This window comes from Callospermophilus lateralis, chromosome 3 (assembly GCF_048772815.1).
Source record: "Callospermophilus lateralis isolate mCalLat2 chromosome 3, mCalLat2.hap1, whole genome shotgun sequence".
Taxonomy (NCBI): Eukaryota; Metazoa; Chordata; class Mammalia; order Rodentia; family Sciuridae; genus Callospermophilus; species Callospermophilus lateralis.
This window is the reverse complement of record NC_135307.1, coordinates 32,289,464-32,544,603: the sequence shown is the minus strand read 5'-3', so window position 1 is coordinate 32,544,603 and position 255,140 is coordinate 32,289,464. Positions and strand designations below refer to the sequence as shown.

The 255,140-nt window shown below is 37.3% G+C and overlaps 1 protein-coding gene, 1 non-coding gene and 1 pseudogene across 7 annotated transcripts; 2 read left to right on the top strand and 1 right to left on the bottom strand.

Moving 5' to 3' along the window:
• Positions 1-35,463: 35,463 nt before the first annotated feature.
• Positions 35,464-35,535, bottom strand: Trnav-cac (transfer RNA valine (anticodon CAC)). The gene has a single exon. It is a non-coding gene; the product is annotated as a tRNA-Val (tRNA).
• Positions 35,536-81,075: 45,540 nt separating this feature from the next.
• Positions 81,076-232,876, top strand: Pcnx1 (pecanex 1). 6 transcript variants are annotated; one of them, XM_076849932.2, is made up of 36 exons: positions 81,076-81,243; positions 106,396-106,604; positions 115,606-115,711; positions 121,198-121,243; positions 122,127-122,216; positions 128,016-129,719; positions 139,831-139,960; positions 146,042-146,226; positions 160,248-160,338; positions 162,079-162,136; positions 163,734-163,951; positions 169,306-169,459; positions 172,567-172,599; positions 174,192-174,363; positions 175,286-175,396; positions 176,222-176,313; positions 184,643-184,752; positions 185,172-185,277; positions 187,515-187,607; positions 191,107-191,257; positions 193,491-193,632; positions 194,371-194,548; positions 197,195-197,303; positions 198,078-198,207; positions 201,408-201,466; positions 203,482-203,697; positions 210,958-211,211; positions 213,431-213,661; positions 215,957-216,057; positions 216,956-217,106; positions 219,601-219,831; positions 220,592-220,866; positions 222,908-223,113; positions 225,932-226,374; positions 226,730-226,870; positions 227,074-232,876. In XM_076849932.2, exons 1-36 carry the CDS (start codon positions 81,091-81,093, stop codon positions 227,212-227,214), a joined length of 7,020 nt encoding a protein of 2,339 aa, XP_076706047.1. In that variant the 5' UTR covers positions 81,076-81,090; the 3' UTR covers positions 227,215-232,876. The 6 variants fall into 6 exon arrangements, with proteins under 6 accessions (XP_076706047.1, XP_076706048.1, XP_076706046.1 ...); XM_076849933.2 differs by having other exon boundaries at positions 139,828-139,960; positions 163,749-163,951; XM_076849931.2 differs by having other exon boundaries at positions 139,828-139,960.
• Positions 179,714-182,758, top strand: LOC143393702 (TBC1 domain family member 1 pseudogene; annotated as a pseudogene).
• Positions 232,877-255,140: the final 22,264 nt, after the last annotated feature.

Genomic DNA, 255,140 nt, shown 5'->3' with positions numbered 1-255,140 from the left:
AACCAAGGGATCCTCTACCACTAATCTAGCTAGGATTATATGTGTGTATTACTGCATTGAACAATGTCTATCAATTAGGTTTTTTTTTAAGACAAAAACCATTTCATACCCAAGTAGAAAAAAGTCAGGGATTCAGGTAAAGGTACTTTATGTTTTTAAAAAGACCATAAGAAAAAAAGATTTATTGATAAAATTATAATCTGGGGGGAAAAGGAGTTTTACAAACTGGGTGTAGACAGAGAGAAATAGCAAGAGAAAATGCTGAAAAGAAAAAATGTCAATAGTAGGTCTCTTTAGTAGGATTACAAGTAACTGAATAATTTTTTTTATTATCATTTTGCCCATCTGTAATCTCATATGATCTACTACATAGTTTCATGGATTCCCCTCCCCGCAAAGAGGAAAAGAAGAAAACAATCTGTGATCCCTATGAATAAGAAAACGGTAACTCCCTGTACCATTTAAATCTTTAAAGTCTTAGCATGTGTTTAGAATCTCATGAAGAGTCACTCATCAAACATTCCAACAAGTCATTCAGTAAATATTTGTTGAATGGATAAGTGCTAGGAATTGAAATGAGGGGAGATCCTTCGGTCTTGAGTTGGCTGGCAGGACTTCCTGGAAGAGACAGAACCAGAACTGGTCCTGGAGGGATTCTGGGTGAAGCAGGAAAGCGCTTGTGTTCAGAAAAGGAAGGAGGGAGCAGACACAGCCTCAGAGGTGGGAAAGCCTGGAAAGGTCAGCCCATTTGGATGACTCTGAAAAGACTGGCTGAGACCAGATGGTAGAGGGCCTGGTAATTACTTGATTCATACTAGTAATTATTTAATTGATTATTTGTAATTATTTAATACCAAGTGTGTTCACCTTAAGGGCAGTGACCGGTCTGTCCGGTTCTTGGTGGTTCTCCCAGCACCTGGAGAGTGTCTGGCACATAATTAACTCTCAGCACATATTTGCAACTGAATGACTGGCTGGAATGTCAGCCTGGGAAGTCTGGGTACATTGAGCAGATAAAGGGTTATCGATGAAAGGTTTGGATCAGGGCTGCAAGTGAGGACTGGCATAGATGGAACCTGAATGATGAGATGCTGAAGTTGGCCATTGAGCAATGTCTGTCAACTAGGAGGCTTGAGAATGGAAATGAATGTAAAAGGTCGAGTGATAGCAATTCCAGCCAGTGGAGAGGAGAGAGTGGGGGGAGGAACTTTGAAATCTAGGGGGACCCCTATTAGGTTCCCAAGGCAAGGGGTTAACAACTGTCATCCAAAAAAAGAAAACTTTTCTCCACCACCCTGAAAAGTATAGCACCGAGCAAGGAGAAAATAATGGCAATTGTGATACAAATTGGCAGTAGACAGGTGAGATGGTCTTGGTGCATCCTGGCTCTAGCCTTTAAAAAACATGTGACTTTGTGCACGACACCATTTTGAACCCCAATTTTCTCATTCTGAAATAACTGTAATAAGAGAGCCTGCTCTTTATGGTTGTGTATAGGATTCAATGAGACAAGACATACAAAAGCATGCTGCTTGGCATCTGGTAAATATTCAGTGTATTTCTTTCCTTCCTGAATCACCCCTAGAACCCCAGAGGGAGAGAAAGCTAGCAAGCAGTATAGACTGGTGGGCACGGACTTGGGGCCTTGGGTTCTGATTAATCTGAATCCATGCTTACTGTGCGCTGTTAGACAAGTTGACCCCACCCCCCCACCCCGTGCCCCAGATCCCTCATCTGGGAAATTAGGGATAATAATACCTGTCTCTCTGGCCTCCTTGGAATGATTAAGGTGCATGATAGATGTTAGGTGCTTAGTGCAGAATCTAGCACCTAGTTATTATTATTATTTAATATTATTTTGGCCTAAAATATGACTTAGTAAATGAAAGTCACTCTCCCCTTGGTTCCCTTGGGAATTATTTTAAATCAGCACTTTGGTCTAAAATTCCTGTAACAGACATTGACCTTTTCCAAAGAAGTCAGCCCACCCACCTCATTCTCACATTTCAGGAAAAGAGTTCTAGTTCCTAATTCATAAAATCCATTTGCACCAAATATAATTCTAAGTGAATGGTTTGAGGGAGTGTGCAGTGGGGCTGGTGGAATAGAAATTTCGGAGCCAAACAGACTTAGGTTCAGATTCCTGACCACCTAGGCATGCATGTCTTTAAGTGAGCTACTCCATCTTTCCACTTCATTGTTCATAAAACAAGGGTGTGTAAAATGGAGTTGTTGCAAGGATTCAATGAATTAAGGGGTCTCCTGGAAGTACTTAATGTATAAGTGCTCAATTAGTTTGTAAATGTGCTTATTGCAATTGATAGTATTTTAATTCCTATCTGTTCAGAATTAATACTGCTTGGGGCTGGGGTTGTGGCTCAGTGGTAGAGTGCTTGCCTAACATGCATGAGTCACTGAGTTTGATCCCTGGCATCACATTTAAAAAAATTTAAAATAAATAAAATAAAGGTATTTTAAAAAGTATTGGGCTGCGGTTGTGGCTCAGCAGTAGAGCACTTGACTAGCAGGCGCATGGCCCTGGGTTTGATCCTCAGCAACCATATTAAAATAATAATAATAATAAATTTTAAAAATTACCATCAAAATGGTAAGAAATCTTCTCTTCTTTCTTCTTCTCCTAGCTCCCATGAAAGCTTTGTTCAGAAAAGGAACAGACTATGGGGGCTTTTAGAATGTCACGTCTCTAGAGAGCCAGCTTAACAATGGTCAGAGCCTTTAATCAAGGTCAGACAGAATTTCTGCTTCAGCCAATCTGGTGGCATAGTGAGCCCCTGGGACAGCTGTCTATGAAATTACATTGCTTATGACCACGCAGGGTCTGCAATGACTTCATTTAAGCCTTTTAGTCAAGGACTCCCAAAAGGTCAATCAAATGATAGAGATTCCATTAAAGCAATTATCCCTATAATTAGGGTTTGTGAAGGCTGTGTAATGACTGGGAAAATAATCACATAAAGTGAAAAAAAAAATCAAATTTGTTATAATAGTAAAATAATTTTAAAATATAAATTGGATAAATCAAGAGGAAAAATACACATGGAATGTAGTCCTAATTTTGTGGAATATATGTCCATTAACATTATTGAGGGAAATACATCAAAATGCAAAGAGCAATCAACTCCAATTGAGATGATAGGATTAGAAGAATGATTTTCTTTGCCTAGTGCTATTTAGTATTGTCTACTATTAAAATGTACAAATGTTCTAGTTAGAAAAGTATGTTGGATTCAAAAAGAAAAATACCAATCTCGCTTATATTGGGATTCTAAAAAATAACTCATGAAATAGAGTAAAATGGTGGGAGGCTGGGGACTGGAGGGATTGGGGAAATGATGGTCAAAGCACATAAAATTTCAATTAGGAAAGAGGAATAAACCCAAGAGATCTGATGTATGTCACAATGAACATAATTATTAATTATAAACTTGAAAATTGCTGAATGTAGATTTTAATCATTCTCACCACACACACACAAAAAAAAAACTATGGAGATAAACATAGTCATTACTGTGTTCATTAGTTTGATTTAGCCATGCCACAATGTATACATATCCAAAACATCACATTATAGTATAAATATATACAATTTTATTTGTCAATTAAAATAATAATAAAAGAGGCTCTCAAAAAAGAACAGTATGTTAATAACCATGATGAGTATAAAAGTTTTCAATGTGAGGAAATTCGCACAATATAATGGTAAATGAAAAAGTAGTGGAAAAGCTTTTATGCAATATGATCACAAATGTGAGTGTAGGTGTGTGTAGCATCAAAATCTTAACTGTCTGGGCAAAGTGGTAGAATATGGGTAATTTTTCTTTCCTTCATTTTACTTTTATTTCCCATATAATTAAAATAATCACATTATACTTCTGTAACTGAAATAAAGAACTACAAAATCATTTTTAACTATGACATAGATTTCAACTGAAAGCATTATTGCTATCTGAAGAGATAGTAGAGGAAAGAAAAAACCCAGACTCAAGATGACAGTGATAATAATAATGATAACAGCTACTATTAATTGCAGGCTCATTGGGTGCCATGAACTGTTCACAGTCTTTTTTTTTTTTTTTTTTTTTAATCTATCAGTGCTTTCAAACTTCTTCTAAGCAAATATAGGTTCCTGGAATCCAAATATGTCATGCATTCCCTATCCCTCCTACCTCATGGAAGTAACTTCTTGGTTAGGTGCAGACAGACCTGTGGACTAATTTAGCATAGTGTGGTGATGCTCACCTAGCCCCGAGAAAAGACATCCTGTTTTGATTCTTTAATTTTTCAACCTTGGGCATTAAATCATATTGGTAAGAAAGCCTTAAGCTCAAACCTCAACTCACTGTTTTGTTTCTGAGATACATGCCTTCTTATCTGAAACAATATCAATTCAGAGATTTTTGTTATTTGCTATGTAGCTAACCAATAAAATCTGAGATAGCAGCAAGGCTTACTGTTGTCCCTGACAGTACTATTTTACAGTAGCCGAAGCAGTTTGGTAATGGTCTTGGCACAGCAAAACCCTCTTAGAGACAATGGTAGACAAATGCGCCACCGTGTGGTTTTGAGAGGTATGGCACCTCTTTGTTTTTACATTTTTTTCCTAGTGGTCGCTGGGTGGAACCCTTTCAATTTGTTAGGAAACTAAGATCTAGACAAGTGATACTACTGGATTTTGAACCAAAATCTTCAATCTTTTCTCAAAACTACTGCTCCCAGCTTTTCAGGTTAACTCAGGGGCATCTGCTCCTCAATCTCACAAGCAAAGAAACAAAGTCTAGACAGGATATATAACTTGCTAAAGAAAGGGTCCATAGCTAATTTGGGGGTCCCTGCTTTTTTTAATGGTATTCACTAATTTATTCAGCAAGTATTTTTACACATGAATACTATGTGTAGAAAATCACTAGAGTTAGTCAAGAGAGGTGGTGCATGCCTGTAATTCCAGCAACTTGAGAGGCTGAGACAGGAGGATCTCAAGTTTGAGGGCCAGCCTCACAACTCAGTGAAACCTGTATTGCAGTAAAAAGGGATGAGGATATAGAACAATGGTAGAGCACTTCTGGGTTCAATCCCTAAAAAAGAAAGAAAGAAAATCAGTGAACAAAATAGGCAAAAATCCCCTCATAAAACTCATGTTGCAATGTGGGAAACAGATAACATAAGCAAGTATAATGCAAAATATAACATTTGAAAGGGGTAAATATAAAAAAGGAAAAAATATGGGGAAGGGAAATAGGAAATGCTGGAAGGAGTTACATTTCAGAGTGACCAGAGAAGTCTCCTTGATGAGGTAAATAAGACCTGAAAGAATTGAGCAAACCAGCCATACAGATATGGAGGAAGAGCACTCAGGCAAGCTTGCAGAACAGTGCAAAGACCCTGGAGCAGGAAAATGCTCCAGGGGGAAAAAAAGAGCCAGAATGAGAGCTCAAGGGTAGTAAGAGCTGCACGAGGCTTTGGGGGTCTCATTCATGTGGGGGCCTTTCAGGTCTCCACCATGCGACCAGCGCATTGGTTTCATTAATGAGGTTCTTGGCATAAAAGTTAACTAGTGAGATCGAAATAAACACACAGACTCAGTTACCTTTTTCTATGACCAGTGCGAGATGGCTCCCCTCTCTGGTTCCCTCCTTGAACCTCCCGGTAGGATTAGGCAGCAAGGATTACTCAGGGCTAGCAGGAGAGAGAGAGGGAGCACGCCAGGGAGTAGCCTTTTATTGGGGAACAAGAAATTCAGGGGAGAATTCCATCCAATGAAGGTTGAGGGGGGCCACACTCCAAGGTCAGGGTCAGTGATTGGCCCCCAGGGTCAGTGGTCAGTGACACCCCCACACGGACGGGCTCTCTCATCAGGAGAGGGCCGGGAAAGCTCCACACAGTTAGCCAGAGCGCCTCAGACCCAAACCGGGAGTCGCCCAGTCACGTGTGAGAACGGCTCCCCACACAGGTCAAAGGGGGACTTTGACTTCTGCTCTCATTGAGCCAGGCCATTGATGAGCTCCGAGCAGAGGAGTGGTGTGGTCAGACGCTGTAACAGGATCCTCAGCTACTGGGTTCACAGTGGACTTTAGAAAGCCACCACAGGGACTGAGACAGGCTATTCAATAATCCTGTCAAGAAATATGAGCAGAGGAGACCAAGGAGGGGACAATGGGGCATAATGAAAGGAGGCTAGAATTTTAAAATATATTTTGACAGTAGACCAACCCGTTTTGCTGATCAATCTGAAAGGGGCCAAAAGGTTTTTGGCCTGAGCAACTGAAAGTCTGACATCACCACTAATGGAGAATGGGGAGAAGTTGATTTGGGGGAGAATCTCAGCAGCTTAATGTTAGATGTGGGAAGTCAGAGGTCAGTGTTCTACCTCCGAGTGGAGATGTCAGGGAGGCAGTAGATTACCAAAGTCTGGAGTTCAGCCAAGAACTATTGAGTAATAATAGTGGAGTCACTGGAGACATTAACTCCACAAAATTACCATGCGCACAATAATGACTAGAACTAAACACTCAGACTCAAATTAAAAAAAATACTTTCCAATTTATCATGTAGTTTTAAATATTTCCATCCAAAGAAGACTTTTAAAAATGGCTCTGTCTCTTTTGGTTGAAAGCTGTTAATTTTTTCCTCTGAGATCTAAGAGCTGAGTCTCCTGACATTAGTCAGACCTTTAGGATGTTTGCCTGTTCTCTGGGTGCAATTGCTTACAGCCATGAGATATGCTTCTTTATTATTTTATTATGGGATGGCAGAGCCACTGAGAGCTTATTGAGTAGCAGGCCATAGGTTAGGCGCTGACTCGTGCCCTCAATTAACGTATACAAAGATGAAGCCACCTACCTACCAAGTGTACCATTGATTGTAATAGCAGCCAACATTCAAATTGTGTTTCACAATTTAGGAGACACTTTTATAGACAGGTGCTAGTATAGTGATTAGAAACACAGACTCTGGAACCACATTGCCTAGGTTTCAGTCTCACTTCTGTTACGGCTTTGCTGTGTGGTCTAGAACAATCTACCTAACCTTTCTGTTAAGTCTCAGTTTTCTCGAGTACAAAATGGGGGAAGAACATATGTACCTTCTAAAGTAGTTTTAAGGGGCGAGGTATATATGGGCAGTACTAAGAACATAGTGAGCCCTCAAAAAAAAATAGCCTATGAAATAGATATTCTTTTTAATCACATTTACTAATAAAGAAAATGAGTTTTTCATCTCACTCCAGTCAGAATGGCAGTTATCAAGAATACAAGAAACAATAGTGTTTCGAGGATGTGGGGGAAAAGCACATGCATACATTGCTGGTGGGACTGCAAACTGGTGCGGCCAATCAGGAAAGCAGTATGGAGATTCCTTGGAAAACTGGGAATGGAATCACCATTTGACCCAGCTATCTCCCATTCCTTAGTCCATACCCAAGGGACTTAAAAACAGCATAATCTAGTGACTCAGCCATATCAACATTTATAGCAGCACAATTCACAGTAGCTAACCTGTAGAACCAACCGAGATGCCCTTCAATAGATAAAGAAACTGTGGTATATATACACAATGGAATATTACTCAGAAATAAAAGAGAATAAAATTATGACATTTGCAGGTAAATGGATGGAATTGGAGAATATCATGCTAAGCGAAGTAAGCCAATCCCCCCAAAAAATAAACAAAGGCTGAATGTTTTCTCGGATAAGTGGATTCTAATCCATAGTGTGGAGGGGGTTGGGATGAGTGGAGGAACTTTGAATTGGGCAAAGAGGAGGGAGGAGAGGAAGGGGAGGGGAGGGGGCATGGGTATAGGAAAGATGGTGGAATGAGACAGATAACATTACCCTAGGTACATGTATGATTGCACCAATGGTGTGACCCTACCTCATGTACAACCAGAGAAGTAAAAATGTGTACAATGAATGGAAGAGCATTCTGCTGTCATGTATAACTAATTAAAACAAAAAAAATTAAAAATAAGTTTCAAAGAGGTTATTTATTAGGACTTACAGTAATAAGCAGTTGAGGAACACCTACCCAAGAGCACTTGCTTCTGACTCCCAAGTTTCACCCACTTAGAATCTGCTAAGGTTTGAATGTTTGTTCCCCAGAACTCATATGTTGGCAACTCGATCCCCAAATTATTGGGAGGTGGGACCTTTGGGAAGTGACTGAATGGATTAATCCATCCATTGCGTAAGGGATTATTGAGGGAGCCGCTGTGTTATAAAAGCAAGCTCTCTGGCACCCTTGCAGTCTCATCATGGGATACCCTGTGCTGCTCTGATACTCTGCAGAGGGCCCCATCAGATGACTCACCAGATGTGTTGGACCCAATGCTGAACTCCCCAGACTTCAGAAGCCCAGCAAACCGTTATTCTTTATAATTAACTCGGAATGTTCAGTTATAGCAGCAGGAAAGGGACTAAAATCCATTTCCTAGGAGGGGATTGGTTTTGTATTAGAACAGCCAAATTTTCTCACGTATCTCCTGGAGTCCACTGACTTGGTCCCCAGCCATGGCACTTGAGAAGTGGTGGAAACCTTGGGGAGTGGGGTCTAGTCTTTATGAAAGGACTCCCGGACTTTGAGGGGGAAAAAAACAGCAAAAATAACCTTTTTTGGGCAGGGAAGCAGCCTGTCAGGATCCGTGCCAAGAGCTTCGCATGCCTTTCCCATCAAATCTTCATCAAAAACCTAGTACTAGGTACTTTTCACAAGCCCTCCGTTTACACCCCGGGGCGCAGAGCCATTAAGTAACAGGAGTGGCATGTGTTAGCGGTGGCTTTCCGACTCAGCAACCCTGATCAGAGTCCCCGGGTTGGGCTCCGGAAGTCTTCCACCTGCCGGCAGTTTAGCTGCCTGCAAAATTCACCATCTGCAGAGGCCGGAGCAGGCAGATGCGGGCGCCCTTTCACCCCACCCACCACGCAGTGACACAGGCAGCCCCGCCCCTGCCCTTTGCTCCTCCCCACACCTGAGGTGGGCGGGCCCAGCCCCCTGGAGCCCAGCCCCCTGGAGCCCAGCCCCCTGGAGCCCAGCCCCCTGGAGCCCAGCCCTGGGGCTCTGCAGAGGGGGAGGTCTCCGCACCTCTCACCCGGCACCCTCCAGGTGGCAGGCGGGAGGTGAGTGTCAGTCAAGCCTCTGGCTTCCTAGATTCCCCAGGTTCCATTTCCGCACCTCCACCCCGGGAGTGAACAAGTAGAGCTGCTGCCCCATTCAGACGTGAGACTGGAAGTGGGAAGGGGAGAGGGAACCTTGAGGGGTTGGCCTGAGCTTAGGTTTTGACGTCAGCGATCTAGTGTTTCTCCTTCTCCCTCCCTCTCTCCTTCCTTCCTTCCTTCCCGACCCCTTCCTGCTCTCTCCTCTCTACCCTCCCTCCCTCCCTCCCTTCCTTCCCTCCTTTCTTTTTGAATAGTGCACTGTTTTGCTGCGCACAAATTGCAACACACAGCCTGAGCAAGCACCAACCAAAGTTCTTGCTACTGCTGCCTGAACCCTTTGTCCACTGTTATAGTTGATACCACAAGTTCCCTGAAAGCTCGTGTGTTGAGGCTTGGTCCCCAGCCATGGCACTTGGAAAGTAGTGGAAACCTTGGGGAGTGGGGCCTAGTTGGAGGAAGTGGTTCACTGACACCCACCATTCCCCACCCTCACCTTCTGCTTTGCTCCTCTCCAAGCTTCCTTGCCTTAATGTTCTGACCACCATCAGCCCAAAGGAATGGAATCAAGCAACCATGGACGGAAACCTCGGAAACTGTAAGTCAAAAGAAATCTTCCCTCCTTTTTTCTCTGGTATTTTTTTACAGCAATGGAAAGCTGACTGATACACCGACTGCAACGCGACTGAAGTGGTTGAGCTGCATTCAGAATACTTCACATACTTGGGGTATTTTTGTGGGGGATTCTGATGTGTCTTTGTTGTGACTATTCTGCCCTTAATTAATATATGTTCTAGTGCCTATTAATAACCCTCGGCACACTTGCCTCCTGTCACAACTCTTCCTGCTTAGATGGAGTGATTGTGTAGCTTGTGAGCTTCAGCTGGGTCTGAGTATGTTGTTCTGGTTTGCTCCCTCTTCTGCATCCACCATTCCCAGACCACACCCACCCCTTGACTCCTCCAGCTATGTAGTCGGAAGCTTCCCACAAAGACAGTGTCTACCTCGGCTTCTTTCTCCCCAAGAAAGCTCACATGGCAGGCAGCTATGATTGCTCAGTCTACTCCCCCAGAAAATACAGATTTTTGTTGTTGTTGTTGTTTGTTTGTTTGTTTTCTGGTACCAGGGATTGAATCCAGGGGCACTTAACCACTGAACCACATCCCTAGCCCTTTTTTACATTTTATTTAGAGACAGGGTCTCGCTAAGTTGCTTAGGGCCTTGCTAAGTTGTTGAGGTTGGATTTGAACTTGTGATCTTCCTGCCTTATCTTCCCAAGCTGCTGGGATTACAGGTGTGCGTCGATGCATCTGGCAAATTGCATGTTTTAATAACTTGCCTTCTGCACATGCTCATCTAAAATCCCCTGCAAGGATACTTCTTGAAAGACTTGGATTGCTTTCCTGAAGGCCAGCAGATTTCAGGCTCCTGATGTCAACCTGGGCCTCTGCCTCCAAGCACAATCTCTCTGAGTTGTTGGAGACCTTGTCTCTCAGCTGGGAAGCTTATGCAAGCCACCATATAACCATTGGGGTCCTGTCCCTCTAACTGAGCTCCTAAAGCAAGCCACTTAGCTCTCTGGAGCTTAATGTTCTCCTGGAAAACAGAAATTCAATTTAGTAAACATCAATTTGATGCCCACCATGTACAAAGAGCCCAGAGTCAGGAATTGGGTATCTAGATGCAAAGGTAAAAAGAATATGGTCTCTTCCCTCAAAAATGTAAAGTCAAACAAAACAGATAAGAATTTTAGAAGTAGAGTAACCCCACAGCAGAGTAAAGTAAAGAACATTCCTACCTGAATTGTCTTCTTCATAAGATTTGTTGCCAAGAATCAAATGAAAGCAGGAAAATTTGGTATTCTTAAGCACTTTGCAGTGTAAGCAAATCCTATGTTATTAATTGATTTCTGTAGGAGATACCAATTGAGTTTTCTGCCAAAATTTCCCGTCTTTTCCAAGAATGGCCCCTGTATCCAAAAATCACATGGTACCAGAGGTGTCACCTTCTGTTACCTCAGGTGCATTTTTGGCCATCTTGGTTGATTGAACCAAGTGCAGACCCCTGACTCAGGCTGGGCCTCTTGGAGTCCCTGCTCTAGGTTTGGAATGGGAGTGAACTTTATCTCAGTTTGGGCTCTTGAGTGAGGGACATAAAAACCCTGGAAGCATGGAGAACTGTTTTCTGAAAAGGCAAACTGAAAATTAAAGAATACCAAACTTCAGCAGGGAGAGAAATGTGGCAGAGGTTCAGAGAAGAGGAAAATCAGGAATCCAAGGCTCCCTGGCATTCAGGCCTTGGTTCATCCTTGTTTCTGCCTGCTGGAAACAGTACCCCAACAAGGGCTATTGTTACCGAGGATAGCTGTGGTGGGTTTCAGTCATATGTAATTAGCCAAGTATGGTGGTGCACAGTTATAATCCCAGTGACTTAGGAGGCTGAGGTTGGAGGATTGCAAGTTCGAGGCCAACCATCGCAACTTATTGAGGACTTAAGCAAATTAGCAAGATCCTATCTCAAAACAAAAAATAAAAAGTAGTGGAGATGTAGCTCAATGGTAAAGCACCCCTGGTTTCAATCCCAAGTACCAAAAAATAAATAAATTGTGTGTAATTAAAAGATTCATAATCAGTTTCTAAACTCATTTAATTCAGACTCATATAGAGCAGAAGTCTTCCCTTAGCCCCAGTAAGAGCTATGAATATCTTTGCCAACTATTTACAAGGCTTTTAGAAAAAAGGTGACTCTATCCTGCATGACATAAAGCAGCCACTGGGTGGCAGAATTCTGGCCAGCCAGCTCTCAAAGCTCCTGAAATTCCCCAATGTGCCCTGAGAGCACTTGGAAGGCACCTGCTGGAGCTGTCACTTGTGGCTGTCCCTGACAAGTTCTGGAGCCTAGGACACTATGGTGTTTCTCTGCCCCTCAATCTCCCCCTTTGTCAGCCACTAAACTCATTCTTTTCCTACACTTACTTTGGGGGAACTGTCTCCACCCCATTCATACTCTTATGGCAAGGCTGTTAATCACAGGACACCCTTCCCCTGACCACTCAGTGGACCTAAGATCTAAACTAATCAATTGAAATCTCTTTCTGGAGAATTCGAATTTCAATCTGAGTTACAAATACAGAAGAGAATTGGAGGTGGGTCATCCCACTGCAGTTCCACATAGAAAAGCTCGCCAGGTGCCCTGCTAAGACAGGGGCAGTCCTGTCCCTGGGCCCAGTTGTTCCTTTAAATCTGCAGCTACCCTTGCCCATAGCTCAAAAAAAGGAACATCTTTTGAACTAAATTAGTCAGTCAGTTGTTTTTAACAAATGAGTCTTGACCTTGCTCCTCTGTGCTTTCCAGAGTAAAAGTCATGGATGAGTAAAGAACACAGAAGGAAAAGAGAAAAACCGCATTGTTTACCCTACCTAAAATTACAGCCCCAGCCTACCTCATGCCTCAATGAATCTCTAGCTACCATAAGGCTTTTATTTGTGGAAATCTTACACATTTGACTGAAAGTCGAAGCTTATTACAGAACAGCAAATCTGTTATTTCTACAAAGCCCCTGTTAGCTGTCTCTGCACCTGTTCTCTCTTCTGCCAAGCTACCTATGCTCCTTTCCAAAGAGGGTGGGGGTGTGACCAGGACCCAGATTCCAAACCAGGATGCAAGTTGCACTTAAAGAGACAGACCCAAGCCAGGTGTGGTGGAGCATGCCTGTTGTGTAGTCCCAGCATCTTGAGAAGCTGAGGCAGGAGGATCACTGGAGCTCAGGATCAGCCTGGGCAACAGAGCAAGACCCCATCTTAAAAAGAGAGAGATAGGCCCAAGGCTTTTTGTTATCAATGTCCTTAATGGACATTATATATTCTTTCTAGTCAACATACTTCTCTCAGACATGTATTCCTAATATCATAGAAGTTGCCTCCTACAGAAAGACTTGTAGAATCCCAACTATTAGACCAATAATATGGAGCTGAGTATTAGTAGATCTAGAACCAGACCTTAGAACTTATTACCAGAACAGAGTTCTTTCCACTATTCTAAGCCTCCTTTCAGACTACAATTTGTTTTCTTTAAATATAAGAATTTTAAAATCTCTCTATATAAACATTTTGCTAAGGAATACATTTTCAACAAACTATCTGCCTGCAGAAACCCCCAAAGTATTTGCTTCCACTAATATGTAAGATCTACACATTATGTAAATTGTGTGTCAGTAGCAATATAGAATCCCAATAACAAAATACCATGCACATCCAAATTTAAACTAATAAGAAGATAAACAAAGTCAGCTTCTTGGTACTTGACGGTGGTAGATATTTTTTAACTCACTAAAGTGACTCAATCATGGTAGAATCAAAACCAGCAAGAGGAAATGACAGGGAATTTGATTGGGGCAAGGTGTGTTTAAGGAGTCTGCCCAGAGATAGCAAGCTTCCCATCACAAGAGGTGAAGCAAAGGTTGGACAGACAAACATTTGGCGAGGATGTCATACACCAGTGGTTCTCCAGCTTTCAAAAGTACCGGAATCACCTTGCGGACTTGTTAAAGCTGAGATGGATGGCCCCAGAGCTTCTGATTCGGAGGTCTGAAGTGGGACTTAAGATTCCACATTTCCACCCAGCGCCCAGGCAGTGCTGATGCTGTTGGTCCAGGACACACTCTGAGAACCACTGTGTCTAGTAGAAGGAAATCAGAATCATGAATCAAGCTGCTTCACTCCAGCCAAGGGATGCAGGGCAAGTCACATTTTTTTTACTGTCCTATCAAACAGCTTGAGTTCAGTTTTTTCCCCAAAAAGTGGACCTCTTTCCTGCCTGGGGGCTACTGCTGGTCATAGTCCTAAATCCTTCCCATGTGTCTCTCTGCTAACCTTGAACCTGGGACAAAGAAAGCCACCATGAGGCTGAAGGACACCACCACTACCCCTGGTCACTGGCTTTAAGATAGGCTGCCAGAGACTCAACACCCTCTGGCATCGCTGCCATGGGCAGTGGGACGTTCTGTCGATGGAGGTCATGACAAAGCCCCAGTCCTCTTCCACCCCAAGTGCCTCAAGGGGGGAAAGCCAAAGAATCTGCCATTGCTGCCTGAGGGGCCACAACTGAATTAAAGGACAGATGGCAGGGACCTATGCCATTCTTGCCCACACCTGTGAAAGCACATGGCCAACAATTATTGACCCATCACTCTATACCAACTATTGTTCTGACCATGTTACATGGAGATCTCATTTAGGCCTTGTAATAACCCTATACAGTACCAGTTGGTAGAATGAGGATTTGTACCCCAGTTCTTCAGCTCTGCACATTCTTTATCAGACAAAACATCAGGATGTACAGGAAAAAGAAAGAGGTTGCCTCACCCACCATTAAACTAGGCCAGAACGCAGCCCTGGATCTTACCATGTGCTGCCACCCCTCCCAGGCCTGGCCTCTTTAGTTTGATCTGTGTTTTTCCCATACACTTGATTATTGCTCCCAAGCACTCTAGGAGTTCTATGTGGCTAGGGCAGGAGGTTTCCACCCTTAATTTTGCCTGTGCCAGCCTTTCCAATAGGTGCTGATGTTGAACCCAACTGTTATTCCAGGGGATGGGAATAGGAAAACCTCAATTTTGACTGCTCCTTGGGGAACCATGATGTTCCTTTCTGCTTGTTGGACTTGTTCTGTTGTGTGTGTTTGTTTTGAGATGAAGGTCTTTCAGTGTTGCCCAAGCTGACCTTGAAGTCTTGGGCTCAAGTGATCCACCCAGGTCTTGAAGTCTTGGGCTCAAGTGATCCACCCACCTCAGCATGCCAAGTAGCTGGGGATATGGTTGCTTGCTACCATGCCAGACCTCGCTCTTGACTGGGACCATCTCAGGCATTTGAAGTATCAAATAATGTTAAACCCCAAAAGATATGTAGGTTGGCCATTACTAGATCCCTTTCATTCATTGGGGGTCCTTGGCCCTCAATGAATAAATACTCTTCCACCCTTTTCCCACATCAGCCACATAATAGGTGAGACCAAACTTAGCCATGAACTTGCCCTGTTGGCTTCATTCCCCTAGGGTAACAGGCCACCACTTGCTTTAACTTTGCCTAACCAAAGAGCCAAATCAATTCTTGCAAAGTCCTTTGCTGTATCCATTCTAGACTCTGGCTTCAGCAAATGACCCCTTTAATGGGCAGTTTCTCTCTCTAAAAGACATAATTAAATCTTTACCTCATTTGGGCCCTTCTACCCACAGTTTACTACTACTATTATTCATGATCTACCCAGCACCAATCATAGGTAGGGTACACTGCTAGGAGCCAGAAATAGAAATTAGATACATCCTCCGAATGTTCTCTCTGTCATGCAGATGCTAACTCACAATAAGGAGGAGCAGAATAGAAATTCACTGGATTAGACAAAGGATAATGAAGGGAAGTGGGAGGGGATGGGAATAGGAAAAGCAATAGAATGAATCAGACATAACTTTCCTATGTTCTTATATAAATACATCCAGTGTAACGCCACATCATGTACAACCACGAAAATGGGAAGTTGTAATCCATTTATGAGATGTCAAAATACATTGTCCTGTCATGTAATAACTAAAAAGAACAAATAAAAACTTTAAAAAAAAAAAAAGAAAAAGAAATAAGAGAGCTGGGGTTGTGGCTCCGTGGTAGAGCACTTGCCTAACACGTATGAGGCACTGGGTTTGATTCTCAGCACCGCATATAAATAAATGAATAAAATAAAGGTTCATCAGTATTTAAATTTTTTTTTTAAATAAAGAAAGAAAGAAGGTGTGACCTCTCCTAAATAAATAGGATGAAACCTTCATAGGCTGCAACCTCATCCTAGGTCTCCTGTCCCACAGATGATAGGAAGGATACGGGGAGGGAAAAGGAGGAGTCCCTGAGCAGGTAAGAGAGAAGAGACAAAAGGATTAGTTTGAAGACTGCTAGTAAAACCAGAGTAGCCTGAAATTGAGTCTATTCAGGGACAGTCTTAACAGGGAAAGCTTATCACTAAAGCTATCAAAATAGACCCACTTACTAAATAGGGAGGCAAACTTCACTCTCGCCAACTCTACCTAGAAACATCCTAGAAGAACATATTTTTCCCAGTACATTCCTCTGAAACACATGATGACATTCCTGTTTGAAGAGCAAAATAATCAAGGTATGGATGGTCAGGAATTTGCCCAATATTAGAGCAAAGCAGTGCAAACACTAGAAACAGGTCTTAGGGGTATGCTGGAAACTGCCTTAGAGTCCACAAATGGCTGGTCCTTAGGTCACCATTGTCACCATCTCTCACTGCATAATAAGCTACCCCCCAAAACTTAGGCATTTAAAATAATAACCATGTATTTGCTTATGACTCTGCACCTGGGGCTGGGCCCACCTAGTAAGAACTGCTGTTCTCACCTGGAGTCACTCATCAGCCTGCGGTCAGCTGGTAGATTGACAGGAACAGGATGATCTAAGATGACATCTCTTGCCAGAATGGGACCTTGATCCAGCCAATCACATTCAATAGCTTGGTACCATATTCTAAGACTGCAGGAGCATACTCAGAATGCCCTGTTGGAAGCTGCTGCAAAGACTCTTTCTCTCTCTCTCTTTTTTTTTTCTCTCTCTCTCACACAGCACATTCAAAGGACAGGTCATGTGAAGCCCTCTGCAAGCTGTGAAGAGGCCCAGAACAGGAACCCTGCCAGAAGCTTGGACTTTCTGACCTCCAGAACTGTGAGAAAATAGACTTCGACTTGTTGAGCTACAGAGTCTGTGACATTTTCTTGTGGCAGCAGCAGTAGACTAATACAGGTTAACAGTTTGGGGTTATGAAGCTGCTGTGAACATTTATGTACAAGTCTTTCTGTGGAGATATGCTTTCATTTCCCCTGTGTAGATACCTAGAAAATGGAACAACTGGATTACATGGTACATGTATGTTTACCTTTTAAGGAGACTGTCAAGCCAGGCACAGTGGCACATAACCTGTAATTCCAGCAACCCAGTAGGCTAAAGCAGGAGGATCACAAGTTCAAGGTCAGCATCAATCACTTAGTGAGGCCCTAAACAATTTAGCAAGATCCTGGCTCAAAATAAAAAATAAAAATGGCTGGGGATATAGTTTAGTGGTAAAGCACCCTTGGGTTCATTCCCTAGTACCAAAAATAAATAAATAAACAAATAAATAGACTATCAAAACTGTTTTTCCAAGATAGCTATACCATTCTGTATTCCCACCTCCAATGATTTGTTTTACATCCTTGCCAACACCTGGTATAATCTGTCTTTTGAATTTTAACTATTCCAGTGAATTCCTAATGGTAGATTGTTTTGGTGTACTTATTTGCCATTTTTCCATCTCTTTTTTTTTTTTTTTTTTTGGAACTGGGGGTCGAACTGGGGCTTTGCAGATGCAAGGCAAACGCTTTGCCACTGAGCTACATCCCAGCCCTCCATCTCTTCTTTAGTGAAGTGTCCATTCAATTTTTTGCCCTTTTATTTTTGGTTGAAAGCTAACTAAATATAAATTTGAATAAATGTAAGCATGGAAAGTTAGGATCTTGCTGGCTGTCCCAGTTGGGCAGCCCTGGGGGAGACCAGAACTTTCAGGAAGAATCTGTGGGCATTGAAAACTCGGAGGCATTGTAAGGGCAGAAAAAAACATGGTGGGCCTGAAGATAAATTCTGTCAGCTTCACAATTTTGTTCAAGTGTAGCCTTCAGGCCTCCCTAACAGTTTTCTCATCATTATCACTGAATTGCAGGCTCCAGATCCTCCAAGAACCCCAATTCCATGACACTCGCTGTGGGGGTTTCCTGGTTCAAGAGCACGCCACTGTATGTCACTGTTGCCTGTGGAAGTTTGCCAAGTTTGTAGGCTAATACAGAGATACCCAGGAGAAGTGGCTCGATAAGATTTGGCCCAGCGTGTTGTCTAGGGGCAGAGCTGAATTCAAAGCAGTGTCTAGAACACATCTTACTAAGGGAGGACCTTGGAAAGGAGGAAAGGGGAAAAAGGACTCCGGAGATGATAACAGTGGGTCCTACGATCAAGGACACTGTGTTCAGCCATGGATAGCTCCATGCCAAGAGAGATAAGTGGGAGAGAGTCCAGCCAAGAGCAGAATAAATGATTAAGGGATGGGGAAGCTGATTTATGAGGCCAATTTAAAAGAACTCACCAAAGCTCATTCATTTAACAAAATGTAACTGAAAGCTAATTTCTTATCAGTGCCTGAAAAGCAATGGAAATGTACACATAATAGATGAAGGAAATATCAAATACAAAAGTCAGCTTGTCTAGCAAACCCAGTAAGTAAAATGAGCATGATGTCTGCATTAAGCAGACCAGTTTTCATCTGAACTTCTCTCTCTCTCTGTTGTGACAAACCTCTTGTTGACAGTTTCTCATTCTCTTCCATATTTCTCTTTGTTCCCTCCGTTTTCCTTTTTAAGTCTGGTGAATGTTATAATTATAGGTAAAACCCCAGTTCTCAAGAGTTCTTATTCCTTCACTTTTTAGAGGAATCTTTCCAGCTGGGTTTTGTTGTTGTCTACACATCTATGGCACATACGTATTCCTTGGGCTCCACGTAGTTATCTTTGGCTGAGGTTTACCTTATACTGAGGTTTACCCAGTATCCCCAATTTGTTTGATTTGGTTTGATTTGGTACTGGGGATTGAACCCAGGGGTGCCATAACACTGAGCTACATCCCCTGATCTTTTTATTTTTTTTTAATATTGGGACAGAGTCTCACTAAGTTGCTGAGGCTGTCTCTGAATTTGCCATCCTCCTGCCTCCACCTCCGGAGTAGTTGGGGTTACAGGACTTGAAGAGGGAAGGAATGCATCCAAAGACACACAGCTCCTGGCTCCCATCTGCTTTTAGAATTAGGCCTTCCCTCAAGCCAGGAGCTCAGGAAAGATAATAAATGATCCTAATTTCAACATCTTAATACAATCACCATAGCCCTTTGGAGCACTTCCTTCTAATCATTTTTCTTATACACTAGAACCACTCCGATCAGACCAGATCATCTCAGTGCATATACTGGAGATGCCAATTTTTGGATGGTTAATTTTAAATGTCAACTTGGCTGGGCCATGATGCTTGGATATTTGGATATTATTCTAGATGTTTCTGTAAGGACATTTTTGGATAAAATTTACAATGATGGACTTTGAGTAAAGCAGTTTGTCCTCTATGATGCCATGGGCCTCACCTGAGCTGTTGAAGTCCTGACTAGAACAAAGGTTTACCTCCCCCAAGCAAGAGGGAATTCTCCAACAGAATGCCTTTGAACTTCATCTGCAACATGGGCTCTTCTGGGTTCTATAGTAGACTGCCTTTGGACTTGAACTGCAACTCTTTGCTATGTCTCTAGTTTGTTGGCCTCCTCGGTTGGACTTTGGATTCACCAAGCCTCCATAAGGTAAGGGAAGGCACCTGATCAAAATAAATCTCTTTACACACATGCACCATACCCTATTAGTTTGGTTTCTCTGGAGAACCCTGATTGATATAAATTTACACATTGTTAAATATCATCAATGATGTAGGTAAGCATTTAAATAGTAATAATGAGATCCTGGGCTTCCTCAATTAAGAATCCAGAACTGGGAGCATTTAAAGATCCTACAATTATGAAATTATGGTATATGGAGCTTTTTTTTTTTTTTGGTACAAGGAATTGAACCACATCCCAGACCCTTTTTGTATTTGAAGACAGGGTCTCACTAAGTTGCTTAGGGCCTTGCTAAATTGCTGAATCTGGCATTGAACCTGTGATCCTCCTGCCTCAGTTTACTGAGTGGTTGGGATTACAGGCACGTGCCACCACACCCAGCCAGATAGAAGCTTTTGCAAGCAAAGGAGTCAATAGTTTTGGGGAGATGTATTAAATGGTTCAAAGGCTATTTTATTTGAACTCTATGAATTAAAAAATGAAAAATTAAAATGTATCTTAATATCAGCATGGTCACTAATAATGTTGGCCATTTAGTCCTCTGTCTCACAGATAAAAGATTTGCTGACAGGTCTCTTTATTTTGAAAAGGGAGACTGGTACCAATTCTACATGAATTAACAAGTAAGAAGAGATTTTATAATACAACAAATTAATCACCTCATCATCAAAATGCCTTATTAAATGTCCTTTTATGTGTAATATACTTACATGTAAAAGTATTTTACAAAGACATCAATGATTTATGAACAATTGCATGCCAGTAGCTAATAATTATCATTTATTGAGTATGTACTATATACCACACTGTTTTATATGCATTAAATCTCTAAATCTCATTCTCACAAATCTGTTAGGTAGAATTGTATGATAAAGAGTTTGTCTGGCCTTTTCCCCATTTCCTGGGAGGAAAACTAAATTCTTATAATTTACTAAGTAATCGGAGTGGTTCTATTATTCATAGGGTCCTTGAATCATACTATATGTGAAAGAGGTCACACAAGATGGGGGTTTGTTCACACTGGAAAGACCAACCATGTGATTAGAGGGTTGGGCTTTGAGCCCTGTGATGTCACTGACCCTGGGATTGACAGGGCTGGGGAGGAAGACTAGAAATGGACTTTGATCATATGACAAGTGATTCGATCCATCATGGTTATGCAAAGAAACATCAATTTAAAACTCTGAACACTGAAACTCAACTGAACTTTCTGGTTGGTGATATACATTGCTTTGGAATGAATGTTTAAATCCCCCCATAATTCACATGTTGAAGCCCTAATTTTCAACAGAATTATTTGGAGGTAGGACCTTTGGATGGTCGGAAGAAGTGCTGGCTTTGGCTCCACCTTCATGAATGGGATTAGTGTTCTTGGAAGAAGAGACACAAGAGCGATCTCTCATTATGCCATGTGAGGATACAGCAAGAAGGTGTCTGTCTTCAAGTCAGCAAGAGAACCCTCACCATCACCTCACCATGTTAGCATTCTGATCTTGGACTTCTCAGCCTCTAGAACTGTGAGACATAAATTTCTGCTGTTGAATAATCTACCTATCTATATTATTTTTTAATAGTATCCTGAATTGACCTAGACATATACTGACATGCTGGGAGAATCATGTGTCCTGAGGTCATGGAAGCTCAGCATTTCATTGGGACCCTTCCCAGACTTGGTCCTATGTGTCTCTTCAAAGGTTCAGCTGATCCTGATCTGTAGTCTTTATAAAAGCTGTAATTGTTAATTCAGTGTTTTCATGAGTCCTGTGACTTGTTCTAATAAACTATTAAACTTGGGGGGCACAGTAGGAACCCCTGAATTTGTGGCAGTTGGTTATAAGGATCTTTAAAAGCTCCCAGTTCTGGCTTCTTAATCATGAGTGCCCAAGAGCTTGTGGCTGTGTCTGAAGTTGAGGAGACTCTTGTGGGAGGACTGTGTCCTTCACCTGTCAATTTTGCCCTAACTTCAGGTAGTTCTAACTGCAAGTAGAGGTACTTGTCATCATCCAACAGAGAAGGAAAACTAGACTTGAAGAAGGAAGAAATGCATCCAAAGACACACAACTCCTGATGGGTGATACCAGGTTTCAAAACAGAGTTATCTAATTCCAAAACCCATTTGCTTCTCACTATTTTGCGATAAGATGGGATTTCTGGATTAGTCTTGAGAAACTTGCTATCACATTATCTTCTCTTGGAATAAACATTATTTATTCAATCTTCAGTGATTTGCCCCCCCCCAAAGATTTACTTTTTCATTTGGAGACTTATGGTCAAAGGCAGTGCCATCTCTGGCTGCAGAACAGTGTCCTCACAATCACTGTCAAAAGGTTTGTGCTACGGGCTGGGGATGTGGCTCAGTGGTGGAGAACTTACCTAGTATGTGCAAGGTCCTGGTTTCAATCCCAAGCCCTGAAGAGAATAAAAAAGATTGTGGTGAAGGGGACTCAGGCTTTTGGTGCTCAAAACTTTAGACTCTCAAATCAAAAGTGTTGATACATCAAAGAAGATATACAGACAACAAGTGAACTCATGAGAAGAGGTTCCACATCATTCGACATTAAGGAAATGCAAATTAAAACTACATTGAGATACCACTAGAATGACAGGTAACCAGTAAGTGAAATAACACAATATGAGGTGCTAACAAGGATGTACAGCAATGAGAGCTTCTCCTATCTGCTGGTGGTGTTGCAAAATAATACAGATACTTTGGGAAACAGTTTTAGTAGTTTCTTATTAAGTTGAGCCCATACTTACCTTATGATCCAGCAATCCAACTCCAAGCAGAATGAAAACTTACATTTGTGCAAAACCCTATATACAACTGTTTAAGTGGTTTTATTCATATTCACCAAATATGGGAAACAATCCAATGTCCCATAATGGGTGAATGGAGAAACTGTAGTACATACATAAGATATAATATTTCTCAGCAATAAAAAAGAACTGATATATCAGTTTTAATAGCAGCATTATTCACAATAACAAAAAGACCGAAGCCCAAATGTCTAGCAATGGATGAATGATCTTACAAAATGCAGAATATACATTCAATGAAATTACTCAGCCCTAAAAAGGAATAAAATTCCGAGACATGCTACAGCATAAATGGACCCTAAAAACATGCTAAGTGAAATAAGACAGACACCAAAGGTTGATCCCACATATATGAATTACCTAGAATAGACCAAATTTAGAGATACAGAATGTAGAGGTCTATGAGGATTAATGGGAGGGAGAAATGGGAAGTTATTATTTAATGGGTGCAGCATTTCAATTTAAGAAAAAGTTCCAAACATGGATGATGTTGATATTTGGACTTCAAAGTGGGTGTTTGGACTGCAAAGCTGAGACAGGAGAATCTCAAGTTCAAAGCCAACCTCAGCAAAGGCAAGGTGCTAAGCAACTCAGTGAGACCCTGTCTATTGAGAGCCACAGCCAAGTCGGAATGGCCCCTGGCATTTTGCCAGAAGTAATGGTTGAGAGGCAAGCCATTAAGATGATGCTAGATTGATTCAATTGTATATAGACCCCTGCTGTCCACCTCAGGTGCCCGCTACTTTGGAGTGGGGATTTCCTGGGGAGTTCAGTTGGTTGGGAGGTTCCGGTGGAGGGGGTTCTGGTTGGTGTGGTGTGCCGGAGAGGGGCTGCGTGGGTGGCGTTCGGGAGAGTTCCCCGGAGTGTGTGTGGAGTGCTGTTGGAGTTCAGGCAATAAAGTTTCCTGTTTGAACATACAAGTGCTTTGTGGCAGCTTGGTGATTTGTGCCCAGCCAGACTGCGGCACCTGTCTCTAAATAAATACAAAATAGGGCTGGGGATGTGGCTCAGTGGCTTAATGCCACTGAACTGTGAACTAAGGAATGGTTAAAACAATCACTCTTGCATTATGCATGTCTTACTACATTTTAAATAAAAGGACTAAACTACCGATACCCATATGGATGATTCTCAAATAAATTATGCTCAGTGAAAGAAAACAAAGCCTAAGGTCACATACAGTATGTTTCCATTGGTTTCATATTCTTACCAAAGTAAAACTATAGTTGTTTAGAGCTAGGCATGGGGTGAAGGCTGACTACCAAGAGACACTGGGAAATTGCAGGGAGTGATAGAACATGATTATGTGAGGTTTACATGACTATATATTTTTGTTAAAACTCATAGAACTGCACACTAGATAGGATAACTTTCATGTAAAATTATCTGTCTTAGTCCATTTTCTGTTGCTATAATAGAAGACCAGAGACTGGGTAGATTATAAAGAAAAGAGGTTTATTTTGACACATAGTTCTGGAGGTTGGGAAATCCAAGAGCAAGATGCCACTCCTGCTTGACTTCTGATGAAGTGTGGCTTCAACTTATGGTGGAAAGTGGAAGGATAAGCAGGTGCTAGTGAGAGAAATGTTGATATTGAACTCTTCCCAGGAGAAAGCCATTAATCCATTCATGAGGGCCCCACTCCCATGACCCAGACACCTCCCATGAGGCCCCACCTCCCCCACACTGCTGCATGGGGGAATGAAGGTTCTAACATGCACACACACACACACAAACACACACACACACACACTTTGGAGGACACACTCAAATCATAACAAAATAACAAAAATCTTAGTGAGCCGGGCACAGATGCACACGCCTGTAATCCCAGTGGCTCAGGAAGCTGAGGCAGGAGAATCTCAAGTTCAAAGCCAGCCAGCAAAGTCAAGGTGCTAAGCAACTCAGTGAGACCCTGACTCTAAATAAAATACAAAACAGGGCTGGGGATGTGGCTCAGTGGTCGAGTGCCCCTGAGTTTAATCCCCAGCACACTCCCCCGCAAAAAAATATAGTGGGGGAGTGTGGGCTTTAGAAATTCTATTTATCCTCTGCATCAACAAATGCTGGTTAACATCAGAGAAGGGTAAAGATGGAAGGACCTGGAAGAAGAAAATGCCTTGAATAATATCTCAAAATATGAAAAACTCAACTTGTCCTGCTTATGAACGGTTCTCCTGATTGACCTCTTGGGACAATCAGCTCCCAGTTATTTGTGTGCATTGATCACAGAACTGCTTTGGCCTTATCGATGCCACAGCCCATCACAAGAAGGCCAAAGTCCATGCCGTGGGTGGTATCCCCCCACCTTCAGAGTGGACCTGAAGGAGGGCGTCCACCCTGACTAGCTCTGTGCCACGCTGAGCCTGAGCTCACTCATCCTAGGCACAGTGGGCACAGCATGAGGGTCTGCTCACCTTTTAGTGCCTATGATATAGTTTTAATTGTTTTGAATATCAGAAGAAAAAAATGATCTTTACGGTAAAATAAAATGTTTTAACAGACTCTAGTTTGGATGTTGAATGTCCCCCCAAAGACCGCGTGTTAAAGGTTTGGTACTCAGGGCAGCACTATTGGGTGGTGGTAGAACCTCTAAGAGGTGGGACTTAGTGGGAAGTCCTTAGTGGCCTTGAAGAGGACAGTGGGCCCCTCTTCCTCTTCTCTGTTCCCAAGCTAATGATGTGAGTGGTTTTGCTTATCATGATATGCTGCCTCACCACAGGTCAAAAACAATAGGGCTAATTGGTTGTGGACTGGAATCTCCAAAACTGCAAGTCAAAATTAACCCTTTTGATTTATAGATTTATTATCTCAGGTATTTTGTTATAGTAACTGGAAGTTGACAGACACAATATGTAGTATTAAGATATTCACCTTTATTCCAATGTAATTATTAAACATAATTTTCATTTTTTTTTATGGAGGAAGGGGCCCCAAAAGGCAAATGGACCTAGGAACTTTTATAATCATAATTCAACCCTTCCAAAAGCAGTTCTCAGTGTGCCAGAATCTCACAAAATCTCTCCTGAACAGTTGGGTCAGCTTTTTTGCAGTTGATTATAGGGATTCAAACTGGGTCAGATGGTGATCACACAACTCTTTCCTCCTCTTCCCTTCTTTTCTGGCTCTCTCCCTCACCACAATGCCTCTCTGCTCTTGGGTTTTAAAACAAAAACCAATCCCCTCTAAGAAGTTATTTCTTTGGGCTATGATATTGATAATCCATGTACTTTGGGTCCAAAGTCTTGTACTTAAATTGAACATTGAATGTGCAGTGTTTCCTCTCAGTTCCCCTAAGCCAGGCGATGGGGGCATGAAGGTGAAGGACTATGGCCTTCCTCTCCCAATTCAAGTCAAATTACTAACCATTTCAACAGCTCCCTGGGACCAGTATGCAGAGAAACCCAGAGGATGCATGTGAGGCTTGGGTTCTCCTGGCATCCAGAGAGAGAGAAAACAGAAAGATTGACTCCCGCAGTGTCAGAGTCACCTGGGGACTGACTGCTGACATGAATGGGCCCAAGAGTTGGGTTTGGAGAGGTAAGTGGGCCCCTCCATCCCCCATCACCCAGGAAAGGCTGTATCAGGTGGTGTGCTGAGTCCTAGGAGAGGCAGACAGGGAGTGGGGCTGGAGGCTGAGTTCCTTCCTGCTCTGAGAATGGGGACCACTGACTGATTGGGGAGCAGGGAGGCTCCACCTCCACCTTACGTGACCTGGCAGAGGACCAAAGCTTCCTCCCGGCTCAGGAGCTCCAGCAGCTTCACCAAAACTTCAAGTTCCTGTAAGAGAAGGCACCTGACATGTATTAAGTTGTTCCTGACCTTCTCAAATAGTGACCTCTTTTCCTTTGTAAGGCGTACACTAGCAATCTCATCAACCTTCGGTGGCTTTTAAAAAGATGAGTCAGCAAGCATAAATGAGATCCATGGATGCTGGAAGTCACAGTATCAGCATACTCACTCTGAGTGAAGAATGCCAAAGTCTTGTTATGGACTGTTACAGTCTACAGGGTAGGGATGACGTTTGTTCTTGACCCAATGGTAAAAGCCTGCTAATTGTAATTTATCCAAATTAGACCATTCACAACCATAGGGAATACAGAGCTCTGTCCCAATTGGCTCTGTGACTGTAGATCATTTTACTTTTTGAATTTCAGGCTCTTCTCTGGAGGAATAAGGACTATCCCAGAAGATTTCATCACACTGAATTGTATTAGTTTCCTAAGCCTACCGCAAAGACACACCCATAAACAGGAAAGCTGAAACAGCAGAAATCTATTGTACCTCACAGTTCTAGAGGATAGAAGTCTGAAATCAAAGGGTCTTTGGGATCTCTTCTGAGGGGTGCGGTGGGTGGGAGTCTGTTCTGTGACTCCCTCTGGCATCCATCACCTCGAGTGTTGCTTGGCTTAAGGAGGGACATCTTCTCCCTGTGACTTCACATTGCCCTCCCTCTGTGTGTCTCTGTCCAAATTTCTCCTTTTTATAAGGACACCACTCATACTGGATTAGGAATTGCTCTAATGACCTCATCCTAACCAGATCATCTGCAAAGTCCCCATTGTCTAATAAAGTGACGTTTATAATTTCTGAGGGTTGGGAAATCAACATCCTTTGGAGGGGACACCATTCAATCCCTAGGCTAACTTTCCAAAACAAATCAATAAGGGAGAATATATACATGGCCCCAAAGTAGACTTAAATACCTACTCAGAGGAAGTGGGATGAATGTTGGTAGGTAACCACAGTCACCTAACTTCTGCCTCATTGCCAGGGATTCCACTGGCTCCTTCCACTGGCTCCTTCCACAAAGATGACAGGACCCACAGCAGGGAGAGCACCTGGGGAGGAAAACACAGTTCCAGAGGCTCCCTCTAACAGCACCAGGAATACATACACTGGATGAGATGCCAAATTGAGTCTCTTGCACATTTGTTATTCTCTGACTTTAAAACTCCTATCTTTATTTTGCCTGCTGGGTGAAAATGGCAATCTTCTTGGCTCGCCCTAGCCCTCAGACTCTTAGAAATAAGGGGTAATGCTTTTGTGAGCTGCAGGGCTAGGCCAGAACTCAGAGAGTGTTCTGGGTCCTCTAAAAAAGGCCAATTCTCTTTCTTAGCCTTGTCTTCTCAGCCCCAGTCCGATATGAATTCCCCAGGCCTTTCTCCTTGACACACATACTCTCTGGAGAGAGAGAGGCAAAGTCTTTGGTGGGTAGCAACCTTTGGAACAATGAGAAAAATTCCTCATGAGAAGACTCGGGACAGACTGGAGCCAAACCATTTCCTTCAGTCCCTGAGCACATGGTTTCTCTCCAGTGACTCCAGCAGTCCAGAAACAGCTGCTAATTCCAGTAAAACAATGTTCTGATCCAATCCCTCCAGCCATCTTTACCCTTTTGTTTTTCTCTCTGGAGGGAGGAAAGAGAAAAAAAAAATCCTTGAAAAGCTGCCATGGTGCATTATTTCTAAGCGTCTGTTGTTAGAGGTGTGAGCCAAGCAGCCCCTTTTATTAGAGGAAAGGAAAGAGTAAAAATGGAAGAAAGAGAGGGAAAAAATGATGGAAAAGGGCACGGAGAAAAATCTGAGTAAAATAAAGTTACACAACAGAAAAAGAATTGAGCAAAAACATGGCTTATGCAATAGAACTGTGCTCATTTGGCCACTCACTTTGGGTGAGCCAGGATGCCAATCTTATTTCAATAGTTACTTTGGGCTATTCTTACTTACATTTAACCTGATCAAAGAACATCATTATATAGAAAAATGATACTGGGGGCTGGAGATGTGGCTCAAGTGGTAGCGCGCATGTGCAGGGCGCTGTGTTCAATCCTCAGCATCACATAAAAATAAAATAAAGACGTTGTGTCCACCAAAAACTAAAAAATAAAATAAAAAATATATATCTATAAAAAAAGAAAAGAAAAATGATACTGCATAAGGGGAATATTAATTCATAAGATAATAAATAGTAACAATCTTATAATTTGCAATATCTACAATTCACTTAAATGGCATGGCAATTGATAAAATGATCTTTCATTGGGGTGCACTAGTGCACACCTGTAATTCCAGGTACTTGTGAGTCTGAGACAGCAGGATCACAAGTTTGAGGCCAGCCCCAGAAACTTGGTGATACTCTCTCTCAAAATAAAAAGGGCTGGGGACTGGGTTGTGGCTCAATGGTAGAGTGCTCACCTAGCACGTGTGAGGCTCTGGGTTCGATCCTTAGCACCACATAAAAATAAATAAATAAAATAAAGACATTGTGTCCATCTACAACTAAAAAAAGAATTTTAAAAATTAAAAAAAAAATACAAAGGGCTGGGGGTGTAGCTCAGTGGCAGAGTGCCCTTGTGTTCAATCCCAGTACTGCAATGAATGAATGAATAAATAAATAAAATTATCTTTCATTTCCCTTTCAGATTCACTGTTTGCCCTTGTCCATTCTGTACTGTGCCTTTAGGGATGGAATCAATGCTCACCCTCTAGTTTCCAGTGGGATCAGCTAAAAGGAAGCAGCACCAGGAGATTTAAGAATGAAGTGACATTGATTTTGTATTTATCACTCTGGGCTCCTTCCCTGATGGGCCACCACAGCTTGGATCTTTCTCTCTACTGACAGCCACAGATCCTGGGAAAGAGCCAAGCTCTGGTCTTTGTCTTCCCCATTGCATGTTTTGGGGACATGGGTAAACAGATCCCTGCTGTTGCTGCTTCAGGGTTCTGAATTATTCTTTCCCAATTCTTTAAGCCTTATATATATTAGCAATCTCAATATATATATATATTTAGTACTGGGGACTGAACCCAGGGCCTCAGGCTTGCTAGGCAAGCATTCCCCCAGAGAGCTACATTCCCAGCCCTTCACCAACAACTTTAAAAGTAGATTAATCATTATAAGTAGATTAGTAAACTAAGAAGAGTTTAATCTTCTTAACTATCCAGTATGAATGTGCTCTGTTCCAGAAACTTCCCTAGCTATTAAAATGGATATTTTTCCTCTTCAGTTACACTGTAAGTCTTCTGAGTGTTATGTTATTGGATGCTGTGTGTTTCCCTCAAAGCTTCTAACATGGTTTCATGTATGGAGCAAATGGGTCATTCATGGTGTTGATCTCGGGAAGGTCCTTCACTTGGTCTGGCCCTTCTTTCCAATGTCTCACTTCCAGACCCATCTAGTGAATCATATGGGATTCTATCTATTCATACAAAGTATGTTCAACATTGTTTTCTAATTCCTGCACTTAATGGAATTTTGCTTCTCACGGAAGGTAATTTGATAGAAGGAAATAGTAGGTGTTTGGAGCCTTTGTGACCCAGACTCAGCTGATGGCTCTGCTACTTACTCTTCAGATCACATGAAAAAAGCTATTTAAACTCCTCAAGAACACTCCTTCCCTGCACCTTCCCCATCGTTACCAATGTGGCCAACTGGAGTCCTTTGTCCCCAGTTTGAACACAATGGCCAGTGGTAGGATGAAGCCAGGCTCCTGAGGAAGAGATGGAAAGACAGGAAGGGAAAATGGTAGATGGTTTAAATTGGCGATATGGCTTATGACCAATATTTAAATATGATTTTGGGAGATGTGGAAGAAACCGTGATACCCTAAAGAAGCTGATGAAAAAACACACGAGGAGGTGTAAAAAGTGAACAAGATGAAATATTCCAAGGCTTCTTGTCTGAAGCAGTGGCGCTGTGTTGGTGGGTCCTTTCATTGAGAGCTGGCTTGAAGCAAAGAATTTGTTCAATATAAAAACTAGGACACCAAGTGGAGAACATGGTCAAAAAAAGAAACACATGAAGTGACCATGATTCCTTCTACCCTTTAACTGAGTGGGTTTGGAAGTAATTCACAAACTCCAACCAAAACGGTATGTAAGCCAGGTATGATGGTGCCCACCTATAGCCCAGCTACATGGGAGGCTAAGGCAGGGGGATCACCTGAGCCTACCAGTTCAAGACCAACCTGGGCAACACAATGAGAACCCCCATCTCAAAATAAACAAATAATAAATAAGTAGTGATTTGAAAAAGCCCAACTCTACCCTATAATGTAGGACTCTTAGAACTGACTTGATTTACTTTTCTTATTTCTTTTTTTCTTTATAGAAGCATACTCTAGTTATCTATCTTTGTCAGGTGGGAGAAGAGGTTTCCAAGCATCCCTGCATGGAAGACAGACTTGGTGTGGACTGAAAGACAGCCCAAAGGAGGAGGATAGGAATGTTAGCACCACATCCAAGACTCAAAGTGTCTCCATCATTGGCTCTGGTTAAGCATGTTATTTCAGGCACTGATCAAGTCTATGCCTGCCTGGCTGTTACGAAGGATGACTGCAGGGTCACACCCTTCTTCAGATGGTTGCTGTGAGATAGTTCATGGAGATGGTACACACAATGCACCTAACATTCAGCATATAGCAGGCAATCTGCATGTGTTCTTTATTTTTTGTAGGAGTTTAAAGCCTGTATACAGTTGAGATTAAACACTTTTTAAAAAAAATTTTGAAAAATCATTATGGTTGGCATTCTCCTAGTTGGTCATGCCAACTATTGCAATGGCCACAAAGGGTTATTTTCTACCTCCTTCAACTTACAAGACCTTGATCTATGATAAACATGAAGAGGTTCTGACAATACTCATAATACCAAATGGTACAATGGAGTTACAGAACACAAACATTTAAGTTGTTGGAATTCAACTACAGACTCAGAAAAAGAAAATAATGCAGATGAATATGTACATATATATGTAATTTCCCCCCTACAATATGGCACTTAAACTCACGCCAACTACTTCATCTGGTACTCAACCAAAGAAACAGCCACAGCCATCTGTTCCAGCTCTGGAGGGAAAACTGGCCGTGCTGAATTTACAGGGGTGGCACAGAACCATGTAATCTGTACTGTAGGGTGATTTAAAAGATTTTCAATGGTTATTTTTCTATGCATAAGTTTTTCCATACATGTTGACTTTAGAAACTAAACTCCAAACACTCAACACACTATTATGTGTCATTTCAAATTGTCAAAGCCTGTGTGTTTTGGAAAACGACTCCTAACCAAACCCCGTATTACTCTAAAGTTAATTTGGGGACTGTCTGGACAGCCTCATAGCTGCAAAGACATCTGTATTGCCATCCTCCCTCCAATCAATTCCTTCTGTCAGTATTGGCATTATTGGTATTTCGAATTTTTATTTAGAAAAGGAATAACTTATGAGTATCTACAGCGCACTATAACCTGTGCTCAGCTCTGTGGATGCAAGAGGGGATGAAACCGGCTTGGTCTCTGGTCTCACAGAGCTCACATTCCAGGAAGGTAATCAGAAACATCGATCAATCACACTCACACATTCACACAGTCATTCACTCAACAAATAATCATTGAGAGCCAACCATGTGTCAAGCCTTTGTACTAGACATTGGAATAATACTGTAAACAAAGCAGGTCAAAATCCTCTTGCAGAGAGTTTACATTACATTATGAAAGGCAAAAAAAAAAAAAAACAATGGAGATAAATATGTAAACTACATAGAGTAGTTTACTTACTTATTCATAAAGACTAAGGACGGAGCAGGGAAAAAAAAAAGCAAGAAGTAGATTTTAAATGGGGGAAGAGTGGTTCATTTCAGATGGCTAGAAGGCCTCCCTGAGCAGGTGATGTTTGAGTGAAGAGCTGAAAGAAGAGATGGTTCTAAAGCCCTACAGTCATCCAGAAGAAGGATGATCCAGGCAGAGGGGACCGTTGGTGGAAAGCAACACAGAGTCAGAGTGGGGGAAATGTATAACAGAGGTTGGATGACACAGGTATGGTAAGTCAGAGGGAGGACTGACTTTTATAAGGTGCACAAAAGGCAACCACTGAGGGGTTTTGAGCAAAGGAGTAGCATAATTTATTGTGTATATATAATACACTCATTCTGACTTGTGATGAAACAAGCTGCAGGAGTTTGGTGGAGCACCAGGCGCAGTGGCACATGCCTGTGATCCCAGTGGCTTGGGAGGCTGAGGCAGGAGGATTGCAAGTTCAAATCCAGCCTTAGCAACTTAGCAAGGCCCTAAGCAACTAAGTGAGACCCTGTCTGTAAATTAAAAACAATAACAACAAGAAAAATAAAAGGGCTGGGATGTGGCTCAGTGGTTAGAAGAATTTGGCAAGGAAACTTGCATGAGCTCAGGCAGAATATGATGGTGGTTCAGAAAAAGAAGATGTAGAGAAAAGTGGTTGAATTCTAGATATATTTTGAGGGTAGAAGGGATAGGATTTTCTGCTAAATTGAGAGTGAGCAGAGAAAGAAAAAGAATCAGGGACATCATTAGGGTTTTTGGCCTGATCAATGGGAAAGATGTAATTGCCATTAATTAAGAGAATGAAGTGGTCTCAGAAGTGGGGGTGAGCTAGTTTGGGCCTTTTTTAAGCCTGGTTTGACTATTTTAGACATCTTAGTAGTATTGTATACATGGGACTGGAGTTTAGCGGAGATGTACATTTAAAGGCATGAGAACAGAGGAGGTATTTTAAAGCCACAAACCTGGATGAGACCACCAAGGGACTGAATGTGGAGAAAAATGGAAACCTGAAGATTGAATTTTGGAACCCCATCATTTAGAGGTTAAGGAGAAGAAACCAAGGGGGATAAAAGACTGAGAAGGAGCAGCCAGAAAAGTAGAAAGAAAGCCACAGAATTTTCTTGGAAGCCAAGAGAAAAAAGTGAATCAAAAGGGAGAGATTGATTAACTGTCAAGTTTTCATTAACATTACTGGGGAAGGTATGGGGTTCCATGAAAGAGTATAATTGAGGTCATGATTTAGATTGAGGATGCAAGAAAGTGGCATTTAAGCTGAAGGTTAAAGAATGAAGCCCAGGGACCTTCACTGATGCATTTTCTTCCCGAAGTCGTCCTTGCTTCCTCCCAATGGGGCCTCTGGTCAGCTCTACATACTCAATCTATTTGTGGACCTCTATGTGACCTTCTCTATGACAGCCACCATCCCAGACACCTGAGCAAGGAAGAGGCTTGTAGGATGGAAGTAAGGATGACGGATGAGAGAAACTCAGAATAGTGTCCCCAAGTGGCACCCGTGCAATAGCCACCTCCTTCTCTACATGGCAGTCACTGGATATGATTTCTGGCAATAGGTATCCATTTGGTCCCACAACATAAGACACTGTCATCCATGCACACACAGGGGTTCTTGGCCAATGTTGGTGGGCTACTCTTGCAGATGTGCCCATCAGTGAGCATATCTAGGTATTCACCTGTTTTCTTCAGGCAAAAGATCAAGAAACAAAGATCAGAAAGGAAAAAAAATATGATGACAAGGAATTTTAAATAAACTTATAGAGAAAGTCTTAAAGTCTGTTATCATAGCTATCATTTTAAGAAAAGCAGGCCCAGGTGCTTCTTGCAGTTAGACTGTCAGATAAAATCAAACCCAGCTGCTCTAACACTGATGATCTAAGGGCTGCTTATACCCTCTGTGACCAGGACAACTCCCTTTGGGGGGAACCAAACACCAACTCTGCAAAGAGAAGTGTTCTAGATTGAGGATTAGCAATATGATTCATTAGAGCCTCTTTGAACAGAGAGAAGCAAGAAGCTGGATATTTCTACACCTGTGGTCACAACAGCTTCATTCACAATCGGCAAGAGTTGGAAACCACCCAGTATATCCATCAATGAATGTATGAAAAATAAAATGTGGTTTATACACAAAGTGGAATCTTGTTTAGTCTTAAAAAGTAAGGAAATTCTGTCACATGCTGCCATATGGATGAATCTTGTGGACATTATGCTAAGTGAAGTGAGTCGGTCACAAAATAGGCAAATACTCTGATTCCATTTATATGAGGTTTCTAAAACCATCTAATTCATAGAAAAAGAAAGTAGAATGGTGATTTCTCAGGGATGGAGGGAGAGGGAGGCAGGGAATGAAGAGTGAGTTAATGGATCCAGAATTTCAGTTTTGCAGGATGGAAGAGTTCTGGAGATCTATTGAGAGCAAGAGTAGCCAACCAACACATAACTTAGCGTGACTTCACTATACTACTTCAAAATTATAAAGATAGTAGATGTTATGTGTTTCTTAACTACAATTAATTTTTTTCCCCAAAAGATGCTAGATTTCTGGTTTTCTTTGAGACTCACTCCATCACCCAGTATCAGAAAAGTTAGAACCAAGAGGAACTGGGTAAGTCCACATCCCTCACTGTGGTCTGTTCTGCTAACAGATGCTGTTAAACAAAAGCCCTGGTCTGCCTTTCCTTAAAGAACATGACCAGTTTGACTAGAATATTCAGGAATCCGTCATATGAAAAAATTAATTTAAAATATCAGAAATTAATAATTAATTTAAAATATCAGAAAAAGAAGAGAATATGACACATATACTCTAGAGTTTGGGATATTGAAGTGCCCTGATAAGTAGGCAGAAAGAAGGTGAACTCTGAGGGAGAACTCAGAGGATGAGGCTTTGCTGTTTGTTATCTGTTTACCATATTAGGTTAGCATTTCTTATTCTTTCTTTTTCTTTTTAAACAAATAATGTTCCTGGAAGAAAACCACTGCTCTAGAGGTCATTTCTAAGGAATGAGATTCCTAGAGCCTTTCCCTCTAGTTTACATATTTCTGAAATGTTTTCATCTTTGCAAGCTGATGTTAGTTTTGTAGTCAGAAGTAATCATAAATTGAAATGACATTTCAGACAAGAAATCCACTTCATGGGCGGTGTGATACTGAAGTCACTTTGCTTTCTATCCTTGGGTCTCTAAACCTCGGCATGGGTCCTTGCACATTGTAGCCCACAGTTCCTGAAAAATCGTGCATTTAGCATGAATATATTTATTTTCTAAAGAGGAAAAATTAGATTACTGACTACACTATTAATAGAAATCAGATGTAGAAAACATCTGATTAGTAATTTTATTTTAGAATAGAAAATCTCTCTTTTATATCCAGAACTAGTTTCAAGGATTACTTTTTGTTGTTGTTGTTGTTTGTTTGTTTTGTGTGTGTGTGTGTGGTACTGGGGCTTGAACCCAGGACCTTGTGCATGTGAGGCAAGCACTCTACCAACTGAGCTATATCCCTAGCCCAGGAGTACCTTGTTGGTTTTTTTTAAATATTTTTTTAGTTGTAAATGGACCCAATATCTTTATTTTATTTATTTATTTTATGGGATGAGGATTGAACCCAGTGCCTCATATGTACAGGCAAGCTCTCTACCATGAGCTCCAAGCCCAGCCCCTACCATGTTGGTTTCAGTATTGTGGGTGAACAGTGTGCCCCAGCAAGTCGTATCCTGCAGTTCTGATACTTAGCACCTCAGAATGTGACTGTATTGGAGACAGGGTTTTTAAAGAGGCAAAAAATTAAGTTATTATGTGACTTAATCTAATACGGTAGCCATATAAAAGGAAGAGATTAGGACATAGAGACATGATCATTTGAAGACACAGGGAGGAGATGGCATCTATAAACCAATGAGAGAGAGCTCAGAAGAAATAAACCTTCCAACACCTCAATCTGCAACTGTATGCCTCTCGAGTTGTAAAAAAACATATTTTTGTTGTTTAAGCCATCCAGTTTATGGAACTTTGTTACGACATCCTCTAGCAGACTAAAAAAAAACAAGTATTTTTAAAATGCATAGATTAGGCCTGTTTTTAAATTTATAAAGAAGTACAAAAATAGTATCCAAAAGAAAAGCTGTTTAATCCAAATGGTCCCAAATAGTGATGGTTCAACTATGATTTTTCAACTATACAGTGGTGCAAAAGCATAAGAAATTCAGTAGAAACTGTACTTCAATTTTATTTTTATTTTATTTCATTATTATTATTTTCGGTACTTGGGATGGAACCTAGGGCCCACTGGCATGCTAGACAAGCACAGTATCACTGAGCTACATCTCCAGCCCACCCATACTTTGAATTTTTTAATTTTGGCTAGGAAGATGCAATATGATCCTCTTTCAAAATGCTGGGCAGCAGCAGAGAGCCACGGCTCCCAGTCAGCCCTGTGATCATGAGGGAAACAATGAATATGCCATAGTAGGCTGTTGTTGCTAAACAACAAAGTTAGTTGTAGTACATGCACTATTTACTTATGATACTTTCAACTTACAATGGCTCAATGGGTCTAAAACCCCAAGTTAAACTGAGGAACAACTATACACTGTTGGATGAGCCACAAAGCTTAGGTCAAACTGTTACTTAAAACATCCCAAATAGGCTAACCCATAGATTAAGACAGAGAAAGCAAGTAAGCTACCTATATGCTTTGTCTTGGGGTCCACGTGAATCCTACCTTCATCAGCTTGTGTTTGAAATCCATTCATATTTAAAGGCAGCCCAGGACATGGTGCTGATGTGCCGCAGTCTGGCTGGGCACAATTCAGGAGTCACTTGTCAAAAGAAATGAACTTTATTTTTAGAACACACACACCACACCACACAGCTCCTCAGGAAAAACCCTCAGAGCCCAACTGCCACCACTGGCTTCCCACAAGCCTCTCAACCTCCCCCACTCCTCCTGCTCTTGAGGCCGATTGGCTGGGTCGCGTGGGCGGAGCCAAAAAAGTCCCCCAATGAGCAGCTCCGTGGTCTGAAAGGGCAGGGAAACAGCCCAATGAGCATCACCGCAGAGGAGCCAATCAGTTGGCAGCTATAAGTTTGCTGGGGCTGCTGTGAGCCAATCATCAGCTGGCAGCTGGAAGTTTGCTGGCAGCTGGAAGTTTGCTGGGGCCCCTTCTGCTGTGGCTCTCAACATCTCCCCCTCTCTGTTTAAACAACAAGCATGTGGCTAAGGGACCATGCCTGCCTTAGGTTGTCCAATAGTACATATGGTCCTTACCCCTCATCAGATGAGCTGACCTCAAGGCGTCAGCCTCCTGTCTTAGGTTGGTACCATTGCAATTGGATCTTACCCGTCATTGACTACCAGCCCAGCATACAGCCACATCTGTGGATAGGTTTTTGTACCAGCAGAGAGGGGGGGTGAGGTTCTTTGCCTCACCTCTGTTGGCCCCCAAATTTTAGCTGAACGACCATGACAAGCAGAAGGGAGGAAGATACACCAAGCCAATTGGCGGCTCCTTTTGGAAAAATTGTACCACCGATGACACCATCAGCAAAAGTACCCCAACACTACCACAAGTTGCTGCACCAACAGATAGTTCACAATGCATACAAGTGAGTTCACAAAGCATACAAGTGAGACATAGTCCAGGCAAGTTCTGCAAGCAGTTCAGTGATGGCTATTGCAGAAGCTGTAGATTGGTTTTATCTTTGTCTTCACTGGAACTGGGATGAAGATAGGAATTCTGGCAATAATGGCTAAAGAAAAAAAATCATGTAACATTCCAGAAGGCACTAAAAGAAAACAATTTTCTGAACAATTTACATTATCTTGAACAGAATTATTAAATATAATGAAAAGGAAAGGTGAAAATAAACAAACAGATCTGTTAACCTCCTTTTTTGTTCACATATTAAAACAATCCTCAACAGCTGTTTACCCAATTTAAATTAAACCATTTAAATCACGTGAATAAAAAAAAATATTTGGATCCATTTTTTCATGAGCGCTCATTATATATGATATATGAACATACGTATATACAAACATACAACATAAAACACAAGTGTGCACATATAATATAATACATACAACACATAACATAATAGTAAAGGCCTTATAACTTTTTACAGGTGAAATCTCCATTGCAATGTTTAAAAACTCTATAATCAAAAAATAGAACTGATCAGCAAAACATTAACCTCGGTCTGTATGAGCTCAAAAAACAAAATAGAACTTCATGATGGAAAGGGTAATAATAAATAGATATTGAAAAAAGCATCCTGGTTCTGTCGAAGACGTAAGGATAGCCAAACTGGAGTTTTGGATATCAGCTGTTATGGATTTGAGCCAAATCATCTTCTTTTTAGTCTGTAGAAATCGCTTTAGTTAATCTTTCTGGAATCCAAATTGGCTGCTGTTCTCCCTGTGGAAACACACAAACAGACCCCCGACTCCAGACAATTACTGGGTCAGGACCTTTCCATTGTCCTGTTAGAATATCCTTCAAAAGTACCTTGGGCTTATGTACATTTTTTGGACACATATGCCTTTCCACAGCACTAAGCCCTGATGAATTCAAATTTAAAAAGTTTAGAGTAAAAAACATTATTTTAAGTTTGTTTTTGGGGAATATATACCCCTTCCCAATTCCTTCTTTTTGCTTTAATAAGTACATTTTAATAGTTTGATGAGCTCTTTCAACTATGCCTTGTCCCTGTGGATTGTTTGGGATTCCTGTTATATGAGTAATGACAAATGATAAGCAAAATTGTTTAAAAGAGGTAGAAGTATAACCAGGGGCATTATCTGTTTTTAACTGTTTTGGAATGCCCGCAGTGGCAAAATTTTGTAAGCAATGAGCTAAAATATCTTTAGTTTTTTCTCCAGCATGAAGGGAGCCCATCAAAAATCCAGAAGAAGTATTAACTATAACATGCAAATATTTTAATTTTCCAAATTCTGGCAAGTGTGTGACGTCCATCTGCCAAATATGGTTAGGTATCAGTCCTCTAGGATTGACTCCAAGATTAACTTGTGGTAAAAAGGTCACACAATTTTGACATTGTTTTATTATTTGTCTAGCTTGTTCCTTAGTTATTTTAAAATGCTTTTGTAAAGTATTAGCATTGACATGGAACTTTTTATGAAAATTTATTGCTTCTTCTAGTGTAGAGAAAATATGCATGTCATGTGTAGTTTTATCTGCTAAATCATTGCCCAAACTAAGGGCTCCAGGCAATCCTGTATGTGCCCTGATATGTCCTATAAAGAATGAATTTTTTCTGTCCCAGATTAGACTTTGTATAGTGGAAAGCAAAGAGAAAACAGTAGAGGAAGGGGAAATCCTACCAGCATCTTCAAGGGATACTATAGCATTAACTATATACTGACTATCGGGAAATAAATTAAATACAGAATCTTTAAACATCACAAAAGCTTGTAATACTGCATTAAGCTCTACCATTTGAGCTGATTGTTTGGGTACTAAAAATGTAAAAGTTTGGTCAGGTGTAACTATTGCTGCTGTACCATTATTTGACCCATCAGTGAATATATTTGGAGCATTCATGATAGGTGTTTTTCTTGTCATTTTTGGAAAAATTACAGGATGCAATGACCAAAAAGACAATAAAGGATTAGATGGTAAGTGGTTATCAAATGAAACATTAGATTTGCACATGATTATTGTCCAAGTATTTAACTCATTAACTAACTCATCAATTTGATTCATAGTATATGGAGTAATAATTTTATTGGGAGAAATTCCAAACACTCCCTTTGCTGCTTTTATTCCTTTGAGTATTAATTGTCCTACAGCCTCAGGATACCTAGTAAGAATAGTGTTAGGAGAATACGATAAATGTATCCATAATAATGGACCTTCTTGCCAAAATACTCCTGTTGGAATATTTTTTGTTGGTAGTACAATAAATAATAAAGGCAAACTTATATCAATTCTATCCAAATGCATGTTTTCCATATATGTTTCAATGATTTTTAATGCCTTTCTTGCTTCAGGCGTTAACATTCGGGGTGAATTTGGATCTGATAGACCTTTTAGGATATCAAATAAAGGTCCCAACTCTCCTGTTGGTATACCTAGATAAGGCCTTATCCAATTTATGTCTCCTAATAACTTTTGAAAGTTGTTAAGTGATTTGAGTTGATCTACTCGTATTTGAATTTTTGGTGGACAGACCATGGTTGAGGATAATAGAACTCCTAAATAATTAATTGGAAAATTTAATTGTACTTTATCTATTGCTATCTCTAGATTATAATATTTTAATAAGTTTGTAAGTGTGGCATAACATTCTAGCAATGTGTTTTTATCTTTACATGCTAATAATACATCATCCATATAGTGAAATATTTGTAGTTCAGGATTTTGATTTCTAAGTGGCTGGATTACTTTGTTAACATAAATTTGACACATAGTTGGGCTGTTAGCCATCCCTTGAGGGAGTACTTTCCATTCATATCTCTGATCAGGACCTTCATGATTCAGTGCAGGGATAGTAAATGCAAAACATGGACTATCCTCAGGATGAATTGGAATTGAAAAAAAACAATCTTTAATATCTATAACTAAAACATACCAGGTTTTTGGCAAAGCAGACAATTGAGGAATCCCCGATTGAGCAGGTCCCATAATAACCATCTCATTATTAATGGCTCTTAAATCTTGCAATAATCTCCATTTACCAGATTTCTTTTTGATGACAAAAATGGGAGTATTATGGGGAGATACAGAAGGTTGTATATGTCCTTCCACTAATTGTTGTTTGACCAGGTCATGGGCTGCTTGTATCTTTTCTTTAGTCAGGGGCCACTGAGGAACCCATACTGGTCTTTCTGATTTCCAAGTAATTTTTATTGTCTCAGTGGCCCTTTCTGAAAATCCAACCCACGTCTGTTTCTTGATCTATTTGTATTGGTGCTGCTATACCTTGTTCTTGTTCTCCTAATCTTTTTCCTTTCCTAAAACCTTGTCTAGCCATAATAGTGGGTGCATTTTGATTGATTTTATTTGTTAATGTCAAACCTAATTGATCTAGGGCATCTAGTCCCCATAAATTTACGGGAAGATGATCCAATACATATGGTTGTATAGTTCCTTCACATCCTTCAGGATCCTTCTAATCTATTACCATTGCACTTCTATGGGGATTAGTCACCACTCCTAGGCGTTTGAGTGGCTTGTTGTAATGGCCAATGTTTTGGCCATTCTTGACGAGAGATGATGCTAAGGTCTGCACCTGTATCCAGTAGCCCATTAAATTCAAGTCCTTGAATATTTAGTTTTAGCATGGGGCGAGAATCTAAATTTAAAGAAAGCATAGCCCAATCTACACCTGTGGAGCCTAATCCCTTGGAACCTGTTTCTACAGTACGACTGGAAAATTTATCATGTAGGCTGGGTATTAGTAACTGTGCTATTCTATCTCCTGGTGAAATTACTGATATACCCTTTGGAGAACTGGCTATAATTTTTATTTCATCTTCATAATTGGGATCAATTACCCAGGACTTATCATAAGTCCTTTTAGAGTAGAAGAACTGCGTCCCAATAATAAGCCTACTGTTCCTTTGGGAAGAGGTCCTTTTACCCCTGTGGGAATGATTTGAACTCCCATCTCTGGAGTTAGTACTGTTCTAGCGGAGGTGCAGATGTCCAATCCTGCACTTCCTCTGGTTTGTCTAGTGAGGGATTTAATGGACAATGTGTCCTGGGCACTACCCTGATGGGGTTGCTGGGGTCCTCCAGTGCTCCGTATATTTGTGGTCTTGGGCCCCGGAGCACTGGGCCCCCCTGTCCATTTTTTGGCAATGGAGCCCGATGCCTTTCTCCACGATATTGTGGATAGACACCTGGTCCTTGTTCATTTTTTGATAATGGAGTACCCTCTATGGTGTTTTGAGAACGGCATTCATTAGCCCAATGTCTCCCTCTACGGCATCGTGGGCAAATACCCGGTATTCTACTCCTTTGATACCTAGTTTTGTTAAACCCTCCTCCTATGGGGCAATTCCTTTTAAAATGTCCTGTTTGTTCACAATTGTAGCATGTTCTTGGCCTGGCATCTAAATTCTGTTTTACTGCAGCTGTCATGACTTGCCCTTGTTCATTAATGTCTCTGGCATCTAAAACCTGTTGTACTGCAGCTGCCATGACTTGCCCTTGTTCATTAATGTCTCTACGTAATTTAATATATGTGTTTAAATCTTCATGTTTCTATGGTCTAATGACTTCTCTGCACCAACGATTCGCTTGCTCATAAGCCAGTTGTTTTATTAATGGCATTGCTTGTTCTGTATTCCCAAAAACTCTGGTAGCTGTTTGAATAATCCTATCTACAAATTCAGCGTAAGGTTCATTAGCTCCTTGTAATACCTTAGATAATTGACCTTGTAAACCTTCATGTCCCTGTAAAGTCTTCCATGCCCTAACCACATCTACAGCAATTTGTATGTATACGCCAGGATCATATGCAATTTGTTGCTGCTGATCCTCATAAGGTCCCTTTCCTAACAACATATCTAGATTTCTCTGAGGATAACCTGCATTTCGCCTAGCCGACTCCTTGCAAAATTCCTCATTGGCAACCTTCCATAACAGGTATTGTCTTCCATTTTGCACAGCTTTACACATATTAGCCCAATCTGCTGGCGTCATGTTCAAGTTGGTAATGGATTTGACCATGCTTACAGTGAAGGGTGCTTGAGGACCATAGGTTGTTACAGCCTCTTTTAGCTGCTTCACTTTTTTGAAATTTAAAGCATGGTGAATTCGCTGCCCTCCTGCCTGCTCAAATACAGGGCATGTTAATATTTGAGATCCTGTCTCAGGATCCCAACTATCAACTGCAGGGGTTGGGGGCCTCCCAGCATATGGAGGTGGCACTGTTGTTTGGACACTTATGCCCTCTGGTGATAGAAAGATGTTAGTAGCAGTCTCCTGTGGAGGTGGTGCTGTTGGTTGGACACTTACACCCTCTGGTGATAGAAAGGTATTAGTAGCAGTCTCCTGTTGTAACTTTTCCCCTGATGGCTTTTTCTGCTCTAAACTTTCTTCTTCTGTCTGACTAGCTTGAGAGACCTTCTCTTTTACTTGAATCTTTTCCTCTGTCTGACTAACTTGAGAGAACTTCTCTTTTACTTGAATCAATATGTCTTCTCCTTCCTCTATCATTGTCTGAACTGAAGGCTTTGGACTAAGCAAATAAGATATGAATGTCCACAATGGCAATGTGCCAACTGGCAGAATCCCTGGGCTTTTCTTTTCTATTCTTTTTAAATCTTCACTATGATGGTTCCATTGTGATATATTTAACAACTCCTCCTTAAAAAGCCATGGACTACATTTTTGTATTGTATCAACGTATGCCCTGACTGCTCTTGATTTTACTGGGATGCCTCCTTCCTCTAACAATTTACTTAACACTCTTTCAGTTTGTTTTTTACTAATTTCTGATCCCATATTTCTACTATAATACAACCCAACAAGATAACACCAAACAAAACCAAGACAGAATGAAACAAAAATGGAACAACACAAAATCATTATATCAGCCTTTCTATCCTCCTGAAATGTTCATCCATCCTTTCTCCCTATCTGTTCCTCAGACGCAAATAGTTTTTCCTCAGAAGTGAGCGTTTCTTGTTTCTTCCGTCTCACTCATCTCCAGGGACAGGCAACTTAAAACAAAAGCGAAACAAAACAAAAGAAGAATCTTAAAATGGCTACCCATCCTCTCGCCCTGCCCTCAGGGGCAAGCAGTTTACCTTATCAGTTTACCTTATCACTTACCCACCAAATGCCGCAGTCAGCACAATTCAGGAGCCACTTGTCAAAAGAAACGAACTTTATTTTTAGAACACACACACCACACCACACAGTTCCTCAGGAAAAACCTCAGAGCCCAACTGCCACCACTGGCTTCCCACAAGCCTCTCAACCTCCCCCACTCCTCCTGCTCTTGAGGCCGATTGGCTGGGTCGCGTGGGCGGAGCCAAAAAAGTCCCCCAATGAGCAGCTACGTGGTCTGAAAGGGCAGGGAAACAGCCCAATGAGCATCACCGCAGAGGAGTCAATCAGTTGGCAGCTATATGTTTGCTGGGGCTGCTGTGAGCCAATCATCAGCTGGCAGCTGGAAGTTTGCTGCCAGCTGGAAGTTTGCTGGGGCCCCTTCGGCTATGGCTCTCAACACTGATGTCCAGAGTAAAAGATAGGTTTCAATGCCTGCTCCATTGCCTTTCCTGGCTACATAGTTTGGGACAAATTAATGTAATTGTATAAGTCTCCACTTCCTTATCTAAAAAATGGAAATTGGTCAAAGGACATAAAATTTCAGTTGGATAGGATAAAAGAGTTCAAGGGATCTACTGTACAACTTGGTGACTATAATTATGATGTATTATATTCTCAAAAATTGCTAACAGTATAGATTTTAAGCATTCTCTCTCTCTCCCCCGCCCCCCCCCCTCTTTTTTTCCTGGTACCAGGGATTGAACCCAGGGTTACGTACCATTGAGCCACATCCACAGCCCCTTTATTTATATATTTTTATTTTTTGGTACTGGAAATTGAACCCAGGGGCACTTGACCACTGAGCCACATCCCCAGTTCTTTTTTATATTTATTTAGAGACAGGGTCTCACTGAGTTGCTTAGGGTCTCACTTAATTTCTGACCTCCTGCCTCAGTCTCCCCAGGCATGCACCACAGCACACCTCAGATTTTAAGTATTCTTACTTCAAAAAAATGTTTGTGATGCAATGCATATGTTAATTAGCTCAATTGAACCAACCCCCAAAATACATTGTTAGAAATAGAAAGTCTGGTGGTCCATTTTTAGAATCCAGTATGTAGCTTTAAATGTAAAATTGGGATGTAAGAAAGGCAGCTGGAGGGGAGAGCAGGGTGGAAAGTAACAAGCACATAACACCGGAGTGTGAAAAATTCACAGCCCCCTTGACAAACAGGAGGTGAGAGGGAGGGTGCTGGCCTGACCAACAAAGATGACCTTCATAAGTGCCCAAACATACTCAATCCCAGAAAGGCCTCCAGCCACAGGAGAACAAAGGGAGGCGGGAACAACTAAAGAAATATTTCTTTAAGTAACCCAATAGGAGACAGTAAAACCTAGGCGTCATTCAGGAAGAATGTGCACCTATAGCACTCAGCCAAGGAGGAACTGGGGGAGGAACCTTGCACTCTGGGGGGATAATGCTAATCATGACCACTCCAGGATCTTCCTGCTCCCCAGACACCTGATCCTCAGGTAAAGCATACTGCATGTCTCTTAGTCCATTGTTAGGGTTTGGACAGGTGAGTGTGTTTCTCACATACATGTTTCAAAACAGTGTGTTGAAAAAGCAAAATTAAAAAAAAAAATGGGCTGGGGTCGTGGTTCAGTGGTAGAGCACATGCCTAGCATGTGTGAGGCCCTGGATTCCATCCTCAGCACCACGTAAAAAGAAATAAATAAAGGCATGTATCTAACTACAACTAAAAAATAAATATATTTTAAAAATAAATAAATAAATAAATATTTTTTAAAAACATGAGTAATGTTAGTAACTAAGGGTTTTATGAGGTGGGAGAGGGAGCATGGGAGGAAAAGATGAACTCTAGATAGGGCAGAGGGGTTGGAGGGGAAAGGAGGGAGCATGGGGTTATTAATGATGATGGAATGTGATGATCATTATTACCCAAAGTACAGGTATGAAGACACGAGTTGGTGTGAATATACTATGTATACAATCAGAGAAATGAAAAATTGTGCTCTATATGTGTAATAAGAATTGTAATGCATTCCACTGTCATAAATAAATAAATAAATGCCAAAAAAAAGATGAAGCAGGCTTGAGGGTGTAGCTCAGTGGTACAGTGCTTACCTAGCATGGCCCCAAAACCTAGGTTGGGTCCCTAGTTCTGTTTAAGGAAAAAAAAAAAAAGAATGAGGGTAGAATGAAGGTATGAAGCTTTTGTGTGTGTGTGTGTGTGTGTGTGTGTTGTGTATAGCAGTGCTTTGGATGGAACCCATGCCTCATGCATGCTAGGCAAGTACTCTACCTTTGAGCTATAGCCCTAGCCCAGGTACGAAGCTTTTAATACAGTATTTATCATTTTAATTAATTAATTAATTAATTTGTTTATTTATTTATTTTTGGTAGATACCTCTCACTTCTGGAGCTAGAAGAGAAATTGGTAAGGAAGAAAATAATTAAAACAAATAGTGATCCTTTTCACTTTAATGAAACTGGAGGGAGGAAAAACCTTAGGCCAATTAAAGAGCCAAGTCATTTTAAAGGATCTGACTTGTGGGGCACAGGGCTTCAAGTGCCTGCGTCACCCTGGAATGAGCAAGGTGATCTTTACACACAGCCACAACTGCAGTGCTGTGACAGAGAAGCCAAGCAGAGCTCACCTGGAGTTTCTCATCAGCCCTACCTTGGAGGAAGGGAGGGCATGAGCCTGAGAAGCCCCTTCCTCAAAACATGAGAGGGGCCAGGCATCTCTCAAACCAAATGAAAACTGATACAGATAAATTGCAATTCAATAACCTAAGGCAGGATTTCATGAGATGGGTTGTCTTCGAGCTCTTTCCAATATTGGTTAGGATGCTGTTACCAGGAAATACAGTAAACCAATGCTTCTGAACAGTCCACTCTGTGCATAAGGATGTCCAACAGCTCTTCTAACTGTATTCTGTTTTTCAACTTGACCCAGAGCCAATGGTGGAGCTGAGGTAAGTGCTGATGGGCACAGGCTACTGCAAAACCAGGCCAGAATAAGCAGAGGACTGATGATGTAGCTCAGTGGTTACACCACCCCTGGGTTCCATCCCCAGTATCAAAAAAAAAAAAAAAAAATAGAGAGAAGGAAAAAAAGAGTTGTTGTTTGAGAGGGGTGTCAGAGACCAGGGTGAGTCCAACCACAAGATCAGAGGAGTGAAGCCCACATCAGAGGCCTGAACTAGGGAACAAATGAAGTTAGTGTGGCATTAGATTTCTCTGTCACTCCATGTCCTCCCAGCCTGTGCCGCACAGATTTGCAGTGCAACACTGCTTTCTCCAAGGAGCTCCCAGGGTTAGGCTGGGTGAGCGGGTAACAATGAGATACAATATACTAATTCTAACACATAGAATGGATGAGATACATAATGTGTTACCCATAGGGTTTAAGTGGAAGATAAGGCTGGCTGCCTCAGTTTCCCCCATAAGAACAATGTTTCTGCAAACGTAATAACTGAAAGTAACATAAGTGTGTGTGTGTGTGTGTGTGTGTGTGTGTGTGTGTGTGTGTGTTTTGTCTACCTTTTCTGAACAAATACTCCCGGAGAACAACCCTGTGATCTTTTGGATTGCATTCTTACATTTATTCATTCAACCAATAATTTTTGAGCTGTTTTGATAAACAAAGCAGAGACGTATTTTTCTTTCCCTGTGTGGTTTATATTCTAACAAGAGAAGAGAAACAATAGGTAAGTAGTAAATGCATAGTATGTTCCCAGGCGATAGGAGCTTTGGAAAAAAAAAAGTAGAGTAGAGTAAAAAGTTGGGGACAGTTAAGAGACAAATTGCATTTTTAAAAAAGGATGGTCAGGGTAGACTTCTTTGAAAAGACAATATTTGAGCAAAGACTTAAGTCACCTGAGATTAAGCCATGCAGCTCTCTGGGAGAACATTCCAGTTAGAAAGAACAACCAGGGCAAAGGTCCTGAGTTGGAAACAGGATTGGCTCATATCACTTGGCCAATCTGGATGGAGTGGTACAAGCGTGGTAAGGAGTGGGGTAAGTGAAGTAGATGGATAGGAAATCAGAGAGGTAACAGGGATGGGACAAAATCCATAGGGCTTTGTGGGACATTGTAAAGATGCTACTCCAAGTTAAGATTGATAGCCATTGGAGAGTTTTGAAGATATGGGAGATATAAACTGATGTGCATTTAGAAAGATCACTGTAACTCTTTGGCTAAGAACAAAGAGTAGGAAGGCAAGAGTAGAAGTAGAGACCAGCTTGGAAGCTCATTCAGGGGACAGACACAGTGTTTTAAACTTGAGTGGTGGCAGGAGGTGGGGAGAAGTCCTTACAAGATCAGATCTTCTAGAAAACACTAGGACCGCTCCGGTAGGATTCTGGAGGCTGTCCTTGTTGAACCAGATGATTTGTCACTCTCAATTTTAGAAGACATTGGAGAGTCATTCATTCCAGACACTTAACAAATAATATTAACAGATATGAAAATAAACTGAGAGGTTATGCTGCCTTGGAAAATCACAGTTGATTAAGAGTAAATCAGGCTGGGGCTGGGGCTCAGTGGTAGAGCATTTACCTAGCATGCGTGAGGCACTGGGTGCAATCCCTGGCACTACATAAAAATTATAAAAGCAAGTAAAATAAAGGTATTGTGTCCATCTACAGCTAAAAAAATAAAAATTAAAAATAAGAGTAAATTCCTGAACTTATTTCCATATTTGAAGAAAGTTCCAGCCTCAAACTCATCAGTATGGAAGGGAACATGGTAAAGATGAGCTTAGGGGTGTGGGGGCAAGATGGACTGGACTGGTCTGTGGCTCCTAGGGGTAGGTGACAAGCCAGTGGCCAATGACTGCTCATTTACTGGGCAGGCACTGGGCAACTCTCTACACTAAGCACTGAAGATATTGAGAGGAAAGGCACAGCTTGTTCTCAAAGAGTTCACAGTCTAGTCCAAGATGCCACCAGTTAAAGTGTAGCCTGTAGGTAGAAGCAGCAGTCTCACTTGGAAGCTGACTAGAAATGCAAACTCTGTGTAGCTCAGTGGTAGAGTGCTTGCCTAGCACGCGTGAGGCACTGGGTTGATCCTCAGCACCTCATAAAAATAAATAAAGCAAAGGCATTGTATCCATTTACAATTTAAAAATATATATATCAAAAAAAAGAGAAATGTTAACTCTTTGGCCCCACCCCAACCTAAGAATCAAATGGGCATTTTAAAAAGAATTCCAAGTGATTCATATAAGTATTGAAGTTCCACTAGCACTGTTCTAGGACAGATGGGCAAAGAAGCACAGATGCACAGGTGTTTCTTATGTAATACCATGTATGCATTCCTGAAAAAAAATCACAGTTTGCAAGATTATCACAGAGCCTTTGGGGGAGATAGGGTTAGGAGCAAAACTCAGAAAATCTACCAAACTTTGAAACCAGAGCACTAACAATCACAATTCAAAGACAATCATAATCTGTGAACCAGGTATGGTGGTATATACCTTTAACCCCAGCTACTTAGGAGGCTGAGGCAGGAGAATTGCTTGAGCCCAGGAATTTGGAAGCCAGTCTGGGCAAATAGCAAAACTTATCTTTAAAAAAAATCACAATTTCAATAAAAATAATAATTAAATCTATTAGGTTTCGTGTTTAGTATCAGTTAGTTTTTTATATCTTCAGTCTGGGGGGGGAAGTCCAGACCTTCTCCTTTGAGACATGGGATCTATCCATAGGCATTTTCATCAAAATTAAAAATATGATAGATGGGGATACCTGTTATGGTTTGGATCTTTTTTTTTTTTTTTTAACCAGAGATTGAACCCAGGGGTGTTTGACCACTGAGCAACCCTTTTTTAAGTTTTTCTTTTGAGACAGGGTCTCACTAAGTTGCTTAGGGCCTTGCTAAGTTGCTTAGGCTGGCTTTGAACTTGCCATCCCCTTACCTCAGCCTCCCAAACCTCTGGGATTACAGGTGTATGCCACCATGCCCCGCTATGATTTAGATCTTTACTTCCCCCTAAAAAGCTCATGTATTGGGTGATGTAGGACTATTCAGAGGTGAAATGATTAGAGTATGAGAGCTGTAACTCATCAGTGGATTGATCCATTTGATGGATTAATAATTTGAAAGGAATACTTTCAGGTGTGGTTGGAGGAAGTAAGTCACTGGGGCATTCCCTGGACTACGTACCATGCCCTTCTTCCAATGGAATCAACTAACCATGGATTGAGCCTCTCAAACTATGAGCCCCATGTAAACCTTTCCCCCTCTAAGTTGTTCTTGTCAGGTATTTTGGTCACAGCAAGGAAGAGCTGACTAACACAGTAGTTTTTTAAAATTATTATTCATTGTTTTGCTGCAGGAGAAGATGACTTCACAGCTTCACTGTTGCACTTTTCATTTCCCAAGGTAGCTTAACTGGTGGAAAGAGCAGGAATTCTCAAAGCCATTAAACTAGGCAGAACTTGTACCATCAATTTTAACTTGTTCTTTAATGTCTTCATATAGAGCTAAGGTCTTTTTTTCTGTAAAAATGCAAAAGCTCACTCTGATCACTCATAAACATTAAGTTGCCGGGAAAATCATAAAATCAATGAGACTTCCATGTTACATGGATTTCATTCATGTCAGAGAAATGTGCATTAAGGCAAAAAGGATTATAAGTGTTAGGCACTGAATTGTATCTCCCTCTCCCCCAATTCATATATTGAAAGTCTAACCCCAAATATGATGGTATTTGGAGATGGAATCTTTGTGAGACAATTAGATTTAGAAGAGATCATGATAGTGGGATCCTCGTGATGATGGGATTTGTGCCTTTGTAAGCAGAGACACCAGAGTTTGCATCAGTCTCAGTCTCTCTCTCTCCCCCGCCTCTCTCCCTTTATTTTTCTCACTTTCTCAAATGCTCTCTAGGCAGAGCTGAGGGCACTGAAGACAGGAACAGAGTAATAATAAATTGTCAAGTGCTACGGAACCTATTGCTTCAACCCCCCTGGTTTTTCTTGAGTGCAGCAAGGAGGTGTTAGTGTGCTCCTTCTTCACATACAAATACAACATGACTGACCCAACCCTGTGACAGCAGGTATTTTCTGTTGAGTTGTTTCCTCCCGAGGTGGTGGATCTGCACTGCTTCAATCAGACTCCTCCAACTCTTCATTGTCTGAACGAATAGATGCACTTACAGGTGGCTGGCCAGGTTCAAGAGAGCAATTTTTAGCCATTCAATGGACAGAGAAGCTCTCCACATTCTGGAATTGAAGCTGTGACCTTGATCTCATCAGAAAGTGCTTTAACCAACTGAACAACTAGATAAAGCTGGACTTGTCAGCCGGAAGGTTCTTACACAGACTAGAACGTTCCCTCTTCTGCTTGCACATGTATCACTTATGGGTCCCTCTTTGTTCAGTTCCATCTTTGCTTAATTATACCTCACATAACACTCTTTAAATACTCCAAATATAATGAAGGAAGGAGAAGGAAATGAAATGGTTCCATTCTACACTTCTGTGTACTTGAATCTTTCCTGTTTCCTGTCACTCTATCACTCTGGGATTTAGCAAGGTACAATAGAACACAAAATGTGACACAATTAAAAGACAATAAATAGGGCCGGGGTTGGGTTGTGGCTTAGTGGTAGAGCACTTGCCTAGTATGCCCTGGGTTCGATCCCCAGCACCACATAAAAATATAACAAAGTAAAGGTATTGTGTCAATCTACAACTAAAAAAAAAAATTAAAAAAGACAATAAATAAAGAAAATTACAAGTTAGTCATTATAGTTTTTGATCTGCATCCTTAAAAAAATTCCAGAATAATACAAAGAGGTAAGCATAATTATTACATATGAAAATTGCTGCTAGGATTCAAAGTAAGAATTCCTACCCAAGAAATCTGACTCCTGATTCTATAGATGATTTTGTTTGTTTATTTGCTTGCTTGTGTTTAGTTGCAGGATTGAGCCCAAGAATTTGCTTGTGTTAAGCACATGCTCTACCACGGAGTGACACCCTGGATCCTCAGAGATTATACTCTTAATTTCAACTCTAATGCTTTCTCCTTTTTTAATATTTATTTTTTAGTTTTAGGTGGACACAATATCTTTATTTTATTTTTATGTGGTGCTGAGAATCGAACCCAGTGCCTCACGCATGCTAGGCGAGCACTCTACCACTTGAGCCACAGCCCCAGCTCCTCTAATGCTTTCTTGAAATGACAAAAGAGTAAGAAAGGTGAAAAACAGCAAACAAGAACATGAACAAGTGAGGAGAAAACAAAGTAGGAAAGGATTCTAATAATTTCTACATTCTGGAAAATGATTGATCATAATTAATACTGCTTTCAAAAGAGTGCTACTTCCTTCAACACTCATTCTGATTCTTTAAGTCATCGCATTACCTCCTTTTCTTTTTCTAACTTTGTGCAGTGTTGAGAGTAACACTATCTAAACAGCATGCGTTAAATAACTTCTATTAGAGCTGGGATTGATGCTTAAAGAGGAGAAATAAAGGCCGGGGTTGTGGCTCAGTGGTAGAGCACTTGCCTAGTACATGTGAGGTACAGGGTTTGATCCTCAGGACCCATAAAAATAAACAAATGAAATAAAAGAGGAGAAATAAAAATGGGAATGGAAGCAGAAGGGATGGCAGTAAAAAAAAGTTTCTTAAAAGGGCAAAGAGAAAGTAGGAATGAAGACATATTTTTAGCTAAGTCCTCTAGCCTGTACAGTGTGTTTTATCATATATATTTTAGTTGTAGGTGGACACAATACTTTATCTTATTTTTCTGTGGTGCTGAGGGATCGAACCCAGTGCCTCACACATGCTAGGCAAGGGCTCTACCACTGAGCCACAACCCCAGCTTCACATTGCTTATTTTAAAAATAAGCAATTAGCTAGTCATAGTTGGTGCACGCCTATAATCCCAGTGGCTCAGGAGGTTGAGGCAGGAGGATTATGACTTCAAAGCCAGCCTCAGCAATTTAGTGAGGCCCTAAGCAACTCAGGGAAACCCTGTCTCTAAATAAAATATAAAAAGGGCCGGGGATGTGGCTCAGTGGTTAAGCACCCCTGGGTTCAATCCTGGTATATAAATAAATAAATAGATTCAACTAGACAGATTTGAGTTCTCCCTTTCCCCGCCCCCTCCCCCCACTGAGTCATCCTCTGGGGAGATTGTATCAAATGGGAAATTGCTTGGAACCCAGAAAAAGGGCAGAAATGGATGGGAAGTCTATAAATTGATGACCTGCTCTCCACAAGAAGAGTTCCTTGTCTTCTGCGCTTTTTTTCTTGACCTGAAATGACTGATAAGTCACAGACACAGTGCTGTAAGGATGAGAAAACCTAAGAGTGTTTGCAAATGGCTGTAATTGTTGTCCTCTGGAATACGGCCCTGGTATAGCTTTATTGATGCCTTTATCTATGTCGACTTGGCTGGAAGAAGCTTGAAGTAAACAGCCGAGCCTGCTGGTGTTTGTTTTCCAGAGGAGTTATTCAAAGTTCTACCCCCTTGGGTGACTGGAACATGCTGCTCCAGATTGTTAAAATCCAAATACCAACCACATCTCTCCCAGACGGTGAGGGATCGAGTGGGATTACATGAAGCTTTGGAGAAACAGCTTGTTTTGGCATCAATAGAAGCTTTGCCCAAACAGTAAGCACATTTCCATCTACTGTTACCCATATAACCAATAATCCATTCTAGAATAATTTAGATAACCTGCAAGAAGCTTCAATAATTATATGGTTTATATTCTATTAACTATCTATGGAAACAATTATTGCATTTTCCAGAACTGCAGTCTTGAAAATGCTGTCTGGAGAGGGAAATGTGTAACACTGAAACCTTGAATTGGATATGTTCTTAACCTTGCAATGAGGTTATATTGTGGATGTAGTACATTTTCTGTATAAAGTTTTTGAGTAAAAAAAAAAAAAATAAAAATAAATAAATAAATAAATAAATAACTTCTATTGACAAACCAATGGATTTTCACAGGAAGTACCTGAAGGATACTTAGGCCAGCAAATACAAGATCTGTGGCAAGCAGATCTTTTGAATAATATATTTCCCATTGTTTATTACTTGTCTCAAATAGTGAGGTCCTAAGAGCCAGCTCTCCACAGGAGTGGCCTTCATACGCAGTCTGCTGTGTAATGGGTACTGAAGTTGTTCTTCATCGTGGATTGATTCTACCACAGCTTCACGGTGGAGCCTGAGTGGTCTGAGCCCCATCCCCATCTCCATTGTCAGTGAAGGGGTCTGAGATAGGCGGGCATATGCCAATTGGATCAATGAGTGGCAAAGAGAGGTTCTCTAGGCACAGGTGAAAAACTTGCTTCCTTACCCTTAACAAATGGAAAGCTAGCAGCCCCAGGATTACAGAATCCTTCCAAGATCCAAGGAACTTCCCTCAAGATGAAGTCAGCATTGGGGATAGCACAGCAAAGAGATGGAAAAGAAGCCCTGGCTCTACCAATTTCAAACCCTCCCCTACGTCTGACTTCCTATATTCAACAAACTTTTTTAAACAGAACTTTATAATAACTTATGTGGTGAATACATAACTGAAAATCATTAAGAAAATTATGAAGTAAAACAGAAATAGAGAAGTAAAAAATTAGTAAAATGAAATAGAAAATCTACAATCAATAGAAGTTTTATGAAAGATTAACATGATACATGTGAAAGTCCAATTTGGTAGGAAAGAAAATGGGCTTTATATGGTCTACAACATGATTTTTTTCTTGTTTTTTTAATTTATTTTTTAGTTATAGATGGATACAATATCTTTATTTATGTGGTGCTGAGGATCGATCTCAGCGCCTCACACATGCTGAGCGAGCTGTCTGCCTCTAAGCCACAACCCCACCCCTGTTTTCTTGTGGTTTTTTTTTTAATTTGTTCTTTTTAGATATACATGACAGAAGGTGTATTTTGACATTGTGTATGTTGACATACACGGAGTATAACTTATTCTAATTAGGATCCCATTCTTGTGGTTGAACATGATGTGGAGTTACACGGGTCTTTTATTCATATATGAACACAGGAAAGTTATGTCCAATTCATTCTACTGTTCTTCCTCTTCTCATCCCCCTTCCTTTGCTCCATTCCCTTTTGTCTGATCCAGTGAATTTCTATTCTTACCTCCCCCCACTTATTGTGTGCTAGCTTACTCATATTAGAGAAAACATTCAGCCTTTGGTTTTTTGGGACTGGCATATTTCACTTAGCATGACAGTCTCCAGTTCCATCCATTTACCAACAAATGCCATAATTTTATTCTTCTTTATGGCTGAGTGATATACCATGTATACCACGTTTTCTTGTATCCATTCATCTGTTGAAGAGCACCTACATTGGTTCCTAGCTTAGTTATTGTAAATTGAACTGCTATTATTGTTGATGTGGCTGCATTACTGTAGGATGCTTGTTTTACTCCTTTGGGTATATGAGATGAGTGGGATAACTGGGTCAAATGGTGGTTTCATTCTGAGTTTTCTGAGGAATCTCCATACTGCTTTCTGGATTGTCAACAAACTTTTTTATGATGGAAGCTAGATTGAGGTTGCATGTGTTTTCTGTTAATCTTATTTTAAAGCATCCTACTGGTAAACATAAAAAATGGACGGGCAGAGCCTGACTTTTATCCCAGTGTGGTTCACTTGCTCAAGTTCTTGTTCCTCTTCTGTGGCAGCTGCTCCCTTGAAGTGTGCACAGCCTTCCTCCTGCAGTGGCTACCTGGCGACAAAGCCCAGCCGTGGATCAGAGCCTGAAAACTCCTATCCAGCCAGCCAGCCAGTTGATGGATCAATAAATGCATATCCAGCACTTACTGTGAGCAAGACATTTTTCTAGACACTATTTCTACCAAAAGGAAAAAGATAATCAAATGATCTCTACTGTCATAGGCCTTATAGGCTCAAAGGGGAGAAAATATATGTATATAATTAACTATGGTGAAATCTATGAAATAACTGTTAAGTGTTACTAGAAAAATACAGATAAAATGCTGCAGCAAAACAACAACCAGACTATTTCCAGTTAGGAGAATTAGGGGGATTTGTGTAGAGAAGATGGATTTTTGCATTAGAACTGGATGATAAATGGGGCTGGGGTTGTGGCTCAGTGGTAGAGTGCTCACTGTAGCATGCACAAGACACTGGGTTCAATCCTCAGCACCACATAAATGTAAAAATAAAGATATTGTGTCCACCTAAAACTTAAAAAATAAATAAATATTTTAAAAAAGAACTGGATGATACAGAACTAGTGCAGAAAAACATGAATATTCCTGGCGGAGTGGAATGCTACCTGATGACAAAGCCCAGCCATGGCCCCACTGCCTACACACTCTTGTCCATCCATACATACATCCAGCTGGATGCAAGGGCCCAGCAGAAAATCACAAAGAACGGACAGAGGACAGCAAACTGTAAAATTAGATTGGATCTTGAAAGGGTCACAGATGCAGGATGGGATATAATTCCAGGTCAAAGCATTATCCTGTGGGCAATGAGTGCATCCTGAGTCAGAGATGAGCTGAGCAATAGAGTGTGGTTTTGAAAGAAAGGAAGAGTGTTCAAGATGGAGCACAGCAGGAGCAGAGAGAGGAAGCTGAGTGGGCTGGTCTCTCTGCAGTCATGAGCCAGGCTGGGGGACATAGGTGACTCTATTTGAGACAGGTCAGTCTAGAATGGAGGTCACTATGGTGGTTAATGTTAGGTGTCAACTTGATTGACTGAAAGAATATCTAGGCTGGGGTTGTGGCTCAGTGGTAGAGTGCTTGCCTAGCATATGTGAGGTCATGGGTTCAAACCTCAGCACCACATAAAAACAAATAAATAAATAATATAAAGTTATTGTGTCCAACTACAAATAAGAAAGAAATTTAAAAAAAGAATATCTAGAAACCTGGATAGTAATTATTTTGGGTTCATCTGAGGGAACTAGATGGAGAAGACCTGCACCTTCAGTGTAGGCAGGACCCTCTGATCAGCTGAAGTCCTGGAGAGAGAAATACATGAGTTTGTACCTGACCTGGAGATTTCATCTCTACCTAGGACATCAGAACTCCAGGCTTCCTGGCCTTACGACTCTAGTACTTACATCCGAGGCCCTCTCTCTGGGTATTTGGGCTTTTGGCCTCAAACTGAGAGTTACAACATCGACTTCCCTCAATATGAGGACTTCTGATTTGGACATCCCAGGGTCTCCAGTCAGCAGATGACCTGTCATATGACTTCTCAGTCACCATAATTGCACGAGCTATTCCCTAACAGATCTCCTCTCGTGTATCTGTATGTATATTTTATTGGCTCTGTCTTCCTGGGGAACCCTGACTAATATGGGCAGTTTCCCAGAATCTGGGAGTATCAAACCAGTCCCTTGATGGTCAGGCCCAGCCTGCACCCTTATGAACACTGAGGTTAGGAAACCCCTGGGTCAGAAACATGTGGAGCAACATGAAATAGTGAGCACCTTATGTATCCAGGTCCACAACAGGTGAGCATGTGAGTGAAGAACACAGACCTAGAAGTACAAAGCCTGAGAAGGACAGGAGAAGAAAGGCTATTCAGGAGCGAACTGGGCAGTGGCATAAAAGGGCCTGGTAAAGGGTCAAGGCAAAGGGCCAAGGGACTAGGCAAGGAGTCAGGACAACAGCTGTGTTGTTGTAGAGACAAAGTGAGGAGAGTGAAGGCTTCAGAGCTGCACCTCAGGTTTGAAGCCAAGACGATTGTACCTGCTGTGTAAACCTAGGTAAGCCACTTAACCTCTCTGAGGCCTCTATTTCCATGACTAAAAAGGAACATCACAATGTCTGCCTCACAGAGTGTTTATAAGGAGTCTAAATAATGTATGAACAGTGCCTGGCACTTGGAGCACTCAATAAATGAAAGCTATTGTTATCAACATCATTCTCATTATTTATAGTGAACCATTGAGATTGCTTTGGCTCAGGCGAGTAAGATAAAGCTAGAGAAGCAATTGCCAAAAACAGAAAAGCCAGGAGTGGGAGCCGGGCCTCTCCAGCACCAATCAGAAATGATTTCTGTCACTGAAGCACGGGCTATTTCAGATTGTCTATTTGTCATCTGTGCTGGTACTTCATGATACTAACACCACTGCCCCCATAGTCACCATTCTCTCCAAAAAATAACAATCAATCAATCAAAAGAATACTAGATTTCTGCTAAACCAGCCACACGGCCTGGGTTTGTGCATCACACATCCTTTCATCTCTTCTGTGGAGTGAGCTGTCATCCATGTTTGGGGACATATACCCCCTGCGCATGGGGCAGACAGCCATCTCCGCAGTTCCTGGCCAGATCCTGTTCGGTGAGGGAGGTCAAGATCAGTGAGGTTAATGATGACAAAGGACATGAGGATGGATGGGGTGGGCAGGGAGACAGGGGTGCTTAGGAGTGATGGTGCTTGTGATCAGAGTCCTTGGCTGACACAGTTTCGTGTTAGGGGAGGCTGTCTGGGGTAGAAAGCCAAGGTCATAACCTTCTGCCGCTTCTGGGGAGTGGCAATGACAGTATATTTCACTAGATGGGGAGGTTGAGTCCAGTGATCCCATATGTTGCCAACTGATGGGGTTTGTCTGCTCCCTTGGCATTGGTTTTACCCAGCTATCAGCACCCAGTCCGATAGTAACCAGCATTTATTAGGCCCTTACTGCATGCCAGGCTACAGATAGGCTAACATGCTGGGCTAAGGCGTTTATATATTGTTCCACTGAATGCTCACCATGACCCGATGAAGTCAGTATTACTGTTTGCTCGTTTAACAGATTAACAGGAGCTCAGCAAGGTGAAACAAATTTGTTTAAAGTCACACCGCTAGCAAAACTGTTAGGAACCCAGGTTTGGCTGATTTAGATTTCCAGCTCCTAATGAGAATGCTACCTGGTGCTTCTCACATTTCAATCTCCCTACCTTAACTGATTTGGAAACGCAATTGCATCTGCAGAGTCCTTCACAGTAGAGCCTATGGTAGTGTTTGAACAACTGGGAGAGGCTCCTGGATTCCAGGGACAGGAGAGCTTGGGCCTGTCACAGTTCTGTCTAGTGCAAAGTGTTTTAATTTTTCTGGATGAGCTACATTGTTGATTGAATAATATTTTTAGAGACATGAAAACTGAGACTTTCTAAGCTACCTCATTTCTTCTTTCATTTCTGCTCTCCTCTTTAATATACAATTTACCAACAATGATTTTGAAATAAAAATGGACTGTCCATTTCCAGTAAATAGAGCTAAGACCTTTTTCTTGCTTGTTGTGTAAACTGAAAGTGTAAAATACCAACTGTATCATTTGGGGGTTTTCACTGACTCATCATTAGCAGTATCCAGGAAGAAGTCTCTAGATGTGTCATTTATGCGAAAGGCAGCTCTTCTTACCACATTCTTAGTACTATAGATGACGTCAGCCCACAAACCTGAGTTCCTGAATTTTGAAGATGTCAAAGATCTGACGAAGACCACAGGAATCAAGCCTGTCTTTTCTGATTTCTAGCCTATTCTCCTTCCAAGCACTGTCCTATGGGTCCATGGCTTAGAAAATGTTCACCCAGCATTGTTTTCCCCAGTAGATTCTAAGAGAAGTCCAAGTAGGAAGTAGGAAGCACCAGAGAAAGGGGCTCTCCGGGGGAAGTTCTTTTTTCCTCAGGCAAAGCAGAGAGACAAAGAACACATACCTCCTGTGGATTCTGGATTTGGAAAGTGAGGCTGACTCGGTCCACTTGGGCTTCTATAACAAAACACCACAGCCTGGGTGTACTTATAAACAACAGAACTTTCTCTCTCACAACTCTGGTGGCTAGATGTCCAAGAATAAGATGTAGCAGGTTTGGTGGCTGGTGAGGACCTGCTTCCTGGTTTACAGACAACCATTTTCACACAGCAGAAGGGACAAAGGAGCTCTCTGGAGTCTCTTTTGTAAGGACACTAATTTCATCTGTGAAGTCTCTACCCTCATCATCTCCTACAGTTCCCACCTCCAAATACCATCACACTAAAGATTTCAACACATGCATTTGGAGGCTGGGGGCGGGGGCAGCAAACATTCAGTGTATGGCTATGGCCAACAATAGCCCCCCATGAAGAGGAGAACTAAGGAGGATATAATACTGGTGATTCTGCAGTGCTGTTCTCTTCAGTACCTTCCAAGCAATTACACAGCAAACAACAGTTTTCTTAGCCCGCTCAGCACAGAGCACAGTGAACTAATGGCTCTAGGAAAAGCCAAGTGTCCATTGCAACCTCTGGCAGAGAGAGCTGGTCATGATGTTGTTTTCTCCAGAGCATAAAAGGCACAGCTGAGGTGACTGTCCTTAACTACATTTTGGCCAACACATAACAAGCTCTGCTTTGCATTTTTGGTCCCATGACATCATTGTTGAAATATGAATCATAAAAGCAGTGCATTTCTGCTGTGCCTGCTGAGACTTGCTTTGTCACCCTCCTGTTCCAGCATCAATAAAATGATGCTGTCATTCCAGCTGGGAGATATTTTGATTGTTCCAGACAGAGAGCTGGCTGATCACATTGTGAGTGTGAGTGTATGCGTGTGTGTGTGTGTGTGTGTGTGTGTGTGTGTACATTTGTGTGCATCGTGCCTCCCTTCTGGGGCTGACAAAAACGGTCTCATTTCAGCAATGGATAAATGTATTTTGATGGTAACTGATTACTAAATTGGGACTTTCAATAGACAAACTTCTAGCATCATGGCAATTTACTAACAGAGAATTCCCTACTAAAGGCATCATTAGCAAAAATCCTGTGCCACTAGCTTCTAAATAGAAGCATAAATGTAGGGTAGTAAAGTAGAGACTAGGAATAAAATAAGAGGGTTGTAGAGAATGATCTCTAAGGGCCCCTTTGATTTAAAGAAAATTCCAAGCTTAACTTCGGGAGACTTAGAAATGATGATAAATGCCTGAAAAGGAAGAGTATAAATTTAGGAAGGAGTGGAAATCTTCTCAACTGATATATGCATTTGCGGATATGGGTGTTTGCACGTGTGTGTGTGTGTGTGCTGTCTCCCTAACATTAGAGGAGTGTGAGTTTTTTAAAATCTCAGAATGATGGCTCAGGTTGATGGCAGAATGGGAAGTACTCAGAGACCTGCCAGAAACTCAGGAGCAAGGCAGGCATTCCCAGAAGGTCTTGGCAGCAAGAGTCAGACTGAGAAGCAGGCTGGCCCACCAGCACCAGGGAGGATGAGAGATGTACTAAGGTGGATGGAGTGTAGCACAGGGGTCTGGGAAGTCATGAAATCCAAATTGGCTTCTCTGGGTAGTGGGCAGCAGGGACTGCACTCTGGAGTTTACAAGGATTAATAGGAGCCAGGCACAGTGGCATACAACTGTAATCCCAGTTTCTTGGGAGGGTGGGGCAGGAGGATTGCAGTTCGAGGCCAGCTTCAGCCACTTAGCTAGGCCTGTCTCAAAATAAAAAATAAAGAGAGCTGGGGATGCAGCTCAGTAACAGAGCACTCCTGGGTTCAATCCTCAGTATTGAAAAGAGAAAAAAAAGGAAGATTTATAGGAGCAAGAGCATGATATCCAATCCAGAACAAATGGGATCCGTACTGGCAAGGATCACCAAAAAAAGACCTAAAGACAAGCTGTTAGGGACTTGATCTCCAGGCTTACAGTGGCTGTAGTATCAGGGAAAATGTCTGTAAAGGTCCAGTAGGGCTGATTGGATGCTATTCTTTTAAGGAACTGATTGAAGTCTCCTTAAATTCTCCCAGATTCTAGAAATACTATAGGGCCTAACTGGCTCCCAGATAGGCTAATTGCCAAATTATAGAATTAAGCAGGTGATTCCAAGAAGTGTAAGGTATAGCTCCTGTCCCCAAGCAGTTTATAATCTGTTTGAGAAGGAGAGTTGGCACACACGAGAGAGAAAAATATGTCTGTGTGTCCTTCGACTGTGTTATGCATAAGTAGCAGATGTTAAGAAAAATAAAATTTAAGGGCTAGGGATGTAGCTCAATGCAAAGTGAGTGTTCAGCATGTGCAAGGCCCTGGATTCAATCCCTAGCACTCAGTGGCACACACCTGTAAGTAATCCCAGCGGCTCAGGAGGCTGAGGCAGGAGGACCAAAAGTTCAAAGCCAGTCTCAGCAACTTAGGGAGACCTTGTCTCAAAACTAAAAATAAAAAAGGCTGGGGATGTGATTTAGCAATTAAGTACCACTGGGTTCAAAACACCATGGAAGAGGTGAGGCTGGTGGGGAGTAGGGGTGGGAGTGGGGCAAGTGGGGTAGTTTGTTTATTTATTTATTTATTTATTTATTTATTATTATTATTAACAAAGAAGCAGATTCTGGGCCCTGAGTGAGAAATGTTCATATCAGTGTAAAAGAGAAGGGTTATATATATATATATATATATATATATATATATATATATATACACACACACACATATACATATATGTATATACTGAAATATCTTTCTCATCCTGTTTCTACCCAAGCAGGAATAGTTGTGTCTTTCATTCCTGCAAGGACAGCTGGTAACCTAGCCTCTAGTGAGCACTTAGGAAGTAGAAGATAAAGAAAGGAAGTGGAGTTTGCTTGATAATAGAAGAACGTGATTAGGACTGGGGCAACTCCCCAGCCTCCTTCTCTGTGGCTGAGTGGGCTCCAGTAATCTGCCTTTGACTTGCAAGAGTGCCAATCTCAAGCCTCCAGGGTATTTCTCTGCATGCTTCCCACTGTGCTCCCCATTCTTATCACCCCACTCCTCATTTTCCTCCCATTTGTTTAGTGACTACCATTGAATCAGATTGTCCTATTAATGAAAACCCTTGGGATCTGGGAGGCTTAGTCAACTCTCCCCCCCAACCTATGACATAATGATACATATTGTGCTCTAATGGCTCTGGATCCCACTGCTGACAGCTTAGGTCACCTGTTTAGCATAGTCAGGATGAATGTCACCATCAAGATGATTACTCTATTTTGAGGAGGATGAGTCAACTCAGCATTTTTATCTACCTTCGTGACTTTTACTGTTAACAAATAAAACAAAGTTCACATGCTTCTGGAGTACTGGCAGTTGCCTTTCCCTGTCGGCTGCTACTTAAGAAATTCCTCATGGTTAATGTCAGAGCCCCGGATACTGGCCCATGTTGCTGAGAAAGGAACTAGTGTCAGAGTCTTGGCTCTTAGCTGCTGTTTTATTCTGCAGAAGTGAGAAATCTGAGCAGGGATAATCCCTTTCCTTTGGCAGCAGTTTAAGCAGACCTGACATTTGGGTTGGAAAAGTATACCAATTCACCCCAAATTAGAGGAATTAGTTTCAACTTTAAGAAAGTAGTGTAGTATATTTATTGTACCAGTAAAGAGCCTCTTCCATGCGCTTGTAACAGGACAAAGGCAGACACCATCCAGAACTATCCCACCAACTTGGTGACTTATGCAAGGTGCTGGTGGTAGTGGGAGGTAATGACAATGATTGAAACTTGTCTGGTAACTTATGGCACGTTGCTTTCAACCTTTTAAAATCCTCTCAATAAGTCCGAGATAAAGGGGTTGTTTCATTATGCATTCTACAGATGAGGAAATAGACTCATTTTCTTAAGCAACAGTCAGTGAGTTACAAGTCAGAAATGAACCCAGTCTTTCTGAATCCCAATCCTATACCCTTACCAATAAACCAGAGATGCTACTCCCCTGTTTGACAATCATTTGTGAGATGTGTCACATGATAATTTATTATTAACAAAAAATTATGCGGAGATGCTACTAGATCAGGAGTAGGATTGTTTTTTTCTCCTTCAGAAGGTTGGTATGAAGATGGGAAAGGACTCAGTGAACCTTGAAGGACTGTGGAGATCAGAACGGGTGTCCCGTCACTCAGGCACTGCTTTACCAAACATGAAGTGATCTTCAAGTTGGAACAAAGAGCAGAGCCTTGGATGGCAGAGGAATCCCTAAGCCAGACCTTCCCAGAGGTCCAAAAAAAGGATGACCAAATTGAGAGGAACCAAGAAAACCAAGACAGTCATTTGGGGCAATTTGTAATCAACAATACACATCAACCAGGAACAGAGTTGAATTAGGAGAAACATTAACTTTGAAGTCAAAACATATTTTAGAACTGATTATAAAGAATAGGAGCTATTCAGTAATGTTGCCTGCGGAGTTTAATGTGTATCAGAACATGTTTTTTTGTATTGAGCCTGGTGAGGTGCATTCTGGAGAGAAATCTGATACTGATTATAGACCTGGAAGATTCTCAGGTGTCCTGAGCATTTTAGCTAGCATTACAGGACTCAGATTGGGGAGTGGGATTTTGAATGTAGCGGACAAAGGAAAGCTTTTGGCAGCGAGGCAGTAATGAAACACAAGGAAAGACCTCTAAGTTTAATGAATATGAGAAAGCCTGTAAGTCAAGTATCCTCAGTGAAGAGACAATTGAGGCAGACAAGAAAACTTTCTATAAAATGTCCAACCTTAGTAATCTGCAAATATACACAGGGAAGAAACTCTGGATGTTAAATGTGAGGAAACTTTCAAGAGCAAATTAGCTCTTGGAGTGTGTCAGAAGACAAATACAGTGAGAAATCCTTCATCTTCCAGTCAAACCTCACTGTCAGAGAACTCACCCAGGGGAAAGCCTTATGGGTGTAATGAATGTGGGGAAACCTGCAAAGGGGCCAACCTTCTCTGTACATTAAGAATACAGGGAAAGTCCTTATAACTAAACCTTTTACCAGAAAAGCAAGCACCAGAGAACTCAAACAGGGGATGAACAGATGTAGAAAATGTAGGGTAAGTTTCCACTGTCATTCAGCCCTCACTAAACATCAGAGAACTCCCATGGGAAAAACCCTATGAATGTATGAAAATGGAACTCACACTAAATGGCAGTTCTGTATGGCAGAGACAGCTCTGTGTCCTTCAGATTCTATCTTCTTTTCTCTGGACAAAACCTGAATTTCTTGGCCACCCTTTCATGTGGTCAGGCCTGCATGACTGAGGGGATATGAACAGATGTTATGAATGTCATTTCCAGGCCTGACAACAACAACAAATATGCCCATGCTGTCCTCCCTGGCTTCCTGTCCTTGTATCCTGAAGTGCAGATGACCATGGGTGGCCTTGGGAGCCAGTGGTTGGAGAATGCCACCATGGTTTAAGACAGAAGAAATTGGTTGAAGAGATCAGAGATCTTCCCACCTCTGTCCTCAGCCCCTCCATTTTTACTTATGTGTGAAATAAATTCCTTCTCGTCAAGCCATGATTGCATGACAGCATAAACAACCCACTGTAGCTAATTCACTTAGTGAACTTTTGAGGGTAATTACCAGTTTTTATGTATGAGAAAATTCACACAGGAGGAAAACCTTCTTCACCTCAATTTAGGAAGCAGTCAACTCACAGGGGAAAATCATGGGGTAATTTGGGAAAGCTCATAGACAGGAACAACTCATTGAACACTGAGAATAAAGTTCATCTTTGTAAATATCTTTATAATAAACTATGTCAAAGCTTTTCAAAAAATTATGCAGGTGATTTTTTGTTAATAATAATATACATAAGAACCATAGATATACATAAGAATCATAAATCACAATGAGTAATGTGTCTCTCATTTGTTCACATTCAAATATATATGTTTTTTGAGTCAAGAGAATGAATCAAATTGCACAAGCATATCTATGCAATCGCACTGCAAGACCATGGCTGATGAAAATAACAAGTTTTTGGGCCCTCCTTGACTTCCCTGCAAAATACTGAGTATCTCAAGTTTGAATCTGTGTTCTTCAATGTGAGTGTGCTGGTTATATGCATGCCATCCATTCTGAATATCTCCAAAAGACAACAAGGAGAATGTGGTTTGTCAGGCATCTTCTACATAACTCCGTCCCTTTGAGCCCCTACCATGTATAAAAACTGTACTCAATCTTGTTATGGTTTGAATGTGAAGTATCCCCCCAAAGCTCAAGAAGGTTCTGAGGAGAAATGATTGGGTTGTGAGAGTCTAAACCCAATCAGTGAATTAATCCCCTGATAGGGGTTAACTGAGGGGTAACTGAAGTGGTAGGGTGTAGCTGGAGGAGGTGTTTGTATCTGGCAAATGAAGACCTCTGTCTCTGCTTTCTGATCATCATGTGAGCTTCGTCCTTCTGCCACACTATTCGGCCTGTTCTGCCTCACCTTGAACCCTGAGGGATGGAGCTGGCCTTCTATGAGCTAAGACCTCTGTAACTGTAGTCCTCAGATAAGCTTTTCCTCCTCTACAATTGTTCTGATTGGGTCTTTTAGTTGCAGCTGCAAAAAAACTCACTAAAACACATCCCGAATACATACTAATGTCATGATATTTTGCTTATAGGGAAAATTTGTGTAACTAACTCTAACTCTTTTTTCTTTCTTTCTTTTTTTTTTTTTTTTTTTGACAGGATCTCACTATGTTGTCCTGTGTCTGGCCTCAAATTCCTTGGTTTAAGTGATCTTCATGCCTCAGCCTAGCTATACAGCCAACTGTACCTAGCTATACAGCCAACCCTTAATTCTTTTTTGTACATAAGGTTAAAATTGCAGTGTTTAATTAATGGCAATTCTATTACCATGTCTATATACACAGCCTATAGCAAGCTGTCCTACTGTTAATTACACAAACACGTTGTAAACATTCTCCAAGAACTGGGAAATGGTTGCAGCATCATTCCTGGTCACTCCCCAGAAGTTCAGAGGGTGTATGATTTAGTGTGGCAGCAGAAACACACAAAATGCTTATAGAAGACATTTTTACAAAATAGTGCTATTACACTTTTTTTTAGATTAAAAAAGGGCACATTTTGATGCATAAACACAGGATATGAGTGTGCACTGAATAAAGATCTATATCTATACCAGAAGTTCTTAATTGGGATGAGGGGTAGTTTTTGTCCCCTCAGGCAATGGTTAGCAATGTCTGAAGACATTTTTGACTTTCACAACTTGAGGATGGTGTGTCAGTGCTATTGGCATCTAGTGGGTAGAGGCCAGAGAAGTTGCTAAACATCCTACACAATACACAGGACGGCTCCCATCCCCAGCAACAGAGTTATTTGCCCTCAAATGACAACAGGCGCTTGGAAGCTCTGATCTACACTGACACTAAAATGATAAGTATGTTGGTAGATATCAATATCTGATTCAGCTGAGAAAACTACAAGTGGGTTCAATCAGAAGGAAAACAGTCTGTTCCCGCAACCCAGACATCCCTATGTCCTTCAGCTTTGGAGAGTCAGTGTAGCTCAAGATATGGCCCTAGAAAGGCACTCCCAATAGACGCTGAGGGCTTGCGGGCAGCTTGTTTTGGCTGTGGGCTATGGGTGCCACTGACCTTACTCACTGCTACTGCCTGTTACTTTCAGCTCCTGCATCTGCTGCTCCCTTCCAGAATCATTCTGTTTCACAATGGATACCATTCCTCTTTCTCCCTCCCAGAAAAATATCTCTTACATATGCTCATAGTGGGTTGCAAACTATTGCTGACAGTTCAGGGTTATTTTTAAATTTCTCAAATCTTCCTTACCACAGAAAATATCCTACTGCCCATGAACTTGCATAAGATTTAGCTGTCCTATCCAGTTGCCAGAGTTCCTTACCCTCTCACATGTCTCTCCTCTTTTTCAGATCCTTATGCTGTCTCTTGAGAAGCCAGCTAAGATTTCACAAATTCCTTTTTCTACCTTATGCAAAGCAATTTATCCTTCTTCGTTTCTCTTCCCCTGTTCTGGGTGGGGTGGGGGCAGGATTACTCCAACAGGAACATCGAAGTACTTTCTTAGACAAACAACTGCAATCATAAAACAAAACTCATATCCCATGGGGTAAATTATGTTACTCTTCTGAAGACAACATGTAAGTACTCTACTTGTTTTACATGGAATTTTATATAAAACGATTGTCTTCTCAACACACTGGGGAAAACAGTGTCGTGTCACTCTTAGGAACAGTGGGCAGGCACTGGAGTAAGACTGCTTGGGATTTGAATCTTGACCCTGTCATCTAATATCCACATGCTATATAGGTGGGATCTTGAATGGGCCCTAAAGGCCTATATGTTAAAGGTTTAGTCCCCAAATGGTGCTATGGGAGGTAGTGGAATCATCAGAGGTGTGGCTGTGGGAGGTCTTTAGCTCACTGGAAGATGGGCCCTTGAAGGGGGAACAATGAGTCTTCAACCCTCTCCTTACTCTCTTTTGCTTCCTGGCCATGAGGTGAGCAGTTTTGCTTCAGTACACATTCCCACCATGATGTGTGGCCTCACCACAAGCCCTTAGCACCTGGACCAATCTATTATGGATTAGAACCTCTAAAAACATGAGCCAAACAAACATTTTCTCTTCTAAGTTAATTATTTCAGGTTTTGGTAGCAGAAAGTTAACACACAGTATATACGACCAGGGGCAAGTTACTTAACTTCTCTGTCCCTTGGTTTCTTCGCTACTACAACAGGGAAAATAATATCACCTACTTCATGGAGTCACTGTGAGAATTAACAGCAGGTAGCACAGCTTCAGCTCGCGGCTGATATTTGGATCTGTTCAACAGTGAGTATGAAAGAGTAGAAGAGATAGGTAGACTTATGGGGGTGGGGGAGAGAAAGAGATGGAATGATACAATAAGCACATTCCAATAGAGAGGGATGAGTGTACTAAGCTCTAGGGATTCAAAGAAGACAAAGAGCTTCTGCCCTTAAAGAACTCCTCGTCTCCTGGGAAAAACAGAAAAGTAAACAAAGAACCATAATTCGATGTGACAGTGCTCCAGCAGAAGTCTGTTTGTACTTGTCAAAAGATTCTTACTCAGCAGTGCCCATGACATCCTCTTGTTGTGGATGAAAATCAGTTTTTACCCCACTGGAGAATGACAATGCATATCACATTCTCTGTTCAATGCAGAGGACTGGAATATCTGGGTGTGTAGATTTGGCCAGTTCCACTGCCCAAATCCAGAGCTTCCAAAAGCAAGATGTGCCTATTCTGTCTTTGCTGCTGGGTCCCCTCTCTCAGGTAGCCCAAGGGCTTTATTGCCCCATGGTGAGATGCCTCTTGATTAAGACTCTGAAGGTTCAGCAGAGACTGCAGCCAGGAGCAAGCTACTTCCCCAACCTGGAGGAGAAGAAAAAAGATTAATCATGTCACATCTGAAAGAGCCTAAGCCAATAAGTACAACTTTAAACATGCCAATTTAAAATGATTTAAATCACTGGAACCATACTTTACTGTTTCTAATGACTAGTATGATGAGTAAACATTCTAAGTAATTACATTTCCAAATAGCAATGATTACGAAAATTAAATGGGCATTATTCTTTGCGTAATTTCAAGACATTTTTACCCCATTTGCAAAATTTCAAGATCACTTTATCCCATCCTCTCTCCAACCTCCAAAATACATCATGACTTCGGGTAGGTTACAGAAATTCTGAGTTATTATTTTGGTAATTTGTGCGTTTGCAGTGTGTGTAGTGCTGGGGATCAAACCCAAGGCCTTATGCATGCTAGGCGAGTACTTCACCACTGAGTATGTTCACTTTCTGTCACTGTGACACAACACCTGTGAGAATCAGCTTACAGGAGGAAGGACTTACTTCAGCTCATGGTTTCGGAAGTTTTAGGGAATGGTCACTTGGCCGTTGTTTCTGGGCCTGTGGGAAGGCAGAATGTTATGGCTGGGAGCAGGTGGTGGAGCGAAGCTGTTCATCTCATGGCAGCTGGGAAACAGAGAAAGAGTGCAAGGAAGAGGCCAGGGACAAAATACACCCTTCGATGTCATGCCCCCAAAGACCTTCTGAGGGAGAAGAGCTTGAGGAGGCTGGGGGCAGGGCCAGAACAGAGGGTCTTTTGATGAGGTCAGTTTCCTGGCTGACTCAGTTCTCTCCAGTGGACACAAGCAGGGGACCCGATCAGACAGACACACTTCTATATTTATGCTTATAAGTGGGGAATCCAATTAAAAAAAACCCAAAAAACTAAAACAGACGCCTGGACTCAGGAGACACCACTCAACAATAGGGAGGGAAATGTGGACGGGGAGGAAATAAGGAAAGGAGGAAATTCCAGAGGCCACAGAAGAACAAGCCCAAACTCCCCCAGCAGATTCCCAGCTCTGGGGCCCCTTCTCTTAGGAGAAGTCTCAGGATCCAGTCATGTCCCAATGTCCCATCTTTGCTCACTGCTGCATTGGAAATCAGACTTTCAACACATGAGTTTTGGGGGGACATTTTAGATCCAAACCATGACTCCCAGCCCCGTTTTACTAATTAAAACAGATAAAATTTTAGATTTTTTAAAAAAACATCTGTAGAGAATATTGACAAGACCTCACATGTCACAAAAGAAGGGAGCATCATCATGAACTAGCATAAAAAGAAAGTCAAATGGGAAAAGAAAATTGAAGTTGAATTTAATCCCCGCACCTGACCAGGATCAATTCTAAGTAGACATAATAGTTAAATGTATCAAAGTATCAGAAGAAACTAAAAGAGTTTCTTCTCTAAGAAACTTGGAGTTGGGGAAGGACTTTATAATGAAGACATCAAATCCAGAACTATAAAAAAAAGATAATAAGAGAAATGCTTCAGGACATTGGGATGGGCAAGGAGTTTTTGGACAGGACCCCAAAAACCCAGGAAGCAAAAGCAAAACCAGACAAATGGGATTATATCAAACTAAAACTGGGCACAGCAAAGCAAACAATCAACAGAATAAAGAAAAAACTTACAGAATAAGAGAAAACATTTAAAAATTATACATCAGACAAGAGATTCATAGGACCTAAAAAAATTCAACAGCAAAAATTCCAATAGCCCAGTTAAAAAATTGCCAGCAGAACTAATTATACATTTCTAAAAAGAAGACATACAAATGCCAACAGGTATATGAAAAAATGCTGAACATCACTAATTATCAAGGATAATCAACTCAAAACCACAGTAAGATTTTACCTCATCTCAGTAAGAATGGCTATTATCAAAATGATGAAAGATAATGTGTTGGCAAAGATGTGGAGAAAAATAAACCCTACACCCAGTGGATGAATGTAAATTAGTATAGCCATTATGGAAAACAGTTCAGAGTCTCCTCAAAAATTAAAAATAGAGGCCAGGCGCAGTGGTGGAATCCAGGCCTGGAATCCCAGTGACTAGGGAGGCTGAGACAGGAAGATAGTGAGTTCAAGCCAGCTTCAGCAACTTAGTGAGGCACTAAGCAACTCAATGAGACCCTGTCTCTAAATAAAATACAAAATTGGGCTGGGGATGTGACTCAGTGGTCAAGTGCTCCTGCGTTCAATCCCCGGCAGCAAAATAAATAAGTAAGTAAATAAATAAAAAAAATAAAAAATAGAAGTAACAAATGATCCAGGAATCCCATTATTGGATACACAGCTAAAGGAAATGAAGTGAGTATGTTCAAGAGATATCTGTACCCCCATGTTTATTGCAGCAGTAGTCATAGCAGTGGAATGCCTGTCAACTGATGAATGGATAAAGAAAATATGATACATATATACAATGAAATACTATTCAGTCACAAAAAAGAATGCAATCTTATTATTTGCAATAGCATGGATGGAAGTAGATTATCACTGTGCCAAGTGAAATAAGCGAGGCACAGAAAGTCAAGTAGCACACATTCTCATTCATATGGGAATCTAAAAAAGTTGATCTCATAGAAGTTGAAATTAGATGGAGGCTAGGGAGCATAGGGGATAGGGAGAGATAGGGAAAAAAGGTTGGTCAACTGGTATTAACTTACAGTTAGGAGTAATTAGTTCTGATGTGCACAGTAAGGCAACTATAGATAATAATAATGTACTATATATTTTTAAAAGGTAGAGTAACTATTTTGAATTATTTTTACCATAAAGAAATGATGAGTGCTTGAGGAGACAGATATGTTTAAACTGATTTAAACATTATACAGTGTATGCAGGTATCAAAACATCACATGGTACTACATTAATATGTACAATTTTATGTTTTATGTAATCAGTTAAAGTATATCTAAATTAAAAATAATAAAAATAAATAGAGCTATGCTGGGCACGGTGGCTCACACCTGTAATCCCAGCCACTAGGGAGGCTGAGATAGGAGGATCATGAGTTCAAAGCCAGCCTCAGCAAAAGCAAGGCACTAAGCAACTCAGTGAGACTGTCTCTTAATAAAATGCAAAATAGGGTTTGGGATGTGGCTCAGTGGCTAAGGGTCCCTGAGTTCAATCCCTGGTACCAAATAAATAAATAGATAAATAAATAGAGCTGGGCATGGTGGCACACACCTGTAATCTCAGCAGCTCAGGAGACTGGGGCAGGAGGATGGAGAGTTCAAAGCCAGCCTCATAATTTAGTGGGGTCTCAAGCAACTTAGTGAGACCCTGTCCTAAAAAAAAAAAAAAAAAGCTGGAAATGTGGTTTTGTGGTTAAGTGCCCTTGAGTTCAATCCCTGATACCCAAAATTAATTAATTAATTAATTACACAAAATAAATAGAAAAAAATTGTTATATTCAATCTCATAACACAAACATTCTCTGCATGAAAAAAAAAACCATCTCTAAGCAAGGTCAGAAGACAAATGACAAACTGGATGGAAATATCTGCAGTTCTATTGCAGACCAAAGACTAATTCCACTAAAATATAATGAACTCCTACAAACCAGAAGGCAAAAGATTAATAATGCAGTGGAAAGAGGCAGTGAATATAAACAAGGAGGGCCTGGGGGAGGAAGGACAAATGGCATCTCAGTACATGAAAATGGCTCAGCCTCACTCAGAAGAAATTCAAATCAAAGCTACTCCAAGATATCAGTTTTCCATGATTCAATTACCAAAGATCCAAAAGTCTGACAACAAGCTCTGTTGATGCTGATGTCTGAAACCAGTGTTTTTTACCCTGCCAGGAGAAGTACATTGCTATACCAGTGCAGTGGCCAGAAAGAACAATTTGGCACTAACTCCATTTTGAAGAATTCATATTTCAGAGATATTTCCCAAATTATAATACTTATGATATTATCCATTGTACCAGTGATTTGTTTTTCTGTAGTACTGGAGATAGAACCTAGGGCCTTGCTCCTACTAGGCAAGTTCTTTACCACTGAGCTACACCTCCAGCCCTACACCATTGTTTTTAAAGCAAAATATTATTAGCTAAGTAAAAGCCTATTTTTGGGCAGAACATAAATTGTAGCATATCCATACAGCGTAATATAACACAGCGGTTAAAAAAGAAAGAGTAATGGAACTCTTGCATATGTGTTCATACATATATGATGTAATTTTTTTTTTTTTGTTTGTGGTGCTGGGGATTGAACCAAGGTCCTTGTGCATGTAAGGCAAGCACTCTATCAAACTGAGCTATATCCCCAGCCCACATAAGTAATATAATTTTTTCCTTGTATATACATAAAATATCTGTATGGCTGGGGTCAGCAGTGAGAGGATGTTATACTGTATACTTTTTATTTTTTATGGAATGTTGAACTATATGAAGGTATGACATTAAACTTTAAAAACTGAAATAAAAAAATACAATAGGCCCCAAATCGTTTAAAGTGTGTATGCTTGAAACTTGAAGACAAAGTTTCTAAATCTTTGTGAGTTGAATGGTCTATTTGATATCTATTCCTCCTCTCAGATTTATAACATAATCCAGTTTTGTTTAGGCATTTACTTCTCTCAACATACTCCCTGTGCCTCAGTTCATACTTGGAACTGACTGGCCATTCGTTTCAGGAACACAGGCCAGAATCAATCAGGATATGGCAGTGCCCTCAGGACACAGGCTGGCTTAAAAGTAGTCATGTGACCAAAAGCATGCTGGAGGTTCTTGGGAAAGAAGTTTCTCTGCTCTAGGTGAACTTCCAGTCAAGCATGCTGATCATGAAACAGTGACAGAAGCCAGAGTTACTAAATTAAACTGCCCCTGGAGCTGGGGGTGTGGCTCAGTGGTTGAACATTTGCCTGGCCTGAGTGAGGCCCTGAGTTCCATCCACAGTATTGCAAAACAAACAAACAAACAAATTTCCCCTGAAGCCTGCCTACCTCCTGACTTCTATTTGCATGAAACAATGATTTTCCTCATTGTTTATATGAGTTGGAACAGAATTTTCTGTTACTTGCAGCTAAGACCCATGTAGCACAGACAATGTTTCCAAGAATCTAAGTGAAACATGTGGGTAATTCAGAAGAAAAAAAAAAAATGTCTCCTAAAGTTTCTCAGACTTAGCAAACTGCCAAAACACATGGCATGTGTTGACACAAAAATTTTCCAAATCAGACTCTGGATTCCAATTAGAATATGGTCCAGAAGCAGAAGGGGAAGAGAGGTGGAAAGACTGAGAGCAAAGATATCGCACATCAACAGTGGTTGTGACTGGGTTGTGGGCCTACTGGCTAAGTGTTAACTTTTCTCTGATTATAATTATGATTATATTGCTTTTATAATTAAATATTAGATCAAAAGACCAATTATACACAAAATAATTGTAGAGCTGGCTCAAGAAAACTCCCAACAAGTTAATGCCGGGTTTTCAAAATATAAACCTGGTGCTGAGGATATAGTTCAGTGGTAGAGTGCTTGCCTAGCTTGTGCAAGGCCCTGTGTTCAATCCCCAGTACTGCAAAACAAAACAAAAAGGTCAAGGACAGTTGTTCTTAATACTGATTTAACAGAAAAAGAAGGGAGATTTTAAAAACTGCAGTCTCTGGGCCCCATAGGAGAGATTTCAATTTAGCCAGTCTTGGATGGAACCTAGGAAGCAGCATTTGTTTCTAAGATAGTATTTTTAAAAATTGGGTGATATGCCTTAAAATTTAGAAAGTATAAAAGACATAATGAAAAGTAAGTTTTTCACCCCTATGGCATCTCCTGCTGCCATTTTTTTCTTTTTTAGGTATTCTGTTAGGGATATTTGCTATATAACCATAGAACACAGATTCTTTTTCTTTATAAAAACAACAGATATGACACATGTCATTCTATTCATTTTTTTTTATTTAACCACACTTTTAAAGATCAATCCTTATCAATTCATTAAAAGTCACTTAAGTATTTTATTGGCTGCTTGGAATTCTATCTCCAAATATTGAAATATAGTAAATAAGAGTAATACTACTAATACTTGAATTGAAGGATTTCCAGCACTGAAGTAGTTTTTCCAATGCTGTATGTACAGATGTATTAGAACTCAGAATTCTATATTTATTGTGGAAGATTGTGATTTGGGAGGTTCATAAACTACACATTAACACTTGTCACAGGGGTTGAGACTGTAATGAGTTTAAAGGATGGAAATACCGAAAGAAAGGGAACAAGAAAACTGGAAGGACTGGGAAGTTTTACTTTATCACAGTCTACTGATTTGAGAGATTTTTACCCTGAATACATCACTTCCCTAGGAAATATACACAAAAGACTATTTGTGCACATAGAAAATGATTATATACTGCTGAATCCTAGGGACAATAGACAAGGCAAAACAAGTCAAAACAAAAACCCACCAACCTCTCAGATAAAGCAGAAAATAAAAGTCACCAAAGGTAAAACAAACAAAATACCAAAACTCAAGCCAAATAAGCAAACAAAACTAATAAGAAATACATTCTCACGTACTGTCACTGTTTCCATAAAGAAAGCCGTGAAAAAATCTCCAAGGGAAAGATCTTTTGATTATATCATTGGAAATTTTAATTTTTGCTATTGGAAAATAACTCCAGTCATCAAAACTAAATGCAATGGGTATGCAACACTGAATCCCTGGAAATCTTCAATTGTCTGAATTCCTTGATTTGAGGCTAGGACTAATTTAGAAAGAGGCAGGAGGAGCATTGAAACACAGTCTTAAAGTAGGGGTGGTGGCGCATACATACAATTCCTGCTACTCCAGAGGCTGAGGCAGGAGGATTCCAAGTTTGAGGCCAACCTGGGCAACTTAGTGAAACCCTATCTCAAAATAAAAAAATAAAAAGGGCTCTAATGTAGTTCAGTGACAGAGCATCCTTGGGCTTAATCCTAGTCTCTCTCTCTCTCTCTCTCACCTCACATACACACACATACACACACACACACATACGTGGGAGCCCACCGTCCCAAAACACACATAGACAAGCAAAAACAAACCAACAAATAAAACGCACAGGTTTATTGGATTCCACACATCATAATCTTTTCACTGTAAAACATCGTCTTCCCGCCAAGGAAATGTGCTTGGTGCTCCCTGCCAGAGAAGCCAGGAATCCAGTCCCCAGAGGTGGCAACTTTCCTATTTCTGCATAACTACTGAAGGTGATCCAGCTGAAACTGTAGTGACTAACAGAGGGAGTACGTTCGTGAGAGTATCACTCAGCCACCTCAGTTGTCCAGTAAATCCTGCTGGAATTACACTACCTGGCTGAAGCAGAAAGGTAACCACCCTTTAAAATGATGTATTTAATACATTAGACACAAGATGGACATAGAGCAATATTTTACTGTTGAAAGATGAAAAACAGTGTGTGAATATACTGTTACTAATTTAGGGTTTCCCAATATTTGGGGAGTATTGCAATATCCTATATACTTCTCCTTTCATTGTCTTACCCTGAAAGTGTTATGATAAATTTAAGAAAAGTGAATTTTTTTCTTGAGATATAACAGAAGATACTCTCAGAATGACACAAAACTATAACAAATATTTTTGAACTAGTTAGTGTCAATTAAAACATGTTTCAAAGTATTCTTCATATAGAATTCACACCTCAAAAAAAAAAAAATGGAACTGAGATTTCCAAGGATAATCTCCTACATAGTAAAGAAAACCTTCTACTTTTATTTATTTAGCTCCATATCCAGATATTGGTATTTTATGTTATGTAAGATTTGGAACTCTCCTTTCCATCCCTCTTTTGTCATTTATTTTTCCTGATGTGATATGAAGTAGAATATAGCAAATGGCAAAAAAGAGAATCAGGAAATAGTTTTAGGGCACTTCTCTTCCAAGTTCTCGTCATCTTTATTTCATTTTTTCCCCTTTCTTGAACTGATCTAAACTGGTGAAACACTTTTAAATGCTGAAGAACTACCAAATGAATGCTAAAATAGATTAAAATCTCTAATTGGAAAGTCATTGGTTTCTGTGCTTCTGATCTTAACAGCTTTCTGCTAGGAACCTGGGGCATGCTGGGAAGTCCTTGCCCTCAAGGAATATACAGTTCAGTGTGAGAGATACAGTTCAGTGTGGCACACAATTAAGTGCTAAATGGGTGGAACATGTGAGAGCTCTAGGCTGTTCACAAAATAGGTGAATGAGTTTGGAGTAGTCATTGTGAATTTTAGTAGGCAGGTAGAGGGATAAGGTTTTTCTGGTGAGGCATTTGGTATCTGTAAGAGCAGAGGCAGAATTAATAAATGGGTGGACAGGTAAAAATAAGTATGCTGATATTCACCAATTGAAAGGGTTCATGCTGGGGAGTGGAGGCAGTTAAGGAGCATGCCTTTAGTCCTGTAGGCAACTGTAGGAAATTAAAAGCCTTTAAGAAAAGTGAATTAGGGAGATCCATTTGCTGGTGGAAGGTCCAATGGTTTTGAAGAGGAGAGCTACTGGGCATGAGTGAATGAAGGCATCCACCAGGATGGCTGATTTGGCAACATTAAGGAAGGGTCGGGCAGAGGAAAAATGATAGAAGTCTAGACCACGGCAGCAGGGGTGGGGGGTGGAGGGTGGGGAGTCAGTATGTGAAGGTCCAATCCTGAGCAGGTTGGAAAATGTTGGTTTCACTAAGACAAAGAAGAGGGGCTGGCCTGGAGAAAACATGGATGTTTTCTGCAGTGGGCCTATTAGCAGGACACACAGGCCCTGAAGTAGATAACTGCCACTATATATAACTGACAGAACTGCAGTGTGGATGCCTCTGCTCCCGGGTGGGTTTGGGTGGGGTTATTAAAAGGTTTTGCCTATGCAGCTTTGTCCCTTTCAGGCAGGAGAGAGCATCTGCTGTTGAGCATTCCCAGTCCTCAAGGGGCCTATGAGCTAGTCAGGAAACATAATTTTAATAGGATTAGCTGAAAGATGAGCAAATGTCAGGTGGTGGTTTGGTAGTATGTCATGGCTGCTAACTTTGACATGCTAAGTGTAACCTCATGAAAGGCTTTTATGCTTGGCTCAGAGGCCGAACACTTAGCAAATTAGATCTCTTAATTTTTATCCTGCTCTTACTCATAGAGAGTGTTACCTGGGGCAAACCATTTAACCTCTCTGTGCCTTAGTGCTCTGCTTATAATAGGAAGCTTGTTGTGGTAGGAGTCCTACACATTTTGAAAGCTACAGATAAAAAGCATTGTAGATTTCCCCCCCACCCCACCTCTGATGACTGAGTCAGTCACTTGGAAAGGTCAGCCTTTTCATTGGGTTATTTTAGTTGCTAACTCCCTAAGTTAGTTAATTAGCATTTTTCCAAGATGCTTCTACCAGACACCTTCTGGGCCTATCCATCTTGTTGTCCCTCTTTCACCCAGTGGCTGATGCCCTGTGACTCCCATCTATATGCTCTTGGCTCAAGCGCAGCCATATTGAAGGGGAATTAGAGTTCTGCACTAACACTCAGGGACCTCATTTTAAGGCTATCATGCTCAGTATAATATGGACCATGTCCTATGTAAGATTCTGCTTTGTTTGTCTCACTCTGTCTTCCATATCTGGCCTTTGGATGTCTGTCTTATTCTCCTGAGTCCCCAACACTTGTCCCGTAATCAGTTTGAGGATCTGAATTTGCACCTGGAAAAACTGAGGCTGAGACAGTGCTATCAGCAAGACATTTTCTTGATGCTTGTTATGAGTTCCTAATTTTTGCCTGTTCCTGGGTTTCTTGAGGCTGTGTTCCAGCTGTCCAATGGCTTACAATACTTACGTTCTGTGTGGAACCAGCCTGCTGCCGGCTGCCTTCCTGGCCTGCTGCCGGATCCATACTCTCCAGATACTGTCTTCTGGCTGAATGTTCATCACGCCAGCTGGGTCTGCTTTTCATTCCATGGATGTATCTAGTTCTAGTCTCCACTTCTCTCAGTCTACCTCACCCTTATTACAGTTAATCCTTCCATATTAAACCACAGTGGATGTTTGCTGCTGTGGAAACTGATGTGGTATTGGAATTTTATCCTTGTTTACATCTTTCTTTGTGTTGGAAAGCTTGGGATCACTTCCAAAACCTTCTCAGAGAGCTTTCCTGTCTCCTTTAGGAGAAACAAATGAAAACTTGACAATACCTTGTGTCTGTGACCAAGCCCCACAGTCACTACTTTAATTGTAAACTTGTATTATTTAATCTTAATTTTGCTTTTAGACACATTTAAAAATACATTTTGGCTAGTGATCATTCAATTCACATCTCTTCATTTAAAGGTGTCTTACTGGAACTCAAGAACTTTGCTGCTATAAAAAAAATAAATCAAGGCTGTGGAGGGTGTTCTTCAGTGGTAGTTCCAAACTTGAATGTCCACTAGGATCCCCTGGAAGGATTATTTTATTGCATTTTTTTGTCTTCTTCACATGGAGGGCTTATCAAAACAGTTTGCTGGGCCCCACCTCACAGTTTCTCTGAAATGGTGCTTGGGAAATTTGTGTCTAACAAACTCTGACATGATGTCCCCCAACTACACTAGGAGGACAGCATTTATGCTGACCACAAGCACAGGTAACCAGAAACCGCTAATCAGTTCAAACTTTTACCTGTATGGATAGGTGAAGAATGCCGAAAAGTAAACTTTGAAAGTTCAGTTTACAATGAGGATGATTGGGGTTTTAAAGTCTTCTTAACCACTTATTACTTATGAGGACCTGGGCAATCACTTGAGTTTTTTTGAGGTGTAAGTTCACTCATTCATAAAACAAGGATAGCCTCTATGCTGCCCACAATAGTGTTGGGTCAAATGAAATGGGTGTGAAAATGTTTGAACAACTGTAAAGTGGCATGGCACTTGGAGGTATTGTGATGGTTTTTCACTACTCTCCTTAAAACGTCACTAGTTCCTTTGGCTTTCTTGCTTCCCTCATTAATTATAGCAACTTTAATCTGGGAATGTGGAGTACTTTAATTGCTATAATAAACTCTTTTTTAAAAATTTCATTCAGTGAGATCAGACATGCTCTATAAACACTACACAGAGCCAAGAATGATTCCCAGTTTTTACAGCTATAAAAAGAGAAGTACAAGACCCTATTGTAACTTGGGGTGGAGTCACAGTTAAATCTTTCAACCCCATTTAGATTGGCCCATTGATAAAAACGGCTACTAGCTATAGCACGTTAAAAAATAAAGTCACAGCGCACAAAAGATAACTTGCCTGCTCTATACTTTTATATCTCTTGCAACTTCTATTAATTTATTTATCCTTGGAAGTACTAAATCCTTCCAGTCTGGGATTTGAGTATTTTTCTCATCCAAGTTACTCAGCTCCAAGGGCAAAAACACTTCCTGCTCAAATGTGGGAGCATTTGTGATTTTTCAAGAATTAATTCTTCCAGGCCTTCAGTGAGTCTCTCTCAGACCTTAGCTTCAATTGCTCCTAGGTCTTTCACAATATTGCAAATATCAGTCAGGATGCTTTTCTGACGGTAAGGTCTATTGATTTCGGAGTCAAAAAGACCCCTTTGAGGAATCGGTAAATAGATTTGCCAGTCATCTACCCGGGGCGGGATGGGGTCACCTGGATCCCCCACCCCTCTCCAGGGCGCCCCTCCCAGTCTCCGGGCCGCGTTCGCACGCGCTTCTCCCGGGCGCCGACAGGAGGCGCCCGCGCGGCCGAGGCGCTGCGCGCACCCGCGGGGAGCCGGCTTTGGGGGCGGAGGGAAAGGAGAGGAGGAGCCCGAGGGGGCGCGGCTTCCTCCGCGTCCCTGCCGGGCGCCAGGGAGCCTCCTTCGCCGGGCCAGGACTGGCGGCCGCCGGGGGTCGTGGCGGCGGCGGCGGCGGGGGCGCTGGCGGGCCGCGGGTCGGACTCCGGCCCCGGCTCCGGGTGTTAGGAGACAAGATGGCGGCGGCGCTCTGGAGGCCGGTCTTCTCCTCCTCCTTGCCCTCCTCCGCCCCGCCGCTCGCCGCCTCCTCCTTCTCGGTCTCCTCCTCCCGGTTCTCTGCCTCCTCCTCCTGCAGCAGCATTAGCGACCGCCGCGGCGCCGGCCCGCTCTCCCGGAGCTCGGGAGGGGGATAGACCGGGCAGCTGCAGGCTCCGGCGACGAGGCCGAGCTGGGGCCGGGGCGGGGACGGCGGCGGCGGCGGCGGCGGCGGCGGCGGCGGCGCCGGGTGGGGATGGGGTCGCAGACGCTGCAGATCCTCCGGCAGGGGGTGTGGGCCGCACTCAGCGGGGGCTGGTACTACGACCCGCACCAGGCCACCTTCGTGAACGCGCTGCACCTCTACCTGTGGCTCTTTCTGCTCGGCCTGCCCTTCACCCTGTACATGGTGAGTGTGGGGGCGGGGAGCGGCGGCTCCTCGCCCGCCGGCCCGGCTCGCGTCGCGCCCCTGAGGACCGCTGTCCCCTGGCGCCCCTCCCCTCCCCTCTGGCTCCCCCTTTGCTCTCCAGGGCTTCCCCAGTCGGAGTCAACAGCAGCTCGCGCCTCCGCCCCCGCGTCCCCCGCCCGCCGGCCGGGAAGCAGCCGCTTCCTAGGCCCCTTCTCAGGGGGCCCTTCACCTGTGGCCTGTCCAGTCTTTTCCCCACCGTGGGCAGACCCTAGCTGGGTGTCCCTCCCTGCCTCCAGCGTCTCGTGGTTCGGCCGAGCGGCTAGCCGCTCCCGGAGCCGCCGCGCTGACGCTGGGCACGCCGGCGTTCGCGTGCGCTGCCCGGGCACCCCTGGGCGCCCCTTAACCCGGGGCGCTCCCAGCGGCTGCTCCCCTGGGCGCCCTCCAGCCGCCGTGGCTCTGTGCGCGCGGAGCTCGGGAGCGGGCCGAGGATGTGTGCGCCCCACTCCGAGAGTCACCGCGGCCGTCCCGGCTCTCCCTCGCTTCTAGGTGGTGGTGGCAGATCAGACTCCTAACTGTCAAGCCTCCAAAAATCATTGTTTTGCTCACCACTGGTTCTTTTCTGCTCAGCTGGGCGGCCAGCGACAGTGGCGTTTCCAGGCCTGCTTTGCGGGGAGGGAGCGGGGGAGATACGGGGAATCTGGCTGGCATTTCGCAGATTTGTTTGGGTTGGTTCAAGGCCTTTGACTGATAGGAACAAGGAAAGTATTGCCTGTTGCTTAATTAAGCACGACCAGTCTCTGAATGACCTGTTTTTAAAGCAATGTTTTCGCTGAAAGTTTGTAAGCACACTTTTGTTTTAAATCACAGTAGGTGAGGGTGGGGCATTAGGGAAACTGTTGTAGAGAGAAGTGTTATTTAAAGCTTCATTTAAAAATTTAAAAGTAAACCGGAAGGGAGAAAGGATAGTAACTTTATTTTCGGAGAATTCCTTCCAATGTGTTTCTGCTAACTTTGTTCTTCGTGGGTACAGTGAAGCTGCTGGGTTAGAAAATCCCGTAATGCTACTCAGACACGTGCCAAAGGTGAGGCCACCCAGTTATTCCCCCAGTGACGCTCAGTTGCACTAATTGGCAGGCGAAGTGCGGGTTTGGGGGAAGATGTGCTAAATTTCACATTCTCCAGCAGATTTTAGTTTTTCATTGAGATTATTTGGAAGGAACTTACTGTTTGAGCTTTACAAAGAGTTATTTTAAAAAATGCTGATAGCTTAGTTTATTAAGGGACTTGTTCAGTCTTGTCGCATTCTGAAAATTTATTATGAAGTGTTATGATTTCAATTAATTCTGGCCTAGGGAGTTCTCTTTGCACCACTATACCTTCCAGGAATATGACATCATTAACGAACAGGTTAATTACTTTGGGTGTAAGAATCCTCAGGCTGTCACAAAGCTTTAATAGTCGATTTCTTTTGTATCCAAAAGAGTTGTAGATTTAAAACTGAGAATGATTTTTGAGATGTTAGGATTAGTTGCTGTGGCCCGGTATAAGGTTTCTATGTTAGCACTTGCAATTAACCCTGTGATTGGGTTAAGTCTCTTTAAATGTAATTAACAAACACTACTGAAGGACTATTAGAGCAAATCGAAACTAAGACATTTAAATTTACCTGCTTCATCTTGGGGGTTTATTCAGTTTAATTGTCAAGTATTTGAGTTTATGGTATATACTGAGCATTGTGCTGGGTTCTGGGGAAATAAAATTGCTTCTTTGACTGTTGTTTCAATTAATGCAATTCTGCTCTTCCCAAATCTTTTAAAAGCTCTCCTTGAGTCTTCTCTTTTCTCCCTTGATATCCAGTCCATCAGCAAATTCTGCTCATCATTACTGCTGTCAGTAGCACCATCTTTGCTCTTTTGGTTCAGGCTACCATTCCTTCCCTTTTGGATTATTGTAATGTTCTAATGAAGCTCACTGCATCTGTTCATTATTTTCTATTCTCCATACAGAAGTCTGAGTGATTCTTTCAGATCATGTCACTCTACTCCTAATGCCTGCCCTCCCTGTGTCTCTGTCCCCACCCCCACAAACATCCACATATTTGCCTGTTTAATAATCTTCCCAACAAGGACTGTTTCTGCTGTCGTGCCTTGCACTTGCTCTTCCCCCTGTCTGCATGCTACCTCCCCTATAGATACCCGTGGTCTTGCCCCACTTAAGGTTTCTTGTATATGTGAGGCTTTCCCTTAAACCTGTGTAAAATAGCAACTTCCTGAGCTCTTACCATATGATAGCTTCCTGCTCTCTTTTAAATAGTACTTATTGCTGATACATGTACTCATTTGTTAAATGTTTTTTTTTTTTTTTTATTTCATAAACTTTAATGAGGCAGGAACTTTGTTACTGCTGTATTTGCAGGACCTAGGTCAGTGCCAAGTAAATAAACTCAATGTTAAATGAACGATGAGCAATGAACAAGACACAGCTTTTGCCTTTAAGGAACTTAAAGTGTAGTTTGTGGATATAAATAGCCAAAAGTATTAGAACTGTTGTGGAAGGGTGAATGACCCTGAACTTTTAGTCAAGGGATGGAACCTGGTGTGGGGGATTAGCAAAGAGGATTGTAAACATTTTAGGAAATACAGTAGTACTATTGTATTTTGGTAGATTGAAATATATAATTAAATTAAAGCAAAATCTAACATTCTGTGTTAAAATGAAATCTCAGCCACAGGTTATCGTTCATATGTTCTTTTATAATAATTACAACTGATAATGACTTTATTAAGTGTACATATAGGTTCTTTATTCCAAGCCCTGTGTCTTTATGAGGCTTAGCTGTTAGTGACTTGTTTTGTGACCTTAGGCAAATAGATGAGCTGGGAATTATACAGGATTCTTTGAAGCCAAAATCACTATGCAGGCTGCCTAAGTTTGTGGAGAAGTTGTGCACTGTAGAAGTCAGATGTTTTTGTGTAGAATTCAGATGTTTTTCCTGTCATTAGCTTTTGGGGATGCTTTCAAGGGTGGAATTTACAATTTCTGCAATTTTAGAATTTAAGTAGGAAACTTAAGAAAATTTTCCTTCTGATTACCTTTTATGTTTCTCCTAAGTAAAACACCTCTTTTTATCTTCTTATAATTATTTTTGTACATGGCATGTCACAGATGGTGAACTTTGGGGTGGGAAGCATTTTTGTGTTGTAGAGAACAGATTGGAGTTGGTGTTATCTTGATTTTGAATCTCAGTGTTGTTTCTGATTATGTGTCCTTTGGGCAAGACTCTTCATCTTCCTGAACCTTGAGTTACTCATTTGTGAGATATTTCATGAGTATTTTGCAAGAAAATATCTATGAAATAGGGTATTCTCCTTCAGAATGGCTTGAGTAAATGTCATTTGAAAGAATGTCTAATTATAACAGTGTTCCCTTTGTAATGCTGTTATGTCTGGAGGAGATTAGATAGCTCTGGATTTATTAAATCAAACCATTATTATAACATGCTGCTCAACATATTATTATTATTATTATTATTTTGTGAAGAGTTATATTTGTAGTTGGGTGTGTTTACACACTCTTGTAATCCCAGCAACTCAGGAGGCTGAAGCAGGAGGATTCCAGGTTTGAGCCCATCTCAGCAACTTAGTGAGGCCCTAAGCAACCCTATCTCAAAATAAAAAATAAAAATGGCTGGGGATGTGGCTCAGTGGTTAAGCACCCTGGATTCTGTCCCTAGTACCAAAATTAAAATGAGTAAATAAAATAATAATAGGTGACAAAATAGAACTTTAAAATTTATTTACATAAGATTGAAGCATAGCAAAGTGGTAGAGCACTTGCCTACCATGCAAGAGACCTGGTTTGATTCCCAGCACTGAAAAAAAGAATTTATATACATGAGAGGTTCTCATTCTAGTTGACATCACTTGACAGTGATAAAAATGTGTACAAGTGCAAGCCCATTCTTACTCAAAATCTGGAGTGTGGCCCACTAATTTTTGTGTTATAAACACTCAGGTAAAATTAAAGAACCCATCAGTATTCCTCCAATTCCCAGCCTCTGATTTGCACCTCAGAGCTGTCATGTCCAAAACCACTCTGAATTCCCCCACTAAAACCCCCCAACATCCCCAAACCCTTTTTTCTTACCCTGTCATCTTAGTTAAGGACTTATTTTTAGATGCCAATACCATCCCTCCCCCTCAACTTAGGAGCAGTCTTACCAGTTCCACTGTTGGAATACCTCAGACCTTCCTTTCACTTCCTACTCCGTGGTATTTTCTGTCTGTATCACTATCTTAACCTTTTCTCTGCTCTTTGACTTCTGTTCTTGCCCATCTGCAGCTCATTCTCTGTATAAATTTGTTTGTATTATTTCCCCTTTTTAATATTCTTCTATGATTGTCTTTTTGGTACTCAGTATTGAACCCAGGGGCACTTGACCACTGGGCTACACCCTTAGCCCCCTTTTTATATTTTATTTAGAGACAGGAGTTGCTTAGGGTTTTGCTCAGTTGCTGAGGCTGGCTTTGGACTTGGGATCCTCCTGTCTCAGCCTTCCAAGCCACTGGGATTACAGGCATGTGTCACCATGCTTGTTTCATTCTGTAACTTTATTCCACCCTACTACACAAACAATGTGTGTATCTTTGTTTACTTGTTTGCTGTCTCAGATGGCTCCCTTCATCTCACTACTTTGTAAGTTCCATGAGGGGAGGGGCTGGTTCTGAGTTATTGAGCAGCATATATTTGGTATGTGCTCTCGTGTTTGGCTCATATTACGCTATGAATAAAACTTGTTGAATGAATTTACTATGTGAACCTTCTTTAAGAAAGCAGTCATATTGTCAACTTGTAGAAAAGCTTGTGAATTTACAAAAATAGCAATTGATTCTTCAATTCTTTTTTACAGATGGGATACTTTCTAGCTATGCTTTGAGAAATAATTCCGAGTCATTAAATCATTGAGCAATTGAAAACTAGTAGAGTTTCTATTGCTTTTGCAGCCTTTGAATACACAGATTTAGCCATGTAGTGTTTTCTTTTGCAAATCAACAAAGGTTTTCAGTATTTTATTATAAGAATTTTCAGACATACAGAAAAATTGAAAAAATTGTACCCTTCACATGAATTCTGCAATCTTTAATTATGTCTCCATCTATGCATCCCTCTACCTGTTCACATTTTTAAAGAGCACTTTTTAAAGTTATAAACATCAGTATAGGTCACTGCTAAACACTTTAGCAGTCCAACTTTTATCTATAGTTCTAAAGGCATAAACCTTAAGCGATTTATTGAGTGGATTTTGATGAGTACATCCACCTATGTAGTAGACACTCATCATATCATATACCATTAGCATCACTCCAGATAGTTTCCTCTTACCCTTTACAGTAATTCTCTTATCCTTGTTCTGATTTTTTTTTTTTTTTCATTATAGATTAGTTTCTCCTGTTCTAGAACTTTGTATAAATAGTCATGTGGCATATATTCAATTTAGGCCTTTTCACTCAGCATATGTTTGAGATTCATCTGTGGTGTTATGTTTAACAGAAGCTTGTTCCTTTTTATTGCTGAGTAGTGCTCCTAATATAAATGTACTACAGTTTATTCACCTTATCTGTTCTCCTGTAGATGAGAACCTAGACTTTTTGGGCTATCATGTATAAAAATGTCCCCTGCAGCGTAAAGTAGGTCTTTTCAAAACTGAAGAACACTGGAAAAATATTCATGCGTATTAGAAAACCTTTTCTGTTCTCAGATAAATTTATGTTTTAATTTATAACAAATGAATAATAACTGCATACTTCATCTTTTTTTTTTTTTTTTTTTTTTATTTGGTATGAGGATTGAACCCAGGGGTGCTTTACCACTGAGCCACATCCCCAGCCTTTTAATATATATTGAGACTGGGTCTCCCTGAGTTGCTTTAGGGCCTAGCTAAATTGCTAAGGCTAGCTTTGAACTTGCTAACCTCCTGCCTCTGCCTCCCAAGACGCTGGGATTACAGGTGAGCACCACCGCACTCGGCTACTTCATCCTCATTTTAATTTTAGTATTCTTTAATACTGTACTTCTATTTGCTCAGTATTTAGATTTTTCTATTTTGTAGAATGCAAAAAAGTATTGGTTCAACTGTTCTGATTTTTTTTTTTCCCTAAATCAAAAATTACAGAGCCTTTAGTTCTTAACCATTTTGGAGAATGATGCAGGAGGATCACCTATTAGCTCGGTCTGCTGAATATTTTAGTACGCAAAGTGTATTTAGACCTGTAGATACTTTTATTTCTTTACTTAGAAAAGTGGTCTCAGATTTTTTTGCTGTTTTGAAGCCTCCTGTTTCCACTAGATTATAAACTGGGAATGTTTCCATGTGGAGGGAAAAGTGATTTTTTAAACAGTTCTGTAGTAGACCATAGTATAGATGTATTGCAGTGTATCCAATAATTTTCCTAATACTGGCTATTTAGGATGTTTCCAGTTTTTAGCTATTTAGAAAACACTGTGGTGAATATTTTTGTAGTTAAATCTTTGTTCTAGTTTTTTGGTATACATTATTATAAATAGACAAGAGTGAATGCTGACGGAGAAGGGATAAACAGTTCGCATAAAAGTTGAGCCCCACCCTTTATGGTTTGTGCAGTTTTATTGATGCACACAGCATGTTTTCTGTTAAGAGTGAGAGGGAAGGCAGGAGGATATTGGAGGTTTGAGGAAAATCCACAAATGTGGAATGTTTTTCTTTTTGTGAGTGGGAAGTGAATTGACTATTGAGGGATGATAATAAGATTGCTGACAAATCTCAAAGGGTACCGTTAATTGAGTTCAAAGGTTGAAGAGGAATGTTCAGGAAATAAACATAGAGTAAAATATACTTGGAAGTTATCAGCACCTAGATATGATTTTCTAGGGAGAACTAAAAAAATAAAACAAAACCAAAACCAAAACAAAACAAAAACAGTAAAAAGAAAGTGGCCTTGAACAGAATTCAAGCCCAACAACATTTAAAAATCAGCAAAGGAGGGGCTGGGGATGTGGCTCAAGCAGTAGCCTGCTCGCCTGGCATGCGTGCGGCCCTGGTTCGATCCTCAGCACCACATACAAACAAAGATGTTGCGTCCGCCGATAACTAAAAAATAAAATATTAAAAAATTCTCTCTCTCTCTCTCTCTCTCTCTCTCTCTCTCTCTCTCTCCCTCTCTCTTTAAAATAATAATAATAATAATAATAATATTTTAAAAAAATCAGCAAAGGAAGGGAAGGGTAGAAAAATGGAGAGAGGAACAAAGCCAGGAAAACAAGAGTATTTTGAAAAATGAGAATGGTAAAAATGCCAAATTGTCCTCTAGAAGTGCTAATTTAAATTTCATCAACTGCATTGCAAGTACTTCCCAGTACTCTCTTCCTACCCCCACTCAACACTTTCCAAAACAAGGCATTATTGTAAATTTCTTATTCAATGAAATTTAGACAAAACCATTTCAGTTACATTTTGTCTTTGATAATAGAATTTTTCTTCTTCTTTTTTGTTCCCCCATTTGGCAGAATTTTCTTACTTTTTGATTCAAATAGTCCAAATTAAAGATGTTTACTGCACTAACATGTCTCATAGCAACTTTGATCTGACTTTTTCTATTTGGACTCAAGATTCTGAAAGGAGATTGCTTGCTGCTTTCTGTTATTTAATCCGAGTTAAATAAAATGATTTTTCTGCATCTGAGCATGGCAAGGAAGTTGAGAACTATTTAGTATGTGCATTAGGACACCAGGGACATCTGAGAGTATAACACTAGAGTAGTGTGGACAAATGGGTGAGAAGGGAATAATAGAACAAACATTTCGTAGATTGTACCACTGTTGACTTCTTTAGCATGTAGATGAACTTTACAAAATGAGTAGTTACTGATTTTCTATTTCTCTGGTTTCTCTGTCCATCCTCCATAAAGTTGATTGGATGCTTTCTTTGGTAGCATTGTAAAAAAAAAGCTTAAGAGTTCTTCCATTATCCTTGTAACCTGAGTATCTGCTTCTTTTAACTTTGCACCATTGATGCCAGTCTTTATTGTTTTGTGTAATGGTAAGAAAGAGAAAAAAGAAAAAAAAAGAAAGAAAGAAAGAAAGAAAGAAAGAAAGAAAGAAAGAAAGAAAGAAAGAAAGAAAGAACCTGGTGAAAAAGCAAGCCATTTCCTTTTGGGTTTTTAAGGAAAAAAAAACAACAAAACAGTCCTATTTTATAGCATTTTGTATAAACCAAGTAGAACCCTGAGAGCAGAATGCTCTGTGAACAGCCAGGAAGATTAGTCACAAATTTGAGAAGCCTGAATCACGTTGCTGCCTGTTTTCCCTTTCCTACCCCTCCTCACTCCATGTTTGAGTGTTGTCTAGACATAAACTAAACAGGTCCAGCCACCATAGTTGTTATCTTTATAGCTTTCAATTTTGATACAATTTTAGATTTTTAGAAAAGTTATAAAAATAGTACAGAGAGCTTCTGTATACCATTACCCAGCTTCCTCTCATATTGAACTGTTATGTAACTATTCATGTTATGTACTATTCATCAAAATTAAGAAATTAACATTATTAATTAGTACAGTATTATTAATGAACTACCACATTTTATTGGATTTCATCAAATGTCTTTTTCTTTTCAGGACTCAATCCATCTTTAACATAACTTTCTTACTTTAATATGCTGGGATTCTATTTGTACAATTTATAACAGCTTGTAAGGTTTTTATCTATGATAGATAAAATTTTTTTAAATATTTATTTTTCAGTTTTATGTGAACACAATATTTTATTTTTTTTATGTGGTGATGAGGATCAAACCCAGTGTCCCATGCATGCCAGGCGAGCACTCCACCACTTGAGCGACATCCCAAGCCCGATGGATAAATTTTTGATGGACTAAACAGGAGAGTATTCTGAATAATATCTGTACAATTGGCCATTAGCCTGTATTAGGCTATTTTAAAATTGAAATGTTTTACATATGAAAAATTGTATAAAATGAAAATTCTAAGATGAAAATTTTATTCTTCATTAAAGGCAGAATGGAAACTTGTGTCTTCCTATGTGAAGTTGTTTTTCCTAATTTATAAATTAGAGATGATGAGACAAGTACACAGCTATATTATAAGGCAGAATATGACTAGTTCCATATGTGTCATGAAGTATTTAGGAATCGGAAGGAGGGTGTAATTGCTTCTTAGAATGCTGCATACAGAGGGTAATCTATACATTTCAGACATTTACTGTTTGCTAGGCACTGCTATCGGTCTTACGATGGCATCTTTATGAGATTTGTTATTTGTGCTGAACTAGTGTATCTATAACTTTCCTATTAGGCAAATGGATCTTTGCTCTAGGGAAAAGATTGTTAAAAGAATATATGTTTTTGGATGTAGTGTTTTGCTTTGCTATCAAGTATTTGTTGTGATATATTCAACATGTGAAGTGCTTCTCAGTGAATTATTTTTTTAACTTCTGAGAATATTTTTATGTCATAAGATTGGCATTCCTGTTAAGTGTCTGAAATTTAAAAGAAAGGCTAAAAAAGCAAACAAACCCAAATAAATTATCATTTACTTTTAGGTCACAAATATATATATCTTCTCCACAAGCAAAACTGACCCTCATGACAAGACCATAATGAGTATGGCAGGGTAGTAAACTGGGGTTTTGTTGTTAGACATTTTAGTAATAAAATCCTCAATATAGAGATTAAAAAGAAATAAGTGTGACAAATCTAAAAAGGTAACACTGTATTATCCAAAAATATTTTTAGTCCCTTAGACCACAGGAATATTAAAGTATATGTTACATGCTATTGAAGAAGTAAGCTTAAGCTTGTTTTTGCAGTATCTTATTAATTTGAAGATTTTGTAAGTAACAAGAAAGTTGAAAGAATAGTTTATGGTCACTCATATCTCTATCCACATTCCATAGTTATGAACTTTAAAAAAATCATATTTGCTTCAACTGTATATATAGTACTTGTATGTAGTCTCTTTTGCACAGGTGTATGGGACTGAAATGAAAATGTGTTACAAACATCATGACACTTCACACTAAAATGCTTTAGACTTTGTCTCCTACATAATTATAAGATCCTTATCATGTTGAAGATGAAATAAAAGTAATCATTAAGCTTCTGAAAAGTTGTTCAACCTTACTCATCAAAGGAGAAATGCAAATCAAAACCATAACTATTCACAGAGGTTTCCTGTGGGATGGAGTATAGAAGTAGAAAATGGAAGAATAGTAGGCAGTTAACAGACCTGGCAAATATGACTACTGAACATTTTAAATTTATATACTCAAAAAACCTTATAAAGTTAAAAGACAAATCAGAAGCAAACATTAACACAGTTAATCCTTATATATACAAAGGGTGCTCACAGATCAGACAACACTTTTGAAAAACGGATACAAAAAGCAGTTAAATGAAAAAAAAAAAAAGCATAAGACCTGTTCATAGAAAAATGGTTTTGATTTGCATTTCTCCTTTGATGAGTAAGGTTGAACAACTTTTCAGAAGCTTAATGATTACTTTTATTTCATTTTTCTATGAACAGGTCTTATGCTTTATCCAGTTTTCTGCTAAGGGCAACCTTTCACATTTTAGAGTTGTGGTTTTCAAATATTAATCACACAAATTTATCACCAAATTTTAAAGTATTTGAAGAAAATAAAAATTTTACAAATTTTAATAAAGTCTTTATTTATATCATGATGAAAGCTGGCGAGGATGAGGGGGAAAAAGGTGTACTCATACATTGCTGGTGGGCTTGCAAATTGGTGCAGCCAATTTGGAAAGCAGTATGGAGATTCCTTGGAAATCTGGGAATGGAACCACCATTTGACCCAGCTATTCCCCTTCTCGGACTATACCCAAAAGACCTAAAAAGAGCATACTACAGGGACACAGCCACATCAGTGTTTATAGTAGCACAATTCACAATAGCTAGACTGTGGAACCAACCTAGATGCCCTTCAATAGATGAATGGATAAAAAAAATGTGGCATTTATACACAATGGAATATTACTCAGCACTAAAAAATAACAAGATCATGGCATTTGCAGGGAAATGGATGACATTAGAGCGGATTATGCTAAGTGAAGTTAGCTAATCCCTAAAAAACAAATGCTGAATGTCTTCTCTGATATAAGGGGGATGACTCAAAATGGGATAGGGAGGAAGAGCTTTTATTTTTTTAAAATAAAAGCATTTGTTCCATCAAGCTAATTGATTAAACAATTCCATCTTTTTCTCTGTGGCTTAAATGCTACCTTTTTCATAACCTAAATTTGTACTGAGATATTTCGGTTTTTCTCTGCCATCAACATGTCTGTTCTTACATGAATCCCATGTATTTTTAGTGACTCTAGTTTTATATATGTGTGTGTGTGTGTGTGTGTGTGTGTGTGTGTGTGTCTATAACTATATCTACATTTAAGAAAATATTTATTTTTTAGTTGTAGTTGGACACAATACCTTTATTTTATTCATTTTTATGTGGTGCTAAGGATTGAACCCAGGCCCTTATATGTGCTAAGCGAGTGCCTACCGCTGAGCCACAACCCCAGCCTTATATCTACATTTTTCATAGTGATAGTCTCACTGTGTTCTGTATTTTTTTTTCATTACTTTCTGGCTATTCTTGCATGCTTACTTTTCTATTTTAAGTTTCTTAGAGATACTGTTTAATTTTTTATTGAAATGGTACTAAGTTTGTGGAGGCATTACTTTGGGGGAGGGAAGTTTGACATGTATATATTGAGTCAAGGTGATCTCTCAATTTATTCAAGTCTTTAATCCCCCTTACAACATCTTTTTAAGTTTTCTTCATGGTAATTCTGTACATTTTTTCCTTAGGATTAGTCTTAGATTTTAGTTTCTAATGTTAGTGTAAATAAAACTATTTTTCCACTTTGTTTCTAATTGGTTATTGCTCGTAAGGAGGCTTATATTTTAAAATAAACTTTTTATTTCAGACTGCTTTTAGATTTACAGAAAAATTGCCAAGGTAGTACAGAGGGATCTCATGTACCCTGCACCCAGTTTCTGCTGTTATTAACATCTTAAATAACTTAGGTCACAGCCAGCAAGCCAATATTCTTACAGCATCATTCATATAAAGTTCATACTTCATTCAGGTTTTTAAAATTTTTACTTAATATTCTTTTTTCTGTTCTAGGATCCCATTTAGAACTATTGATTTTAGTTTATTAATCTACAGCCAACCTTATACAATTAGATCTTTTTTATTCTAATAATTTCTCTCTTGATTTTGAAAGAATTTTCACATACATAATTATATTTCTTTTAAAAAATTTTTTTTTGTAGTTGTAGATGGACAGAATGCCTTTATTTTATTTGTTTATTTTTATGTGGTGCTGAGGATCAAACCCAGTGCCTCACAATTATATTTCTAAATAATAATTTTTCTTTCTGATATTTATACTTTTTTTCTCATGTAATTGCTTTGCATGACACTTTACACATACATGTTAAATGTTGTAAAAATGGACAGCCTTGCCTTATTCCTTATTTTGGCTTTATTTTATGTTGTTTTTTGCATGAAACATAGACTTTTTTCTTTATTTCTTATTTTTTTGGTCTATTTTCCACTGACTTCTGATCATTAACTGAACTAATATTTTACCTCTGTGTATTCTGAGATCCCACAAATCTTATGTAACTCATGATTTTAGTAGCTCATCATTAGTTCCTCTGAATCATATGTACTCAGAGATCTTTTTTTTTTAACTACGTTGCTTAAACATTATTTAAAAAATCAAATATTTGTTTGCTGTTATATATCCATCCATCATTTTCTCATTTAGTCCTCCTCATAGCCTTATGAAATGAAGATAATATTATTCCCATTTTACAGATGAGGAAACAGAGGCTCCTGGAAGATAATCACTGGCTCGGGTTATACAGACTGCCTCTTTCTTCTCTTTGACCTCAGGACTACTACCCATAGTCACCTCCTACCACCCTCCTCTACACAGTTATACAAGATGCTTCTATTTGATTGATCTGCTCCTGAAAGCCTATCAGTGATTGATTTGTGGTAAACTAAGTGTCCCCTGATCATTTTTCAATGTGTGTTCTGAATCTAGTACTCTCAGAGCTGTCCTTCCCATCACCATCTAATTATAACCTTAATCTGGTTCCCCTCCTTGGCTAGCATATTACTGAATGCAGTGGAAGCCCATTTATAAAGTGCACTTTTCTCCCTGGGATTTAGTTATGGTTCTCGTATCTGCTTACAGTGAGATAATTTGTGTCATGGATCATTTGGGGTGGGGGTTACCCTTGTTCTGTGGCACATATTATGAGTGGATTTTATTAAACTTTAATGTTCTTTCACTTACTGGTCTAGTGTGGGGTTCTTGTTGTGTTTATATCAGATATTATCTCCTCCTTGCTATTACTGCTGCCATTATACCTTCTATAGAGATGCAATGTTTACAATCTATTTTTAGTGTGCCCATTCCAATTTATTATGAACAAAATCTGGAACTGCATTACTTATAAGTATGTAAATAGAAGCACCTAACTGCATGTTTCAAGGAACGGAGGCTTTTTTCGGGGGGAGGGCAGGGGGATTTTAACTTTGGATTGGCAGTGCTATTGGCTTCTATTGGGTAGAGGCCAAGGATGGTGCTAAACATTCCACGATACACAGGATGGCATCCCAAATAAAAGGTTTGGCCCGAAGTGTCAATAATGTCAAGGCTGAAAAACTACTGTACAGCATGCATTCTCAGTGGATGTGCTGTGACACTCAAGCAGGCAAAAATTAGTTCTTGAGTGTGTATGTGAAAAAAATCTTACTCTTTCTGGGTATAGAGATGTAATACAGTAATAGAAATATCAAGTGTGTCTGTAGTAATAAAGTTTCAATGTGGGGGGGCACGATAGAAAACAAATGTCTAAAAAGGCTCCTCAGGAGGTCAGTACTAACAAAAAGTTGAGGACACTGTCTTGGAGGGAGACCATCTAATAGTACTGAAAAACTCAGTCTCTAAAGTCAAACTGAATATAAAATCCTATTTCTGTCATTTACCAACTATGGGCAAATGACTTTACAGCTTCAGTTTTGTCATCTGTAAGATGGAGATGATAACTTTCTTCAAAGTATTGTTGTGAGATAATCCATTTAAAACACTTGGTGCTTGAATGTTAGTCATTCTTCTAAAGGCTCAAGGAAAAAAATTTCTTGTTTATTGCTGTATTACCATTCCTCAGAAGGGGTCTGAGACTTGATGGGTGACCAGTAAATATACATTGAATGAATAGAGCTCTGATGTATTAAGCTTCTTCTTGGAATACTAGGAATTGTTGGCAGTATGATATGTCATATTTTCGTTCTTTTTTTGTGTTTGTTAAAACCATTCATGTTTGATGCACCTTAAATATAATAAGTGATATAGCATTTCTTTTAAAGTTAGAAGTAGATTATGTAGTATGCAGTACTATCATTCTGTTTCAAACAAATTGAATGAGCTCAGGGCAAATGTGATGGAAATGATGTATGGGTTCTGGTTAATATTCCTAGGAGAGCTAATATTTTTTTAAATTTATATATCTTATTGATTTTTGTTTTGTATTTCAGCTTGTAATTTATTCCACTGAATTTTAATGAAACAAAATATAACTGAATTGTAACTTTTTATAATTAATTTTTGTTTGCCGATATTTTATTTTGGAATATTCTATTTGATCTGCATAGTTTTGATTCTTTTAGTATAATACTTTTGTTATTGAATTAAATGATTTTTATTCTTACTTCAACTTGAGCCATTGTATTGTTATTTATTTTGTGCTTATATACTGTACTGCATTGCTATATACATAAAGCGAGAAAATGCTCATTATTTTTTTATAGCATTCTTTTTTAAACATACATTTATTATTTATTTATATGTGGTGCTGAAGATCAAACCCAGTACTTCACACATGCTAGGCATGCACTCCATTTTCCTTTTGGGTGTTCGCAACAACATGGCTTGATTAAAAAAACAAAACAAAACAAGAGTCTATAATAGCTATTATAATGTTCTAATAATGTGCAGACATTGAATGTCATCATAATTGTGAAAGATTAAGTTAAGCAGTTTATGGAGCTAGGAATATGTATTTATGAGATGATGAGGAAAAAATTGTTCTAGTGAAGCACAAAAGGAGTTTTTGTGACAAATAGAATTAATTCACAAAGTGTCTTATACTAAATTGATGTTGATGTAAACCTGTTAGATAACTCATATAGCTTTTGTAATGATGAAAGTTCTGTTGCTAAAGATATTTGTGAACAAATTGAAATTGTTTTGAGAAATAAGATAGAAAATAATATATCTAAATTTATTTTGTATAACATTTTTCTTTGAAGATACTGATTTTCACCTTCTCTATGGCCTAGTACAGTACCTTAATATGTTACTTGATGAGTTGCATGTACTATATTACTTTGCTCCCTTTTTGCTGAGTGATAGGACATAAATTTTGACTTATAAGTAAAATTATTCTACAGCTGAAAATGTAAATACAAATGTACATTATGGGGTGAGAAATATAAAATGCAAATACCATACATAAAAGATAGTATCAAGCATTGTTCATGCTTCTGTTTGTATTAAAATGTTTACTATATAGATAACATTCAAAATTAGAGTAATATGGATAGGTTCAAGTTCCAATAGTTCACTTGTAAAACCAGTTGCCTTTGGGGAAAATGTATTCTAGCTGGCCTTCCAAAATTAATTTGACCTATTATGTAACAAGGTTTATAGAATACTGTATTTTTAAATTTTTTCTATGGGAAATTATGCCTGAATTTCAACATTGAGAGAAATGTGTCTCCTTTTCCTCTCTGAAAGGAAACAACTTAACTAGAAGGCTTTACATCAGCCCCCTAAGGAGACAGGAGAGCTAAGTCCCTAGAGCCATGGCCGTTGACATAATGGCCTTTTCTGAGTCCTTTAGAGTCAACTTATATGTGAAAACTGAAAACATTTATTTTCTTTCAGATCTAATCTCACCCCTCATTTTTTTTTAATATTTACTTTTTAGTTGTAGTTGGACACAATACCTTTATTTTATTTATTTATTTTTATGTGGTGCCGAGGATCGAACTCAGGACCTCACATGTGCTAGGCGAGTGCTATACTGCTGAGCCACAACCCTAGGTTTCTCCCCTCATTTTTAATAGACAGTCATTTTCTCTGTTTGTGGGCAATATTTGATTTCTAAGCCCTTATTCCTTTCTTATCTTCAGTATTCTTCCCATTCACCAGAAACAAAAGGTGGTATAGCTGTAGAACTGAATTCCACACATTGCAAGAGTTAACTTTTCCATTCACTGTTCTTGTGAATAAACCAAAAGGAATTTCTGCATCAGGATAATAAGTAAGTGGAGATGGGTCCCCCTAACCCCCAATTAGCTGTCTCTGTAGAGGTTAACAAAAAATGCTCAATTCTTTTTCCCATTAGTCATTTGTACCCAGTGAAAACAGCCACAGGACTGATTGAATTTTGGGTAGACATTGGAAAGAAAGCAGCTTTCCTATTGTTATAAATGTTCAGTTTTTTTTTTCAAAATTTTTTTTTGGTAGTTGTAGATGGACAGAATGCCTTTATTTTATTTGTTTTATTTTATGTGGTACTAAGGATTGAACCCAATACCTCATGCATGCTAGGCAAATGCTTTGCCACTGAGCTGCAGCCCCAGCCCAACTGTTCAGTTTTCATCTTCTGAAAAAGCATTAGAATAGTCCCGATATTGATGAATAGAGCCTACAATTTAGGATGGAATTACTCTATGTAGTTTTTTTTTCCCCTTGACTAGGTCATAAAGCATACTGTTTTTAAATTCTGCTAATTATTATTTTTATCTGTTACCTATTTTTTTTTGTTATTTAATACTTATTTTTTACTTATTTTTCTATAAGAGAGTGGCAGAGCAGTCAGAACTGTAAGACAAATTTAAGTTCAGTTTTTCCTTCCATACTTGCCAGTGATTGTTTCTTGGGTAGCTCACTTAGAGCTAGGCAAGTGCGCTACCACTGAGCCCCAGCCTCAGCCCCAAAGATTTTCTTTTCTTTTTCTTTTTTTTTTTGTGGTGCTGGGGATTGAACCTTTTGCTCTGTGCATGTGAGGCAAGCACTGTACCTCTACCAACTGAGCTATATCCCCAACCCCATTGAAGTTTTTATAATTTTTTCTAGTGCTTTCCATGGAACCAATTTTCTATAAGAATATCAACCAATATTCTTGGTTGATATTCTTATAGAAAATATCAATAGTGCAGATTGATAATTTTTTCATTACAGAGGAAGACATCAAAAAACAGAGGCAGTATACAGAATTATAACTTCATGTAGTAAAAAGTAGGTATACTATATGCTTTTGTTAAAAACTTTAGAATTACTTAAAAATATTCCAGTTATTTTGTTGGGAGACTAAGCAAGATAAGCTATTTTTTGAATTTTGTTATTAAAATGACCCTGTTGAATGTGCCCTGATTTCAGGGTTATGCATCCCCCACCTCCCCCGTACTGGGGATTGAACCCAGTAGCTCTCAGGGTCTCAAGTTGCAGAGGCTGGACTGAACTTGGAATCATCCTGCCTCTGCCTCCTGAGTTACTGGGACTATAGGCACACACTTCTGCACCCAGCTTATGGGTATAGATTGCAGAGGAGCAATTATTGTTCTGTGTTTGCTGGAGCTACTTTGCTTCACAGTTGAATGAAACTAGTGTTGTGGCAGGTTATAGGTTTGTACTTGGCATATATGAGGGAGAAGTGATTGGTGATGATATTTTAGTAGTTAGGGAACAAAATAATTTTTCATTTAAGGCATAGGGGAACAAACTATGTCCTGTGTAGTTTTTATCTGACCTATGAGCTAAGAATAAGAATGGTTTTTTACATTTTTTAGTGATTGAAAGAAAAATCAGAAGGATTTTGTGGCATGGGAAATTTATGTAAAATTCAAATTTTGTTGTCTATAAAAAGTTTTATTGGCACACACCATACTAATTTGTTTACATATTTTGTGTGGCTTGTAACTATAATAACAGAGTTGAGTAGTTACAACGGATCATCAGCAAATTGTGAAATGCTTGTTGTTGGGCCTTATATAAAAAAAGTTTGCTGATGGGTGCAAAGTCACAGCCACCTAGGAGGAATAAGTGGAAGTGTTTTATTACACAGAGGGTGATTCTAGTTTACAGCGTGCCTCATCTAACCCAAAGTAGACAAAGGGGAGGATTTTGAATATTTTCATTAGAAAGAAATGATAAATGTTTGAGATGATGGATAATCTTGAATATCTTACACAGTGTAAAAATGTACCAAAACACCACATTGTACCTCATAAAGATGTGAAGTTATTATTTGTCAACAACAAAAAAGTTTGCTAACTACTACTACTTAATATCTCTTTTTGAGACTAAGTTCACTTACCTCTCTTTGCCTCATTTTCTTCATCTCTACAATAGGGAGAATGATAGAACCAACTTCATTAAGTGATTGTGATGTTTAAATAAGTTACTACATATCAAGCTCTTAGAAATATGCATTGCACATGATAATAAGTATTAGATATTAGTTGATACTGTTTGATTCAGTAGTAAACCACTTTGTAACCTAGAATATAAAAGGTGCATTGAGATCAATTTAATGGATAGAGAATACCTATAAGTATTTTGAGGAAATAGTCTTTTTTTAAAAAATAGTTTTTAAAAAATATTTACTTTTTTGGTTGTAGTTGGACACAATACCTTTATTTCACTTATTTTATTTTTATGTGGTACTGAGGATCAAACCCAGGGTCCCTTAAGTGTGAGGCGATCACTCTACCGCTGAGCCACAATCCCAGCCCCAGGAACTAGTCTTTTGGCAGCAGTATATTTCTAGATGTTGAGTCCATGGAAATAAGGAAAATTATGAAGCCAAAACAAAGCATAGACAGTGATCATGTTTTTACTTGGCTGTACAAGGAAACGAGCATCAGGTGAAAGTCTATTCTACCATGCAGAGTGGTAATCATAGTGGGGAATCATTCACTTGACTTTTTGAAATGAAATAAAAGTTATCTTATGACTGTGATAATTCTAGTTTGAACATTTTAGTGATTCCAAGTATTTGATTTCAAATGGCTTCTTCAAGGGTCTCATCAGAATGTATTTGGCATCTTGAATATCTGGAACCTGTCATTCCTGAATTAAAATATCCCAGTTGTTTGTTGGGGATACATTATCAGAATTAAATTGTGTTCTAAATGATTCAGTTTGTTTTTTAGCATTTCATTTCCTTTCCTTACTGGAGAAGAGACAAACTGTCCATCTGTTCAGCTTTTTTTTTTTTTAATTGTGTTGAAAAACACATAGCAAAATTTCCTCTTTAATTTTTTATATTAATATTTTATCTTTTAAAAAATATCTGAGCCATTTTTAAGTGTATAGTAGTTCCCCTCCCCCTGTCTTTGATTTTACTTTCAACAGTCTCAGTTACCTGTGGTCAGCTGCTATCTGAAAATATTAAATGGAAAGCTCCAGAAATAAGTTTTAAATAGAGACTATTCTGAATTCATGCTTTCTTGCCCAGGACATGTGTCATCCCTATGTCCAGCATATCCATGCTACATACACTATCTATACCTTAGTTACTTAGTGGCCTTCTTAATTATCAGTTCCACAGTATTTCAGTTTGTTCAGTGTTACAGTTGTGTTCAAATAACCTGATTTTTTTAACTTAATGGGCCCAAAGTTCCAGAGTAGTGGTGTTGACACTTAAGATAGACCAAACATGCTGTTGTAAAATGCTTTCTGTAAGTAAATAAGGTGAGACTTTTTGAATTAAAGGAAAAAAAGTCAAATGCTGAGGTTGCTGAAATCTGTAAATTATCATTAAATCTACACTATGTCTAATTTTAAGTTTTATATGTCTTTGCATGTATGAGAGTACACAAAGGGTTTGGTACTATTCACAGTTTGAGGCATCCATCCACTGGGGGACTTTGGAATATATCTCTCCCATGGATAAGGAGAGGCTACTCTACCATTTAGTGGTATTAAATATAGTTCATTATTGCATAGTAGATGACCAGAATTTCTTCATCTTGCAAAATTGAAACTCCATACCCATTAAAAAATAACTCCTTTTTTCCCTTTACTACCCCTGCTCTTACCAGCTCCTGGCAACCACCTTCTACTTTGTTTCTGTGACTTTGATTGCTTTAGATATTTCATATAAGTGGACTTATCAAGTATGTTGACTTTTTGTGGCTGTCTTATTTCACTTAGTGTAATATCTACAAGTTCATTCATGTTGTAGCACATGACAAATTTCTTTCATTTTTCAAGGCCAAACAGTATTCCCTTGTATGAGTATACAATTTGTTCATTCATCCATTGATGAACATTTTGGTTGTTTCTGCCCAAATGTAAATAATGCTGTTAAGTACATGAGTAGGCAGATATAGGGTCATGCTTTTGTTTTTTGTGTGTTTTTTTGGATGTATATGCAGTATTGAGATTGTTAGATCATATGGTAACTATTTTTAACTTTTTGAGGAACTGATGTACTGTTTTTATAGGAGCCATACCATTTTATGTTCTCACCAGCAGTGCACAAGTATCCCACCAATTTGTCCACATACTTGCTACTGCTTTGCTTTTTTAATAGTAGCTATCTTATTAAATGGGGTGTGGTTTTGATTTGTGGTTTTAATTAGCATTTCTATCCATCTAACTTTTAGGATGAATGATTTTGTTAAAAGATCGAACCCAGTTTTCAATAAGAAGGCTTTTTGACTTTATATTTGACCTGAATATATAATACTATGTGATTGATGTAAATACTTCTGACTCTACCCAGTGTAATTGAGATTTAAGAGTTTTCTTTTCTTTTTTTTTTTTTTTGAGCTTCTTGCAATTAAGGAGGAAAGTAAGAGATTATCTTGATGTGAAACTCAATTCTATTACTAAACCTATCATTGAGGTAAATATAGATCTTTATTAAAGATAACAGCTAATATGTTCTTTCATGAAAACCTTTGTATTACTATTAAAATTTTAGTTTTTTTCCTAATTGTAAAGACATACTTATTATCTAAAAACTCAAGAAAATACAGTGAAACATAATTTATCTTTGGGATATGTTGTATTTATTCAGTGTATCTGTGTTGCTGCAGTTAGCTGTAGTTTTTCATTGATGAATTAAGTTCCGTTGGAAAATAGACTCCACTTTCCATTTTTCTGATGATTTTTCAATTGAGGTTTCCTTTCATGTTTTGTAAAAGTTTCCTAGTATTGCATTTATATCTGAATTTTATACTTGCAGGAGGAATTGTTGTGCCTTGGACTTTGTATCTATCAATTTATATTTTAACAGTTCTGGTTCTCTATACTTAATTTTATCAGATTTCCTAATATTTGCTCATAGAAATGAGCATTGTGTGGTATATTGATGTGGGCTGTCTGATTAGGTGAAGTTGAACACCTTTATTAAGTGTGTGGTCCTAGTTCCCCTGCCTACCTACTTCTAGTACTGGGGTTTGAACCCAGGCATGCCCTACCATTAAACTTCATCCCCAGCCCTTTTATTTATTTACTTTGAGAAAGTATCTCGCTGGCCTCAAACTGGGCATAAGCCATTCTATCTGGCTGTGTGTGTGTGTGTGTGGGGGGTTCTTTTGTTTTTCTTTGTAGAACTAGGTATTCAGTCTAGTACCTTGAGCATGCTAGGTAGACGCTCTGTGACTGAGCCACATTGCCAGGCTTCATGTGTTGTATTAATTGGTCATTTATAGTTCCTTTTCTAGGTAAAGTCTTTTGTTCTTAATAAATAGTTAGTTTCATTGTTATTGTTTTTGTAGGAGTTCTTTATATGTCACATATACACATACATGGACATGCATGTATGTGTGTATATATATTGTGTATGTATATATATTGTGTGTATATAAATATACACACATACACATAATAATACTTGTTTTAATGTGTCTTCTAGTTGAGGCTTGTCTTCTCACAGTGTCTCTCAATGAACAGAAGTTATTAATTTTAATTCATAGTCCTTTTCTAGTATATTGTTTGAGAGTCATTTTTTAAAAATCTACTGAAAAGGTCATAAAGACGTTCTTTTAAAGTTTTATTAGTTTTGCTGTTCTTTTAAAGTTTTATTAGTTTTGCTGTTAAAATTAAAGTCTTTAATTCATCTTCCAGTTTAAAAAATTTAAATATGATAACCTTTTACCTAAAATACATAGTTCACATTTTCTTTTTTTTAATATTTATTTTTTAGTTTTAGGTGGACACAATGTCTTTATTTTGTTTTTATGTGGTGCTGAGAATCGAACCTAGTGCCTTATGCATGCTAGGCGAGCGTGCTACCACTTGAGCCACATCCCCAGCCCCAGTTCACATTTTCTTGCATGCTTAGTATGTAATGCCAAAATGTTTTTTAAACAACGCCTTAAATAATGAGGGAGTTGTAATAGTGGAAACCCCCCAAATAAGCATAAAAGATGACTTGCATTAATGATGACATTTTAAGATATTTGTTTAAAATTTTTTGCTTTAATTTTCCAGTCTTGGTCTCAATTGTAAATAATATACCTGCCATTCTTTTAAGTTATCGATCACTGATTTCTGACTGAAGTGGTTTGAATAGCTGAGTATTGCTACACAATAAGTGAGTCTCCAAATAAGAAGCTAACTAATTATGGCATAATAGAATTTGAAAACATGTAGCTTGTCTGCTTTAATTTTATTAACTTTTAAGTTCTGTAATGTTCTGATGCTTAAGATATATAATATGTTTACATATTAAGATATATAGGAAAACTATCTGAAGCCCAGGATGATTCTGCATCTTTATCTTGTGCTTCTAGGGTTTTGACCTTTATAGTTATTTAATGAATGCCTTGTTTGTTCATCAGTATTATACCAGCTGCTCTGCAGCTTTCCATCTCTACTGTCCACTCCTGGTAGTATCCTAGGAAAGGAGTACAGCCAATCTCTCTGTACAAGCAGTACAGGTTTATACCTGTAGATAGACTTGTATCTCATGATAAAACATATTAGCTTTTATTACCTAGGGACTGTTAATGTGCTTAGTTATATCAGCATTAATTTGAAGATAACATTTACAGTCATATAACCTAAGAAGATGAAAAGTGTTCTTTTGGAAATGTTAGTAACACTTTCTAAAGTATCGTTTGTTATAGAACAGAAATTAAGTCAATGTAATATAATCCATAAAACTGAGGAACAGGTGAATTAGCTAGTTTCTCGGTTTTGGTGTTTGATTTTAGAGGACTAATGAAACATCCTGCAAAGGCAGACACTGCTTACAATTTTCATGTAATATTAGTGAATTGTAATTACAAGTAAGGTTGTTAATCTTTTAAGATGTGATGCTAATGTTGTCAGCTGTCTCAGAGTCAGCTGAGAGCTTAAGGTGGTAATGCAGGTGGAGTAGACAGGAGGTTTAAGCGGCCTGTGAGTCTATACACTTAGGGAAGAGTGAAGCTATTTGAGTACAACTATCCTCTGTCACCTAGAAATGTTGGAGTTTACCACTGGCAGGGCTTTTACGTTCAAACTACATAGTGTAAATTAAATGGGCAGTTTTTGTAATTTGAGTAGAAAATATGTGTTATTCATTTGATACTGGTTCCTGGTATGTAATGGTCACTTAAATTACATTTGGGGAAAAAAGTATCACTTTGTTTATAGTCTTTTCATTATGTAGTGTTTTTAAGAAAGGAACTTTACTTCATTGATGAATTCTTATATTTCAGTGTTTGTTGCACTCAATTACCCAATATTCTTAGCAGTCTCACAGTAGGAAGTGAGTTTATTTAAATCTATTTTAAATGTTCATAATCTTTGCCTTTGTGTGTGTGTGTGTCTGTGTAGAGGCAAATACTATAGACTAACTATTTAATGTTAAATACTCAGTTTTATCTTTTCTCATCGGGAGGGACTGTTAATGTTTTCATTGAGTTTATCTAACGTTGATTAATAATGTTGGGCTTATTTCCTTTCTATCTGCTTAATAATATAATCAGTCGTTTTTACCTTAATATGAATGATGGTAAATAAGGATGAAACTCTTGTTTTTCATTGGCACTTTACACTTGAAAATGATATCAGCAATGTGGTATATAACAGGTATTGAAATAGGGATATAACCTCCCTTATTATCAAGATGGGTAATCTTGGCTAAGTCATTCAAACAGTAGATCTCAGTTTCCTAGATCTTCAAGAATTCTAGTTTTATGAGAACATTTTAGATGGAAACCAACATCACAAGAGAAGTTCCACGTAATCTTCAAATATGAAGGTCTACACTCCCTATACCTAGTATATGTAACTGATTTATTTCAATTTATTTACTGCTTGATTATTTTTTGAATTATTTATTTTTTAATTTGGCAGGCAGGCATTTTTTGAATATTTTAAGCATTTAAATACTTTAGAATAAATTGGATATTGTGTATCTCCCATGTCTTACCTGATTTTACAGTCAGAGTTCCAAGGTCATTGTCCTGACAGTTTACGTTCCAGTTTTCTGGAACATAAAGAGACTGTATCCTACAAAAGAAGTTAAACAGAGCATGTAAACAGAGATTGTATTTGGATCACAACCCTGACTTACTCACATATAATGGGATACTTAGCTCTCCAGTTGTATTTAAAGCATTTTGCCAGAAATGTAATGTGAACCACATAGGTAATTTAAAGTGGTGTAGTAGTAATAGTGACAAGAAACAGGTGAAAATTAATTTCAATAATGTTTTGCTTAACCCAGTATGCTGTTATTTCAACATGTGATCAGTGTTAAGAATTGAGATATTTTACATTTCTTTTTCATACTGTCTTTGAAATCCATTGTTATTTTTTTTTTTTCTTATGGGACATCAATTCAAACTAAACTACATTTCAGGTGCTCACTAACCACATGTAGGGCTTCTGTATTGGGCACTGTGGACTTCCACCTTTGCAATTAAGAGCTAGTAACTTAATTGTTTTGTACGTAAATTGTATTTATTATTTTAGATATAGATTTTTTTGAGTAAAATGTAAAACATTCTAAAATGCTTATCTTCATTTCCTTTCTCTTAAAGGCCCTTCCTTCTTCCATGATTATAGTAGCAGTTTATTGTCCCGTGGTAGCTGCTGTTTTCATTGTTCTGAAGATGGTCAACTATCGACTACACAGAGCACTGGATGCTGGAGAAATTGTAGATAGGAGTGCAAATGAGCTCACAGATCAGCGAGCCAAAGCTGAACAAGGCAACTGTTCAACCAGGAGAAAAGACAGCAATGGACCTAGGTAAGAAAACCCATGTTGCTCAGTTTGTAACGACATAAATTGTGGTGTGTGTGTAATGATGTAATTACTGTGTTGTGTCTGTGTCTTTATATATATAGTTTTAAGGCAGTATTAGATCTTACCACTAAAGGTATAATGCCCAGGGCACATTGTAATATTAGAATAGAGCAAAACTAACTGGCATGTTTGGGGGATTAAATCAATATCATTGGTCTCATTTCTAAAGAGGTCAGAAAAATAGGCTACCACATAATAGTTACTCATACCAATACCCAAAACCAAGGTAACACAGCTTGAAGAAATAATTTCAAAGCATAACTTATAAATCTCATCATTTAAAAAAATTACATGTATAAATGAAATGTATGTATATCTTAAATACATTGTGATGTTTTACTTGACATTATCTGCATGTTTCACTTTATTGCAAATAAAAAGTTCAATTGGAGTCACATTCTGTGACTCAATTTTATATTCTTCTTTTTTGCAGTGTTGGGGATTGAACTCAGGGCTTTGCAAATGCCAGGGAAGTGCTTTACCCCTGAGCTATAGGCCCAGCTTCAATTTTATATTTTAACCTTTGAAATTTAGTTGATTTTTCTTCAGTCTTCAGAAGACTGACTTTTTAGGTTCAAGTTTAGATAGATGTTGCCTTGGAAACTTTCCCTTCCTATCCCAGCTAAAGGATTGCTCATAGCCACATTGTAACATATTTCCTTGGCTCTACTAGCTTTGTCTTTTTGAAGAGAAATCTACTTTGTTTATGGTCAAAAGTTTCTAGTGTTCTTAAAAGCTTAAAAACAAGCAGTTCCTATGTGAACATCTGACATATATTAAGCTCATTCAGTCCTCTAAATGATTCTGTGAGGTAGATGCTGTTTTATTCCTAACTTATAGACGTGGAAACCAAAGTGAGAAAGATCAAATAATTCAAGCACTCAAGTTCTGGAGTCTATTCTTTTATCCACTATGCTGTGTGTCCACTCGGCATATAATAATGAGCTATTTCAGATATTAAGGTATAAATAATTTAATGAAAGGTGGATGCTCCTATTAAGGCATGTAATATTTCTTTATGTTTTCTAGTGCATTAAAAGACTTTATCTCTTTTCAGTTATATTTTTTTCCTCATTTCTATATGATTGCCACATTTGTTCATTGTGCAGGTATTTTACTTTTGTAATGATTTTATTCATTGTCTTAATCACTACCTCAAATTATCTGAATTGCATTTATAAACTTCTTGAAGTCAGGGACCTTTTCTTAAAAACTATTATATTTCCAGGCCTTAAAATCAGTTTCTGGCACTGATTATTCCTTGGCTAATATTTGAAGTAATGAAAACAAAATTTCTGTGGTATTATTTTTACTGATGCATAGTATTTCATTGTGTGGATGTATAATAATTTACCTTTCCTATTTTTAGTTATTTTTAAATTTATATTTCAATGTTAGAAAGATCACTGTGATCCTTAAATTTTAAATGATTAAATGTTTTGCCATGATTTATTAGAGGTATAGTTACTGGAAAGGCTACATTTTTTTTTTTTTTTTGGCACGGGATTGAACTCAGGGGCACTAACCACTGAGCCACATCCCCAAACCTATTTTGTATTTTATTTTGCTGAGTTGCTTTTAGCACCTCATTTTTGTTGAGTCTGGCTTTGAACTTGAGAGCCTCCTGAGCTGCTGGGATTACTGGTGTACCTGGTGGCTACATACATTTCTAAGCTTTCTAATACATGTTGCCAAATTCCAAAGATTTGCTGTTTAACTATCATGATCTGCAGTTTGAGGACCTCCCCCACCCCCTTCTCTTTTAAACCTTTGACAAATACTGGGTTAGTATTTTTATAAAACACTGATAAAACCCTCAGTGTTTAATATTTCTGCTTTTGGATTACTAGCAAAATAGGGGCATTTTTCTTGTGTTTTTGTCATTTATATTTTTGGGGGGTTTGTTTATTTTTCTGTTCTTTTTTTTTTTTTTTTGTTAACTATTGGTTTGGAGAGATATATATTGACGATGGATTTTAACTGTTTGTCCTATGTGCCAAGTACTTTTACTCAGTTTCTATCATAATTTTTTTTGTATGCCACATATTACTTTTATGTCAGCTGAGCTTGAATCATTCTCAATTATAAAATATTAGAGAAGTTACTTAAGCTTTCCTCTGCATAATTGTTCCAATTATTTCTGGATTTTATGTATATGGGTATATGTGTATATATGTTTTTAATTGCTTCTGTTAATGAGTTACTTTTCTGTTTCTTTTAGTTTAGAAGTATTTATTGTGAAATATATGTATTCCAAAGAATATATCAAATATATGTATAATTAGAGAAAAATAGTCAAATGAAATGAATTGCCCACTGCACAGCATAAGAAACAGGGAAGTGTACAAACACTATAGAAGCTCTATGCATTTCTTTCCCATTTCATTCCACTCTTCTCTTTAAGAGGGACCATAATCTTGATTTTTGGGTGAATAATTCCCTTGATTTCCTTTCCTGTAATACAATCTTTGTAGCTATCCCTAAACGTATGAAATATTTATTTTGTCTGCTTTAGGATCTTCTAAAGAGAATCATACAATGTATGTTTCTGTGTGAGAGACTTTTTGGGTATGGTATGTTTTGTATTATTGATTCACTCATGTTAAGGCTTATGCCTATGATTTATTCATATTCACTGCCATGTAGCCTCTTGCTATAGGAATAGATTACAATCTTTGTCCATTCTTCTGCTGATAGTTATTCAGATTATTTCCAATTTTTGCTCTGATAGCACATTATTGTACATGACTTCTAGTATACATGTGTATATCTAGTTTACATAAGGCAATTTGTAGAGCATTTTCTTGTTTAATTTTAGTAGGTAATTCCAAGCTGTTTGCCAAAATGATTTTTACCAACTTATACTCTAGTAATATGTGAAAGTTCCTTATTCCACAGTCTCATCAGTATTTGATATTGGCAAACTTTTAACATTTGCTATTCATGTGAGTGTAAAATATGTCTCACTGTAACTTTTAGTTAACCTTTCTGATTATTAATGAGGTTGAGCATCTTATTTTATATATAGGTTCCACTTAGGTTTTCTCTTCTTTCCGGTGTCCATTTATGTCTTGTTTAATTTTTCTTTGTAGTTTTTTCTTATTGATAAGTAGAAATTTTAAAAATGTTCATGCTTCTTCTTTATTAGTTATGTACATTATAGACGTCTCCCAGTTTGTGACTTTTAATTTTGCTTTCTTTTGATTATCATGTATTCTTAAATTTAATAAAATATAATTTATCATTTTTAAAAATGAGCATTTTTGTTTTTTAGGAGATTATTTCCTATGTAGAGATATGAAAAGATATTCTTCAGTATTGACTTTTTAAAGTTTCATGTTTCTTTTATTTTCACATTTTAGTTCTCTCTGAAATTATTTTAGAGATAGCTGAAATTATTTTAGTGTCACATAGGGATTGACTTACTTTTTCTTTATGAATGATTAATTTACCTGTTTGTTAAGAGGGCTGTCTTTTCTTTAGAAACCTGCAGTATTTGCTGTCATGAACATAAGTTTCCTTGTGTGGTGGTGTGTTTTAGGGCTCTCTTTTCTATTTGGTTAACCTGGTTGTCTATGCCTTGCCTTAACCACACTGTTCTAACTACTGTAGCTTTATAGCATGGCTCTTGATGGCTGGTGGGGCAAACTTCTACCTTGTTCTTTTTCAGGAGTGACTTGGCTATTTTTTGCTCTTTGCTATTTGATATAAACCTTAGAGTTTATTAAGAAATATCTGTAAGAACTTGGTATTTTTATTCGAATTGCTTAGAAAATAGAGATTTCTTTGCCAAGTATTTCTATCTTTAGTATATTGAATTTCTCAATTTGTCTTTAAAAATTCTCTTTAGTAAAATTTTGTAATTTGTTTCATTAAACAGAAATTGATTGTTATTCTATAGTTTCTTCCTTCTTTTTAATTTCCTTTAAATTGCATTTTCTGTTTTTTTCTCCCTTAAATGTAACGGTTTAATTTGTATCCAGCAACCTTCATAACTTTCTTATTAATGATGATACGTTATAGGTTATTTCTTGATTTTTCTACAAATGATGACTCTTTTAATTTTCCCTTTCTAGTCCTTATACTCACTCGATTTTTTGGTTGGCCATGGCTTCTAGCTTCTGATTAAATAGAAATGGTATTGGTGTATATCCTTATTTTTTCCCTACTCTTAGATAGGATGTTTTTAAGCTTCACTATTAAAGGAAGATATTGGCTATAATTTTTGTTTTTGACCTCTTTTCCTCATCTGACTACTTGCGAATCTCAGATTCTGTTCTGAGGAAAAGTAATGTGCAGGAAAATATGTATTTTCATATTTAGAGCCTCTTACTGTGCTTGGTACAGTACAGCTGTCAGTCTGTTCTGTGAATGAATGAATACAGTAGGACTTTTGTGAGCCTTAGTTTTCATTGGCTTCTCTTATGTAGTACTGCAGTTCAAAAGTGCTTAAGTCTGTATCTTGTTGACAGAATCAGAGACTTTTTCTGTTACATTTTTAATGCTTCAGAAGAGAAAGTCAGCAATTGAATTTAAGAATTTGAATGCTTTTTCTCTTTTCTCATGGCAGCACTGCTTGTAATATAACAATGCCTTGTAAACCAAAGATCCATTTAAATTATAAGAAGCTGAATTTTAGGCTGAGTTTTCTGAGGGAGATTTATTCTGTTTAGGGACTTTGTTTTATCTATTCATACTTCATATGCATCATTATAATCTAGATTAGATTTGTAAATTTAGTACTGTAATGGTACTGTGAAGTTTCTGATCAAAGTCTGAACATAGCAATTAATATGATACTAATAATAAACAAATTAGTTTGTAAAATTTCCTCTGTAATTCAGATTAGACCCCTTCTACTTTTCTGCCTTTCCCTGTACCTGGTTTTTTCTTTTTTAACAGATGGGGAAATTAAGGCATAAAGGTAGAGATTCCCTGAATTTGGTGTATTGCTTACTGCAGTAGACCACTTTGCTTCTGTGAGAATTGTAAACTACCATACTTTCCAGGTATGTGCTGAAATCTCCATTTCTAAAAACCTGCAAGTCTTGCTAATAAAAGAAAACTCTTACTCAGTCATTTTATGTGTTTAGCTATACTTAGAATCTCTATAGTGTGACTGAAAGTTCTGCTTCTGCATTTGTAGAGAAGAGTGGAATATAGAAATTTTGCTGGAGGATTTTTTTTAAAAAATAAAAGAGCTGTCCATTTTTTGCCTTAATCATTTTTGTTGTTTTAATGCTCCCTACCCCCTGTTTTTCAAAGTTGACCATTGACCAGTGTTAGTTCTAGATCAACGTACCTGACCTGGGGGTGATTTTATCCTTCAGGAGACCTTTGACAATGTTTGGAGACATTTTCAGTTGTCACTACTGGGGGATGCCTTTGGCATCTGTAGGGTAAAGGCCAGGGATGCTGCTAGCCATCCTACAATGCACAGTCAGTCCTCCACAGTCAAGGATTATGTGTCCTGAGTAGGGCTAAGGTTAAGATCTCTATTCTGGCAGGTACGGTTTGGTGCACGCCTGTAATCCCAGTGGCTTGGGAGGCTGAGACAGGAGGATCGCAAGTTCAAAGCCAGACTCAGCAAAAAGCGAGGCGCTAAGCAACTCAGTGAGACCCTGTCTCTAAATAAAATACAAAATAGGGCTGGGCATGTGGCTCAGTGGGCGATTGCCTTGGAGTTCAATCCCTGGTATGCCCCCCTCACCCCCAAATCTCTATTCTATCTATTCTAGATAATGGTGTTACTTTTTAGTTTTGACCTTGAGAGAGAACTTATAAGTATGTTGAAGAGCAGTATGATTTCTTAGAAAGAGCAGGGGCTTAGAGTTTTATAGATCTGCTATTGAAACCTTATTTTAGTGTGTCTGTTGGTTATAAGTAACTATATTCAGGTGTGTGGAGGAAGGCAGGGAAGGAAAGAAAGGAAGGAATACAGATATATTAATACACTGTAGAGTGCTAAGTATTATTTGTACCCTCCCTTGCCACTTGACCCTCATATGCCAGTGACCCAGTTTATGTTGTTCACTCCTCTGAGACCAGAGGCAAATTTTACATCTGTAGTGTTCAGTTTTTTCATTTGTAAAATGAAGATAATAGTACTTATATTTGAATTTTAGGAAAGACTTTTTAATCAGAAAGCACAAATAAAGTAGGATCTCCTCTCACTGGGATATATTAAGCAACTAGCAAATACTTAATTTTGTTTGTTATTAATAATAACTTCACATTTGCATTGTAATCACTTGGATTTGCTCTCAGAAGTGATGTATGAAAGTGGGTAGGACTGTCCACCCTGTGACTGGATAAACAAAATATGGTCTACTCATACAGTAAAATGTGACTTTGACATAAAAAGATAAAAAGAAACAAAGTGCTGATATATGCTGCAATGTGAATGAACCTTGAAACATATGTTTAAATTCCTTACTAACCTAAGCCAGTCATGAAAAATATATACTATGTAATTCCATTGATATGATGATATCCAGAATGGGCAAATCTATAGAGACAGAAATTAGATTAGTGGTTGCCTAGGGAGGATGGAAAGAGTAGAGGAATAATAACTAAAGGAATTTGTTTTAGAAGTGATAAAATTATAGAATGTTCTAAAGTTAACTATGGTGATGATCTCATAACTTAATGAAGATACTAAAAACCCTTGAATTGTACAATTTAAATTAGTGAATTATATGTGAGTTATACATCAACAAAACGAAACAAGGCAAGATGAGGGCTTTCTGTTCTTTCTGTGGTACTGAGTATTTTATCCTTCGGTCTTTACTGTGACTTCCATCTTCTGTTTTCTTTGGGTCTGATTTAGAGGAAGCATTCCTGCAGAAATAGGAGTAACATTGCTGGTTCTTTCTCGTCACTAACTAACTCAGTGTGGTAGCAGCTGCCTCATGTACACATTTAAGTTTTGTTCAGTTCAGAACCTTATGAGTTAATACCTCACAGCTAAAAACTTGAACATATTCCACTTTTCTTACAATACATGAGCAGTTTTGCACTGTGGTCATTAACTTTTTTTTTTTTAATTATGTAGTTGGACACAATACCTTTATTTTATTTATTTATATGTGGTGCTGAGGATTGAACCCAGGACCTTGCCCGTGCTAGGTGAATGCTCTACCAGTAAGCCACAACCCCAGCTCCTGGCCATTAACTTTTGTAACCAGGTTCCAATATATTTTTTTTATACCTTCATTTTATTTGTTTATTTTTTTATGTGGTGCTGAGGATCGAACCCGGTGTGTCAAAATGCTAGGTAAGTGCTCTATCACTGAGCTGTAACCTCAGCCATAATGTGTCTTATTTTTATCAATGAATAGCAAGTTAGAAAACTAATTTTCACCATTGGATGTCAACTAGCTGACTATGGTCAAATGCCTAGAATTTAGGAACCCTTTAAGCAAACAGGGACATTATAGGTATGAGATATTTAATAATAAAAACACTATAATTTATACTGCTATATTGATAAATACTTTAATGAAAGGTATGCTTGCAAACAAATTCTTTTTAGCTTATATTTTTTGATTGCAACAGAATACTCTACCCAAACAGGCTTAAGGGAATTTATGGTACATGTTACTGAAAAGTCTATATGTAAGGGATATCTTCAGATATGTCAGGATGCAGAGTTTCAAACAGTCATGACACTGCTTCTTTTTTAGCCAGGCTCTGCTCTTTGCTGTTAGTTAAATTCTACCTCATGGTTGTAAGATGGCTGCAGCAGCTCCAGGCTTTATATCGCAGCATCAAGGCTTGTAGGTGTAGAGAAATTTTCTCTGTCAACAATAGAACATTCCTGACCTGATTCATACTAGCCTGAGTTGGGATTTATGTTTATTCTAGAACTAATCTCAGTGATCAGAAGACTGGGATATGCTGATTTATTTTATCCAGTAGAGTGTGCCCCTAAATATGAGGAGGTAGGATCAACATTATTCAAATCCCTAGGAGAATTTGGGGTTTCTTTTTGTATATGAGGAGGTTGAATTAGATCCTAGGTGGCAAGGTAGTTTATATCCATTGTAATGTCCAGCCTATATCTTGGAAATTTTATCCTGATAATAATAGCTAAAAAAATTATTGATACTCTGTTAATGGCAAGGTAGAATGAGCAAAAAAACCTTTGGGTAAAAAACAGGATCATGAGTTGCTCTAAGAGTTCTGGTCCTGAGGAAACTAACATTTCTAAAACTTTTGAAATTGGTGTGAAGTTCCCATTTTCCCTAAGTATTCTCTATGACTTGCCACAGCTCTTTGATCCTAGTACTTTTTTTTTTTTGGACTTTCTAAGACTTGTTACTGCACAGCATCATTTTATTTTATTTTTTTGACTTGTGCCTTCTAACTCAACATATACACATCTAAAATCTTAGATTTCCAGTTCTTAAAACAATCAGATCCTTGTTAATTTCTGTACTTTAAAAATGGAGATAGAGCTTAACCAGTATGACTCTTGTCTTGTTCATTCATCGCTGTGTCATACAGCTTAGACTTCTCACGTGGAGACATCAGCTAATGTGATTATCTGATTACTTTCCATTTTTACAGTTGACTAACTTCTCTTTGTTCTTGGGAAACAACAGGCAATCATTTCTTTGTTACAGTGATTTTTATGTCACATATCATAAAATATTTAGTATGCTATTATTGCAATTAAGGCCAGTTTCTAATGTTGGATTGGATATAGACAGCTTGGGTAAAAGAATTTAAAATATTTTCAAATAGTGATGTGGTTATTAAATAGTTCCTGTTTGGGGAATTTTTATAAATGAAGGGTGATCATTCTTTACTTTTTTTCCCCCCCTCTTAAAACTCAGAACCTCTTAATTTTATAGAAAAAGATATAACTTAAACAAAGATAAAATAATTGGTGTCAGAATAATGATAGTTATTCTCTCTTTCTAATTTTTTTCTTGCATAGTGATCCTGGTGGAGGGATTGAAATGTCTGAATTCATTCGGGAGGCCACACCTCCAGTTGGTTGCAGTTCAAGAAATTCTTATGCTGGTCTAGATCCAAGCAACCAGGTAGGAACCTATGCTGTATTATTTTGCCTTTTTTTTCTCCTCCTGATGGTAGTCTTAATTATTCTTATGTGTATAATAGTTGATGTTTATCTTTCTAATTATTGTTTTGATTATTTATTAGTAATGTATTAATATTCTTATTTTTAAATCTCTTCACATGGATAAGTATGTGTAGTTTTGATTGTATTGTAGCAAAAGCCTTGGGAAATTTAGCTTCTAGCTTGCTCCATCTTAGTCGTCAGTGGTTATCCTTAGTTTTAACATTAAAAAAAAAAAGAACAACGAAAGGAAAGAAAAACAGAAAGAAAGAACTTATCCCCAAATCTCAGTGTATTGATATATGTTAAGATAGAATTCATTAACTTGAAGTAGTACGCAGATCTGCTGGTGGCAGTTTTAATTTATTTCTGCTGTGTAGCTTTTACTTTTAGCTTAGGATAGTAATTCTGAAAGTGTTTTCTCCAACCTTGGCAGCAGCCTGTTGTACTCTCATTATGTCTAACCTTGATTTTGCTAATACACTTCTCTCACTTGTCCTAAACATCTCCTGCTCAAGCCAAGTCCCAGTCACTCCTGCTTGCCTTTTCTGCAGATGACTTCACTACCTGAAGTGAAGTAAACTTTGAGAGAAACTTTTTATAATAGAACGTTTTGTAGTTGTGGGGTTTAGTGGTCATTGTGTCAGACCTTTTATTATGTAGAAGAAACAGCTGATTTCTGTTAGGGTCTAGGCTAGCCCTCAATTCCTGATTCTCATTCCAGCATTCCTATTGTTTCATATACAATTTGATGACTGAAACCACTTTCCTCCCTCTCACACACTGTCGTGGAGGGAGATTTAGATGTTCTTTTCTGGCCTAACTCTAACTCTTCTTGTAACCACATTCTATTGCTCAAGATTTTCAAAGACCTGTGGTGTTGGCCCATTGTCTTGTAGATGGAGCACTTATTACTTATAGCACTTAGTTTTTTGGCATATGATAGTATATGGCAGTTTATAAGCCTCGATAGGGTATATTTTCCTTTTTTTTTCACTGTTTAGTATATTGCCTGTACACAGCTGACTTTCAATTAATGATTACTAAATATGTATATAGATAATAAAACCTTAGAAGTAGGATTGGACTTGGCTCCTCATTTAACAAATAAGTAGACTATCTGAGAACAATATTATGAAAACATGATATTCTATGAGTCAAAATCTTGAATAGAGCTTTATTTTCTATTTTGATAGAAGTTTTGCCTGTGTTTATGATTTAAAATTCAAATGAATGAATTTTAGTGACAGTTTTAGTTGTGATTGAGTATAATATAGAATATATGTTATCTTTCCATAACAAGTTTCAAGTTTTATAATACTTTTTTGAAGAATAGTGTTACTATCCTTGATCCTATTTTTTGTTGACTTTTTGCTTTCCTCAGTTGCTTTTTATAGAATGAAATGACTTAATCTCTAAAGATGGCTACATGTTTTGTAATCTTAATTAACCCTAGCCTTTCTTCTTACTTGGAAAAGTAAAGTAATGTCAGATTATTGCAGGAAGTTATTCTACATTTTTCCAACAGTATTTTGGAGAGTCACACCTTTGTTAATTTTTGCAATAGGGAAGGTGAAAAGGCACAGCAATGGCCAGCCACCTTTGGATACTCTGACCTTGGCCTCATTTTTGTTGGAACTTGTACTTCCTTTAGGGAAGGAGTCCCCTCCTGAATATAATTAAAGCACATTTGCACATAACACAGCCTTTGGTTTTCCTTAAAATAGTAACTTTTAAATTAAAATGTGCAAATATTGGAGGCTATCATGCTTTTTGGGTTTTAGTGATTTCATGTTGTATTATAATGAAAAATAGGGTGAATGTAATTGTTGTTACCCTTTAGAGAAGCTGGAGTGAAGTAGTCAGGCTTTTTATATATTGGTGGAGGTACTCCCATTATGGACGTACTGTTTATGGTACGTTTTATTCTGTAGCATTTATTACACGTAGTCATAATTATTATGTAAATGCCTTCTGTACCAGATCATGAGCTCTTTGTATATAGTGGCTGTTATCTTTAGTCATTGTTATCATTTTTTCCCTTTCGCTACCTCTGCTTTGCTCCCTTCTATCTTCTGCCTTCCATTTCCTTTGCCTTTTTTATTTTCCCCTTACCTTCCTCTTTCCTTTTAGTCACTTGTTTTTCTTCAATATTTTGGTATCTGATAATATTCAAAGCATTTTATTTGGTGTGAGGAATAGGCCTTAATCCCCAAAGAGATTGAGACCTATGATATAACTAAAGTTATAAATGTAAATACTGCCAAGGAATTAAGTACAAAGTCCTTTTACAGAGTAATTGCCATCATAATGGTGCAGAAAAAGGGATTACTTCCAAGGAAAATTTATTATTTTCAGATAGAGAGAAAGGCAAAGATTCCTGGGGAGGTGGCCTTACCTGAAACACTCTCTAGTTGTAAGTACCCTTTTGTCTTAAATGTATAATCCTTCCTCGACCTTTCCTATGGCACTTACCACAGGGAAGAAACATTACAATATTTCAGTTTATGAAAATCATTTGAATAAAGAACTTCACCCTCAAGTATAGGAAGTTACTATTTTTCTTAATTTTTTTCTTTTCATTCTTAGAAAATTTAACAAATGAGGATAAACAAGAAAATTAAAATCATTCATGATATTGTATATAAATAAGAAAACTTTTACAACAAAATGGAGTTCTAATGTGCTTGTTATTTTGAACTCACTTCTCTTTACCGAATGTATCATGAATGTTAATGCCATTGAGTTTTTCCAAAGTGACCCTTTGAGGGATGAATTGCATTTAGATATAGTATTTTATATTCTTGATCACCTGTTGTTTAGTCATGATTCTTTGCTATTTGGGAGTAGCTTAAATAATACAGAAAAGGATGAAGAATAAAATATTACTACCATGGTATCAGCAAATAATAGAATACCAAACTTATACTATCGTAGAGAAATATGAGTTTGTGTTGTCTTCTAAATCTGGAGGTGTTTGACATTTGTGGCATTTGTTCAGCATCTCAGTAATGCTGAGCCTCTGGGTTGGCATTTCCATAGTTCTCTAGGCCTTTTCCCAGGGCTGTAGGATCAGCATAACAGCTTCAGTCAAGACGCTGTTCAAGAATTCTTGGTCCTCTTCTTAGACTTATAAGAATCTCTTCCTGAAGCCCTCCAGCAGACTCCCTGTTTCATTCATTGACCAGAACTAGCTTATGTACCTCCCTCTAGACAGGGACTGGGCCCACTGCTCACAGGTGAAAAGATGCGTGACTGACATCTGATTAAAGTGGGGAGCGTGTTAAAGGAGAAAAAGGGGAACACTTTGAGGTTGTGAGCAAATGACGAAAGCCCATATTCCAAAAGGTCTTGAGGAGTCAGGTGTAGTGGCGCATGCCTGTTCTGTGTAATTCTAGCTGCTGGGGACAGGAGAATAGTGAGTTCAAGGAGAGCCAGGACAATGTAGTGGGATCCTATCTCCAAAAAAAAAAAAAAAAAAGTTTTTAACATTTAAGTTCCTAGAAGGGTGTGCTGAGTTTTTGTTTGCTTTTTTATTTTTTTGGTACCAGAGATTGAACCCACTGAGCCACATCCCTAGCTCTTTTATTTTTTATGTTTACGCTGGTTCTCACTAAGTTGCTTAGGGCCTTGCTAAGTTGCGGAAGCTGCCTTTGAACTTGCTATCTTGCTATCTTCCTGCCTCAGCCTCCTGAGCCACTGGGATTATAGGCTTATGCCACTGTACTTGATTGTTATTTATTTTTGAATTTCTGTCTAGGAAGTTATGTGTTTATAATTCTAGTAGATGATATATGTTATTTCTGTAACTTGTCTAGCTAGTATGGTAAGAATGAAACTTCTTTTGTAGTAAAATAGTTTTTAGACTTTTTCCCTTCTGGCCAATTATAGTACCTTTTATGTTTAATTGAAAGTAGAGGGGCTGGGGTTGTGGCTCAAGCGGTAGCGCGCTTGCCTGGAATGCGTGCGGCCCGGGTTCGATCCTCAGCACCACATACAAACAAAGATGTTGTGCCCGCCGATAACTAAAAAATAAATATTAAAGAAAATTCTCTCTCTCTCTCTCTACCTCTCTCTCTTTTTTTTAAAAAAAAGAAAGAAATTCTAAAATACTAGGAGAGTCAAGCTTAAAAAACAGCTTAGAAATATTATAAAACTTATTTTTTATTGGCTATATACAGAGTTTTTTAGTATTTTCATCTGTATATACCTATTTCTTAAATACTTTCATTTTATTTATTTATTTTCATGTAGTGCTGAGAATTAAACCCAGTGCCTCATACATACAAGGCAAGTGTTCTGCTACTGAGCCACAGTCCGAGCCCCTCTATATGCCTGTTTTTATTTACTTTTTCACTGCCATAGCTTCTGCAGCATAGTATACATCTTGAGCGTACAGCTCAATGTGGTTTTACATCTGTATACACCCGTTCAGTGGCCATCCAGATCAAGAAAATCCTGCCTCTTCAAAAACAGTATTAACCTATGTTTTGACCTAAAGAGTTATAGTTTTTTGTGGTGCTGAGGATTGAACCCAGTACCTCACACATGCACCCCACCACTGAGCCACAATCCCAGCCCTGTGTGATGTTTTGAATTTTATTTTACAATGTTAAATTTGCTTAACAGTTTTCTTCTTTGAATCCCTTTAAAAAAGTTTTTTTTTAAAAAAAAAAGTTGAAAAGAAGAGTTGCTAAGACTTGTTGATGTTGTTGTATTTGGTTTCCTCACTATGTTTGTACAATTTGTGATATTTGTTTATATGATTTTTATGGTAGTATAATAAATAATGGCTGTGAAATTTTAGAGAAATATTACACCATCTTGAAAATAAGCACTCTGAAAGCTCAGCAATCACATTTAAATTTTCTAATTATAGTTGTGCTAAAAATTCACTTATTGTAGATGCATGCTTTAGATTTTTATTCTTTTTAAATGTTATAACCATACTTACTTCTTTTCTGGAACTAAGGAAATTATATATCGATACACTAACAATTGGGCAGTAAGATTTATGTTGCTTTTTGTAGCATATGTTAATGGGTTTTGTCCCTCCAAACTATCCTTGAATTTATTCCATGTAGACTCAGTGCCTGGTTTTGCTTTTGTTTATTATAACACTAGCATGTCATGATACAACATAAAAAATGATAATAACTGTATGATACAAATTGCTTGATATTGGAGGCATTTGGCCTTGGGAATTTCATCAGCCCTGAGCATGCACAGGGATTCAGAATCTTGGCACACCTGTAAGATAACACAGTGTATACAGCAGAAAACAGGTTGTGTGGCTGTGATAGCACATGTCCAGTGTTTTAATATTAATAAAAAGTGACAGCATGTTTAGATGATATAATTTTGTTTGATAATCTTGCAAGTTTGTATTGATAAGGACACACTACTAGCATATTATTTAGTTTTATTTACCTTATATTGTGTTTTCAGATTGGATCTGGTTCCTCTCGTCTTGGAACAGCAGCAACTATTAAAGGTAGACATGATCTAACTTGAACATTGCCTCTGACTTTTTTGTTGGTAATAAAGATAATAGTTCTAAACATTCAAATGTCATTTTTGACCTTAGAGCTAAAGTCATTTATCTCATAATAGATTGCTTGATTTAAATTGTTATCTTTTCATCATCCAAATTTCAACATAGTGACCATTTGAATTATATTGCACAAATTATAAGTTATTGATATGTAAGAAACTTCCTTGGTGATAGAAAATACATACTAAGTGAGGTTCATGGAAAACTAATTTGATGTGAAAAATTTAAATATGAGAATAAATGTTCTACACATCTATTTAAGATAAATTCATATTATTTTTGCCCTACAATGATTTAGTTTACTTATTTTCCCAAGGAAGGAAATTTATTGTGTTTTAAATTGTTGTAACATAATTTGTTCCTACATATAGGTACCAGGGATTGAACCCAGGGGCACTCAACCACTGAGCCACATCCCCAGCCCTTCTTTGTATTTTTATTTAGAGAGATTGTCTTGCCAAATTGCTGAGGGCCTCCTTAAGTTGCTGAGGCTGGCTTTGAACTTTTGATCCTCCTGCCTCAGCCTCTTGAGCCTGTGGGATTACAGGCATGTGCCACCACACCCAGCTAAAATCTATTATTTGAAGAAATAGTTTTACTAGCTAATATTATGAAGCTTTCCATGTAATTTTGTTCTCAGAGTAATTATGTGCTCTGATAATCCATAGTATTTCAGTGCGTCTTCCATTATTGAAATCCATGATGTGTAGAAACTGCTTTAGTTGATAGATGTCTACCACACTCCTGATATTGGTTCTTGGTTTTGACACACTAAAGCCTTTACTTTAATACAGTGTCCTCATGTGTTTTTCTTAACTTTTAGGAGATACAGACACTGCTAAGACGTCTGATGATATCAGTTTAAGTCTGGGCCAGAGCTCTAGTCTTTGTAAGGAAGGAAGTGAAGAACAAGGTAAGAACATTATGCTGCATAGTGACACATGTTGTGGTGACCAGGGTGAATTTGTGGAATGCATCATTTACATTTTACAAGTTTGTAATAATGAAATGTGGTTATTTTTAGGAAACATTAAATAATATGATTTATTGGGATAATAATAATAATACAGCATTACAAGTACTTTTCCCTTACTGAATTCAAGCATACATGTTTTGAAAAATAAATGTGGTAAGAGAAATTTTATAAATGTGTGTCCCAGATGAGATGGGAAGTTAAGAATCCTATACTGTTCTTAAGTTGGTTAGAGCACTGAGCCCAACTAAGTAATAACAGTATGTAAAACTATCATTTTCTATTTCTAAATACCAGCTGCTTCATCTCTTACCTGACTACAGAAACTATAATGTCTTATAAAGAGAAATAAATTGCTATTGAATTTTCTGAGAAACTTTGTCTCCAACATGGTACTTTTCTATAGCAGATTGTGAATAGCAAGTTTGATTATATGTGTTTTTTTTTTCCCTTCTTACTCAATTCAATTGTAAATAAATATTGTGGACTTTATAGAGTTTGTTTTTGACTAAGACATTTTCATGTTTAAGTTTTAATTTTCAAATATGAAAGGACAGATAAATCATCTCCATTTTTAAGTGGAGATTGTCCAAGATTATATAGAAACAAAGAACCAGAATTGAATGAGAAACCTGTCTTCCTGTTTCTATCCTGTTATAACCTATTATTATTATTTTAGTTGTGGTGATGATATTGGGTGGGTAGATAGGCTGAAAGATTTTTTTATTTTTAATCATGAAGCTTGCTTATGAGGTTGCACATAGATCACTGGATTATGACATTTGTCCATTAATTTGATATCTTATTGAAGTCCATTTCTCAAAAGTGTACTTTGTTATTGGTATTTGGAAGTTTATTACTGTCACTCAGCTTTTTTGGAATTACAATAAAGACCTCTAAATATACTGTATGGTATGGAAACCTTTTTTTTCTTTTAGTTTTCTTTGTTTTGTTTTTTTAGTTAAAGATGAATTAGTTGCTTTAAGAGTTGTAGTATCCCTTTCTATAACATATAGCCTTTGGAAGAAGATCTTAACACTAGAAGATAATCTTAGACGGTTGGCACCACTGCTTTTAGGAGTCATATTTCATTATCTTATTTTATATCTGGAAAGTACCCATATACAGGCAAGATTTTTATAGTCTGGCTAGTTGAGGTTGCAGTCCATCCTTGTAACTAGCTACACATGAATATAGATAATGATATCCAACATTCATTGAGTGCATACTTTTGTCCAGGTTAGGCATCACCAAACTTACTCTGAAAGAGCCAGATAGCTTTGTAGGTCATGTGGTCTCTCTTGCTACCCAGTGACCTCAGTTTTGCCATCGTAGAGTGAAAGGAGCCATAAATAATACATAAATGAAGGGCATGGCTGTGCTACACTCAGACTTCTTTTACAAATGTGGCCAGATTTGGTTCCATGGTCCTTAGTTTGTCAACTCAGGGTTTAGGTCATCTTCTAAGCACTTGACATGTATTTACCCAGTTAATATTCATTACGTGCATTTGAAGTTGTTACTACTGTTGTTATCACTTTATAGGTAAGCACGTTATGGCTTAGAAGTTAAAGGAAACTTTTCCAGGGTCACAAAGCTACAAAGTGGCATCCTATAAATGAAATCTAGTTTTGAATTACTCTTAACCACTGCATGATACTACTTTGATTTAATTTTATAACTTTTATTATGTAACATTTTTCCATTTAACAAATATCACTGAGTACTTATGATTTTGCTGGTACTGTTTCAAGTACTGGAAATAAACCAGTGAACAGACAAAAATTTCTACCCTTGTGTGGCTTCCATACTATTAACATGTAGTCATATGTATAAGTCAGTACATATGTTGTAGGCAGAAGATGAGGAGTTGTGGGGGCTTGAGAAGTTATAATTTTAATAGAGTGTTTGAGGGAAGACTCACTAGAGCAAAGACCTGAAGAAGGAATGTTCTTCCAGGGTATCTAGGAGATTAGGGGTTCTTTTATGTAGAGGGAATAACAAGTGCAAAAGGTGTAAAGTAGGAACATCCTGTCAAGTCTGAGAAATAATGTGGCTGGTGCAAAATAAGTGAAGGGCCAAATTGTGTAGTGTCTTGGAAGCCATTTTAAAGATGTTAGTTTTAATTCTGAGATGAGAAACTACTAAAGGATTATGTTACATTTTAACAGAATTACTGTGGCTTCTATGTTGAAAATATGAGAATATATTAAAAGGGGGAAAAGCTGAAGCAGAGAGCTCAGTTAACCAGATTATTGCAGTAGTCCAGAACATAGATCATGGTTTAGCTAGCTTTGAGTTTACATGGATTGGCCTCATGATCCAATTCCTTCTTGGTCATGACTGTGGTTTGGCACCACCTAGTGGCAGTTTTTGTTCTGGATTAATTATTGTTTGTACTCCTGGTTGTCTTGGTGGCTGGCTTGGATTTATAAGGGAGTAACTTTTAGTTGATTAACAATTAATTGATTAATTGGCACACTTTTTGTCAACATAATTCAGGATTATCAGGAGAAATCTAATTATGTGGGGGTGTGTCCTCTTTTTCTTCACTTCTAAGGACTTACTTAGTGTCCCCATCTAGCCTTACCCATATCTTCCCTATCTAAGATCAGATCTTTAGGCCATCCAATATTTGTGGAGAGGTTGAGTAGAAGATAGAGGAACTAGTTACAGGAATTTCTGAATGTTTATTGTGGGGCCGTAAAACCGTATGAGATCTACACAAGGAGGAGTATAGGCAGACAAATTAAAAATTTTAAGGACTGAGTCCTGAGTTGTTCACTTTAAGAAGTCCAGGAGACACAGAAGGAACAACTAATGAAATAGAAGTAAAACTGAGACTTATGTCTCAGCATTTCAAGAATGGATTTATCTGGTTCGCTAAATGTTGCTGATAGGTCAAGGGACATGAGGACTGAGACTTGTCCATTGAATTTATTTATTTTATTTTATTTTATTTTTTTTTTATTGGTTATTCAAAACAATACAAAGATTTCTGAATTTAACATTGTACAGGGTATTGCTAACCTTGAAAGGCATAGTTTTAATGAAGTGGGATTAATCAATTTTAGAATCAGGAGAAGAATCAAAGAAAGTGACTAAAATACTCTTAATGAATTTCTGTAAGGGGGAATAAAGACCTAAATCGATAGTTACAGGGGCTGGGGATGTGGCTCAAGCGGTAGTGTGCTCGCCTGACATGCGTGCGGCCCAGGTTCGATCCTGAGCACCATATACAAAGATGTTGTGTTTGCCGAAAACTAAACAATAAATATTAAAAATAAATAAATAAAATAATTGCCTTAAAAAATAAATAAATTGATAGTTACAGAGGAAGTGGGGATAAAGGAAGGATTTAGAGTTTGTAAGAGAAATAATATTGTATTTGTTGGGGAATGATCTAGAAGAGGGGAGGAAAATATGATTTATGTTAGAAAATATAGTTACATATGAAGAAAATAATTCACATATCTGCCACTGAGAAACTTTGGTTAATATTTTTGTAACTAACATTTTTTTCTTTTTTTATTGTGACATAACTTACATGACATTAAAATCTATCCTTCTATAATGTCCAGTTTACTGGTTTTTAGTATATTTGCAAGGTTGTGCACCATTACCACTATCTTAGTTCCTGAACATTTCATTACCATAAAAAGAAGCCTGCACCCATTATACTGTCCGTTTCCTTGTTCAGCCAGCCTCTAATAGTTAATAGTTGTCTTTCTGTCTCTATGTATTTTTCTGTTCTGAACATTTCATATGAATGGAATTATATAATGCATGGCTTTTTGTGTGTGACTTCTTTCATTTACTGTGTTGTTGTATGTATCAGGACTTACTTAATTCCTTTTTTATGACTAGCTGTGATAGAATCACTTTTTTTAATATTGATTTTTTAGTTGGACATAATACTTTCATTTATTTATTTATATGTGGTGCTGAGGATCGAACTCAGGGCTTCACACGCACTAGATAAGTGCTCAACCACTAAGCCCACAACCCCAGCCCCTAGAATCACTTTTAACAACTTAAATTCCTCTGGACAGAATTAAACCTTTAATTTGTTTAGCCCTATTGAAAAAAAAAATGCGTGTATTAAAGTTTGGCTGTTATGTGAAAAAATTGAAATTTCTACTTCATTAATGTCTTAGAAGGGAGTTAGTGGATAAGTTTTTGTTCTATAAGATTTATATCCTTGATAATTATTTATAAGAGATAAATATCTAGAGTCCCCCCATAATAACATATTATAATTTTTTAAAATATATTTTTAGTTGTAGGTGGACACAATACCTTTATTTTGTTTTTGTTTTTTTAAAATGTGGTGCTGGGGATCAAACCATGTGTTAGGCAAGCACTCTACCATTGAGCTACAGCCCCCAACATATTATAATTTAATACTACAAAATAAATGCTAACTTTTAAAAATTTTGAAATTTAGAGGAATAGTGACAACTTTTTTGGGCAAATGATGAAGAACTTGGGTTTTACTTATCTTGAAACAAAGCATAATAGGGCATTTATAAATTACAATTTATATGGTACATTCTAGAGGCTATTTAAGTTTTTAATTATTTAGATCAGATTTAGATTTAGATGTTTTAAAGGTACAGAAACATTTTTAGTAACTCATTTTATTTTAGTCCTAGGGAGAAATGTCTGCTTTTATCATTGAGATTCTACTGAGAAGAATCTGACTCACTATAGAATTTATTATTGCTCTTGTCTATTCAGTTATGACAAATAAGATAATGCTTCTTTTTATTGAACTAAAAGCAGATTCAGGCACCTTGTCTGTCAAAATATAGAGTAAAAAGATCAGCGTTTGTGCAGATCAGTTGTCAAGCTATAGTCCAAGATAAGTTACAATGTAGGTAGGTTTACTCATATTTTATTTTCATAGTATATATGGTAATTCAAATCACTCATCACTACCCTAAATGATGGATTGAAAGAATGGACTTACATATATATAGGAGAATATGTGTTTTTTTTTCTTTCCACAAGGCATTTTGGGTTGCTGTATGAATGATGAAAGAAAAAGTGCAATATCTTGTCCTATAATTACTGTTATTTTTTAAATCATTATGAACAGTATGATACCTTGCATCATTATGTCATAATTATTGGTAAGGATTGGTAAGCCCTGTAATTTTCTGTTCCCGAATATTCTAGGTTTTTGTTGATTTGTAAAATAATAATATAAGTTTTTCAGAAGGATTTTAGTATTGTGTTAGGTAAAATAATGGTAGCTTCCATTAGTTGTAACAGCACTATGTCAAGCCAAGTATATTCGAAGAACTCAGTATTCCTTGCTTACTAGTACTCAGTGAGGTTGACATCATATTTTATAGATGAAGAAGCATGCTCAAAAAAGTAACTCCAAGTCACCTCATTGATAAGTTAGAGCTTGCATAGAAATCCAGGTCTATTTTAAATAGAATTCATTTTTGCTTCTTATTTTATTATTGGTAGTCTACAGAACCTTTTCTGAGGCTGGTTGGAGAACTTGGATTTGAAAGTTCAGTTCATTCCATTAGTAGAAAGCTTTCTTTGTGTAGCTATGAAGTAGAAATCAGCTCTTTTGAATGACTGGTCAACTGTTATTCACTGAACTGCTTGAGAAATTGTTTATACTTGATTTTTTCTATGGCTTGAATTCTTTCCATTGTTAAACAATGCATAAGCATACATACATCTGTGTTAACATTTCCAAATATGTGTTTGAAACAGATTTGGCAACTGATAGGAAGCTCTTCCGTCTCGTCTCCAATGATTCCTTCATCTCCATTCAGCCTTCTTTGTCCTCTTGTGGACAGGACTTGCCAAGGGACTTCAGTGACAAAGTGAGCCTGCCAAGTCATAGCCACCACCACCACATCGATCAGTCTCTGTCCAGCGCTTGTGACACAGAAGTAGCCTCTCTTGTACCTTTACATTCACACTCTTACAGGAAAGATCACCGGCCGCGAGGTGTACCACGGACTTCCAGCTCTGCTGTGGCCTTTCCTGATACTTCACTGAATGACTTCCCTCTTTATCAGCAAAGACGTGGATTAGATCCAGTAAGTGAGTTAGAATCTTCAAAACCTCATTCTGGATCCAAAGAATCCTTGGTGGAAAATGCTTGTCTACCTGGGGAATTCCAGCTTGCTGGTGATCTGAAAAACAGTAATTCTCAGCCACCCACAAAAAGTGGGAAGAGCAAAGCTCTAAATGCAGACAAAAGCATGGACAGCCTGAGGAGCCTGAGCACACGGAGTAGCGGGTCAACAGAGAGCTATTGTAGCGGCACAGATCGTGATACCAACAGTACTGTCAGCAGCTATAAAAGTGAGCAGACTAGTTCCACTCACATAGAAAGCATCTTGTCAGAGCATGAAGAGTCACCTAAAGTGGGAAAGAAAAGTGCTAAGAAAAAAGAGTGCTGTGCTGACTCAGAGAAGAGTTGCTGTGCCAGTGACAAAAGGACTAACAGTGACAAGACTACCCTGGAAGTGAGTACAAATAGTGGGGCTCCTGAGGCCCACGATTCTCAGGCCTCTGATGAGATGCACAACCAGAGAGGGCTCAGCACCTCTGCATCTGAAGAAGCCAATAAAAACCCCCATGCAAATGAGCTTATTGCACCAGAGGACCCAACCCCTGAGAAACCTGCTGAAAATAAAGAAGAGCAGAATGAGACGCCTGTCACTTTGGTGGATTTAAAAGTTTGTAAAGATACTGGTGGAAAGCAGAAGGAAGGGGATGTACGACCCAAATCCTCTAGCTTAATCCACCGGACAGCCTCTGCCCACAAGTCAGGCAGGAGAAGGACAGGAAAGAAACGAGCCAGCAGTTTTGACTCTAGTCGACACAGGGACTATGTTTCTTTTCGAGGTGTTTCTGGAACCAAACCACATAGTGCTATATTTTGTCATGATGAGGACTCTAGTGATCAAAGTGACTTGAGTAGAGCATCAAGTGTCCATTCTGCTCATCAGTTCAGCAGTGACAGCTCTTCTAGCACTACTTCTCATTCGTGCCAATCTCCTGAGGGCAGATATAGCGCTCTAAAGACCAAACACATTCATAAGGAAAGGGGTACAGAATCTGAACACACACATAGAGCTCATCCTGGTCTTGAAGGAACTGGCAAAAAGAGGGCTACACGACGGACTTCCAGCACAAATAGTGCCAAGACTCGTGCCCGAGTGTTGAGCTTGGACAGTGGCACAGTAGCATGTTTGAATGACTCAAATAGGCTAATGGCACCTGAAAGTATAAAGCCCTTAACCACTTCAAAATCAGATCTTGAGGCCAAAGAGGGAGAGGTGCTGGATGAGCTGTCTTTATTGGGACGGGCTTCCCAGTTAGAAACAGTCACTCGATCTAGGAATAGTTTGCCAAGCCAGGTTGCATTTCCTGAAGGGGACGAGCAAGATGTAGTCAGTGGAGGTAAGTACAGTACAAGAAGAGACATCCCAAGAGTCTTGCAGATTTGGTGCTATTGATGAGAGTAATGCTTAATTAAAATGTGCTTTCTGTTAATATTCCCCTTCCACTGTGCCGTAAAACAAGCTTTTTTAAATGAAGAAGGAAATAATTGTCTTAAAGGTTTTGGAATGTATACCAAAAAACATGTTGGGTTTGTCAATTTGTTCTTAATGGCCTCCACTTTTCTAAGCTAGTTGCCGTCTGTTAATATTTTGCCAGGCATAACAAAAATTACCCCCCTTTCCATGTAAAGCAATAGCAATAATCACATTGGCACAGGAAACCACTTGTCATCTCTTATGTAGTGCATGCCACTGAACTTCCAGAATTAGATCACTCTGCTTATCATATGAGATTTCTCCAAATATTACGTTAGTTTTAGTTATGTATTTTAAAAATTATGGCTCTCTTTTGTCTGTTTAATTTTATTTCATGCTTAATTCAAGTTACCTATAACTTAACTATAACTTTTTCTTTACTAACCTTCAATTTTTAGGTTATAGTGCCATTTTGTATTCATTAATAGATGTATGATGCCCCCAAGACAGTGATGGTGTTTTGGTTAAAATAATAACTCATTTATTTCAGGTTTATAGAGAATTGTACAAAATTGGATAGGTGATTTTTGTATTCTGTCAGTGTGTGTTGGCCTCATTATTTTAGTTGTTTTAAATAGTTGTTTCTATTTAATCCTAAGCAGAATAATTTAATATGTTCTGATTATTAGAAATCTGCTTTTTTAAATAGAAATAGAAGATTTTATGTTATTAGCATCTTAGCTTTTTAAGATTCTGCACTATTCTCTTTATTTTGCTTTATCCTTAGTTTTAGATTTTAGTTTATTGGTGTAATAGTGTTTAGACTCTGTTGAAAGTTAAACTGAGTTGGACTTGTAGCACACCCCTGTAATCCCAGCAGTTTGGGAGGCTGAGGCAAGATGATTGTGAGTTCAAAGCCAATCTCAGCAATTAAGCAAGACCCTAAGCAACTTAATGAGACCTTGGCTCAAAAGAATACATAAAAAGGGCTGGGAATGTGACTCATTGGTTAAGTTCTCCTGGGTTCAGTTCCTGGTACCCGCCCCTCCAAAAAAAATTAAGCTGGATTTTTTGTTGGTACAGATATTCCCAAACATGTGACTGTGCTTTTTATTTAAAAGAATTTTAATTTCATCCAGAGCATTTTACAAGTCCACATTGTGGTAAACATATTTCTTTCTCCCTTTCTCCCTCTCTCCTCCTTTCCTCCTCTCTGTGCTTTCTCCCTTCCTCCCTTTCTCTCTCTCCCCCTCCCTTTCTCTCTCTCCCCTTCTCTCCTCTCTCCCCCTCCCCCATCTCCCTCATTCTCTCTCTTCCCTCCCCCTTCCTGCTTCAGTAAAGTTTCTAACAAAGATTAATTTCTAATGAATTGTAAAGAAATGATCTGTAGTGCCTCAGGAAGAAAATAGTCTATTAAACCTAAATTTGGGGAATGAATTGTGTCTGAAATGTTTTTAACCATTTGGTGACAATATAGTAATTAAGTTTCCTGGAGTCATTGTGTAAGATTTAGATTATAAAATGTAGCTTAAGTTGTTATCAAAAAAAATATGAGTAAACCTGCTTAATTCTTACAGTTGCTATCAAAATAAAATTTGAACATGCTGTAATGCAAAATATTATTATTCTAGGTATCGTTGAAATGTAAATACTGAAAATAAGTGCAAGACCTATAGTAAATCTATGCCTTCATATTTAAACTGTCATTTCCTTTTCATAGGTAATGTGGGTTGTTCTGTTTTTTAGGAATAGTTCCATGGAATGTGTTACTTCTTAATATAGTTCTTTGACTCATATAAGCCCTTATTTTTCAGATTCCAGCTTCTGATTGCTTTGTTTATGTTCTTTTTTAAAGATCTCATTAGTTAATAAGAAGCAAAAAATGAACTAAAAGTTTTTATTCCTACTTTGGTAGAAGAAATGTAATAGTATGTGAACTACTGAAAATCTTTTTTTTTTTTTTTTTTGCCAGAGGAAGACATTCAGGGACTATTTTTGAGCTTCATTGTGTAAGCAAAACAAAATTACTTAAAAGTGTTGGGGTTTTATGTTCAGTTGGTTTTTATCGCAACTAAATATATGGGTTTTTTGGGAGGTTTGTTTACTTGGGCTTCTTGGAAGCTTGGAAGTAGTGGGAGGGGATTTGTTTTTATTCTCATAATTTAAAAATTATATAGAATCTTTTCTACTATCATGTATAACTAAAAAGAACAAAACAAAAAAATTATATAGAATCTCAAACACATGTTAAAGATACTTGTTTACATAAACATTATTTGTTACAAGTCTTGTCTGACAATTTAGGAGAAATGTTTTTGGGCTGTCTAGTTTTTTCTTGCATACTGTACTTCTGAAGCATGTCAACAAAATATGTTACTGCTTAACTCTTAGACTAAAACCACAAATAGATTTTATTTCAGTGAATTTGGAGGTATTGGTGAGTTCTCCGATTATTTTTGTTTTATTTTTAAACTGGGTGGTGTTGGTTGTGAAGGGATAGCATTAGGAAATGCTTTATAAAGTATTAAAGTAAAATATCTAAAATAGGAGTTAATCTAATTTAGTGACATGGAATTATGTGCCTTTGTTAGTATAGGAGTTCCAATGTTGTGAATCATGCAAAGCTATTTACCTTCTTTAACCCTCAGCTTCTTCCTCTTAAAATGAAATGATGAGTGTACTTATTTCATAGGGTAATTGTGAATATTAAGGGCATTCGTGCACTAAAATGCTTAGGCAGTCTGGTACATAGAAAATGTTGCTGCTCTTATTGTTATTAAACAGGCTTGTTTATTACTAAACACATGTATCCTATCGTATTAATTCTGTGGTGTAAATAAAGTAGAGAAAAATAATAACATGTAGAAATAAATTAGAGATGTTCTAATTGTGCCATTGTGTGAAATTTGACAATAATTAAAGTAAAATATTAAAAAATTCAAATAATATTTTTATCTGAATTTCTAATTCTTTATATAATACTAGCAGAAAAAAATTATTTTTAATTGACATCTAATCTAGTGTTATGGATTTTACCTTATTTTGGTAACAATATGTCATATAACTTATCTTTCGATATTTAGTTATGAAAGAAGTGGTTGTTTTAGTAATTTGGTTAAAATCAGATGTTATGAATAATTTTCTGCAGTTACTTAGGAAAAAAGTTTTAAATTCAGACTAAGGGATTTTCTGTTGACCTCTTGTTTTATACTTAATTTCTCTTTTGTAATTATAAATCATATCTAATTTATGACTGATATTTTAAGAACAAAAAAAGTACAATTATATATGCTAGCAAAATGTCCTCTGTTTTCTAGCTTGTACTTTATTTTTATTTATTTATTTATTTATTTTAATTGTCTTTTTTTTTTTAAAGAGAGAGTGAGAGAGACAGAGAGAATTTTTTAATATTTATTTTTTAGTTTTTCGGCGGGCACAACATCCTTGTTTGTATGTGGTGCTGAGGATCGAACCCGGGCTGCACACATGCCAGGCGAGCGCGCTACCGCTTGAGCCACATCCCCAGCCCCTCTAGCTTGTACTTTAATAATGATTTTTTTCTTTTAAAATTTTTATTGGTACCTTATCATTATGCATAATAGTGGAACTCATTGTGAAAAATTTGTACATGTTCCTAACATGATTTCCTATATTTAAATCCCCAGTATCTTTCCTTTCCTCCTCACTCTCTCTGATTCCCTTCTTCTGCCCTACTGTCTGTCCCTTAGCCCCTGATTCCCTTCTCCTACTCTGCTGGTCTCTTTCTAATTAAAGTTTTTTTGGGGGCTATTAAACTTTTTATTTGAGCTAGTAAACTTATTTTCTGCATGATTCAATACTGTTAGCATATTTTTTTCATTATGTATCAGATTGTAAAGAATAGCCAGAGTAGAGAGGTTTGTGGTTTACTTATTACTTTGTACATTTTTCTGGATTTCTTAACATGTATTTCTCTGAGAAAATTATTTTAAATAGAATATTTAGGTCATTTTGTAAGTAATCCTTTAATAACGGTGTTTGAAGCCAAAGATAAAGGTAATATTTTTCCCCCCTCTTCTATACTGGAGATTGAACCCAGGGCCTCACACACTCTAGGCACATGCTCCACCATTGAGCTATGTCCCCAGCCTTTTTTAGTTTATTTTGAGACAGTCTTGCCACGTTGCTGAAGTTGTCCTTGAATGTTTGATCATCCTGTTTCAGCCTTCCAAGTAGCTGGGATTATAGGCTGGTATCATGCAAATGTACCACTGTGCCTGGCTCAAAAATAATCTTTAAAGAGTACTACTATTCAAAGAAAAGTCAAGTCTTCTAAATAAACAAATTTCTGAGAATTTGTGCTACATATGTAAATTATAGGGCTCCCCCCCCCCCTTCAAATATCACTGGGCATTGGAAAGAAAAGACGAAGACCACTGAACAGACAAGAAAATGAAAATTAAAGCTTTTGTACTTTGCTAAGTACATAGGGCTATAAGGACTAATAAACTTGTTTTTCTGATTTCTTGGTTTACATGACATGTTAGAAGAAGCAAGTTAGTAGAAGGGGATGGAGAGAGGCTGAAGTAAGACAGCAGAAAAAATGCATAGCCTACCCTAAAGGAGGAGCTGTAACTATACTGAGCAAAGCCAGACACAACAGAGTAAGATCAGTAAATATAGTGACAAACCATCTTTTATTTTAAGAGTGTTCAAGGACATCATAATATCTGCTTAATATTGTACTATAGTACAGTGCTACAATTTTTTGAGTAGTTGATCTTGATTCATTAAGATTATGTTTATGCTATTCAAAGCTTAGACTAAAAAATCTTAGAAGCATACTCATTAAGTGAAGTGAAATAGTTTGGAAAACAAATCTTCCCTTACAACAGTATCAAGAAAAATGGTATTTTATTGAGAAAGTAAATAAGTGTTCATATATGGAAATAAACATGACAATATTTTTTCTTTCTAGCAGAAGTGAAATTTCTGTTTGAAAGTGAACAATTACATTTTAATATCTCTAATTAATGATTGAATACTCTGACAAGCCATGAAACCCATGCCTCAGTTTCCTTAATTGTAAAGCAGGAATCATAACTCGCCGCCTGTCTCACAGTTAACTGTCAGACTGTAATGGGCTTAGAAGTGTGAGAGCGCTTTGTAAATTGTGCATTCATTATGTAACCTAAATGCTGATCATTTCAGGAAGCTTCCCTTTTCAAATATGTCACTTTAAATATATATTCTCTAGTAATCCACTGTTAGGTGAATCTTCTGAAAAAATAAATAGAAAATTTATTCTAAGAGAAGGTTGATAATTTTTATTCCATTCACAAAGGATTAAAAGGATTAGGAATTACCTATGAAAGTAAGTAATCCTTATGCTGTACTTTTTAGGAATTGTTTTCTGTATGTGTGTAGTAGACTCCAAAGTATTATTTAGTTTCTAGAAAGCATTTTGTCTGCCTAACTGTATGGCTGCTGGTATTGTGGAAAATATTAGTAAGGATATGCAAATTGTCTTTAACTCAAAATACAGCTAATAATATTGTTGTTATTTGCAGTTGTCAAAAAGCAAAGAAGTCTGGGGCTGGGGTTGTGGCTCAGTGGTAGAGTGCTCTCCCAGCATGCATGAGGCACTGGGTTCAATCATCAGCACCACATAAATGTAAAATAATGATATTCTGTCTACCTAAAACTAAAAAAAATAAATATTAAAGAAAAAGCAAAGAAGTCTTTAAAACTGCTTGCACAGATGGAAATTATTTTAATTCGGAATTGATGTTTAGAAGTTGTGCAATAGATTCTGATTGTTCTTTAGCCTCCCAGAAAATGGTATTTCCATATTTCTTTAATAGAACAAAATCTTTTCATGTTGATGTTAGCATTGTTTTTGGCTGACATGGAAAGTAAGAAAGAGGAAATATGTTTAGATAAAATGGATTTCATGGCTAGACTAAAACATTTATTTCAGAATTTTTTGTTTTGTAAAACCATTTGAATGTTTGTTTCTTTTTATGCTGATTTCATTCCTAAGTAATAGTTTACACCTTGATGAATATTTCAGTGTATTCCAGAATGTTTGCAAATGTCTTTTATTTTTCTGAGGTGCATAATATATTTGTTTCATACTTTGGCCATTTTTCTTAAAAATTTAATTTCTCACTAGCAGTTTTTTCTATCTATTTGAGATTCAAGCATACATTTTTTCCCCAGATGTATTCCCTTTTCCCCCCATAATCTACACTTCCCATCAAAAAGAGTTCTCTTGAGTAGTTTCTTCTAAATTTTTAACTTATTAAGAGCATTTGAGCTCTCTCAGGAACCTAGGCATAGCATTACATCTCTATCAGAAAGTAGTTTGTAACCTATGAATCCTTTCAATAATTAGTCAGCTATGCAATTGAAGTGGTTTTAGATAAAGCATCTTTATCTCTACATATTTTTAGTCAGAACCTTCCAGTTTTTGAGATAGAATTTACCTCCTTCTTCACCAGTTTCACTGTTTAATGCATCTGCCTTTAATACTTTTCTATTGCCATTCAAAGAGTAAAGCTATCTTATAGTCTTTTATTTTAATATCCCCATATAAAAATAAATAATTGCACTAAAAGAATTCAGCATGGAACATGTAGAATTTTCTATAATTGATTGGGATAATTGGGAAGTAACACTTGAAGCGGGAAGTGTGGATTATGCAATTAACTTTTGTTGTGATCTTCAGCAAAACTCAAACCTCTGCTGTCATAATATCTGAGGATAGTTGTACCTTGACAATGAATTACTCGTGGGCTTAAACCTTATTGATTGTATCACTTATACTGAAAAAAATTAAAAAAACTGAACTATCTAAAGATCCCTCTTAATAATGATCATAAACTGGTCTTTTATACTGCAATTTTGAAAAATATTTTTTGAAAATAATATATATAACTATGTTCTTTAAAGTATTTGATAAATCTTGAATTTCACGGTTTTTGAATCTCTTGAATGTAATTTTTTCCCCTTTTGTACACTGACATAAAGTTTAGTTGTACTTAGATCATCAGCTTTTCATCATTTGCTTTTTATGTTACTATTGTCAACTAATTAACTTCATCCTTCTTTGCCAGAAGATGCTGGGATTTATGCAATTTCAAAATGTCAACTTCAAAATCAGTTTTTAAAGTATTTTCTCCTTTCCCTTTCGTGCCATGATTCAAAGATTAAAAACAATCCAACGAACAAACAAAAACCAGCTTATTTTCTTTCTCCTATAAAGTAAAGTGATTTAAAAAGTGTTTTTTATACTTGACTTGTGTAAGGAAATTTTCATCAAGTTTGGTTGTATCTTATATGACTATAGCAAATTATTTTAATGTTTAAAGATCACCTGATCCCAATTGGACCCTGTTTGAAATAGCACATTTAAGTAGCACATTTCCAGGGGCATGGTTTAGTCATATTTACTGTGTCTGTAAATGATGATTTGGCATTTTCTGGCAATGGTGTGATCTTAGCTATTTTTAAAACAGTTGCCACAGTAAACATTTTCAAAGTTTTTGTAACAGTACACATTAACATCTTGAATATTACAAAGGACAGTTTGGGCAGTAATTGTAACTTTTCTTTGATACATTTTTCAATGAATGCTTAAAGTTTCACCTTGAGTGTGGTCAGGCCCATTAAGGAATAAATGATGTTGTGTTGCTATTTTGCAAATAAAATATGAATGGTGTGTTAGTGGCAAAAAAAAAAAAAAAAGATTTCTGAAAAAAACCAAAGAACTTTTTGACTAAGTATAGGCACTCTCATAGTTTTTTGTTTTTTCTTTCCCCCCTGTTCTATGGAATAACTAGCTTTGATTTGATTACACCATTACGTTTTTAGTAGAAGGAAGATAATAAAACTGTCGCCTACTTCCTTTCTTCCTATTCTCAGTATTCAGTGATCACATGTTGCTTTTCCCAAGTCCTTCTGAATAATTCTAGTATATTTTATAGATTAAATTATGTCCTATAAATTGTGTCTGGGCAAGTTTTACTTTGCCATTTTGCTTAAAATAGAGGGACTGTTGAAAATTTCATAATAAAGTTAGATTGACCTATAAATAATAGTTTATTATAAGCAATGACTTATAAGTAATAGCATAATTGTCACAACTGTAGAGAAATCTTCAGTGTAATATTTTATGAAAGAAGACTTGACTTGAGTTTTTAAATAATGGTATAAATTCTGTTACCTGACTTACATTTCCTCCCTCACTTGGCTTGTTTTCTTCTTTGCTTTTTTTTGTTTGTTTGTTTCATTTTTCATCCAGTGACTGCCCTGCCAACATGTTTTCTTCTTTGTAATGAGGTGGATTGTATTTTCATTTCATTGAGGTCCTGGTTGTCAGGAACTGGCGAAGTAGGCAATGTGCTTTATAGATTGTGATAACAATATGGCGGCCTTCACTTTCTAGATCAGCACTGTTGGATGCGACTTTCTATGATGAGGGGAATGATCTGTCTGCATTGTCTAATAATGGTAGCCACTGGCTACATGACACTACTGAATACTTGAAGTATGGTTCACAAATGTGAGGAACTGAATTTTTAACTAAGTTAATTTAAATTTAAATAGCCACATATGGCTAGTGGCTACCATATTGGAAAGTTCAGCTCAAGATGACCAGATTTAATCAGCATCTTTTTTTTTTTATTGACCATATGTGATTTTTGTTTACATGAACTTTAATCCCACAAATAACAGCCTTTTCATAGTTAAATGAATTTTTAGGTTTGGGAGAAATGTTTCTGTACTAACTTCTTTTATCTTTATTTATACTTGGCATCAAAATACCCTTTGTCAAAGATCAAAATGATTCCCCAAATATTTAGATTACTAGGGAACAATAGTTATTATATATTAAAATGGAGAAAAGTAATTTTATTTGTTTTGAAGACCCTAGTAGGTCAATTAATATGGTTTTGTAAAATTTATATTATTCTACTGTGCCATTGTTGCATGCTTGGTTTAGTTTGTACTTTATTGCTTCTAGATTAAATTATTAGTTTCTATACTTGGCATTTTGCTGATACTTGCTTCCTAATGTTGGTGGAACTAGGGCCAGGGCCATAGAGGTTTTGAATAAAGTTTGATAGTAGCAGAATACTTTATAGTGAAGATATATTTATGCTTTCTTGAATATTTAACAAACTAGCTGTGTAATCTCACAGTCATTGTTTTCACATTGTATTGTGAGGCAAGCTTGCTGCCTTACTCATTGGCATCTTCAGAGAAGTACAGAGGAACTCCAACTTAATTATGGTTCAGTTTATAACTTTAACTTTTACAATCGTGCAAAAGTGATATGCATTCAGTAGAATCATACTTCAAATTTTGAATTTCAATCATTTCCCCAGGGTTTGAAAATGTGATATGATATTCTTTTTCACGTTGGATAGCAGCTGGGAGCCACAGCTCCTAATCAGCCATATGATCTCAAGGTGAAGCAACCTGTCAATACTGTACATTATACTCTTTGTTAAACTATGATGTTTGGTAGGTTAGATGTATTAAATGCATTTTTGACCCGTGGTATTTTCAATTTATGATTTTGTTTTGAAATGTAACCCTATTGTAAGTCAAGGAGCATCTGTTACTCTTAGTTGCTTTTATTATTCTCATGAGAGTAAAATCTATATCTATTCCCATTAATAGAAACTAACAAACACTAAAAGAGCTGACTTAATTAAAGGGAGAGTAGAGGAACATGGACAAAAATAAATGAGACTTTCAGGAAAAGATTTAAAGCAACATAGATCTCACAGTAGGAAATTGAAGTTGAAGAGAAATGGTGAGGGCAGATAATAGATCAAAACATTTTTCAAAATAAATTAACTCTAAATAAACGATACTTTTTTGTTGACTGCTGGATATGATACACTAATTGTATAGATAGAAACAGTTTCGAGTAAGCAGACAAGTTCTCTAGAAGTGGGAAGTCAAGGGAAAGATAGGGTCAGCTGCTATTTACATCTCTGACCTAGGCTCCTATTTGACCTAAGTCTGTCTTGATGCAGCAGCACAGGCCAGCGAGGAGGCAGTGTCATTTCGCCGTGAACGCAGCACATTTAGGCGCCAGGCAGTACGGCGCCGGCACAATGCAGGGAGTAACCCTACCCCTCCTACCTTGCTCATCGGATCACCCCTAAGGTATGGTATTTTAAAATTCCACCAAGTTAGCATGCATGCAACAGATCTTCTAACCTGTTCTTTCGGAACCAAGAAAGCACTTGAAGAGCTTTGCTTTTCTTTCTGTTTCTCTTCTATACGTTTCAGCTCTTGGGCTTTCTCTGCATGTAACCATGAGCCTGTTGCATTATGCATGCCTTATGTTGTACTGTTTTTTTAAAAAAATGATCAGATTGGTTTTGTCAAGTTTAAATCGCAAAATCACTTTTAGAAATGTAAATAGTATATCTTAAATTAGCATTCCCTCTTTTTTATATTTCAAATTAATACTATTAATACAACATCTTTTACCAATATCTGGATAGTGTTTAATAAGAAAAATTATGAGACCTAATGATGAGCTTGTTGAGAAATAACAGATAACTGACCTCAGTTTAAGTCAGTTTGTTTCTTCTCACTAAAATATATTGTTTTACATTGTGTAAAATTGAGTGGTTTTTATTTTACAATCACCGGAACCTAATAAATAACAACTAAAATATTTATGTAAGTATGGTCAATTGGATATCCTTATTTCTATGTATATTTATATTTAATTTCTCAACCCCAATAACATATTAAACATTTTTTTAATATTTCCAAATAAGAAAACATCCACTCATAATATTGGGGTTATTTTCCATTAAAATTTCAATAAGTGTTTTCTTCTTAATTATCTCAAATCTAATGAGTTCATGTCTCAAATTAGAAATTTAACAATTTGTGGGGAACTCTGGTGTACACCTGTAATCTCAGCAGTTTGGGAGGTCAAGGCAGAAGGATCTCAAGTTTGAGATCAAACTCAGCAACTTAGAGAGACCCTTTCTCAAATTAAAAACTGAAAAGGGCTAAGGACATGTAGTTTAGTGGTAAAGCACTCCTGGATTCAATTTCCAGTACTGGGGGGGTGGGGGGAATGTAACAATCCATTCAAAACGCTATGCTTTATTTTAAAAAGACAAATATGGACATAATTACATATATATGTTTATCAATCTCTCTGTCCAAAAGCACAATTTACAAATTACTTTCTTTTCACATTTTAAAGAAGGAAGAACATTTGATGAAATAACTTCTGTCGAGTGCATGATAGATGAGAAGAGATAAGCCATTCCTTTTTAAAAAAAAAGTTTTTTTTGAGAGTAGCAAAATCTTGTTTCTTTAAAATGTTTCATTTTGTAAAGTCCCTTGAGATTTAAGGTTTGATTCTTTTTCTAGATTTTTTTATTAGAGCGAGAAGCTTCATCTCTCATAGATCATGATCCTAATTCCTTTAACAGTAGATAAATTAAAATATATATATATATATATATATATATATATATATATATATATATATATATTTTTTTTTTTTTTTTTTAGTTGTACACAATACCTTTATTTTGTTTATTTATTTTTATGTGGTCCTGAGGATCGAACCCAGGGCCTGGTATATGCTAGGCGAGTGCTCTACTGCTGAGCTACAACCCCAGCCCAACAGTAAATAAATTTATAAAAACTTGTTATTGGCTAAACCAGCATTTAAAATATAGAAGTGGGAAGGCAACCAATTTAAAAGAAATGTTTATTCTAGAAACCTTTGCTTTTTGTGAGCACCCTACTTCTATTTCCGTTTACCTTCTTTTCTTCCTGAGGGAACTTTTTCTTCTGCTAGTGAATTTTGGGCCTAGCCTCAACATGCAGAAAGAGGTGAGCATTTTCTTAATTTATTTTAGAAAAGATTTGTTTCTTAACCTTTCAAAAAGCCCCTTAAATAATACTGCCATTGATAACTTCTTTGCCTTGTTACTCACACCATGTTTCTATTTCTTAAACATTTAATTAACCTTCTGTAAGACTAAAAATTCTTTCATTCTTTGCTACAAATGAACCTGCTGAAATCCATCAAACAAATGCAGACAAATTAGTTTTTTCTCATGCCTGGTGGAATATTAGATTTACCATTACAACTCCAAACATTCACATAATAGTTTCCCAAGGCTTTAAATATATTAATCACATCTAGGGTATGGCATAGAACTTCTAAAGACATCATACTAGAATTTTTAGAAAGTAATCTTATACTAGTCAGCATGTAGTTTTTGTTAAAGTTCCAGGATATTTTCAATACAAAGGTTGCATACATGTCGTAAATAAGCTGACTTCACTCTTCCTCGTGAGTGAAGTGAAATAAAATTTAATGGAGAGGAATTAGGAAAAAATACCAACTTATTAAAATCATCTTTTGTAATCACAAAAATATTAAAGGAAAGTGTTGTTATTTTTTTTGGTATAAGCTCTCAAATAATAATCTCATCTTTAAATAAATATAGGATGGCATGGTCATTTCAAAGATGGCAAACTTATTTGCCAAAAAGAGATAGAATATATGTGGCAATACTTTCATTACAACTACTATATAAATACTAATAAAATTTACTACACTCTTATCTGTAGGGAAAATGTTCCTCCAGTGGATACCTGAATCATCAGATGGTACTAAACCCTGTGTATATCAACAGTACAAATATATTTATGATAAAGTTTCTCAGTTCACCACAGTAAGAAATTGCTACCAAACTGGGTTCAGTGTTACATGACTTTAACCTGAGCGATGCAGATGCAGGTCAATGCAGGAGGATTGCGAATTCAAGGCCACCCTTAGCAACTTAACGAGACCCCGTCTCCAATTTTAAAACAAAGGGCTTGGTATATTCAGTGGTACAGCACCCTTGTATTTAACCCACAGTACCACCAAGAAAGGAAGGAAGGAAGAAAGAAATTAATGATAACATAATAAACTAGGAATGATAACAATATATTATATGTTATTATACAAGGTATTTAAAACTTAAAAATTGCTTATTTCTGGAATTCCATTTACTTTTTTCAGATTGCTGTTGATCATGGTTCTCTAGAACTTCGGGGGACTGCAGGAAGTAGTGGGTAGGGCGGTGGGAGCACGACACACACACACACACACACACACACACACACACACCACACTTTAGATAAAGGGAGACTACTATAATTTATTTTAAACTTCAATGAATAGTTTATAATGAGCCATCCAAAAAGCAATGTGGTAAAATCTGTTTACAAGGTTTGGGAGTGAATCATGAATTTTCTCACAAACAGAATTTGCATTTTTAAATATGCTTATTAGAATAAACTCCTCCAGAACTATTTTTATAGCTATTTTAAAAATTAGCCTATATGTAGGTTTTAGAGATCCTTGCCAATTGTTCCTAGTCACTAGAGCTAAAAACAAAGGCAAATATTTAAAAATATTAGAAGACAAATATTAAGAATTCTGTATTTATCAACCTAAATGTTACTTTTTAAAATATAAGACTGAAAGATCAGTGGCAAAAAATAAGATCACAGTTACATTTGAGAGTTCATTGTTAGAAATTTATGAAGGTTGTTTTGTGCTCAGAAAAGAATTAATCAGATACTTGTGTATTACGTTGAAGGTATTCTTTCCTTGGAATCTGGAGATTGAGAGGAATTATGGAGTCACACTCTCAGAGTTTACATTTTTATTTAGACATAAATAAACACATACAAAACTAACTGACAATACAAGAAAGGATGTGCTAACTATAACTTCAGTGCTACAGAAGAAGAAAGAACAAGACCAATTATTCTTCATTTAAACTGGAAATGTTAATTAGCATGATTGTATACCAGTGATACTAGTGGTAGCCAATAATTAAACATTTAAATTTCTACCTTTTGCTATGTTGTAAAGTAGTGGCTACCTTTTTCAAACGGCTAGTTTTATTATATAATTGGAACTGTAAAGAAGATACATTTATGCCAGTTATTAGTTTGAAATGAAATGCAACCCATCAGGATTATGTTTTTTGACAATTTTTGCAAAAGTGACAGACTTTTTCTTGTTGAGGGGTTTTAAAAATAGAAACTCAAGGGAAATAAATATTTTATTACTACCTTTTAAACTCAATATTTATTATCTCATAGAATTTGTCATTTCTTTTACTTCTTTATTCTGGAGTTGATAAAAATCAACTGCCTGATATTTTGAAAACATTTTATAAACTTGGTTATACATTGTACATCTGGGTTCAAGATTCAGATATTCTCAAATGTATTTATATAGAAATACATTTAACTGTGCTAACCACCTTTGCTTATGACTATATGAAAAATTACTAGAAAAACTTGTTGAGTACAATTTCCATAAAATTTGGCTCTTTTGAATCTAAAAGGACACAGTACTTAAACTACTTAGATATTTTTCCTTGCTATTTTTCTCTTGTGAAACTTGTTCAGCTTGGTAAGGTTTGTGAATAAGTTTAGATAGGTTTTGAGGAAGAGTATCAGATGCATTATATATGTAAGGAAGATAAAAAACTTATCTCCAGCTCATGTCTTGATTTATATGTATTATATGAAGTTTCTAGTCCAAACAAGTTATTACATAAATCCTTTTGTAGTTATGGCTTAATTATGCCAGTAAGAATTTATAAGTCAAAATTTTACAGATGTGACTTTTCTTATATGTTGGTGTGCATTCTTATGTTGTGCTTAGAACATGTACCCTTCAGTGATCCTAAAACAAGCCTGAAATGTGAATGTTGCTAGTCAGTATAACTTTCTGTGATGGTAGAAATATTCTGTAATCTGCACTGTCCAACGTAGTAGACACTAATTACTAACTACTGCCCATTTTGTTAGCCACTGGCTATGTTATGTGATCATTGAGCAATTGAAATGGTTTGTATTACTGAGAAAATTAAATTTTAATTAATTTAAATAGTTCCTGGCTACTGTATCAGACAATGCAGTTCTAGAATATTCTGTTGATATAGCCACAGACTAAAATATTTTTAGTTAGCCTTTTATTTCATGGTCCATCTGTAGTAGATAAGTTTGTTTTATAGGCATCAGAGAAACTATTATGTTGAATTTAAGGGATTAGAGAGAACTTGGTATTCATTAAAAATAACAAAGTACGGCCATCCTGAATAGCATTCTTTTTGTTCTAGAGGTATAATAATTTTAGAAGCAGACTCTTGGGATTGTTCAAAGTCAGCTCAGATTAACGGAATACAGTGTTTCATTGAAGAATAAGCAGTATTTCATTGAGAATAATCTAATAATTATAATTAAAATGTTTTCATGAATTTAATCAGTTTAAATTTGTTTAGATATTATATGAGCCTTAAAATTCACATTATCTAAATAAATTTATAAAAATATAAGAATGATATAGAAAATTTTATAAATAATTTTAATAACTTTACACTAAATACTAAATATTGTAACAAAAACCTTTATGGAATTTAGAAAAGATAGAACATCCCATGAAATTACAGGTTTCCAAAATATATTTTCTAAAATGATGGGTCCTAGTTAATAGGACTACAAAACAGATTAAAAAGGAAATAACAATTTGTTCAGGGAACATAATCTTTAACTACCTCCTTAAATACTAAGCATGTTATTTCAGAAATATGTAGGCTTTTTACAGGTAATACTTTAATATTTATTCTGCTTCTGTCAATATCCTGATGGTCATTTGTGTTTCACTTGTTTGAATGAGTTTTTTTCTGTTCTCTTCCACTAGTTTGTGATTTTTTTTTATTCAAAATTGTTGTCTTGGTTGCATTTGTTAAGATTCTTTGATTTTCAAGTGCATAGAGACTTTGTTTTATAAAACTGAGACCCCAGAATGTTTTAAAGAAAATTTTAGAATTGTTATGAGATTATAAATAAAAGTGCATATTTAACTGACACATATGGTGAATGTGCTCACAACTCTGTTGCTTTTTGTTTCCCTTACACTAGAATTTATTTGACTTGAAGTAGAAGAAAGTTGCAGATTGAGCAATTTACATATATATTAAATGTTTAGTGCATTAATCACTACAAATCAAACTGATAAGGACCAGAACATTTATGCTGGCAGTGTAATCTCTATATTTTACAAAGTTGGTTCTTTCTTGGGTTACATTGAAAAGTGTCTTTTTGAAATCAGTTTTCTATATTGATTTCATTCTAGCTATTTTCTCTTTTCTTCCCTGTAATGTCTCCCCAATCCATGTTTTCTCCTAGCCTTCAAGATGGTCAGCATGGCCAGCAGTCCACAGCCCAGGTCAAAGTCCAGTCCCGCCCCCCTTCCCAGGCTGCAGTGCTCAGTGCTAGTGCCTCATTGCTGGTGAGAAATGGGAGTGTCCACTTAGAAGCATCACATGACAATGCATCTGCTGTAGGCGGTAGCAGTTTGCAGGATGAACTTGGTATGCAGGCCTTATGTAATCTTGGTTATACAAAACTTTAATGCAGCAGATAATGGATGATGATTGCACTTCTTTCTTGAGATAGCTTCATTTTGGAACTATGCATAAGAGCACCATGTTTGCCCAATGTGTAAGGAAAATTTAAGTTTTTTGCTTTTTTGTTGTCTGTTTCTACTTCTTACTCTGCGTTTTATTTTGAGCATGTCCATTATTAGTAGGTAGTTAATATATTAATAAGTTTATACTTTAGTATCTCTTAAAAATTATTTTGACAGTTTTTCCCAAGCATTTGTACCATATGAGAATTTTTTTTAATTGTTTAGGCCCGATGTGGTGGGGCTCACCTATAATTCCAGCAGCTTGGGAGGTTGAGGCAGAAGGATCTCAACTTTGAGGCCAACATAAGCAATTTAGTGAGACCCTATCTCAAAACAAAAAATAAAAAGCTCAATGGTAAAGTGCCCCTGGGTGGAGGTACCTTTAGCATGTAGCTCAATGGTAAAGTGCACCTGGGGTCAATCCCCAGCACACCTCCCCCCACAAAAAATACCCTTTGATTTCTTTGAATATGCTATATATAGGAAAGGCAAAAGTGCTTTCTAATGGTCAGTTACTAAAAAATATCTCTTTGAGGTATTCTACATTTTACAATGTCCAGCATTTTTAATAGAATTTATTATAGTTCTAAATACAATACTCTGAGGATATCATGGCTCTATATTAATATCAGATAATAACTGGATAAAGTATATCCCTTTTTCCTGTTTATATATCTATAAATGTACACATGAATTATTAAATAATTAATTCTCAGAGTCGTATAATTGAAAACCTTGCCAATACATTAGCCATTCAAATATCTGCTTTATGCCTTTAAATAAGGGTAAAATTTTATACTGATTTGATTTCATTTCTATTTCTCTATATTCAGCTGTAGATTCCAGCTTTGTTGTGCTCAGAATGCAGATTAGTTATTAAGAAACACTCACTTGTGATTTTGCTTATTTGTGTTATAGCTGCTTTTCACTTATAAAAATGACATCTAATTGATGCTTTAATTGGAAGGATATGTAGTGTAAAGTATCAAAATTAGAATTCTTTTTTTTTTTTTTATTTTACAATGGTGGGAAAGCAATATACATTCAATAGAAACTGTACTTTGAATTTTAGCCTGTTCCCAAGATACCAGTAAGTAGCATAATCTCTCATGATGCTGGACAGTGACTGTAGGGCACAGCTTTGTCAGTGACACAGTCATCTGGGGGAAATTGCTTAGTACACTGTGGTGTACAGTGTTGCTCAGCTATGATATTTAATAGGTTATGTGTACTAAATGCAATTTTCACTTAAAATATTTTCAATTTTTTTTTTAGAGAGAGAGAGAGAGAATTTTAATATTTATTTTTTTGTTATCGGTGGACACAACATTTTTGTTTGTATGTGGTGCTGAGGATCGAACCCGGGCCGCACGTATGCCAGGCGAGCGCGCTACCGCTTGAGCCACATCCCCAGCCCCAAAATATTTTCTTTTTTTTTTTTTATTGGTTATTCAAAACATTACAAAGATTGCAGAATCACATCGGTTACACATCCACATTTTTACATAATACCATAATAGTAACTGTTGTATTCTGCTACCTTTCCTATCCTCTTCTATCCCCCCTCCCCTCCCCTCCCATCTTCTCTCTCTACCCCATCTACTGTAATTCATTTCTCTCCTTATTTTTTCCCATTCCCCTCACAAACTCTTATATGTAATTTTGTATAACAATGAGGGTCTCCTTCCATTTCCATGCAATTTCCCTTTTCTCTCCCTTTCCCTCCCACTTCATGACTCTGCTTAATGATGTGGGGAAAAGGGTACTCTTGTACATTGCTGGTGGGACTGCAAAATGGTGAGGCCAATATGGAAAGCAGTATGGAGATTCCTGGGAAAGCTGGGAATGGAACCACCATTTGACCCAGCTATTGCCCTTCTCGGACTATTCCCTGAAGACCTCAAAAGAGCGTACTACAGGGATACTGCCACATCGATGTTCATAGCAGCACAATTCACAATAGCTAGACTGTGGAACCAACCCCGATGCCCCTCAATAGATGAATGGATAAAAAAAATGTGGCATTTATACACAATGGAGTACTACACAGCACTAAGAAATGACAAAATCATGGAATTTGCAGGGAAATGGATGGCATTAGAGCAGAAGTGAAGCTAGCCAATCCCTAAAAAACAAATGCCAAATGTCTTCTTTGATATAATGAGAGCAACCAAGAACAGAGCAGGGAGGAAGACCAAAATTAGAATTCAATAAAGCTTCTTACGCTATCTGTCCATTGGCTCCTTTTCTATTTTGTAAAAATCATTAATCATTAGGTACAGAGATATTAATAGATATGTAAATGTACATATTGATGAAAATGATCATCTTTAACAAACCTTGAAAATGGACGTCTAAGATTTATAACATTAGAGTGAGTTTAGATAAAATAAAAAATCATTGGAATACTTTAATTTTAAACTTAGAATGCTTTTGGTTCTAGGTTTGTAATTTGGAGAGGTAAGAAAATCTCTAAGGAGAGTGCTTAAGAGAGAATTAGACGTCAGTTTTGCTACTTAATTTAGTTGCAGGTGTCACTTTTTAGTTGCAAATATTTAGTTTATCACTCATGTGATAATATCTTTGTTCATCATCAGTTAACCTAGCGTCCAGATGGACAGAAGGCTTGTGAATATGAAACTTTAGATGCCAGCTCATTGTCTGTTGGCTTCATGGATTAGAGAGAACTTAGTATTCATTAAAAATAACAAAGTAAGGCCATCCTGAGTAGCATTCTTTTGGTGGATTGTTAAAGTAAACAGTTTCATGTTGATCCACTTCAGATTTTTTGACTTTTTCAGATTAAGCATAAAACAGTTGATGATTTTCCTCAATGAAAATTCTTAGTTTTCTTTTAAAAAATCAGTGAAGCATGCCTTAATTAAAAACTTTCATTTTTAAAGTCATATGCACATTATTGGAAATACATACCTATGAACTGTCTTACCATTCTGATGATAAAGCCTCCTGGGTGGAGGTACCTTTAGCATCCCTTCACGTTAACTGCGGGGTTTTTTTTTTTTTTTTTAAGTTGTCAATGGACCTTAATATTATTTATTTATACATGGTGCTGAGATTCAAACCCAGGGCCTCACACGAGCCTGGCAAGCGCTCTACCATTGAGCCACAACCTCAGCCCCTTAACTGCCTTTTGATAACTAGTTCTTGGCTTGTAATACTTGAATGTTGCCACATTGAATGCTTAGTAATAATTAGCACAAAACAATGAGGGGAAAGTGAATACCTGTTCCACAGTACATAAAGTTGTCCCCTCAAAATTCTGAAAATGAACTGCAACTGACTTAAAAAGAACTGCTAGGGAAACTGGAATATTTTTGTGGCATGGCTTAATTTTTTATGTGATTTTAATTAACAATAGTAAGATAATTTTGTATAAGTGGATTTGGGTACTGTATATTCAGATATGTTAAAGTTAGCCATGTTGTTCCTTAAAAATGAGGGATATTTATAAGGGATTGTTTCCTTCCCAGTTTATCTGCTTTATTAAAAAAATTCACATGTATAGTTTTCATACAAGACATTTATATGTAACACTATATATACATATACACATACTCAGATCTGTTCAGCAGGCATAATTGTTAATCAAAATTACTTTTAGAAACTGAATAATAAGTGGTATAATTTAAAAAAAAAAACCCTTTCCTATAGGCTTTGTTTCCATGAAAACCAAGTTTAAAAAAAAAAAAAGCTTGAATGGAACTGATGGCTTGAATGACAATTATTTTGAAGAAAACATTTTTTAAAAAGAAATTTCTATCAGAATTACGTATCTTTCAATGCAATATGTTGTTCTTTTAAAGATCACATCTTAAAGTTTGATTTAATTTCATTCTGATCATTTTTTATTGGACTTCTTGCATTTGGTTTTATGCTACTTTGTGAATTAAAATGTAATAATACTAAGTAAAACAAATTGTAGTTTAGTTCCAAGATTACACTATAGGAGAGACTGAATTCAGGTAGTCTTGAAATTCTATTTTATATTTGCTGAGCTTTTTCTATAAAATTTAGCAATTGCTTCTCAGTTTTTATGTTAATCTCTGTTTCCTCTTATAAATTAAGACTTAACATGTAGATACAATGATGAAAAATACTTTCATAGTTGATAATAACCCTGAATATGTAACATATCTCAAAGGGAATGTTATATATAAGATCAGGTAGAAAAGAAAAATTGGCCTGTGTGTGTATGAAATTACTGGTGATCATTGCTGAGGATATATGTGTTAAAAAGCATATACAAAGTTATTTCAACTTTATTTGGAAAAATTAAAAATTACTTTTACAATATAGACAGGAAACAAGCACAAGTCAGTTTTATATATATGTACATATAAAATATGTAAACATGATTAAGACTGATTAAGACTTTTTAAAATTTGGTTAATGTTTTAGGTGTTTAAAAATTGTTGCATGAGCCGGGCACAGTGACACACTTTTGTAATCCCAGGGAGGCTGAGCCAGGATTGCAAGTTTGAGACCAGCCTCATCAATTTAGTGAGGCCCTAAGCCAGTTAATGAGATCCCGTCTAGAGAAGAAAAAAGAGAAAAATAAAGGAGGGCTGGAGATGTGGCTCAGTGGCAAAGCGCGCCCCCCCCCCCACTTAAATCCTCAGTGTGTGTTTGTGTGTGTGTGTGTGTGTGTGTGTGTGTGTGTGTGTGTCTGTTTGCTTGAATTGGTTTTTCTGAGGCTCTTTTTTCCCCTCATCTTTTTATTTTATTTTTTCCTGAGGCTCTTTTATTTGTTTCATTACTAAAAGATTGACAAAGAAGGTATTCTTTGAAATAATCTGCTTTACTACAGAGTTTATTAACTTGAAAATGTAGTTAGCTGTAGGGGAAGACTCCCAGGAAATCTCGAAACACCTTGATGCCCTTCTTATTAAGCTGCTTATTTTTGGTTTTGTTTTTTCTTTGTACTGGGAGTTGAGCCCAGGCTCACTTAACCACTGAGCCACATTCCCAGCTCTTTTTATTTTTGATTTTGAGACAGGATCTTGCCAAGTTACCTAGGGCCTTGCTAAGTTGCTGAGGCCGATCTCAAACTTGTGATCATCCTGCCTCAGTCTCCTGTGTTGCTGGGATTACAGATGTGTGCCCAAATTGGTGTTTGTTTTTTAGTAGAAAGATACTAAAATATTTAAAATATATTTTTTGGAGGAAGTGCAACTCATGGTATGTAAATGAAAGTTAACTGTTCATTTTTATTGAAACAGTAAAAGTGCTTCATTGTATCTAGAAGGAGGAATTATATATAAGGGATATATTGTACTTACACTTCCTTTTGATAGAATTATGATGTGCTATTTAATCCCATCCTTAGAACAGAAATAGAAGTCTACAAATATCAAGAGATACATTGAAAAAATTAAGTCATCATAATCTCATCACTCAGATAGCCACTATTAATATTTTGTGATTTTTTTCTTCTAGTTTATTTTTTTAATATTTATTGTTGACACAATACCTTTATTTTATTTATTTATTTTTATGTTGTGCTGAGGATCGAATCCAGGACCTTGCATGTGCTAGGTGAGCTCACTACCGCTGAACCACAACACCAGCTCCTCTTCTAGTTTTTTAATGTACATATGTATGTAATTTTCTAAAATAGAGTTGTAATCATTTTATGTGACATTGTGCTACTGTATGAGTTTTGTACCTTTTTTCGCTTGTTTTTAAATAGGTATATGATATTTTATCACTTAGATCTATATGAAAAACAGTACAGTGTAGAGAACTCTATGGAACCAGACTTCTGAATTTCAAATCCAATGCTCTGCCACTTACACTAGCTATTTGACCTTGGACAAGTTTTCTCTCCCCGATGTATTTTTTCTTTAAGTCTTTGGTAATGTATACATGTATGTGACTTTTCCCCATAGTTTTCTCATTTGTCAATTGGGGCAATAATAGTGCTTACTTTATAGGTTTATTGTGAAGATAATATCTGTTAAAACATGTAAAGTAATATAACAGTGCTGGCAATCGTAAGTTTATCAGATGAATGATCATTGCTATTGCTAATAATGATAAAATATTATTATATCATGGTTTATTTAACTAGTATAACTAAGGTTATGGTTAGTCTTTGAGATATTTACATAATTCCTGTTGTGCTGAAGGTTCTTTATGTAATCTTTATATGTAGCTGTGATTAATTCCTTAGGATAAATATGTTGAAGTGGAATTGTCAGTCAAGAAGAATAAACATTGGGTTTTGATGTATGCTCTTGTTAATTGCTTTATGGAAAGCTCATACCAGTTTATACTTTATCTGGCAGGGTTTAGAAGTGTCTGTTTTATCCCCACAAATGTAAGTTTAAAATAAACCTAGATAATTTTAATTTTATCTGCCCAATATTAATTCCCTGCATAATGCTTAGAAGTTTATAATTGTTCCTATAGGAAGACTATAGAATATTATTTTAAATAGTTTTGAAAACTTGAATTGTTGTAGGAATTTTAGAGAAGACTGGTTGATATATCTGATTTGTCTCTTGCTAGTATATTCTAAAGAATTCATTGAAGCTAAACTTGATTGCTTTCTAACATTAAGCATTCTTAAGATCATAAATTAAAGTATTAATATATGCATTTGTTGGAATATAGATAAGGTTCTTTATCACATAGAAATATACATAGAGATACCCTTGCCCTGACATCAGTGGCTAAAATTAAAGTTTATATTTCACTCATAACAATCTAATGAGATCCATTTCTTTTAGATGGGTTGACTCTTGTTATCTTCCACTTGTGCCTGGGCTGATTCAGAGCAACTGCTGTGGTTGTTGAAATTTCTCAGCAAACTGAAGGGAGGGTGGTGGTGGGGGGTAGGGGGACAGGGACAGGGGTGCGGGGTTGGGGGGGTAAGAAAATGTGAAGGTCATTTAGGCTTTAACTTTTATTCTTGACTTGGAAAATGTGCCTTTCACTTTCTTCTACTTCCCTTTTGCCTGTACATAATCACCAGGTAACTTCCAGCTGTGAGAGATTGGGAAGCATCTCTAACTACATGGACATGAGCTTAGCTGCAATTCATTTAGGGGAAGGTCCTATTATTAAAACGAATAAGGAGAAGGTAGATAGATACTGAAGGTCAATTATCAGTCTTTGGCATAATAAGATGATAAGAATTTCACTTCAATAAGATGAAGATCATTGACCTACTAGAAAAGTTGATAGCTCAAAGAAAAGAAATAAAGACACCTACAGTCATGGGCCACAACCTCAATCTTACTCATAATTTTTAAAATTGGAAATTAAAAACAGGATTAAGATTGTTTTTCATTTGTTGAAAGTGTAGTGGTGTCCATTGTTGCAAAGGGTTTGGAGAAATAGGCAGTTAAATGACAAAATATTTTTGTAGGTCAAATTAGAATTATGGACCAAAAATGCCCATATCTTTTTAAAAAATATTTTATTTTTTGGTTATAGTTGGACACTATACCCTTATTTTATTTATTTATTTTTATGTGGTGCTGAGGATCAAACCCAGGGCCTCAAATGTGCTAGGCGAGCACTCTGCTAGTGAGCCACAACCCCAGCCCCCCAAATGCCCATATCTTTAATCCATAAATTTTGCAAACCTGCAAGTTTAAATGCATATGGATATTCATTGTAGTACTTTTCCTAATTTTGAAAAGCTGTAAAAAACAGTAAGGATCCATCTCTAGAGAACTACTTAAAGAAATGATATACATAAAGTAATGATTTACAACTCATAATAATTGATAATATAATATTCAGAATTTGATGCCTCTGTATTATGGACATTAAAAGTAAGGGTTATTTAGTAATGAAAAAAACAGAAATTGTAGAAAAATGTAAGGAGAATAATCCATTTGTCTTGTTTAGTATAACACAATATGCTCTTGGCAGTGACTAACCCTGGGAGTAGGGAATTTCATTTTATATAGTCCTTTAATCTTCTGATGAGTAGTACTTTTTAAATGAAATACCAGAAAAAACAAATACCAATAGCATTCTCCAAAATCCTGATTATTATCTGGTAGGAATTCCACAGGCTGCATGCTGTTTCATGCTCCTTCCACTTAGACTCTCACCAGACTAGTCTTTTTATACCCCTTTTTTTCATCAGTTTTGGGGATATATATTTTATTCATTTAACATGTACAATTCAATGTGTTTTATCAGCTGTGTACACTTGTGAAATACCACAATCAACATGCAGAATAATTCTCTTACCTTTGAAAGAGTCTTGGTGCCCACTGCAGTCCACATCTCCTCTGCCTCTAGTTGTAGACAACTACTTATCTGTTCTTGGTTCTTACAATTTTACCTCTTCTAGAAGTTGACATGAATATAGTCATAGAGTATGTGGTGTTTTTTATTGAGTTTCTCATGTACCATAATGATCTTTGAGGCCATAAAATTGTTGCATTTATTTGTTCTTATTACTGAAATCAACTCATGGCATGAGTTGTCTCTTGTTTGTGCACCCACCTGTTGATAGGCATTTGTGGTGTTTCCAATTTGGGGATGTTTTAAACAAAACATCTAAACTTTTTGGAAGACAGTCTTTATTCCCATTAGCTAGTTGTTCCTGTCTTTGCCAACACTTGCTATTGTTGGCCTTTATAATTTTAGCCCTAATGTATGTATGATGGTATCATTGTGGATAAAATTACATATTTCTGCTGGATTAGGATGAGGGAATTTTTTAAAATATATTTTTTGGTCATACATATATCCTTTGTGAAATATGTCCAAATATTTTACTTATCTTAAAAATTAGGTTGTTGATCTTCTTACTGTTGAGGTATAATAGTGTTATTTTGATATTGTAGATTTAGCTTCTTTGTCAGATTGCGAATATTTTCTCCTATTATGCCTTTTTGTTTGATTGGTCTTAATGTCACCAATATCATTGTTACAGATTATTTTTCCAAGATAAGAAATAATTGTCCCTTTGAAATCAAGTATGAGTAGGTGATAAAAATCATACCAGAGTTTGAAGTTGTACATTTACTTTTGTAAAGCTCTTTTGATTTGGGAATTAGGGAGTGGGAGTAGAGTCTTTAACAGTGAATTAAGGCATGACCTGTTAAGTCAGAACTAGAGGGTGGGGTCGACATTCAGTAAATCATATCAGTGTGTTTTTGTCTTTTACTGTTACCATGTAGTAGAGATAAAGCTAAGTCAACCTCTTCTCATACCTCTCCTTTTAAAAGCCTAGCTCAGTATTTATTGTACATTCCAGGAAAAAGGGACTGATCCTAAACATTGAAGCTTCAAACTAGAAGATGATTTCCATTGGCCACAGGAATTAAAGAGATTTTAGAGCCCAAAACATTTGATCTGGTAGGATAAGGGTTGGCTGACTGTAGCCTGTAGACTAAGTGCAGCTTGATGTCTTTTTATTTTTATAAATAAAATAAATGTGTTTATGTTATGTGTTGTCTGTGGCTGCTTTATTTTACAGTGGCAGACTTGAATTGTTGCTTAGTAAAGACAATCTGACCTAAAAAAGTCTAAAACAAGTCCATTAGCTCGTAAGTAGCAATACAGTGAGTCATTTTTGTCTGGGTGAAAACTTATGATGTTACCTCAGAGACTCAGTCACCATCCATGGTAATAAGGAGTGCTGTCTAAGAAATTAGAACTGTTCTTAAAGATTTTCTCTCTTTAAAATCTAATATATTCATTGACATAGCACTGTGAACACAATACCCATCACTGTCAGAAGTGTAAGCATGGTTAGGTTAGTCATATAGCTGTATAAGGTTTTCTAGTAGTCTTCTAAAAACCATTTTATAAATTTTATTGCCCATGTATCTCCTTTTGTTCTTCTAGCCCCTTCCTACCCTAAAACTAATATTAGGAAAGCAAGAAGTCAGACGGTGTATCAGGATTAGACTTTGAGAACACAGAATGAACAGAAGAGGTTAGAGGTCAAAGAACAAAAAATTATTGAAGAAATTGAAGAGGCTATCTTTGTTATTGATACTTGGATGATTAGGACAACCCTAGAGATGATTTGTCCTTCTGGAAGCCACTTCCTTCCAATGTACATAGTTATCTTTAGAAACGTGAAAGTGACATCAAGAATGAAAGTAGGAGTTTCTTAGGTGAATACTGTTCTTTAAATTCTTGATGTGCTCCTCTTTGTCAGGTGATTAGGATTTCTATTGATAACACAAGTTATAGAATTCCATTATGTTAACATGTCCTTTATCAGTATTTACCAGTGTTTATTTAGAATTTGTCTTCTGTGCCATTCCTGGTTTCAGGCAAATGATCCAAGTGTCATTGGTCTTTAAATGAGTATCTGATTTTACTGATCTTCCTGATGCTCAACTGTTTATTTATTGGCCTGAGGTTACTTTGAAATTCTCCTAGTTTAAAAAAAAATGATTTTGTATAATTAAAATTTTTTGAAATTTTTAGACAGCAGCATTCATTTAATATTCAAAAATGAAAATATTCCTTTTTTTTCTTTAGAGATGCTATCTTATGGCCAATATAGTTTTTTGTAAGTCTGAAATTCCAGTTTCCAGTCTTGTGTGTGTGTGTTGCTTTGTTTTGTTTTGTTTTTGTCAGAAATTGATTTTCTTTTATTAAGTCATAAGAGAGCCCTATCAGGTATAATTATGAACTGGAAGTTGAATCATGATGAGATGGCTTTAGTTTACAATCAGAATTCACAGGAAAAGGGCGTATTTCATTGATGTTCTGCTTTCTGCCCAGTTTGTATTCATCAGAAATAAAAATTTTTAAAAAAATATATTTTAGTTATAGACGGATGCAATATCTTTACTTTGTTTATTCATTTTTGTGTGATGCTGAGGATCAAACCCAGTGCCTCACATGTGTGAGGCAAGCGCTCTGCCACTGAGCCAGAACCCCAGCCCCCATCAGAAATAAAATTTAATTTGAAGTATTTTTCTTAATGCCAGACAGTATTAAAACAGCATTATAATAAGTGTACATTTTACTTTGAATCTAAAGTTTAAATATGATTGTAGATTTGACTTCAAATAAGATAGAAAACATATAAATTTAAGATAGTCAATTTTTATAAAATCAGTAGCAATATTTCTGTTTCAGTTATTTTTGAAGCTGCCTTTGATAGATTATCATATTTGTACACTAAAATATTTAAATTCTAAGTTTTTCACTAAACCCTTGGGCTATTCAGTTTTTTGGTTTTTTTTTTTTTTTGCTTGTTTGTTTTTGTTTTTGTTTTTGGTACTAGAGACCCAGGGTCACTTAACACTGAGCCACATTCTCAGTCCTTTTTATTTGTGACAGGGTTTGGCCCTTTTTAATTGCTTAGGGCCTTGCTTAGTTCCTGAGGCTGGCCTTGAACTTGTGATCCTCCTGCCTTAGCCTCCTAAGCTGTTGGGATTACAGGCATGCACCATCGCACTTGACAGTTTGGGGTATGATTTTTTTTTTCTAATTTGTTTATCTTCTAAATAAAATTGGTACTTCTGAAGTGCTGTCAGGTGCCATACCCAAAGATAAAGGAGGACATGGAATTGTTCTTTTGCAGTTAAGTTGGGATCACACCTGGTTACAGTGTTGAGTATGTTCTGACAAGTGCCATTAAAAATCTGAACGTATTCCTAAAGTTGAGTCGGCAGACATAAGCTTCTTAAGGAAGAAAATAAGCACAGTTGAAATCATGTATCTCCATTAAAGTCATCGCCTCCCTTTTCTTAGACATGTTTTACGCTTCTGTTTAAATTTGTGAATTTTATAACTTTTATATAAGTTTAATACTAAGCCTCTATATATGAAAGATAACGTAGTAAAATGACAATATTCTTTTACTGTTTAATTTGAAAATTATAACTACCAGTGGTTGATTTTAGTTATATATAAAAACTATTCTTAATAATACTTAGGAATACTTAGAACTTTACTAAAAATCCTATGGAAAGCTTAAATACTCAGGATATACTGCAATGGTTTAAATAGTTTCTGTTGAATCCAGAATTAACTTATTTCTAAAATACATGTAAGTTTTATGTTACAACACATAAGTGAATGCATTCTACTCTTACTAAACTTCATATACACAATCCAAGTCCTCCCTGCTTTTGGTTGATCTGTGATTTAGTCAATTAACAGAGAAACGTTTGTGATTCTTATGCATTTTTTGCAATCTGATTTTGATCAAGGGTTTTTTCCTATTAAGTTTAATTATGATAGTACAGCCAATCTTTGATTATCTATGATGAATTAGAATATAGTAGTATATTGAAAAATTACAATTTAAAATTTCAATTCAGCTGGCATTTTTACTTACACACACACACACACACACACATACATACACACACACACACACATATATGTATGTTGTAGGTGGACACAATACCTTTGTTTTTATGTGATGCTGATTATTGAGTCCAGTGTTTCACAAATGCCAGTCGAACACTCTACCACTGAGCCACAGCCTCAGCCCTACTTAATTTTTATTTACTAATAATTTCTTCATCTTCTCTATCACTCAGGGAAACTCTCAGTAATGCTTGAAAGAAGCAGGCAAATTGAAAGCTTGTATTATTTAATTTTTGTTCGATTATCTGGTTTCTGAATGACTCATGAATAGAAAACCAGGGAATAGACATCAGGTTGGGTAATCCATGTGTTGAATAATCCTTCCTATCCTTCCTTGAAAAAATACAGCAATGAACTAAGTATTCCATCGAAAGCTTTTTTTTTTTTTTTTAATTTATCTCAGGAGTACATTTTTCTGACAAAGAAAATGTTACTATAGAAAGCACCATGTAAAATAAATTTTTACATATACTAACTCATGACTCATAGAAAGTACTGAGTCTTTTATTGAGTTATTTTTCTGAGTATAGTCCTTTTAAAGAATGAAGTAATGGTTAAAATGTTCTGTAAATCCTTACTATGTTTAGGGTCCTTTTAGTGTAAGTCTTTGAAGTACTATGCATATTCTATTTTGCCCCAGTGTCCTAGATATGGCATTGCTCTAAAAACATAAAATTTAGCAACAGATATACAACTTAGAGTAACTTTGAAATAATATTTGGATATTTGTTATCTCCTCAGAATTGAAAACTTAGGACTTGGGAAATTTTTAAAAATCCTTATTATATACTGTTTGCTTTGTAGGCATGGAAAAAATCTGACTTCAGTTTGTAGTGATCTTTGGCTGTAACAATTACTCTTCCTACATTCTTCATAGAAACCTTATGGTAGAATCTTCCAACTAAAAACATTCATTAAATAGTTAATGCTACCATTATTATAACTCATTCAGTTCACCTTAACACATTTAATTTTTTCATTTAAAAAAAAAAAGGCAACCAACAGATAGATGGGTTATGGTGACTCAGGCCTGTAGTCAGATATTTGGGATGCTAAGGCCAGAAAATCTCAAGGCTAAGGCCTGCTCCAGCAACTTAGAGACACTGACTCAAAGTAAAATTTTAAAAAGAGGTGGGGATATAGATAAGAGGCAGAATACTCCTGGATTCAATCCCTAGTATCACACCAAAACCAAAAAGTTTTATTAAAAGATTGAACTATCTCAAAATTTAAGCAGCTTTATCGAGCCGTTTACCTCTTCCAGTGAGTGGTTAGGTGACTGTTAAACATTAAATTATTTCATATGGTTACTTGAATGTATTTACAAGACTTGCTGGTAGGAAAAAAGAGAAAGCCGACTTAAATCTCTGACTTTTCATATCTGGTTATATGTTGGCATTTTTATAATATAGTCTAATATTTCTTTTCAGTTTATATCATACTGAATTACATGCAGATCATTCTTTTTTAAATATTGGAAAAAGTTAATAGTACTTTTTAAAGGTAAAAAAATATGCAATTTAGTCTATCATGAAGCAGAATTTTTGAGTATCCTAATGGCTTTTTAAAAATTCATTTATTTTCTAGGTAAGTTCTCTTCTACACTCTATGAGACTGGTGGCTGTGATATGTCACTTGTGAATTTTGAACCAGCAGCAAGAAGAGCATCTAATATCTGGTATGTGGGAAGATATATTAAGAATGTGTATGTATTTGCACGTAACTTGCCATTTTTAAAGATTTTTAAGCCTTGAGATAAAAAGACTGGTTTAAAAAATTTTTTTGAATCGACAAAATGGTGTACATATGATGTACATATGATGTTTTAAAATCTTGGTACATTATGAAATGGCCAAATCTAGCTGACATATGCATTATATCACATACCTATCTCTCTTTCTCTCTCTCTCTCTCTCTCTCTCTCTCTCTCTCTTTTTTTTTTTTTGTGGTGAGGACACTTCAGATCTTCTCCTAGTGATTGTTAAGTATACAAGTATATTTAATATTAACTATAATCATTATGTTAGATATAAAAGTTATTTTGAAAATATATTTGTATTGACTTTAATAATTTGTCATAGTGCCTTGCTTTCAAAAGAATTAAGGTTGAAGGATTTTTGCTATGGAAGAAAGAAAGCATTATTTTAAAAATAAAAACTATTGGGCTGGGGTTGTGGCTCAGTGGTAGAGCATTTGCCTCTCATGTGTGAGCACTGGGTTTAATTCTCAGCCCTGCCTATAAATAATTGAATAAAATAAAGGTCCATCAACAACTAAAAAAAAAATTTTAAAAACCTATTATATATTTAAAAATTAAAGCAAAATTTTCTGTAAATCTTATGTAAGACATCATTTTCCCACAGTTTCAAATTTAAGCATACATATCATGTTCTCTATATGTTTCATGATGAAAAAAAGCTTATTAGAAAAATATTTACATACCTAATTTTATACTCTTCAGTTGTCTTTTTTATGTAATTTTAGAATTTTATTTCCAAGTAAGAGTTTGATCAAAAGCTTTTTAAAGTAACTAATTTTTTATTTTGTATGTGTGTATGTATGTATTTATTTATTACTTACTAGCTTTCAGGAGGAACTTCTTAAAATTTGTGTTATATATTACACTTAGTTTCTTAGGAGGAAATTTGTAAAGTAATGAAGTAGTTAAAAGACAAGCAGATAAATTAGGAATCTGGATCGTATTACAATCAATTATAGTTTTAGAGTATATTAATATTCCATTTTCTAAAATTTTATTGTTTATCTGACTCAGATTTCTGCTTTGAAATCCATTATTGACTAATTAGTTCACTTTTCTTGCTAGAGTCATTAATTCCTATTTAGGACTTCCATTTAATGATGGGACATATTTATTTATACATTATTCAGCTTTGGGCAATTTACTTATTTTTTGAGTTTTGAGGGGTCATTTAAAGCAGTTGGATCTTCTGATTGTTCAATTCAGCATGTTGGTTTAGTCCAGTTACAGAATTCATCCTGTCAAAATTGAACTGTTACATTCTATGCTATTTTGTACTATAGCCTAAATTTACTTTGTCTTTAATGATTCCAGGAAATTTGTTAATTGCTTTCTTTGGATTATCTCATTTAAACACATTCACAAGAACCTTGTGATATGGGTGTCATTGTCTTGTTACTGATGAGGAAACTTGAGGAATAGAGAGCTTAGCTAACTTGTTGGAGATTTCCCTCTCTGAAGAAGATATTTGAACTTAGACACTGTGCCCCAAACTCTGTGCTCTTACTCACAACTCTAGGAAAATGCCATTTTGTATTTTGAAGTTTACATGGAAAAGAGAAGATAATGTAAATATCATCTAATTGTTTGGGAGTTTATTTTGTTTTTCACTATTTGACAAACTATTTATTCCCTAAAGTCTCTTTCATTTTATTTTAGTGACACGGATTCTCATGTATCCAGTTCTACCTCAGTTCGATTTTATCCACATGATGTGGTAGGTTTTTTTTTTTTTAATTTTATAACATCAGATATTTTATCAGAAAAATAGACTTAAATAGATACTATAAAAGTCAGAAAAATTGATGAAGTCACAAATGTCAATTTTTTTTGAAAACTATGTCCAAAATCATCTTTACTGCCTCACAGAGAATCTCTTCAAATAAGTCCTTAGATAAAAAACAAACAGTACATCATAAAATTTAAAAGCATCCACATTTGTGAATCAGCAATTATCCATTTACTAATCAACATCATAGTATGATTGTGCCATTTGGCAACCTCACTTTAAATATGATTTGGTATAGTTGCTTAACTGTTGGTTTAACTCTTAGGCACCCTGATAACAACTATGTGTGTGGAATGGTTAATAATGACCATTTTATATAAACTGTATTATGCCACATTGGATATAATGAGGAATTTTTTAAAGTAACACAGCTCTTACCATCAAGATATATATATAAAGTTGGAAAAGACAATACAGATGAAATACTTACAAACGCAACACATAAATAAACATGCAGATGAATTTAGTGCGAAAGGGATTAATTTTTAATGTCTTCTTGAAGATAAACTGTGACCAAGGTTTTTAAGACTGTAGATGTAAATTAATATGGAACAGTGGTTTTCAATTAGTGACTATTTGGCAGTTTCTAGAAATATTTTTGCTTGTCACAGCTGGGTGCACACTCTTGGTATCTAGTGGATAGGGGGGAGAGATCCTGTGAAACATGTCGTGGTAATGGCCCACTACACAGATAATCTTGACCCAAAATGTTTATAGTGCCAAGGTTGAAAAGCCCTGGCATAGATGATAAGTAAAATTTGGGGAAGTATCTTTGAATGTTTAGAGATAGAAATGACTGTTAAATATGGAAAACAAGTTTTCTTCAGTATATGTGTTTGAAAAGCAAAGACTGTTTCTACTTTGTGTATTCCTGGAAACTCTATAAGAAAGCAATAATGAGAAGATGATCATATTATTGTTTTTCACTTTTAAATGTTATGGGGAATTTGTGATAGCAAAATGCTGTCTAGTGCTGTGCCAGAGACAGTAAAATTTAATGCTTTCAGAGGAAGGGAAAACTGGTAAACTGGTTGGTGAACAGATGAACTAAAGCTAAAAGAAATGTAGTGTATCAATTTCCTGCATAGTCTTCTTTGAAAGTAGTAATAGTCATAATAAGAAGTCTGTAGGAAAAAATGAGAGTTGAAGGGCTCAGATTTGCCTCTATCAATTAAGTTCATAGCTGAGAATGGCATAAATGTGACAGGGAGCAAAGAAGCCACTTATGATTCACCGCAAGTGCTTTTGATGGATTCATTGGTTAGACATGATAAAATCTAGAGATTTCTACAACTTTTTAAAATAAAACCTTTCCAAAAGGTTGTTGATGATAAGGTTTTTTTTTTGGTTTTAGTTCACTTTCTATTGCTGCCTTGTGTGGTTTTCTAATGATCGTAAAGTTTTCCCAGGGAGTGGACTAGAGTAGAAAATTAAGGAGCTGAGATAATCTACAACCTGAGTGAGTAACTTTCTAGTCATTATCAGATTAGATACTTTAAGCCTTTCAACACTGACTTTCTTTTAGCTTTCTCTCCCGCAGATTCGGTTGAATAGGCTGTTGACCATTGATACAGATTTGTTGGAGCAACAGGACATTGATCTGAGTCCTGACTTGGCAGCCACTTATGGTCCAACAGAAGAAGCTGCCCAAAAGGTTAAACACTATTACCGCTTTTGGATCCTGCCCCAGCTGTGGATTGGCATTAACTTTGATAGACTCACACTTTTGGCGCTGTTTGATAGGTGAGAATATAGTGTGATATTAAAGAGATGAAAAATTTTTATTTCTAAGTTAAAGTGTTCTTAATGACCCATTGAGTTTTTTTTTTTAAACCTGATTATCATGTTGGAAAACATTTTCTATTTTTGTTCTTTTGAGGTAAAACTTAAGGTAATAGAGCTTTCAAACATTGAATCTCTTATGTCCATTGAAAACTTTCCTTTTAATTTTAATAGACTTCTGTAAAAATATATTTATTATTATCAGTAAGACTCATATAACTGATATTTAAAAGACAGTTTGTGAAATGATGATTTTAAGGTTATAGGTAATATGATTCTATGTGTAAATGTTATAAGAGGAAGTTTATGTTTCTTACCACTACTGTCTTAGTGGTAAACACAATAGTCTGTTACAATTTGACAGCTGCTTCTTCCAGTCAACACGAAGTAATAGGACTGGATTTACCCTCCCAGGTGAAACAAATGAAAACAGACAAAATAAATGAAAAGTGGTCTTCAAGACATTAGAGATCAGACAGCAAAGGACATTGATCCTTGAGAGATAGGAAAATAGATAATATGAACCTACAGTTGCCCCAGCTTAGTACTTAAGAGAGCTCCTAGGCTGTGACACAGGGAGTGGGAACCGAAAAGCATCAAGCAATTTCCTGAGTTGAAGAATTGGAGCTTAGGTCCAGGACCTGAAGGCAGCTGGATAGCATATCAGAGAAGAGAGAGCTGTTCAGAGAGATAAACCTCAGTTCTGTAGTGGGTGCTTTTGACTGTTCAGCAGAGTATTGATAAGTTGGAGAACCATTAGTTCAGTGAAAGCACTACTTTTGACTCACCTAACAAGTCATGAAAGCAAGACCTAAAGGAGGTCATGCTGTTTCTGGGTAGCAGAACAAATTAAGAAGACTAAAGTTAAGTTTTCACGTCTGACACCCAAAGATGACCTGGTTTGCAAAGAAGTAAGAAAACATGACTTAAAATAAGGAGAATAATAAACCATTTGAGACCAGCCTGTTATTAGCACAGATATAAAGAATTAGCAGCAAGGACATTAAAATGTTGTAACTGTATTCTTTTTGTTAAAAACATTTGAGACATGGAAGATATAAAAAATAAGTAAAAAATTGTATTTACAGAGTAAAGTATTACAGTGAGATTTCAAAAATACACTAGATGTGATTAATGGTAGGTTACAAATTGTAGAAGAAAAGATTAGTGAACTTGAAGGCATAGCAAATAGAAATTATCCTGAATGAAATATCCAAAAAGAATTCTCCCTATTCTAATCCCCCAATGAAAGAGCCTACAAATAAAAATAGGAATAAGCTGTGGGAGAACTTCAAGAGGACACAAGGAGACAGAAAAGGTTTTGAGGAAATAATAGGTGTAAAATTTACCAATTTTGATGAAAACTGTAAATACACATTTAAGAAGCTCAGTAGAACTCAGGTCATAAGAAGCATGAAGAAAACTATGTGAAGGCACATAATTGCTCAAAACCAATGATAAGATATTAAAAACTCTAAGAAAGAATATTCTTTGTATAAAGGAATGAGAATAAGGAAGACATCAGTTTTATTTTGGGGAGTCATGCAAGTGAGAAGACAGTGGAACAACATATTTAAAGCATTGAAATCAGGAAAAGAAGTCAACCTAGAAATTTATACCCAGCCAGAATATCTCTTAAAAACCAAGGAAAAATAAAGACATTTTCAAACTAGGAAGAATTGGGAGAATTTTTCATGAGTAGACCCACCCTACAAAAAACATTGAAAGGTACCTTGCAGGCAAGGGGAAAAGGATAGCAGATGGAAATACAGGCTCATTCAGAGGAACTAAGATCACTGGATATGGTAAGTAACTACTCGGGAAATAAGATTTTCTTTCTTAATGAGTTAAATCTCTTTAAGAGATAATTGTTTAAAAAGATAAATAACAATGAATTGTATGGTTATTATTATTCATGACAGTAATAGCATAAAGGCTGGAAGGAAAAAATGGAAGTATACTACTTTAAGTTTCTTATGCAGTGTGTAAAGTGGTATATCATCACTTGAAGGTAGAATTTCATAAAGTATATATTAAAACGCTAACGCAACTACTAAAATAATGAAAAGTTGTAATTAACATGTGAGAAAAATTTAAAATGTATTATTAAGACTAGTAAAAATTAAAAAGGGATCAAAGAACACATGGGTCAATTAAAAAAATGGTAACCTGGAGAAATTAGCAATCATGAATGTTTCTACACCTAAAATAGATTCTCAAAATACACAAGAGCTGGCACGATAGCTGAGTGATAAGTGTATGCTTAACATACAAAGCATCATGTTCAGTCCCTAGCCCCCCAAACAAACTGTAAGCAAAGTTCATAGAGCAGAAGCTGATAGAAATAGACAAACATGCAATTTTAGCTGATTTCAGCTCTTCTCTTTGAATAATTGGTAGAATAATATGTAAAAATCATTTAGTCAGCTTTCTGTTGCTGAGAGAAAATAGCTGAGTTAATCAGCTTATAAAGAGGAAAGATTTTGTTTTGGGTCACGATTTTAGAGGTTTCAGTTTATGATCACTTGACCCTTCATTTTTTTAAGTCTGTGTCAAGGTTGAGCTTACGGTGAAGGAATCTGCTCACCTCATAGCAGCCAGAAAGCAGAAAGAGAAATAGGTAGGGGCTTTGGTCACAATATTCCCTTAAAGGAATATTCCTTCTACTAGGCTCCACCTCCCAAAAGCACCATAGGCTGAGTAACGGCGTTCAACATAGTATCCTTGGGAGACATTCAGAATCCAGCCTAAAGCAGTGAGGATATGGTAGACTTGAACAATATTATCAACCACCCTGAGTTGACTGACATTTATGCAACACTCCACCCATAATGAGATCCATATTCTTTAATTGCTCATGGAACATTACCAAAATAGACCATTTTCTGGACCAAAATACAAAGGTCAATAGAATTCAAATCATATAGTATGCTCTTTGACTACAATGAATTTACATTATAAATAAATAACAAAAAGGACTTTGGAAAATTCTCCTATATTTGGAAACTAGTACTTTTGAATAACCCATGGACTAGAGAAGAAATCAAGCGGGAAATCAGGAAGTATTTTATACTGCATGAAAATAAAAATAATGTATCTCAATTTTGGTGATACCTTTAGCGCCATACTTGAGAAAATTATAGTATTAAATACCAACATTGGAAAAGGGAGGTCTCAAATCAGTGACTTTGCTTTCTACTTGTATTGTAGGAAACTAAAAGAACAAAAGCGCAATAGACCCAAGTAAAGAGAGAGAAAAAATAGTAAGAGATGAAATAGTTCACAGAGGAAACAGAAAAACAGTAGAACAAATGAAGCCAGCCTGACAAGAAAAAAAATGATACAAATTACCAATATTAGGAATGTGAAATATAACTATAGATCTGCAAGTATTAAAAGAATGATAAGAGAATATTATGATAGCTGTGTGTAAATAAATTTGACAGTGGACACATGTATAATGGACAGATTACTTTAAAGATATAAATTATTAAAGTTGAAAAATACATAATCTTAATGGTCTACTGTGTACTTAAATTAATGGAAATTGTAGTTAAAAACCTTCCTACAAAGAAACTTCCAGGTCCAGGTGGTATCGAAGTAATATCCAAATCTATGAAGTGAAGAAAGAATAGTCTTTTCAACAAATGATGCTAGAACAATTGAATTGTCATGTTCGCCTCCCCCCCCCAAAAAACAAATAAAAGTAAAAGAAAAATTGTATGCTAACCTTGTACCATATTATAAAAATTAATTTAAAATTGATCATAGACCTACATGTTAAGCCTAAAACAATAAGAATTCTAGAACAAAACAAAGCAGGGGAAAATTTGGTTTAGATTTTTTCCAGTGACAACAAAAACAAGATCAGTAAAACAACAACAACAACACAAAAAACTAAATGATAAATTGAATTCATCAATATGGAAAAATATTTTAAATCCAAAGAAAAGCACACATCCAATTTACAAGGAAGAGAGTATGCAGGGTGAGACAAGGATTGAAAAGGTCGTTGGATTGGGCAAATCTGGAGTTACTTACTTGCCATCTCAGATCAAGTGAAAATGTCAAAAAAAGATTGATTTGAAAATATTGTTGAACATTTTTAGCTTGGTAGAACTATTAAGTGAAGTAGTAGAAAGGTGTTTGTGAATTTTTTTATCCCAACTTGTTTTAAAACATAGCATTGAGTTAATAAAAAATTAATTAAAATTGCTCATGATTATGAAAGTAATTCTTCATGCCAAAGACAATTTTGTAGATAGAAATGGGCAAACCATAATCACTCCACAGAGAGTGAACCATTATTAGTAAGATCATTTTTGGTATCTTACCATTTTTAACCTATATTTGTGTTTTTTTAATTACAAAACTTGTATCTTCCTATACATCTGGTTTTGTGTCCTACTTTCTTCATATAGCAAATGTGCTGAGCATATTTCCATGTCATTTAATGTTCTTTAAAGAATTGGTTTAACATTTTGCGAATAAAATATCCCCAAGAAGTAATGAGATAGATTTTTTTTTTTTTTTTTTTGGTGTAGCATCAAAATCACCTTCATTGCTATTTGTTATATCTTGGGCATCATATTGTTTCTTTTACAGTGTCAGTTTGCTAAAGTATAGAATTGTCTGAGCAACTTTGATAGAGGCAGAATTGATGGTCTTTGTCACTACCTTCATTCTCAAGATACGTAAGAGCCTGTATTTAAGTAATTCTAGTAAGTGAGTTTTTGGATTATTTCAGATGACTGAGAGATGGGGAAAATGAAACCACTTGATATCAAAATTTGGTTACAAACTTTGTCATATAAAATCACAGATATTTAAAATTTAATTTTCTAGAAATTATTTTGAGATTTTGCCTTTTAAACTTAACTTATTTCTTAGTAAATCTGCTTTATTTGTCTTCCAAATTGATTAGGTATCTTGCAACAAATTTGATGGAAAAGCAGATTTTAATTTTTTTTTTTTTTTTTTTTTTGCTGGTGCTGGTGATTGAGCCCAATATTCAAATGCTCTACCTTTGAACTACGTCCTCAGCACCAGATATTTTTTAAAGTAAAGTTCTTTTAAATAGAACTTGCAATTTCAGTATATGTTATAATTGGAACTCTATAATTCACTATAGCATGTTTTGGATATTAAATTTTGTGCTGTATCCACATGAAACTAGTTTCTTTTTCAGTATGATGCAAAACTTTATTCAAACCCAGTACCCAAAAGACATCCCAGCAAGCTTCACTTTGATGTCTTCCCTTTTTTTTTTTAGTATGGTTGATGATATACTTACTTGTAAATTTTTCTGTCTACAGAAATCGTGAGATCCTGGAAAATGTGTTAGCTGTCATTTTGGCTATTCTTGTGGCTTTTTTGGGATCTATTCTTCTCATACAAGGCTTCTTCAGAGACATCTGGGTCTTCCAATTCTGCCTGGTCATAGCCAGCTGTCAGTACTCGCTACTCAAGGTACCAGTTTATTTTCTTTTCATGCTGTGAAATAATATTTGCGTTAACAAAAAACAGACAGACTTCATACCATTCACCAAATTATAGTACGATAATTTTTAGATTTATTTTCCTTGGATGTTTGCAATTAAATTATGTAGGAAACAAAAGGGGAATATGGATATAAAAATAATTACACATAAATTGAGTTTCCCAAAACTATTTCTTTGTAATTAAAAAAAAATTATTTAAAAAAATATTTATTTTTTGCTTGTAGTTGGACACAATACCTTTATTTTGTTTATTTATTTATAAGTAGTGCTAAGGATTGAACCCAGGGCTTCCTACATGCTAGGTGAGCACTCTCCTGCTGAGCCACAATCCCAGCCCCCTCACCCCCCAAAAAATTCTTAAAGTAAGAATTTTCCTTCTTGAGATTTACTTTTTAACTTTTCAACATAACTTCCTCCCTCCCTCCCTCCCTCTCCCCCCCCCTTTTTTTTGGTACCAGGGATTGAACTCAGGGTTCTCAACACTGAGTCACATCTGCAGCCCTTTTTTGTATTTTATTTAGAAACAGGGACTCACTGAATTTCTTAGCACCTTGATGTTTCTGAGGCTGGCTTTGAACTTGGGATCCTCCTGTCTCAGACTCCCGAGCTGCTGGGATCATAGGTGTGCACCACTGTCGCCGGCTCCCATCTTTTCAGTTTTTTATTCTGTGGGTGAAATTTCTGTCTTCGGCAGATATAATAATGTGAAAGCCTAGTACATATGTTTTTGTTCTTTTGGGACATCAAAAGGAGAAGATTGTTGTCACATTGTTATTATTTTAATAGTGGTACAAAAATACCAAGATTTTATAAGCTTGTTAATTTTTAAGCTTTTTAAAAAAAATGGGAGAATCACATACACCAGCTCATGTACAATCAAAAATTTCTCCTTCCATTTAAAATAGTATGGACTTTTAATATGGACTGTTTCTTTTCCTCAATTCCTTAGTATATGCCCTTTTCTTTGCATTGGTCATTTATCTTGTATGTGTTCATATACAGAGCCCTCGCCCTCAACTGATAACTGTTGAGTTCTGTTTGTAGTATCAGCTGTCCTTTCTTTTTTCTCTCTCCATTTATAACTAGACATCTGAAGTAAGCACCTAGATAATCTGCTTCATTTCTTTAAGCTCCACCCACACTTCTTTCATCATTGCAGTACTAAAACTGCAGTCTGTGTGGTGCTAATAATTATTCCAATTGTTAAATTTATGTCCTTTTCTCAGCCCACTCTCTGTGGGTGCTGTATCATTTAACACCCGTTAATACTGCCTTCCATTTTCATGTGCTTTTCCCTGTTGCTCATTTCCAATGGTTCTCATGTGCTCCAGTGACTCCCCTTGCCTTTGTTGGTGCCTCTTTGTTCCTTCAACCACTTTAATTTATGGGAATTCTCTTGGGTTTTATTTGACCCTCTTTGCAGTTAATAGTTTTTATTTGTGAAGTCAATTCTCTTTTATAATTTTATTTGTTGCCTCCTTATGTGAGTTATATCCAGATTGATGTCTGCACCTCTTTCACAAGCTTATCTAATAGACAGTTGGACACATGTCAAAAATAGCACATTATCATCTTTTGATTAATATTTTCCTTTCCGAGTTTCTTAGCTTTTGACAGTGGTATATCAACTTAGAATCTTAGAACCTCTCTGCTCCTTCCTCCTTAATCCCTGGAAAACAAGTAACTGAATCCATTTGATTAAATTTGGTTATTCTATATTAAAATCATTGGTCTTTGTTCTTTCCTTTTTATTCAGCCACCTTAATCTATCTCTTTATTGCCTTAAACCATTAAATTCATTCACATTTAAAAACTCTTGTCCTTTGCTTTCAGGTTAATCTGGTTAAATAGGCAAAAGGTAAAAGGTGACAGAGTTTTTTTTAACTAGCTGACTAGAAGAATGACATAAGAGAAATTAGAAAGGAGGAAACAAAAGTTTTGAAAGGATAGATGTTAAAGTAGAAAGTACTGAAAGATTACTTGGTGAGAGACAGAGACGGGCGGGAGGGGGGGTGAGATATCCTAGAATTATAGGATGGTGAGAAAGACCATCCTGGTGGAATTTTTTGGTATGCCTTTGAAAATGAACTGAAATGTGGAAGAAAAGTTATATGTTTTGTTACTAAATTTTTTAAACATATTATTTTAAAAAATAATTATTTGTTAGTTTGTTTATTTCTCTGATGCTGAGGATCAGACCCAGTGCCTCATGCATGCTAGGCAAGCACTCTACCACTGAGGTACAACCTCAGCCCTAGAACATTTTTAACAGAAAATCTTCTAAAAAGATACAGCTGAACTTCTTTGATTATTTTAATGTGAAAAGTTTCAGGTTTTTTTTCATTTTATTAAATCATTTTATTTATTTATTTTCTTTCTGGTGCTAGATATCAAACCCAGAGCCTTGAGCATGCTAGGCAAGCACTCTCTTGAGCTGCATCCCTAGTCCTGATTATTTTAATTGTAAATGCAGATATGTAATACAGGTACTAATGAATTATCTAGTAAACTTAGAATTTGTGGATAGAACTTGAATTTCTGTAAGCTACCCCATGTTACTGTGTACTTTCTGAAGGGGAGGTACTGTCCCAGGAGAAAGAATTCTACCATAACTATGCTTATGTGTAATAATGAGCTAAACAATAAGATAGGCCTATCAAATGTCATTTCAAAAATTACGCTAGGTCTGGGGTTGTGGCTCAGTGGCAGAGCGCTTGCCTCACACATGTGTCGCACTGGGTTTGATCCTTAGCACCACATAAAAATAAACAAAATAAAGATATTGTATCCATGTATAACTAAAAAAATATTTTTTAAAAAAACTTATTAAGGTAAATAGATGCAACTTGTTAATTTACCAGAATAAGTGAGAGTTGGGAAAAATGTGAGATGTTTTTAATATCCCTGTAACACCAGTATCTGGAGCTGATGTTTCATCTTTGGAACAGAATTAATGGAGGTCATCTCTTTGTTGTAGAATGGTTACTTGAAATCACTTCAGGCATTTTGAAAGTTGCTTGTATAATCACCAGGACTGTAGTAGTAGTGTAATCTGTCTTTCTGTTTCATTTCCAGAGTGTTCAACCAGATTCTTCTTCGCCCAGGCATGTAAGTCACTCTTAAAATGGCTGTAATTCATTGTTCCTTAATAGTTATCAAAACCTTCTTCCCCTTTTTTCCCTTTTGGCATGTGTTGAATTGAATTAAGATTTATATTACTATTTTCTCATTTTAAGATTTGACAGATTATAGGTAATTTATTAGCATGAAATAAAATGACATTGTACTGGTGGACTCTAAACCTTGGTTAAAACAAACATAGCAATTCAATTTTGATAAAAGCCTCTTTCTGTAAGAGGTTATCAGTTAGACATGATTCATATAAATTCATGATTATTTGCATTTAATAAATTTTGAATAATAAATTGTGAATTAATACTGAAAAATAGATTTTTGAAGTGGGAAAAACTATGTTATTTTGCTTTGATAATCACTAGGAATTGCAATAAAGAAGTGCACTACATTAGTTTGGTGTTAATACTTTTGGACTACATAATGAGAAGAAAACCTTATTACTTCTGTGACTTTACACAAAAATGTAATCTGCTTGGCACTGTTTTTATGACATGTGATCCTGTTTTAGATCTAACTTGAGCATTTATTTAGTGGTAAGACCAAAAGACATCCTCTTTAATGTAATTCAGGAATAAGTTCCAACAACAGATTATGGTGATGCTTTCTTTCATGAATGTGATTGTTTTAAATCATTGCTTACTAGATGCTAGTAACCGCCACCCCCACCCCCAACATCCAGTTGTGATAATAAAAATGTATCCAGATTGGCAAATATCCTCTGGAAAGCACAATCTTCTCCCACTTCCTTCAGAACTACTCCTCTACTGTAATATCACTGTTTTTCTCTTGTGGTTCATAAGTATCTTATTGGGAGACACTCTGAGACTATGTACTACTCATTTGTTTCACTTAGTATTACTGATGTTTCTAATTCTATCATTCCTTCTACATTTATTAGTTTACTCTTTATTGAAACAAATAGCTCTTCATTCTGTCATTATGTATGTATTAGTGTGGATTCATGGATTATTTTTGTTTAGTGGATTATAATGTCACTTTAATACTTATTTTGAAGCTCAAACTGTTCCTGATTCAGCCACTGGGAGCCCATCAAGCTGCCTTTTGTGTCCTTTTGACATATCCCTGTCATTCTTTAAATGTTTCCCTCCTTTTTCTAACATTTTTTTCTAGATTGATCATATACTTTTCCTACCCTAACTCAAAACCAGTCTTTTCTTTATGAAGCTTCGATTCTTTTTCATGAAAAATGGTGTTTGTAAACTAAGGTCTAGATGCTGCTTATCTCTCCTAGATTGTCATTGCTTCTGGATCCTCTCAGTGGATAAAGATATGAAATACGTGTGTGTGTGTATACACATATCTATTTATATGCATATTAAAATAATTAGTTCATTTTGATATTTCTACTTTCAATCCAATATCACAGGGTTCATTCTATTCTTCCTCCTTTCTGAATCTGTTATTCCTTTCTTTGATCATCAGAAACCTGGCTTTCATGTAGAAATATTTTGAATCCTTAGAATATAAGCAATCAATGATCTCTGTAACTAGTGTTGACTCTTAAAATTAACTAAACTGACTTTTTAAAAATATGTCATTTGCAGGGTCATAATCGTATCATTGCTTACAGTAGACCAGTTTACTTCTGTTTATGTTGTGGTCTAATTTGGTTCTTGGATTATGGTAGCAGAAACCTTACTACAACCAAGTTCAAATTATATGGAATAACATTCACCAATCCACTGGTGTTTGTATCAGCCAGGGATTTAGTTATAGGTAAGTCAGCTTTAAAGTATGTCTCATCTTAACATTATTTTATTTGTTTTTAAACAGTTCACTGATAAATAAATCAATTATATAGGTCAAATAGCTTTAATAAACTTATTTTGCTGTTTATTATAATCATCTCTGAGGGAAAAAACTGTGTAACTATTATGAGTAAGGAAACTTCTTGAACAGAACACAAGGGAAAGTTATGGGTTTTAAAAAATTCTGTATTTTAGGTTCTTATTATGTGAAAATGATTGAAATAATTTATTGGTTCTTTTAAATTATAAATGACATTAAGATTCATTTTGACATAATTATAAAAGCATGGAATATAACTTGCTCTAATTCAGTCCCCAATATTTCCCCTTTTCTCTTCCCACCTTCCTCCCCTGTTCCCTTCCTTTTACTCCACTGGTCTTTCAATGCTATTTACTTATGTTTTTTTTTTTTTTTAATTGTTTTCTTGTGAACATACATGATGGTGAGATTCACTGTGGTATATTCATAAATGTATATAGGAAAGTTAGGTCAAATTCATTCTGCTGTTCTTCCTTCCCCCATTCCCTCAATATCAGTTGAAGTAATTTTAAAAGATATTGCTTATAGGTGAAAGATTTTATTTAATATCCAGTTGTGTAGAGATAAATAAATTTAAATATCTTTTTTAAAAAATATTTTTTATTTGTATGTGGACATAATACCTTTATATTATTTATGTATATGTGGTGCTGAGGATTGAACCCAGGGCCTCTCATGCACTAGGCAAGTGCTCTACACTGAGCCACAACCCCAGCCCTAAATGATATCTTTTAAAAAAATTGCTAGTAGTTTATGTTAATGTTGTATTTCTTTGCATTGCTTGTGGTCTTTAAGTGAACAAAAGAATGAATACAGTATATTTTTAATATACTATTCTTTCTTTCCATAGTGTTTACACTCTGTTTCCCAATAGTGTTTTTCATTGGCCTCCTGCCTCAGGTGAATACATTTGTAATGTACCTTTGTGAACAATTGGATATTCATATTTTTGGTGGTAATGGTGAGTACTCTTTATAAAAATTGTAGATTACAGTATTTAAGCATAGCTTAATAAATAGGAGACAGTTACAGCTTTTAGAACTGTTATTAGTGTTAAATTTATTTAAATACTGTGATATGAACTTAGTATATAAGTGGTTTACAAAGGGAGTTTTGTCATGGTTTACAGACTTGCAACAAGGTATTAGACTTTAATATCTCATAAAGAAAGTTTTTCTGTAAATTTTCTTTTATGATCATAATATAAGAGTACAGTAAAAAATCTATATATTTTTAAAATAAATCCTAGCTATCTTAATCATTCATTCTTCCTTATTACTAGTAATTCCATTGGATCTATTTATTGTTATTGTTAGTAGTCAGATCTACAGTTTTTTGTGTGAGAATTAATCAATACACAGGAATACAGATTTACTTCTGTGGGTACCGAGTTCTTTTTACATAGACTGATATCATTCAGTGATTAATTCATACATCTCCAGTTTGTTTTCAGGCTTCTGCATAACTTAAGTTCCAAACTTTCTGGATCTAAGCTACATTCTTGAAGTATAATATAGATTTAACTTTTTCTGCTCTGCTTAATTGTTCATTACTCCTGATATAAATATACTTTACCTTGCATTAGAGATTTGAGAATAGCAAATCTTTGTCAGGTCAAAATATTTTGAAAGAACAGAATGAAGTAACAATTTTTAAAAGTCAAATGAGTAGATAATAATATACTAGTATTTTAGGATTTTAATAGTTTAAATGCTTTTTGGTGACTTTTAAAGTTTTTTCCATAGATGTTTATAAAGTATTGATTTCTTTTTTCTTTACTCTCTAGCTACTACAAGCCTGCTTGCCGCACTTTACAGTTTTATCTGTAGCATTGTGGCAGTAGCCTTATTGTATGGATTATGTTACGGAGCTTTAAAGGTGAGCAATAAATTATAGTTTATGTGGTTTTGAGGATTGAACCCAGTGCCTCATGCATGCTAGGCGAGCACTCTACCTCTGAGCTACAACCCCAGCCCAAGGTTACATTTCTTTATGAAGATTGTTTTAAATTGACTAAAAATGTTTTTCCCCTTGGTGCCAATTTTTCATTAATTTCTATTGTGTTCATGTGCTAAACGTTATTCTTTTTTAAAAATTTTTTGTTTGTTCTTTTTAGATATACATGACAGCACAGTATATTTTGACATTTTATATACACATGGAGTATAACTTATTCTAATTAGGATCTCATTCTTGTGGTTGTACATGATGTGGAGTTTCACTGGTGTTATATTCGTATGTGAATATAGGAAAGTTATGTCCAATTCATTCTATTGCCTTTCCTAGCACTATCCCTACCCCTTTCCCTTCATTCCCCTTTGTCTAATCCACTGAACTTCTATTCTTCCCCTTCCAACTTGTTCTGCGTTAACATCCCCATATCAGAGAGAACATTCAACCTTTGGTTTTGGGGGATTGGCTTATTTCACGTTATTCTTATTTTCATTTACTTTGAATTTGAAAGAAATTTAATAGATTATTAAAATAATTTTTTTTCTGTATTAACCATGGGTTAGTATTAGAAATGGATTATCAAAAACCAGGCTCATCTGGGATGGGGTGAGCATGGTAATCACAGAATATGCTATATGTTTAGTTAAGAAGTTATATAACTACTATTTTTTATATTAAGGTTTCTTTAAAGTTGTAAGAATAAGTTCAAGGACTACAATTTAAGGTACATGCGAGTAAAAATTAATATGCTAGAATTTAATGCCATTTTAGGGTAAGCATCTGAATGAGCCTATGAGCTCTCTTTAAAAATACTGTCACCAAGGGCTGGAGATGTAGCTCAGTGGTAGAGTACTTGCTGAGTATACACGAAACCTTGAGTTTGATGCCTAGTACCACATGCTCTGAAGTCACCAAATTGTCTTGTTTTAACTAATACACAATTTTGTTTATTTTCAGTATTTTTATTGGTACATTATAGTTTTACATAATGGGGTTTATTGTTGCATGTTTGTGCATGCACACAATATAACAAAATAATTTAGTCACTATCATTCCCTGGTATTTTCCCTTCCCGTTTTCTCCTCCCTTCCCCTTTCCTTTATTGATCTCCCTTTGAAGATCAAACCCATCTTTCTTTTCCTATTTCCTCTCTAACTTCCATTTAAGAGAGCAAACTTATGAACCTGTGTCACCAAATTGTAAGCATGAAAATCTTAAGGTTTTTTTTTTTATATTTAGTTTTTAGTTGTAGTTGAACACAATACCTTTGTTTGTTTACTTATTTTTATGTGGTGCTTGAGAATTGAACCCAGGGCCTTGCGTGTGCTAGGCGAGTGCTATACCGCTGAGCCACAACCCTAGCCCACCCCCCCTTTTTAAAAATAGAGATTTACAGTCCCTTACATATAATTTCTGAGATTTGTTTGTTTTTTTTGTGGTTAATGCAAGAGAATGGTTAGGGTTGAAATAATTAGAAGAATGACTCACAGCATTTTTCTTTGCTTCATTTATTCTGTAGTGTTTATGGGTCACTTACTGTGTGTCAAGAACAATGCAAAAAGCCATTTCCTGCTGGTTTTGTGGGGGTTTTTTTTTGCTTGTTAGTTTGTTTTTGGTCTTCTTTTGGTAGTGCTGAGGAGCAAATGCACAGCACATTCATTTTAGGCAAGCAAGTGTTCTACCACTGTGCCACATCCCAGGTCCATTTCTCACTTCCAAGGAATTTATAGGTTAGTTGGGATTACTAAGTCAAGGAACATATTCAGTATAGGGTAACAAAGGCTATGAAAACAGAATGCTGTGGTTATATAAATTGACATTAAAAGGGAATAAAGACCATTTTCTAGGAGGATGATTTTAACCAAATTTTGAAGGACAAGTAAGAATTAGGTAGTTGAAACAGAGAATACAGAGCCATGAATTTGGGAAAAAAGTGTTGTAAAGGAAAACAGCAACTAATTTTGGAGTTGCTAGAATTTGGGTACACGAGGAAAGATGGTCTTCATTAAGGCTAAAAAGGTAATCAAGGACTAAATTATGAAATACCCTGTATTCTGAATGTGTGGTCTAAAGATGGGAGATTATCAGTGTATTTGAGGTAGGACAGGAAATGATTAGAGTTGCATTTTACAAAGATTACTCTTTCTCATACATCTGTTTACTTTATTATTCTACAGATTCTCTTTCCTGCATACATCTTGTTTTCTCCTCATACATCTTGTTTTCTCCTTTGCTTTCTGATGTATTAATCTTTCATTCTTGAACTCATGCAAATTTGCATGTTTTTTAACTTTCTTCTCAGCACATTCAAATGTGTCAGAAATTCAGTTTATGGTTCCACCACTTCACTGGACAGTTGAAACACTGAATGCCTTAGCTTCCTTATCCATAAATTGGGAGTAATAGTGTGTATTTCCAAAGGTTACTGTTAAAATTATTTAGAAAATATTTACAAATACCTAGGAATGGGGCTGTACATACACTATTTAATATGATGATGATAAGGTTTTGATTTAGCCATTACCAAAATGTCTATGTTGTGATTAGAATAATTTCCAAGAGTATTCGGGCATGGGGAGGCAAATTGAGTAAAAAACTACCATACTCATTATCATTTTCCATTCTGAAATTCCCTGAGAAAGACAAAGGATTAGAATGTTATCCATCACATAGAACATATTTGTGAACTATTCCTGTTACCAGGGTTGTCCACTCTATGCCATATATCATACTAGTAGAATCCAGAGATGACTTCAGTGCCACAGGGCTAACATGATACCTGCCTGTGTTTGGTTGTCCTTGAAAGCGTATCCTTTCTATTATTTCCTTGTGGGAATATACATTCATTCTATCAGGTAATAGTTATTGAATGTTGCTCAGTGCTCTGGAAGTTATAATAGTATGGTATATATTACATGAGTAAAATGGTTGTACTGTGTAAGTAGCATGTAAGACACCAAGATATTCTTTGGCCTAATGTGTTCTATCATGTGATACCTGGTCCTCCTACTCCATTGTTATATATAATGAATTTACCAAGTTATTTTATTCTTCAAAAAAAGAACACATAATTTACTATACATGCTATTTAAAATATTAAACAATGGTAGTAGCAAGCATCAAAAGCAAAATTTTCCCAGTAAATGAATAGAGCTTTAATAACAAAAGAAATCTGGCTCATATCTGGCAGTGAGAGTGGGGAGGAGCCGTCGCCCTCCCTGCAGCCTCTGAGGTACGCCTTGAGCCCGCCCCGGCTGCTGGCTGCCATAGGCCCACAGCACCAGGCCAGCGGCAGCGGGAGTGAACCAGAGCCGCCCAGCCCGCAATGTCACTGTTGTTCAGCTGGGTGGCCAAGGTGCCCGAGATCATCAGTTCCATCCCCATCCACCAGGCTAGGAAGATCGCCCGCCAGGAGGAACTGCACTGCCTCTGGGAGTTTGACAACACATTTGCCAAGAAGTTCATGGTGCTCTTTTGTGATAGCTCACAAGGAGGCCACGCCAGCGCTGATTTGAGAAGTTAAACCATGTCAGTTGCAGCCAGCTGACTGACTGGAACCAGGCACCAGAACCTCGCAGGCCCATGCGCAAGTCCTTCTTCCAGCCCGGCCTATGTTCACTGGCCTCAGGAAGGAGTTTCAGGATGCTGGCCTCCGAAGCAGCAGTTTCTTCAGTTCTTTTGAAGAAAATGACATTGAGAACCACCTGTTTAGTGGATACAATATTGTGCAGCCAACAAATATTGAGGGAAATCGAACTATGCTCTTCATGATTGGCCAGTCTGAAGTTTACTTCCTCAGTCCTGACAACAAAAAAAATAGCACTGGAAAAAAAATTTAAGGAGATATCCTTTTGCTCTCAGGGCATTAGACATGTGGATCACTTTGGGTTTGTCTGCTGGGAGTCTTCTGGAGGTGGTGGCTTCCATTTTGTCTGTTATGTGTTCCAGTGTACAAATGAAGCTCTGGTTGATGAAATCATGATGACCCTGCAACAGGCTTTCACAGTGGCTGCAGTGTAGCAGACTGCAAAAGCTCCAGCCCAGCTGTGTGAGGGCTGCCCCTTGCAGGCCCTGTACAAGCTCTGTGAGAGGATAGTGGGAATGAATTCTTCCAAATTCAAACTAGAACTCCAAAAACACCTGACAACATTAACTAATCAGGAATAGGCAACTATTTTTGAGGAGGTTCAGAAATTGAGACCAAGGAGTGAGCAGCAAGAAAATGAATCGATCATTTCTTTTCTGAGATATTTGTATGAAGAGAAGCAGAAAGAACACATCCACGTCAGGGAGATGAAGCAGGCATCACAGATTGCAGCAGAAAATATTGGAAGTGAATTGCCAGCCAGTGCCACTCCATTTAGGCTAGATATGCTTAAAAATAAAGCAAAGAGATCTTTAACAGAGTCTTTAGAAAGTATTTTGTCTCAGGGTAATAAGACCAAAGGCCTGCAGGAACACTCTACCAGGGTGGATTTGGACACCTCTGTGTCTAGCACATTAAGTAACATCAGCAAAGAGCTGTCAGTGGGTGACAAGGAGGCCTTGCCCATCTCTGAGAGTTCTTTCAAGCTCCTCAGCTCTTCAGATGACCTGTCCAGTGATTTAGAGGGCCATTTTGCAGAAAAGCCTGCTTCGCTTTTCCCCCAGCAGATCTTCAGGAGGCAAGCAAACACTCCGAGTCATTTACCGGTGGGATGCCCAGAACTTCCAGAGCCCACTCAGGGGTCTCCAGATGTCTTTCAGAGAAAACTTATAGGTATCACTCAGTGAGCACAGAGATGCCTCACGAATGAAAGGACCTTGAAAAAGCAAACCACATCGGTGACTCTGGTGGGACCCCAGTGAAGACCCAGCGACACTCATGGAGGCAGCAGATATTCCTGCGTGTGGCCACCCCACAGAAGGCATGCATCTCCTCTGGCAGATATGAGGATTATTCAGAGCTGGGAGAGGTCTCCTTTAGAACCAGTATGTAAAGATGGACCCTTTGTCCCTGTACCAGAGGAAAAGAAGAGGATATCACGGGAGCTTCATGAGCTGTGGAAAAGGCTATTCTGTGACAGATACTGCTCCTCAGAATGGAGAAGGAAAATTAGAAGCTACAAGCCTCTGAGAATGACTTGCTGAAGAAATGCCTGAAGCTCGATTATGAAGAAATCATTCCTTGTCTTAAAGAAGTAACTACAGTATGGGAAAAGATGCTTAGCACTCCAGGAAGATAAAAAATTAAGTTTGATATGGAAAAAATGCACTCGGCGGTTGGACAAGGTGTGCCTTGTCATCATCGGGGTGAAATCTGGAAATTTCTAGCAAAGCAGTTCCACCTTAAACATCCGTTTCCCAGTAAACAGCAGCCAAAGGATGTGCCCTACAAAGAGCTCCTAAAGCAGTTAACCTCCCAGCAGCACGCCATTCTTATTGACCTCGGGCAAACCTTTCCAACACATCTGTACTTCTCTGCCCAGCTCGGAGCAGGGCAACTGTCACTTTACAACATTTTGAAGGCCTCCTCACTTCTAGACCAGGAAGTAGGTCTAGCCTCAGCTAGACCTCAGCTTTGTGGCAGGCATTTTGCTGCTTCATATGAGTGAGGAAGAGGCGTTTAAAATGCTCAAGTTTTTGATGTTTGACATGGGACTGCGGAAGCAATATCTGCCAGACATGATAATTTTACAGATCCAGATGTACCAGCTCTCGTGGCTTCTCCATGACTACCACAGAGACCTCTATGATCACCTAGAGGAGCACAAGATCGGCCCCAGTCTCTATGCTGCACCCTGGTTCCTCACCATGTTCACTTCTCAGTTCCCACTGGGCTTTGTAGCCAGATTCTTTGATATGATCTTTCTTCAAGGATCAGAAGTCATATTTAAAGTGGCTCTAAGTCTTTTGGGAAGCCATAAGCCCTTGATTCTGCAGCACGAAAACTTAGAAACCATAGTGGACTTTATCAAAAACACACTACCTAACTTGGGGTTGGTACAAATGGAGAAGACCATCAAACAGGTGTTTAAGATAGACATCGATAAACAGTTATAGGCTTATGAAGTTGAGTACCATGTACTTCAAGAAGAACTTATTGATTCCTCTTCTCTCAGTGACAACCAAAGAATGCAGCAGCTTACGCAAACAGAACTTTGACCTCCTTGAGCAATTGCAGGTGGCAAATGGTAGAATCCAGAGCTTTGAAGCCACAGTAGAGAAGCTCCTGACTAGTGAGAGCAAGCTGAAGCAGGTCATGTTGGCTCTGGAGCTGGAGAGGTCCGCCCTGCTTCAGATGGTGAAGGAGCCGCAGAGGCAGCCTACAGAGCTAGGCACTAGGGAGCCAGAGCCAGACTGCACCCAGCCTGAGTCCTCAGGGGACTAATGGTTCTGGAGAAATTGTACACTATTTCAACACTGTCCAGGCCTTAACTAGGACAGACAGAAGATGCTGGAGGGAGAAAACAAAGCGTGAAGCAAACTTCTCAGGGAGTAAACTGGCTTGCCAACATGCAGATTCTTTTCAGTTCAAACTTGCAATTCAGAGGGCCCTTGTCACAGTTTTTTTATTGTTTCAGGTTGTGATTCATCCCTTCTCCAGCTTGATTACTGTACTCAGTAACTTTAGTTGGCATGAATGGGAATAAAAGGACCTTTTCTTTTCCTGGTTATTTCCTCTTTGAGTAGCACTGTGTTGTAAAGAGCAATTGTAATACTGGGTTCCAGAAGCAGGAGTGGCTCAAAGATGATCCCTCGCAAAGTGTGGGTCTGTCATTCAAGAGAGGGTTTGTGTGACCACACCCTCTGTCACCAGTGAGGTACAGTTGGCCCTTGTCTATTCTTATTATGAAAACCTAAGATGACCTTGGGGAAGGTCTGAAATTGATTTATTTAAATTGGACATCTTGATCGCTTTTAAGTAAACCTGGCTACTATCCTTGGTATTTAAAAGGAAGTTTGTCTTTTTAAAATAGTTGAGTATTTCCATACAAATTTGCTGGTCTTTTAAGTGTAGTTGATCAAAGTCATGGTAGATAATATTTTAGGGAAATCACCAGTGTTTAGACTCCAACTGTGTGGCTGGCATGTAGCCTGCAGTTGGGCAGCCTGAGGTATTTGCTTCTTCATGGAGGTTGCATTTCATACTATGGAGTCATGTATTTATCCTTTCCTATTGTATGATGTACTGCAGCCACGTGTTCTTTTGAGTCAACGTCTTTTTGAACTCTTGAGTTCTTTTCACCCCTTGGATATCTAGTTCCTTGTAGAAGGAGCAGGGCACATCGAGATTTTTAGGGATGTCCAAGATTATGGGACTTTTAAAAAGAGATCAGTCTGAACTTGCAATCAGAAATATAGCAGCTGACAGTTTTCCAGAGGTAGAACATGTGTTTTGAACAGAATTCACAACCCAGCAGCAACTCCCTCCCTCAGGATGATGAGGACTTATGTCTTCTAGCAAAATGCTGTTCATAGTTGCCCTGATTTCAGCTGGTCACGTGTAAGGTCCCTTCCCTGTGTTCTCAGAATGGGTTATTTTCTTACAAAGAATTAGAGAAGAACTGTGCAGGCACAGCTTACTTCCCTGACAGCAGAATCATTTCTGGTCTTACTTATGTTTCTTGGGAGTTTCTTTTGACTCTCGTGGTGGTAGGGTCTCTCTTAAGTCCTGGATGAAAGGAGGGATTGCTATAGTTGGAAAGTCATTTGAATCTCCTGGCCATTTCAAAGGGAGACCAAAATGCTATCCCCTGTGCATGAATGGTTGGTTGGCATTTGAGAGTCCTTCCTGTTCCTCTGGGTCAGAGAATAGTGGTTGTCATGTTCCTTTGAGTCATGGTTTACCAAGATGACACAGTAAAGTCTAGAAACTGCTATCCCAGTGGTTCCATAGCTTGGAGGAATGAGAGCTTCTTTCCACGTCATATTTTGCTATTTGAATGTTTCATAATGTTGAATTTTGGACATCTTACTACCCTTATTAAAAAATATTGACTCTGCATTAAGTAAGATATAAGAAAGCAATAAAACAATAAATAATCTAAAAAAAAAAGAAATCTGGAACTTTATTACTGAGAGAAATCTAGCAGCTAGATTCTAGCTCATGAGAAAGTAACAAATCTAAATTTATTTGAAATAAAATGCAACTAATAATATGACCAAAACATTTTTAAAATTTAAATTCATTGATTCTTTCCAAAATACTGACATAAAAAGATTCTGTTATAAATTAGCAGTTTATTGTTCTGTTACATTTTTTTCTCAACAGGATTCATGGGATGGCCAACATATTCCAGTACTTTTCTCCATTTTTTGTGGCTTATTAGTGGCTGTATCCTATCATCTCAGCCGACAAAGCAGTGATCCATCTGTACTTTTGTAAGTGAAATCAATTGTTATTGTTAGAGAAATTTAAATTTAAATAAGTTAACATTTCTTTTAAAGAACTCCCAAGACCTCTTTTCCCAATGCCTTTCCAAAGTGCTGGTGGCCTAGTCTATCTATAATCCCTATTCAAAATGTATTAACATTGGGTCAATTCTAACCATCTTTGCTGAAAATGTTAGGTTTTTTCCCCTCCCAAGTATTAAAACTGTGTTTTAGTAAAAAGATTTTTACTGTATGATATTTTTACTGTTTATGATATCTTTGACTTTTTAGGATTTTCTGTTTCCTTTTGATTAAATATACTTGGGTCACTTGGTTTTCTGTCATAAACTATCATTTGCATTACTTTTTTTCAGGTTGTATATGTATTTTCCATTAATTATTTTCTCTTGATTTTTAAAAATGTAAAGCTCTTTGGTACAATCCAAGATTTTTCCAAAAACAGAAGAAAAAAATCCGGAAGACCCTCTGTCTGAAGTAAAAGACCCACTGCCTGAAAAACTTAGGAATTCTGTTGTAAGTTTCAGCTGTTTAATTTAACTATAAGTCTTAAATGTTAGACAGTTGATTTTATTGTATAATGAATACTTTTGAAAGTCTTTAGTAATTAGAAGAAAATATATAGTCCCATTGAGTGGGGTTAGTTGTACATTGTTGATTACCTTTACTCCAATTTTTAACATGCAAGTTGAACATCTTTAATTCAAAAAACCCCAAATGCTCTAAAATTCAAAACTTTTGAGTGCCAGCATTATGCCACAGTGAAAAATACCAATCCTGACCACAAGGGATCAGTCACAGTTAAAATGTAGGTGAACTAAAAATAGTATTTAAAATTACCTTCAGGCCATCCTGCATATGAAACATAGATGAATTTTGGATCCCATCCTTAAGATATCTCATTAGGTAAATGCAAATATTCCAAAATAAGAAAAAATCCAAAATCCAAAACACTTCTGAACCTATGCATTTTGTCTAGGGGATACCCAACCTTCATAAGAAATGTTCGTTTCTATGTAGAATAATATGGCATTTATTCATTTATTCATTTCCAGGTAAGGGAAAATGAAGTAATTTTATTGGTCATAGAATTTTTTTTCATCCTGTTTACACTAAACTAGACTCGACTCTGAAAGATGAATAAAATACTCCTTCTTTGCCCTTACTCATTGTCAAATGCAATCCAAAAATATTACATGGAAAATTCCAGAAATAAATAATAACTTTTAAATTGCATGCCATTCTGATTTGCATGATGAAATCTTGCACCGTCTCAGTTGAGACATGAACCTCCCTCTGTCTAGTAGGTCTATGCATATCTGCTACCTGCCTATTAGTCACTTAGTAGCCATCGTGGTTAGCAATATAGTATATAGGGTTAGATATTGCCTGTGATTTCAGGTGTCCAGATAAGGGGAAAGTACTGTGTTAATGTAAATTAGATTCATTGTGTTTTTATTATTGATTAAAAACTATGGACAGGCATATATCTCTAATACCAGTGGCTTAGGCAGGAGGACAAGTTCAAGGCCAGCCCAGACAAATTAACCCCTATCTTAAAATTAAATTTTAAAAAAGAACTAGGGATGTGGCTCAGTGGTAAAGCATCTCTGGGTTCAATCTCCAGTACCACACACACAAAAATAACTATGCCCTTGTGTGTTACTAGTCCTCTAGGGCGTTTTATTTGCCAAGGGCAATTTGAAAAGTTTGTGCATTTTCCATGTTAAAGGAGAGAACAATAGCCAAATCTATCTTAATATACTTAAGTAAATTCAGTAATTATCTTATATTTCTAATTTAGTAAATTACAATATTGTTTATTTTCTTTGATTAATTATTTGAAGATGAATTCTATAGATTCATATCTGTTTTATGGAACAGAACAGTATTCTCCAGTTTCTAAATTATTTCCATTGTGAAAGACAAAATTTACATAAGTATCAAATAGGACATACTTTTAATTATTAGTGGATATGAGCTAGAGAAAACTTTAGAAATTCAAAACTACCTCAAGATATAATTGAAACAGTTTTTTTTTCTGACTTTAGTTTCCATGTTAGCAAAGGATATTTCATGTTAAGCATAAGAGGAGGTTCTGAATCTAGTTTATATCAGAAATATCAAGAGGTTTCTGGGTTTTTCTACATGTGCAGCATTACTAATCTTGAAAATGCAAAATGTTCCTAAATTGATGCTTAAAATGTTTCAGATTTTGGAGCATTTTGAACTTTGGCTTTTTGTTTTAAGGTTTCTCAATTGGTATAAAGTCTAGGTAAATATTCTTAAATGTGAAAGATTCCAAATTTTGAAATGGTCACAAGCATTTCAGTTAAGGGGTACTCAACCTGTATAACCTCTAAGGACATATGCATGTGGTCTTAACATTTCAAAAGACCAATGAAAATATAACTTTCTAAAGGGAGATAACCTTAAAATGATATGATAACTTAAGTATCTAATTTCTTTTCTTCTATGTAAAACTCTTGACCAGTAGCGGGGAAAATACCTTCATTCTAAAAAACTATTGCAATATGTTTAGAGCATGCAAACTGGTTGTTTAATATCCTTGACACTATAGATAAGGAAAGAAATTGAGGAAGAAGATAAGATTTACTATAATAATCATTATATTTAAGAAATATGTAGAAGTGTTAAAGAGTATCAGTGAAAAATTATTTCTCAAACGTTGCCAGTTGGGAATAAAAGACAGATTTCTGAATCTGTTATTATTTCTTTTTCTTGTTCCACAGAGTGAGCGTTTACAGTCTGACTTAGTGGTATGCATTGTAATTGGTGTGCTGTATTTTGCTATTCATGTAAGCACGGTGTTCACAGTATTACAGGTAAAGGAATCATTTTATTCTTTCAGTTGGGGGAAAATAACATTTGAATTCATTTCTGATTTTGATTATAATGTTTGTCAATAGCACTGAAATATATGACTTTTCATTTGGTTTTAACATCTCATGCCTTTTCTGGGTCATGAATCTGAGAGTGGCTTAGTTAAGTAATCCCCAGCTTAGGATCTTTTATGATATTGCAATCTTCTGAGGTTTGTTGTTTATAGGATTCAGTTCCTTTCCAGGTAGTTCTCCCCATAGCAGGCCTGAGTGTCCTCATGAAATGGGAACTGGTTTCCCCTGGAACAAGTGATCCTAGAGAAAGAAAGTCCAAGACAGAAGCTGTGCTTTTATATCCTGATATTGGAAATGATACATTGGTACTTGTGCCATATTCTATTGGTCACATAGACAAACCCTGGTATAATGTGAGAAGGAAATACCCACCAAGGAGCCAGGATCATGGGGACCATTTTGGAGGCTGACTACCACAGTTCACTCTCTAGCATCCATGACTTGCATCCCTCCCATATGCAAGATGCCCTTATTATCTTCTAAAAAACCCCAAAGTCGGGGGTGCGGTTATGGCTCAGCAATAGAGCACTTGCCTCACACGTGCAAGGCCCTGGGTTCGATCCTCAGTACCACATAAAATAAATAAATAAAATAAAGTTTAAAAAAAAAACCCGAAGTTTTATTTCTAGATAGCTGGAAAGCCTAGAACCTTATTATTTAATCAGGCTCAGATATGGAAGAGACTCCTCAATAGTTCCTTAAGGACAGTTCCTTCTACCTGTGGGCCATGTCATTACCATAGTTACTGTAGATCCATATTTCCTTCTACCTGAAAGATTTACTAGAACATTTCTTATAGTATGAATCTGTAAATTCTTTCAGCCTTTGTATTTCTGAGAAAGTCCTTATCTCACCATTGGTTTTGAAAGATACTTTACTATGTGTAAAATTCTAAGAAGGCAGGATTTTTTCTTTCAGTATTTAAAGATGTTGTTCCATTGCTTCTGGCTTCCATTGCTTCTGATTTGAAAGCTGCTGTTACTTTATTTAATTTTTTTGGTAATGGGATTGAACCCAGAGGTGCTTTACCACTAAATCACATCTCCATCCCTTTTATTTTTATTTTGAGACAGGGTCTTACTAAGTTGCTTAGGGCCTTGCTTAGTTGCTGAGGCTGGCCTCAAACCTGTGATTCTCCTATCTCAGCCTCCAGAGTCTTTGGGATTATAATAGTCTTGTGCCACAACTCCTCACAAGTTATCCTTATCTTTATTCCTCTGTAGATGACCTTTTTCCTTCCTCTATTTCTTGTAGGATTTTCTTTTATCATTAGTTTTGAGTAATTGGATTATGATGTGCCTTCATGTAGATTTCCTCATGTTTTTGTGTTTGGGGTTTAAGCTTTTCATTAAATTTGGAAAATTTTAGCCTTCATTATTTCAGATGTTTTTGCCGTTCTTCTCCTCCTGCCTTTCCCAGCTTGCCACTTCCTCCACCCTGTCCTCACACTGCTTCATGAACTCCAAATATGTACAGCTTTGCCTTCCGAGAATATTTCAGTTATCAGATGCTCTGTTCATTTTCATCCTTTTTTTTCCCTGTGTTTAATTTTAAATGGTGTCATTGATAGGTCTTTAAATTCACTAATCTTTTTTTCTGTATATGTGTAATCTGTCATTAATCCCATTTCTTAAATCTCAGAATTATAATTTTTTATAATTTATCATTTTTAATCTCTAGAAGTTTATTTAGGTCATTTTAAAAAATATATCTCCCTGGGCTGGGGTTGTAGCTTAGTAGTAGAGCACTTGCCTAGCATGTGTGAGGCAGTTTGATTCTTAGCACTACGTATAAATAAATTTAAAGAAAGGTATTGTGTACATCTAAAAAAATTTTAAAAATAAAATACCAAAGCTTTTCTATGTCAAATAAAAATCAGAAATGTCTACCTTCCTTACTTGACTTTTTGAACATAAAATATTCTGTTACAACTCTTAATGTCTTTGTCTACTAACAGTTTAGTTCTTATTAATTGATTTTCTTACCCTCTCTAGGGGTCATAGTTTTCTGAGTCTGTGTACGCTCAGTAATTTTTGATTGAATGTCATACTATAAATATTACATTTAGGTGTCAGATAATTTTGTATTTCCAGAAATATTCTTGAACTTTTTTCTGGAATACTGTTAAGCATTTTGTAACAGTCTGAACCTTTCAGGCCTTAATTTTAAGGTTTCTGAGGTAGGTCTAGGGCCTCATGTGTACTAGAGCTGGTATTCCCCACTACTGAGGAGAATATCCTTTTGAGGTCTCTTCTCAGTGCTCTGTGAATCTTTAGCGCTTTCAGTCTGGCTTGTGAGAGCAGGTACTCTCCTGCCCTATCTGAGTGCTAGGTAATAGCTCCACTCCCTTTGTGAGCTTCTTTCCCTGCCCTTGTGTAATTTCCTCACTTGCATGCAGTGGTATTTTCCTGAGTATTCCAAGGGAACCCTCTGCAGATATCCAGAGTTCTCCCTCTGGGTGGCTTTCTCTTTTATACACTGTCTCTTCTGGTGAAGTCTAGCCACCTGATCTTTCTAAACTTTAGAGTTCCACATCCTTATCTCACAGTGTGCTTGACTTTGCTTGGGTTCCCCTCCCTGTGGGACAACCTGGAGACCCAGGGCAGGAAGCTGGAGCAGTCATGCTCACCTCCTTTATTCCCTTCCTTCAGGGTTCAGGCTTATTTCCTGTGTCTCATCTGTCACAGACCATTGGGTCATATGTTTTATTTAGTTCTGATAGTTTAATATGATTGTTTAATATAGAAGCAAAGGCATAATTATTTAATTTTATTTAACATTTCAAACATTATAATCAAACTGTTGGTCTGTGACCACTTCCAAACAAGTACGGTTCAGTGGGTCATCAAGGTGCAAATGGAGGCTCCTTCACATCCAAGTGGTTCCAGAATGTCTAAATGTGACTTACATAGAATATTTGAAGAGAGAATACTTGATTCCCTCTTTTGTACATAGAATTCAAATAATATACAGTGTGAAGGAACAAATAAAGTGGAATACTTTTTTTTTTTTCTGCTCTGCTCTCAGACTCAGTTTTATTCGGTTTATATCCTTTATCTCTGCTAGTTAAAACAATTTGATTACATTGCTCTGAAATTGTATATAACATTTTTGGGAGCAGGAAGCAGTACAACTCCAATCACACTCTTATTGTACAGTAGTGTGAGACACCAAAGGAAGTAGTTTACACATTTAAAATACCTGTAACATAAGAACAGTCATTATCTTTCATGGCTTGATTTTAATGAGCTTTATGTTTCATGCTACATAACTTAGAAATGTAACTATGATAAATGTTTAGTTCTTAGGTTCTAAAACTGACTTTGCTGTTCTCTATTATCAAATGGAAAATTGCACCCCCAGTTGAGAGGTTCCAAAGTGAGTCTTAAAGTCACTCCTAATTTTCTCAATTCTTTTTCTTTTAAAGCCTGCTCTCAAGTTTGTGTTATATGCATTGGTTGGCTTTGTGGGTTTCGTAACCCACTATGTGCTGCCTCAAGTTAGGAAACAGCTACCATGGCATTGTTTCTCTCATCCTCTGCTGAAGACCGCGGAGTACAATCAGTATGAAGTTCGAAGTAAGTATTTCCTTAACATTTTTTTTTTTTTTAATTAATACTAAGGTTGTGTTCTTTTTACTAGGCTGATAGATGACTAAGTATATATCATTGGAAAACAGCTTGGCTATGCTTCTTGTCCTTAAATTTGAACCTATTAATGAATCAGATCTTTTTCAGGATGATGGTTTTCTTTTTGTTTGAGTGAGTGGTTTTTTTTGATAGTGGGGAATTGAAAAGGTCTTTGTTGTTATTTCTGCCAGAGACACTAGGTCCTACCAGAGTTTAAAAAACCAACCAAACAAACATTTTTAATTGCTGTTTTTAGTTCAGATTTTGGATAAACTATAAAATGACTCAAAAAGAGATATGAGGCCTGTCTGTTTGGCAAGCTGTTGCTTCATTTTTCTTTCCTTTGTAAATATTCACTTCTTGTTCATTGGCCCCTTGACCAGTGATATGCTATACTACCTCATTTTAGAGAAATAAATGTTCATATCTAAGTCATTTATTATTGTACCAGTGATGAAATAAACCAAAATTTTCTTCACAGACATTTCTTTCAATTATGAAATTGCTATAAAAGGAGAAATAAACCTCTCCGTCATTTGAAGATGCATTAACATTTTTAGAAAATTCTGAAGCCTTTGAAAACTTTCTGTAAAAAACTTGACTTTAGGGCTGGGGTTATGACTCAGTGGTAGAGCCTCACACACTTCACGTGTGAGGCCCTGGGTTTGATCCTCAGCGCCACATAAAAATAAATAAATCAAATAAAGGTATTGTGTCCATCTACAACTAAAAGGAAAAAAAATAAAAAATAAAACTTGACTTTATATTCTCAAAGCAAATTTCCTGGGCCTTTTAGTGAAATTGATTGAAACATGATGCCACTTTAACCTTCATCACCAGTTGGATCTGCAGGTGATAATACAACACTAATATGTAGATTGCATGAGCAGCACTGTGAGGACCTTTTACAAAATATGTGCTCTTTACATAAGGGAATACAATATGAAATTATGAGAATCAGTACTCACCCGTTCCCTGCATCATGGAAGTAACTCAGAATGAGATTTTTTTTTATTAGCATTGCTTTTATACGTGAATGACAGCAAATATATCTAATTTGTTTTAAAAAAGCACTTTTAATTAAGTGAATAATTGACCATATTGTTTATTTCTAACTTAAAAGTCTGAATTTTTTATAAATTTTGCATCAACCTGATGTTTTAAAATTTTTGAAAGTACTAAATAGTAGTGAAATCATTTTTTTCTCCTACTGATTTTAGCAATTGAAAGAAAAAATATTAATTAGAGAACTTATTAAAAGCCTGGAAATTGAGGCTGGGGCTCTGGCTCAGAGGTAGAGTGCTTGCCTACCATGCGTGAGGCACTGGGTTCAATCCTCAGCACCACATAAGTATAAAATAAAGATATTGTGTCCACCTATGACTAAAAAATAAATATAAAAAAAAGAAGCCTGGAAATATTGCTCTCAGGTAGCTGAAGAACCATGTATTAAATCTTTGATGTTATTCAAGATAGTTTATTGGAAATGAATGTGACTCTTATGAAGTATATGAATTCAAATAATAAATTCTCATAGGTTCTGAGATATTATAATTATATATATGTGTATATGTCTATATCTTAATATTTTAAAAATAAATAATAGATATTTATTTGGGAACTTGGGGCAGCCTAATAACATTCAGTAACCTTTTCTCTTTGAGATGTAGCAAAAAGTGAGAAAAAGTTAGTTAAAAACAGGTTTTAAGAATTAAAATTTAAGCCAGTCACAATGTAATCCCAGCAACTAGGGAGGCTGAGGCAGGAGGGTCATTGGTTCAAAAGCCAGCCTCAGCAATAGCGAGGCGCTGAGCAATTTGATGAGTCCCTGTCTCCAAATAAAAAACAGAAATGGGCTGGGATGTGGCTTAGTGGTTGAGTGCCCCTGAGTTCAATTCCTGGTACCGAAAAGAAAAGAAAAGAAAAGAAAAAAAAGAGAAAGAAAGAAAAAAAGAATTAAAGTTTAAAATGAAATTCATTTAAATATGTCATTTCCAAATAGCACGTTGGTAAGTATTTCACAATTAATCAGAGTGACAATGGTTAAAATACTAGATTTTTACATTTTTATTTATAGTGTAGAGCTAATTTGATTTGTGAGAGTTTCCTTTCTTGTCACATTGCCAGACTACTTTATACATTGGATGACACATGATCTTCTTGACTTACATTGCCTTGTTAGATGCAGCTACTATGATGTGGTTTGAAAAACTTCATGTGTGGCTTCTTTTTGTTGAGAAGAATATTATCTATCCACTGATTGTTCTCAATGAACTTAGTAGTAGTGCAGAGACAATTGCCAGTCCAAAGAAACTGGATACAGAGTAAGTACAATAATCTTCTAGTCTAAGTCTGACTCTTGGGGACTGTTTCTAACAACAGTATTACAATACAGTGTCTTTGGTTGTTGATCAAGGTCCAGATATCCATCGAGTGTCTCTGTGGTAATTGGCATTGTAAGGTGAAAAATTCAGGTGAAATTTTGTCTTTCACTTCCCTCTTTGAAACATCTACTGTTGTTGTTAGCAAATTCACTACTACAAACATCTCATTGTCAACTGATATTTTATGAGAGACATTTATTAAGGTTAATTTTTAATATTAGATGACAGGTCTGGGGGATGGTTGGTTTTGTGTACTGTGTAAGTTGTACCATATAGATGGTCAGTTGCCTTCATGGTTATCCCATGGCCTATCCCCTACTATAGATACATGTTTTGGAGTAAGTATTATGTTTTTCATGTGCTAAATGTAATTGACATTACAGTGATAGAAATACTGTGAAATTAAAGAACCAGATGACAGAATTACAATACTACCCATTTTTTAAAAATGTGCTTAGACTCATAGAGGATTAGAATTATAATAATACTGTTGAAAGAGAATATCATACTAATTGGATCCTTTCAAGATGTGATTTGTGTTGTATATAAATAATTTTTGCAAGTTTAAATTTGATCTCTATATTGTAAGTCTAGTAAATTGGTCATTTTTCTAAAATTAGCGAATGTTCCAGTGTGATCAGCCATGAGTTGATGGATTGTGCCTTTTTTATGTTACAGATTAGGTGCTTTAATGATCACCATTGCTGGCTTGAAGTTGCTGCGATCCTCTTTTAGCAGCCCTACGTATCAGTATGTCACAGTCATCTTTACTATGCTCTTTTTCAAATTTGACTATGAAGCTTTTTCAGAGACCATGCTATTGGATCTTTTCTTCATGTCCATACTGTTCAGCAAGGTAATTTATCACTGAAAGGAATGTCTCTGCCTGCAAAAACTATCCCTCTAAGTAATACAGTACTTTGTGAAGATTATGCATATATTTCACTGATTTGTTGTCTTTTAATTAATATCTCTTGTCAGTTTACTTAGAGCATATTAGAATCCCTAAGCAATGTAGTCATAGTGGTTCATAAAGGATATATTTTTTGCTATAATTAGGAAGATAAAATTAAGTTATATAGAGAAACATTAAAATTAAGTTATATAGAGAAACATTATGTAGGATCTTCCAAAGCAGAGTGTGGTTTTGAATAATTTTAGAAAGATAAGTGGTAATAGTTGAATTTGGGTGACTGGATAGATAGAGGGAATAAATTCTAGTGAAGAATAACCTGCTAACTGAATGAAGACAGTAAGGCCATATGGGAGCAACCAGAAATTAACTTGACAGAATACTCTGAAATTTACAGAATGCTTCTAAAATTCATTATTTTCCTTCAGATAAGTGTTCTTATGCCCTTTATAAATGAGATGACAAAATCCAGATCTTCTGCCTCTTAAAGCAAGGATGTTTCTACTGAAACATACTACCTTTCTCAAATAGGTTGTATAGTCAGATTGTTTGTAAATTAAATAGTAATTAGATTTTATGGTAACACTGACCACATACAAAGGACTTTGACATATATTATCCCATTTGATAGGTAACAGAGAGCTGAAGCAAATGAACAGCTACAAAATACAATGAAAGTCCAATTTTAGGCAAGTTAGCCTGGTCAGCCACATTTGGGATGAAATGGGAAAGAGAACCTGAAGGTATGGAGAACAGTTTAAGAGTGTGACAGTGATTCAGATGTGACGGAGGTCTGACCTAGGATGGAACAGTGAAAATGGAAAGCAATTAATTCAGACAAGGTTTTAGTGGTAGTCATTTTCAATATTATGATAAATACCCTTTAAACTATTCCAGTAATACATTTGTTTAATCACTAATTTATATGCATTTTAATCATTTATTTCTTCTTGTCAGCATGACTATTAACCAAAAGACAAAACCAAAAAGTGAATCAGAGAATTGTTTGTATAAAGAAGCATGTGGTTTCTCACAAACTGTGATACTTTGATTGAAAATTGTATTGTGTCTTATACAGGTTGGAAATAAGTGAAAGCTGAAGTAAAACATAACCTAAGCAATATGTGAACTACAGCTGGTACACTTAACTCTACATTAGTTTGGATTTTCTTAATCCTTTCATTTGATCCTACATTTGAAAATCCTTTCATTTTCGAATATTCTGGAAGGGAACATACCTTTTCTCAGAAGTATTCTAGATACATAGGCTATTAATTAGTGAAAAAAGCAGAGAAAGCTCTTAAGGAGTTTGCCTTTTGTATGTCACTAGAAAGAACAGTGATAATAAGCAAGTAATATTTAAGAGATCTCTTTAGATATATTTTTATTCTAAGATATCATCAATTTAATAAACCTTTTAATTAAATGTAGACAAAAATGTTATTATCCACCCACTACACACCTATTTGAGTACAGTCTGCTTCAAATTTAGTTTTCCCAAGTTACTCCTTTTAAGTAGTTCTAAAGACATCATGATGATATACATGTTTCTTCTACTTCATGTGATCCTTTTCACATTAGTACTAAGATTATTAGCATGATTTTGACTCATGGCTAAAAATACTGGGATTCATCTGCATTTCTGATGGGGTTGAAATTGTGATTTTTTTCAGTTGATTGATTTTTCAGTGTTGGGAATTGAACCCAGGGCCTCACACATGCAAGCAAAGCCCTCTACCATTGTGCTATATCCTCCAGCCCTGATTTTTTTTTTTTTAAATTGGAAGTCAAAACAAGTCATTTGTAAATCAACTTAAGTACTTTAAGAGATGAGATGTTTGTGTCTAATCATGTCACCAAATTAGTCAAAATTTTTGCTTTTTAAGATTCTTGTGATCTATTTCAAGAGTTAGGTTTTGTATTGCCTGATGTGCAGAGACTGATTTGGACAAACACAGTATCCCTGTTTCAGGGTTGAAAATTGTTCAACAACAATGACAGATTCAAAGTTAAATAACTAAAATGTGTATTATGTTTCCATTGACAACAATTGAAATTATGAACAAATGTCAGGTATATGCAACAAAATTCCTATGCAAACAGGCAGTGACAACTGTAAACAATTGGTATTTTCACACTCCTTTTGACATTGCCTTTGAAACATACTCAGTTTCCAGAACACTAAAATTTGAGGAAAATGTATTTTAGAATAAAATGTTTTACTTAAGCATTACAGCTATCTAGATGTATTTTTCCCCCCAAGGATTGTTATTTTGCTTCTTGTTACCTTTCTTCATTTTGCTTGTAAAAGTAGTAATATGACAGGCCAATAGAGGGCATAGAACTTCTTAAATTAATGAAACACAAATCCACAAGTCAGCTAACCATCTTTGCTTAAAAAAATGATATTTTTATTTAAAAATAAGTTCAGCATTTTGGCAATGATGAATCTTTTTCTGTTATGCAAATGGCAGATAATTTCAGTGCAGTTTCTCTAGTAGGAAGAAAATATATTTCATAGGACTTTCATTTTCTAATTCAAATATCTGATTAAGTTTTTTGCTGATGGGTATTCTTTTCCTCCTACAGCTTTGGGAACTCCTCTATAAGTTGCAGTTTGTATATACCTACATCGCCCCGTGGCAGATTACATGGGGTTCTGCTTTCCATGCGTTTGCTCAGCCCTTTGCAGTGCCTCGTATCCTTCAAATTAAAATTATGAGAATGGATAGTCATATCCCTGATGAGAATGTTGATTTACAAGCAAAACCTTTCATAGGCATAGAATATAGGATACTATATGTAAATTATGAAACACTCATTCTTTTTAGTTCTGATCTATCCTGATTTAGATTGTTCAACTTATATTAACATGTGTGGCCCACAGATCATCTAAACATGAGAAAAAGTTTTGTAGTTAAATAATGCTAACTTAAAATTCCATATTTTAAATATAAATTAATATGAATGTTATTAAAATCTAAAAATAAAAAATATTTTAATGTACACAGAATGTTTAGAAATATTTTTAATAAACAAAACACTTTTGCAATTATAATTGAACTGTCTGAAATTTTGTATTCTCTTCATTTCTTAAAAATATTTTCTAAATAATAACAAGGTTAATGACACCAGTGATGTTAAAAGGCAGACTTTGATACTTTTAAGGAAAATTAAACCTGAGCATTTCTTTCTAAATTGATACATGGACTTTTACCAAATATGTATTAGCAAATATTTATTTGGCTCCCTTCAAAGTATCAGATCAATTCATATTTTCCTTGTTTTGTTTTTCTGTTGGTATGCCCTTGTGGTGTCCAGTGACATCCTCTTTTGTATTTATATTGTGAACTTTATTTCTGTAATCACTGTAATCTAAATGTGTTTGTGAATTTTTTTTGTTGTTATTCTTCATGTCTGTGTGTATACATGCTCAGATGAATCTTAAGTTCCTTAACCACTTTTCCCATAGATTCAGCCATGCTGTTTATTCAGGCTGCTGTATCAGCTTTCTTCTCTACTCCACTAAACCCTTTTCTAGGAAGTGCAATATTTATCACTTCTTATGTTCGGCCTGTGAAATTCTGGGAGAGAGATTATAAGTGAGTAAACTAAAATGCTTAAAAGACAATTTCTTTTTTATAAGGAAAAACTATTGACAGTATTATTAGTATAAGTTATTTGTGGTTCATAATTGTGAATTTTTTGAGAGGGAGGGTACTGAGGATTGAACCAGGGGCACTCTATCGCTGAGCTACATGTTGAAATAGTTTTGCTAAAAATTTATAAATATTTTTAAAATATGAAGATTATGTGATAGAATTGAGGGAAATCACTGTATCTCTTTTTTCTACTCATGAGATTTTTAAAAACATAATTCTAATTTAAGTATACTCATTTTTGCATTCTTTTTTCTTTCAGTGACATTTCTTAAACTTATTCCTCATTAATAATACTCTGAACCTTTATGCTACCTAATATTACAATGAATTACCTCATAGTTTTCTTAGCAGTAGCTGACTATTTGAAATCTAATTTTTTTTTTTGGTGGTGGCAGTAGGGTTGGGGGAGATACTGGTGATTGAACCCAGAAGCACTTTACCCCTGAGCTATATCCCCAGCCTTTTTATTTTTTATTTTGAGACAGAATCTTGTTAAGTTGCTTAGAGCCTCTTTAAGTGATGCTACCTTTGAACTTGTGATCCTCCTGCCTTAGCCTTCTGAGTCACTAGTTACAAGTGTATGCCACTGTGCCCAGTGAGATCCAAATTATATTTATAAGTTATCTCTGCTTTTTCATGAAGAAAAAGTTTTTAATGACCATTTTTGTACATAAAGTATGCTTAGTTCCTTCGAAAGAGCTTATGCAAATTTATGATTCTGTTGGCCATCTCCACGAATGCTTTTTTTTCCCTACATTTTCACACATTGGCATTTTTGCTGGAGAAAAATTGTGGTCTCATCTTTGAAATAGTGAATTGGCTTGTGGGTTTGAAATTTTGATTACAGTTCCTTACCTAAAACCACACATAGTATTTCTCATTTTGGCAAATTTCACTGTTATTTGTATCCTATTCTGGATCAACTTCCAACCCAAAGTCATATCCTGTGATAGCAGTTATTTAAGTATTTTGGTCTCAGAATCCCTTAGTAATCTTAAAAATTGTTGAAAATTCCATAGGTTTAAGAATAACTATATTTTCCCACCAACCAAAAAAAATTGGAAGAATTCATTGTTTTTCAGCACTGCAAATCTTTTAATGTCTGGCTTGTTAACAAACAGATGAATTCTTTTATCTGCTTCTGTAGTCATTCTGTTGTTATGCTATTTTGCTTGAAATATATGAAGAAAATTTGGCCTCACTCAGGTAGTTGAAAAAGGAATATTTCCATAGACATTTAAAGCAATTGTGGATATTTTTTCCTTGATCCTTCACTAAAACTCAACAAATGGTAGACTCTTAAAAGTAAGCACAGCGTGGAATTTAAATTGTTTTTGGAATTTTGTAACATCAATATTTATGTATCTATCTTGTATTTTGAATGAATCTTTTTACTCATGTATTATTACTAATACTCATGTATTATTTACTCATGTATTATTTTATAACATTATATATTATTCACTTAGAAAAATCTTGTTTTACTGAGTAAAAGACATCTTCTAAATGTTGACACAGTTCTTTATGTAGTGCTTAAAAAATATATTCATTAATATTACTGCCAATCTCAAAAGAAATAACAAAATATTGGGAAGCCATCAGGCTCATGGTGATGGATACAAGTTTTTTCCACATTGTAAAATTTTGCATAAAACTTGAATTTTGTCAATGTGAACAGATATTACCAGTTGTTTTCCTTGAAATGACAGATTCATTTTCTTTGTTGTTGAGAAATGTTTATTAAATAACCCATATGAATAATTTTCAATTTCCTCAACAGCTGTTCAAGTAAAAATTATGTGTGTGTGTGTGTGTGTGTGTGTGTGTGTGTGTGTGTGTGTTTTAAGCTGCTAGCTTGGCTTATAATTCTAATGATTGCACACATGCTTTCCCTTAGGACAGCCATTCAGAATGCAGCAGAAGTGCTTTCTCTGTATTTTCTCATTTTGCCATACAGAACATTAAAGAGGCCATACTAAGGAACTGAGATTTAATAAAATTCACATTTTTATGGCCTTATTAGGGATATTTTAAGTGAAACTGTCCATTTGTTTTTTTGTGCATGTGTGACAGTGAGGGATAGTACTGTTTGGTGTTGCTGCCTTGATTTGTGCTCAAACATCAGCTGTTTTACCCACTGTGCTTCTGCACCTTCAGTGCAGTTGTCAAACCAGGGGAAAGGGGCTCATAACAGCTCAGCATCATTAAAAGAAAAGTTTTGTGTTTTTATATTTTTTTTTTGTAGTTGGTAGATGGACACAATACCTTTATTTTATTTATTTATCTTTATATGGTGCTGAGGATTGAACCCAGGGCCTTACACATGCTAGGCAAGCACGCTACCACTGAGCAACACCCCCAACCCTAGAAGAATAGTTTTGATCTGGAAAAGTCCTTGAAAAAATCCTGGTTTCACAGTCTGCATTTTTGGAACCACCATTCTAAAGACTAGACACAATACCACTGAGCTTTAATAGGTATGCCTTCCCCTTGCAAAGAATGTTTTATGTACTGTGAATTTCTGAGAACTTTATGCAGCCTGCAATTTTTCATTCTGGTCTCTTACCCCTCCCTGCACTGTACCACCCCTGTATGTCTTTTTACACACTCTGCAGTTACATCTGCTAGGGGGAGAAAAACCTGCTATGTTTATGTATGGTAAAGGTTAAAAGACTGTTTGTAAAATTGTGCTACCAGCTAGGGATGTAGCTTAGTGGTAGAGTACTTAGCCACCACGCATGAGACGGGCTCGAGCCCCAGAACTACAAAAAGCAAACAAAGTGTGCTGCCAAGGAGTTTATCAATATATTAGGAACAGAGATTTTCCTAAAGCAATATTATTTGATCTGGATCCTATAGTTCCCTCCTTGTGTTTCGTTTGGTTTTCGTTTGGGGTTTTGCAGTACTGGGGATTGAACTCAGGAATGCTCTACCACTGAGCTACAAACCCAACCCTTTATATTTTGTATTTTAAGACAGGATCTCAGTTGCCCAGGCTGTCCTTGAATTTGTTGATCCTCTTACCTCAGCTTCCCAAGTTGCTTGGTTTATAGGCATGCCACTGTGTTCAGTTCCCTTACTCTTATTAAATTTTTTTTAAGTGTAAAGAAATTAAATGTGTTTTATTTTGTCCTCCTTAGCACAAAACGAGTAGATCATTCAAATACCAGATTGGCTTCCCAGCTTGATAGAAATCCAGGTAATAACTCTACTTGTGAGTAAGGCCTTACATTAAAGATTTTATTTGTCATGTGTATGTAATATGTAACTATACATTTATTTATCATTGTTAGAATTCTTTGAGTTCCAACTAGTCATTTTTAAAAACTAATATCCTTTGCTTTGTTTTACTTTAGCAAAGTATAGTATATATGAATTAGACTATTTCCAATTTGTATACTTATCTTTTTTTTTTTAAATGAGATAGATTCTTAATCTGTTACCCAGGCTGTCTTAAATTTGTGATCCTCGGACCACCAGAGCAGCTGGAATTACAGGCATATGCTACTATACCTGGCTTATACCTATCCTTAATAAAATGCATTTAAAGAATGCTGATGGGAAATTTTAAAATACCATTGAAAGGTTATTCTTACATAGATTAAAAAGTAGAAAGCATTTAAAGTAAAATTGGTCAAGTGTGTTGAAGGATATACAGCACATTTCATTAATATGTTGGCTTCTGCCCGTCCCTGAATTCATAAGTAAATGTTAATGTAATGTTAGTTTTTTATGTATCGAGTTGTCATCTATGAGGGACCAAATGACCACTTAGGATATGGCTTGAATGGGTGGCACTTTGGTGGCATTACCATTATTTAAAATCTGGTTCTTAGTTTCATTATTTGGGAAACATGATTTTATTGGGCTCTCCAATAGTAATCTACCAGAGAAAATGAATTTCACTGTCACAGTTGTGAAGGACTAACAAACAGCCAGAACCTAAGTGTGTTAAAGAAACATTACTCTCAAATAGACTGAAATATTTGTATCTATTTGACTTATAAGTTTCCTTTAAAATACTATATGCATCTGAAAAACAAAACTATAAGGATCTAATTGTTTTTTTAAAAGAGAGAGAGAGAGAGAAGAAAGAGAGAATTTTTTAAAATATTTTTTTTTCAGTTTTCAGTGGACACAACATCTTTATTTTATTTTTATGTGGTGCTGAGGATTGAACCCAGCGCCCCGCACATGCCAGGCAAGCGTGTTACTGCTTGAGCCACATCCCCAGCCCTCTAATTGGTTTTTAATTTTAATACTTGATTAAGGAGTACTAGCTTTTTGATATTAATGACTGTGACCATCACATTCTGGTAGAGAAAAGAACCATCTCAAGTCTAGTGGATACTATGAGGGGCTGGAATTGTCCTGATGCTTCCCACAGGACAAAATCACTTTTGTATTGGGCATGCATAGAGTTAGATACAATCATTTTATTGCCATTAGAACCTAGGGTTCCCCTTTCATTATTTGAATATTTAGTTTGAGTTTAAAATAATTACTAAGGTTTGACGTTTTGCCATTCTCTAGTACTGTCCTTTGGGGTACCCACTTACAGGGTGTTGCTTTTGATGGGTTACTTCTAGAGGAGGCCATCTCATTCATGCTGTTTTATACTAATGTTTTTCTTACAGGAGAACCCTAATGTACCATTTGTAGGTTCTTTTTTCTACATTTGCATGTACAGTTTATTTTTGCTAAATATCAAACATCTTGATATTCAGGATCTTTTTGACTAACTTCTCTTTGTTTGGACTGTCTTGTTCAAGTCTTATATATTTTACTCACTTCCTTTACCAAATAATCTTTTTGTTCTCCTTCTGAATATTTTCTTTTTCATTTATCTGTATAGTTTTAACTATAAGGCACATGTCATTGAATAGCAGTAACTGTACATGAATTATAAGTAATGGACTGTTAAAAAGGTGGAAAAGTTTTTAGATTGTATCTTATCAAATTCCCACATTACATGGATGGGAACCCTAGGAGAAATTATGTAACCTCTCTCAATTCTGAAACCTCGCTCATCATCCTGTTTCATTTTTATGTAGAAATTGTAAGGGTATGAGTATTATTTATCTATTCAAGTAAATATAAATACAACCTGAGCTGGAAGTTAGTATTGATATTTTTAACAATCTCATTTGTCAGTATGAAAGGGACTAAGGTAAAATCTGACATTTTGGTTTTTTGTTTAATCCCTTCTTGTAGGATCAGATGACAATAATCTGAATTCCATCTTCTATGAACATTTAACCAGATCCCTGCAGCACAGCCTCTGTGGTGATTTGTTACTGGGACGGTGGGGAAACTACAGTACTGGGGATTGTTTCATCCTTGCTTCTGACTATCTCAATGCATTAGTACACCTTATAGAAATAGGCAATGGTCTCGTCACTTTCCAGCTGCGGGGCCTGGAATTCAGAGGTAGGACATTCATTCATCTTTTATTTTTATACTGTACTTCTTTTCTACAGCATCTAAGTTTTGTGTGTTTATATCTCAAATTGAAAGTGTTCATAAAATTAGATTTTTGGGATTATGGAAAGAGAAAAGTTGTCAAAAGAGTAATTATTAGCCCCTCGCCCAATTACATAGTCACTAGAGAGTAATTTTTTGGTGTTACATTATATGTGAATGTAGTAGCATTAGTATACGATCAACTTATTTACCTGGTGATATTGAACTTCTATTGCTCTTTGCTTGGTCTTTTGCCAGGCCCTTTTGTGACAAATTGCATATGTTTGCTCAGTGGATAGTGACATAGAATGTTGTGTTGTGTAAGACAGAGTGGTTGACTGAGTAATGTTCAGAGAGTCGCCATGCCATTGTCCTCAACAATTTTTTTCAATTAAAAAGTGAAATTCACCTAAAATTAACCACTTAAAATGAAGAAATCACTGGCATTTTGTACGTACATTTGCAGTGTTCTGCAACTCCCACCTCTGTCTAGTTCCAAATAAAACCTCATGTCTATTAAGTAGTTACTGCTTATGCCTCTTCCACATGCTCTCCACAGTTTTATTTACTGACAAATGAAGCTGTTTCTTCACAGAAACTGGTACATTCAGAAACATATCAGCTTGTTGTTGTCAACTCCTAGAAGTTAAATAACTTCTTTTTTGTTTTATTAATACAGCTAACATTTGTTACACACACTATGTGCCAGATACTGTTCTGTGCACTTTACCTGTATTAACTCATTTTTTTCCATTTTTTAATAGTTGTACATAATGATGGGATTTATTTTTGCATAGTCATACAGGCACACAATATAACAACATAATTTGGCCAATATCACTCCCTAGCAGTTTCCCTCCTCCCCATCTCCTACTGCTTTGTCCCTTTCCTCTGATCTCCTTTTGATTTCTGTGAGATCTGCCCCCACCTTCCTTTTCCTTTTTCCTCTCTAGCTTCCACGTAAGAGCGAAAACATAAGTTTCTTGACCTTCTGAGTTTGACTTATTTCATTTAACATAATGATCTCTAGTTCCATCCATTTTCTTGAAAATGATGTAATTTCATTTTTCATTATGGCTGAGTAAACTTCATTGTGTAAACTTCATTGTATATATACCACAGATTCTTTATCCATTTCTCTTTTGATGGACACCTAGACTGGTTCCACAGTTTGGCTATTGTGAATTGTGCTGCTATAAACATGGTTATACATGTATCACTGTGGTTTTATTACTTTAATTCTTCAGGATAAACACTGAGGAGTGATAAAGCTGGGTTGTATAATGGTTCCATGCCTTATCTTTTAAGGAACCTCCATTCTGATTTCCATAGTGGTTGTATTAATTTACAATCCCACCAACAGTGTAAAAGTGTTCCTTTTTCTCCACATCTTAAGTTGAATAACTTCTTTTTTTATTTAAATAGTTGTAGATGGACACAATACCTTTATTTTATTTACTTATTTTTATATGATGCTGAGGATCGAACCTAGTGCCTTACACATGCCAGGCAAGTGCTCTACCACTGAGCCCCAGCCCCAGCCCCCTTAAGTTGAATAACTTCTAAGCATAAAATAGAAACTTCTTTTATAGGAATTTCAAATCCTGTGTTTGAATATCTTTTGGTGTATGGGAACATTTGAACTAAAGAGCTTTAGAGAGTTTTTGTTCTATCCTAAGAAGTTTTTTGTAGTGTTTTTAGTCTGGAGTAGGAAATAAGAAAACATTTGACTAGGAAGAGAATCAATCAGATCTCTGCCCTAAAGGTTAATTGTTACCTTGATATTGAATCAGAAAATTTGTTATGGAGTTCTGTGGTAGAGCAAGTGCTTGTCTAGAAACCATTCTGTTTTTGTTTTTATAGTTGTAGATGGACAGAATGCCTTTATTTATTTATTTTTTAGTGGTGCTAAGGATCAAACCAAGTGTCTCACACATGATAGCCAAGCATTTTGCCACTGAACTACAGCCCTAGCCCTAGAAACTACTCTGTTAACTAGTACTTACACAGTGCTCAAATTGTCATAAATATTGATATTTTTCATTTGTAACACTTTGTCTCCCCTCTTCTGTTCCTAAAATATTCTCCTCTTATCGGGTGGATGTTTGATTCTGCCTTTCCATCCCAACCTTGCACCTTTATTCCATTTACTCTGGACCTTAATTCCATCTACCCCCATCCTGTTCAAATGTAATCCAAGTGGACTTATGTAAAAGTCTACACTGTACCCTCAGACTTACCGCTGCTAGAACTTTTACCTTCCTTTAACTTTTGGGACCTGAGGATTTCACCTAGTTTTTTAACTTAATTAAAAAAACAACAACAACAAAATGCATGGGGAGGCTTTTTTCTAGCCTTTACTTTTGTGAAATGGAAGAATGTCTTTTTATCACTTGGTCTTATCTACTATCATACTTATCTACTATAATATTGATGATAAATTCATCAAATCAAAAAATGATACAAATTCTCGTTTTCCCAACTTTCCCTCTCTGGTACTGACTGAATAGATTGAAATAAGTTTTTGGACAAATGCTTGGCTGTTCAAGCTGTAGTTGTTTATCAATCAAAATTCAAGTCAAATTTGGAAACATACTATCCCTTACTATATGAACACATGGCTAGATTTGGATAGCAAGGATAGCTGTAATTCATTCAGATGTTGTGTTGGTATTTTGGTTTTCTTTTTCTTTTTTTTTTTTTTTTAGAGTTGATCATGTCATTCCTGTGCATGAAAGTTTTCAGTGGCTTCTGATACGCTTAAATTAAAATTCAAATACTCTAACACATCCTACAATGCTAAATGATTTGGGTTTGCCATTTTCTGCATTCTCACTCTACCCCACTCTCCTCGCCCACTCTAGTCACCTTCCAGTTTCTTAGATGTGTTCAGTTCTTAACTAAGAACTCCTTGTCACCCCACATTTTCCCCCCAGAAAGCCCCATCATCTCCCTTATCCCACCAACCTCCCATCTGGCTAATTCCTTAATTATACTTAGGGATTACCCTATGTGTCATTTTGCAAAGAGCCTTCCCTGACCACGTGTCCCACATGATTACATTTCATCTTACCTTATTTTAATTTTCTTAGTTCTTATCACAGAAATAATTTTATATTTATTTATGTTTATTTGTTCAAAGTTTATTTCTTCTCTAGCCCTAGGGGTTGGTAAACTTTTCCTGTTGGGAGTTACATGGTAAATATTTTAGACTTTCTGCCCTTTCTCTGTTGGATACTCTTTATTGTTGTTTTTAAATAATCTTTAAAAAATACAAAAACCATCCTTAACTTGGATTTGGCCAAGGTTGAACTTGGCCAAACTTCAGGGGCAGAAATCACATCTGCTTCAATTGTCATTTTGTTTCAGCACTTACCACACACAGCAGTTAGTATCTAATAACTTTGCTAACTTTGTAGATTGACTAAAATGCTGTCTTCTCCTTTTCATTCCAGAACTCTTCATGGGTGTGATTATGTTCTTGCTCCTCAAATATTGATGTGATTCTTGGTTATCATTGTTACCCCTTGTCCCACCTACTTTCTTCTACCCCAAATGTATTTTCTTGCCAAACAAATATGTGGATCTGTTGAGTGTTTTGGTGTATTTCTGGGGTATGCTCAATTACACAAATTAAATTTAATTTTGGTGGTTAATTTCAAGCAGTATTTAACTGAACAGATTTCTTTATAAATTTCCTATAGGTCTTAGTTAAACCCATTCATGTATTTTTTTATTTCCATTTTTATTTTACCAATAATTTCAAGATTCTTTGCCCTGCAAGTCTTATGTGAAAAATTAGAGTTACCAGTTTATTCTCCATATTATAAATTTCTGATTACAGCATCTACTGTTGTCACTATTTGTGTTACTTGTATCAAGAACACTTTTCCAATTCTAAATTACCATGTCAAAAGTTTGTTATATTGATTGGATTCCTTTACTTTTTATTCAAATTCATTTGAATATGTTCACTTTTCAAGATTTTTAGTTCTTTTCATTTTACTTGTAATACTTACTCTGAGTGGCTGAAAGACATAGGTAATCCAGGGAACAATTGGGATGGTTTCTCATAGATATGCTAAAATCACTTTGCAAATCTCAAAATTCTTCTTTCAATTATAAATATTCTTATACTTACTATTGACTTTATTTTCTGAGGAAAATATGTTACTGGGGTATGTTGAAGCTGTAGATAGTCTCATGGGAAAGGGGTTGACATATGAGAACGAAAACATCCTCCTTAAATTTAATTATCCCATTCACTTATTCTGCTACTCTGAAAAAGGACCTTATTGAACTTTAGAATTTCCAAATTCCCTTTTGCCATATCTGTTCTCCATACACCACTAACCAAGTAACACGTACAACATGCAGCTCTCATTATGTTATTTCCTTATTTAAAAACTGTTCATCAGCCAGGCATGTGCCCAACAGCTCAGGAGGCTGAGGCAGCAGGATCACAAATTCAAAGCAGCCTAAGCAGCTTAGTGAGGTTTTGAGCAAAATAAAAAATAAAAAAGGCTGGGGAAGTGGCTCAGTGGTTGAGTGCCCCTGGATTCAATCCCTGGCACAAAAATAAATAAATAATAAAAAACCTTTTATCAGCTAGGTGCAGTGATACACACCTGTAATCCCAGTGATTTGGGAGGCTGAGGCAGGAGGATCACAGATTGAAAGCCAGCCTTAGCAATTTAGGGAGGCCCCAAGCAACTTAGTGAGACCCTATCTCAAAGGAATAAAAATTTTAAATAAAATTTTTACCAACTTCTGTAAAGAGATAGCAAAATGAGTAAAATGAAGTAATAACACATAAAATCAAAAGAGAACTCTTAATACTATGATACTTTTAAAAAGTGGCTCAGGACATTTCATCTGGAAATTGGATAATTTTTCTGTTGTCCAACTTGTCCTAGCACATGGATAAAGAATGAAAATTTCTCAAGGCTTTTAACAAAACTAATATAATATTGATGTCAAAGTAAGAGTAAAAATAAGTATAGTTTAATTTTATTTGTATTTATAGATGCAAAAATTGACCAATTCTAGAATAAGCAGGATTCAGCAGTGTTTTTTTTTTTTAAGTACCCCACACAAATTCAGACTGTTTTCATTGTTTGAAATCAAGTAGTAGAAAGCAAATTAATGAATTTGTTCTATTTTAATAGGCCACAGGAGAAAATATGAATATCTTAAAAATGCCAGAAAACATTTGATTACATTTCATTTTCTTTCTTTTTTAAAACATACTACAAAATTGCACATATTTGTGGCTGGGTTTGTGGCTCAGGGGTAGAGAGCTTGCCTGGCATGTGTGAGGCACTGGGTTTGATTCTCAGCACTGCATATAAATAAATAAGATAAAGGTCCACTGATAGGGCTGGGGTTGTGGCTTAGTGGTAGAGCTCTTGCCTAGCACACTCGAGGCCCTGGGTTCAATCCACAGCACCACATAAAAATAAATAAAAGAAAGGTATTGTGCCCAACTATAACCAAAAAAAAAAAATATATATATATATATATATATATATATATATATATAAAGTAAAAGGTCCATTGACAACTAAAAATATTTTTTAAAATTACACATTTTTATATGTTGTAAAGCATGTATGTGTATGTATATTGATAGTCAACCACAGCAGGTATTCTTGTGAATGTTAGGTTCAAGAAAAGGGCTTTTCTTATCACCACTGTGTAGAATGACTTTGTTGGCAGTTTTAACTAAGCAAGAAAATGAAATAATAAAATTGTTGAAGATCATAGAATACTAAACAATATTGTTCCTTAGCTTTGCCCAAATAACTTTTTTTATCCTTATTTTTCTAAAATACTTTTTTCGTTATAGGTGGACCTTTGTTTTATTTATTTATATGCAGTGCTAAGAATTGAAACCAGTCCCTCACACATGCTAGGCAAACGCTCTGCCACTAAGCCATAACCCCAGCTCCTAGTCTTATTTTTTTTTTTTTTATCATCACACCACCACCATCTATATCTCTTAAAATAGTGGTTTTTAAAACCTGCTTGGTGTATATTATTCAGTAGGATTTGTTTTAAATATAATCTAACTTAGATATGTGCTACATGCAATTAAGTGTAATCATTTTCTAGTCTTTATATAATGTAAGGAACATACAGATTAAATGGAAGCAAAACTGCAGAATAAAATAAAAATGAACATTAATGGAATGGTGATATTTTACTAATGCTAGATTGCTGTGTCTAATTGTATACTTAGTCTGTTTTTGTATTAGTACTTTTGTATTAGTACATTTGAATGATTATTTGACAAGTATCTTGTATAAAAAATTATAACTTCAAACATGTATTTGCTAGTACAGAATAATCAGAACTCACGCCTAATAGAAATTATATCAGCAGGTAAGCCTCAAATGCTGACTGTGTAATCTAATCAATTATTGTTATAATTGGGAACTGAAAAAAATAATTTTTACTTAACGCTAAATTGTAATATACTAGTAACGTTATAGAGCCAAATAACTTTGATACATATAGTATTTCTGCTTGGAAGTATGGATGATTCCAAATGGAGCTCAGATTCTTCTGAGTTCTGCATGTCTAGCTAGCTATATTCCTGTACCTGGGTTGATTCAGTTTTTTTTTTCCATTGGGTTTTAGTTTTGTCTTATATTTTTGCAGTACTGGGAATTGAACCTAGGGGTAGGCATGTGCTAGGTCAGCACTCTACCACTGAGCTACACCTCACCTCACCTCAACTTGGTGAGAGAAGGTCTTGCTAAGTTGGCAAGGCTGGTCTCAAACTTGTGATCCTCCTGCCTCAGCCTCCCAAGCCACTGGGATGACAGACAGACATTACCACACCCATCTCCTGTGTTCTTTAAGAGATATACTTTTAATCATTTTGTTTTCATTTGATATGAATGCAGTTGTAAATACATTTGAAAAAGTTGGAAATTCATGAGTCTTAACTAAAGATGTTCCTTTACTGCACAAACTCCCAGCATCTTTAATGTGCTAATGCACATTGTTACTCTATAGGAAGTGAACATATAGTATGCCCCTACAATTTGTACATGAATGTTCTAAAGTAAATCAATTACATACTTTTAGTTGCTATAAAATATAACTCTTTTCTAAATCTCTTGTGTTTTTGAGCCATTAATTTTTCCCAGCCTTTTTTCATCTCTCTGTGTGTGTGTGTGTGTGTGTGTGTGTGTGTGTGTGTTTCTCTCTTTCTTAAAGGTACCTACTGTCAACAACGGGAAGTAGAGGCCATTACTGAAGGTGTAGAAGAAGATGAAGGATTTTGCTGTTGTGAACCTGGCCATATTCCTCATGTACTTTCATTTAACGCTGCTTTTAGCCAACGCTGGCTAGCTTGGGAAGTGATAGTCACTAAGTATATTCTGGAGGGGTACAGCATCACTGATAATAGTGCTGCTTCTATGCTTCAAGTCTTCGATCTTCGGAAAGTACTCACTACTTACTACGTCAAGGTAAGATCTTTGGATAACGGAGGCATTTGGGAAACACATACAAATTTTAAATTCCTGCTTTGTTTTTAAGTAGTGGTTTAAATTATCTGGTATCCAGAAAAGTCAATAAAAATATGCCTACAAAGGTCTTGATAGTCTTTCTTTTGTGGAACTTACTCCATTTGTTCATTAATAAAAGTAGCTAGCATCTGTAGCTTCTATGTTTTTGGCTCTATGCTAAGGAATATTCACACACATGCATGCATACACACACGTGTGTGTCTTGCTTTTTGTTTGTTTGTTTTCACTTTTTTTCCTCCAGTATAGTAATGGAACCCAGGGTTTGTGCCATTGAGTTATGTTCTCAGTCCCTGCCCCCCACTTTTTTTTTTTTTTTTTTTTTTTAGACAGGGTCTCAAGTTGCTGAGTTTGGCCTTGACCTTGAACTTGTGATCCTTTTGCCTCAACTTCCAGAACTACAGGGATTATAGGCATGTACCATCACCTTCAGTTCTTAATTTTTAAAGAAGTCCTGCTTTCTTATTTTATAGATAAACATCTTAAGGATCAGAAGTTAACTTGTCCAAGATTCTCTAATAGCAAATAAAGTTTGAGATTTAAAATTCAGACATATCTGACTCTTGCACCTTTGCTGTTAACCACCGCTTTGTACTACATTCAACAGACTGAATAAAAGTATTGCAAAGTTCAGGAGGCCCCTGAGGTTGGGGCCTCCCTTAGGCCACCCTCACTTCTGACAGCAACTTCAATTTCAGAGTCCCCAAGACCATTCTTAGGTTCAGGGATCTGCTAGAAGGATTCATAGAACTCAGCAAAGCTGTTTTACTCACCTTGTACTTGTGTTATTACAGTGGAAAGATACAGATTAATATCAGTCAAGCACAGTGTCCAGAGATACTATGGTGAGGCACTTCCAGTTGACCTCTCCCAGGGGAGTTGTGTAGATGCCTATTTTTCTCAGCACCAAGGGGTGGCAATAATATGAGAGTTCTGCCAAACCATGGAAGCTCTTTTGAGCTTGGGGTTTGAGTCTTCATTGGAGTGCTGTCATGTGGAACTGATGACCCAAGTTTCTAGGACTTCTGGAGGTCAGCTTCATACTGTGTGGTTCTAGGCCCCCAGCCAAACAGACTCTTACCAGGCAAGATATTTAAGGGCTTAGAGGTTACTTCCCAGGACCTCAAATCAAAGGCTAGACCTCTCTCATTGGGCAAAGCTAATCTTTTACTAAACAAAATATTCTATTTTTTGTTAAAGGTCTTATGGAAAAATAGCATGGTAGTGGTTTGGGGACTTCTAGGCAAAGCCAGTATTTTTTTAAGAGGGAAGTGTGTGCTAAGCTTTAATGATCCACATTTGAATTTTCTGTATTTTATGCTCTTACCTCTAAGTTGTACCTTATTTATGTTGATTGAGGTGAATCTTGAGCTTACCATTTAATTTTTGGTTCAACCCAACCTCCAGAGGCTAGAGAGATTGAGCTTACAATATTGTGGGTTTGTGACATTTTCCCTATATATATATTTACATATACATGTATGTATTTCCATTTTTTATGTTTTAACTATATTTCTATAACTTCATTCTAAGAATACCAGATGGTTTTAATAATTTTAAGACAAAATTTTCAAACTAAGGGCAGCCAGTAAATTTTCTTTACCTGTCATAAATATCCTAAATTCAAAAGCACTAAAATCAATAAGCTACAAGTTGCCTTGCTGAATTTATAGTTGTGATTTTACAATATCAAATGTGGGGTTTTTTTTTCATCATATATATACCTCAGGAAGGTCTGAGGTATATTATGGCATTCTTAAAATGTGTACATATAGTGTTGAGCTAGAAATAAAATATTTTTGGTTTTAGTATCTGAAGAAACAGTTGAATTTATTACACTGAAAAATCAAAGTTTATTCAAATTGCATATTTTAATGGCAGCATCTGTATATATTAGCCATAGTAATTACTAATATAATACAAAGAGAGTGAGGGTTTACTTTGTCATTCCATGAATTGTTGTTTTTTTGTTTTTATGGAGTTTTGTAGTGCTGGGGATTAAACCCGGATCCTTGTACATGCAAGGCAAGCACTCTCCCAACTGAGCTATATTCCCAGCCCCATTCAATGAGTTTTTATTTTTAACATACTTTTTAATCAAATTTTTAAAAATGTCTTCAAAGTGCCATTTAATTAAATTTTTCCTGTCTTTTACATGTTAGGGTATAATTTATTATGTTACAACATCCTCTAAGTTAGAGGAGTGGCTAGCTAATGAGACAATGCAGGAAGGACTCCGTCTGTGTGCAGATCGAAATTATGTTGATGTGGACCCCACCTTTAATCCAAACATTGATGAAGATTATGATCATCGGTTGGCAGGCATATCCAGGGAAAGTTTCTGTGTGATTTACCTTAACTGGATAGAGTACTGTTCTTCTCGGAGAGCAAAGGTAAGATTGATTTATTTCATTTGCAACTCTTTGAATCCAGGTTTTTCCAGAGGTGGAAAGAATATCTCTGTTAGTTATTAAGAGGTCAGTTTTTCCTAAGCTTCCTCTTTCTGATATTAGAGAACCTGTCGGATCTTTACACTTGGTTCAAACCAACTCTGCCAACAGGTTAAGAAAAGTGGCCCTTTTCATTTCTTTTGCAGTGTCCTAATCTTACTGTTCAGGTAGCACCCCTTCACTGTGTACATGCACGTGCATATACATAAATTCAAATTTCATGCATTATTCTCCAAAATCTATTCCTTCTTAAGGGCTGCCCACCAAACTTAAGAATAATTAAATATCTTTACCCTAAATACAAAGGCTAGACCAGTGCTGTCTAGAACTTTGAGTGATGATGGAAATGTTCTTTGCTATCCAATATTACATGTGGTTTTAAATATTTTAAATGTAATCAAATACAACTAAAGAACTAAACTTTACATTCACTTCATTTTAATTGATCTAAATATAATAACTCACATGGCTAGTGGCTACTGTTTTGGATAGTGTACATCTAGATCAGTGACTTAGGGATGTACATATAATTGTAGAAACAAATGACCTATGGGCCTCACTTGTGAAATTTTGATTCATTAAGTCCAGACCAGGGTTATAAAATCTTGAGTCACCTGGGTGATTTTAATTCAGGTGTTTCCATCTACACATTTGGACAGCCCATTTTATCCTAAAGGTAAGATACTTTACAGAGTTTAGCAGCAGTCTCTTCCTTCTGGTCTTAGGGCACTCATAGCAGCATCACATCCCTGGTCAAACTGCATATAACAGAACCACAGTGTCAAGGCCTGTGATTCCAAATCTAATTCCTACCACCACTATTGCTTTAGAAGCAAAAGCCTTGTGTAAATCACCAGCAGCCTATTTAACTTGATAATATGGAGCATAGTAAATACCTTGACAACCAGTTCCTTTATTGTGCTCTGGGATGTGTACACTGGCCATCTTAAGATTTAGCACCTTGTTTTAGTCCTTAGTTTCTGTCTTCTAGATACCCCATCAATCAGCACCTTTTTTTCTTTCTTTCTTTCTTTCTTTCTTTTGTATTGGGGAGTGAACCCAGTGATGCTTAACTACTGAGCTACATCCTTAGCCCCTTTTAAAAAATATTTTATATTAAGACAGGATCTTGCTAAGTTGCTGAGGCTGTCTTTGAACTCGTGATCCTCCTGCCTCAGTCTCCTGAGCTGCTGGGATTACAGGTGTGTACCACCATGTCCAGCAATATCTTTTTTCTTTATCAGAAAGAATGGGAGCATCCTTATATTTCCTGTCTAAGCAGTAGTCTTTGAACTTTTATGCTAGATGTACAACATAAAATTACCAGAATGACATGTTTTTAAAGAAGGAATAATGACTAGGATAAAATAACCTCATAAGAGGCTCAAAAACATTAGTAGACAACACTGGAAATGGAGGACCTCAAAGTTTAACCCTTTTTCCAGGTGTCTTGACAAATAATTTTATTTTTTATACATGAAATATACCTATGATGTTTTGCATATTCTTCTCAAATCTCTGGATTTACTTTGTAGCAGAACTATAGAGAGTAGTCATATTTTAATATCCATTCTCTGGCTGTCTACTCATTCAGAAATAGGCTGCATCCTACTTACTTAAGGATCCTTCTCTTAAAGATAATTACTGAGATCATGGACATAGCTTGTGAAAGTCTTTTGATTGCTAATATAGCACATATTCAAAAAGTGTATCTGAAAATGTGGATATCCCCAGTCTCTTCAAAGAGCTTATTACCAGATTAGCCTAGCTTATATTCTACTCATTGCAATCCCTTTAGGAAAATTATTAGTAGTGTGTTTTTTTTTTTTTTTCCAGCTGTATGCTCTTCATTTTCTGCTCTAGTTTTTCTTTTTAAGTTTTCTAGTTTTTCTTTAAGTGAGATAATCCCCAGCTCCTTAAGATCATGCATTCTGTTCTCTGAATCACCATTCCCAGTAACCTTTTCCTGGGGAAGCTCAGTAAGCCATAGATTGACTGACTTCAAGCTCTCAGACCTGTACTGGAATAGTAAGAAGCTGTCTTCATATTCTTCTCCCACGGTTTCCTTCCAAGGCAGGTTCTAACTTGCATATTATACGGAAATTAAAAAATCATTTTTTCTTCTCTAATTGTGTAGTAGTTGAGTTCTTTCTCCTTTCTGCAGTTTATTAGATATCTTCTGATTTGTTAAATACTTTTTATACCTTTCTGATAACCAATGTTCTTTGGTTTTTAAAGCCTCTAGATGTGGACAAAGATTCATCACTGGTGACTCTTTGTTATGGACTCTGTGTTCTAGGACGGAGAGCTTTGGGAACTGCATCCCATCATATGTCCAGGTAAAGCAGGCATTTCTGTTTTCAAGAAGAGTATGAGAAGCTATATCTGAAATAATTTTTGTGGAAGCAGTCATTTTATGCTACTTTATTCCAAGTCTCCTTTGATTTTATATTTTTGTAGGTCTTTTTGCTGAACACTGTTGAATACTATTATATATGTGGTTAACAGAACTGGCTTTTAAAATTCACATATGAACAACTATTAGTGATGATAATTTAATGGATTTAAGGCATTTTAAAATATAATCACCCTATAAAGTTGACTTGGGTGGAGTTCCTTTTACATCTATTTTTTTAAATATATTTTTTTAATTGTAGATTGACACAATACTTTTATTTATTTACATTTTTTTTTTAATATGTGGTACTGAGGATTGAACCACTTGCCAGGCAAGTACTCTACCACTGAGCCACAACCCCAGCCCCTACATCTATTTTTCTAATAAATTCACCTACTGTATTTTTTTTTCATTTTTTCTTGCAGTCCTTGTCCAGAGCATTTATATTTTTAACAAAATTATATATTAAATGTGGGGACTCTAAATATAAACTAGATTTATTAATATATACATCCAAATGAATTAGAATTAAGAAATATGCCTATTTTAATTTTTTTCTGTAATTACATGTTTATATTAGACTCTTATTAATTTATTTTAATTTATAAGCTCTTTATCTGCTGTTGTTTATTTTTATGGACTCACTATTAAACTGCTTCGTGTACAAGGGTCCCAGATAAAACTGACCCCATCTGTTGTGATTATGATTTAGGAGTTCTGACTTTAGTTCTGTATTTTCAAAACACTCCCAGATGATTTTGATACACAACCAGATATAAGCATCAGTGTCTTAGAGACCTTTGTCAAAATATATCAACTTTTATTTCTAATCTTAACAGTAATTTAGAGTCATTCCTCTATGGATTACATGCCCTATTTAAAGGAGATTTCCGTATTTCTTCAATTCGAGATGAATGGATCTTTGCTGACATGGAGTTACTAAGAAAAGTAGTAGTCCCTGGAATCCGTATGTCCATTAAACTTCATCAGGTAAAAAAATGAATGTTTTTTTAAATTCATCATAGGGTTTACTAGAGCTTCTTCATTTGACTTCTACATTAGACATTTAGGAATATCTTGAGATGTTCTTAATTCCCAAAAAAAACCTGATTTGTGGCAAGACATTTAATCTTAAAGAGTCCTGAACCTGTGTTTCTAAATGTATATAGTAAAATTGAATATTAATATTAGAGAGTGACCAATTTGACATGAAGAAAAATTTAAGCAATGACAAGCTGAAGCCTTTGAGCCTTATAATACTTGTTTTGCCTTCAAATGATTATGATTTAGGTCTCCTCCTGAGTGAATATCCACCCACTCCAAATGTAGCGTGGTAATACTTCAGTGTTGTAAGTGCTGTTACTGAGCTAATTTTCACTTACAGTGTTACATAGAATAATAGGTGGTTAGGACAAATCTAGCCTTAATAAATTAATTCTACTAGGCTATTAAAATTAAATTGAGGTCCCACAATGCATTTCCAAGTTCCTAGATCATTCAAAAAAATATTGTAAAATTATACACTGGCACTTGTTCCTCCTCATTTTACTTGACTGTAGTTATCAGATCTGATGGTAGGGACCAGATGGTAAATACATCTGCTCTGCTCAAATCTGATTGAATCACACCTCCTCTCCCCCGCGAAGGTGAATTACTCTTCAAATGATTTTACTACTATCATAAATATTGGATTTAAGCTATTCCATATTCATTAGGAGCATTACTAACTTAGGATAGGCTGTTTGAAAACCTTTGTGAAAATGGAATGGAGAAAAATCTTCATTTGGAATCTCTGGTCTTTGTTCAGATTAGCTTTAGAGTTTTGAAAGAAAATTCAGTGCATTTAAGAAAAAGATAATGACTTCATGTTAAAATGTTTTTTAAACTTCAGAATTTCTCACATTGTAATCCCAAAGAAAAGAAATGTTTGAACAAGATTAAACCTTCTCCATTTTTAGCAAGGGGCTAATGATTTACAACTTTGTGTCCATTTTATTTAGAATGTGACTGTTTTCTAAATCTGAACTTTTATTTTTCATTCAAATAATTGTATTAATGCTTCTGTGCAAAGATGGCATTCCTTCCTTAATGCAACTGTTTGCTACAAGAAAGTACAGAATAGGACATCTCTGCTGGCAGGGGAAGTGCAAACTCAGTGTTTAATAGAAAGGAGAGTTACGTGATGTTCAGAAGTCCAAGGCTGCTGATTAGTTTGTTAGATTATGAAGGTTGTCTTAGATCAGCTTCTTCAGAAGCAGAGTCAGGGTCCAGGATTCTTAATGCAAGAGATTTAGGGTATGCACTCAAGAGAATATTGTAAGGAAGTTTTAGTACCACTGTTGAAGTTCTGGCACTGCACTTGAACTTTTGAAACTTAGGAAGCAGCTCAGCTCCTTTGAGCTTCAGTTTGAGACATGTAAAATCCAGGTATTATCTCAACCTCCTTTATAGAGTTGTAAGAGTCAAATGGAATATGATGTATTGGAGATGTTTTATATAACAAAGTGTGATTCACATGTACAGTATTATTTTCATGTTCTGGGGTGGCCCAGACTTAGGGGCTGCACCCTCACTCTTCTTTTCTTCAGGAAACACATTCTTCAGTCACTGAGTTTGAGTACCAATGAGTACTCAACTTACTGGATGTAGAAATTCTTACTTACCTGGATGTAGAAATTTTTCAGCTTCCTAACTATAAATATGAAGGCAGCCAATACAATATTTGCATTTCCTTAATAACATGTTATTTCAGAAATTCAGATTTGTGTTATGATTATTTTCTGGATTTGTCCTGTAATCCTTATTAGTTTGTAGGTTTGTAAAAGGGAGATGCATTTCATATACTTCTGTGTTTCATTTATGCTGCCTGCCACAGAATCTTGCACAGGGTAGATATTGAATACTTACCAAGTGAATGTGTAGTTATTAAGACCAAGAAGCTTCTCAGGGAGAACTTTACTAGCTTCTCTAGGACCAGAACACTTAATCTGTGCACAAAGCTCAGATCTTTGAGCTGTATCTTAACTACAGAGGGACAAGATAAAATGGGATATTAGAACTGTCCAGGGATGTTGCTTTATGTGAAGAGTACCTAGTTTTAAAAAGAACATGATATAGAGACCTCTTCTAGATCTTCCTTTAACTGATAACAGCAGTGAAACCATCCTGTTGGAAAACAATATATATTACTGAAGTATGAAAAAGCAACTTGAAAGAGAAAAAGATGATATATAAAGATTAGAAATTATATTTAGATGTAGAAGAAAGCGTTGGATTGAGGAATTAACAATAAAGCAGTATAGCAGTAGTGAACTAATTCTTTACCTGGTTATAATTAAGAATTTATAATTTATCCCTAATAATATTGTTTGATAAAAAATATTTGTATTAACCCAGTTTATAAGAATTTTCACTTAGTAATTATATAATTCATCTTGGAAGTCGTTTTCTAAGAACTGTATGTTTTGTATTTCTGTGTGCTTAGGATCATTTCACTTCTCCAGATGAGTATGATGACCCTACTGTGCTCTATGAGGCCATTGTATCTCATGAAAAGAACCTTGTAATAGCCCATGAAGGGGATCCTGCGTGGCGGAGTGCAGTTCTTGCCAACTCTCCCTCCCTGCTTGCTTTGCGGCATGTCATGGATGATGGCACCAATGAATATAAAATAATCATGCTCAATAGGCGCTACCTAAGCTTTAGAGTCATTAAAGTAAGTTTCGAGTCATTGATTGAATTTAAAAAAAAAAAAAAAAAAAACACAAGTGGATAACTCGAACCCAACTTTTAAGATGCGAGTGGGATTTTTATATATATGTATATATAAATTTGGCATACTGTGTTAGCACTTACTATTTATGAGCACTTAATTTAACTTTTCTTGTCAATAACTTTCTCTGTCCTAAAATTTTTCTTTTGTGTTATAAAGCCTTAGAATTTTTCCTATTTCAGTGTTGATAGTCTTATATTCATTATACAGCAGGTCTTTTTATCTTTTATATTTCCGTGTGTGTGTGTGTGTGTGTGTGTTTAGACATCTCAGGGCTATAGGAGGAGCCTTACTTTCTGATATTTTGGTAGTTTGGAATGATTAATTTTTATCTGTATCATTTAGTCAATACCCAATATCATGAACACCCTTTCAACTTGAAATGTGTGTTACCTTTCATTTCTATCAAAGATACATTTTATGTTCACTAAATTCAGTCTTTCACCAATTAAAAAGAAACTGAATGAACATTTTATTTGATAACATCTGTGAGACAGAAAAAGTGCTCTGTAGGTGCTTTTTATTAACAGTCTATTAATAACAAAGAAAAACTGGTTAATTTCTATTCAAATGTGATCTACTCGTGTTTGTTTCAGACTTTTTATAGTAGATTGGCATTCTCTCTTTTGTATCCCTCCCATTTCTGCGTTTGTCTGAATCGTATTCTTGGCCCCTAACTTGATCCACATATTCTGGTTTCCAGGTGAACAAGGAGTGTGTCCGAGGTCTTTGGGCTGGGCAACAGCAGGAGCTTGTTTTTCTGCGCAATCGTAACCCAGAGAGAGGTAGCATCCAGAATGCAAAGCAAGCTCTACGAAACATGATAAACTCATCTTGTGACCAACCTATTGGCTACCCAATCTTTGTCTCACCCCTGACAACTTCTTATTCTGATAGCCATGAACAGCTTAAAGAAATTCTTGGGGGACCTATCAGCTTGGGAAATATCAGAAACTTCATAGTGTCAACCTGGCATAGGTAAGCCATGGGGTTGTGTTTTTCCTGTGGTGGTATATCCTGACCCTCATCTAGACAATGTGCATTTGCTTTACTTGGGAAGTTTGTAGGAAAAAAAAATGTAGATGCCCTGACACAATGTAATTCTATTATATGTAAACTTTAGGAAGTAGATCTCAGCACTTTTATCTTCAAAATCTTATTAGATAAATCTAATATGTAACTGGTTAAGAATCGCTGATCTAGTGTTTGAACCTTGAATGATCCTTGAATTTTTTTTTAATTCTGTTGCCATATGTTGCCACTAATCAGACAGCAAACAGGACAAATTAAAAGAAAACACTGAAGAAACTAACTTGCAAGTTGACTGCTTTGTTATCACTCTATTCTAGCAGTAGGGGGAGCACTCTTTACAAGTTGAAACTCAGTGGTCATGAGATGTAGAAACTCTGCTGCTTTTTTAACAATCCGGTCATTGCCGGAATCTCAGTTTTCTAATGTGCTCAAGGGTGCATGTGAATTTTCTCTCTGCCCTTTGAGTAGTAAATTATATTATATGGTATAGGTGCATCATAGTTTGGTGGATGGTAAAATTATGCTGCAGAACATTGTTTTCAGTTTCTCAACAGTTGTTCATATTCTTAATATCAGAGTTTAAGGAAAACAGGATCTGGTGGTTAGATCAGGAAACTCTTAAATGAATTTTTAAAAATTTTCCAGGAAGTACCCAGTGCTCAAAGAGCAAAGTTCTGCCATTTTAACATTGGTCCCTGTCCAAACAGAAGACGGAACGTAGAAATCCAGGATAGTGTTCAAAGAAATTTTCTCTTTAAAAATTGCCTGTTGTGCTGGAATTAACCTTGAAGAAGTTAAGCTCTTTCCCCCTAAGAGCAATACCACAGAGACAGTGTCACCAGCTGTTCTGATCTACCCAAGACTGAGAGCTTTCTGGGAATGCAGAACTTTCACTGCCAGTAAGAGACAATCATGGCCAACCAAGACATTTAAACATTAAAACAAAACAAAACAAAAAAAGGAAAAATGGTTAGAGCGTCTTTCTTGAAGTATGCTACAGTAGCAGGTTTTCAGGGGTTGCACACTTCAGGAATCAGTGAACAGACACTGCCAAGAATTCTGTTTCCAGCTAGGTGTGGTGGTGAATACCTGTAATCCCAGCAGCTCAGGAAGCTGAGGCAGGAGTATCCCAAGTTCAAAGCCATCCTCAGCAAAAGTGAGGGGCTAAGCAACTCAGTGAGACCCTGTTTCTAAATAAAATACAAAATAGGGCTGGGGATGCAGCTTAGTGGTCAAGAGCCCTGAGATCAATCCCTGGTACCCGCCCCCCCAAAAAAAGCTGTTTCTAGCTAAGATCCTTTTTTTTTTTTTTTTTGTATCAGGGATTGAATTCAGGGGACACTTGACCACCAAGCCATATCCTTAACCCTATTTTGTATTTTATTTAGAGACAGGGTCTCTCTGAGTTGCTTAGTGCCTTGCTGTTGCTGAGGCTGGCTTTGAACTCCTGAGCCACTGAGATTACAGCATGCACTACTGTGCCCGATTCTAGTTAAGGTCTTAATGGTGCAACTGTGTCTTATACAGTTCTTCATTATGGTTAGCAAAGATGATAAAGGATATAAAAATGAAGAAGACTGGAAAGATTTGAGGCATTGAGCAGAAGAGGGATAGAGTACTTAAGCCACTCTTAGAAAACAGATTTTTATTCCTATTATTGCTTACGTCATAGACTTTTAAAGGTGGGTCAGACAAGATGATGTACGCTGTAAAGCCAGTCACTCTGGAGACTGAGGTAGAAGCAACCCAAGTTCCAGGTGAGCCTGGGCACTTAGTGAGACCCTGTCTCAAAATAAAATAAACAGAGCTGGGGGTGTAGCTCAGTAGTGCAGAGCTTTTCTAGCATGCATAAGACCCTGGTTTCAGTACCCAGTAATGTAAAAAAAAAAAAGACTTTGAAGGCTCAGAATACCTGGAAAAATAATAATGAATTTATATTTTGAAGTAATCTTGGGATAATGCTTCCTACTCTGGTATTTTATCCTAGACTAAGGAAAGGTTGTGGAGCCGGATGTAACAGTGGTGGCAATATTGAAGATTCTGATACTGGAGGTGGAACTTCCTGTGTGGGCAACAGTGCAACAACTGCCAATGATCCCCACAGCAGTATGTCCCAAGGAAGCTCTGGAAATCCCGGGCAGGGATCAGGAACTGGACTTCATCCACCTGCTACATCTTACCCCCCAACTCTAGGTAATATGAGGAAAGTTTTTGTGTAATATGAACTTTTTAGCCACGGGGGCCAGTTAATGTGTGTAGAAAGAGGAATTATCTACTTGGAAATAGATCAGTAGATCTATTGCTTGACACTCAACTGTACATTAGCCCAGGTTTATATTAATAATTTATATATGTAAAATCTTGACATATAATTATATATTTACTTTATTTGATATAAACATTAATGGTATCAAAGATTCTTTAAAGTGCCATTTTAAAGACTAATATGATATTTTATTTAACATCTATTGAACAGCAACTTTTTTTTCTGTAATACTCTTTATATATAAAGCTTTATAATCACTATTTTCTTAGGCAGGATATTTTAAAAATGAACTTTTGAGAAAGATTCTTGATACCTAATGCCAAAAGTCTTTCCAGAAAACTTTCTCACTGGTTGGTATACTCAGCAGTTGTGAAGCAATGCCAAGTTATCAAGTCATCATCCTCCCCGCCTTGCGTATCATCATCAGTTTTCCTCTCTGCTCCCTATTTGCAAAGGTGGGGGCGGGGTTGTCTTTGATTTTATTGTTTTTATTTGCATTGCTCTAATATCCAAAATTGGGAATTTTTAAATCATCTGTTATTTCTTTTTCTTATTTTTCTACCTGGTTATCTTGTTTTGTTATTCTATATTTGTACACTCTGTATTTGAACTCTTCATTAATTTTCTGTAGTGCAGAAATATCTCTTCCCTTGGCTTTTCATTTTCTTCTTATGACGAGTGGCTTGTGCTTGGTGCGATGGCACACACCTGTAAATCCCAGTAGCTCAGGATGCTGAGGCAGGAGGATCGTGAGTTCAGATCTAGCCTCAGCATCGTAGAGAAGCCTTAAGCAACTTAGCAAGACCCTGTCTCTGAACTAAAAATAAAAAGGGATGGGGATCCCCTAGTACCAAGAAGAAAAAAGAAAGTTTTTAGTTTTATTTATTTTGTTTTTTCTTTTTCATTGGTGCATCATAATTACACATAATAGTGGGATTCATTTTTACATATTTGCTCATGCACATATATGAACAATATAATTGTGTAGATTAAGTTCCCCAGTACCTCCCCTCTACCTTCCTCTTGGTCCTCGACTCTACTGGTCTCTCGTCTATTTTCATGAGATCCCCACCTTTCACCCCTTTTTTCCCTCTCTAGCTTCTACATAAGGAAAGATATACAACCCTTGTTCTGAGTTTAATTTACTTCACTTAATATAAGAAGTTTTTAATTTCAGTGTAGAGTGATCCACTAATCTTTCCCCTTATAATTAGTACTTTTTGTATCCTGTGTAAGAAAAATTTCCCTAGCCCAAAACCATGAATGTTCACTTATTACTAAGTCACCTTTGACAGGAGCCCTGCCAGACCTCTACCTGGTGTGCACTAGGAATCAGGCTTCTGTTGTTTCCATGTACCTGGGCAGTTGAGTCAGCACTGTCCTTTCCTCCTGCTGCTTTGCATGGATCAGATAAAGTTTTAAAACTTTTACTATATTTTTTGAAAAAATTATATAATTGGATTAGAATTAAGACTCTTCAGTATATATATAATCAACAAAATAGGATTGGGGATGTGGCTTAGTGGTCAAATGCCCTTGAGTTCAATCCCTCTTCTTTTTTCCCTGAGTGAAAACTAGAAACTTTTTTAACCATATTTTATTTATTTGTTTTTATGTGGTGCTGAGGATCGAACCCAGGGCCTCACATGCGTTAGGCAAGTGCTCTACCACTGAGCCACAACCCCAGCCCCGAAAATTAGAAACTTTTAATGTGCTTCTTTAAATGTGCCTTTTACTTTTTACATTGATTAATAGCTCTTTTTATTTTCAGGTATAAAGTACCCATAGCTAAGTTTTGAGTATAACTAATGATTATTTCCTAATACTCTTCACATTACTCTTATGAGTCAGGAAAAAGACAAGTCTGAAGAACCATGTCAAGCCACTTGAGAAAGGCTATGGAAAAGCCTGCTATTCACTGTCACTGATAATTTGTATTCAGTGGTAATCCCTTAATCAGGGTAGGATTCACTTCTCTCTAGAGGCAGTTGCTTGTTGGAATAGAAGAAAGGACATTAATATACTTGAAGAAATAGTATCTATAGAGCTTGCCACATGCCAGGTCCTTCATAAGCATTTGTCTTTTTCTAATCACCAAAAAGATTATATATATTAGTGGTACATAATGTGATGCTTTGATATGTGAAAACATTTGTGAATTGATTGAATCAAGCTAGTTAACATACCCATCACCTCATACTAACCATTTTTTTGTGGTAAGAACATTTTAGATGTGCTCATTCAGCAATTTTCAAGCATTCAGCACATTATTACTAACTGTCGTCACCATGCTGTGCACATCTCCAGATCTATTAAAACTATTTAACTGAAACTTTGTACTCTTTGACCAGCATCTCCCCATTTCTTCTCTCCCTTCCCCTGGCAACAACTATTCTGTTCTCTGTTTCTGAGTTTTACTTTTTTAGATTCTACTTATACATACAAGTGAGATTATGCAGTTTTTATATATATATATTTCTGACTGTCTTGTTTCTGTGAAATATTTCATTTCTGATGTATTAAGGAAATATTCTTAAGAAATATTTCTGTGAAAGATAGTTTAGGATTTATCCCAACCCTGACATTTGCTGTAAGTTATTTATGTCTCTCTTTCTGATAACTAAAAAGTTTTTACCAAGTAAATTTACCAAGTAATGAGGGAGAAAGTCTTGGAAACTTCAGCATGAAAGCACCTTGTATTACTTCTTGCACTTCCAGTGAGGGTTGTCCTTGTTGTTCCCACAGGCACTAGCCACAGTGCTCACTCTGTGCAGTCGAGCCTTATCAGACAGTCCCCTGCTCGGGCCTCTGTAGCCAGCCAGTCTTCCTACTGCTACAGCAGCCGGCATTCATCTCTCAGGATGTCCACCACAGGATTTGTGCCTTGTCGGCGCTCTTCCACCAGCCAGATATCACTTCGAAACTTGCCATCATCCATCCAGTCCCGCCTTTCTATGGTGAACCAAATGGAGCCCTCCGGACAGAGTGGGATGGCTTGTGTACAGCATGGCCTTCCTTCTTCAAGCAGCTCCAGCCAAAGCATCCCCGCCTGCAAACACCACACTCTCGTGGGCTTTCTTGGGACAGAGGGGAGTCAGAGCAGTGCCACGGATGCCCAGCCAGGCAACACCTTAAGTCCTGCAAATAATTCGCATGCCAAGAAAGGGGAAGTGATTTACAGAGTCCAAGTAAGTAAGCCCAGAGGTCTTCCTTTCTGTTGCTCTTTTTGTTTTTATGTCTTATTTGTTGAGTGAAGAACTCTCATAAAGATATATCTTCTAGAGTATTTAGTCAGAAGATTAAAGCACTTTTGAATGAATGTTGAAAAAAAAGTTTCTACCAACTTAAAAATGGATATGACCCAGCCACTGCAGTAGGCTGAAAAGAATTGGGAACGTGGTTTTTTAGAAATTTTTTCCACTGTAATGAGCAGAGAACTTGAAATATATAGAGAGTCCCCTGAAAGAAATTTTATTTAGAATTGGAGTATTTTTCATCAAGAGAAAATGAATTGTAAATGATCCTTGTTTATTTAAAATATAGATTGTGGATCCCACCCAAATTCTGGAAGGGATCAACCTGTCAAAAAGGAAAGAGCTACAGTGGCCTGATGAGGGAATTCGATTAAAAGCTGGGAGAAACAGCTGGAAAGACTGGAGTCCTCAGGAGGGCATGGAAGGCCATGTAAGTCTTCTTTTGAAGATGCCTGGTTCTCCAGCATTTTTTTTTTTTTTTTTTTGTAGTGCGACTTGTATGCATGGTTTGGGCTGGCTTATGTCTTTGAGCTTGATTCTCAACAAAATGTTCTCTCTGCTCCCAAAGAAAAGAGTAGATGAGTACATTCAGCAACTCCACCACTGACTGTTTCTTTTGTTCTGAGTCTTTAGGTGATTCACCGATGGGCACCTTGCAGCAGAGACCCAGGTACGAGATCCCACATCGACAAGGCAGTGCTTCTGGTCCAGATTGATGATAAATACGTGACTGTGATTGAAACTGGGGTACTAGAACTTGGGGCTGAAGTGTGAGCTTGTGTTTTGTAGCCAAATTTCTTTTCCCTCTCACTTCCAAAACCTTGGAAAAAGGGGAGCTTCCAGAAGATGCCCACAGGATCACTTTGATCCTATATGGGAGAGACTGGTGAATAGTGGCATGGTTCAGGACCTCTCCCTTCACCCTGGCTCTTGTCATTGTCTTCATTCCCAAATAAAGCTGAAATATTTTTTTAAGTTAACCACAAGAAAACATTTTGCATGGAGGATAAAGTTCTGTTAAAATACATCTTTAAAAAGTTTTTCCTATGCATTGCCTATGCTTTAAATCAACCAACTCTTAATTTCTAAACTATGATTTCATATTTTTCTAATTTCTTTGCCAAAAAGAATTGCCATGTGTTGTTATGGAACACAAAATCCATTGACCTTGATTTTTCACAAAAGACCCTTGTGGAAGCGTTCGGTTTTGACACTTAGCAGTATAAAAATTAAATGTACAGTGAGAGAGACGATGAACAGACATAGATTTATCTTCTTATTCCTCGAGCGCTAAAAACTTTAATGAAAGAAAACTGCACTAATTTTTTTACAACAATGCACTAAATTCTGAGATTTCTCAGAACATTTATTTATATATATAAAATAAAATACCATTATTTAAATTGCCTTTGGGATTAACCCTTCCTTTCTTGATAAACAAAGTTGGCAGGAACTGTGCTGCTCATTTTTCTGTTGGTAGTCTGTATACTTCATGCCAGTATGTTGGATGTGTTCTCTAAGATGAATACAAAATCTCAAGATACATATAGCTTCATCTTGACACTTCTTGGAGCTAGTGGTCAGTGGATCGGTCATGTGAACACTACTGCCAGCTACTGTGTCCACATCTTGGATGAGGCCCTTGAAGTATGTGCTCACCCGCCTCCCTGCTCAGGGCATGCTTTGCCCAGGTCAGTTCTGGGAAGAAAATGCTTTTGCTTTTCAAAGAAGAAGATGAATGTCCAGGAATTCAAAGAAAGAACTGATTACCTTTTCTTTTGAGAGTCCCTAGCTCTTGAAGTTATTCACATGAAGTTCAGTTTCTCAAGTAAAATTTTTTTTCAAACAAAATTATCCAAATGGTGCAGTTCTTATTGTTGTATCCCTCTTTAATAACTTTGCTTTTAATTTCCCCCTCTTCTTTTTCTATTACTTGAATTTTATTTCCTGTAACTTATATTGTATGCTTGTAATTTGAAATATTTATAACTGTGAAATTGACTTAATTCATATGTTGTCTCATAAATTATATCGGTTTTTAAAGTATGTATTCAGGGAAATATATAACTCAGATTTACAATTGGGCTATGTGGGACTGCAACTTAGATTTAATTTGCAACTTTCAATGTTTTTTAAATTAAAAATTCCCTTCAATTTGAAACTCCAAAGAAAATTGTACATCTCCTCTGAGCATTTGGGAGCAGCCATCTTTCTACTCATTGGGAATAGACAGTTTAAAAAAAAAAAAAAGTAAAAGTAACTTTGGTACATTTTATTTAATTCAGTATGCCCAGGCTATTAGCATTTCAACCTGTGGCATGCACTGACCATATTTCACATACTCAGTAGCTGTGTGCCTGGCGGCTGTTGTGTTGGACCGCACAGGTTTAAAGTATCTTTTGATAAGATGACAGAAGAGAACTGTTTTTCCTACTAGTTCTATTTTGTTGATACCACAGTATAGCATAACATTGCAGTAGAGGAAATGAAAACTAATAGCTGATATAAAGAATCTTGACATTTCCACTCAAAACCTTCTTATTTTCCTTTTTTGTGATTTTAAAATCTCTGGCCATTCAGAACCCAATGTGCCTTGTGTTAACATTTCCATAGACTTCATACTTTGCAAATGTTATTGTCTAAAAATATTTGTCAAATGATTTACTGAAGTTTTACACAAAGGAACCCTTCTAAATTGACCATTGAAAATGTATATTTTTCTGATAGTGTCATTATGTTGTATATTTGCCTCATTTTGGCAAATCTGTGGTATAGCATAAGTTCAGTATTGTTTTTTTCTGAAACTGAATATATGATATATCTAATTTTTAAATCTTCTCAAAGGGATTATGCTCCCTCCTGCTTGCTCCCTCTCTAAAATTAATATGATTTATTCATGGTCATTGCCTAGATAGACAAGTGGACTTTTCAGTCTTAGATGGAAGATAATCCATTTTCCACACAAAGAGGAACAAAATAATCTGAACTTCAGATGATTCCATCAGAAGGGCTAGAATTCTTTTTATTCCTAGCCATCACTGTTCACCACCGCCCCTCCCCTCATTGATACATTAGAATACTCTGAAAATTTAGATTTCAAATGCAAAACTGGATTTTGTATGAAGCATATATTGAGTCTTAATTTGGGATAGCAGTTGGTGGACATTTTTCTTGAAACAAGTTGGATTTTGTTATAACTCTTTACTAAATTTATATATAAGGAGCCCTAAGAAAAGCCATGTTCTTATATTTTAAATCTAAAATTGATAAAGTCTTTTAAAAATCATAACACTTTTCTAATTACTTCAGGGGAAATAATAAAAATTGGAGAAAGACTTGTGTCTTAATAATCTGATCTAAATTAATGAAAATATATATTTCTATATAATAAATTGACTATAAATGTCTTATTCCTGTCCCCTCTTCTTCCAGACAATAGTGAGCTATATGTTTAAATTCTCTGCTTAACCTTTTTTATTAATGTACAGGACTTAAACATTCATTAGTGTTTTTAATTCGTTATCACCAAAACTTTCAGAGTTTCATAATTTGAAAGCAAAGAGATGTGATTAAAACACTAATGTTTTTTTTTTTTATTTCCTTAGAGTAGAATTGTATGATTGAAGTCTTTGTTTTTTCTTGTTTGATTTTTATCTCCCTTTTGAAAGTATAATACTGGAATGAGTTGTAAGTTGTTGTCTTTTTAAGTTTTTTTCCTCTTATTTAGTGACAAAAAACATTTGTATTACTACAAATTAAGCTTTAGTTTACCTTCCACATTATACCTTGGTGTGAGTTCTTTATACCATTTTCAATATTTGATAAAACTTTAAAATGTTGACTTTTTTGCTAAAGAGCTTTAATTTTACCAAGAATCTAGGTTAACATAAGATGTTGATATTTATGGAGTTTGGGAGAGTCCTCATGAGGCTATCTGTGTATTTTTAAGATGAGATTATCTTTTAGGAAATTAGTGAGCAGACTTTTTAAATTTAGTGTTTTGCCTTCTTTGGGCCTATATTACTGGAGGATTACATTCCATTAGATTTGAAGTATTTTGAAAAATATTTCAGTGATATCTGAAACATTTCTAATCTTGAAACAGAAGATATCAGACAATATTTCTATTATGAAGGATATATGGAAAATTCTTGGGCACCAAATGTCAGCCAAGGAAAATACAAGTTTTCATATAGGAAACTGTAGCTTATTAAGAAAATGTATTATTCCTCTGGATTAGTTTATTTTTCCATCTCCTATCAAAATATAAATCGCAGCTTCACATGTAAGTGAGGGTTCTCAGCCTGAATAAATCCCACTTTGCTTTAAACAGCATCCTCCACTTATGCTTAGAAGCTCATCTGCTATATTGAGCTGTTCATCTAGAACTGGGTGTTTTCAAACCTAAGATTTTGTCCAGTATCTAAAATTGTCTTTTAATTTAAGCTAACTTTAAAGCATTCTTAGTCCTAAACAAATATGTGACTTGAGGAAAAAATAGTAGTAGATTTATGTAAGAATTTTTTGACTTTGTGTTTACTAGCTACAAAACATAAACTGCTTCCCAGACTATTTATTTATTTATTTTTTTGCAGTGCTGGGGATGGAACCCAGAGCCTTGTGCATGCAAGGCAAGCACTCTACCAACTAAATCTATATCCCCAGCACCCCAGACTGTTTTTTAATTTTATTTTTGTTTTAATTATTTTTTATGAATATAAATTAATCCATTTCTGATATTTCTTAGGTTTTTTTGCGGGGTGGGGGGGTACCAGGGATTGAACTCAGGAGCACTCAATCACTGAGCCACATCCCTAGCCCTATTTTGTATTTTATTAGAGACAGGGTATCACTGAGTTTCTTAGTTTCTCTAAATTGCTGAGGCTAGCTTTGAACTCGTGATCCTCCTGCGTCTGCCTCCCAAGCAGCTGGGATTATATGTGTGCACCACCACACCCAGCCTCTTAGTTGTTTTTTAAATTCCTCTGCATTCATTCTCATTTTCTTTTACATTATAGTGTAAAATAATCATATAAAATTACTTCGGACACAGATCCAGTTATTTTTTTTTCTTTTGATATGCTACATATCAAATAAGGCATAAAATATCCCTTTTAATTTTAGACAGTTTTCCTTTAACTCTTAAGATGAGTAGAAAGAATAATGTCAATCAAGGTACCTAGAACCTGTTAGTGGACTTTGAATTTTCTTTTTCAAATTTATGTGGACACTGAATTTTATTGATCAAGAGAAAAAGGAAAATTAGATACTACCATGTACTTAGCATAAATTTTAATATTACACTGAATATGTGTAGGGTTTTTTAAATATTTAAAAACGAGCCCCTTTTTTCTTCATTTCTCTTAAGAATAGATTAGTTGATAAACACCCAGGACTTCTTTTAATCTTATTAAATGTTTAGGTAAGAGCTGTAATTGGAAAGGAATTATTATAAAATAGATCTGTTAGAATATGAATAAAGTATTAATTTTGCTTGAAACAGAGGTATATTTTCTGCTATGAATCACCTCACCAGTCATCTATCAAGAATTATGTATGTAAGAATTTCTCTTTATTGCCTATATGCCCCATATTATTTCTGAATTAGGGTATATAACTCATTTGTGAGCTGAATTTCATTTTGTGGAATCAACACTCTGGAGAAACTATAGCTGTTTGTCACTGCAAGGTCACATGACAACTTTGTCCTAAGACTTTTACCTATTATATAGGGTCTTACAATTTTCTTATGCCTCAGCTCTGTACCTGACCTTTTATGATTCAGTGGAGCCAAGCTAAAAGCAGCAAAGGTCATGTGACATGTGATGAGGATGAATTCCTGGGTGTTGCCTACAGAGATGAGGTGATGGCCTGGAAGTCAGAACAGAGAGCTGACAGAGAATGAGATGGCTGCTCCAGATGACTCTCGGTTTAGTGTACTTGTAGTTGAATAAGATTTTTTTATATATGAAGCTTGATTATACAACCAAAATAATGAAAATGGGTGGGGTCATATCTGCTTATGCTTTTTAAAAGCTTATAGTTTAAGTAAAATTAAATTGTAAAAATCAGTTACGTTAACCCTGTACAAGTCTGGCAATGAGCTCTGCATGAGGAAATGAAAGGAGAAATATTAAAAGCTATCCAGGAGAGTAGATATGAGGAAGAAAAATGAGTTTCCCTTTTCTGATCATGGGCTCTGGAAAGTATTCATTGCCTTTACCAGCATTCAGTATAAACCAGAGGTAAGGATATACGTACTTGCGTGTGTCTGTGAGTGTGTGTGTGTGTCTGAGTGTTATTCCAAACAACTTGTAAATACTGTAGTTGTTTAAAATGGAAAATAAAAGCTAAGGGGTTTTTTGGCAAATATGTTGCATCAAAATACAGTATTGACAGTGGATAAAATACAGGAAATAAACTTTTTTTCATTTTGCCTTCTGTCCATTTTTGTCAAATTAAGAAAAATTAGGATGTGTTATGTTCTATATGATGTATTCTTAAAACATATACTTGGTTCTGAAGTAATCATTTTAAACAGAAGCTTTGGCCTAAACCATGCAGTTCAGCTCAGTAGATCAGAATACATATCCAGGTTAAAAGAGGATCTCCTTTACTACTCTTGTTTGAAAGGTGGTACTTTACATCTTCTGAATTGATCTGAATGTTGCATGTTAATGATATATTATTAGATGGAACATGTAGGATGGCAAAAACATGTTAGTTCATTCTGGGAAAAGGAAGGAACATTTGGATTATGGTCATCAAAGGCAGGTGCCAGCTTTTTAGTGTACAAGTGTGTACTCACCCAGTGACTCTGCATATAACACTTAAAGAAGATACAAACCAACAGTGAGACTAGACATACTTTCTTGATTAAGTTACTTATTAAGCCTTTAATGCATAAAGATATTACCTAGTAATCGGACCAGCAGGGTACAAATTAGCGCTAACTGCAGTAAAGTTCCAACCCTTTTGCTGTCTCCCCTCTTTATCACAGTGGCATAACTGGAAACATTGCATTATTTAGTTTAAAGGACAGTGTTTCTCTTTAGTGACAGGAAACATGCTGGTTAAGTGAAACACATCTTCAAAGAAAAGATCCAGTGACTTTCACCATGTAAGTGCCTTTTCCCCTGGGTGGGGAAAAACAGCTCCTTGTGAAGTGAGGACACAACTGAGTATGGCTTCCTGGTTAAATGGTCAGCATTTACACTAAATGTTCTTCTTCATATGTGCTTATCAAAAAGGCAATTAGGGGGCTAGGGTTGTGGCTCAGCGGTAGAGTGCTCTCCCCGCACGTGTGCGGCCCTGGGCTCAGTCCTCAGCACCACATGAAAATAAATAAATTAATTAAATGAAGGTGTTGTGTCTAATTACAACTAAAAAGTAAAAATTAAAAAAAAATTTAAGGGCAATTAGGGCAGGGTATGGTGGCGCACGTATGTAATCCCAGTGGCTTGGGAGGCTAAGGCAGGAGGATTATGAGTTCAAAGTCAGCTTAGCAAAAGTGAGGCAAGAAGCAACTCAGACCTTGTCTCTAAATAAAGATGGGCTGGAGATGTCGCTCAGTGGTCGTGTGCCCCTGAGTTCAATTTGTGGTACCAAAAACTAGGACTTGTAGCTCAGTGGTATAACACTTGCCTTACGTGTGTGAGGCATGGGGTTTAATCCTCAGCCCACATTAAAAATAAAGGTATTGTGCCCATCTACAACTAAAAATATTTTTTTTAAAAAAAAAAGGTAACTAAAGACAGAATAAATCTAACATTTTTCTGTGTACATGTGGAAATACCCAAGTGAATCTCACCATTGTACTCACAAGAATGGGTCCCTAATTAGAATAAGGTATATTTTATGCTTGTATAATTTTATCAAAATGAATTCTACTGTCATGTATAACTAAGAAGAACTAGTAAAGGGAACTAAATATAAGTAAGCTGCATACTTCAGAAAAATGTACATATAATTTGGTACAAGAGGATACCTAGATTGCTTTAAAATAGACATAAGTATTGATGGCTAGAGATGAATCTGTCTTGTCTGAAAGACCTAAGAAACTACTTAGTTTCAGTGCCCAGTAAACTCTCCAGGATTCCTTTTTTCTGCAAGAACATTGTATGGATAGATATATAAACAACTGGCCCATATAATACTCCAGATCTCCAGTACTTTTTTTTTCTAATATTTATTTTTTTTAGTCGTAGTTGGACACAATACCTTTATTTTATTTATTTATTCTTATGTGGTGCTGAGGATCTAACCCAGGGCTTCGCACATGCTAGGCAAGCGCTCTACCACTGAGCCACAACCCAAGCCTCTGATCTCCAGTCTTACCTTGAAGCAGATACCCAAGCTGCTTTAATCAGGTTAAGTCTTGTAGTATAATGTTCTTAGTACTGTTTATATGTTTTATGGAATCACAACATTCTTGCAGAGAGCTAGAACTGACTGTCAATGCAGGGTTGAATGACAACTTTGTTCTAAAACGTATACATATTGTAAAGGGTTCTACCTCTTTTCTTAAACCTCAGCTGTGTTTCCCTGATAATTGATTCAGTGAAGCCAAGCTAGAAGGAATAAAGTTCACCTGACATATCATGAGGATGAATTCCTGGGTGTTACTTGCTTCTCCCTTAAATACAAAATAATACAATATGCCACAAATGTCACTGTGGTAATTCTACAGTGTAGTACAAATGTCTAAGGTGAACCTTTCTTTAAACAAAATGCAGATTTGTCTAGCGTATAAACATGGGAATGACTCCTGTACATTTACAATATGAAACTATTTCTTTAATGAGTTATATGCTTAATTTACTTGTGATGTTTACATTTGCAAGAAAGTGAAAACCCAATTCAAAGTTGCTGAAACAGGATATGAACCTACTACAAAATGAAAGGTAAGTGAGGCTTTCAGTTTGGGTGTACTTGATTACTCTAACTCTGTATATCTGTTTCTCTCAATTCCACCCTCGTATGTGCTAGCCTCCTTTCTGGCAAGAGTCAGCTGTCTGTCGTTCTGGGCTTCATTCTATACATATCATTTTCCAGAAAGGGAGAAACAACTTCCTGTTATCTGCCTTGAGAGGGATCATTTCCTGAAAGCCTTAGCACATTTCTCTTTGCATCTTAATATAAGATTTGACATATGCAGGATCCTTAAATTTGGCCTTGTCCTGATTTTCTGAAGTTGTCACTGGCAAGAGAAATAGTTACCATGATTGATTCTGATGGATTGGAACACATCCCTGAATAGAATTCCCCATTGCTTTGTGTATGGTTGCCACACAGTGCACACAAAATAGTTTGACCACAATATCCAAAATATATCTGTGCACAGCTTCCCAGGACTCGAGTATTGTTTTTAAAACACAGGCCACATAAGAAATGAGGTTTTCTTTTAGAATGCATCAGAGGCAGACCCAGAACAGAAAGTCAACAGAAACCAAGGTAGACATAAGTTCCAACATTTGCCTTATTTTCATTGAGGGCTGCCTTATGTCTCAGCATACTTAGGTATTTCCGTGTAAATTATTTACTTCCTTGAATAATTGGGGGAGGGAAATTCACCAATGAAAAGGAACCTGGAATTTAACTTCAGGAGAAGTCTTTATTATAGATTCAGTTTCTTTTTTTTTTTAATATATTTATTTATTTTTATGTGGTGTTGGGGATTGAACCCAGGGCCTCGCCTGTGCTAGGCGAGCGCTCTACCACTGAGCCACAGCCCCAGCCCTAGATTCAGTTTCTTTAAGAACTTTTTACATTTTCTATTTCTTTTCTTTTTCTTTTTTTTTTTAAGTCAGTTTAGTGAGTTAAGTTTTTCTAGGACTGCAGTTCTGGACCTTTTTGGTATCAGAATTCCTTTTTGCTTAAAAAAAAGTTATTGAGGACCCTCAAAGAGCATTCATTTATACTTACTGTTGTTTATTACATTAGAAATTAAATCAAGAAAGTTAAAGATCCTGTTATTTCTAAGTAAGTTAATCCGTAATTAACTCATTATGTCTTAACATTTTTAAAAAATTTTTATACCTTTTTTTTATTTATTTAAAATATTTTATTTTGGTTGTAGATAGATGCAATACCTTTGTTTATTTATGTGGTGCTGAGGATAGAACCTAGGGCCCCACACATGAGAGGCGAATGCTCTACCGCTGACCCCCCAGTCTATTTATTTATTTTTATCTGGTGCTAAGGATCCAGCTCATGTGTTAACATTTTTAGTTCAAAAATAATTAACTTGGTGCCCTCTGCTTTCTGGTTGCTGTGTCTTGAGCCACTTTCTCCACCATACTTTTCCACCATGATGTTCTGCCTCCCCTCTGGCCCAGAGCTATGGAGTCAGCTCACCATGGACTGAGCCTCTGAAACTTGATACAGAAGAAAAGAATGCCAAAGTGATGCACAATTCCTAGTTGAAGTATAAACACACTGAGTTGAAGGCACGTCACTATGGATCTTGTGTTTACCTTCAACTTTTTGAACTACCAGGTATCTGACTTCGAACTTGTGATCCCCCTGCCTCAGTCTCCCAAGTCCCTGGGATTATAGGAGTGCACCACCACACCCAGTACTCTACTGGGGCTTTATATCTGTGTCCTCTGTGGTAGAGCTCTTGCCTACCAGGCATGAGGCATGGGATGGGTTTGATCCCCAGTACAGCAAAAGGGGGGGGGGGGGAAGACCTGGAATTATTGGGCTGAAGTGATCCTCCTGCCTCAGACTCCCAAGAGGCTGGGACTACAGGCATGGGCATGCCCAACTCCCCTCTTTTTTATACACAAATGGATTTTTAGAAATGGCCACAAAGGCAAGATTAGACATTTAATAAAGATTTAATAAAATTAATTATTTTACCAATTCATCAAGGACTTTTTTTCGGGGGGGGAGGACTGAGGATTGAACCCAGGGATGCTCTACCTGTGAGCTATAACCCCAGCCCTTTTTCTTTTTTATTTTGAGGCACAGTCTTTCTACATTGCTGAAACGAGCCACAAATTTGCAATCCTGCCTGGCATTACAGGTGTGCATCACCTCACCAGGCTTCATCAAGCACATTCTGAAGTGAAACTGATTTTCATCCCTGTGAGTGCATGGTGATAAAGAATATCAGCTACTTTAGGTTGGACATCTCTAAGCTGAAAATATGCAATCCCCATGGTTGTTCAACGGAGTATTGGGACTAGGGATGCTCAACCTGGAAATCCTATGCAGATATTCCAAAAAATTTTTTAAAAAATTAAAAATCCATGATCTCAAACACTCATCCTGAGCATTTTGGATGAGGGGTACTCTACCCATAGTGTATTTCGATGTAATTTCCCTGATTCCTGCTAAAGCACAAGCCATTTACCACTGTTTTGCATGATCATTGCAAATGCAAATGACTTAATAAAAAGGCAGATGATGTGTTCATAGTATTTAACCTCATAGTATTTGACCTCACTCATTACTTAAGAGGGTCTTAGGCACCCCTAGGCATCTGCAGAGTATACCATGAGTCAGTCTTATAGCAATATGTCTCATTTTCATTTTGAAAATTATTGGAATACAGTAACTCATAATATCCTTTCACATTTGCATTGTCCACAATATCTGTAGGGATGTCTCCCTTTTCATTCTTTATACTGATTACTTTTGCCTTCTCTTCCTTGAGTAGGCTCAGCAAGAAATTGTCTTATCAAAGAAATAAACTTTGGTTAACCAAAGTTATCATTTCTATTACTTTTATTTTATTCAATTCTATATTTATGTTCTTTCTTGTTTACTGTTTTTCTAATTTCTTGAGATGGATATTTCTTTTATTTTTGGTCTGTTCTTTTCTGATGAATGAATTTGAAGGCTATAAATTGTAAGGATGAGCTTTAGCTGCGTCAGACAGGTTTTGGTAAGTTGTATTTTTTTTTTTGTGATTTCTTTGACACATTGTCTAATGGTTGATTTCCAAGTATTTGGTGATTTTCTAGTTATTACTTACCTGTATTTAGAGAAATTTTACATTAATGCTTTGAAATTTGTTAACCCTTGCTATGTGGCTCAGTATATTGTCAATTGAACATATTAACATTATATTGTCATTATATTGTCAATGTTAACATTAGAGTGGGCATGTGGGGGGGAAATGTGCATTCTGCAATTATTGAAAGCTTCTATACCAACTGTATCAGTTAATTCAATTTTGTTGTGGTTTTCAGATTATATTCTTGAATGCTTTCATCTGGGGTTCAGCCATAGCTTTGTTGCTCACTAATTTACAGATTGTACCCAGCCATGATGGAGAGGGTTTGAGGTAGTGAAGGGAGGGCAGAGGATTTCATGGTATATATCCCTTCCACTTAGATATCAGGAACTCATGAAAAACAGGAATAATAGCCTTAGAAGTGGGTGTGGGTATGCCAGCTATTTTGAAATTTCTGTCTCATCTAGTACAAAAGATATAAAAGTAGACCAGATACCTCAGATAAAACAATTATCACATCTAGCAGGGGAAGAAAGTCATACCTGTAATCTCAGTGGCTCAGGAGGCTAAGGCAAGAGGCTCTCAGGTTCAAAACCAGCCTCAACAACTTAGCAAGGCTCTGAGCAACTTAGCAAGACCCTGTTTCGAAGTAAAAGGGCTAGAGATGTGGCTCAGTGGTAGAGTGCCCCTGGGTTTAATCCCTGGTTAAAAAAAAAAAAGAGAGAGAGAGAGAGAAAAGAAAAAATGTATAATGTCTAAACCAGTGAAAGATGCACAGGATCTCATTAACATTTTGCAGTCCTGCAGGCTCTGATTAGATGACTTGTGATTCAGAAACCAGTGTTCTCCACGCAGTGGATTTTTCCATGTTCTCTTTCCTAAGCAGTGATTTTTCCGGCCTGAGTTCCTTTTTAACTCCCCTCTGTATCAGACTGAACACCCTGAGGAAGTGTAACACAGCAATAGCAAGACAAGAGGCAGCCAATGCACATATTTTTCCAGCCCGGAACTTAACCTTTTGATTCATTCTAAATGAAATAAAATCCCCCATGATAACCTATATACTGAATGTGCTTCAGTAAACACTAAGAGAAATTTTATCTTTTTTCTGAGCTGGATGGGATGGGTGTTTGGAGAAGTGAAATGGTTTAACTATTGAAAAAGCATCCACTCCACAGGTTTCTGATTCCTTTTGTGTGATCCTAGACCTTCCCCTTTGAAAAGGTGGCTGGAGGACAGGAGACCAAAAGCAAAAAACAAACAAAAAACTCTAGCTTCACTTGGATCATATCTTTTTTTCTGGAAACCAGAAAATCATTTGCTTCAAGTTCCAACATGTCCCTCATTAGCATCTCCTTCTCAACCTGTATTAGGTTATCCTTTGAAGTTCAGGCTAGAAAGGAAATGCACAGGTGAGTTGAGCCATGGAGGAGGAGGAGAAGGAAGAAATGCCAGCTATGGAAACCCACCATTATCCCCTCCTGTGACTGGGAGAGAAGATCTTGACCACAGGTGTGGACTTTACTAATTGTAAGCCTTGGAAAGTCCCTTTATCTTGAAATTCAGCGGACATCACTTCACCAGATACTCTGTTCCACAGGAGTGGCCAGCTGTGTGGTTGTTGACTTCCTTTTCCACGGTGGATGCCTCCTGGTGGGCTTTGCATGCACTCAAAGGTCTTTACCCACCATGCTCACTCCCACAGACCATGTCCTTCCACCCTTGTCCTGAGCCTTACTCTATTTTTTTGAACTGGGGAGTGAATCCAGGGTGCTTAACCACTGAGCCACATCCCCAGCCCTTTTTTGTTGTTATTTAGAGAAAGAGACTCACTAAGTGACTTAGGGCCTCACTGAGTTGCTGACTCTGACTTTGAACTCACTATCCTCTTGTCTCAGCCTCCTGAGCTGCTAGGATTACAGGCGTGTGCCACCACGCCCTTATATTTTTTCTGCCTCTGACCAAGCAACCATTTGCTATTCCATAGAGCCTCTGTTTTTTTCTGGTCTGTTCTTTTTCAGTGCAAAGAGGAGGACTGGATAGCCTGATTTATGTCTTGCCTAGGTTTCCCCTCACTCCTATCTGAAAGGGCTGGCTGGCTGGGGCTGTATTGCAGCAGCGGTTTATTTCTAGCTTTGCATCCATGTATTGGACCAATCCATCTGTGAACCAAACTTGGCTTTTTTCCTTCTCTGTCAGTTGTAATAAGGTGGTCTCTCCTCCCACACTAGGCTCAGGTGTGATCTGAGGGAAGGCACTTTGGGGACAGTAGTGAAAGGTATGACAGAGAGCCTGGACTGCTGGCTCATACAGTCTGCTTATACCTGTGTCCCTGCTCATGCCCAATATCCCGTCTGCCACTTTCTTCTTAGGACAGATTGCTGGTAGGCCCACTCAGACTTACAGCTTGGCGACTGATGAGTGGTGTGATCACACTCTACTCAGGCCCATAGCAAAGCAGGTGCTTTTTAAGCTGGCATGTTTTTCCCTGTGCAGACGCCATGGCCTTGCTCCAGAAGCCTATGGGCTTTACGTTGTGATTCTCTAATTACTCCAAAAACTCTATACGGCGGTTTTTCCCTCAGAGATGATTTTAATGTCATAAGATCTACCAGGTTGTTTGGGCTGAGTAGTAAGTCCGCTTACACCACATCCTGGACTGACCACTGGGTCATTCATTATCTACTCTGGGCCCTTCTCAAAGCTGGTAGCGTTTCCATGTGACTTGGCTAGGGGTCACAGCAGTAGTCCCATGAATGGACTATGCTGCTGTCAGAACCCAAGTTGGTATCTGGGGCATTATTCCTTTTTAGCAACTGGGAAAAAAAAATCAAGTCATTTTTTTTAAAAAGGGTTGTCCCAGCAGGCTCCTGAATCTTTGTAGGATTTACCTCCCACTAAATGTCCCACTTACTGCTCATTCAGGCTGATTGACGTCATCGGTGTAGTGGGCCATTGTAAAGTTCTACTGCGTTCCACAAGGCCCACGTCCTCCAGGCTATATTTTGACAAAGTCACTAAGTTAACATAACTCTGTTCGTGGGAACACAAACCACTCTGGTCCTCATTTTCCATAGCGGCAGGTCAGAACACACTTGCCATAGTGGCTATATACCATGTACCTCAAGCAGCGTTCATCTGTCTAGCAAAGATACCACTTCTGTCTTTTATAGGAGCCTAACTGAGAAATTGGTTGGGACTACTGGGCCCACCACTCCTCTCCTTTGTGTCTTTTCTGTTCCCTACAGGAGATGGTATCAGGGATTTACCATCTTGGCTGGAAATGGGGAAATTTTTCACAGGTCAACATGGTTGACCAACTAGATCATAGCCCTTTACTGGACTGCTTCCCATAGCCTCCTGGGTTGTCCAGATTGGGTGTTATACCCTTGCTAGCTGCCTGTCTATCCGTTTTGCCCTTCAGAGTGCTATGTCCTGTTACCTAGTTCCACCTTCTCTCTGGGTCAGGCTCCCCTGGCTACCACTCTGACATAGTCTCTTATTACAGGAATTGCATAGACCTTACTTCTGATGTCACACATCCCCATGGGTGTAAGAGGAGCCAGTTCTGTAACAGTATGTGCTAGCCTCAGCCCTGGCCTCCAGAGGCCGCTGAGCTTGCACCTCAACACATTTCTTAACACCTGGATAAACAGGGTGTCTTCTGTGGCTCTCCCTCCCATGGAACAAAGTTGGCTGATGGGGTTTCTGACTGTAGGCAGTATGCAGACCACTTGTCTGGGCCTTGGATCCCTTTCTCCATTTTTTCCTGTGACAGTTTTGGCATTTCTACTTCCTTCCTGTAGGCTGTTGCTTTTTTCCAAGCGTTTAGGAACGAACCTAGCAGCATAGTCACAATCTTTCAGGGGTTTTTCAAGGATATCGTTCTTGTTTCATATAAGTGTCCTTAATACCGATAAACTCTGTTGTCCCAGTTCACATTCTATTTCTCTTGATTAAGCACCTTCCAGATCCAGTCCCATATGTCATCTCCCTATTTCTGCCAGTACACACTGGTTAGGTCTCACAGCTTTACACATTTATGGGGTCCCCTTCTCCACTAGGGGATCCTGCACTTTCCTGGCCAAGTCATGTTGTGACTTGACCTTAGTTTTGGCCAGGCAACTGGGAGAGGGAGGTGAGAATAGACTATAAGGGGCTGAGCAGCTTTTGTCTTTGAGCACAGCAAGTGAGCCACATATATAAGCCCATATCCCAGGGCTTTGGGGTTTATAAGTTTTCATATGCATCAAGTTGAACTGACACAAAGGTGTCAGGGAATCTCACAGGAGGCTCCAGATTACAACCCCCATCTTAAGTTTCAAGTCCTTGCTTCCTGTGTGGGGTCCTGGCCTTGGCATAGCAGACTTGCCTATGTTAAAAGCTCAGTCTCCTTCAGAGCTCCACTCCCTTCAGAGTCTCAGTGGCTTCTGCCTTCTGTCTGAAGAGATGGGAATCTCTTTATATGCTATCTGCTTCTGACACTTTGCTTTAAATGGGGGAGTAGTTGCCTTTAACCTTTGTGGTCTTTCTCCGGTGCTTGGATAGCCCTCACTCTGTGAGGATGAAGAAGCACTCCTGGGGAGAGGGAGAAGTTGAACTGTGATGCAAACCCAGGACAGGCCTCCTCCAATCCCACAGCAGTTCTGGGTCTCTCATGAGTCTTCTCAGTTGTCTTGGGTTGAGGTGCAGGGGCTAGGGCCGTGCTAGCCAGTATGGACCCATTTCTGGGTAAGAACTGGCCCCAGGAGACTTCACCTTCAGTAATCCAGCTCCCTTTGGCTGGAAGGCAGTTCCTGGGGAGGTACATAGAATTGTGCTGTGTTGAAGGGAAATCCAGGTGGCACAGCATCCTTCACATTGGCACTGGCAATAGAAAAGAAAGCTGCAGAGGAAAGAATGATTTCTGGAATAAGAACTTACAGGATGTCCTGACCAAGGAGCATTTTCTACATTCTCTGTGCTCAGTCCTAAGTTAGATACAGGTTACAGGCATGAAAGGGCCTTGACTTTAGGAGCTCACAGTTGAAAACCATGTATCAAGACAGATCTCAGAATGCTGCAGGGTGAAGTGGGGATGTTAGACTGACGAGTCAAGCCGGGCCACCAGGGGGCTTTTGGTTCGCTTTGGAGCTCAGGTTTCCTTTTTCAAGAGACACCCAAATCCTTGGATCAGAAGGAAGGATAGGAGGGCCTGGAGGAGTGTGAAGGACGGTACTGGTTTTTGTAATATCTGCTGTTCCTGCCCCTTATCAACAAGGAAACACACACACACACACTCTCCCTCTCTCCTTCCCTCCCTCCCTCTCTCTCTCTCTCTCTCTCTCTCTTATACACACACACAAAATCCTCCACATATGGCCCCCATCACTGAATTGGGCTGCCCAGGAGGACTAGAGATCTAAACTATGGTGGACTGTTGTGCGAAGCCACAGCGGGGACAGTGCTTCCAACCTCACGTCTGGTGATAGTGTGCTCAGTAGTGACTTTTCCTTCTGTTCCCAAAGAAAATGATGACAGCCTCAGAATCAGGAAATTCCCAAATCTTTGCAAAAAAAAAAAAAAAAAAAAAAAACATGCTAATGGAAGTGACTTGCTTTTCTAGTGTTCCTGACAGATCCTGCCACCAGATGGCAGCAGTGGCTCAGTCCACACAGGGAGAAGCTGAGTGTGGGTGAGTGTTTTGAAGAGGGAGCTAGGGAAGTGGGGACTGTCACTCTCAAGACATACCTCTCTAGAACTGAGTGAGGAATGAAAAAAAATGAGTCAACGATTCATGGACCCTGTTTGAATCGAGTCTACCCACTGGTAGGTCGCCTGGCCACTCACCCTTTGTGGCTTGACTCTCTACCTAATTATTTTTGCCCCATTTAAGCTCTTTCCCCTAGCAAATGTAAACATGGATCTTGAGATCATAAAACTTAATGAGATCATCCATCCAAATACCTCGAGTCTTGAAGAATCAGTGTTATACAAAGTGCTTACCATTGTCCCTCAGTATCTGTGAGGACTGGTTCCAAGGACCCCCCAGGATACCCAAATTCTCAGATGCTCATGTCCCTTATGTAAAATGGTGCACTATTTGCATAAAACCAACACATATTCCCATATACTTTAAATTACCTCTAGATTACTTATGACAGCTAAGATAATGTAAACACTATTTAAATGGGTGTGAGACATCTATTTAGGGAATACTGACCAGGACTAAAGGCTGTATGTGTTCAGCACAAATGTGATTCTTCCCACCCTCAAATATTCTCCAGCCACAGTCGGTGGTAGAGTCTGTGAACACAGAGCCCGAGAATGCCAAGGACCCACTGTCTTTCCACTGTTTCCCTGAATCCCACCAGAGGTTGCATAGGAGTCTACTCTGGTATTTCTCACAAGACCAGGAGGAGCCCAGGAAGGCGCTGAGTGTGTCTGAGGCCCACCAGTCAGTTCCTCTCAGGGACTCAGTTTCCTGACAGTCAAATGGCAAACTGCCCTGCTTTTTCCTTGACAGGAAAGGAAGGGACAAATTGAATGTGCTGTGGGGAAGGCAGCCTAACATATGGTGTTCTTTTCATATCTTAGAATGACCGTATGCACCCCAGGCAGTGTTGTGGGTAGGAGGGATACATTCAATGGGGACACGCTCACAGCCACTTCCCACCTTCAGCCCAGAAGCAACATGAGAGATTTTATTGGTAAATTTAACATGAGGAGTTGGTTGAACCTAAGGGAGTGGGAAGGGAACCCTGAGGTTACAGGGATGAGGATCAGGGGAAGCAGCTCCTGTTCAGGGCTGAGTGATGAAAAAGGTGGGGTCATCATAAAAATTGAAAATATTAATTTTAATTAGGTTATTGGATTGATTGCTATAATTGAGTCCCCAAATAACAATGGCTTAAACACAATAGAGGTTTGTTTCTTTCTGGAAGGTTTTTGCCTGATTAAGCCTGGCTTCATCAGTCTAGGGCTGGTGTGTGTGGGGGGTGTTATTCCATAGTGTTGGGAGCCCAGTTTTTGATGCTGCTCTCATACAATGGTACCCTCATTGCAAACTGCTAGAGAGCCCCTGCTACATCCAGTTCCAGCCAGAGCCAACTGGGAAAACAGCTGGGGACACACTCCTTCCCTTTAAGGCCATAATCCCAGAGTTGCTGAGAACAATTGACTAGAACTTAGTTACATGGAATACCTCAACAGAGTCTGTGTTCTGAAAAGTGTGTACTATTAAGATTTAGGAATGTGTCTAAAAAATTGGAAAAGGTGGATCAACAGAGTCTCTGATATAAAATTCATAAAGATAGGCATAGATATAGGTGTAGGGGTATTCCCTACACCATTTTTTGTAACTGAAAAATCCTAACGATAGTCTGAATGACACTCATCAGTCGAGGGCTGATAAAATAAAGCATGATACATTTGCTCAGTGGAATATTATACAGTAGCTAAAATGAACAGAGAATATTTATTTGTAACAAAGTAAGATGCCGAGATATGTGATACAAAAGAAAGTGGGGTTGTGAATATATTAAGTAAGCAAATTTTATATATATATAAATGAGGTGCCTAGGCAATGCACGGAAGCATATGCTTCAGAGATAAATGGAATGAACAGGCAGGAAACTTCACCTTCCATTTCACATTCTTCTCACTGAAATGCACACCCGATGTATGCACTACTTTTGAAAATATAAAATTAATTTCTAGAAAAAGGAGGCAAATTCCCAAGTATGATGTGGAAAGTTTCAAAAACATATTAAGCAAAAAGTTTTTTTAAAAGATAGATTGTGTTCTCATGTATATGTTAACAAAGAAAGGTGTGACTCTGTGCCTGTGAGCAAAGTCAAAATATCATTTGGTACCTAGTAGGCATAGATCGCTAAAATAGCCTGTTATTATCTTATAACTGCAGCTGTGTGGAAGGGTCTGGAAGCACACATACCAATCTGTCATGGGGGGAGAGAGGCGCCTATGAAGAGAACAGGGGATTTGCTGGGAGTAGAGAGGGGGGATGTGTCAAAGGCAGTTCACCTTGTTCTGCCTACCTTTGCAGTGTTTGGGTTTTGATGAGCACATATTCATGTGTTTATTTTAACTGTAATGCCAAGCCTGGTAGTACATGTGAAGTTCACACATATCTGGGACACACAGTCTAGGCTCTTACTGTTTTCCTCCTCCCCAGCCCTTTGGAGTTATCCCTTCCTTTGAGCTCTGCATAACCACAATTTAAACCTGGGGTGCCGCACGGCAGGGCTCAGGCTGCCGGTCACCTCTGCCAGCCCATCTGCCTCCTCCAGGCTCATTTTTTTGCCCACCCCGCGGCCCTGCCTCATTCAAGCACAGCGCTGAGTCTTGTTCTTGCTAAGTGAAGATTGAATAGAACTCCAGAGAATTAGAACAAGGAGGAGAAAGATTGAAAGCTCCTTGTAGAATCAAAGGGAGGCAGCCTGGGTAATTTACTTTGCCCTTTGAAGCCCTGGGTTCCTTATCTGTAAAGTGGGTGTATAATTAATGCCTGTTTCCTAAGGCTGTGAGGGTTTAGGCAGAAGATATGCTCCACTGTGTGCCCTGTGTCTCCAGTGTGGAATGTTCATAGGGACATGGCTTATTTGCTATTAAAATTAATAATGATAATAATAACTTGAGCACCCACAACATTTTTATGACATTAGACCTCCTCTTCTGCGTATCCCTCCCTGAGAAATCCACTTAAGCAGAGTCTTTGTGTGGGGAGAGGAAATACTGGGGATTGAACCCAAGAGTACCCTATCCCTGAGCTACCGCCTCAGCCCTATTTATTTTTGGATAGGGTCTTGCCAAGTTGCTCAGGCTGACCTCAAACTGGTGATCACCCTGCTTCGGACTTCCAAGCCACTGGATTACAGGCGTGTGCCAGAGCACCCAGCCCATTTAAGCGAATCTTAGAGCAAAATCAGCGTAAAGCATCAGGTCCTACTTCTAACTTCCTTGTGGAAAGCATGTCACCAGTCTGCTTTGGGGTGGGAATCTGGGCCATTGCTGCTCTGCAGGATCACAACTAGAAGTCAAGATGCTCTGACACCGGCCTCCTCTCCCACCGTGTGGACTTGAGAACTAGGCACCCACCTCGCTGAAGGGGAGGCCTCCTGATGACCTTGCATGACCTGTCCATGCTGGCCCTCATCCCCTTTAGGGATGAGGATGGAGAAGGTGTAGCCCTGACTGCAGAGTATGCCCAACTCCACATTCCACTGACATCCATGGGCATGATCTTGGCTGGGGCCTCTGGTCATAGGTGCCAAGGCTGGGGAGTGTCCTCTACTCAGCTTTTGGACTTCTTAATTTCTCTATGTCTCTTACACACACACATACAGCCCACATGCACACAGTACATTTTCGGAGGTCTGAAAGAGTTTCTAACCTAGGCTATATCCAGAAATTCCCAACCCTTTCCAGCTTCCTGAATTCTGGTCAAGGCCCACTCCCTTAACCCCACCTCCCATGGAAGCCATCTTGCTCCCAAGGTCCAGAGGGCTTCCGTAGAACAACCTGTCCCTGTTTTGGAGATGATACTATCCCTACTCTGTGTGTGTAAGCACCTAATATGTGCCTGACACATAATTGGGGTTCTCATTCAATAAATAATGACTGTGGTCATTTGATCCCATTATCTCTGTGTCCTGAGGTCCCCAAATCATGGTTCATAGGTTAGTCATTAGATTTCTTCTCCATCCCTCAAGAGCTGGCAGTCGCAGCAGCAAGAAGTCTTATTTGATAACTGTTGACAACGTCCCAGTAAACACGGAGCCTGCATTAAGATCCACTCGACACTTTGTGGGGTCCCAGCATGCCAACACGGTAATTAAACTGATCTGAAACTTCCACTGCAATGAGGTGGAACAAGAGCCATGTTAATGGGTTGTGGGGAGAGAGCTGAAATGATTAAAATGCTCACCAGAGAAGGGAAGGGCAAGAAAACAGGAGAGTGAGAAGACGGCACTTTTTGCGCTTCACTCGGGTAACTGAGCTCAGATCCCCCGGAGGCTGAGGATGTGGAGGTGTGCCCTAGAAGCTAAAAAAAGGCAGGCACCCAGAAGGTGGGGCTCCCAGAGGCCATAAGCACCAGGACTACATGGGCCCTTCCTCTTCTCACATGAATGACTGGCCTCAATCCACACCCTTGTGGTGGCCTCCTTATAGGCAAGTTGCCTCCGGCTTGATCTTGACCTTCCTATGAGACTTCCTCTGGCCAGTGCTGTATGTGGAAGTAGTGATGCGTCACAAGGCCTCCTATGCTTCCACTTTCCCTTTGCATTGGTAGCTTTATTCAGCCTGGTCACCTGACTTAGCACAGGGTGAAGCAGAGAGCCCAGCTGACCACAGGTCTGCAGCAGGGAGCAGAGTCCAGTTAGATTGGCAGAGGCACCCAGCGACCCACAGACAATGATTATTATGTTATACCACTGAGCGTGGTTTGGCACGTTTTGTGGAGCACCCATGCATACCCCCTATGGCCTCCATGGTCTGCAGGTGACATGGCGGCTCTTGAGTGCTTTGAGGCTTTCCTCTCTCCTCCCTGGTGGGTTGGGAGGTAGTTCATTCCATGCTTGCCTGCAGCTGCGGGACAGACCCTTCCAAGTTTCTGCTTTTAGACTGAGGGATTCTTATTGGAAAGGAAATCATGGCTTCACGTAAATCTAGTTGGCATGACCTGGATAGCCAGTTTGGGGTGCGCATGTTGGGCCTCACTCTAGAAGTCAGGAAGAGAGACTGTGGTGGGAATGTCTGAGCAGGACTCTTTAACAGGACCTCCGTTTCAGTTGTCATTGCTGCCACAGGGTGCCTCGATGAAAACTGCTTCCACACAGCCTGATGTGCTCTGTCCCTGCCCTGTAGGGTTGATGCTCCACCTGGTCCCAGCATCTGCATGTGGGGCCTAAAGTTGCTGCCTTTTTAATGTGATTTTCAAATATTTTGTTGTTCCTGAGCTTGATTGTCATGCTAAGGTTCCCCAGTCTGTGAGGATCCTAGCTTAAGCCACACATTATCAGTCAACCCCAACACGCCAAATTGATCCACAGGAGCCCTTCCTTTTTCTGTCCAGTCCTCTGGGTCTTTTTGTTGACAGAATTTGGTAATGACTGTCTTAGCCCAACAGAAAGTTCTAATGCTATTATGCAATAGCCAGTCACATTTCTGTCTCTCATAATACATAGACATGCTAATTTTTAACCAGGGAAGTATAATGTTCAAAGCATGACTTTCTTTCAAACATAGAACGCACCTATGTTGAAAACTTCATTCAACTCATTCATTAATAGGGAAAACAATAAAAGAGGCTGGTTCAAAAATGTTTTGAGCTGGGTGCAGTGGTGCACACCTGTAATCTCAGCGTCTAGAGAGGAGGCTGAGGCAGGAGGATCGAAAGTTCAAAGCCAGCCTTAGCAACTTAGTGAGACCCTGTCTCAAAAAATAAAAAGGGCTGGGGATGTGGCTCAGTGATTAAGCACCCCTGGTTTCAATCCCTGGTACAAAAAAAATAAATAAATCATTTGAGACATTGGAGCTTATATAGTCTTGTTAAAGAAAGTATATTACATATGCAGACTAGATACAAAACAGGTTGTTGTCCTAGACAGCAATTAAACCTAATGTTTGATGTTACCTTTTTACTGGACAGGCACTATTTGCTAACATAATTTCACAGAGTCTGGGCCCTTAATTAATAATAAATAGCCTAGTCAAACAACAGAGCCTTCTCTGAGAAGATTAATTATCTTTGGGCAAGGTTGTTTAACAGTATTTCAGTGCAACACTGGAAGGACATGTGAACATCCCCTTGGCCTTCTTTCCAGGTTTGCGGTAGTTTTTTCTTAATATTTGTCAGATAACACAGCCAGAGCAGCTGGTCGGGGGCACAGCCCCAGAGCCCCGGGACCCTGAACAGATCCTTCAGCGTCAGGCAGGGAGAGAAGTCACTGAAGTGGAGGCAGAACGCCAATGACAGGGCCAGACTTCCCAGTTCTGTCATTAAGCCCTACTGTCCTTACCAGAAGGCTGGGTCCTGGTTACCAGATACTCTGCCTGCTACCTAGGTACCCACATTGTCCAAAGACAGGGTGCAAAGAAATGTGTCTCTTCTCTAACGCATAGACTTCTCTAGATACTCCTCATAGCCCTTTCTTCTGGTGACGTCTGGATATTTTATGCCCAAATGTGTTATCATTTGAAGAGTATTTGCTTTTCTGTCATTTCCTGTAGCCCCTCTAGGGTTTACCAAGTGTCTAGCCCATAACAAATACTTTCGGACAGTATTATACAACTCTGTGTCTCACCAAACACATACACAGTTGCCCCTGGCCCCGTTCAATTTTGCTTTTTGTGATTTCAGTTACCTGCTGTAACTGTAGACTGAAAATACTAAGTGGGAATATTTGAGAAATATACAATTCATGACTTTTAAGCCATTCTTCATAGCATGATGGACTCTCACACTGTCCCATCAAGGGTATGCATCAGCCCTTTGTCCAGTGTGTGTACCCTGTAAACACTACCTGCTCCTTAGTCACTTAGTAACTGTCTCAGTTATCAGAGCAGCTGTTGTTACACTGTCAACAGTGCTTGTATTCAAGGAAACCTTATTTTACTTATTAATGGCCCCAAAGTGCAAGAGCAGTTACACTGGCAATTTTATAGCAGTCTATTGTTATAATTGTCCTATTTTGTTATCAATTATTAGGCCTTTTTAATCTCTTATTGTGCCTAATTTATGAATTAAACTTTGTCATAAGTACATATGTACAGGGAAAGCTGGTATACAGAGCTTGATACTATGTGTGGTTTTAGGCATCTACTGAAGGTCTTGAAATGGTCCCTCATGGAGATGAGGGGGACTAGGATAAAGTCTATCCATTCTGCAGACATGCTCTTGACTTCCTCTTTTGCACATTTCCCCTACACAGACTTGATTCTGTCTGTGCTCGCCTCCACCCACCACAGCCCTGCTCATCCTTGGAGACAAAGCTTTACTGCCATCCCTCCAAGGGAGCCGCTTCTCCCTACTCACATTATTTCATGTGATCTCCCTTCTCCCAAGCAGCTGCTCTCTGTATTTGGGCCTGCCTTCCACCGTGCCATGAACCACAGATCATTTACTGTTCCCATGCTGTTCTAGGGGAGTGGCCACCCAAAGACAAGACCACATCTCCATCGTCTTTGTGTTCATGCCACCTAGTGATGCTAAGCACATGTTCTCTGACTCAAAGAATAGCCACTGGAGTCCAGGGCTGACTCTTTCTGTGTTTGGTAGCAAATTCCGTCTTGTCTGTTATTGGCAGCACTCCAGGGCCCGTCTACCACCTGCAGGCATTGGGCCTCAACAGTTCTGAGCAGAGGACATATGGTACGTGTCTTCTCTCCACTAAGGGAGTCCTCAGGGCTGATCTCAGCTGGAGCACGTCCCTTCCTACTTAATCAGCAACTCATCATTTTCCCTGTTCAGGGAATGGGGGCAGCTGCTGTCCTTGTAGGACATGGAGCCTGAACTGGATGGAGAAGCCAAGAGTCTCTTGGTGTGGACCAAAGAGCCCAGTGGTACCCGTGAGCTCCTGCTAGGAAAAGGCCTATCCCTGCCCTTGCAGCTTCCCCAGAAGCAGCAGTAGAGGCTCCCTACCTAGGACAGAGGGATTCTAAATGCAAGAAATTCAAATCTGTGGTCCATGGACCAGAAGCAGGAACACCTCTACATGGAGCTTGTATTACACATGCAAAATCAAGGGTACCCCCAACATCCTAAATCTGAACCTAAATTAGAGATGTCCCAAGTTATGCAAGTGCACACGAAAGTGTGAAAAGCACTGGTCTAGTCAACACCTAATCCTGTTAAGTCTTCGGCCTCACTGATGCAGCCCACTGTCTGAACTTGAACACCTGCAATTGAACATGCCAGTAAGTCAAGGCAGAACTCCAAGGAAATGCAGCTGGGCTTGGATGGTATTTTGACTTGGCAAGAGACCAAAAATGCTCTAAAACTGTCCTAATTTTTACACAGAGAAGTAACAAGTGCAGAATAGGAATCAATACAACACTTTATTAATAGTTGAACTATAACACAGTAGTCTCTTTGCAGAACTGCGGTCAAGCTGGGGAGGCATGCACAGCCACAGTTCCTTATCCCACTTCTCAATGTGCCTCAGGCTGCAAAGAGAAATGAAGCCGAGGACCTGGCTCTGTGCAGGCTGCTCCAGGGTACTCCAAAGTCCTCAGGCCCTCCCGGCCACACAGAGGAGTCGGGGGAGATGGACTGGCAGGACAGTGGGACGTCACACACAGGATGGCCTGCTGGCTCACAAGGCAGGCAAGATGAAAGTCTGGGAGCCCTGGCCCACCCCATAGATCATGCCCCTTTCTCGAAGGCAGAGGCAGCTCTAGCACCAGCTGGGTGTGACCATCCAGCTGTACAAATCTTTAATGGCCTCTGCAGAGGGCCTATCCTCAGGGAAGGTCCTTCCCTCATTCACTCCTGACCATAAAAACTTCTTTTGTAGTACTTTTAAAAAAATGTTTTTAATGAGTTATAATTTCCATACTACAAATCTGCACGTAGATGTCCCGGTCGCCGCTGGCCCTGGCAACCAGGGGTCAACTTCTGTCTCTCTAGTTTCCTCTTCCTAAGTTCAGGAATTTTCCTTATCTAGATTACCTTCCTTCCCTCAACTGCAGATGTTTTCTGCCGCCTGGGGACCGTGCTTTAGAAATGCCTAGAGGTATCACACTGCTTGGCGCATAGGAGGAGTCACTTGATAAATATTTTAGCATGGAATAAACCCCTTTGCTGCCATTTTAAGAACATCTGCATTTTGGAAGGGGAATGATCCCTTTCACAGCAGGTGTTACAGATCCTGCATCTCCCACAAACCGCAGGAGAGAAGGGAAGGCAGGAGGAAGTATATTTTTTTGCTTGTCTGTTTTTTATCCACAGTTCCTGGCCCATAGCTCCCTCCCCAGGGCTATAGAAACTAGAATTTCTCTTCCCTAAGGCAAGTCACAGAAACTCTTCCCCTGCTTTTTTGTCTTTGGGGCTGCCATAAAGAAACTTCTCTGACCTACCCTTGTCTGATAGTAGGTCATAAGACCTTTCTCATTCCAGAGGGGCCCTGCCCCATGCCCTGGAGGAAGGAAAACTGCCCAGAGGCCAAGAAGAATTTGAATGGTCAAACAGTCCTTGCTATCCCACCCCCCCACCCCCAGTCTATTAGCAATCGGCTGATGCAAGGAAGTCTTGATATATGCCCAAGAGGAGAGGATTGGGAGCTTCCAGATGGCTGAACCTGGGGGTTCCTGAAGGGAGGCACACCTGGCAAAGGAACGGAAGCTGGGCCCCTCCTGCCACAGTCTTCCCTTGTACTTCACCCTCTGTATCCTTTGTAATACCCTTTACAATAAACAGGTAAACCTAAGTGTTTCCCTGAGTTCTCAATTAACTGAGCCCAAAGAGGGGGTCCTGGGAACCTTGATGAAGAGCTAGTTGGTCAGAGCAAGGGTGTGACAACCTGGGGCTTGGGTCCAGCATGAAAGTCGTGGGGGAGGAAGCTGCCTTGGGACCAAGCCTTGTGCCTGTGGGATGGATGCTATCTCCAGGTAGAGAGCCTCAGAATTGGGTTAGAAGACACCCTGCTGGGGTCTGCTCTTACAGAATTGCTTTCTGGCTGATGGAAAAACCCCCATCCTCTTAAGGTCACAGAAGTCTTTCATGCTGTTGTGCAAGGGAGAGGGCATCTGTTTTCTGGACATACCATGGTGAAGAAACTATATGGTTTTTCAATCTATTTGTGTTTGGGGTTTTTTAATACTTTACCAAGGTTCGATTTATATCCCATAAAATTCACCATTTTAAGTGTATCATTCAATCACTATCAATATGTTATCAGGATTGTGCAACCATGACCATAATCTTACAACATTTCCATCACCCCTTAAAGAAACCTCATGCCCATTAGCAACAACCTCACAATCCCCCATCCCCACCCCCACAGACAACCATCAAACTACTTTCTGTCTCCAAAATTTTGCCTTCTCAGGACATTTCATTTAAATGGAAGCATACAATCTGTATCTTCTTGTGTCTGGCTTCTCTGATAATGTTTTGAGGTTTATCCATGTATTAGCATGTATCATAATTACATTCCTTTTAATTGGCTCACAGTGCCCCGCTGTGTGGATATTCCCCATTTTGTTTATCCACCAGCAGCAGTACATTTCTATGGCGGCAGCTAAATCCAGTTTTCAGTTTTTCCAACTCTTGTTGATCCAGCGTCATTGTATCCTCCTCAGAGACAACCACCAGCTGGTACCTCCTTTTTAAAAGTCTGTGTTCCTCTTTTTAATCCCCAACCCGATAATACAGAAGATGGAACCCAGGGCCTCATGCACGCTAGGCCGGCACTGGACCCTAGAGCCACCTCCTTAGTCCCAACCTCCCAACTTCTAAATGCTAACTGCTCCAAACACTTGCTTTTGTTCCCAGTTACCTGCTGTTTCAGGCAGCCACCAGCTCTGAGATGCATGAGAGTTCATTTTACCTTTTCTGTTACCAAACTAACAATTCTGTACCTAAGCATATTTATTTTCGCTATGTTCTCTTTTTACATAACTGTTGTGGTTTGTGTCTCTTGACTGTCCTAACATCAACCAGCTTTTATGACCCAGCCTCCTTGTACCTGATTGGCCTCGAGGTGAGCATGTGAGTCAAGGTGAACTAATCAGA

Bases quoted from the DNA above. Each gene is read 5' to 3' on its own strand.
- Pcnx1 (XM_076849931.2), top strand. From the start codon at position 81,091: ATGGGGTCGCAGACGCTGCAGATCCTCCGGCAGGGGGTGTGGGCCGCA. The intron at 172,600-174,191 runs GTAAGTCACTCT...TGTCATTTGCAG, and splicing joins ATTCTTCTTCGCCCAGGCAT to GGTCATAATCGTATCATTGC. The intron at 191,258-193,490 runs GTAAGTATTTCC...TTGCCTTGTTAG, and splicing joins CAATCAGTATGAAGTTCGAA to ATGCAGCTACTATGATGTGG.